Here is a 261,202-nt window from a genome sequence, read left to right as displayed (position 1 = left end):
TCGACACAGGACTACCGCCTGCACGGAGCTCCCAAGGGGCAGAGACTGCAGTCCAGCTGCCTCACTAGGCTGGCCCAGCTCGAGGATGCCTGGAGCGGGAAGAGCCTCCTATGGATCCCACACTGACCAGTGGCCAAACCATATGCCCGGGCACTGTGTCTCCCCAGAGGAGGCACCTTCCGCTATTTCTGTTGTGAAAGGAGAAGGAGGAACCAACAGTCCCTGGGCACCTGCTTTCCGTGTACCACTTCCGTAAAAACACAGTGGGATTAGTCTTGTCATCCTTATTTCACAGGATCGAAGCTGAGATTGAGAGGGATACCTTGTTCATCCTGAGTTAACACAGGGCAGCGATTCCACTGCCCCGTACCATCTCTGAAGAAGAAGCAAGAACTCACTTGGGAACTTCCATTTTTCTGTGTCTTAATTCTACTTAGCTTAGGATGCTCACGGAAGGTTAGGAAAAAGTCTATGAACGCTCAAGCTATAGTCATGAAAAATGAGTGACTATTGTTATATGGAGTTGCAAAACATACCTTACCTGTACACGCTCCCAGGTGATGAAGTAAGGTCAATGTGACATCTAGTAAAGTCTCATTTTTTCTTTTGAGTCTCCGCACTTTCGGACCTTCAGTCTTTGTCCCTGTACTGACTACTGAACATCCCAGCTTATGGTCCATTAGGGAAAGCCATCTGTGCAAACCCCCAAGATAGTGACTGCATGAACCTACTCGTTTGTACTTAGTAACATTTCCTGCTTGGGAATGCAAAATGCAGACTAAGGTGTAGAATTTATTTTTCTCTTCCTCGCTGGCTTGCTTTCTTACTTGTTTTTGGAAAAGGTACAGAAGTAGACTTCAGAAGGTTGGCAAGGATTGCAATTCTGTAAATTAAGTCAATTTCTTGGTAAATGATCTTGGAAAAACTGTTTTTTTAAGGTCCCACTCAAGCTATAAAGCAAGGCCTAGCCTTAGTCTGGGAAGCAGAAATCATAAGTACTTTTTCAGTTCCATGAAATAGTCTGAGGTGATTCCACTGTAATTGAGCTTCCCCTTCGAGAAACAGCGACAGATAACCCTCTTACCAGTACTTATGACATGCTAAGCCCAGTCCTAAGAGCTCTGCATATGGTAAGTCGTTTGATGCTACCAAGAACCCAACCTATGGGTATTATTTTTATCCCTATTTTACAGATGGAAAAGTTGAGGCACAGATAGCTAAGCTATAAGTTCTCGAGGTCAAAAACCAGTAAGGCTCAGAGCTGGAATTCAAACCCAGGCTTTGACCACCAGGGCAATACTGCCTTTCTGCCCGCAAATGAATGGAAGAGTGATGCTGACCACAGTTGTGACGGCGATTGTTAGAAATGCATGCACAGCACACCGAAACTGGAAACACTTGGGTAAAAGCCATCACTGCACCAAGAGAGCTAGTTGTTTTCAAGAGGGCGTCACTACTGCCTAACCAATGCCTGGTCCCAGAATGTGTCATGGTTCCAGAAACAACAGCATGTCCAGTGGTAGATAGGGTTTGTCTGAGCGAGGTAAACATGTTCTATGATATGAATTAAGCCACCAAACTAATACCATATGTCGATTTCCATAATTAGGATCCTGATACTAGTATTCCAATGACATGTGTCTGCTTACCCATCTAAACACTCTAAGTGCCATTTTTGGAAAATATACTTCACGAGCTTGAACACAGCACTTCGCCTCCCCGGGCCTTTGTTCTTGCCTGTAAATGAAACCATAAGATGATATGACCACTAAGGTCCTTTCCGTGTCTAACTTTGAAGGATTTTCTGTCCAGACCTGATAGCTTGAAAGCAGGAAGCCTGGACTTTTCTTGTTCATTTCTTACTGCTGCAGAATCCACTGAGTCGAGCAACTTTGCAGCTTCCTGAACCGGCGTGCTTTCAGATTACAGCTGTGTTAAGTTTGGCACTTGAAGTTCAAATAAAAAACTGCCTGGTCAGCAGCAGGGAGCCAGATGTTATGCAGAAGAAGTGATAACGGGGAATGCATTCTTTCCTCAGGTGAGACCTGGGCCGCCAGCCTGGGGCCCCTTGGCCAAGGGCAAGGTTGGTAGAATCTTGTGTCCAATCTGCCGGGGCTCGGGCAAGTTACTCAACTACTCTGTGCTTAAGTTTCTCACCTGAAAATGGAGGTAATAGAAGTCTCGTCATAAGTTGTGGCAGATAGTAAATGCCACCTGGCACATAGTAAACGCTTCATAATGGTGTTTATTACGGTTGTTGTTTCCTATATTAAGGGAAAAATGAGGAGCTGAAGAAGGAAACTGAGTTTGGAGGAGCACTGGGGAGGTGGCACAGACCACCCACACAATGCTTCTACCCTGTCAATTCATGCCAGGCCAAAGTGAGACTAATGTCCCCACCTTGTGAAAATGCCCCCATTTCAGTTCTTCCATTTAGACACTTTCAAACTCCAGGCTCCTGGGGCCATATAGGGCCTGCTTACTTTTCCTCCAACTGCAAAATAAAGCAGACCACCAACTGAGAAAGGAACATCTCTGGGGAGATCTGATCTCTTTCTCCTCCTGTCATCTCCCCACCATTTCTAGGAGGAGCCATAAAGGAGCAAACACTTTATAGATGGAGGTGAAGTAACTTTCCAAGGCCACAGAGCTCAGTGGTGGAGCCGGAATTCAGTCCCAGGCACTCTGGCCCCACAGGGTACGCTTGTGGGTGGGCGACCAGGATGTTTTGCTGCAACACAGACTGCAGTGTGTATGTGTGTGTGTGTGTGTATGTGTGTGTGTGTGTGTGTACAAACCATGACATCTGACTCCGTGTCACACTAAAAAACATCAGCCTGCTATACACCTCTCTCAGGAAGGAAGCTGCAGGCACGTGATCAAGGGGGGCCTGAACCAGCAGTTCATTAGTTACATGCAACTTACAAGAGTCCTGGTCCCTGGGCCACAGCAGCCACACAGGGCAGCTGGTCCTATTGCTCAGGAAGAGAAACCACGTGGGAGGCAAAGAGGAGGCATGGAACACAACCTGAGATGAGGCAGCAGCCAACAACAGCAGGGAGATAACAGCAGGAGCATCCCAAACTGGAACAGGGCTATGAGGCCCAAGGAGTCCGTGCTGTTGAGGGGCAGGGGAGGGGGTACAAAGGGGCAGTGACAGCGCGTGTGTGACCCTCTGCAGAGGGCGCTGCTACTGCAGCCAGGGAGCTGTAAGGAAAGCCTCCAACATCCAACAGAGCTCTTCTGAGACATCTGGATTCCCAGCAAGTAGTGAGAGGTGCAAGATGCAGGAGAAAGAGCACTGTGTGATACTCGGAGTCTGAGGTGCCTCCTAGCCGGCTATGTGGCCTCGGCGGCCTCTCTGGGCCCTGTTTCCTCTGTAAGCACATTAAACTGGAAGTTGTGGGTAGATGACTTGGAGAGTGGAAGTTTGGTAAATTGGGTAGAGACTCCAGTAACCACCTGTGCATGAGCAAAGAAGCAGCTAGACAGCAGTGGCAGCAACTTTGCTGGAGAGCAATGAAGACACACTCCCCCAACCACCACAGGCAGGCAAATTCTTCTGCATCAGCCCCATAGATTTGAAGAAACTACCCCTCCCATTCCCCTTGGAAGTCACTTTGGCTGTGTGTTAAAGAGTATCTCAGTCCTGAATTTCACGGTGGTAGATCAGTTCACTTGGAAGTGCAAATCAGGATAATCCAACAGCATCACTTTACAGTGATTAATGGCAACAACAAAATTATTATAAAACCCAGCACTGGGAAAGATTCAAGGAACCCACTTTCACAGTGCCAAGGTCACAGTGAGTCAGCACCTAAGAGCCATGAAAATGACCAGAACCTGTGACACATTAGTAGTCTTGGACATTTGTTTTCAGAAAATAATTTTAATTAAAAGATATATATAACAAAATGCATATGTATAGCAATGTCCTCCATTGTGGTTCAACTGGATATACCCCAAATAAATCCACTAACGTGGACATGGCAAAGATAATGATGATAGATTCAGTGAAGAGCTACTCAGTACAATGACAAGTATATATACAAAGGGTTTTAAAGTATTGCAAAGAGGAAAAAAGTGCATGCATGGGTTGGAACAGAAGGGATTGCTAGGCAATACAATTGGGAAAGGGTGGAGGACAGTGTCTCCCTTGGGAAGACCACAGACTTCATGAAAGATGGGGGTGTGAGCACCAGGATGAACATGGAACATGTGTGTTGAACCAAAACCCCAAAAACTTGGGAAGACAGTCATTAACAATTTTTCTATCAAGTAGAAAACTCTATAAAATAGTACTTCATGCATTTTTCTATCAAATAGAAAAAAATTTGACTTAAAATGTTCAATCGCAAGGGGAAAACTCGCACATGGTTTAACTTTAATAGGACACTCACTAGACAACGGCAGAGCAGGCCATCGGAGAGAAGGTGAGCAGGGCACGGAGTTGGCTGTCTAATGGGAAGAGGTATCAATGATTGGACTTCTCGCTGTGCTTTTCAAGTGAACAGATAACTAAAGACATCTCTGAAGCAGGAAGTGGTGCGCAGGCCAGGGGCTCCAACGAGCAGGGCTCCGGGCAGGAAATGGCTAAGACAGTCTTTCTTGTTGCCAGAGGAAGTTGAAATAAGACAAGACTTCGGGAAAATGTTGCTCAATTATTCAGACCAAAAGCTTCAGCTCACCTCTAAAGAGGCCCAGATGGTATCTTCAAACAAAAAGGTGAGAGGTCGAGAGGATTAAATAAAATGATGTGTGTAGAAGCACACTGCCAGTTGAGAAACCCTTTATAAATACTTGCCCTGGAGACTATAGCTTTGCTCTAAAAAGTGTGCTCTTTAACTATAACCCTAAATCAATGGCTTTGTAAGTTCTTATAGTTCTAATTCGGAACAAATGATGTTAAAATCATAATCTCTTTCCTACTTGAAGCTATGATTTTACCTTGACCACTTAACCATGTCAGTTTCTTTTTTCAGTAGACATTTGGTGATCTATAAGCCAGCCATGATTAAATGATCATGTTGTGAACTATTGAAACAATCCAAAAACACAAAACAACCACCACAAGTCAATTGGTTCAGTGATTTTGGTAGTCTGAATATTTAAAATCACGTGACCATTCATTCATTCATTCATTCACTCTATGTGCAAGCACTGTGTCTATCTAAGGATGAGAGGAGAAAGGTACAGAGAACCACAGACTTTAAGCAAGAGAAATAGAAATGAAAGGCTGCCTTATATAAATTGTTCTTTCTGCCAAGCTCAATGAGCAAATAATTTACATCTTTTCAAAGAGCAGCATTTGATCTTTCTTGCCTAAGCTTAGTATTTGGCTTCATGAAGCCTACAGAATGACGCTGGCTATACGCTTGCACTTACACGCACTTACATGTTTCCTCAATGCTCAGCTCACCAGGGCCAAGACTCCGCTTCTCCCTTGTGCCTCAGGGAGATCAGGTTTCAGCTCCCGTTGTGTGAGTCTTGTACACCCCACCTCGGGCCCTCTTAAAAGGATCACTTTCCATTTGATTTTCTTCTCCTAACCAAAGAGTCTAGCATCGTTTTCTTTCTCCACTACTGTTAAACATCACCTGTATTAGCAGTCCCAGATGACGATAGATAGCAGCACTTCTAGCTCAGAAAGGTCATCATCTTGACTAGATACCAGTTGATCTGTGTGATAAGAGTTCATTTTTGATGGCCTTCATGTACTTCATTTAGCATTTATCCCTGGGGCTGGGTTTTGGGTTGCCTTTATAAACACACACACACACACGCACAGTGCCTGGTTCTTTTTAGGCACTTCTCCAGCTGTGAGTTTAGCAAGGCTTCCTGCTAATGGGGAGACAGACAGAATTACGGCTCCAAACATTCCCCTGCCACAGATCCAGAACATGTGTTATCATATCACAGGCTGTAAATTGACTCCAGCTCCCTGCCAAGAGGGCACAGGCTGCATTCCAAATCTCCAAGGCCTGGGACCTTGGTTGTAAAAAAGAAATATGCCATGCTTCCCCCTTTAATTTGGTGTAAGCATGAATACATTTGCTAAATATTTTTGATTCTTAGAAAGTGTTTTGTTCTGAAAATGTAGAACTGTCTACAAAATCTCAATATCTTGGAGACAATAGACTTATCTTGAAGATCCACAGTCCCCTCTATTGTGAATGTCACTTCCAATCTCCTGTTGAAGGCTGGTTAACAGGAAATAGAGTAAGATGGAAGGGAACTCACTTTTAAGATAATAAAGTGTCTCTCATTCAACTGATGAGAGACACAAACAGTCTGACAATGATAGTCTCATGAGGGTAGAAGTCTAGGATTTCAAATGCTATCAAAACAGCTGCAAGGTCTCTGCAGTTACTCTACAAATGAACCCCTGGCATGGAAGGCAATAGAAGCAATAGACATGCATTTTCAGTCCTGTGCCATCTCGGGTTGAGGACCCAAGTCACTGTCGATTTATTCCTCATTTAAACAAGTGTGTGGAGTAGCAAACTGGTGTTTATTTTTGTGACTATTAAGGACTGGGAGTGAGAGTGGGAAGAAATGAGTGTCACTAGCAACTGGGCACTGGGGACACCGTGGAGAAAAGCAGGGAGGTTGGTTGAATCTCTTTGGAAGTCCCCAGCCCCAAAGTGTCTGAAGAGCCCCATCTTGGTTACCATGGTGATACCATTTCATTCCAATAATGACACCTGACAAGGTCTCTGTTGTCTCCTCACTCTTGAACATTAGCCCGCATTTCTTTGATCCAACATTTCCTCATTAGATCCTGAGAAACAGCCACATACACACACATAGCAGCAGGGAGTTACTGCTTTGTGACAAGTGGGTGAAGGCCAGAGGGTAAACTGCCAAGCAAGTACTCAAGTTTTATAGAAGAGGGTTCTGTATATTTTCTAATGAAATCTCATTATATGTGGAAGAGTGTTAGCAAAATGAAATGGTGGTGTGCCCTGGCTTTACCCAAATCTATTAGCCAGTGCTAACTAATAAATAAAATTGCATTATGACTCCAGTTACTTTCAAGTCCATCTGGGATAATGAAGGCCTTATTCCAGTAGCCTTCCAGAGGCCTGGCTTCCAGGACCAGCTTATGGTCCCGTGGGTCAGCTAAGCGACTAACACCCTGGGGGCTCTGGTCCTGTAACAGCAAAGGGAGGGGCCCTGAAGACCTCCCCTAGGTCTCCAGTCCTGTGACTCAGTTCCTTGTTGGTCCTTTCTCGTCTGCACTGGAAGATTTTACTATACATTTTTAAGTTGATTTACTTGATCTAGCTAATTTAAAACCTTTGAGGGAAAAAATGTTTGAAGGAGGAAAGCATGTTATCAAAATAAAGGAACTCTAACCTTTACATGATTTTTAAAAAGGTATAATTATGTCTATTTGGGGGAGGCGACATATAGGATTATAACAGGTAGGAAGACTTCAAGTTTAAGTATAATAGGTGTTTTCATTTCCTGAAAAGCTGAACTAGGAACAATGGCTTTAAAACTAGATTTAAATTTTATAACAATAATGGTGGATTCTTCTTAAATACCCAGACCTAAGTCGGTATTCAAAATTGCTCTTGAGTAATGCTCTCCTGCCTTTGTCTCTACTTGTTCCATTACTGAAGATATCAAGGTCAGCACTTGGCTGTAAAAGCCACTGACTCCAAGCACTTGGATTCATTGACCTGAGTCCCAGGCCAGAAATTGGAACTCTCTAGAAGGAAGCAGGTCTACTCTACTTCGTAGTGAGATGAGAATATTTAAGAACCACTGGCAGACAGCCTGGAGAAGTTTCCCTGCCTAACTTCTTCAAGGAGGGGATGGGCCATGCAAGTAGCGGATGGGAGTGGACGCAATTTTAAATAGCGAAGTGAAGGTAGGCCTCACTGGAGAGATGACAGGAGTCGCCTTGCAGCTCTCCGGGGGCAGAGTATTCCAGGCAGAGCACAGCCAAAGCCCCATGGCAAGAGTGTGCCCGCAGCAGGCCAGTGTGGCCGGAGCAGTGCCAGAGGGAGTGTGTGGCAGGCGAGGTCGGAGACAAAGAGCGAAGTGCGTATAAGGCAGATTGTACCACACCTCCTGGGCAGCAGCCCAGCTTTGAAAGGTCCTTGTACTTCGCAGAAAGTTGGGGAGTCACAAAAAGTTTTAAGCAGAGTACATTTTGGGGGAGACCTTTGGAGACCAAAGGTGTTGAGAGCAGACTGCACAAGGGCAAGGATGAACCAAGTGGGTTTGGAGGCTAATGTTGCAATCTAGCCTAGAATCACAGCAACTTAGGGCAGACGTTAGCAGTGGAGGGACTAAGATACATTCTCTTGACATAGATCAGATGTGGGACGTGAAACAAATTAGACAAAGGAGCCAAGAATGATTCCAAGGTTTTGGACTTGAGCCACCAGAAGCATGGAGTTGTCGTCAACTGAGATGATCATAAAATGAAATTGCCAACTCATGCACGAATCTGTTTTTCCTCGTTTTAAAAAAATGATGAACTTGCAAAAATAGCCACTGTGTCATTCCAGTTGTCATTCCGGTTTATACACAAGCTGGTTCTTATGTGCTCACATCATTCTCCCTGCTGGTAATAATCCACCTCTGTCCTTCCCTCTCCACCCAACACTAAAGGGCACGTTCACGCTTCATATCATCCAGAAAGTCTACCCCAGTCACATCCCAGCAACACACTGCTGCTCGTGTCCTCAGTGTGCTACCTGTCATGATTTATTTTAACCAAATGTTCTTATTCATGGGACCTTGTTGAGTACGTTCCCTGAAAAACTACTTTTCCTAAAACATCTTACATTGTTGAACTTCCTTCTCTAATTTTTTTGTGCATAAAATATTTTTTTATTTTTAATAATTATTTTATTGTTCAATCCTTCTCTGGTTTTATTGAGATGTCATTGATGTATGACATATGAACTTCAGATGTACACCATCATAATTCAGTATTCGTGTGTACTGTGAAATGATCACCATAGTAAGCCTAGTCAACATCTACCATCTGATGTACTTACAAATTCTTTTCTTAGGATGAGAACTTTTAAGAGTTACTCTCTTAAGCAACTTTCAAATGTGCCATACAGTGTCATTAACTATGGTCACCGTACCATGCGTTACAGCCCCAGGACACACTTATAACTGGAAGGTTGTAACCTTTGAACACCATCGCCCATGTCACCCACCACCCACCCACCCCTCCTCTGGCCAACTACCAATCTGTTCTCTATACATTCTTCCTCTTCTAATTCTTTTTACTTATCTCCTGCATCAAGAATTCACTAAAAAATGACACCACGACCTGAATGAGTGCTGTTGTATTCCAGGCCTCTCCTGGGCCTTTGGACCCTACCTCGTTCTCCCGGCCTGGGGTTCCCCTCCTTTGGTCACCCCTGGAAACTACTTAGGCTTCTTCTTATCACAAAGTCTTCAGACATTTCAAGACAGTTCACAGTGAAAGGATTCTGAAAGCTCCATTGTTTTCATGCTCTGACTCAAGCCGTTCGCTCTGCGCTGGGCCGGCTCCCGCACCTGGCTTTCATGTACAGGCACTTCAAGAGCTGCTGGCAAACCCCTGGGCGAGCTGACTCCGCGCAAAGCACTCGCATGACCTCAAAGGGGGTAGCAGTCAAGTCCCAGGGAAACGCTTCTGGATCTGGAAGGGCCAGCTCACCTCTTCCAGTGCTAGAAGTTCAAGAACTTTGGGGGGAAAAATGTTAGTGTCATTTACTTACTTAGGCCTGTTGTTGGTTTTTAGATGTTTTTATAACAGGGAGAAAGTCGTTATATTTTTTAAAGTGGGGAGGAAACCTTCATATTCCCTGGGTCTCATTGCTTCTCTTCTCTCTCTATGTGAACTGGGTTTCTCATCCAATTAAGTGACTCCAACTGCCACACCCCACACCACACCTCTGGCCCCAACTTCCCTTCCAGGCTCCATATTACTGACTGTGCAGACACGGTCTCACCCTGGAAATGTGCAGGCTCCTCGGACTCCAAATACTCAAAATAAAATCAGTCATCTCTCCTTCCCCATTTCTCTTCTGGGATTTCCTATCTTGGTTTCTTGTATAGTGCTCAAACCAAACAAGAACCTTGATGTCATCTTCAACTCTATTCTCTTAATAACAGTGACTCTGAATTTTCTCTTTGAGTGTCTGTCCCTCCATCCTCCACTCACAAAAGGACCGATAATTATCTCTGACCTCCCTTTACTGCAGCTGATCTCTATGCTGCTGCCAGTGAGCCCTCTAAATTTGACTTATTTCCCTCCTTTAAAACTTTGAATGCATTCCTAGTGCCTACAGAATTCAGTCCAAAATCTTTGCAGAGCATACAAGGCTCCCCACATTCTGGTCCTTGGCCTCACCTCCAGCATTCCTTTATTACCCAATATCCTTTATTACCATCCTTTGCCCCAAGTCACCCCAAACTCCGTGAATGGACTAACCACATTCCTGAAAATCCTACTCGCTTTCCCAATTCCATGATTTTGCCATGCTACTCTCTCTTCATGTGTAGTACCTCACCCATGTCTTTGCATTTCTACTCATCTTATTAGACAATAAAAAGTAAATTTATTCTCTCAGAAATAATTATAGCAATGGTCACTCTATGCCAAGTAGTATAGGAAGCTACCCTAAAATATGCAAAAGTTAACCCTGCCCTCAAGAGCACTAGAGTGGGAAAACCAGATTGATACACAGTAAATCTTCTAGTTGCACCAACCAGATGCCCCGTGCTTTGAGCTGCAGTCATTGTTAGTTAGCGAGGCCTTGCCCAGTGCTCTCAAGTAGTCGGTGATCTTCTTGTCTATATTCCCCCAGGGAGAGTTGGTCACCCCCTCACCTGCGTGACCCTCAAGTAGATGTCATCATCCCCTGTTCTATCTTACTGGTTTTTGTATCCCTAGCTCCTGGTACATCCTAAGTACTTGGCACCTGTCTCAGAATCAGGTGGCACTCCTCAGGAACCTGAGCTCAGAGCTGACCTGGGTGCCCCTGGTTTCACCCTAAATGGCAGTGAGCACCAGGAAGGGCAGCAGTAGCCTTCACTCCTCATACAACTCTACCATAAATATCACTTCTCTATGAAACTTTCTAGAACATTTCTATTGTGTCTTCTCCCCTTACAGAGTCTCCCATGGCCTCCTGTACATGGTATCAGGAATACAAGTGGGAAACCAAATTGCTGCTTTCTCTATTTCCAACCTGATGGTGGGGAATCCAGAAGAGTCCCAACTCTGTGCATCAGTCAGATCGCTCAATTTGATGAGACTCTGTCCTGAAACACAAGTGTTCCCGGGGAGAAAGATGCCTAGTGGTCACTCACACTTAGAACACAGTACTTTAACCAAGGAATTTGCAACCTGTATTGACTAGGAAGTACTCTGTGACTATGGCTTAAATATGCATGTAGCAAAGTAATCGGAGGGTTTTCCAGTTCTGAGGAATTGGAAACTTTACTTCAAGTGCCTTGCTAAAACTGGACACTTTTAGGAGTAATTGTACTTTGAAGGAAGACAGACTTGTTCGGGGTGCGGTTCATCAGAGCGCAGCCTGGCTGGGGGTGTCAGGAGAACACTGAACAACTAGGGTCAAGTCCATTGGGGTCATGAGCATGCAGAAATGCAGGCAGGTGCAGATCAAAGAAAGTTACTTTTCTTTTTTTCTTTCCTTTCACTTAATTTTTGTTTAGGATTCTGATGATATGCCCTCCTTACAAGCCATGTGCTAATCCTTTGAGGTTGTCACAGCCTGGATAATATGGTCACATTCAAAACCAAAAAGGCCTGCATCTTCCCCACTTGGTCCACACCCTCACCTTAGGTCAAAAGTTATTTGTGGTCTAACTTACCATACCTTCTTGCTTTTACTTTTGGATTATGAAGGGGAACCCCAGAACAAACCAGAATTTATTTATAAGACATTGTGTATTTATTCTTACATGTTTAAACTTCAGTCACCTTTAAAGTGCTCTCCATTTGATGCAATACACTTATAGAGATGCTTTTTCCACTGCTCAAACCAGTTTTTGAACTCTTCGATGCTGATGCCTTTTAGTGCTTCTGCCATTTTTTGTTTCATCTTTTTCCCTTTGAGGACTTTTTTCACCTGGGGAAACAAAAAAAGTTGCTCAGAGCAAGATTGGGTAAATATGACAATCACACTTTTTTTTTTGGTCAAAAACTACTTAACACTCTGGGCAGGTGCGCTCATAAATCACCCACCACGAAATGGGCAAACACATTGAAAGAGTCTTCAAAAAAAATTCCCTGAAGCCAAATACAGCCTCTCACAATAACGCCAGCTGGTCCACTGATACAGATGGGTTCCTGGAACACTCACCTGGTGGGGAAAGTCTATACACTACAAGGGGTCTGCCCTCCAGAAGATAATTTTGTTTTTTTGGGGGGTGCCCCCTTGTACTCTGCTCACTAGGAGCTAGAATGTCACCTCTCTAAAACCTACCCGCCCCTCACCCATTTATCCAGTCAACAATTACTCAGTAAAACCCCCATTTACAGGACCAGGCCGGGATGGAGCACAAGCCCCAGTGGGCACCAAAATGGTCTTGACACTGACTTGTTCGGGTGCCTCTTCCTCCATTAAGCCTTCATTAATAGTCTGACCAACTCTTGCTGAAAAAAAAGCAAACCCCACCTGACATGAGATATAACCATGTCTCAGGATATTGGAAATCTGTCTGCTCTGGAAAACACAGTCCAACACCCCCTCTCTCATGCCATACTGTCCTACTGTTTCAAGAGTAGGGACCTAAAGAGTGTTTTCCTTAGTCCGGGGGTGTTAAGACAAGACTGGGCCCGAGGTGGCAGAGAATCACAGGCAGAGAGTGAGAACGTTCCCAGGACAGAAAGAGTGGAGCTCAACAGCTCTACCAGAGCAGTAATTCCCTCTCGCCACACTAGGGGGTTCTAACCCAGAAGCAGGATCTGCGAACTCTTGGTGACTACTTTGAGTTGACAGATACTCTACTATAAGATTTCAAAACTAAAATGATATAAATAACTTTGGACAGGGTTCAGAAAAGAACCACTGTGAGAACAACTATGACTAAAGTGTGGACAAAGGCATCTATTAATAGACATAGAAACTGAAATCACTTAGCTTACGGGGGAGAAAGTGTTGAACCCAATAGCGATCTTTACTGCATACAAGGTCACGGAAGAGCAGTGGACCAGTAGAAAAAAAAGGACATAGTCTTTGAGCCACTCCATTTTAGAATCTCTATTTTTAAAAAGAGGTGATAGAATTAGTAATTTTAAAAAATTTAAAGTGAAGAGAAACAAAAGGTTTCTAAATACTATCCACAGTGGCTTATACAAAAAGCAGGAAGGAGACTCTGTATTGAGAATGGTAAGGACTTTAAAATTTACACATACAATGTACTTAACAGCACTATACACCTAAAAATGGTCAAAATGGTACATTTGTTGTAATTCATATTTTAAACACACATACACAAATCCATGAAATAATGCTCGAACTAACATGCTTTTAGTTGCTAAATAATGTCACTTTTAGGAAAATTCCTATCTCACAGCACCTCAAAGAACTCGCCTGTTTTTCTAACACTCCAGTAATACCCTTAAAGCAAAGGGCTCCTTTTAAAGGAGAAAGGGAAACTTAAAAGATTGACTTTGGACTTGAATCCAGATGCAGGGTGATAGGGTGCAGTGGCTGACCATTGTCATCTTGCCTCTACGTAGAATATCTAACAAGGCTGGGGAGCAGTATGCCAATGAAATCGATGGGAGGGACAACGTTTCTCACATTGGGCACACATGTCCCTAGGAATATGATTTCAAATTCTAAGTTTCCCCTTCCAGACCCTCTTTCCTATCTATACTCATAGACTTAGATCTCCTTCCGGCTTCACTCTTGAGACAATCAGTGGGCGACTCATTTGCAAACTGAAACTACAGGGTTGCCATACACTTTCCTTCCATAACCTTGAAGAGTGGAAGAAATACTTTTCTTGCCTTGCTTGAAAACAGAGATCTTTACTTGTTTCAATCATCTGAAAAATAATTTTCTATTAAAACAACTCATGATGACTTGTAAAAAACAGGAAAGGGTTCCCTCAAAAGAAAATACAGCAAAAAAAATTTTTTTTTAATTAAAAAAGGCTTAAAACCTTCAGAATCTCCCACTTCCTTTTTGGAGTTATTTCCATGGGAATCATCTGTGTATTGGCTAGAAGTAAATGCTTGTGTTTTCTTTGGCTTCTGCTCTGGGTGCGACTGGGTGGGCCAGAGGGTGATGGATGATAACTCCTGGTGCAGCCTAGGTACCGTGTTCAACTACAGAAAGCTCAGAGCCCAGTGAGTTTTTGAATATCTACTGAAGCTGGTTCCTTCAATATGTGAGGTGAAACCCATCTCGCCCTCCCGTCCGCCATTATAGCAGACACCCTGCGGTGGATTTTTTTTTAAAGGCCATTTTCCTTTTGGAGAAATAAGGTCAACCCACCTTTATGGCAATTTTAGATCTGATAAAGAGAATCTTATTTGGTGAGAGCTGAGAGGAGAAAAGTTGTTTTCTTCAAGTCACTTTATCTAAAGACCAGAACCCAGCTCCACCCTCAGATTTAAAGTATCTGAAATTTGGGTCCAGGAAAGGTATTCCTGAATAAGGAATTTGACTTGAAAGAGCAGAAGCTTGCCTCCTCCTAATTTTGCTCCCATGAATTCTGCCCAGAAAACCATTCCCCAGGGGGTGGGGCAGGGAGAAGGGGAGAGGAGGCAGGAATGAAAGGGACTAAGGAGGAGCTAAATGTCGGTCTCATCGCTCCCAGAGAGAAGGGTCTGGATTTGGTCTCTTGTCTAGGAGATTAAAGAGAACCCCTCCCAGAAACTACAAGGACCTTCAACAGTGCTACCTAGAAGTCCAGTTCCAGCCTCTTTTTGCAACTTAATAAATGCTAAAAAAACTTACTCACTTCTGTGGCAGTTTTTAAAAAGTGATACGAATGTACACACATTTTTGTTTTTAGAAAAAGATTCTTTGGGTCATGCCTCCCACTTAAAAAGCATAGAACCCACTCACCTTTAAAAAGGAAGGACATTCTCACACATGCTGCTAGATGAACATTATACTCAATTAAATAAGGCAGTCACAAAAGGACACTTACATGAGGTGCCCAGAACAGTCCCCTCAGACACAGAGAAGAGAATGGTGTGGCTGCCAGGGGCTCGGGGAGGGGAAGACGGGTGCTGGTGTTGGACAGACACAGGGTCTGTCTAAAGTCCTGGAAAAGGAAGGCAGTGATGGCCACACAACTGAATGCACTTAATGCTGTCTGTGTCACCTTACAGTGACAAATGGTCAAAGTGGTGAATTTGATGTTATGCATATTTCACCACAATTTAAACCATGTTTCTTTTAAAGTGTAGGCCCTCATCTGGCAGCAGTTGTCCATGTTGGCTCTTTTCTAGACGTTTTAATCTATGACTGGTTCCCAAAACATAGGGTGAGACATAAACTTGGCTTAGCTCGTGGTAAATATCTTTTGAATCTCAACTGGGAGCCTGACAGTGACTTTCTGGAGCACACCTGCAGTCTGCAAGCTGCCTGCTGCGGGCAGAAGTGCACAATGTCTTTTGACAATTAGCCCTGAGCAAGAAATGATTAAACGCTTGATAAAATAACAGCTTGGAAGATAGTACTTTCCCCTGCTTTCCCACCCTCTCTCCCTCCCCCATGAACACCACATAAAAAAAAATGACAGTTTGTAATTTCTTCTTTTTTAAGCATTAGCATCAGAGTTGGATGGGAGCTTCAGTCCTCTTCCAAATGCAAACAGGCCACATTCCACTCTGAGAACACTCTCCTCATCTCATTCCAACCCAGGCAGTAGCCTATAACCGAGCTGGCATCTTCTCCAGTCACAGAATTGGGGGCTACCGTGCAAAGGGACTTTTCCAGTATCTATTCCTCTAGTAAGGTTGCTTCTCTGGGGGAGAGGTGTGGGGGAGCACCTAGGAAATAAAGCTGGCCAGTCCCCAAGTTCCTCTTTCTATTTCTGTCATTTTCACTTCCTCTCCCATCAGAAATCCCCATGTGGCGGCAAAGCTTTCTCCTCTCCCTTCCATGTCATTTCCGTTTCGTTTCTCCCCCGACACTTCCTCTGGGCTTGTCCTCATCTTCCTGCTCCTGATACTTGCTCTGTCTTCACATCTTCAGTTCCATTTCCCCCAAGGTGTTGGCAGGCTGTTTCTATAACCAAACTCAACTCTCTCCTTTCAAGAGTTTCGAGAGTACCCTTCCTATTTGCAATCCCGGTCAGCTGTCCCCTGGCCCCCCTGCGGACATCGGGTAGGGGAGTCAGGTCTGCCTTCTGGCTGCTTTTCTTTGGTCGCTGCTACGGGACACCTGGGGGAAAGTACTCTCCTTGGTGCTCTGTGGCTAGTCAAAGAGGAATTGCATAGGAAAAGATTTTGGAAAAATAAAAATAAAATTGAGTTTTGCTGCATAAGCTGCCTCTGAAGCCTAAAATCTCATCAGGCCCTTTGTTACCTGTCAAAAATTCCAACCCTGTACAAGCTTTTAAACCTCATCTCAGCTGGCTGTGGAAGTGACTGAGACTTGGCATAGAGAAGCCTTTCTGTGCCTTCTCACTGCTTGGAGGGTGCTGGCCAGGCTAACCCTCCTTCATTCATATCCCACTGTTCCAGAATGTACACAATTACCTGGACATGCTGAACGGAAATACATTTCTGCACTTGACACACAAAAAAGAGTTTGCCCTTTGTAGTGGTTATAAATCTCAGCCCCCAAACTCATTTTTGCAAGAAACAGAATTTTATTTTCTACATCAATGTATTTTTCCAATTCGAGCCCCGAACCTGTAGGATGGAAGGTGTAACTACAGCCCTTGCTGAGGCTTTCCCCTCCCGGTGTCCTGAGACTGTACCAAAGCTCTGAGGTCTCACGTTGTTTCAAAGACGTGTGTGTCTGATCCTCTGTTCATGGAAATTACCTGCTGCAAAGGCTTCTACTCAGGTCTGGCACTTCTTGGCCACTTCAGGGCCACATTTGGGACAGGGGTCCCTTGCCCACCTGCACACTTCATAGCCATTTCTTTCTGGGGTCTTGCTTTTCTCTTAGCCCTACAGCTAAGAAGCAGTGGACAAGCCCCCTCAACTCTCAGGGCCCTTAACTTTCCCTCTATTTCCTCTTCCTCCCCGCAGGGAGGAATTTCTTTTCAATAGAAGGGAAATCTCCCATTCATGTTTGTGGCTGAGACATTTCAACTGTGCCCACTGACCCTCCCTGTACCTCTCTGCCTTTAAACCCAGTTTACCTGTAACCAGAATCGACTTCCCTTTCTAAGTCTCAGGCTGATGGGGGCGCGGGGAGGGAAAGCTGGTATTCCCACTTTCCGGACTGTGACTCCAACAGCGAGCACAGGGGCGCAGGTGGAAAGGAAGATGCAGAAGGACCCCAGCGGTAACGTCAGGCCGGTGTCTCACAAACAGTGAGCATGAGAGTCAGAAATGCTTTTTAGATATCTAACCAATTAAAGGCAACCCTTCTCTCTCCAAAGCAGTTGTCAAGTCTCTATAAAGTTTGAAATTAGTTCAAGAGTTATTCAAACTTTCTCCTCTGGAGAAAAGTAGCAAGGCCATTCTGAGTTTATACGTAATATCCCTTCCATACTTTAGGACCACTGACCAGGCTTGCTTACTAATTTTTACAACTAAGAATGTGAAGCAAAGTAATTACAAACATCTAAAAAATCCTATTTTTACAATTTTATTTTTAGATCGTTGTTTCTACTGGTGACCTAAACCAGCACTGTTTTTTGTTGGTTTCGATACACAGCACGGTGGCCAGTGAAGTTTTATGGTATTTGCCTTCTTCCGATTGACTTATTTCACTTAGCATAATACCCTCTAGGTCCATCCATGCTGTCACAAATGGTAAGGTTTCATTCTTTTTATGGGTAAGTGATATTCCATCATATATATGCCCCCCAACTTTTTATGTTTTTTTAAATTTAATTTCTTTTCATTTTTAATTACTGTTTATATTTAATATTATTTTATATTATTTTCAGGTGTACAGCATGATGATTAGACTATAATATACAAAGTATTCCCCCCGATATTTCCAGTACCCATATGCAATCATTACAATATTATTAACTATATTGCTTGCACTGTACTTTACATCCCCCTATTTTGTAACTGCCAATTTTATACAACATTTTTATCCAGTCATCTATTAATGGGCACATGGGTTCCCTCCATAGCTTGACTACTGTAAATAATGCTGCAGTGAAATAATGCTGCATTGTTTTGGGTTTCTCTAGATATATACCTAGAAGTTGTATCGCTGGGTCAGACGGCAGGCAGTTCCATTTTTAATGTTCTGAGGAACCTCCATACTGTAGAAAACCTGTTTTTACTCAGCGTGCCTCTAAGAGAATCATTGCGCTTCCACCCTGCATATCATTCCAAACGCAAAGCTTCGAGCAGACTTCTCACTCCGGCAGAGGGCCTGGCTGAGGCAGCTGCTCACAGTTCGTTTACTGACTTATTCCCTTTCTAAACAAGCTGCTACTTCAAAGGCACTTTATTTGGTGTTAAAGGTATTAATGAACATTCATAAACGAACTCACAGTTTACAGGATGATCTCTATCTGTTATCTTTTTGGATCCTATAATCACTATAAGCAGTTGTGGTTTCTACTAGTAGCTGCAGCTGACAATTGCCTGCAGGTAAGGGCTGAGCCAAGGGCTTCCTTCCCGAGGGGGTTTCCTGCCCGTTCTCCGGAGCAGTGCGAGAGCTGCCTGCCATCCACACGCGAGACTAACCACAATGCCTCCACTTTTTATTTAATCTTATTTTGAGAGTACCTTTATCAAAGCGGAGGTCAGTGAAACAAGGAAAAGTTAGGACAGAAGCAGCAACAGGAGGGAGCCTAAAGGGGCTGCTTCGGCTCACCACGAAGTCAGAGAAAAGGGGCCTTGGGGACAGGTGCAGGGGGTTAGCCTGGTGTGAGCTGCTGCTGCCCCCTGCTCCCCTGGTTGCAGGTCTCGTGGGGACCCTCTCCGTGGGGGGGGAAGAAACGACGTGCTCCCAGGAGGGAAGGCCTCCTTCATTCTGTAAACTGTTGTGGCCATCTGTGAATAGCATTATATTCAGTGTACTGTGTGCTGAGAAACAGACCCGAGTGTTTCTGACAATGTGCTGTCGTAAAATGGATCAGTGGGAAAAAGGAAGACTCGTAATTTATATACACAAAAACACGTATGCAAACAGGCATGCAGGCTCTTCTTTCTAGCCCCAGGACGGGGCTAATTTAAATTTAGCTCCAAAATTTAAATCACACACATTTTTCTCAACTGCATTTAAAGGGCAGGTTGACCCACCATTTGAGAAGTTACACTAGAATTGTCCTTCCTTCCTCAGCCTCTGCCCTACCTCCACCCCATCCAACCGACCATCAGGTCTTCTCTACTTAACCTGGAAAATGCTTAAAATCTGCATACCTCTCCCCTTCCTTGCCCTAATCCAAGCCTCCCACCATGTCTCACCTGTACTGTTACCATAAACAGAGCCGACTCCCCACCTGCCATCTTGCTGTCCCTCCACACCCCACACCAGCAGCCCCCCGAATGTGACTTGCACTCACAAGTGCCCAGGACAAGCTGATGGGTGTGGGGAAAAAATTTCAAGACTCCTATCTATCTCATCCTTCAAAATGATTACTTTTTTCCATATTTTGTATAATACACATAATATTATTGAATAGCAAACATTGGCATGCACGTTTGAAATGTTTTCTTGGGAGACGTACAGGATTTTTAGAGTTTTGTGGTCACTACCCTACCCAGTGGTCAGGCTTGTTTAAAACACAGATCTGATCATGTTATTTCTTTTGCTTACATCACCCAATGGCTTCTTGCTGTCCACAGTCCCAAATCTGTGAGTTCCTACAAACCCTGAAGGCTCTATCTACTCCTCTGGTCCCCCGACAACCCACCCCTTCTCCTGGGCGTGGGGCTCTGTCTCACTGACGCTCCCCTCATCCTTCAAAGCCAAGTGTTCTCCTGTGAGAAATCTTCACACATGGTTCCTTCTGCCTCCACAAAGCTTTAGGTCTTACTTAGTTTCTTACTTAGTTTTTTTCCCTCACCCAAGGACATTTTTTCCCCCATTGCCTTTAGAGAGAAAGAACGTCAATGAGAGCAGCCTCAATGGGTTGCCTCCCATATGGCCCAGACCAGGGACCATACATGTCCAGACCAGGCATTGCACATGCCCAGACCAGGAATTGAACCTGCAACCCAGGTGTGTGCCCTGGCTGGGAATTGAAAGGGCAACCTTTTGGTTACGGGGCGATGCTCCAACCAACTGAGCCACACCATCTAGGGTGAGGTCTTCTGAACCTTGTTTTCTCCCTCCGCCCCTCATCCCACTCGAACCACAAAGGTCCCCTGGTTGAACTCTTCCAGCACCCTGCCTTCCGTGTCATGGCACCCGGTACGATGGCCATTGCTTACATATAGTATTTGTTTCATCTCTTCCACACTAAGCCTTACTCTTCATAAGAACTTGATTACCGCTGTAACCCTTTGCGCCTAATAAGTACCCAATAAATATTTGTCTAATCCAAGCGTGAATTAAGGCACCAACATTCACCCTCTGAGTTGCTAGCTAAGAGCTTGGGAACCTGGGAAGGCCCTCAGATGATCACCTCACGGAAGCGCTGGCCTGTCTTGCACTTGGCGCCCTGCTCCGGAGCACCAAGCTCAGCCCCAATTAACCAGCTGTTGCTCTATGCGGTCTTCCGACCCACCCCTGGGCAGTTGCTCACTTGGATGCCCAGCCCCCTCTGAACAACTTGGTTACAGCACTTACTGATATGTAAGTATGTGTTTCCATTTCTGTTGTGCACAGAGATTATCTTCAGGATGTGGCCCTTGTTATTCATCTTTGTGAATGGTGTGAAGGAGCCACTTCATAAGGGACTGGAGATCTCTGGTGTCCCAAGACCTTTTTTTTTTGGTGGAAAAAAAAGTTTCTGCTTGCTTAACTTTCATTATTTTTAAAAAGTTACAACTCTCCCTTTGAACAAGGCAAACACTCTGGGTGATGTATCTTCATAAGCCTTATTGAGACTAAATGCTAATACTCTATTCTCCTTGAGAACTGGCTTTATCAAGGGGGTGAAAAGAGAATTAACAGTCTGCCTAGTCCTGCTTTGTTCTTCCCCATCTTAGAGAAACTACTTTAAAAGAGAGGGTGAGTAACTCAGGGACTGAGGGTAAACATGTAATAAATAGCAGAGAGTACAATGGAAATTGCTTTTGTCCACATACACACAAAGACATAAAAAAGAGGAGAGAAAGGAAGAAAGACAGATCTGATACTCTTTGTGGTAATTATATAAAATGCAAACATAAGAGAATAACGCTTTCTTGGGACTCCTATCAGGACGAATTTAAAACAGGGCAATTAACTGTTTTGTGAGGACACCAACCTCATATAGGTCATTTATATTCATCCCTCTTCCTCCCTGAATAACTGTCCCAAACCCAGTTCAGCTGATCCATACGTGGTAGCCACCAGATTCTACAAATAAGAGACTCTTCGGCCCCTGAGCTGTTGAACTTTCAAGCCTGGGTCCTAATAAGGGTCCGACTTGCTCACTGCAGCACCAAGAACTGCTGTGGAACAGTTACCATACATGGGCAGAGAAGCCTGCAAGAAGGGGAGGGGGGCAGCGCCTGCTCCAGCAGGGCAGTTCTATAACCACAGGGGGAGCGCTGCAAAAGGAAAGGCTTTCTGCCTGCCTTAGAAATACCAAGTTCTAAAAATGTCTACAAAACACCTAACAAGCACATCTAAGTTGCTGGAGTTACTAGCTCAAATATAATTAGACCCAGAATATCAGTTCAATCTGCTGGGTTTATGTGACTGCTATTTTCAATACCTTTAGAGAGCTGGCATCCTCCAGAACAGTTGCAGAAATGTACCGTAGGTTTCAGTCATAACAAAAAAGTGTCATTTCCTTTTTCAGTGACCATGAGTTATGAAAGCTGACCTCCAGGCAGCCCCCAAACAAGCTGCATTCCAGTAGTTCATGGCTAAGTCAGTTGTTAGGCACTCGGAACACAGTTTCCCAGAGAAACAATCTTAGAAGTAGTGGTTCAGATTTCCAGATATGGACAAAGAAGCCCATGTACACATAAACAGTTCTACTGAAGACCCTACCCACCTTATGTAACAATACTTTCCCAGAAGAAAATATGTCCCCACTTCTAAGCCAGGATTCCTGTAACCCACCTTCACTTGTCTTGGAAGGAGCAGACAAATTCCCAAGTCCCGAGCTGCTGTTGGGAGGCAGAGGGGTGAAGGGGGCAGATACGGGGGAAAAGCAGGCACCTCCAGCAGTAGCAGCAGCAAGGACCCCAAGGCGAGAGTGAGGGCGAGCTGAGTCCCAGCCCTGGGAGGCACAGCGCCCATGAAAGTGACCTCTGTCACTGCGTTTGCCCTGAAAAATCCTTCATTTTCTCCTGCAGGAACTTGCTACGTGTTCAGAATGATAGAACCACCTTCTACAGAGCACACACTCGGAGCTAGAGCACACCTTAATTGCTCTGTGTACACTATCTCACTGTGTTCTCCTGACAAACTCAATGCTCATGAGGCTGGTTGTTTCATCGGCATTTAAGAAAGAGGGCAGGAAGGTTTGGGGATATTAGCAGCCTGTCTAGCCTCACAGTTAGAGCCAGCACTTGAACTCAAGCTTCTTTGACTCCAAACCCACTGTTTCACCATTTTCCAGGGAGGCAGGGAAAACTTCCAGGGGCTTACTGTTTAGTCTTCCATTTAAGGGTTTCAATCAAGGCAATCATTCTTCGCCTTTGTGAATGGACTGGATTAACTGATTCGAAAACTACTATGTGCTTTCTATTAGAGGATGCAAGAAGGTCTGTGTTGGAAACCCAGTGGATACAACAAGACATCCAAACATGTACATTCAGGTAATTTGACAGAGCAGGAGGTGACCAGTGTCATGTGATCTAACATACCCTGTTGAGTGGCTCATCCACTCACAGCAGGTCACAGTAGGATGGCATTGTCACCGCAGGCCTCGTGTGGGAGGCTGGACTTGAGCTGGACCTGGAAGAAATGGTTTTAGCTGAAGAACATGTCTGATGAAAGACTCAGATGAGCAAAATTTGCGTGCTGGTGATTCTCTAACTGAGAGACAAGACTTGATTTGTTCCATGTTACAGAGAAATGGAAAATAAGATTGGAAAAGTTAGGGCCAGATGGTACAGAGGCCCCTATGATTTTGTTACAATTTAACTTTTTTAACATGTAATACATAGTTCAAAAATAAAAATTGTAAGAAGGAACAACGAAAAATTCTCTCCCTCTCACATTGGTAACTACATAAGTTTCCTATGCTTTTTTTGGTTTTTTTGTGTGTGCATATACAATTATAAATGTATATATTCTTATTTCCCCTTCATTAAAAGATAGCATATAACAACAGAAAATTTGAATAGTAAAAATTCATATATATGTGTGTGTGTGTATATATATATATATGAATTTTTTTACTATTTAAAATAATTGTTTACTTATAAAATATAATGGTATTTCCCAGCATGGATTTACTAAACAAATATCAAGAATTGGAATCCAAAGTAGAAACAGTAATTTCCAGAGGTGAATTCACCCAGCATTGCCTACGCGTTTAAGTGCTATGAAGCGTGAGCGCGGGTTGATGAGGTGCCGACTGGCCTTGGGTGTTACCGCACCATCACACTCCCCCCCTGGGCTCCCTTTGCAGCTTTGCCGTCACTGGTTTGCATGGCTGCCTCATCGACTTGATTGAAATTCTTTCAGGCAAGGACTATAGAACTCATTTGTCTTTCTAATATAATGCCTGGCAAATATGAGATTATGAAATGGAAGTTCAAATGATTTAATGAATGGAGGACAAAGTATGTTGCATGAATGTGACTAGCATGTTCTAAGGAATGACTTGAACAACTCAGCTGAACCCTAGGCCATCAGAATATTTTTTAAAAAGGAATGCTATTTTATCATCACTGGTAAATGTAGCTTGATGAAATGCTATAAGGATGTGTTAAGATCTGGGAATAAAGAGGAAGAGTGAAGATATTGGGGGAAGGGAAAGAGGAGAAAAATGGAGCAAAGGCCCTGGAGCAACCAGGAGGGAGAGGCTGACTCACCCGGAAGAGTGGGAATGGAAACCACTGTGGTAGGGGGTTAGGGAGTTACGGTTATGCTCGAAGATCTCAAATTTACACACAAAAGAATTGTTTAAAACAGAAAATTGAGAAAAGTGGAGTTGAGTACAGGGGCCTGGGTGGCAAATCTTTGAAATACTTGTAGAGACTGAGAGGAAAAACTGATTGAAAGTAAAGGCTGTCTTATAGACTTTCTGGAAAAAAGCCAATTATAACTTTTAAGTAAAAGCCTTGATAAGCAATGCCCAGAGTCTATTTGAGGCAAGAGATTACAAAGCTGTAATTCTTTTATGTCAAATACTGTGTGAGGTGCCCTGGGCCCACAGAGATGCAGCATCGACATGCCCTCACCAGGAGCTTTCGTCTGGTAGGGAGAAGTCATCCAACATCTCAAAATATATTGATATTAACCTCTTCAAATAACCTCAAAATATATTGATATTGACCATTCTTCAAATGGTCTCATGACACCACAGTTAACACTGCAATATAACGTGGCTGCCACCGATGCTAAATGTTCTGTTCATGTACAAGAAAAGTTAAGAGACTTCTCAGATACTTTCCGTTACAGTCACACAAAATAATTTTGATATCCAGGTCCTTTATTCCCTAAAGCTGCCCTACATCAAATGTTGACAACATACCAAAAAGGACATTTTCTTTCAGGATCCATTGAGGAAACTGTTGTTATTATTACAAGTATATTTTTACCCATTAAATAACCCACAAACAGGCCATTTCAATTCCTGTAGACATAAATTGATTTTTATTAGGGTACCTAAAGACAAAATATTTGTTTCAGTTCCCCTAAGAATCAAACCAAATCTGCTTGGATGGAAACTTGCTAAGCACGTTAAATTCAGTCAGGTATGGGCCCCCAGCTCATATCACACAGAAAACACATGTAAGCAAGAAGTACGTTTACTTAAGCATGGTAACAACTACACAAGACAGAAAACAAGTCACACATCAGTTCAACTGAAATGTGTAAAAAGTTCTGATAGTTACTTTTCAAATTGTTATGAGAAATGTTATACCTCCAAGCTCGGGCTTACAAGATACGTGTAACCCACCTTTTCTGCCACAGATCCAGTCTCCACACTGGTAAGGTACATTTCAGAGAAGTTTCTCAAAAGCATTTGGATTTTAACCTTTTAAAATAAGACAGTGTTCTTATTCTTTTTTAAAAAAAGATTTTATTTCCTTATTTATTTTTAGAGATAGGGGAAGGAAGGGAGAGAGGGAGAGAAACATCAATGTGTGGTTGCTTCTCACACATCCCCTACTGGGAACCTGGCCTGCAACCCAAACATGTACCCTGACTGGGAATCGAACTGGTGACCCTTTGGTTGGCAGACCAGCACCCAATCCACTGAGCCACACCAGTCAGGACTAGATTTTAACTTTGAAAAGCCAATCTTTAACCTAAAAACAACTGAACATTAATTATAAATTTTCTTTTTCACTTATAAGTTCCAGCTAAAAGGCAGTATTTTTTACAAATCTGTTTTTGATAAGAGGTTCCCGGCTCATTTTTTACAACTCTTTTTAATAAAAAATTACATAGAGTTCTTTCTAAAAACCCATAGAAAAAGCAAGTCAAAAAGTTCTCAAACCTATTACCCTTCATTCGCTTTTTTATAAAATTCGACTATTATACTTCTCTTGTTTTTTTAAAGGGTCAGTTCTTCATAAATAGGAACTCTTTTTGGGGGGTGGCATCAGGGACTCCATCCTCAGAACTCCCCCAAATGTGCAAACAAATATGTTTGGAAATGTTCTTTGAAAATATTGTCTGAAATAGCATGAAACTGAAAGCAAACCAAATGTCCACCATCTTTGTACATTTTTATGAAGAAATATGCCCCGGCTGGTGTGGCTAGTGGACTGAGTGCCAGCCTGTGAACCGAAAAACTGTTGGTTCGATTCCCAGTCAGGGCACATGCTTGGGTTGTGGGCCAGGTCCCCAGTTGCAGGTATATGAGAGGCAGCTGATCAGTGTGTCTCTTGCACTTTGAAGTTTCTCTCCCTCTCTTTCTCCCTTCCTTCCCTTCTCTCTAAAAACAAATAAACAAAATATTTTTTTAAATATGCTTATAAAAAAAAGAAATAGTACACAGCAAGTAAAACAATCCCTTGCAACAAAACAAACTTTTCAAACTGTTAAAAACAAAACAGTACTGATCCATACATACAAACTGATTTACTTTGTTGTTATTGTTTGAAATTTTATTTGAGTATATTTAGAGAGCAGATAGTTCCAACCTTAAATTGTTTCAAAGCAAAGAATAGAAAATTTTCATATCTTTTTAAAGAAGAAAGTATAATATTGATTGATACCCAAGCCGTAAAGATAGCACAAAAAGAAAAAACTGTAGGCCAGCAACACTTAGAATATTGATGGAAAAATTATAAATAAAATATCAGCAAATAAACTCTAACATCACATTAAGGAAATACTTCACCGTGACTAAGGAGGTTTTCTGCCAGAAATGCATGGATGGCTGACTGTGAGAAAATACAGGAATAACACTCACCTTATTGATAGATTTAAGGAGAAAGATCATATGCTTCTGTCCATAGATGGCTGAAAAAAGCCTTTGACAAGTTCAACCATTCCTCATACAAATGCTTGAGAAAATCAAACTAGATGAGTACTTCTTTAACATTACACATTACATAAGGGGCACAAATAACGCCCCTTTTATGAGCTGGTAATCTATACCAAATCTTTTATTACAAAATCATAAGCATGTCATTCTATAATATTACAATATCACACTCAAGCATATCATATGACACTTTAGGTGAATTGTTCACATTGTGGTCCATCCCGTGTGAGACGTTCACGTACCCTACCAACCACACTCAATGGCATTATTTCTGCTGAATCCTGTATTACAAAAAGCCACGATACTACTTACTGCAGTAATACCAAAGGAATTCCCACTAAGGTCAGAACAAGACAAAAATGTTCTCTATCTCCAATACAATTTTATGAGTGGTATTGTTAGGCAAAATGCAATTAGAGGAGAAACAATTATGAACATAGTAACTAGAAAAGAAGATTCATAGAAAACTATGTCTATTTGAAGATGATAGAATATCTGAAAATTCTCAGAGAATAAATTATAAAACTCTAAACAAAAATAAATTATTATAAAAGATAAGTTATAACCAATTAGAAAATAAAACAGAAGAGAAAAATCCATTTACAATGACAACAAAAAAGATAAAATGCTTAAAGAATGCAAAGTTTATGTGAAGAAAACTATAAAACTCCTGGAAAAACCAAAAGAACGCTTGAGCAAATGGAAAGACATTGCCTGTTCTTGGCTACGCTGTTTCATCATCAAGCCGTCAGTTCTCCCTATGTTAATTAAAATATGTAGTACAATCTCAATTAAATGAACAGCTCCAGGATGTTTCTTCTGGAAGATGAAAACTTGAACTTAAAGCTTGATCTCAGGTCAGTTTGTCAACTTGGAACAGAACTGGCACTGAAAGCCGGCCCTACTCACCTTGAGCTAATCTTCTGCATGTAGAGTGAGGACTTCGGCTCAGTAAATCATCCAGTTTCCACAAGAAGCTGGAAATATCAATTTGCATGTGACGTTTTACGTGTGGATATGTTGCAACTAAATAAAAATAAAATAGTTTAGGCAGAATAAAAATACACCTTGCAGGTCATATCTGGCCCACCAGCTGTCAGGCTTTGACACTTCAGGGTCTAACGAACTTTCTCTGTAAAGGGTCGGTAATGTTTTAGGCTTTGTGGGCCACATATAGCCTATGTTGCAATATTCCTGCCTATTTTTACATCATTAAAAAACATAAAAAGACATTCTTAGCTCAAGGACTGTAAAATCAGGCCTTGAATTTAGCTGTTAAGGTAGCAACTTGATGATCTTGGTAAATAGAAATTAGCTATGAAATTAAGATGTAAAATCATCACATCATAGCTTTTCTAATAAATGGAAAGGAAAAATGTTCAGAAAAAAAGAAATTAGCTTTGAGATTCAACACATGCTTCAAAAGACTGACCCCTATCTCTCACAAATAAATTTCTTTAAAAAATCAAGCAGGAGTATGTATAATACACATAAATTCACTAGCAACTGGCCATTTCATAAAGCTGTAAGTTTTCCTCCTGTTACATATTCGGAAGGATATCCTGAAAGGGAGTTGACGTATACTTTTAAAATGCCTCCCCACTATCTGCCACTGCTCTTACCAAATAATGCCATACTCACTGAAAACTGTTTTCTGGTTTTTTCTCCAATCATGTTTTCAAAAGACAGTATTATCAGCTTTCCAATTTAGACTTGTCTGCTCAAGATTGTGGTGTTTCTGGGTTCTTGGCTGCCAGATACACTCACTTCCTTGTCTAATCCCTAAAAGAGAATTGTGTTTGATAAAGTTGTGCATAATAGCATCTATTTCTGAGACAGGCCAAGAACCTTGTAATCCCATTAGATTAATGATGTGGCAAGCAGCAGAGGGAAAAGTCATTCCAATTCACCCTTGTGAACTGCTTTGGTCCCAGCCCAACCTCAGAAGGGACATTTCAGTGATTTGATCTGGGCTTGAACAATGGTAAAATTAACAACGAGACTGTGAAATCACTCCTAGAATCATTTTAAAATAGCACTGTGAGATTTTAAAAATAACTACATGTGAAGGTTAACAACATGGATCTCTGTTCTCAAATACCCTTTAAACTTCACAATTCATTGAACAAGGGGAGTCAGTCATAACATTATTTCCTGAATCAAATTTGATCCTGGATCATTAGTAATTTTTAAGATTTTTCTCTCTTTTTTAGGGGGGGGAGGGAGGGAGGCAGGCAGAGAAACCTCAACTGGTTGCTTCTTGCACACCCCCAACTGGAGGCCTGGCCTGCAACCCAGGCACGTACCCTGACCTGGACTCAGAGTCAGATGAGCGACCTTTCCGTTCACAGGCTGGTGCTCAACCCACTGAGACACAGCAGCCAGGGCTGGGTCACTAGTAATATGACTCTCAGTCTGCCCAAATTGCACTAAATATTCAGATCAATAACAAAACCAGCCCAACACTAAGGATTATCTAGTGCTTGGCTGGTCTAATGGCCCTGGACTTCTTGATCAGTATCTCTAATTTCGGGGAAGAGCAAACTCTAAAACGAGATTAAGACCAGTGATGTGCTCCAGTAGGCAAGACAACTAATGGTGAAGTAACAGAGTGAAGCCAGCTGTAAAACACAGCCATCAACACAGATTAAATTACGCAAACTAAGAGGAACTATATTATATTAAAAACAATGGTACTAAAGCTAAAAACTTACTGCTCTGTTTTACATCTTTCCTTTACCTTTGCTCCTGAGATGATTTACATGTAATGCATCTGTACGGTAGGAAAAATACATAATGGTGTGTTACCGATCATCTTTTACCCACTCCACATTATCATCACACTGATAACCTGAAGCCGGCCATGCTGGGAGTATTTACACCACAAAAATAGGCAGGTGCTACTCTAAATAAGGCCCTGTCTCCACTTTTTTTCAATTATTGATTTTAGAGAGAGAGAGGAAGAGGGAGGGAGGGAGTTGTAAAGAGATGGGGGCGTGCAGAGAGAACTGGTTCATTTATTTATGCTTTCATCAATTGATTCTTGTGTGTGCCTGACTGGGAATAGAGCCTGCAGCCTTGGTGTGTCAGGAGTATGGTTTAACCAACTCAGCTGCCCAACGTGCCTACTGTTTGAAGAGTCAGTTTAGTTAAATGTTTCCCAGAACACGACTGGCTTCGGAGGGACCACAACCTCTGGCGAGATCATCTGCAGGTCCCATCTCGACCAGTCTCAGGCTAGCTCTGTACAATAGACTCAATCTAAAAAATGCCTAAATATTTAGAAAATAGAATTGTTTAGGAGTCCTTAGGAATGGCTTGCTTTTTGAACATACATACCTTCTTTCTAAACAAGAAAGCATCTTCTGTAATAAATAGCAAACTGGCTCTGAAAAAATTTGGAATTCCCACAATTAATGTCTTATGGAAAGGCTTATGATGGGTTGTCTTTATTTCTTGTCCTTTGTCTATTACATCAAATACTGTCTCCTGTGAGCAGGGCTGTTGCCCTAGAGGCAACCTAAACTGGCCATGAGAACAAAGATGGACCAGCTGGCTCCTCACCTCCAGGAAGTGATTAAGCAGCCTCCGAGCTACTCCCAGCAATACAAAGGCCGGATTCACTAGCAAACACTTGGATGCCATTGGGTCATTTCAGACATATGGAGTATCTCACTCAAGTTACTGAAAAGAATATCAAAATTGGACAGTGTAGAAAAATTGAGGCATGTATGTAAACGGTATTACATGTGAGTTCTGATTTCTTTTTTGTCTTGGAGTGCCTGCAAATAGTCTAAATGCCTAAGATGAACTGGAAAAAGATACACAGGACATACGTTATTTTTAACCTGCCTTTTAGGTAGTTGAAAAACAAAATCCCCACACGCGAGCCAGTGATGTGTGGTGTCCTAACACCACTACAGCATTATATAAAAGGACATGTATTAGGGCAGAGGGCCGCGTGCTTGTCCTTTACAATAGAAAGGCATTGCAAGTTCAAAAGAAAGTCGTTCTCATGTCTCAGGAATTGCTACCTAACTCTAAATGTGAGGACCAGCAACTTTCTGTATTCTTTTTTCTCCGTGGGAAATTTGCAAATGTGATGCAGTATACTGGGCATTATCACACACATTTTCCACTAAATACCGAGAAATACTAAAGCAGCTACTAGAGTTCTATAGGTTATTTCCAAGTAGTTATATGTGAGCTCATGTGTATAATAGAGCCTCCAAAAGTACCCTTTGTTCTTAATATTTAACTTTGAATGAAACCAAAAAGTGTAATGAAGCCATGATGGTTTTGATCTGTAAAAAACTACTTATAACCCTGACTGAGGCAGATGGCTTCTGTTCTGCATATCGTAGTTCGACTGGCACTGTGGGAATATGGCTATCATCCTGCTTTCCATCAAATAAAAAGTACGAAAACCATCTATACCTTGTACTTTATTTACAACGAATAAAACGATAATCACAATCACAGGTAAATGACAATTCTGTACATCTGGTTGGATAATATAAAAAAATTACACATTCACAAGCACATAGATCTTTTACCAGCACCACACAGTTCAGTCTATGTAGTCAAAGTCTTCTGGAATTCCGAAATTTTTATCAATTTTATTTTCTTCAAACCCAAATTTTCTTTTGGCCCAAGATTTTATTGCAAATATGTTATCTATAAAGAAAATAAGAAATACTTTTGAGAATTCAAAACACCGTTATAAAACATTTCAAATGTAATTATATCCATTGTTTTTACTTTCAGAAGCATCAAAATAAAGAGGTTTCTGCGTTTTCAAGAGTAATGGCACAATGGCAATTAATTTCAAAATAAATTATTTCATGACTATTTTGAATAAACAGATATCGTATTTAAAACCCCAGTAAATCAGGTGCCACTGAAGAATAAATAATTCAGAGACAGGGAGAAGCTAACGAACGGTACCTCCCAGCTCCACAGCGAGGTCAGGACTCGTCACCTCAGGAAGCAGAGCTGCTCCTTGGCCCAGAGGGAGCAGCTCCTTCCAGACCCTCCTGCCTCCCCACAGAGAGGAGAGGCTTCCAGACAATGGGGCCAGTGTGAGGGCGAGGGGTGGGGAGAGAAGGCGCTGCCCTCTCTAAAGGCTGTAAGAGGGGAACAGATGTGTATCCTCAGCATCCTCTAGGGTGAATTTAAAATGCATTTTACCACTGAAAAGCTGTTCTATTCACTTAGAGGAATTTGTCCCAAGGAAATACAACAAACTGTGTACAAAGATGCATGGTCAAAACGTCACCGATGTGTAATAAAAGAAAAAAATAACACCAGTCTCACTGCCTCAGCACCAGGAAGGCGTCTTGCGCAGGCAATGCTGCACGTGGGGGGTGGGAATGGTGGCGAGTTTTCCTTCCTCCATTTTACATGTTTTCGTTAATGTACATACATCACCTGTACAATGAACAGGTATTACAAATATAAAAAATAATGGTATAAAATTTTCTGGTTCAGCGTATTCTATAAACATTGTAGTGACAATGAGGTCCAAGGGTTAAAATAGGTTCTCCTGGAGCAATATGGGCCAAAGTGTGTCGCCTCCCCTAAATTCACGTGGCAGTCCTAACCCTCAGCACCGCAGCGTGTGACCACGTTTGGAAACAGCCTTTACTTTAATTTTTATTTTTACTCATCTTACTTTGTAATCCTGGAGCAAAAGATATTTTGGTGAAGAGGATCCAATGATCTGTGAGCTGATCTTTAAAGAAGTGACTAAGTTGAAATGAGCGTGTTAGGGGAGACCCTCGCCCAGTCTGACTGGTGTCCTTATAAGACAAGGAGATGTGCATACACCGAGACACTAGGGCAGGGCTGTCAGACTCATTGTCACCAGGGGCCACATCAGCCGTGCGGTCGCCTTCGAAGGGCCCGACGCAGAAGAACGCAGTTACTTCCAAACCACTGTACAGCATGGAGACAGGAAGCTACTTCAGGATACAACCCACATAAATGAAGGAGTAAATCTAAGAAAGACCTACAACCTCGATCACTCTATCCAGCGAAGCTATCATTCAGAATGGAAGGGCAGGTAAAGTGCTTCCCAGACAAGGTAAAGCTAAAGGAGCTCATGATCACCAAGCCATTATTACATGAAATGTTAAAGGGACTTATTTAACAAAGAGATCAAAACTATGAATATTATAAAGACAACAAATTCACAACTATCAACAACTGAATCTAAAACAAAACAAACTAAGCAAGCAACCAGAAAAGGGACAGAATCATAGGTATGGGGATCACATGAGGGTTATCAGCTGGGAGGGGGAAGGGGCAGAATGAGGGAAATGGTGCAGGATTAAGAAGCATTACTGATAGGAACAAAATAGACTGGGGGATGTTAATAACAGTACAGGAAATGCAGAAGCCAAAGAACGTACATGCATGACCCATGGACATGAACTACAGGGGGATTGCTGGAGGGAAGGGGGTACCAGGCAGAGGGGGGCAAAGAGGGGAAACCCGGGACAAGTGTAATGGCATAATCGATACAATATACTTTTTAAAAAAGGACAGACATAAGATATAGGAAGTAGGAAATCGGGGAATCCAACACAGGGGAGAGGCAAGCAATCCCGGGACGACGGTGAAAGGGAATTCTAGGACGACAGCTGTGTGTGCACCGGCCAGGAGAGGCAAGAAGAGCAGACAGGACAAAACGGGAACAATTTCTTCAAGGAGGTGGAGGAAAATGACGAACAACTGGTACGTCTGAACATATGAAGAAGATATTCATACATCTAGTGGAGTTTTGGGTTGAATTAGCAATAAGTACATGGAAATGTATGCGGTATAGGGTAAGAATAGTACATTCAGCCATGCATAGCATTACATAATCTTAATAATGTAAACATTCCTAATCACAGTCAACAAGTAACAAGGAATTATAATAATGATGATGATGGAAAAAAGGAGCAATGAAGGGATTATGTAATGGCTGGGAAGCAGAATAGCAAAGCTTTATTTAAAAAAATAAAGAACTGCTTAAAATTTAAAAATCAAGCAAAAGCAATATATGAATGTTATTTGGAGACATGGTTAAAATAGCAAAAAAAAAAATCAACTAAAAGATTTTCTAGAAACACCCTACTTTCTACTCTCTAAAGGAGTAGAAAGAGCTTGCTCTTGAGACAGGAAATGGGAAGAGGTCAATGTCGGGTGTTTCTAGAAAAAAACTGTAGCTTTTTTGACTCTTTAAACTATGTGTGTGTAACTTTGACTAAGAAAGAACAGAAAACAAAGACACAAAATCTGGCACAATATCTGGCTCACGACAATTCAGTGTTAACCATTTCATTACTATGATGACAAGACAGAGGACAGTTTACGTATTCCCATGACATTCATATCAGGGACGACAATGCTTCCCCAACGGAAATGCTACGTGATCTGTTTCACACATGTTATTTACTATGCTCAGAATATCTGGGCACGTTTAGTAACATAAAAAATTATAAAACAAACAAAAAAGTTTAACTCCAGGCATCAAATAACAATGAAATGTTTGAAATGAAATTAATTTCTAAGGTAACTAACACATCAAATAGAACAATGTTTAAAAATATCCTCATTTCTTTCAGTTAAAGTGTTATAGAATATCAACAGATATTAAATCTTTACTTTTTAAAAATAACCTAAAACAAATTTTACTTTTTATGAGGACCTAAGAGGAAACCTCACTAAATATTAAGAGCATGAGTTCTCTAGAACGATATGTAGGTTCACCAGTGCCTGCATACCAAACACTTAGAGAGGGCTACATAAGACGGGCACTAAGTGTATCACGGGTATTCCAGAAGGTAAAGAACCTACCTTGTCAAGCTGACACAAGAATAGAGAGAGAAAAGTCAATGTACTACTAAACAACTTCAAAGTCTCTTAGAAAGAAAGATCGAGTGTTAAGTGGACAGCTTTCAAAACAAGTCTCCAAGCACAGAATGGTTTCCAGGGAATGAACGGACGCGTGTATGGAAGTAGAAAGTTTAGAGCACTGGACTTGGACCTGGTCAGGAGAGAAGAGGAGACTATGCAGTAAGGCTATAGCCTTGGCAGAAAGGAGTTCTGACCCACAGGAGGGCAAGACACCATTTTATCACACACCTTCTAAGATTAAAAAAGGAACGAAACAAACATGAAAGACTCTCCGCAGCAATGCTTCCCGGGCCAATCCCACAAGACTCCATTAAACAAGTCCTGGGGCCCCTGGGTGTCTGCCTTCAAGTCACGTGACCCACAATCTCGATAGCTCATTCCCTGTTAAGTAATTTCCATATTTGGTGGAAGTTTTTATAGGGGGATAAAAACCAGTATTTAAACAAATAAAGAAACAGTCATACGAAGACTGGTAGAACTCCTGTTCACATGGCAGAATGCCCGAGACAAAGGGACAGGGTGGCAACAGTGTACACGCCAGTCTCTCCTGGGACCTGGCCGCCTCTGTGCCCCCGCGCTCGCTAAGGTGCCTCTCATACAAAGTCATAACACTCCACTATCTTCGTTATTAACCAAGGTGTTCGATGATATAATTTGTTAAATCGCATTTAAAGTGTATTTGCTGTCCCAAAACATTTAAATGCAATATTTCCAGTTGTACCCTGAGGTAACCCCTCATTCTGTAAAACTGAAATATCTAATTACTGAACAGTAAGTAGTCTCAATTCTACATACACAGTGGGGCAAAAGTAGGTTTACAGCTGTTTATATGAAAAATAACACAGTAATTAATAAATAATGCAATAAACCCTACATTTCACGTACTCACAACTGTAAACCTACTTTTACCCCCTCCCCCATGTTTGGGAATTTTTTAAGTAAAAGAAACGAAACCTTAACTAATAACTACATAATAACCCTTAGTTGTGTTACTGGTGTTTCCTCTCGCTGTGCTGAAGACGGAGAGGTTCTCTGAGGGGTGATCTGTGCTGACTCCGCGATCTTTCCTGACACCCCTGCCGGGAGGAGCTGGTTTGAACCTCACGTGGAAATGCAGTTCTTCACAGCTGTTCCCCCTGTTCTAAAAATATCTCCCATCCTACATGATTTTAAAACTTCCAGGTTCTCTCTCAGCTAATAACATGGGTGAAGGAGTTGTTCAAAATTTCTTTAAATTATAAATTTGGAAGTTTATGAAAACTGGAAAAAAACAAGAGCATTGTTTTAAGAGGAGGAAGGGAAAAGGGGAGTGTTTATCTGTGGGGCGCCCCAACCGGCTCACTTAACCCTCCCCACGCGGGCGGGAGGCATCATCCACACCGGGCGGATAAGGAGGGCGGCTCCGAGAAGTTCCTAAGTCTCGGCGGAGCAGAGGAGGGACACAGGGACTCCTTCCGCAGCGAGGCCTCCTCACCGGCCACGGGCCGCCTGCCCCTGCTGCTGGCCCAGCTGCTTTGCTGAGAACTACCGGGGGAGAGCACTTTGTGACTGTCTTATTTTAGCCTGAAAATTCACGCGGTACTTTTTCAAACCCATGTGATAGAACGTATTTATTACTTAGACTTTATCAGACACATAATTCATTATTCTCTTGTTTTTTTTGCGTTAGTTTGCTGTTTTACCCTTCTCTGTTCTTACCACTAAAGCATTACATTATTTAGGAAGTAACTTTATAATAAATAAAATTACAATTTTGTAGCAACCAAAGGCCCATTACGTTGATTTTATCAGTCTACTTAATTCTAAAATAGACAAGGAAAAAGGGTTTTGAAGCTTTTTGAGGAACACAGAGGCCGGAGCATAGTCAGGGAAACCCAGCTCAAATCTGTGTTCCGGCGCCTGACCTGACCACCTTGACCGACAGCAGTCACTTCCAGCTCTCTGACCTCGGCATCAGCGCAGTCGTGCCCGTCCTCCCCCAGAGAAACAGAATGAGGGGGAGTGACACCTGTGAAGGCATTAGAAACTCTTCCTAGGGCGGAACAGTTCAATTACCACTATTTTGTAACTAAATACTGAAAAATCATCAGTGTAATTTTCAGACAGGGTTTAACAAAAATAATCATACTGGTATACAATTCACAGCAATTATTATTCATTACCTTTCTTCTAAATTTTAATGCACATAGATAATGCCTTATTAATTCCCATTTCTTAGAATATCTCTGGTGTAGCCAGATGTACAGTCATTGGCAAATGAATTAATGAGGCATCTCAGGAAGGCAGGGAGACAGAGAAGACGGTCACAGGCGGTGGGTGAGCGCCTGCTCCTGGAATCCAGGAAAGCTGGGTTCTGACTCCTGTTCCCCTGCCGAGCACCTGTGTGGCCGCGGGCTGCTGACGGTCTCTATTTCATCGCTAAATTTAGAGACCGTAATCCTACCTACCTCATAAAATTGTTGTGGAGACCAATGAGAATGCACCACAGATATCTTTATAATGCCCGGCTTATATATATAGTCAGCCCTCACCACACGTTAGCTGTTATCATTAGTGAGAAGGCAAATCTTAAGGATTCCACGAAACTCTTCGAGTCGTGTGACAGTTAAGTGGTTAGCCTAAGTGACTTCTGCAGGAAAAGTTACAAGAAGTTAAACTGGAAGTAATCATTGCTTTTTTAAAAAAAAACCCTTGAACTTTACAAAATGACTCATAAGATTTTAAAATGTCTTTCCTTGAACAAAACTAGGCACAATGGCTTCTGCATTTCACATCAGAGTAAGTGTGAAGTTTATATTTTAGCAGTGCCACTAAAATACATACCAGTCCATCTGTTAGCAGCCTCTTTGGCTACTTTATTTGCTTGACCTGAAAAAAAAAAAAGGAATACATACATATATATATATATATATACACACACGATCATCTGCATCTACCTAGAGATTGTTTTTCTTATATGAACAAGTTTATACAAATAAAATGGCTATGGAAAAAAGCTCAAAGTTTTGAAATATAACTTATTTTTAAATAACTTATTAAATATACGCTTAGCTCCCCCCCCAAATTTTAGCAGCTGTAGTTACATTAGTCATTAATAGAAAGTCCCAGTGAACAATAATACCCCTTTCCTGAATGTCCATTATTATTTAACTTGCTTCTTTAAAGACAACACAGAAGTCTGAGATGTAAATTGTTCACAATTTACAACACCAAAATAAGATAAAATAATTTAAGTTTAATGGTAAGAATTTTAGTGTACACACACACACATATCAGATTACAATAAACCTGACCTAAAAAAGTTTCAGTGGTCATCAGTAGCCCTATGGAAGGAAATATTTACTTACACTGAATTATACATCTTTCTATTAAATGTGGCTCCATCTATTATGTGTTTCAAGTTAGCCTACACAGCACAAAACAATGCCACGATCAACTGGGAATAAATATTATGTGACAGAATTTTATTTATTGGAAGGTAATTTATATACCACAGAATTTACTATGTGAAAGTGTATAATTCAGTGGTTTTTAGCATATTCACATGACTATACAACCAGAACTACCTAATCCTAGAACATTCTCATTGCCCGAAAGGAAATCCCATACACGTTAGGAGTCACCACACAGAGAGCACACATCTCCTCCCATCTTTACAGACCTGCCTGTCCCGGAGATTCCATACAAGTGAAATGCACACAGCGCGCATCAGGCTTCTTTGACCTGGCACAATGTTGTCATTTCATCCACACTGTAACATATGTCACTACTGCATTCCTTTTCATCGGCAAATAATGCTCCATTGGGCGGATAAAACACTTATTGTTTGCCCATTCATCAAGTGACAAATTTTGGGTTATCATTGCTAATATGAATAACTTGATCATTTTTGTGTGGACATATTTTCCATTTCAAGGTAGAGTATATACTCAGGAGTGGACCTGTTGGCTCAAATGGCAACTCTGTGCATAACATTTCTGGGACCGATAAACTGTTTTTAGAAGTGGCTGCTTCATCCAATCACCCCCACTTCCCAGCAATCTAATAGTTCCAATCTCTTCACATCCTCACCAACAATTATTTTCTGTTCTTTTTGTGACAGCCACTCTAATGGGTGGGAGATGGTACCTCAGTGTGGTTTTGATTTGCAGTTCCCTGTTGGCTAATGATGTCGAGCTTCTTTTCATGTGCTTATTGGATAACTGTGTGTTGTTCTTGGGAAAATGTCTATTCAAATCCTTTGCCCATGTTTAAACTGAGTTGTTTTTTCATTGTTTAATTGTAAGACTTTTATATAGATAATATATCTATGACATATATCATATAAATATATATGATGTTGTACACTTATCAGATACAAAATTTGCAAATATTTTCTCCCATTCTGTGGGTTTTCTTTTCACTTTCTTGATAATGTACTCTGACACACACACAAAAAGGTAAATTGTGATGAAGTCACATTTATCTACCTATTTTGATTGCTTGAGCTTTTGATGTCATACCCAAGAAACTGTTTCCTATTCTAAGGATAAGCCTAAGTTTTTTTCTAAGGGTTTTATAGTTTTAGCTCATAGATCTTTGATGTGGTTGAGCTAATTTTTAAATGTGATGTGAGGCGAGAGTCCTTGTGGATTCATTTGCACATGGATGACCAGTTGTGCCCAGCACCACTATACGAAAAAAAACACTGTTCACTCCTGATTCAGTGGTCTTGGCACGCTTATGGAAAATCAATTAAGTTTACTTCTGAATTCTCAATTCTATTTCATCAACCTCCATGTCTATTCTTAAGGCAGTAGCACACTCTCCTGATTATTGCAGCTTTGCAGTAAGTTTTAAAATTGTGAATTTGAGTCTTCCAACTTTTTTGTTTTAAGATTCTTTTGGCAACTCTGGGTCCCTCACATTTCATATAGATTTTAGGGTCAACTCATCATACTCTGAAAAAAACAACTGGATTTTTTATAGGTTTTACACTGAATCTGTAGATCATACTGGGGAGTATTTCCACCTTAACAACCTAAGTCTTCAATCCATGAAGATAGGATGTCTTTCTATTCATATCGGTCTTTCATTTCATTCAGTGTTTTGTAGTTTTCAGCATGTCATGTACTTCTTGATTAATTTTGTTCCTTGGAATTTTACTCATTTTGCTGCTATTGTAATGGGATTTTTTAAATTAATTTCATTTCAGAGTGTTTATTTTTAGTACATAAAATACAAGTGATTCTTGTATATTGATTTTGTGCTACAACTGGCTGACCTCACTTCTTAGCACCAATAGCTTTTTGTTTGTTGGTTGGTTTTGGTGGATTGTTTAGGGCTGTACTGCAAATAGTGACACTTCTATTTCTCCCTTTCTAGCATGGATACCAATTATTTCCTTCCTGCTTAAATGTCCCGGCCTGAACTTCCTTCCAGTATAAGGTTGAGTAGAAGCAGTGAGACGAGTCATTTTTGGGGAAAGCATACAGCCTTTACCATCCAATATGATATTAGCTATGGATTATTTTTGTAGATGTCCTTTTATTAGATTAAGAAAGTGACTTCTACTCCTAGTTTGTTGAGCATTTTTATTGTGAAAGGGTATTAGATTTTTTTGAATACTTTTTTTGTCTATTGAGACAATCATGTGGAGTTCCACCACCTTTATTCTACAAATATATTGCACATGATTAATTTTTGCATGTTGAACCAACCTTGCGTACCTGGGATAAATGTCAGTTAATCAGGGCACATAATCCTTTTTATATATCTGATTTGCTAGTATTTTGTTGAGAATTTTCACATTTATATTCATAAGTAATATTCATCTAATTTTCTTTTCTTACATTGTCTTTGTTTGGTTTCAGTATCAAGCTAATACTGACCTCAAAGAATGAGTTAGGAAATGTTTTCTTCTTTTCTAATTTTTGTTGAAAAGTTCATTCTTCTCTAAATTGGTAGAATTCTGAAGCATAGACTAGGCTTTTCATTGCACAAAGTTTTATTTTCATTTCTAACTCAGTCTCTTCACATGTTAAACATCTATTTAGATAGTTTATTTCTGCTTCAGACAGTTTTGGTAGTTTGTATCTTTTGAGAAATTTTCTAATTTCCCCTAGCTTATCAAGTTCATTGGCCTACAAGTGCTCATAGCATTCTCTTATACTTCTTTTTTATTTCTGTAAGGTCAACAATAATATTCCTTCTTTCATTCCTGATTTTAATAATTTGAATCTTCCTTTTTCCTTGGTCAGTGTAGCTAAAGGTTTATCAATTTTGTTGATCTGCTTAAAGTACCAACTTCTGGTTTTGTTGATTTTCTCATTTTTCAATTTGCTATTGCTCCTATTTCTGCTCTATTCATTATATTTCCTTTTAGTTCCACAACTGGAACTGAACCAGCAACCTTTTGCTTTGCGGGATGATGCGCAGCCAAATGAACCATATGGCCAGGGCTTTTTCCAGTTTCTTTTTCTGTTTTAAAAGATTTTTTTAAAGTGCGTGTTGGAGCATGTTTAAACACTCAGTTAGGCAATTTACAACTCTGCCTTAGCTTTCACTTCCTGCTTGCAGAATGTCAAGGAAGGTCAGCTAGAGGGGGGAAATTAGGAACTTCTCAGGTCTTTCCTGAGAATGTACACAGACGTAGGCAATGCATGTGGCCTTCTAGATTTCCAGGAATGTGTTGATTTTCAAGGTGTCAACAAACATGTCTTTTAGTTTCTCCTTTTTAAAAATAATTTGCTATTCATTGATTTTAGAGAGAGAGAAACACTGATTTGTTGTTCCACTTATTTATACATTCATTGGTTAGTTTCTTGTATGTGCCCTGACCAAAAATCGAACCTACAGCCTTCACATATTGAGACAATGCTCTGACTAACTGAGCTACCAGGCCAGGGCCTCAGCCTCTTCTCTGAAGCTTTTTGGTTAGTCTGTTTGCCATAATTGCTGTTCATCATCTAAGACAGACACAAACTTAAAATTCTTGCCCATAACTGTTTTAGACAAACACCCCCCAGGGAGAGGCTGTTAGCATTGAACATACTCGAATTCAGGTCAAATAAAGACAATCCTTTCTACTGGTGGCTTTCAGGGAACCAAAATTTCAGGGAACAAAATCCCGAATCCTATGAAAATCAATTTGTGGCCCTGGCTGGTGTAGCTCAGTGGATTGAGCGTGGGCCTGCGAACTAAGGGATTAAGGTTCGATTCCCAGTCAGGGCACATGCCTGGGTTGCAGGCCAGTTCCCAGCAGGGGTGAGTAGAGGTTAAAGTCTAAAAAAGTTCTTTAGATTTAGTGACAAGGAGATCATTGTCATTTATACATTATATATTTAAATTTCTTAAATCTGTGAGTTATAGTCTTGAATCTGTGAGACATCAAATCAAGACAATTCTTTGGGAATGAGGGTTGTAAAGAGATCCAGGTTCTTTCTGCTTCCTCTGATGCCAGGATTCAGGGCTGTTATTTTTTAAAGCTGGAGAGTAGGCGTTGAACACAAGGCAAGTTAAAACACCACAAAACACTTATTCTCACTGAGATCCAGCCATTTTTCTCGACTAGGCCAATCTTTGGTTTGTTTTCAGAGTTCTGACAAAGTTGTGACAATTTTTGCTACCTTTCACAGAAGGATAAACATTTTCTGAAGTCCTTACTCCACACTTTCTACTGTCATCCTGGTATTTATTTCTAAGAAAAGTTCTTAAATACTTCTAAGATTTACTTTCAAGTATTTTTGTGGGAATTCAATTCTTACAACTTATTTCATTTGTTCTTAAGCAATAGTCACAGCAGCTAAAATTAAATTTTATTTTTTATAAATTTTTCCTTTTACTTAATTCTTGAATATTTGCAACTAATGTTGCTAATACCTGCTTAATGATATCAGTAATTCTACTGGCATGATGAAACATAAATATATCCTGCAGGAATTATTGAGAAGTAAGTAAGAGATAATACATAGCCATGTCTACAAGAATGTAAGAGTTATAGCTATTATCAGCAGAAAAAATGTTTCAAAATAAATCATGACAGATTTAAAGATAAGCCTAATTGATGTAACATGGGTGCTATAGTCATGCCATTAAGAGCCAAATCCTTGCCCTGGGTGATGTGGCTCAGTGGATTGAGCATTGGCTTGCAAACCAAAGGGTCACCAGTTTGATTCCCAGGAGTGGCACATGTGTGTGTTATGGGCCAGGTCCCAGAGGGGGATGTGAGAAAGGCAACCACACATTGATGTTTCTCTTCCTCTCTCCCCTTCTCTAGAAATAAATAAATAAAATCTTAAAAAACAAAATCCCAAATCCTATCAAAATCAATTTGTGGCCCTGGCTGGTGTAGCTCAGTGGATTGAGCGTGGGCCTGCGAGCTAAGGGATTGAGGTTCGATTCCCAGTCAGGGTACATGCCTGGGTTGCAGGCCAGTTCCCAGCAGGGGACGCACAAGAGGCAACCACACATTGATATTTCTCTCCCTCTCTCCTTCCCTTCCCCTCTAAAATAAATGAATAAAATCTTTAAAAAAATCGATTTGTGAAACTCACAAATCTTTAATCCAGTATAACCTGTTCCACAATAACGTGACAGCCAAATACTATGTAATCCTTCATTATCACAAAGCACATTCGAAACCAATAGTCTCACTGGGGAAAGGGGGATGCGGGGCGAGTAGAGGTTAAAGTCTAAAACAGTTCTTCAGATTTAGTGACAAGGAGATCATTGCCATTTATTAATTATATATTTACATTTCTTGAATCTGCGGGTTATAGCCTTTATCAAAGTTGAAAACAATTTAGCCTTTGTTTCTGACATAAACTTCTTCAGGTATTTTCTGGCTGGGAGGCCCCTGCTGCCCAGCACACACCCCTCTGGTGCCCTGACTACAACAGACCAGGTCACAGGTGCTACTGTCATCAGAAAGTCTCGAGTTGCACGTTGGATCACTTCTGTTGCTGTGTCTTCAAATACTTTCTTTTCCTTTCAAATCCTTTCCTTTGCAAAGTTTAATCCGCCGTTATTCCAATTCAGAAGTATTCACCTCTACAAATTTGACTTGGATCTTTTTTATACCTTCCATGTTTCTACTTAACTTTTTGAACATACAGAATACATTTACAACTTTAAATGGCATATCTCCTAATTTAACTATCTGTGTCAGCTCTGGGTCACTTTTGATTGACGGTTTATTCTTCTTGTGAGGATCATGTTTGCCAACTTCCTTGACTGCCTGATCATTTTTCATTGTGAATTTTATTACATTATTATTATATTGTGAATTTTATTTTGTTGGGTGCTAGATAGTTTTGTACTCCTATAAATGTTCCTGAACTTGTTCTGGGATGCCAAAAGTTACTTTGAAACGCTGATGCTTTCAAGACTTGCTCTTACAGTTTGTTAGGTGGGTTGAGAGGGAGCAAGACCTTCTTGAGTGCTCTACCCAATGCCTGTGAATTACACATTTTTCCAAGCCAGCTGGTAAGAGTAAGCACCATTCCCAGCCCTGTATGAGTGCCTGGCACTGTCCCTTCTAATTCTTTGAGGCTGTTCTTCTCCCAGTGTTGGGCAGTCTCCTCATGTTCATGAACTGAACACCTGAGAGGAGCCCCTCGTAACACCCAGGGTTCTCGACTTTCTGTGTACTCCTCTCCTCTCCAATACGCTGCCCTGGATCAGCTCCAGCCACACTGGTCTCCCTGATTCGCCGTGCCTTCTCGTCAATTAAGGGAGTCCGCAGAACTCTGCGCGGGTTCTCCCTTCTTGTGCCCAAACCAGGAAGCTCAACAAAATACGGACGAATGATGATAAGGTTTTCCTTTGTCTGCTCTAACGATCGCTGTCCTTTGTTGTCTGATGTCAAGCATCTTGAAAACCATTATTTCACGTGTTTTTGTTTCAGTGGGAGGATAAATCTAGTGTGTTACTCTCTGTGCTGGAAGTGCCACGTCTGAATAAAGTTTCATTAGCTGAATTTTAAAAGCAGAGAAACTGTACATTTCTCTAGACAAGTACAAACTGAAATTAGACTAAAAATTCTGTGTACAGGTACATAGACTGTGACTGTCCACCCCGCCCCACCTTTGGATTGTAATTTGGTAGCTTTTCATAGAAAAAGATATCTCACCTTGATATCTAAAATATATTTATGAAACAGTGTAGTTATCCTGTATATTTACTCTCTATTATGTATGTTCTAATTTTCTATAATTAATGTATAATAAAAATAGCATTTTTTAATGGAGGAAACAAATAGCACAAAGTCAAGGAAGAAGAACTTATCCTCATTCCCCTATTATGACCGGAAATGTAAAATAGAAAATGTCAAAAATTACCACATCTGTGATAAATTCATCATCACAAATTCTATAGGATCAAAACTTAGATCCATCTCATGTGGCTGTACAAATAACTATTAAAAGATAAGCTCAGTTTGATGTTGAGGAAGACTGATAAAGTCTCTTAACTCATTCTAAACCAGAAGATTCCCTTGTCACTCAAACGGACACCATACCCATCATACTCACTGACACTGGTACGTTTGCCCTGGGTTGGGAAACAATTGACCAAGCTGTAACATTCAAGGGTTTTGATGAAGAGCAGAATTCTGGCGACCAGTATAAAATTAGTTACAACTTCCTCCTCAGCCACGCTTCCTCCTCTCCAGAAAATCCATCACCCTCTATATACCCTGAAACTTCTTCCAATTTTATTTTTCTTTTTTAGAGGCGATGAAAAAAGTTAAAAACTTTTTTCTTTTTTAACAGCTGCATGACCCAGAGGTACAGGGAATAGTAACATCTGAAATTACACGTCCGCAATAAAGGTTTTCCCACTTCCTGAATAAGTTGGGCAACATTCTCTATCCCTGCTGATTTTCTGCGCCCCATGGTGACCCGCTGCCTTAGGGGCACCATCAGTCTATGACAGAGTAGTATTGTAAGCCTAAGGAAGAGTTTTAGTCATTTCTGGGAGCATGGATGAAGTTAAAATTATGACAAGTCCTGTAAAAAGGGGAGGCCACAAGTCGAAGTGATACAGGCAGGGTCGTCTAACCAGCCAAGGCAACACGAGGGGGGGACCACGGAGTGGAAAGGCAGAAGCCTTGATGGGTTAGGGCTACGTGTTGTGGGTGCTGGACAGAAAGGAGAATGCAACAGGTAAGCAAGAGTGGGTACTTCGAGGAAAACGTCCAAGAATCCCACAAAACTGAAATCAGGAAGCAAGGCAGAAACAAGTAAGAGTAACAAATGAAGGATCAGATTTGGTAACTGTTTTACTGTGTGAAAGCAGAATTTTCATGATGAACTGCTAGAGGGCACAGCTATACTGATCCTGAAAACAAACCCGCTGAAGGTACTGAATCTGGGCGATAAAACTGTTCTTAGCCTGGGCCGGGTGGGTCAGTTGGTTGGAGTGTTGTCCTGAGTAGAGAAAGGTCGCACGCAGGTTTGATGCTCAGTAGGGGCATGTATGGAAGGCAATTAATCAAAGTTTCTCTCTCACATCAATTTCTCTCTCTTTCTCAAACCAATAAGCACATCCTTGGGTTAGGACTTAAAAAATGCTATAGATGAGACACAATATTTAATGTCCTCTTTACCAAGAGGTCTGGGTTTTCTTTTAAAGATGAAGCATGAGCAGGCGAAACTTCCAGGCAGTAACCTCCTACCTTTCTCCTGCCATTCTGATGTCCTCGTGTTCACTGAGTGTCTCATGTGATGTTAGTTAAAACTTTAAAACAGATTAAAGTGGCTAATTTTGTAGCAATAGATTTGGTTAGCACTCTCCTTCTGCAGGATGATGATACACAAAATGAACCTGTGGGTGGCGTGAAAGAGCTCACCTTCCTCCCCAGACACCTAATTCCAGAAAGGGACTAGGCTCAGCGAGTTCTTCTGCCTCCCTCTCTTCGAAAGTCACCCTGGACAATTGATGGAGCCACAGACACATGCCACCACCTAGGCCGTGTACCACACGTGTGGGGACATACCCCCTGCAGCTGCGCAGACCGGGACCTGTCTCTAACATTAAGCTTAACTTTAAGATTGCACAAGAATACCACCAAAGATAACTTAATTATAATCAAACTGATCTCCAGTTAATTTTCAAGTGACAAATAATTAAATGCAGCATGCTTATAATACACCCTTTCACTTCTTTAAATATTCAAATTTCTATCTTTATATAAACATACACGAATTATTCAAAATGAAGCTTTGGAGACTCTGGTTTAAAAGTAGGTCAAAACATCATTGTATGTTCAAAAGGCAAGTCAACGCACAGGCTGACTTTCTGCGACTTGCAAACACTTACATTTTGGTGTCATTTTCCCTAGAAGATGATGGTGGATTTCTTTCTAGAATCAAGGTACTTGGGGCCAACTTAGCTCCCTCTCTGACTCCTTAGTTTCCTAAACTTATATTTTATATCTTTGTCCTTCTACCCCACCAAACTTCTTACTCTTGCAATGCTTTTCATTTTAAAGCTACCACTGTTCAATGCTTTAACATTAAGTCTCCTCAAAGGAAATTTTCACGCAACATGAATACTATTAATAGCTCTACTCTCTCATACACTTGGAGAATGGTTATCAGGCAACCAGAAGTATAAAGTTGTCTTCATTAGCAAAGTTAAAGTCCTCAATATGTGACGCAAACTTACGTATTTCTTCCACAACTTGGGGGTCACATTCCTTGTATTTCTCTAGTTCTGCCTTGAGCTGGTCCCTTTGCTCTCGAAGTGAAGAAAGCTGTTTTGCTAGCCTGTTTCGCTCTTCCTGCATTTATAAAAACACAGTTTTATGTACAACTAAAGCAAATAAAATGCCATATATTATAAGGTTATACACTTTATAGATGTTTTCATTTTATTCCTCATAATTGATGTGCATTAGGCTTTGACAGTATTATAAATATAACAAACTCAATCACCATTTTTCTCTGACATCTCAAGCATCCTATATGTATGAACATATACGGACTAACTCAATGAGGAGAATAGGTAGAATGAAAGGCTCATAACAGACAAGAGATCACAAACCACATCTAGATTATATATGCTCCCCAATGAAGAAATGAGAGAAGAAAAAGCAAACTAATGAAGATGGGAGAAGCAGAATGACGCACGTCTGTGTGGATGCAATGACAGCTCCAGACATGGTGACCTGGAGCCACCTCAGACGGCCACGAGTGCAGAGATCTTGGCCGAGTAACTTGTGCTTCCACCAAAACAGAGACAGTAATTATGGCTGCCTCTTTGAACTGCTGGCAGAACTGAATAAATCTAAAAGATGCATTTGGAACAGTTCCTGCCTGGCTCATTTTAAGCAAAGTATTTATGTTAGCTATTTCTCCTTCATTACCATAAATAATACCTAGTAAACAGGAGCTACATATTTCTGAAAAATCCTGACTGGTGAGCACAGGATGGTCATAAGAATGCATCTTTCTCAGGAGCCTCTCTGAACTGGTGTACTCTTCTGATAGCTGCAGGCACCGATGAGGTGTACTGCTGGTTCTTCACCTGTTGCAGTGGTGCCAGGGGACTGGGTAACAGCTGACTGGCTGACAGCTTGTGGGCACGGGTAGGTCACCATCAGTTAAAGGTGCTTCTATAAGTTAGTGCCAATGTTAAAGAAAAAAAAAATCAAGTACAGAAGTGGTCACTGCTACTGTCAACTAAAGAAGAAATAACAGGTTCAGGTTATGCCCAGAACTTTCCTTCCCTTTAATATTCTTTAGAAATCACCATTCTGCAGGTCCCAGCTGTGATGATGCTGGCTATTCAAGTGAAAGGAGGTGTGTAAAATAATTTGGAAAGGCATGACGCCACTGCAAACCCAAGATGTATCCTTTTCTACCATCTGACAAGTTTTTGAGTCTCTTTTATAATCAAGTGGTACAAACATAAGCCTAGATAGAATGTGTAATGGCTCATGTTGATCTTCAATGTTTTCTCAAGTCATGAATCCATAGCTGAGATGATGATGAAATGAGAAAGTAATTTTTCAAAAACCCTAACACAATACTTTAAAGAACATTGCACTTTAAAAAATAAGTCAATATTCATCTAAATAATTGAGAAATATTAAAGGTCACAAAGATATTATATTGATATTTCTAATTTTTCTAGGCCAAGACTTAAGAAACAAGACTCTTAAAAACATATATAAACATTTATGTATGGCTTACCTTATGCCAGGTTCTCTTCTAAGTGCTTTGCCAATATTTAATCCACACAATTACCTAACGAGGTAGATTTTATTATTCCCCATTTTACAACTGAGAAAATCAAGGGCAGAGAGTTCAGGAGACTTTCAAACCCTGGCAGCCTGGCTCCAGAGTTTATGCATCTGTGCTACGCTGCCACATACAATACCATAAAGTAATAACGAATCTAGATTCCCAGGGAGTCCTCCCAGGGCACAGGCTCACGTCCTGCGCTACGACTCGCTTCTCTTCCGGCAGAAGCAGCACGCTCCTCACCGGACCCTGTGTGTCCTCACTTCCCTCCTGAGAACCGATGCGAGTCTGAGTCTACAGACACACACTCACCGTTTCATGGCGGCCAACTTTAGCTTTCTCGATGCTTTTCTGTAGGTTTGCATGCTTTTGGTTTCCCTCAGATAACTAGAGAAGTAAGACAAATAAAATGGTTTGTTAGGATAAACCTGCTAAACATGAAGTTTATGAGTCAAAAAGACAATATGAAATTTGTCTTCAACCCAAGACAATATAACAAAAAGGTCAAAGACTCCACTGAGAACTACTCTAATTCAAAGAGAACCAAGTACCACGAATCATCAGGACCAACTGAAAAATAAGTTTAAAAATATTTCTTCCTATCCTATGCAGAAAATGAATAACGTGCTTTAATCTTTCCTAGTTTTCACTCATCAGGTTCCTTGTGACCATTTCAAATAACTTGAGGCATATTATTTAAAGACTGAATTTGAGCCTGGCTGGTGTAGGTCAGTGGACTGAGCACGAGCTGTGAACCAAAGGGTCGCAGGTTGGATTCCCAGTCAGGACACATGACTGGGTTGCAGGCCAGTCCTCCAGTAGGGGGCACATGAGAGGCAACCACACATTGATATTTCTCTCTCTTTCTCCTTTCCTTCCCCTCTTTCTAAAAATAAATAAATAAAATCTTTAAAAAAATAAAATTGAATTTGAAAATTTAAAACCTGTTCTATATAAATTCTCTTCAAATTTCTTTTCACTGTCTTTTTTGTTGTTTTTGACATTATTAGAGATGGCTCCCATTTTCTTCCCTTTGCCTGCACCCAGCCCCACTTAAACGATTTCTTGTACTTGTATGTGACCCGTTTCACTAACAAAGATAAAAATTAATGCATCACTTATTATTCTTGAATAAGTTACCTTAGGAGGAATTGATACTTTATATTCTAAGTTCTCAGAGAATAAAAAAATCTATTAGCCTGTGGCCACTTTTATGTAATTTTATGTACTTAAAGGTGATTGGTTTAAGTATTGTACTAAGCTTAGAAAGAAGTAAATTACATACGAAAATGGGTTAAGTAGTGTACCAGCATAAAGGCCACAGATACAGGATATTCACTAGCTGTGGCTGGGCCCATGCACAAAAAGACTAATTAATTTCAGAACATTGCTTCCCCTTCTCAATTTTTTAAATCTCACTTGAGCCCATAAATAAATAATCACAGGAAATTCCAAATACTGAATTCTCCACCACATCTTTTGCTATAAACTAGTCAGAAATTACAGACTTATTTGATTGGGTAATGGTCTTCCTAAAATATGTTCCAATCCTCCCTCATTCTGGAGTCAAAGTCATTTAGAAAATAGGGATTGAATGAGTGATTTTGTTTGGCTGATTGTTTGGCTGATTATAACAAACTGACCTTTCACAATATGACCTAGTTATACAGAGAGAGTGGACAATACTTAGATACACTTTTTTCTTAAAAATCACACATAGCATCCTCAAAAAGCTGGTAGGTTTACCCTAGAAACTCTTCCGCTTTTCAATACGCACCAAGGGAACACTGTCACCTTTCTCTAATGGCCCCCTTGTCACTGATCCTAATCCACACCATGAACGAGACCCACCTGTGCAGCCAAGAAGACACTGCCCCAAACCAGTTACACCTCTTCTTGAGAGTATCTTCCTAAGTTAAAAAAATTAAAATCTGCTGTAGATTTAAGATCCAGAAAAGCCCTAAAGCCCTAACTTTAGTGAGAACTTCTAGTTCTTTAAAAAAAAAAAGGTGTTTCCATTTATAAAGTAACACTATGTTTAAAAAATCAATATTCTACCTTGAAGGATCCACTTGAAATAATTAATAAATGCATGTACTACTTAAGTTCAGGAAAAGAGAATTTTCCAATAAAAATGCACACACATATGCACATACATACTACCATAGCATTCTTCCATTAAAAAATTTTTTAAAGATTTTATTTATTTTTAGAGACAGGGTAAGGAAGAGAGGAAGAGAAATATTGATGTATGAGAGACACAAAGATCTGCTGTCTCTTGCAAGCTCCTAACTGGGGTTCTGGCCTGCAACCCAGGCATGTGCCCTGACTGGGAATCAAACTTGCGACCTTCCGTTCACAGGCCAACACTCAATCCACTGAGCCGCATCAGCCAGATCGAAAAATGTTTTAAAAATAACCAGATAGGTAGATGTTATAAACACTTAGAAATAAGTTAACACCTATATAAAAATGTTCATAATTAACAAATACTATATTATACTAATGAAGTGTCCTCCAGGTATTGTATGTCTGCTTGTAATTATCTACAACTTAAAAGCATTTGAGCAGAACTAATTAAAAAATTCCTTAACCCTGAAAATAACCTGATGTATTTGAAATACGTGTTCATGATTTGTCAGTTTTAGTGTCTGGGTAATGAAGGGAGACACAATCTGAAGGATGCAAACAAATGAGAAGCTTCTGCTAATTATCCCCAGTACAGAAACACTTCGGTTCAGCTCAGCAGTGAAGGGTTCTTGGCTCTGTTCAGTTTTGAAAAGCTCAGCCACTGCAAACAATGAGAGCAACTCCTGTGAGGCAGCTTCGCTATCAGCGTTGCATCCACACATCTCTCCGAAGCTGTACCGCCATAGCTCCTAATGCATATCTTGGAATTAAACCAAACCCTGGCCTCAGTGATAGGAGCTGTGCAGATACGATCTACACCAGGAGTTCTCAGACTTGAGCATGTCCCAGACTCACCGAAGGGGCTTGTTAAAACCCGGTTTCTGAACAGGAGGCCTGGGAGGGAGCCCAACAACCTGTGTTTCTAAAGGGCTCCCAGGTGGGGGTGACTCTGATGCTTCTGGGTGGGGGGCCACACTGGAGAACTGATCTGAACATCTATTCCTGCGGCAACAAACCCAACAAAAACACACAAGATACTAATATAGGGGGGAATATTATCTAGTTTATCAGCAAAAATTAATTAACTACTGCTAAATACTGTAGCCTGAACTTAGACAAAATATTATTCCTGACACAGAAATAGAAAAGTCCACATTTACATTCTCTATATTCATAGAAGGTATTCAGCATGGATTCCTTTAAAGAGCAAACTCTCCTGACATATTTCTACAACATGAAGCAAGAACCAACTTGGATTGTAATGAATCCATTTCCAACTTTCACTAAAGCAAGCCATAATTTTAAAAAATCCAGTAACTCAGAACAAAACAGCAGCAGCAGCAACAACCAAAACTACTTATAATTAGTAAGAACAGGATTTCATCTTCAGATTTGAGGATCTGAGACAGTGCGTCTCCTGAACGCCTTCCAGGTCACGGACGCCGACACTGGGGGTGGAGAAACGCAAGGCCAGTGGTTTCCAAAGGGCTAATTCACTGCCTGGAGGAACTGCCTACTCCTAAGAGGAACAGAAAGATTGATTCAAGCTGGCTGCTTTGGAATTTTTACTTACTCCTTTTTAGAAATTAAAAAAAAAATCCCAAAGCAAAGAAAAGGAAGATGGACATTTTCATAGGTGGGAGAGAATGTCAAGAAGCAGAAAATGGAGAAAAGAGGAAATAGCAAGAGAATCCAAGTCAGTCTCACCTTTGTCAAAATCCATGTACAATGTCGTGAAAAAAAGTGGTTCTATGTCTTTTATTTTTCCTTAAAAATGAAGTCAGTATCATTCGCTTTAAAATTTTATATACTTAAAATGTCATGTAAAGAGTATTTAAAACAGCCCTGGCCAGTGTGGCTCAGTTGGCTGAAGCATGGTCCCCATACACCAAAAGGTTGGGGGGTTCAATTCCTGGTCAGGGCACATACGTAGGTTTTGGGTTCAATCCCAGGCTGGGGTATACACGGGAGGCCACCAACCCATGTTCCCCTCTTACACCGATGTGTCTTTCTCTCCCCCCTTTCTCTCTCTAAAATTAGTAAACATTTTTTAAAAATTAAGAAAAGTATCTAAAGCATTAAAATTTACCTTTTAAGGTAATATTCAATTTAGGAATTTAAGAAAACAATAAACACGATAAAGATACATTTACATATAAAGATGGGAGCCATGTAACTGTCTTAACAACAGAGAAATGTTCAGTCAGTATTTCATGGTATGGAGTTGTCACAGTTACACAGCCAAAGAAAATGTTTCCAAAGGGTTTTTAAGAACACTGTAAAGAACTCAGAGAGTTTTTTTAAAGTTGCAACAAAACTGTTGGTACATTTGAGAGCCTATCTCTGATATAAAAAATGCAGTGACTCCTTGGATTACTCTTAATCAAGCTCTACAATTGTTTTAAGTTGTCAATCAGAGCCTTGATTCAGAAATTAGAATGTCTCACATAAAAGTTAACACTTAAATCTTGATTTAAAAGTAAGACTTCTCCCCTTTTCCGCAACAACTGGCTGCCAGGGCTCTTTTGCTGGAGAGAACACATCGTCCTTTTCTTTCTTGGTCTAGAGTTTCTGTTCTCCCTCCCGCCCCCTGACTGCTATTTCTCCTTCCTGGCCCCCACCCCGGCTTGGAGAAGGGGAGAACAAACAGGTCAAGGGGGTGGAACATATCATACTGCTGTTAAGATGCCTCAGTGCTTGCTCTCTGGGCCTGATGGACGTGGAAGCTGAATCCTTGCGTGGCCAAGCTCCTGGGTTCTGGGTAGGCTCTCCTGCTGGGTCCCCCTACCTGTGACCCCACGATTCAGAAGACGTGTTCCATTTCTCTGGGGGCTACACAGCACACCACCCCTCACCACCCCACTCCCTTCTAGCCTGGTTTTTTAGAGGTTCAGTCCACGCCCAACTCTCAGAGTTAGGTTTCAGTGTCCTCGGGGACAGAATTCAACGCAGCTGCAGGTGGGCTCTCATCCTCTCACTGTTGAGTGGGGCTCACGTGTGGTCCACGGGGACACCCACATACCCAGTGAACTCTGGGACTGCTGTCCAGCTCCGTACTTTCATAGATTATAATAATCGATGAGAATCTAACAGCAGATCTACAAAGATGTTAAAATTATCTTTACATAAGATATTGCTTATTTTCCTACTATCTTTCAAGAGCAATGGAAAATAATGTGCTTGTGTTTTACTCCTAAAATTTCCAAAAACTTCTTAGGAGAATTAAGACCCTCCACTATTGAAATTTCTAATGAAAAGGCTGCTAGAGTGAAATTTTAAATGTCTTGATCTAATAAGTTATTCAATTTCTTTAAGTAATTTAGTTTCATTAGAAGCCACCAATCTAAAACAAATTGCTATAAAAAGCATTAAAGCGCTTAGTCTCAAATTTAGTTTAAATAGGCCAGATTATAAGAAACTCTACATTAAATTTATAAAGCCAAAGAAAAAGTCACAAAGAGACAACAGTGCTGAGACACAGGGCATAGAGTACCTGCCCATGAAGGCCTTTTATTAAAACAATCTTTTTAAGAGAATGCACAGAGCAAGAGCAGAGCGGACTTTCTGGACACCTCTGACGATCCAATATGGAGTCACTGTCGGCCATGACAGACATGTCAAGTGGCAATACGCCCAAGCCTGAGGAAACGGGGTGTAAGAGGAACGCCCTTAAGTGGGCCCAAAGTGCCCAAACCACAGTCTGGACACTTGGAAAAGGACTCCGTGTGGACACTGATATGAGGGGCCTGCGGCCCCTCGTGGACTATAAGCACACAGAGCTTCGACCACCCAGTGCTCGAGGTTGGCTGTGCCACAGGTTGTGCTCCACTGGACTCCTGCTGCTGCGGCAGCCGCCTCTCCACCTGGGGACCTGCCGACGACCGACACTTCACGGCAGCTGCTCCCTCTGCTCGTTTCTGTCGCATAAGCTCCCCCGTCTGTGTAACCCACACGTGACTCCACTGGCTTGTGGGGGAGGTGGGCCCTGACAGACCTGCGGGAAGACACAGACGGGCAGGGGTGTCTCCTTGCTGATGACAGAGAATAATGCTCTTTCTTCTTTTTCCATTTCTGCCTCATAAAGCTGAAAGGTTCAAGAAAACTTGGATTTCAGAGGACTACAGTGGCAAACTAACACCTTCTCTTTCATAGCCTTAAATAAATAGTTTAGCAGAGTAAAGAGGACACCCTACCACGTTTGAATGTAAATTAACTCAAGAGTGGAAAGCAGCAGCTAAGATTTAAAGTACTTTCTTTAAACAAAAATTTATTTACTTACTTTTTAGAGAGAAGGGAAAGGAGGGAGAAAGGGAGAGAAACCTCAATGAGTGAGAGATGCATCGATTGATTGCCTTTCACATACCCCCTCTGGGGAGCTGGCCCACAACCCAGGCATGAGCCCTGACTGGGAATCAAACCTGTGACTTTTTGGTTCACAGGTCGGTGCTCAATCCACTGAGCCACACCAGCCAGGGCGATTTGAGGCACTTTTAACTATTAAAAATTATTGAAAAGGTGAAATGCACATAGATTTTAAAAAGAAAATAATTAACAAAATTTGAAATTGAGGTTGTTTTACATCTAATCGAAAGCTATTTTTCAAAAAGATTTACAGTATAGGAAACTTATGGTTATAAATAAATATAAATATTAGGGAACCTGAACAAAACCCTCTATTTGAATCTGATGAAATGCAGGCCTGGAAGTCTGAAGAATGACCTTTGGTCAAGTAAAAGGCATATTTAAACAAAAAAGCACCCAACTAACTGCTATTTCTGTAAAACTTCTCAATACGTAAGGCAGCCAGAGAGATTAGAAATATTGAAATATGAAACTGTATAAAATATTGATATGCTTTTTGAGGAAAACACAGGCCAGACGAACTGAAATGAGGCTACCCCTGAGACTAAGGATACAGAGGACTTGGAGATGAGACTGCCGCCACCTGGTGGCGTGACATCAAAATTGTAGGTCCAGTGGTTTGTGGAGCAAATCTTTTCTGGGATGGTTGACTTTGGGAGAAAAAAGTTGTGACTGAAGAATGGCTGTCATAAGCCTGTAACTCATATGAAAAAGCACGGAAGAGTGTTTTAGGTGTGGTAACAATTCTGTAGTCCTGGAGTCCATGTTTTAAACTCATCCAGCAAGGTGCTCCAAGAGCAAAGGCGAATAATTCCTAGGAGAAGGCTTAGAAGCTTGGCCCAAAGCTGCCTACTACAAAAGCACAACAAATAAATATCCAAAGTAAATCTCTTAAGTCCTATCATAAAAATTCATGTGTTTCACAGATGTAATATTATAATTTTGTATTACTTTTTATTGTTTACTAATAAAAATACTCAGTTTATACACTTCCTCTACTACCCGCCCCCAATTTTTGAGTCACTTGATCTCAACAAACATGTATTTGATTCTTGATTATCCAAGATGATGGAGAGAAGTCATAAACACATTCACTTTAAAAGACAGGACTTTCAAATTCATATCGATGAAATTTTGTGGACCCTGCTGGTTGCCTCTCTAAAGCCTTTACCCACAAAACTCCAACTCTGTTCAGACTGGAATGGCTTCACGCTCAGAGAGCACGGCCCGCCCTGGTCTCATGGGGAGGCTGGGACGGCTTAGCCTCCCACAGCGAGCATGCGCCTCAGACCTGGCCGGTGACACACAAAGGGCAGCCTGCTTGGGAGAGGGGCCTTCTGAGATTTTCCTCCTAGACCAGAAAGAGAGAGATGGACTTTCTTATCCATCTCTCTTCCTGCTTTAGACATTGTCAAGGGAAGATAGGGCAGGTGTCCTAGCTACCTGCACCCAAAACCAGAAAGCCAAAAATGTCAGAGGAGCCAGTCCAGACCTGACACCAATGTGTGGCAAGATTAACCAATCCTGAAAGAGCACGCTCCTCCAAATTTCTTATGTAAGGTAAAAAAAAAACAACCCTATTATTTAAGTCAATATGAACCTACTTTTGTTCTTTGCAACTGAAAATATCCTGATTCATGCATACAAAATGTAAGACTATATATCAAAATGCCAACAGTAATTAGTTTTAAGTGATAGGATTGCAAGGAATTTACCTTTTTTCCTTTATTCTTTTTCCACAGTGAATACATTTTACATTAGAGAAAAATGCCAATGTAAATATTTAAAAATAGTACAATACATAGTTTTCATGGCTTGAGAAGTTCTCACTTGCTAATGTCATGTTAGAGATACAAATCTAAAGCACGCTAAATGGATAGAGAACAGATGGAAAATCCCTAAAGTAGACACTACACATATACACCAATAGAAAGCTGACCACCACACTTCAGTGCCTTGGAATGAGGGAGTTGATAGGGGAAAAGGATTATGTGTGGGGCTCTTTGAGACTCCACACAGGAGTATTTAATCAATACAGCTTTGAACCTGTTGGGATGTGGTTTGCCAACTGGCAAGACCACTCACTGAAGGCAGCAACACAGATGGACATCAGCTCTAAGGCTGAAACAGGCTTATCTGCTGAAACACACCCGTAAAGTTGGGCAGCATTTCCCAAAGTGTGTTCCACGCAGCATTAGTCTCTCAGCTCATGAGTGGGTCAAGTAAGATTCACAATACATGGTCTACATGACACCAGTTAGGGCTTCTGAAAATTGATGTAAATAACTAGTGCTAACAGACTTAGTTCATATAAATCCAGGCAAGTAACACTCCAGTCTTCCTAATTGCAAAGAAGGGTTAGTGTATTCTGTGAGAATCTCACTTTTGAAGAACTACCATTTAGAAGAACGACCATTCGTGAGGTTTAACTAGCCTATGCAGCCCCATGTCAGGGTAATGTATGTTTTCTGTTAAGATGACTGAAATAGGGAAAAGTAACCCGGATCCAGGCAACCTCCCCTGTCAGACTACGGATCCCCAGGCCGGTCCCCAGTGCTCCGTGCTCAGTCCCTTTCCCTTCCTGCTCTGCACATCCTTCCTGGGAAGTCTCATCTACACCCACAGCTTCCACCGCCACTTCCATACCTTTGATTTCCCAGTTTTTATCTCCTGCCTTTCCCTGTGCACTGAGATCCACCTCCATTGATTCACCTCCCTAATGAACATCTCTACAAAAATTTAGAGAGACAGGCAACTCATATTCAGTATGTTCAAAACTCAGTTCATCACCCAAACCTGCTCCTTTGTGTCTTCCAGACTCTGAAACTACTCTGTACTTAGTCACCCAAACCACCTTGTAGTTATATATTTTTTCCTCTCCCTTTTCTCCACAGCCAGTTGGTTTTGAACCTCTGTTGATGCTATATACCGATACCTCTCAAGTCTCTCCCCTTCTTCCATTCCTGCTGCCACAATCTTGGCTTAGACATCTCTGGTCCAGAATTCGGGCATCTTCACTGATCAGCCCGTCCCCAGTCCTCACTTTCTCCCAGCTGCTACAGTAGTTATCTTCAATGTCCGCCCACTGGATGGTTTCCCAATCCCGAGTAATGAAGTCCAGATTCCTCGGCCTGGTTTTAAGGCTCTCTGTAATCCTGCTCCTGCCACTGGCCAGCCTAGTGACCTGCTGTTACCCTTCCTGTAACCCCACACACTAGTCACACCAAATTGTTCACAGCTTTCTGAATGTGATTCATTTTACATCTTTATGTTTTAACACACTGTCCTGGGTGGATCTTCTTGCTCCTCTAACAAACTCCAACCTGCCCACTAACCAGTGATATACATATCTATATATATCTCCACCTCTAAAACCTTTTCTTCTGGAGAACTTTTTATCACCTCCTCCTCAGCAGGGCTTAGTACTTCCTTGTGCTTCATTTCTTTCAGAGTGCCTTACTTCCACGGCAGACATCCTTTGAGGGCAGGCATGGCTTGATCATGTTCATCCCTAGCACAGAATGCAGTTACTGAGACATGTGGAGACCTAATAAATGCTGATGAATGAATGCATAAATCAGGTCAGCACTGTCCAGTTCCTGCCCTGACTACTGTGCACTTGGTCTAGGAGGAAATCTCCGGGCCAGCTTTTCTCTTCCTTCCAGTCCACAACATACAACAGTAAAGATGATTTTCATCGACCAGTAATGATTACAGTAATCTCGGTTTTTTAAAAATCCAGCCTTTCTATATATAGAAATAATTGAGCATGAATTTTAATTATTGTCATAATCTATGCTACCTAAACCCAACTTTCAGAGAATACAGACAGACAGCATGTGTTCCCCATCTGCACGCAAAGACAGGCAACAAAGGGGAAATCTGTGTTTAGATAAAAATTCGTCTGCTTATTTTAAAATCTGAACTTTATAGACCCAAAGTGTACACTACTAATGACTGCAGATTCTACCTCCTAAACTTCCCCCAGTCTGTCCATTATCCCCAACCTGAGGTCAAGTGTCTCAGTTTAAGACTTCATCATCTCTGAGCTGGACGATTTCACAGTGTGCACTCCTCCACACTATCTTTCTAAAAAAGGCTCTCATGCTCTCACTCCCCTACTCGAAAGTCTTCAGCTGAGATACACAGAGCCCTTCATTACCAGCATCTGCCCCAGCGGTCCAGTTACAGCTCCCTCGTCCCGCACACAAGGGAGGGGCACGAAAACCACTCGGGGCTCTCTCACATGCTGCTTAGTTCCACTCACACCACTCTGCAGATCTTTGCATATGATAACAAAAGCTAAAGCACTTACTACATATTAGTCATTGTTATAAGCAGTTGCATAAAACATTTAATTATTGTAATTGCCTTAGGAAGTAAAAAATTAGCAACATTTGCCAGGTGAGAAAACAGAAGTATAAGAGGCTTCTAGTAAATACAAGAAGTTGGATTTGAGTTTGGAGTCTGGTCTAGAGTCCACTCTTAAACCACTATACGATACTGCCTTACCATACTGGCCTCTGTACCCAGAATGCCCTGCACCCTAACTACCTTATCCTCTCCCATACGTGTTTCCAGAACCAACTTAAATGCCTCCGTCCTTAACTGCTAAGCCTTTCCTCAGCGGGACTTCCGCCTTGTACCACTCTCCTGTATCCCACCTACTGCAATGATTCGCAGACACGTGTGTCTCACAAGACTGTGAGGTCCTGGAACTACTAATTTACTTTTATGTCCCTCTCATTGGTCACAATGCCTACCAGGGTAGGCATTCACTAAACAATTACTGACCTCAAAGAATGTCCATAGAGGTAATGCCTATTTTTCTTCAAAAACATTTAAAGTTGTCCATCTACACAGTCCAACAGCAAACCTGTTCTTTATTCATTTAATTTTAGCAATAAAAAAATTCTGTATACTCATTCCTAAACATTGGTAAAAACATTTTTTTAATTGTCCTAAGACTCTGTTAGCATCTTCCAAAACCAATACACTATATCTGAAATCTAGCTTAGTGTCGATATCAAAATATAAAGCAACTCCTGGATCATGTGCTGTTTCACCACCTGCCACTGGTGATAAATGGGTCTGAAACCAGAACTTGGATGAAGAACTATGGATGATCTTAGCAGAGCAGGAAAACAAAAGAAGGAGTATGATTTCTAACACTTTGACCCTTAAAATGAAAAATCAGTTAAAAACTGCTACCCACTAGTTTGCAGCGTTAATGGAGTTCTCCGAATCAGTGGATGGTTATTAGTAGATGGTTATCATTGCCTTGTTTCCTGTCATTCTGATTCGCTTCTCATTCTGCTGCCATGTGCCAAGGGCTGCACTACTAGGAACTGAGGACACAAATGGACTAAGAGATGGGGCCGGGCAAACTACGAGTAGCAGGGTATGGCAGACCGGGGTTGGTCCAGGGTGGTGCTCCTACAGCAAAGAAAAGGAGTGTGCCAGTCAGAACGGAGCGTGGAAGAAAGGACAGGGACAAGAACACGAAAGCAAAGGCATACTGAAATGCTGTTGCTTTTGGGAACAGTCTACTCCGTTTGTGAAAGGCTGTGAAAAAGGCATTTCTAACTAGCAGTGGTCAGCTGTTTCCCATACTGCCCGTAACTCCAACAACACGTCAAACACAACAGCAGTGACACTGCTCTTAGTCATCCCCTTGAAGTTTAGACCATTCCTTCGTTGTCAGAAGCTATTTGAAAGGGATGGAGAAGAGGAGAAAATCAGGGATGATGGGAAGAATTATTTATCCTGACACAACCTGTCTTGTTTATCCACATGAAAAATGTTCACAAAAACCACACACACAGTAACTGAAAATCATGATCACACTGAAATAATCAGCAAGTTTCAGCCGAGATTCTTAAATAGTTATCAGGAAGAAAAAAATCATTTCTTGACCTTTAACAAGTTCCAAACATTCTTCAGGATAGCAAGCAATGCCATTTCACTTGGGTGTTTTACATTAGAATTAAAATTTAAGCCACACGAAAATTCACAACAAAGTCACAATGACGTGAGAAAAGGATCTGGTAATTTATACTTTCTGTTGAGCCAAACAGCTATCTCTATAATCATGCAACTACTGTAACATATTTACATACATGTCAGAAGAACTAACAGATTTAAACATACACTACCATTTTGCTCATCTCCATTTAAAGCTTTTCTTGCCCACTACAGTTACTAATTTATGTAAATGGGCTCCAGGAATGTATCTGTGTAACAGCTATTTAGAGAATCTAGCTTAACAATGTTTTTCTACCCCACCCAAATATTTATTTCAGCTTTGAAGAAATAAAATATGTCATACATTTTCAGCAATATTAGTAATACTATACTACGTACAGACAGGGAGAAATTTTTTGTGCTTAATATTATAATGTAATGGCACTATTTTCTGAGCTTATAATTAGATCAGGAAAACAAACATAAAAATAATCTGGCAAGGAAATTTTCAACTTTCCCTCCTTGATGTATATGATAAAAATCAAACCAACCATTAAAACATCCCAAAATATGCCCTCAATCTAATTTCCAATCTTATTTTCCCATTACTATATAACAAAAAAAATTGCACGTTCTTTGCACGCTGGTCACCAACAACTCACTGAATGCAATTTGCTCTACAGCTCTGTTTATGTGTCGTCTTGAGCAAGGACTGTGGAGCCTGGATTTGCACCCTGCTTCGCCATGTGCCGATGCTGTCACCTTGGGCAAGTTATCTAACCTCTGGGCGCCTCAGTCTCCTCACTCGTAAAGTGGAGTTAATACCTGCCTCATGCAGTTGTAAGAATCAAATGACATAAAACATGTAAAAGCTCTGCTATGATCTGAATGTTTGTGTCCTCCTCAAATTCATATATCGAAGTCCTAACCCCTAAAGGTAACGGCATTAGTAGGAGGGGCCTTTGGGAGGTGCTTAAGTCTGAGGGTGAAGTCCTTGTGAAAAGATTAGTGCCCTTATAAAAGAGTATCCAGAGAGATGCCTAGCCCCTTCCACCGCATGAGGTTTGTAAACTGAGAAGTCAGTGACCCGGAGAGGACTCCTACCTGACCAGCCTCCAAACCTGGGAGAAATAAGTTTCTGCTGTTTATAAGCTGCCCGGCCTGTGGTCCGAAATAGCCAAGACAAGCTGTTAGAACGGTACCCGGCTACATGCTCAATACATTCTGGCTGTCATTATAACATAAGCATCAGTGGCATCCTCGGCCCCCCTCACAATTTCCCCCACCCACCTAAATCTACTACAATTTCTGCTCAAAGCAATCGTTTCTCAGAAGTTTCCCTTAACTAGAGAGATGTAGAAAAATCTTACCATCCTCTAAACTGATGTAACAATCAGGACCTGTAGCAACGACAGTCTTTGGCATTGCTCTCATAGAATTAAATTTTACACAATTCATTAACTTTTCACAAAAAATTAACTATGTCTTTTCATAAAAAGTTAACTACATAAGCTATTTACCTTGCGTTACCAAGTAAAGTGTAAATCATCTCAGAGTGAAATACATATCCCGTTATGTTATATTGCCCCAAGAACCTGGCACAGTCCATGCAGAGAACGGCCGCGGGGTAAGTGTCTGTGGAAGTACTAACAGTTCACCCTCCCCACGCACGGCTGATGGCTCGTTTGCTGGCTTAGAAGACACTAAAGAGAAATCTAAATTACAATCATGAGGCTTTTTTAGACTGCCTTTAATAATGGTCAATACATACAACCTAAAGGGAAGAGAGGAAAAAAATGTGTTTCCTGATTTAATTTTCCGATCTGCTACAAAAATGTCTATTCTCAAGAGATGAATACATTCCTGCACATAATTGAAATCACTGACAGAACAAAAGAAGAGATTGATGGGGGAAAGAAATTAAGAGTTCTCTCTCTCTCTAATCTGGAAGTAATTAACAAGAAACTCAAAGGAAATTCACATTTTACTTTGGCAATGTGTTGAATAAACAGATCCTTCAGTGCAACCTTGATTGCAGTTTGGAATTGCAGATTCCAGTTAGGAATCCGGTTCAATTCCACATTAACTGAGTGCCTCCCATCTTTATATAAATCCCACCATCTCCTGTAGCATTTCTGCATCTTTACAACTCATTCCGGCAGTTGGCCACGTAACACTTTCACCTCTCGTGCATATGTGTATTAGCTTCAGCACGGGTTACAAGCTCTTTCTTACCAAGCATGGATTTTGAATTCTACTTTTTCTTGTATCTGGTAAAGTGTTTTGTACATAGCAGACCCTCAAATATCTGTTCTGACTGAACACATCAACTTACAGCACATACTCCTGGATGCGTACTAACGTGACTGAATCTGTGGCCGCCACACGCTAAGTGCCTACTTCCACCAGGCACTTACACATCCCACTTAAAGCTGCTCCACAGCCCTTTGAAATTAGCATAATCTCTCTTTTACAAATTTCGAGACTGAGACTTTAAAGAGCGTAAGAAATTTTTCCAAGATCCTACAACTAGTAAGTGAAACCTGACTTAAATCCATGCCTGATTTCTAACTACCTTTCCATTAAGCCATATCGCTTCTCTAAAATGATAAGCAATCTTCAGAGCCATGCATGAGGGGCAGAGTATGCCGTCGTCAAGACTTCTCAAAATTTGGAGAAAGAAGAGAGTAGGTTTAGATCAGTGAAAGGGCACTGAGTGTCCGTTTGTTTGTTTGATAATAAATGCCAACAGCTATCAGCCTTTTACAAATGACATATCAGAATCTCACTCATCCATTTCTGGAGTGCTTAAAACAGAAGATATTAAACATACTGCCTACGGGTTAGCCTCTGACTTGACCTCTGATTTCTGAACAGGTGTGTGAGGTTAAGCTTTGACCTTCAGTTTGCAAACAAGGGTGGGGAGAGAGGGATGTGTCACCAAACACATTGGATGCAGACTCTCAGACCAGTAGGGAGGAGTACATTGACAGTAACTAATTAGAACATCCTATTCCTCAATCATTTGCTATCAATAAACATGATATTGTGCTTACTTTTTAAAAATTCATTCACTATACTAGCATCCTAGCAAGAATTTCTTGCTTATTTCTATTAATGTTTGCCAAACTCCTCTGCTTACTTAGTACAGAGTGCTAAATTCAGAGGCGAGGAAATGAAAAATGTACATTTGGCCATTTTTCTCAAAGTCACAGTTTCTTGGTCTTGTGAAATCAACCAAGAAATGCTTAATGAGCACCTGTTACACCCAATTTCAGGCATGAAAAATTGCCTGGAAGAAAGTAAGTTATAACACCAGAAACACCAACCATAAAGAAACAAATTGAAAAAATAGACTTCATCAAAATAAGTACTTCTGCTCTTCAAAACAGTTAAGAGAATAAAAAGATGAACTACAGACTGGGAGAAAAACATTTGGGAAGCATTTATCTGTGATAGAATTTATATTCATTAAGTACAGAGAACTGCCTAAACTCAGTAATAAAAACAAACGACTCAATTTTTTAAAAGACAGAAAGATCTGCACAGACACTTCATCAGTGAAGATAAAAGGATGACAAATGAACACACGCAAGGATGCTCAACATTATTAGTCAATACGGAAATGGAAATTAAAACCAAGAGATATCACCATACGCTTTTTAGAATGGGTATCATACCAAGCATCAGTCAGGATGTGGAGGCACTGGAACTCTCACACATTGCTGGTGGCAACACAAAATGGCATAACACTAAGGAAAGCAGTTTGACGATCTCTGAAAGAGTTAAACATACGCCTACCATATGATCCAACTATTTCATTGCAAGGTTATTTTCCAACTATAAATGAAAACAAACATTCACACAAAGACTTGTATGTGAATATTCACAGCAGCTTTATTTCTAATAACCCAAAACTAAAACAAACAAAACATCTGAATGTCCATCAACAGGTAAACAAACTATTGTACATACGTACAACGGAGTGCCAGTTGGCAATAAAAATGAATGATTAATACATAAGCAACATAGATACATCTTTAAATAATTATGCTGAGTAAAAGAAGCCAGGAAAAAGACTGTATGGTTCCATTTAGAGAAAATTCTAGGAAGATAAACTAATACATAGTGACAGAGAGCAAATCAGTTGTTGCCTGGGGACAGGGGCAGGGGAACAGCAGGGAAGGGCAGGAGAGAAAAGCTGAAAAAGGGAATAAAAAAACTTTCCGGGGTGATGCGTAAGTCATTATCTTGACTGGGATGACAATTTCGTGAATATATACATGTGTCAAAACTTATTAGTTTATAAACTTTAAATATGAGATTTTGTTTGCCCATGATCCCTCAATAAAGTTACTTTAAAAACTAATCAAGAAGAGAAGAGGTATACATGTGAAAAGTTCAAAGAGAAAAGCTGTGGTATACATCCTTAAGCTATGGGAGTTCAAGGTTTCTGAGGAGAGATGTTTAGAAATGGCTAAGTAGAAATGAAGGACAAGGGAATTTACAAAGAGGAAAGAAGCCAGAACAAAAACTCATGAAGACAGGCAAACACAGTAAGGCCTAAAAGTAAATTGCCCTGCATGAAGTTTTTAATTGCATAACCACTTTAAAAATTGCTGAGTGATAAATACGCATGTCGTTTCCTCATAGGAAAATAATGCAGCATCATGTTTAAGAGATAAAACATGGCAAAAGATCTGAATAGATAGGTCTCTGAGAAAGATACACAAATGGTCAGTAAACACAGGAAAAGATGTTCGACATCCTTGGTCATCAGGGAAGCGGAAACCAAAACAATGAGATACCACTTCACACCCACCAATCAAAGAGGCAGGTCAGGACAAGCTTCCAAAGCGGTGAGGGGTCCTCGCACTGCTGATAGGAAGACAGGAGAGCGCGGCTGCTTCAGAAAACAGCCTGCAAGTCCTTCCAGCAAGGAAGCATACTGTCACGTGACTCGGCAATTCCCAAGATGAACGAGAGCATGTGTCTGCACAAAAACTAACACGAAACAGGCTAATGGGGGAAACTGTGCATTTGGTGGGAGGAGGGGGTGGGTTTCAGGGAACACTCTGTACCCTGCCACCAATTCTTCCATAAAGATTTTATTTATTTATTTTTAGAGTGAGGGGAAGAGAGGAAGGGAGGGAGAGAAACATTGTTCTGTGAGAGAAACATCGATCAGCTGCCTCTCGTATGTGACTCGACCAGGGACCGAACCTACAACCCAGGCATGTGCCCTGAACTGGAGTCGAACCAGCAACTTTTTCATTTGTCAAACAATGTCCAACAAACTGAGCCATGTGGGTCAGGGCCTAAGGTCCTTATACTGTTTGGGAGAAAGTGATGTTGTTATCTTCAGAAGTTGAGTCAAATAATATATGTGAACAATTTAACAGAAAGCATTAAATGAAAAGATTAAGTGGAATGGACTTCCTACGAAGCAAATCTATTATTTTTAACCATGGCAGCTTACCTGAGACTCCAGAACCTCCAACTTACGTTTCCTCGCGTGAAGAGCTTTGCTTGGAAAGGCCCAATAGTAGTTGGACGTTCCAATGCGCTCACAGTCAACCATACCGTCATCGACTAAGCTTTGAAGAACGTCCTTCACTGACATAGCAGCTGAAAGAGACAATTTTTAAACATTTATTATGAGTAAAATTAAAAGGCCAATAACTGGGGAAATACAACAAATATTATAGATCAAGAGTTAGTAAGTTAATCAAGTGCAACAGCATAAACAATATTTTTTCAAGAGTTAATAAATAAGGGGCTTTTAGAAATAGTAACAAAAAAGCAAACTGTCCAATAGAAGAACAAGAGTATATCAGTGGGCATCTGCAAACTGTGCATGGTCAGTAAACAGGAAAATGTCCAACCTCATTAATAATTAGAGAAATGTAAAATAGCACTGAGATAGGACACTTTGACTACCAAATTAAAAACACTGGGAGACACGATAAAGGACTCAGGGAAAGGGGTAGTCAACATGGGCGGAAAACCCTTAGCATCACAGAACTAAGGTTTAGGCTTACGCACGCCTTTTACATAGAAGTCCCACTCACATGCATTCGGCCACAGAACACAATGATGGGTGCGCGTAAGGGTTCTTGTCCAAGCACTGTTTTCAGTGGTGAAGAGTTGGAGACCAGTCCAATAACTACACTTTTAAAAATATTTGATCGTGATGGGATACTATGCAATTATTAAGTTTATGTTATAAAATGTTTAATGGCATGCTATACATACATTCAAAATGTACTATGTAGAATGTATTATATTAAAATACAAAGTTAAAAGACAGTATACACTAATGTGAAAGTGATTAGCTTGGAATGACAGATTAAGAAGCAATTTTTATTTCCTTCATTTTGCTTATTTTCTTATTTTTTCCAACAATAAACATGTATTGCCATTTTTTGCTAAGAAAACTAAAATAGCACTATTATAAAAAAATTAAACAATAAAGAAACAAACTGGATATTATGGTTAGGGGTAAGTTTATAAATCAAAAAAGTTTTTAAAAGTAGCATATTAAAATACAAAGTCGTGTTTCACAAATGTTTGAAATTCATGGATGATTCTTACTAATTTTTTTTACTTTCTATTAAATAAAACTGTACTAAGAAAGATCACTAGATATAATAAAATCTGTTAGAAAATTAAAGATTTAATAAATAAATAAAATTGACGCCAAATGTGTACAACGTTCAACCTCATTGTAAAGAAGTACAAACTAAAATAAAATGTGAAAGAATTCTAAAGTGAAAACACGGTTCCAGGAAATGAATGTGAGTTTGATTTTGTACAGCCTTTCCTTTGAGAATACATATAAAAAGCCTAAGGCTACACAAGTCTATTTTCTCTTCTATTTCCCTCTGAAGTAATGAGATGTGGAAAAAATTATGAGGGGGGGAGGAAGGGATGACTAGGCAGAGCACAGAGGATTTTCGGGCACTGAGAGCACTCCGTACAACACCATGTGAAGGACCTGTGTTGTTATGCATTTGTCCGAACCCATAGGACATACCCCTCCAAGAGGGAACTCTCCTGTAACCTACGGACTTCGGGTGATTACGATGTGTCACTGCAGGTTCATTCATTGTAACACATGTACCACTGGCGAGTGGTGTGGATAGTAGAAGCTATCACGTTGGGGGCAGGAGATAGGAATTATAAGAGAAATCTCTGTACGTTCCTCCCAAATTTTCCGTGAACCTGAAACTGCTCTAAAAAATAGTCTTTTAGAAAAAAATTTATGCATAGCATGTTAATTACCCATTCATTTTAGCAGCAAAAATTTGGGAACAAGCTAGATGTTCAACAACAGGAAATGGACTCAGCAAACTATGACACAGTCGGTAGTCACAGAACTAAACACGAGGAGATGAAGCTGTTGTACGTCATTTTTCAAGGCAAATGACATAGGTACATGCGGATGATAAAAAGCTATATGGAAAAATACACGAACATAAAACTGTTTATGTGCAGCAGTTCCTTCTCAGTGAAATGGACAAACACAGGCATACAAAGACAAACAGACCCTAAGAATAGGACAGCAAAATACACCTGAGTGTTAACAATCGTGGTCTCAGAATAGAATGATTATGAACAACTTTTATTTTCATTACATTCCTTATAATTTCCAAATCTGTTAAAATAAGTATGTAGTTTCTATACTCAGAGAAGTTTTTTTAAAAATGTATAATATGTAGTGGGTTCAACAGCGACCCCTCAAAGGACAGCCCTCAGAACCTATGAATGTGACCTTGTTTGTTAAAAGCATCTGTACAGGTATGATTAAGGATCTCAAGGTGAAATCATCCTGGATTTAGGATGGGCCCCAAGTCCAATGACACGTGTCCTCACTAGAGTCGGAAGGGGAGAAGACAGGGGAGGGCCCCGTGAAGACGGAGGGACTGGAACTGCAGACAGCCACGCGAGCAGGGAGAGAACCCTGATTCTGCCTCGGAGCCTCCCGAAGGAGCCCACCCTGTGGACACCTGGATTTTCAACTTCTGGCCTCCAGAACTATGAGAAAATGAATTTCTATTCTGTTAAGCTACCAAGTTTGTGATAATCTGCTGCTATCGAAAACTAGTATACTATGTTAAGACAAAAAGTCACATTTAACAAATATTAAAACACATGGGCACAGCTTTTACTTCTTTTGAAGTACATCGTACCCATAAATAGATAAATGTGGTATTTGTGCACACCACACGTGTGTCCCCAGGCATGCATGCATATTCCCTTTTATTTTTCTACAGTATACTCCAAACACAGGACTCGTGGCCGTGGCCCCAGGACATCATGTAAGGGCTTTTACAAACATTCATCTCTAGACTTTATGTCTCTGTAAAATGAAAGACCATAGCAGGAAAGATGACCAATATTTCCCTTAATGTCCCCAAATGTCTTTGATACTTACTAATGCCTTTTTCTTTGGGAGCAATCTTCTCCATGTCTTTTAATTGAAATACATCTTTCTGTTTAAAAAAAATTTTAGAGATGAACAACACGCTTTTATATTACATATTTATCATAACTATGTTCATAAAACACTGTATTAAAAAACTATGCCTGGAAATGAACAGTGCAGTAGAATCAAGCATTTTGGAGCTAGAAGCAACTGCACGTGTCTTCGGAAACTAAAATGGACAGGTTTTGCATGAACATACGATTCTTAAAGTCCCTGGAGAACACCTTCCTACTGAAGTATAACAACTAGTTAGGCTGAACCATTTGTTAACACGAGATAACTGGCTTCTCTGACACTGATTTTAAGCATCAGAATGGGAATGAGAGGACATACTCACCAATACACCTGATAAGGGGTTAATATCCAAAATTTGTTAAGAACTTATAAAACTCAACACCAAACAAAAAAAAAAAAAAGAGAAACCAAACAATTCAAATTAAAAAAAAAGGACAAAGGATCTGAACAGACATTTCTCCAAAGAGGACATACAGATGGCCATTAGACATAAGAAAAGATGTTGAATCTCACTAATCATCAGAGAAATGCAAATTAAAACCACAATGAGCTATCACCTCGCACCTGTCAGAATGGCTATTATCAATAAATCAACAAACAAGTGCTGGTGAGGACATGGAGAAAGGGGAACACTTTTGCACCATTGGTGGGAATGCAAACCGGTGCAAACACTGTGAAAAGCAGTATGGAGATACCTCAAAAATTAAAAATGGATCTGCCTTTCAACCCAGCGATCTCACTTTTGAAATATATCCAAAGAAACCCAAAATACTAATTTGAAAGAACATAAGCATCCCTGTGTTCATGACAGCGTTATTTACAATCACCAAGAAATGGAAGCAGCCCAAGTGTCCATCAGTAGATGAGTGGAAAAAACAACTATGGGACATTTACATGATGGAATACTACTGGGTGTAAGAAAAGGAAATTTTACCCTTTGTGACAGCATGGATGGACCTAATGAACATTATGCTAAGTGAAATAAGCCAGTCAGAGAAAGACAAATACCACCTAACTTCACTTATATGTGGAATCTAAAAACAAACTGAACTAACATGCAAAACAGAGACAGACTCATTCACAGAGAGCAAGATGACAGCTACAGGGTGGGGGATGGGGCTGGAGGGATCAAACAAAAAGGAATAAGGGCTCGTGGACAACAGTGTGGTGATTGCCGAGAGAGAACAGGGGTTTCAGGGCAATAAATGGTAATGGAAAAAATACAATAAAAATAAGGGGAGGGTGGATCACTGGGGGAAAATGGGGAAGGGTCATCAAGGAACATCTACAAAGGGCACATGGACAAAGCCAAAGGCGGGTAGGATAGAGAGTGGGAGGTGGGGTGGGTGGGGCGGGGGAGTGTGGTGGGGGGAAAATGGAGACAACTGTACTTGAACAACAATAAAAAAGAAAAAGGAAGAAAACAATAAAAATTAAATAAGCAAATAATTTAAAATAATCTTAAACCCATTTCTGGGCCATATCCTTGAAAATATGATCCTTTATTAGAGGATAACTAAAGCTGATATCTCTAATTTGAGATAAGACAAAAATGTCCCTAAGAGTTAGAGGTGTTTATGGAAAATAAGGAAGATAAAAATACTGTAATTTCGAAGCCATAAGGTTTTCTACTAATAATATATAAACCTATCATGTATATTTTTAAGTACATGATTTCTGTTCTAGCCCCACCAAAAATCTGAACACTGAGGATTGTAAACATGAAGTTGAACCACAACCCAAAGCAAGTAAGAGTTTTGCATAAACTAAAAAAACACTAACAGTACTTCGCTTACCATATATCATACGTTACATATTCAGCAGTTCTAACTGAAATCACAACAGGCAACTGTCAAGACTTGTTTACAGTGAGTTTCATGGAAGAGCTACGCTTAAACAACAGGAACATTAGATAACTCACGGCTGCCTATGAATCATTCATCTGCACATGCTGCATGTCCACCTAAGTGAAAACTATGGGAATCCATACATGTAGGGTATTAACCTTATAATTACGCCTTTCTTTTTGTAATAAGCTTTGGTTAAAGTGGTGAAAAAGATTTGGATAAACAAAGTGAAATATTTAAGAGAGAAATATTCAGTAATTAGGAGAGAATTATTGTGATAATTGTTATGAAAATCTGGGATCTATTTCTTCCAAAATAAACTTGAAAAGGCTACTTCAATAGGATGAAAATGAGACTGAATAAAAATTAAAACTTCTGCTCATCCGAGGTACTATTAGGAAACTGAAAAGAAAAACACTGATGAGAAGACAGTATTCACAAAAGACTGGTACCCGGGTATACATTCCACACACCTCCCAAAGACAAACAGATGGGTGGACAAAGGAGTGGGCAGGTGAATATATATGTGATGAAGCAAGTAGAGTACAACGTTAATGGTAGAATTTAGGTGTGGAACACATAGGTATCACTGTAAAATCCTTTCACCTTTCATAATAAAGTGGTAGAAAAAGTAACTTCATCTCACTAAACTTAAGATCTAGTAAATTAAGGAAAATACTAAGTCGCTGGTCTTAGGATGTGAAACCAGCTTTTACACATTGGAAATAAACTGTTTGAAAATAACACATTAGGGTCTCAGAGAACATGCAATGAATTACCGGATTTAGGCCTCCGATGCATTAAACAAATCAATTAATCAAACCTGTGTGCAAACGCTGTAGATTTCCTGGAAACAGGTCACGTCCTTATTGAGATCCCTGCCCCTGTGTGGTCGTCCAGGACAGACCCCAGACGTACCGGCCGCCCCAGTGTGGTTGCTGTGTTCATTAATGAGCTTGCAAAGAGCTAGCCGCAGAACTCAAACGCGGTCATTTAAGTGGACACAGAAAATGGACAAGTATATATTACTTCTCCCCAGCATTAAAGGAACATAATAAAGGAGAGAGGAACACAATGGTTCTAGCCCTTACAAAAAAAGAAAAAGAAAAACTATGTGTAAGATACCACTAGATAACTTCTAACTAAGTTCTTACGACCTAGTCATTGCAATGTTTTACACAGATTATCTCATCTAATTCTTATAACGACACTGTGAGCTGGATACCATTATTATCATCTTCCTTAATAGATTCATATATATATGACATATATATGTATATATATCATATGAATGAACATATTTAGGAATATATGAACTGAAACCAATCAGTCCACCGATTAATACGATTACAGTCATGTACTGCATAGCACTTAGGTCGATGTCCTGTAAGAATTCAATGGAGCTGAAAACTTCCTATCGCCCAGTGACGTTGCAGCTGCCGTGCCAGTAGTGCCAGCATTACTCACACGCTTGTGGAAAGGCTGGGGTAACACCTACTGCTCTGCCAGCTGTACGTAAGTAGAACACATACGATTCTCTCCAGTAGATAACACTTGATGCTGTTAGTAAGGACTGTTACTGGTGTTTGTGTTTACTATATTGAACACTCTAGCATTGTTTTAGAGTGTACTCTCTCTGTTCATAAAAAACAAAACTTGGCTGTGAAACAGTGTGCTACACTATGCTACGCTATGCGGGCAGCAGCCTCATACGTCTCGTGTTCGCCCGTCTGTTGCACAATTTTCTCCTGGGCCTGACTGCATCTCGTCGTTCTCTACAGTCACACCCGGCAACGGCAGGCTGCAGCACACGGCCTGGGTGTGCAGTGGGCTCTACTGTCTGGGTGCGCGTAACAACAAAATCACCCAGCAAAGCATTTCTGGGAATGTAGCCCACTGTTGAGTTGTGCATGACTGTAATTAAGAGTAGAATTGAAAAATTTTGCAATCAGAAATAGCCAATTTTGATATTTGAGAAAATTCTAACAGTAACAGGAAGGACAAAATAATTTCCTCACCATTCGCCCCAACTTGCCACGGCCTGGTAGGAATTAAATCTACTTTTCTTGCTCTGAGACCACAGGGAAAATATTTCAACTCAGCAGAACAAATAATCATAATCCTCCTGTATAAACTTCATCACTTTATCTCTCTAATCATATCCTCATTAATATGATAGTCTGTTCTGAACTGCCAAGGACTTTTAGTCAGTCATCGTATGTGAGACCAGTAAGATCACACTTACAGGGCAAATAGTTTAAAAAGAAAAGGGTGCCCTGGCTGGTGTGGCTCAGTAGATTGAGTGTGGGCCTGCATACCAAAAGGTCGCCAGCTCAGTTCCCAGTCAGGGCACATGCCTGGGTTGCAGACCAGGTTCCAGGTGGGAGTGTGCAAGAGGCAGCTGAGGGATACACCTCTCACACATTGCTGTTTCTCTCCCTCTCCTTTTCCCTCCCTTCTCTTCTCTCCAAAGGTAAATAAAATCTTTATTAAAAAAGAAAAGGTCCTCAGAATATTTCACTTGTTTTACTGAGAATCTGCATTATTAAAATGAAAATGTCAAGGATTAGCATTACTTATTAATTTCATATTCTATTTTGCCATTTTCCCCATCTTTCTCACATTGATATACAAGGAAAATAGCCAGCAGGTTGGGGCCACACTAGACTTTGAAGGTCCAGTCAGGTAGTGGGCTGAGATCCAAGTTAATGTTCTTCATAGGTCAAAGGCACGGACTTTACCCTGGAAGCTAAGAAAAGCCACTGTATTGCAGCCTAGTACAGAAAACAGACTTCAGAGCCAAGTGGCTGAATTTGAACCCTGGCTCTGCCACTTAGGAGAGGAGACTTCAAACACATTTCCTGTTTCTGGCAGGCACAGAGAGCAGAAGAATTAAGGAGGCCTATGTACCATCACATATGTGTTACACCATAGACTGAGTCACAAATGCAAAGAAGCAGTATTCAGCCCTGCCTTTCAAATCAGATGATGCTCCCTGGGTTTAAATCCTTGTACTATCATCCTTCTATTTTTTGAGATCCAGAGCTAGTATTTAAGCTGTATCTCAATGTCCGGATCTGTAGAATGAGAATAACAACAGTCTTATTCCCATAGAGTTAAAAAGGATGCAATCAGATAAACTACACCAAGTGACTGGCACTTAGGAGACACTCGGTGGATGTGCACTGTTCCCATCATCTGCAGGCAGAAAGCGGACACAGTCGAAGGTGCTTCAGAGCGTTCTGAGTGCGCGGTGCTGGGGCGTCGGGGTAGGAGACACCTTGTGAGCTCTGGGGTGAGGTCCTCTCGTGCCCCACAGCCCACAAGTGCCACGAATGTTTGCAGAATTTTATTCATTCTTCAGGAAACTGGTGAGTATTGATTTCTAATAAAAAAGGTATGGCTAACACTGGCTGACATATATGTAAGGAAAAATTATGCAAAATACTAAAAATATTAGGGAAAGCGACTTACCGTCTCAAAAAAAATCTCCATCATGCGGGTTCTCTTCTCCTCTGCGCTCAGTCCTTTCTTCTTTGACTAAAGCACAAAAACAAGAACCAAACTGGATTTTGTAAACACTGCAGTTTAAAAGAACATGGTCTGCATCATCACAAATTTTATGAATGACCTTGTCCAATACCAACAGGTTGGACGCCGCTCAGAGCCAGGCCCACAGACGGATTCTGACTATTTTACTGACCACACCAAGCCTTGTGGTAGGTGCAGCAGCACAACAAAAACTGGCTGAGACAGAGAGCCTGGCATTTTGTAGAAATTCGTTATTTATCAAATGATCCAGTGACAAATCACTGTGTTTACTTCAAAAGATTAACAATGTCTCAAAGAAAAACAGATGTAACTACGTACAACTGAACAAACGTGTAACATGCACAACTGTCTCACAGAACAGAATGAACTACTACTCGGGCCAGAATGACTTGATTCCACCTGAGGAGGAAGCAGAGTTCGCTAGGACAGCTGGGCACGAAAAGGACTCCGGTGAGCTGAGAAATCGTGAGAACGGTGTCCTGGGCAGACCACAGACAATGCACAGGCCACAACATTAAGGCACGGAATGCTCCAGAAAGACCGTGGATGGCGTTTGTCTGGCACAGGAAGAAGAGGGAGTGGCAGGTGAGGTGAGAAAGGTAGTCTGGGGTCAGATGCTGGAAGGCTGACTGTCCAGCCGAAGAAAGTGGATTCTACTCTAGGCAACGAACAGCTACCGCACACTTTCTAAAGCAGGGAGTAGCCGTATTAGAATTGCATTTTAGGAAGACAGTCATCTGGCATTGTACAGAGTGGGCCAGAGAAAGGAAAATCTGCCCAGGTAGGCGATGGAGCCTACTTCAGGTTCCTATTATTCTTCTAGCCAACTTGAAATAAGATACTATGTAACTAAAATGTAAGTTAATAAATTTTATTATATATTGCATATACAGTCCAAAATAAAAAGAGTAGAAGAGCCAGGTTTCCTCAATGCAGAGACTCACAGAAGATGGCAGGAGAGAATGAGAACAATCACCTCTAGCATTCTAACAGAGGACTCTGCGCTAACGTTTCTTAAGAGCTGTATTTTTCTCAGAAATCGCAAATAAAAAAATTTGAAAATACTTTACACCACTTAAAAAGCAGACATAAATAAAACAACAATTAAAGACTGACCCTCTTCCACCAAAACCTCCACCAGAAAATGAGAGCGTATGACACAGGGGCAGAGTGGTTTGGGATTGCCGTTCTGAATCCATACCAGAGTATGAGTCTCTCTTCTACTTGCAGAGCCTAGAAACCCACCCGCTCACCTTCACAGCGATAAAATTATCCCGTGCTCCTTGATGAGTCGTGCAGATAAAAGAAGTAGCCTTCAAGTGTACATTTCCCCCTTTTTCTCCGTCTCCTCTCAACACTGCAGCTTCCCAGGGCTCTTCAGGGATGCCCTCTCCCGCTCACACCTTCCCTGTGATGTCATCGACATCTATGGTTTTTACTAACACACAGACTCCCGAAATCTTTCCAGATGAGTCCCTGAGTGCGCTCCAGAGCTTTGCTCTCCTGTACCTACCTGCCTGCTGGCCACACTTCAAACTCTGCAGGCCTAAACTGAACTCCCCCTCTCCCACACCTACGCCCCAGACCTGCTGTCCTAGATCCCGGGTTCGGTTAGATGCCACCGCGTCACCCAAGCCGGAGCAGACATCCGGCAGTCATCCCGGTTCCCTCACCACACTGCCTGCTCCGTTCCCACCGCCTCTACCTCAACTCAGGCCTTCAGTATCTGCCTCCTGCAACATACCCACAGGGCCCCAGCACACTTCGGCTCAATCTCCAAGTCCAGGTTCCACTCTGTCAAAAGCCTTCGATGGCTCCCCACCATCCAGAAGCACCCAGCACCCCAGGAGTGACTTGTAAAGGCCCCGTACTGCCTGACCCCGATCCACCCTCACAGGTGCCACTCCCCACCTCAAATTTTACCATGCAAACATGGAGAGCTAAGCAATCTGAGCTGTAATACAAAAACTCCTTGCAATTCTCCACTCGTAGAATGTTCTTTCCCCATTTCTGTGCCTTTAAAAATGCTCTTGTACCGAAACACCTTCTCCTCTTACCTATTCAAAACTCTGAAAAGTCTCCCAAGGCTTCCTTCAGACATCCTCTAAGAGAACTTCCCTGAGCTCACCGGCTGGGCCGAGTGCCATTCTGTGTTCCTAGGAGACACTTTCATCAAGTCACTTACTCCAGTTAAAAAGATGTGCTTGCCGGTCTCGCTCGGCAGAATGAAAATCTTCAGCACATGAACTGCCTCTGCCTGCTCAGTTTAGTGCCAGGTTAGACAGAGCCGACATAAAGGCCAAGACTTAGTATCAGGACCACGTATCTAAAACCCTAACCCTAAAAGTTGAGGCTGTTAGTCCCCAAACCCCACAACACCCACTGAACTCCCATAAATATGATACAGGGTGAAATAATAAGAAGAGATTCTGTGATAACCATTTATTGCCTGGCTTAGAGAGGTAAAGCAGAAAAATCTTAGGTAGACCTGTTCACTAAACCCAGGATAGAGAGCTGGAGTTCAATACAGCTTTATTGGCTGTATCAGAGGCCTTCCACAGTGGCCCCTGCAGTACCCGAATAAACCAAGTGCAACATGCACACTCGGTCTGAAAGCTCCCTCAGATCATTCCGCTAGTCCACAGGGTCTCAAGCTGCCATTAGAATCATGTCAGGGGCTTTTAAAAAACACTGATGCCCAGGTACATCCCAAAAGAACGGAATCGGAATCTCTGTGAAGGGGCCTCAGCCTGGGCATGCTAATTTAAAAAATCTTTTCCAGGTGCTTTAATTGTGTCCTAGGATTGAGAACACTGCTTTTCTCACCCCAGAATCTAGAGGCCACGTCGGGTGCACTGAGGAACCGTGAGAATCCCTTTAGGTCTTTACTCTGTGGCTGTATCAGTGAAAAACAGATTCAAAGCTTTAGGAAAGCCTCCTAATCCTGATATCTTAGCATTATAAACAGTTCCTCAGAGAGACCTATTGACTCCACAAGAATCTGCCACCCAAGGGCAGACAGTGAGAGAAATCTAGTGTGCTGGGCACAGTTCTAGGAATGCTCTCAACACTCAGCTCACAGCCATGAACGTTACTCAAGAACTGCGATGAGCTGTATCACCCAAGTGCCTTGCTTTCAGGCTCATTTATTCATCAATCTCTTTTAGGACAACAAACAGTTCTTACTGTTAACCACAGTAGCAATGTATCGTGGCTGGAATTAAAATAACTGATGCAAAAGGATGCCATATTAATCCATATTTAGAAATTTGTCTTTAAAAAGAAGAGCTCAGTTAATACTTAAGATTAAAGAAAATCTCCCGATGGTGTAAGTTAGAGATTCAAATTAGTAAGTAAGGGGACTCAAAACCTGAGGACAACTAAGGAACTTTCTCCAATTAGGAGTTACAGAATTCCTAAAGTCAGCCCTGTTGATCAATTACAATAACATTTTGCAAAATTAAAAGTAGATGATACCAGCAGCCCTCAGAAGTGGCCCACTACATCCAATTTCTCCACTTCCCAAAATATGCCTGAACTTATAATTTACTCTGCAAGCCCAACTAAATCAAAACAGCTATTAATTCACAACCAGGAAAGAGAAAAAGTTATCTTTGATCAACAAAACACTGAACTTGTTTCTTAATCATTAATAAAAACAGGAAGTATGTAGCTTACAGAAAGTTTTCTTATTTGTTTCATATTTCTCCATTATCGGAGGTAAGAATCTGAATAGTTAACAGCACGTGAAACCATTACCATTAGAAGGTGGTCTATGAGTAGAGAGAGATTAGGTAAAAGGACAAAGTTAATGCATTTCGCTGCATAGTTATCAGTAGTCAGTTCCATTAGGCCAGGAACTCTCTAAGAGAAATAAGGTATCACAGAGCACTGGTAACAGATTTAAGGGTGGTCCTGTTTGGCTTCTTACATAATTTCACGCGCAGGTGGCTGGGATGGTAGTTTAACCACAAAGAAGCCGTTATCAGTTCTAATTACATCTGGACAAGTATCTTCAAATAAACACTGTACAACCTACATCCACGTCTACCATTAGCTCCGCAAAACAACGGCTACTGAACTAAATTAAGATATTAAAGTCTTGATCCATTTAATTAGATGTTGATTCTCTGCCAACAGAAGCAGAAAGAACAGCATGAAACTCTGAAGGTTATGAAAATGATTCCCTGACCACAAAGACATTAACTTCAGAGACCATTTGGAACTTGACCAGCACTTAACCCATCACGACTCACAAGCACAAACTAACTGCGGCGCTGCCCTAATCAAACGACCAACTTCCTATAGACCTACAGCCCCGGGCAGGATTTCACAGAAATCATCTAACTGGCACAAAATGAAGATTCACTGGGGTACTTTTGGAACCGAGCCATTCAGAAACGTGTTCTACACGCTGCGATGCACACCGCCACTCGATTGTCAAAAACCAAGAGAGCCATTTGGGACCCAGGACGTCCCGCCCCGTCTCGCTGACACTTTTCTTTCCCAGTTCTTCACAAGGGGCTGCACTTTCTTGGTGGCCGAAACCGGGGAGCAGGGGCCCAGGTTCGGAAGTGACTTGTTGTCTTCCGAACAGATTGCAGAGTTTCGGAGACACTCGGGCCACGCCCGCGAACGCTACTCGTGTTTAAGCTAAGCCGCCGGGGGCGGAAGGGCGGACGTCCCCGCGGCCCCCAGTCCGACCCGGGGGCGCTCAGGGGGCGCGCGCGTCTCAGCGCGGACTTTGGGCCTCCGCGTCGCTCGGCCGAGACTGGTGGGCGGGCGCGCGCTCCAGCCGCCCCGTCGCGCCCGGAAGGTGCGGGGTGGCCAGGGCGTGGTCTTAGTGGCTCTTCCAGGTGAGGCCCAGGGACCGAGCACCAGCCCCCGAAACCCGGCAGGACCCGGATCCCTGCAGCCCGGATACTGGGCAGGAGGGGGACCCGGGAGCGTGGCCTCGGCCCTTACCATGGCGTAGGCGGCGCGTTTCTCCGTGGAGCGGACGAGGGGCGGGGCTCGCCCTGTGTTCAATTTTGGCGCCAACACCGACCCGGGGGCGGGGCAACGGAAGAAAGTGGGTGGGAGAAAGACGAAGTCTCGCCCCGAAGGCGCGCAGCGACCCCTGGTGGCCCCACGAAGAGGCCGGCAGGGGTGTGGCAGGACCTCAGTATAGTTTCGTTGAGGTATTGCTAGCTTCCAGACATTCTAGAACATTCTTTCATTTCTCTCCACCAGGAAACAGTATATTAAATAAACATTCACCCAGGACACGGAGAAAACAAGCTTTATTATAATGATTTGAGATTTTTTTGTGCATGGTAAAGATAATACACATGAATCTTGTTTCTCCTATGTTTTGAGACAGAATTAAAGTTTTATTGTAGACTAAAGCATCCAAAATACTGTGGTACGTATGTAGCTACGAACATACAAACACTTCGATGCACAGCGTTTATTCTTTTCTTTAAGTAGGCAGTCAGCATTTTGATTCATAAAAGAACAAATGAGAATGTATCAATCAGTATCAATGAGCGCAAGGCATAGTGTTCTATACACAAAACGTATGAAACAGACCTATAAAGATGGAATGTACAAAATTTAAAAAAATATGAAGCAAAAAACCTTTGTACTCATACACAGGATTGAAAGGCTGTAGAACTGAGAATAATATAAGGAATCCTACTACAAGCACACACTCTGGTTGATGACAGAACATTCCATGTCATAAAGCAAAAGCGAGTTTAAGGCTGTGCTGCTTTCAAAGGTCCGTGAAAGTGCTGTACATTCATTGGAACAACATAGCCAATTAATTCATCGGCTTTGGAATAATTAATAGCTTTCATACGTTCTCCACAAACAAACCTCACAATCACTGCCACACGATTCATCTTCAGAAAGTTTATTAACACCATGATTTGTAGCTTCCTGTCATTTAAAACAAACCAAAAAAATTATTTATTTATACCAAACAAATCCTTAATGGGCACTTAGTTCCTTTATGGCAATACTAGATTCCTAGTTATCAAAAATATTAAAATAATTGTAAAATTTTAAACCCCTGCAGTGTTTACAGAATGGAACAGTATCACAACTTTCGGGTCTAAGCAAAATTAGATAGCATTTGCAGCAAATAACTCGAATTTTCTCCTGCCTGGAAATATCTTTTTAAAAATTATTAAATTAAAAATACTCCTCCCTTTCCAGAAGCTGGTGAATAAAGAGGATAATATAGAGTCCAAATGTACAAAGATTTTTCCCATTTGAAGCAATCTGCAGAAGACCTGATGTTTATTTGGCATTCCTTCCAACGAACGCAGTAGGCATTACCAAAGCATTTAAGTGACCCCTGAAATGTGAAGAGTCCATCGTCACTTGCTAGCATACCACTGTTCCAGTTCACTCCATGTTAGGACATACCCTGTATATTTAGTAGTAGGAGCAAGTGTGTTCTAGTTTCATGGACCTGTAGTATTTATTTGCCTCAAATCTAGTCAAAGAATAAATCAAAATAAGGAACTTGGGGACTTATTTAGTTATTGGAGACAAAAGTTTGATCAAGATACGAACTAAGTACCATTAAAAAATGGCAAACAGTCATAAAGGCTTTGTATTTGTGTGTTTCTGAATGGTCAAGTGACTCTACCACCCCGTGTCCAGCAGGGGAGGTCTGTATCAGGAGAGAATGCAACGCCATTGACCTTTACATTCTAACTGGCAATCTTTTACCCTAGTGCCCAGGGGAAATTTGAATGGGTACCTTTTCAGTGCTACTTATCATGAGTGTATGACAGGTTCTGTACACTTGACAAAGAGAAATCAAGCAATAATGGGAGCCCAGAAAAAAAGTCACTTACTTTAATATCCTTCTCAGTTTACCAGAAACCATTTTCCATAGAATGTGACGAAATTTCACTTAAATCTTGCCTATTTGTACCTTAGCAGCACTTTCCCCCTAAAATAAGCTTACCAGGAGATACAGTAAGTGCACATATGTATCCAAATATGAACTGTTATGCATATTTTCACATATATGATTATATATCTGGGGGGAAAATATAGTGTTTCCTGGAGTGCCCTTAGCATGTGTTTTAGGAAGAGATAAACAGGTCAAACAGGTCTGAATCAAAGTATCTATTCTTTCATTCCAGTTTGCGCCAATATTGACATGTAAAAAAATTAGCTCTGTCTTCTATCTACTAGTTGAGATACTCAGCATGATATGGTATGATGGATGGTTAATTTCTAAATTCACACATATAATTTAAATATGCAAAAAAACCCTTTAAATAAACTAGTCTTAAGATCAATAGCTTGTGACAAATCTAAATAGGAAGTCATTTTTACTTGTGAAAATAAGCTAAAATTAATTTAACCAATTTTAAAAGTTTTCTTTTAAATAGTCTAGGAGCTATCAAAAGCCAAGTTTATCGGAATATGCAGAATATAATAAAGGGCAAGATGCAGGATATTAATAAAGGGCAGAATATTAATAAAGGGCAAGATGACATTCCCTCCCTAGAGGGTCAGCCCCAAGAGGGCGGGAGTGTGCTTCCTCCGTCACTATGTCCCCAGTGCCTGGAAAAGCTCCGGGCGCCTGGCAGGCACTTGTTACACATGAGCATCTATATTCAAAGACTTATCTCACTAAAGCTAGGAAACGGTATCTTAATGCTCTAAGAATGTTATTGAATTTTATAACTTTATCACAATCGGAAATCTTTTGAAGACTCTACCTAACTAAAAAAGTACTAAATCTAAATGTAAATCTTTCTGAAAATTTTTTTCAGAGGTTGATTTGGGCATACATTTGATAGACAATGGGAAGTAACTAGATTTCCTTTTTAAATTTAAAAATTCCTATAGAAGAGAATGACTGAATCATAAATTAATAAGCAATAAACATCACATTCATATAATTATACATATGGGCAATGTTTTCTTACAGTACAGCTCTAAGGTGCTTTCAGTGAAAAAGATCCCAAAGTCATTACTGAAAATGCCAAACGTGACATCCTATTTGGTAGAACTGAGTAGAAAATTAAACAGTGAAAATAAACCACATCTTATTTTACAGTATCAATGGCAGATTAATGATTGACTAAATTATTCCGAACACTTCTCAAAATGCATTTGTATTTCATTTAAAAGTAACTCAAGTTCAACTGTTCTTTTTTTGACCTGTTTTTGATTTTCGTGTTTATTTTTGAAAGACCAGAAGGCCATTTTCTGATGCCAAGTCAGCTGATACCACCATGCCTAGAAAATGGCAAAAATTAAATCTGCTTTAGGGCTTGTTCTACTACGACGGCCAGAAGCTGCTCCGGAAAGGAATGTGCTGAAGAAAGGCTGCGTGATGCCCCTGCCTTTCCAAGTGCTGCCTATTTCAATACACCAAAGATTCAGCTATATATATAGATATATATATGATACATTCTACCTTACCCTAATCATGTATACATAGTCCTTTAATGCCTCTACTATTCATTAGACGACGATAAATAACCATAGCATGCCCTTACCTGTAATGCTTTCACAACTTTGGTAACACTTGCTTTCTAAGGGGAAACCATTACTCAACCACATGCCTTTGGTTGACACCATCCGTCCTCCAAAGGGCTACTTATGGCTCTCTGTCCTAGGATACTGGTGTCCTATTACATGTGCTGACATTTTGCAGGAGGTAAACCTTTCGCTTTCATGAAGTGGAAGAGGAGAGACACATGTGAGAACATGGCACATAAAACATGACTGACTTTCTTGATTACATTCCAGTGCATTGACCTGGAGTTGGGCTGTTTGTTTACCAACAGGTACCATTACTATTGTAATATGCTGTTCAAAGCATTAGGAATTTCAGGTTTCCCTGAAAATATACCTTGTTTTTGATACAAGGTGAGCAGAAGAAAGAAGGTGAAAAGAACACACACACAAAAAAAGGATCTTTGATCTAACCCGGGAAGGATGGAAAATTTCCATTTATTATTAAGTGCTAAACTCAGAGACCTGCTAGTCACAGGTGAGAGGATTCTGTAAGACAGTCTTATTTGTTTTCCTAAAGTAATTCATATGTAGGTGTTGATAACCCAAAAAATGTCACAAGAGTCATACCTAGTGTAAAAGTGAGGTTAGAAGATCCCCCAGGTCTTGTGACTGAGGTTAAAGTATATAACTACAACAGGTTTTGTTTTTATTTTGTTTTTGGAAGCTCTGCACAAAGGCTACCATTCACCAGATTAACAAATACCTTTAAATCTTCTAGGTTTTCTTTTAATGCTTGTTTGATTTGCAAAATTAGTATAACTACATAAATCCCTGTCCTATAAGCCATAGATCACAGGTGTAAAACTTTGCAGTGTTTATAGATTCAGTAGAAGAGATCTCTCTCTCTTTTTTAACCCTAAAGGTCAATTACAGAAATCAGATATGCAGTTTCTAAGGAAATTATTACATTCAGAAATAACCTTGGAAAGTTCACCAATGATTCCTTCTAGCATGAAAAGTCTAGTGTAATCTGGTCCCGCGCCGAGAAGTCCATTCCAGTTTATAGTGCAAGACCTTCGGAAGGGGCGGTCCGGCTGCCCACCGTCACTGTAAGTACCGATAGACCTTGAAGCAGTGGTTCCCAGAGTCTGCAACCACAACGTGGCCGTCGGAAGTCAGGGCCAGGCCTTGGGGGCCGTAGAGGGGGTCAGCAGATGTGTTAATGTAGGACAAGAATGATCCACTTCCATCAAAAACCTGTCAAAAATATAGAGTCAGAGTGTTATAGGAGAAGTTGAAGGAATATTAGGACATAGGAGTTAGAAGCTCTTGATGCTGATGTTGTTGAAATAGAAGCATGTGTGCAATCCCCTAGGTTTAACTAGGGCAAGACTATACTAAATTTTGAGTAGAGTAGTATGTATGCTTTTGGAACCAACACATTAAACAATAAGAAATAGTGATGCGTCTAACAAGAACGTTTTGTTCTGAAGTAGCAATGAGCATAAATGATAATTTGAGATTTGCAACTATATGATTTCTGGATGACAAAGTTATAAATATTACAAAAACCACTGTGATTATTGCCTATATTCATAATTAAAGTAAGTGATCATTTTAAATCAGAAGTTAATAAAAATAACATAATATTTCTGTTCAATGGACCTCATGAATTGTATCCCCAAACCCCTTTGGGGGTCTGTGTGACCCATGTTGAAAATGCCTGGTTTAGAGGGTTTCACTCTGGTGATATATCGCCTTTTTTTTTTAATTATTAAATTTATTGGGGTGACACTGGTTCATAGGATCATATAGGTTTCAAGTGTATGTTTCTATAATACATGATATGTGGATTACATGTGTGCCTGCCACCCACAGTCAAATCGTCTCCTGTCCTATATGGCAGGCCCCGCTCTGCCCCCCACCTCCCCAACCCCGACATTCTTCCTATTCCACCTCCCTTAGTTTGGCATTTCTTGTGAGATTATCTATGGTCTTATGACCTAACCAAATGTAGAACACAAAACATTTAAGATTTGGGGACTGTTAATTCTCTGCCTTCAATAAGCACCAATCCCCCCACACACACACACAAACACATACATTAGCACTTGAACCTGCCTGGATCCTGCTGTTTCCCCAGTCAGCCACGATGATGTTTCCGGTGGAGTCCACCGCCACGCCCGTTGGAGCGTTGAACTGCCCGTTCCCTTCTCCGTTCGAGCCGAACTTCAACATGAATTCTCCTTCCTGATTGAACACCTGTACAAAATGTTTTTAAATTGCTTTAATTTAAATAAAAATAGTTGAGGCAACGTTATGGATTTAAAAACACCGATCGAAGCAGGTTATTTATAACAAGACCTATGATGTAAGACATTCTTTTAAAAGATCTACAAACTAGACCCCGTCTCACTTGTGGTTTCCCAACTTACCGTATAATCTGATTTATTATTTAACTCAATTTTTTCTAGCTTAGATCTGGTTAGTGAATACTTATATGACCAATACTTCCATTATAAATTATAAATATATACAACAAATGTAACATAGTATGAGAAAGTAGAGCTATAATGTTCAACATATTATTCTTTCTGCCTTTAAATAAATACCTAAATTTCAAAAAGCATTGTATTTTTAACAGGATGGATAATGATTCAGAGTTGGGTTAGAAAGTAGGAGGTTTTTGTTAGGCCAAATCCTCAGAATTTATTACCATTTTACTAAGTCAACACAACAAGAAAGAGTAGGCAGGACCTAACAAATCATAACAGGGGAAATGGACTGTGTGAGAGAGACACACACACACACACACACACACACACAGAGGTGGCAGTGGGTGAGGAATAAAAAAGGGCTTATATGTGTCTTTTCAGAATATATTTTAGTTGAAATGGAGTTTCTATGTCCCTAAGGCTGCTGAGAGAAGGGAGGTGGACAGAACAGGGAGGTGGACAGACTCTTACACAGGCTCTCTAATCTGATACGGGCAAGCAGTGGGGTGTTGCAGTTAATTAAATGTTCTTATTACTATTATTACTGATTTTGAGAGAATGTGTTTGATAAGAGTATGGTAAGCATAATTTTATCTTGATGAGTCAGATTATACTCAATGATTCTGAAATGTCTCCAGGATATTATTTTAAGCTCTCATCATTATGCAGCCTCCACGTATGGAAATACTCATTAGCAATCTGCGAGTATGACAGGCAAAGCACCAGGAGAGGAAGGGTTCCTCAAAGGTGGGACGGAGGGAGGGCGCTACATCGGAGCGCAGATCGAGTGTGAAGATGGATGCTCTCGGGACCTTTCAGCGATTCTCCTATGGCCATCTCTGTGGTCAGCAAGGACTAAAGTGAGTCTCTTTCAGTCACCTATATTGGGAAAAGCGAGACACTTCAATCCCCAGGTGGCTAAACTTACTTTCAGATAAAGAAGAAGAGTCATGACCACTTTCTGATTTGACCCCCTCCTGAACTAATAACTTGGCCAAGTAAGCAAGTTACCTCTGTGGTTCTTTGCAAAGGACCAAGACAAGAGCCAGCTTTTATGAGTTGGCCAAAAAGTCTGTTACATTCTTTCTGTAAAATAAAAGACACATTTTTCATTTTAACCAATAACTTTATCGATTGGGGTATTTTGAGTATGTCGTCTGTCTCCTGCTATTGGCTTCTAGTGGGTAGAGGCCAGGGGTGCTGCTACGCATCTTCCAATGCATAAGACAGCCCCACAGCAATGAAGTATTTGGCCAAAAAGTCCGCAGTACCAAGAAACTTTGCAAACCATTTTGACACATTCTATCAGTCACAGCACCTTCTCCATATAGTGTGTAAATAAATCCTTTTCTGGTGTTTCGGTTGTGTTTTTACTTTTCTTTAAATAATAAAGTATAATACACCAAAAATGTTCTGTGTTTTCTCCCATCTTTAGTATTAAAATGGCTGTAAAAATTCACCAACTTTGATAACTTTTTGATAATTAATTAATTAATTTTAATTGATAATCAATTTTGATAAATTTTTAATAATTTATTTAAATGCATGCTGATATGACAGCTGTCACAATACAACCTAACAAAATTGTCGAAATAAAGTTAAAAACAACGAGGTACTGCCAGAGCCATTGCATGGAGAAAACAGACTTTTTGGCCAACTCAATACTAAGATATCAAGTTTCAATAATCTCTCCTGACTATGTTTATCTCCTTTCACATAAAACACTCTAATTTTAAAGAGCAATAGGAGTGTCTGCATGCAGGTGAGGATCCAATTTATCATTCTCTGATCCTTCCCTTAAGTCCCACAAATAATCTTTTTGTTGGCTTGTTTGTATTTCTCTCTCTGAGTCAGTGGGTTTCCCTTGGCATAATCCCAATGCTTGGGCACTTCTGCGTCATTTTGCAGTGATGGATGATGCCAATGTAGTCTTACTTGTTTTGCCATGAAAAGACACTACATAATGAAAGTAGCTAAAGAATTAACCAGACCACTTGGTAGCCCTAACCTAAAGGTATAGTGTTTACATTTATCAAGAGAAGTGACTTGAATCCAGAACTATTGCTAACTGTTCTGTGTAGTATGGAAAAAAAAACAGACAAAAAACTCCACCTAGCCATAAAAGTTATATGGCAATGGTTATCAAAGAGAAGACAAACAACAAAACAAAAAAGGAGACTGATCTTAAGTAAGAGGAAAATTGAGTTTAACTAAAATAATCTATCTCTACTGAAACCATGAAGAATTTTCAGAATCAATAATTATAAATTTCTCACATTTCCTATATCCTCCAACTAAAATGTCATTAACTGTTTATAAATTATTCAGGTGTAAACATATTAAGTGGCAGAAGTAAGACCTGAAGTCATGTTTTATAGCTTTGCTTTTTGGAGTAAGTGTTTATGGTATGTTTTCATAACATTGATGATAATCCTTTTCCAATTTCCAAATTCTGCTCACCTCAAATGCCAGTCCCCTGGGACGTCTTCCCTGATAGTCTCAGACATCTTCTCTTTTCTTCTGTCTACTTACAGAACTTTATATGTACCTATTTGTGAGAAATTATTTACTGCTATCTGCCTTGCATTTTGGTTACCTACATGTCTTCTTTCCTTCTACAGTGTCAGCAGGGCTGATAAATAGGGGGCGTCCCAAATGTCAATGCTGGGGATTCAGAGGCTGCCTGGAAGGAACCCTGGGGACAGGAAAGGCTCTAGGGACACAGGTGCACTTAGTAGAAAAGAGCAACTTGACTAATATCACTGCCTTCCAGCAGGGGGCAGGGAAGAGCATCTGTGGCAACGGTCTGCTGGCCTTTGCACTGTTAGGATGTACATGGGTTTTCTTCTGGCGAAGGGCCCTCATAAAGTTCAATGAACAATGCCTCTATAAGCTGAGGGAAGGGCAGCATGCGGTAATAGCCTGTGCCATCCTCTGACAGTTATGCTCATTGCACAGGACCATGAGAGCCCCCCAGGAGGAGGGACACAAGCCCAGTCTGTGCGGCCTCTTGGCTGTCAGTTTCCTTCCTCCCCTGCCACTGATTTTTCCCACTGCTGTCTTCCATTCTTCAAGACATGTCCCAAGCAGGTGAGAATATGCGGCTCACTGGCACTGAGGGAGATGGGAGTAGTGCGGGAGGGGGGGAGTTCTACTACTCTGGTAGCAACTCAGGAGAAAAGGCGCAGCAGAAGGTAACCTTGGAAGTCAGCCGAGATGCCGCCTTGTCCGGCCCCATCTCCAAAGCTCACTGTGCTCTGTCTGCTCTTTGCACACAAACGTGGCATAACCATCAGGAAAGCTTAACGCTTGTCCATTTACTCAGGTTAAAGAAATCTTCTGGGATGAGCTGGGCAAATGAAGCCATTAAGGACCCAGAAGAGGAAGTACCTTGGGTGTTATAGTCCTTTCCATCTATTCAGTTACCAACACTGACAAATCATTTTACTGTTGCTTGCTTCATGGTTGTCTCCAGCTGCAAACCTTAGTCCCTGGCATAGCACCTATGCTGTTTCTTTATTATCCTTCCTGTAAAGTCCAAACTTTAAAAAATTTAAATACACTTACAAGGAAAATTTTATAACACTTTGATAAGTGCAAACCAGTATCAGCTGATATAATGGAAGGTAACCCTTAAGGTAGATATATGACTCTTAAAAACATTTGCCAGTAACTGCCCATGACCACCTGGCAAACCTTCAGAAGAACATGCACCCCACTGAGAAGCCCGGTCTTGAGTGTTACTGAACATTTTCTCATTTCCATAAGTGAGAAATATATTTTGAACCACTTTTTTATTTCCTGATTTGTTCAAACAAAGATCAAATCTTTCTTCCCCCCATACCTAGTAAGAACCGTGTACTATACTATTTGGGGAAAGGGGGTGGGCATTGTTCTCTTAGGAACACTGATTGTGTGAAAGCATTCTACAAAGTATGAGATGTGCTATATGAACATATGCGATGGCTATTTTCCTCCCCAAATGTTCTGTTGTGGCAGAGTTAAATATCTTTGTTTGAACTTTGTTCAAACTTTGTTTAAATATCTTTGTTAAACTTTGTTTGAAAGGCCTTATAATGCAGAAAATTGGAAAAATGATCTCATTTTTATTATTGAATAGCCACAGAATATTAAGTTTCGGAAAATTCTGCCTCTCCAAGTTCAAGCAATTGCTTTTTCAAATTTAATTTTCAAGTCATCTCCATTTACACAGTCTCAAATTAAGAAACTCATGGCCACCATATTTTGTCCAATTCCCGACTCTCTGAAGCGCGTCTATCCAAACGAAAACCTCCCCTTTAAGGAGAAACAAAATCTGCTCTTTTACTTTAACTCCTTAAGGTCCTCTGTGTAGATGGGACCGTTCCACTCTTTTCTCCCAGACCAGTTTCTCAATGAAAGCAGTTACACTTTAACAACAATTGATATATTTTCAGTACCTTGACAGAATGATTATGGAAATCTGTAACAATAATTTCATTATTGCTATTTACAGCTGCAAAATGGGGACCTGCAATAAAGATGGAAAAAAAATGTGAGATGGCCGTCACAACAAAAATTATCACAACATAGCAGTTATAAAACTTAATATAGTACTAAGTTATTTAAGAAAAAAACAAATGAAGTGGGCCTCAGAACTTGAGAGACCATTGAGCCAGACCTCTAGGTCCAGGTAACAAGGAATGTCTATCCCTCTACCCTTGGAACTGTCTACTCTGACTTCCCCCAGATCAAGCTAACAGTTCAGCAGCCCTAATGAAGAGGGATGAGCAGTTAGCCTCAGAACTCATTCTCCAAACCACCATCTGAATGTCATGTCTGCCAGCTTGCCTGACTGCATGTTAGTTATTTTAGGGTCCTCAGGGCCCACTGAGAAAAGACATGGTAATGCTCAGCATGGAGGAAAAAAGGCCCCAATGGATAAGATTTTTTAAAACGTAGGACAACCCCTGGCTAGTGTAGCTCAGTGGATTGAGCTCGGGCCTGTGAACCAGAATATCTCGGTTCGATTCCCAGTCAGGGTACATGCCTGGGTTGCAGGCCAGTTCCCAGCAGGGGACCCACAAGAGGCAACCATACATTGATATTTCTCTCCCTCTCTCCTTCCCTTCCCCTCTAAAGATAAATAAATAAAATCTTTAAAAAAAACGTAGGGCAGAAAACCTACGCTTTTCAATTTTTGGTGACATTCAGAATGTAGTAGAACTGGAGACAAAGCACAAAGAAAGATTATGCAAATGAAGGTTAAATGGAAAAAACACCCTTTTAAGAAGGAAATTTAATAAACTGTTTCCAGCTTCTTGCAGATGTGAAAAATTAAGTAAGCTTGTGACTGCAAAGTGGTACAGCAAAAAGAGAAATGAAAGACCTGCCCTTCCCATAACCAGCACACACTCTGAACTCCTGCTCTGCTACGATCACCTAGAAAAGGTGAAAAATTTCTCATTCAGAGGCTCTTTAAATAAAGTGCCAGCTGGGTGGAAATAGGAGTTACTCCACTGTTTCTCAAACATTCTTCTTTTAAAATATTCGATCTTAAAATGTATGTGTTATTTACTATTACTATTTGAAGATTAGACTTCTGAGTTGTGAAGTGCCACCAATAAAGGCCACACATGGATGGCAGTTTAACTTACTGCTGGGGGGTCAGGGGGTGTCATGGAGACGCCTCACCTAAAAGCACCTAACCATGCTTTTCGCTTAGAGTTCATCCCCAGTATCTTCCCCAAAGCCAGCAAACATAGTGGGGGCGAGGCGTCTCCAACATGCTCCAACATCATGCAAATGTGAGCAGAAGGGGCATAAGAAGGGGGTTTACATATTACCATCAAGTGTACCTGCAAACTGCCTGTCCCCATTTCCTCGGCTACCAAACCTGGTGACGATTTTCCCGTTTGGCTGGAAGATGAACACGCAGCAGGCCTTGTTATCCACCACAATGATGTGCCCGTTGCGGTCCACAGACACTCCCTTGGGCCCCATCAGCTTTCCTGACCCGATTTTTGTCTGTTGGAGGCAAATACAGCAGTGAGGTTGGAAACGCAACACAGAACACGAAGACAGACATGTGTCTTAGCCACCACTTACTTACATGTGCAAACAGGGGTACAGTGACTGGTGCCACAAGTGGTCTCTGCCCTGGAAAACTGTCTCTGTCTCATCTATTATCTGCCATTGACATTTATATGAAATTCTTATTTTTTACAAGAATCGCCACCAGGAGTGTTTTTGAATCCCCTCCGCTGGGGTCAGTCTGGTATATAGCGCAAATGCACGCAATTCCTTTAGGCTTTGATTCCTCATATATTTAAAGGTGCCAAAAAATGACCTCGGTAACTTCCAATGGCATTTTTAGAATATATATTAAAGTTAAACAATGTAGGTAAAGAGTTCTATAGAGCATAGCCTATATTAAGCCATCATAAAAGAGAAACTATCATTGTCATTATTTTATATCATAATTCACATCAAAACTGCCAGGCATCTGCCATTGAACTTTACTAGAATCAAGTTCCACACAGGCAGGAGTCATGCCTGCTTTATCCAGAGCCAGGTACTTATTCAGAGCCTAGCGTACTTCTTGGTGTCCAACAGGTACTCAACAATTATCTCCTTGATGTATTAATTTTAAAACTCCAGCAGTGTTCTAGGGTAAAATGATGACTAAATGATTCCAGTTTTCACAATATTTTTAAATGGGAGGAAAGCACTCGGTTTCTGTCAAACACCCCACACGCATTTTAAACGGTATTCCTTTTGCTGAGTGGGCTGCAGTGTGCATGGGGCGCCTGTTTGCCACGGGACCCACACACCTTTACTTTCACAGTTCCATTTTCCAGGGTGCTTACAAAGTATTGACTCCTTTCCCCATTTATTTACTAATTCTACAAACAGTGATTGGGAACCCAGCGTGTGGCACTCGAAGATGTCTCAGTGGCGTTGCACAGACAGACAGACAGACGTGTCTCCTGTGCCCGTTTTAAAGTGCCTGGTCGTGAGTGTTCCACATGGTAGATTTGGGAGCATTCTCATGAGCCATCTCAGAAGGTATGTGGAACAACTCAATGGCACAGGTCACTGTAGACAGGGAAGGAGAAAGAGCACCCAAGATGGCAGAGCGGCTGGAAGGCACGCCTGGTACACAAGGGGACAGCAAGAAGCACAGTGGTCCTGGCACCGAGGCTTAAAGTGTCAGCACAAAATAGATCTCTATGTGATTTTACAAAAAATCTCTCAGATATATTATAAAGCAACACACAGAACAGTGGTATAATCTGAGCCCACTTGTGTTAACGGTGTTTATATGTGGAAACATGCTCCTGGAGGAGAAAGTAAAAAACAAATAGAATTTGTATCTTGGAGTGAGATACTAGTGGCAGGAGAAACTCTAACCTTTCATTTTGTACTCTTCTAAGGGCTTATTTGAAAAATCTATTTACAAACATTACTTTATAAATTAAAAAGGTTAACTCCAGAAAAGCTGCATTCTCAACGTTTCCATTTAGTCCTCCTAGGTTTTCTCTCCATATTAGTGCTGTCTGATGGAAATATAACATGTGCTACAATGTAACTTAAAGTCTTCTGGTAGCCAAATCAAAAAAATAAAAAGAAAAAGGGAAAATTTATTTGAATTCTATATTTCATTGAACCCAATATATCTAAAAGTGATCACTTCAACATGTAATCAATATAAAAATTATTAATGAGATATTTTACATTCTTCTGGGGGGCCTAGGTCCTCAAAATTCAGAATGTATTTTGCGCTCACAGCACATCTCAGTTCAGACCAGCCCCATTTCAAGAACTCGGTCCCACATGTGGCTAGTGGTCACCATACTGGACAATGCAACTTAACTCTACACTCTTCTAACATCTCATTTATGCTAAAGCATCAACTTTCACCTCTATGTGTAAGATTTCAAATCTGTATCTTTAGTCATGGCCTACTTCACAAGTTTCACCTTAAACTCAACAAATGTCAAACCAAATTTATCTTCTTTGTTTTCACCATTAAAAAAAAAAACAAAACAAAAGGAATTCCTGGGCTGGTGTGGCTCAGTAAATTGAGTGGGAACCAAAAGGTTGCTGGTTCAACTCCCAGTCAGGGCACATGCCTGGGTTGTGGGCCAGATCCCCAGTTGGGGACATGAGAGAAGCAACCAATCGATATTTCTCTCCCTCTGTGTCTCCCTTTCTTCCCCTCTCTCTAAAAATAAATAAATAAAGTCTTTTTTAAAAGTGAAAGAAAAGCCAAACTAGCATTTTCTGATTCACTAGTTCCTTTTATGATACCACAGTTCACCCAGTGAACCAGGATCAAAATTTCAGAGCAAAATTCATTCACTCTTTCATCAGTTTGAACCTCAGTTTTCTCATCTGTAAAATGGCAACTATGCTATTTACCTCCTGGGTCTTGCAGGTTCTGAAGGATAAAGGAAAATGTCAACCACAGCATATGACACAGATAATCTCCTCTTTTCGCCCTACTCAGCTGCCATCATACCTGACCCACTGGATTATCCTCTTTCTCAACAGAGACATGAAGAGATTTGCAACAAACAAAGAGCATGCAGAGAAGGGTGGGGGCTTTCCTATGCAGAAGCCGCAGACCTTGTATAATCTTTTATTCTTGGATGTTTATAAATGACTGAGATTCAGATTCAACCTCTTTAGAACAAAGACACACATTTACTTAGGAAGAAAACAATGGCGTCCTGGCAAAGAAATGGGTTGTATAAATCTGATTCTGATTCTGCAATCTAGCCCCAAGATCAAAGACACTATAACATAATAACTTACAAAGAAATTGTGTACTCTCTTTCATGTCTGAATAGAAGATATGTCAGTAGGGATCAAAAGAGAGAAGACTCTGGTTATTAAAACAAGAATATTATTAGTACCTAACATTATGAACACTAGTTGTTACTTAAAATGACTCAGTCATATAATAATGCCAAGTGGATGATAATTATGTAGCTTAAAAACAGAAAATAAAGGATTACTGCCATTCTATCATGTAGTTAAGAGCTAGTTAGGACGGGTCTAAAAGAAAAAACTTAAGTATTGAACCAAAACTTCTTTTCTCTTCCCTTCAGTCCTAGTTCAGCTGCATTAGATTCTATCAAGTAAAATGAGAATCAATAACATTTGGCTCGGCAATATGTCTCCCACCTTAAATAGAATAGTAAGCAAAGCTATTCTAGATCCTGGCTCTGGAACTGTTAAATGCAAGTATTTAGGTCAACAAACAGGTCCTTAAGTGGAAGAGGAAAAAGATGAGATATTTTATTTTAGAATATGGTGGCAAAGGTCTTTATTTCTACCATTAAAAAAAAGAAAACCCAAACTGGCACATCCTGGTTTCCTGCTTCTTTATGACAGCTACTTCTGCATCTGTTCTGTAGTCACGGAAGGTTCCTTAGATGGGCCAGAACATGTAAGTCAGGAGGGAAGATGGAAAGAAAAAAAGTGAGAGGTAGATAGAAATGAGTATTAGGGCTAAGAAGTGAGTGAGTAAAAGAAAGAAAAGGAGATAAGATGGTGTATCTCTAGAACTATTAGGGATAAATACGGAGAATCCACATTTGTGGTAAAGGTTTGTCCCTGGGAGCCCCTGCTTTACTTTACTGAATCCCATCAGAGAAAATGAGCATCTCTCAGTACGTGGTCGTGGACATCACAGTTGGGCGAATCCCTTTATAGTACTAGAGTGTTTTCACTTGCTGTCTTCCAACTCGTAGGGTTTTGATGAAAAAGGCTTAATTCAGTATTCACCTTCTCTTCTGTTTCAATGTTTCAATATATTGGATATACAATATTTCAATATAATATATAGATATAAAACTCCTGTTTCAATACCTGTCTTAACATTGTTTCTGAATTTTAAAAAAACAGGTCATGATTATGCTAGAGTCTATGGGTTGTCCCCTAACTAGATAGATATTTTCAAGGGGTCCCTGTATAATTTTTATTCTATTGATGGTAAAGTTGTCATATTTGGGTATGGCATATCACACATATGATTATGAAAACATAAAAGAAGGGAAGGAAATTAGAGAAAGGCAAGAGATCTTCCCATGTGCATGGCCTTCGAACAAAGGCATTATATAACTAGTGGGGTGAAAAAAATCAAAGGCAATTGAAGAACTGTGTGCACTCTGGTAGAATTAGAAAGGGTAGCTTTTCATTTCCCTAGTTTGAAAAGATGCTGCCTCACACAAAACAGGGGCTCCAATCTGAAGATGAGTAATTGTGTGAATAACATTTTTAATAATAAAAATGCTATGACTGTAGCGATCTCACAACCTGAAAAAGGAAAATATGAGTGCCTCCAATAAAGACTAATAGGTGAACTTCATGCATGGACTTCAGAATGGATTATCAAGAGCACCGTCCATCCTCAGACAAGGAACGATGACCACTGGCAGCTGGCATATGAGGTTACAAAGCCCAAATCAACAGGAACTAGCATAAAGGACACATGGACAACAACTAAGGGGGGTGGAAAGAAAAAGGGAGGTGGGGGGCATGGGGGGTGGGCTGGGAAGGGAGTAAAAGAAAGAATACTGTAGTTGAAAAATAATTTTAAAAGTAAAAATAAAAAAAAGTCCAAATCATAGCTAACTGAACAGACTTCATTTTTTGAACAGACTCACTACAAGCATTGGAAAAGAACATTTTTGATGCCTATTTCATATCAGACACATACAATATCCACAAATAAACCTCATTTAATCTTTACCCAAGTCCCATATTGAAATATGAGGCTATCAAAGCTTGAGAGAGTTATATAATTTACCAAACAAATTCTAATGGGTTGGTCTGAGTTGAAGTTCATGTTGTCAACTGAAAAGAAGCTTCTAGAAGGTTGGACAGGGGCATATAGAAGGCATAGTGCATGAGGCTTTCAAAAGCACCTTTGACACGGGCTCTCATAATCTTCCTGTAACAGTGTAGAAAATGGGCTGGATGATAATATTCTTTGATGACACCTTAGGAGGGACATTTGTAATCACCAGAGAGTTCTCTACTCGTGGGTGACTTGCTGAAGACACAGAAGATGACACCAGGAGTGACAGCCAGGATATCAAATGACGGGACCCCTCGAAGTATAGCTCAACTTGCATTTTCTCTGTGGAGCCAGCCCCCATTTTCTTTCCAATTCTTACACTATATTCTTTAACGCTCTGCTTTGAGATCACACCAAACAATGGATGATGGAATAAAGGCTGACATGCATCGTTTTCTGTGTGTTTATCTCTTTTTCTCAAGGGGCTTGTATATTTGTAAAAGGAGGGGACCATGTTTTACAATTTTGTTTCTCCCCATGTACCTGTCATGGGTCTGAAAAAGTAGAAGCCACTTCATAAATGACAACCTGTAGGTTAATTTGGGAAATATAAATTGCCTCTTAATAACCCTGACATATGATGGCATAAAAAATTTGACTGGGGCCCTGGCTGGTGTGGCTCAGTGGATTGAGTGCCAGCCTGCGGACCCAGAGGTTGTCAGTTTGATTCCCAGTCAGGGCACATGCCTGGGTTGCACACCAGGTCAGGTCCCCAGGTGGGGGTGCATGAGAGGCAACCACACATTGATGTTTCTCTCCCTCTCTTTCTCCCTCCCTTCTGCTCTCTCAAAATAAATCAATAAAATCTTTTAAATAATTGACTGGGTAACATAACTGCTTTATAAAATGAAGCCATATTTTGGATATACAGGAGTAGACTGATGCCAATATTATTGCTATGCTCACTTCATAAAAGTTAGATGTGACACAGTCTAGGTGTCTTTGTATATGAAGAACTGCTGAATACTTTATTGGATCTCAAAAAGGAAAATTTCATTTTGTATTTCTCATTCCTTCTCTCTACTGTTTAGTGGTTACTCAGTAGTTAATCTTACCTTAAACTTCCCATCTGAAGAGAATATGCTAACCCATTTGTTATCGTAATCTGCAATAATTATATCCCCACTGGGATGCACAGCGACCCCTGTGGGCCGCTGCAGCTGCCCGGGAGAGCGTCCTCGTATGCCAAAACGACTTTTGAACTGGCCATCATTGGAAAATATCTGTAAAACAAATGACATTCATTCACATGAGAACCCGCATGGAAGAAACAGACCAGAAACTTGTCACCTGCACTACAGGGCAGAGCTTGCCAGTCCTGTTTGCACAGGAGTCCATGCACACGTTCTAGGCTTTCCTTGCACTACGCACCTCAAGTCTTAAGTAGGAAAACAGGCAACGGTACCTATGCCATCCCCACCGGTTGTTGGAGGTATACAGTTAGAGGCCATACCTGCACGCACTGGTTGTTACTGTCTGCAATTAATATCTTCCCACTTGTGGATGCAGCTACCCCTTGAAGATTTGTAAATTCTCCTTTATTTCTTCCTTTGGTACCTAAAAATAAATGATAAAATCACAAAAATTAAGCAATAGAGAATCACATGTCTCAGTTTCAGCAAGAGAATTACTCAGGCTTCCAGTGGTAACCTGAGAATGCATTGTTTTAAAATTATACTGCAAAAAAGAGGAAAAAACCAACAAGAGAACCCCCCTCCCCATGACCCATCTGCTACTAAACTCTCTTTCAGAACAATCAAGTCTTCAGTAAATCACTCCTTCAGGCAAATGCCAATCTCCTCTGGCTAAGTTGTAGCTGCATATTAATATGATTTAAATAGATTTAGATTCCACAAAGACACCAAAACAAAAACTAACTTTATAATTGAGAATTTGCAATAGGAGGGCGCCTTAGAGTTTTGCCAAAACCCTACCCTCTCACCCGGCAGCTCTTACAAGAAACCTGGACGTTTGACTTTCAGTGCATTTAACAAACCGCAAGGCCCAGCTGTTATAAACTGGCTGCTTTTCATGCACTGGACTTACTTCTGCATTATTTTCACAGATTCAGCATCTCATAGACTGTGGGTTCACAGGCTGTACTAAAATGTAAAAAATACCTTGACAGAGCACTTTCTGGATTAAATAAAGAGGAAAAGCAACAGAAAGTGAATTTAGCCAAGTAATATATTCATTTTCACTGACTTTTTCTTCAATGAGAGAGATAAGGCAGGAGAAAAAAATAGCCAAAAAATCTATGGGTTAACAGATGCCTGTTTTTGTTTCAAAAGAAGTGTTTACAACTTATTTCAATAGGACCATGTAAATAATAATGGCTGGGAACAGAATAAATTTTGCTCAGAAATAGCCGGGGAGATTAAAATTTTCATAGAGAGAGAAGGCTGTGCCTCTGCTTTATAATTTCATTTATATTCAAATGAGCAATTTGATATTTTGTTTTTAGACATCAGTTCAGGGGCTTAGGAAAGAGTAGGCAAAGATGCTCGGTTGGACCGCACAGCAGTATTATTCAGAACAAGGGAAAGAAAGACGCTGCCCGAACGTGTGCTGCTCAGTACCTGCCAATACTGGGGCAGAAGAGCAATGGGGCTCTGCTGCAAAAGGCCACACCGCCAGGAGGGGGTCCTCCAGCCTCTACCGAGCTCCCGGTGATGTGCTGGCCCAGCTCTTATTCTCTGTCCCCAGTTCACTAGAGCTGGAGTCTGTTGCCCCACATGTAAATGAAATCACAGAGCTGGAGGCACATCTGTTAGTCCACAATTGCTTATATGTTTTAAAAAGAGCTAAATGGAACAGGCATTGCCATTTTAATTTTATAATATGTATTTTTTAATCTGCTTCCTTAAGCCACATGGCTCAGTTTACAAATAGCTGGTGTAAGGTCCGATTCTAAGGAACATTAGAGCATCGTTTGTTAGAGTTGTTGATTGTCATTTTTAAAACTCTATTTGTACTTTTTAAGCACAGCAGGATCTCAGCGATTCCACTGAGGATGGAAGGAAACTGCCAGCACACTCTAACTAGAGGGACAACGAATACTCATTTTCACCAGCAGTTAAACTGGGAAAACCTCAATGTTGGGCAGAAATGCAGAACTACAGCACATCATCGTTACACTGAAATGCCCACGGTCCGAATGTTGACAGAAGGTCTTGAGACCCAAATAAAATCAACAGAAATTCCAGAAGTTAGAAATAATTTGGGATCATGCTTCACTCTTTAAGATCGTTAGTAGACTTTATTGAGTCTATAGAAAAGTGCCTCCAAAGTAGTCTAAATATATAATGAAAATTAGTTCTTACATAACAAACATAAATGTAACACAAAACACAGAGAGGACTTACAAAATCTTTTCCTGCCACTTTGATGGAAAAGATTTCACTCGATGGTAACGTTTGGCTAGTAAAGCAAGTAACTCGGGTTTTAAAAGTAATTATGAAAAACTGGGCAACAATTCCATAAGGTAATTAAACTTGTTTTCCCCAGATGTTTAACGAGCTGATGAGGCACAAAACGAATTTTTAAGTCAACAGTTCCTCTCATCTGTGTCCCTCCTGGTCACTCCCACCCACACCTCCAGGAAAATTACAGACTACAGGGAGAGGTAACAGGGCCCTGGGCTGAAATAGGGGATTAAAAACTGTAAATCCCGCCACGCTCAATTTAATGAGAAAAATGAATGTTAAGGAAACCTAGATACTTAGAATGGGATGATGCAAGTGAGCCAAACAGGAGGTCTCTCACAGGATCATCAAGCAGGTGCTTAATACACGTTTGCTGAGTGAGTACATGCCTGAATGAATCATTAATATCTGAGTAAATTACAACCCTCATTACGTCATGGGAAAATGAAAGGCTTCTTAGTATTCACAGCACTTTCATATACTTTCTCTCATGCACGCCTTACAACATCCCCCTGAGCAAATGTAAATATTACCTGCCGGTCCATTTTATGGAGGCAAAATCAAAGCTAGACATGGCAAGGGCAGTAGACACAGACGGAAGACTAAAACCCAGGTTCTCCTGACCAGGAGACTAGGAGGTTTACATTACCCTTTTCTTCCCGATACACACCGTGCTTCTTTCTAACTGGACTTGAGAACACCAGTTTTCTGAGATGAGGATAATTACCCTTTGGGATCACACAGATCGTGCTTTCTCCATTAAGTCCTTTAGAAAATTCCATCCCTTATTTCAGCTGTGGAACAGTCCCGTCTCCCTCACTGGCCTGTGAGCTCCCCTTGGGCGGGGGCCCCCTCCGCCCCCTCTCACACGGCACAGTGCCCACCTAGCGCTCAGTAAGCATCCGTGGCATTTTTCCCACTTGACATGCACAAACAGGCCCCAAGGGTGAATGCTCAAGGTGGGTGAGGGCAGGGTGCCTGTAATGACCTCAGACGTCAAACTAGTATGTCTCCTTCCTCTGAGATTCTAGGGAGAGAAGGTGGTGGTTTGCAGAGGTGAGGCAGGGGAGATGGGCATAAAAGATCCTATCTGCCTGTAAAGCCTCTGAACTCATGCCAAGTGACTTTACACACACCCATTTTATATTAAAAGAATACACACTGCTCTACAGTACAAACGAGTGGTTCTTTCCACACTTCTGATGGCCTCGCTAAGGTGTGGTGTATTAATTACATATTTTGAAACAATTCAACCATAATTCTTTCACTCCCTCCCACGTCTTCTGGCTTCCCTTTGTTCAGTGACTTTCTTTAGCAGCTGACAAGACCAGCTCGCTGGGGAAAACTAATCCCTGGGTTTCAAGGAATCACTGTCAACAGATGCTCTAAGCTGCTTCCCTCCACTCATTCAGGACTGTTTTGCAATACAATATCAGAGAAACACGATGACTCATTCACTGTGGGCACATCATTAAGTTTTCAGAGGTGGGAGGTATCAAGTAGCTCAACTTTGGAAAACCACAGTGGTTAAAGGACATTTTAGGTGAAGAGGAATCACAGTGCAATTAAAAAGGCACAGGCATGAAAATCACAGGCAGCTTGGGATCTAACAGCGTCCCAGGCAGCTCGGGCTCCTGCCCCAGCTCTCTGAGCCTCTGTTCCTTCCACAGTAAGAATAAATTAGACATTGTCCTGGAAATTCGACTGCTGAGGGCCAGGGGCTGGGAGAGGAGCTCTGATCGGCAACATTGGCCGGTTTGTAGATGTAAATGCTCCCCTCTTGGCTGATTTCAGGCTTCCAACATGAAGTCACAAAAAAGAGTTGGGAGGTGGTTTGAGAGCCACCATAGGCTGACTCCAGCCCACCACCAACTATGCTATAGTGGCTCTGTGACACCGGAGGGACATCAGGAACTGAAAGCAGAGTGTACTTGCTAAAGATTTTAAGTAAGAGGACATGTGGAAGTGGACTGCACAATGCCTGGCCCGGAGAAGGTCTGGTCCTGCCTCCTGCCTCCAGCCCCTGGCCGTTCCTCCCAGAACCGCAAGGCCTATCTCTGACATCTCACTGAAACTCATGCTTTAATGTAACTTCAGTACGTTTCAATTCCAAATTCATGTCTAGCCCCGACTTCTTTGCTGAGCTCCAAACCCACACCCAAACTGCCTACAGGACACTTCGACCTGGACGATTAAACTGAAACACACCTTTCTTCCTCTTACTTTCCTTATCTTGGTTGATAATGGCCTTATTACTTGCCTGCACAGTTCTAAGGCTCGACATGTATTATTTTCATTCTCACCAAGTGACATGTGCATTAAGATCACCCCCACCTTACAAATGAACACAGAGAGGCTGATTTTCTCTAAATCATACGGCTAATGAATAGCAGGCTGGGATTCAAAGCAGGCAATCAGGCTTTTGTGCTCTTTTCTTAGCGTGTTCTTAACTACTTAGGTTAACTGTTACTTCTATACCACCACTATGAATATGTAACTAGTATTACCTATGCTGCTTCTCTAGAATGTATGGGATACTATTCAAATTAGAGTTTACTACTCTAATTAGCTCTTTCCTGTGTTAATTCATACAATCCTCAAACCCCTAGTAGGTAGGGTTTTTTTTAAATCCCCTTTTTAGGGAGGAAACTGAGGCACTGAGAGGTTAAGCGACTTAACCAAGATCGCGCAGGTAAGAAAGTGGCAGCGTTGGGGCTGGGACTCAGGGACCAGCTCAGCATCCGCAGCCCCAGCCATCATTCACTCTGCTGCCTCACACCCTACGGCACTCAAGTCAAACAGCTAGAAGTTGGATTTGGTCACCAAGTCTTGCTCCTAAGCATCTTACAAATCTGCTCCTTCCTCTCCACGCCATAGCATCACCCTCAGTTCTGGCTCGTGTGACTCCTGCAATAGAAAGCAGTTCCTACGTCCTGGAGACCTTTCCAACACATCCTCTATGGTGCCCCCAGGCTCTCTGTAGATAAATACTAGCTCAGTGAGTCACTACATTACACCTGTTCAATGCTTCCCAATCACCCACCTATGGATGGTTCCCGAACCTCAGTGTGTACAAGCTTCACTGGAGCTTATAGAAGGCAGATTCCCCGCCCTTCCCCCAGGGGTCTTGATTCTGTAAACACATAATTTTCACCAAGCAGCCCAAGGAATTCAAGCGAACACAGTTCCAGCTCCCAATCAAGGAAACGCAGCCTCCTCTCTGCGTCTTGCTTCGCCAGATGCCCGAGGATGATGGAATTGTTTACAGTTCCTTGAACAGCTCCATCTCCCACCTTCGTACCTGCTCATCTTTGTACCTGCTTACCTTTCATCTCACACCACCCTTTTCTTCCTTCCATCAGACAGACTCTCTTTCAAAGCCACTGGTTTAGATGCTGCTCAACTCCAGGAATGTTCCTTGACTCCCCACTGCCCGTCTGGCTCCTCCTCCACCTCCCCCAGCTCCTTGCCTTGATTCATACTGAAGGGACATTTTTCCCATGTCTGTCTCCTCCTAGACTATGGTCTCCTCTAGATCAAATTTAGGTCTCTTCTAGATCAAATTTCCTTCCTCTCTTTATACCCTAACCCAGCCAAGGGTCTGGCATAGAGCTGGTGTTCAAATGGCAAAGTCACATCTAACCTGGGGCAGGATAATTGGTGAGGAAGGTGAAAATTTGAGTCAAATTTACCCCTGAAAATCTTTCATATCACTCAAAAAGTGACAGTTGGCTTTCATGAATACACAACATTAACACATGTTATTTAGGGTTGTTGAATGAACTCCTAACCCATGTATAATGAAACTATGCATCTTTAAACATGAAGTCAGTGCCACAACAGCAGAATCACGGTTGCCACATCAGACAGGTAGCTGAGTTTCCATGAATTGTGGATTACATGTGACAGGCTTTAACTCATGCACAGAAGGACTGTTCCAATCACAAATGTTCGATTATCATATACCTGATAGCCTGACTCTACAAAGAAACAAAGTTCTAAACCAAAATAACTGACAAAGGAAGTGGAACTCTTCTAATTACCGATATAAGCTCCACCCACTTGTAGCCAATGGCATACATGTGGAGAAGACAAATTCTTCAAAGGCCAGCACTGCCTGACAGTGCCTAGCAGAGCCACAGGCTTGTGAACGGCTGCCCGTTGCCTGGTCTGGGTGCCCCTGGGCCTCGAAACTGGGTGAGCGTGCAGAGCACGGTGAGCGAGAAGTGAAATCATGCAGTAGGTCATTACTTGACCCTGTTTCAAATGGGCCATGGACTTATGCAAAATAGTCTTCTGGGTATTGTTGAAGATTATAAATGATTAAAGACATCATCCCTGCCCTGAAGCAATTTATTATCTTTTTGGGAAATAAGCCCCGGGCATAAATAACAGTAATTACAGTGTCTCATACAAGAGGAAGTGGTACTGAGGGAAGAATACAACTGGGAAAGGGCTTTGTGGATGAAGGCGCCCCTTGTGAACACCCACTGGAGCTCCAGGAGCAGGGGTTCCAGCAACGCCTTGTCTGCTCCTCTGCCCTCTGGCCCACCCACATCTTCTCACAGATATGTTCCCCTAAAACATCAACCGTGTTCATGCCTCTTTCCCTTGCCTTTGCCCTTCACACTGGTCCCTCTACCTGGGATGCCATTTCCACCTGGCAACTTGGAGAAGTTGTATCCATCATTCATGTCCCATTTAAGTTCCTCCTCATTTCTGTAGCTCTCCATCACCTACTCCACCATCTGAGAGTTAGTTGGCCATAAATATGTCACTCCAAATTCCTTGAGGAGGAGACCTCATTTCTTTCATCTCTACATTCCTATCCCCTATCATAGTACCCAGCAGGCACTAAGGGCTCTAGCAATGTTTTCGAGTTATATTATTGCATAGTAACAGGCCTCTTTCAGCTAGACTCTGGGTTAGAACATAAAGTTAGAGAGGAACAGGCCAGTAGGACCTGCTTTCCTTTCTGCCCCTACATACTGGGGTGCTTAGCACCTGCTGTGGGCTGAACTATTTCCTTTGCAAAATTCATATGTGGAAGTTCCAGTTGTAGCACATAAAATAACTGTATTTGGAGATAAGATCTTTAAAGAGTGGATTGACTTAAAATGAGGCCACAAGGGTGAGGCCCTAATCCAATGTGATTGGTGTCCTTATTGTAAGAAGAGCAGGAAGCACCAGGGGTGCCCATGCACAGGAGGACAGCCATGGGAGCGCAAGGCAGCAAGAAGGCTGCCACCCGCAAGCCAGGCAGAGAGGCCTCAGAGGAAACCAACCCTGCCGCCACTTTGACCTTGGACTTTCATCCTCCAGAAATTCGAGAAAATGCATTTTGTTGTTTCAGCTACCTGGTCTGTGGCAGCCTGAACAAACTGAGATGGAATCTTTACTTCCTTAATAAATGTAGACATAGAGCTGCTTGCCAGGCCCTGCTGTAAGCACTTTACAGATGTTTGAACATTTAAACACCTGCCTGCCAGGGTCAACGAATCACTAATGCTGCATTTCTCAATGGGTAGGTGGGGACAGTGCAGATGCCCTGCTCCCTAGGGTGGGAGCTGGGAATGCAAAGTCAATGTAGTTGGAGAGGAAATACCCCCAAGAGAAATGTGTCTTTACTCAGGTGAGAGTCACAGGAGGCGATAATGGTGATTGATAGTAACAACAGTAAAATAACAGCTACCAGGAACTGAGCACTTGCTTTACACAGGTAAGTGCCGGCCACATTACGAGAGCTCTCTTTCAACCGCACAACCACCTTGGGGGTTGGTAATACTTCATTCCTTTGTTTTACAGAGGAAGAAACCATGTTAAGAAAGGGTAAGTCAGTTGCCCAGTGGGCAAAGAGAATCAGGGCCACAATCAGACTCAGGTCTGAGCCTTTCTCTACTGTGCACACCGCCCGGGCAAGGAGACCGGAGTCCTTGGCTTGGGGTGGGGGTTTCTGAATTAGAGACTGAGTTTGTTCCTAATGCAGGAGATCGGTGGACAGCAGTGAGTTAAACTGTTTGAGAAGGTAGTAGGAAAAATCTAACAACCTGAATTGCATGTGCAAAAACAATACTTTTCACTTATTTAGCTCCTCCTATATGCTGGCCACCACTCTTGAAACTGAGAACAGTTCTCAGAAGCAGACAAGTTGCCTTTTCATTTGATGGACATGGAAACTGAAGTCTAGGGAAGCTGAGAGACCTGCCCAAGTGTCACGTAAGTGGCAGAACCGGTGTGGCAGGCCTGGGAGGCTCCCAGTCCTTCGCCCACCCCAGCTCGCCCTCTCTGCTTTGGTGGGCAGTCAACAATTTCTGCACCCACACTGCACAAATGGCCAGTGGCCGTACGAGGTTTCCACGCTCTGAGCAGACAACAGACATGTCACATCACATGTGGCTTGGTCTTTACCAAGACTCAGGCTCACGTGTTGGCATGAAGCAGCTTTGCCCAGGAATGTGCCAAGGAGTTATCCACCCAAGATGTTCCCTGGGGAAAGTTCTATGGTCAGAAAAGTTTGGAAGTGCTCCCTTGCCTTGTAAACTTGTGCACCTCAGCAAATTCTACAGGCTCTGCAGTTTAAAAAAATCTGTTTCCTTCACTTAAGCCAAGCTTTCCCCCAATATACTTGAACCATAGAATTGTTTTTCTACGCATGTCAGTTAATACTCGGGGCAGCGGCCTTTTAGAGGTTCTGTGATAAGGGACTGAAGGGCGGGAAGAGAAGCAGGCTGCGTTTGATTTGGAAGCAGTAACTAAAGAGTCTTTTTATCTTAAGAATTATCACATTGTTTGTTTACATCTAGCTTGCTTTTTACCGAGAAAATAAACACCTAAAAATAACATTTAACTCAATAAATTTTTGTTTTGTATTAAAAGAAACATCAGTCTCAATAAGTATTTGTTTTACTATCAAAAAAAAAAACCTACAGACTTCCAGCCAAGATGGAGGTGTAGGTAGAAACACTGTGCCTCTTCACACAACCAAAATTAAGAACAACAAAGATTTAGAAACAAAAACACAACCAGATCAGACAGAAAACTGAACTGCATGGAAGTCAGACAACCATTCAACCAGACCGGTAAGAGGGGCAGAGAGAGGTCAAGGCAGGAAAATGCGGTGGCTGCCAGACCAAGGAGCTCAGGAGGTGTAGGGATGACCACGAACACCCATTCACAGGCAGATAAACCAGGCAAAAACAGGCAGCAAGATAGACTGTGCAACCCAGGGCCACAGCAACGGGAAATAAAGCCTAAAAGCACTGACTGAAAACATTCCTGGGGATTGAGGTGCCAGGAGAGGCTCCCAGCCTCACAGAAGAATTTGTTGGAGAGACCCACAGAGTCCTAGAATGTACACAAGCCCACCCACCGGGGAACCAGCATCAAGAAGGGCCCAATTTGCTTGTGGGAAGCGGCAAAGGGGACTGAAATCTGAGAGAGAGTGGAGCAAGTGCCATTGTTCCCTCTCTGACCCCGCCCCCATATACAGTGTCACAGCCCAGTGACTGGGTTGCCCCGCCCTGGTGAACACCTAAGGCTCTGCCCCTCATACATAACAGGCACGACCTGACCAAAAAAATATGGCTCAAACAGAAGAACAAATCAAAGCCCCAGAGCCAATACTTTTAAGTGACCAAGAGACAGACAACCTACCAGATGCACAGTTCAAAACACTGGTCAACAGGATGCTCACAGAACTGGTTGCTTTTGGTCACAAATTAGATGAAAAAATGAAGGCTACACTAAGTGAAATAAAGGAAAATGCACAGGGAACCAATAGTGATGGAAAGGAAACTGGGACTCAACTCAATGGAGAGGACCAGAAGGAAGAAAGAAACAACCAAACAGAAAAGAATGAAGAAACAAGAATTTACAAACATGAGGAGAGGCTTAGGGACCTCCAGGACATCTTTAAACGTTCCAACATCCGAATTATAGGGGTACCAGAAGGGGAAGAGGAAGAACAACCAGTGGAAAACTTATATGAACAAATAATAAAGGAGAACTTCCCCAATCTGGCAAAGGAAATAGACTTCCAGGAAATCCAGCAAGCTCAGAGAGCTCCAAAGAACTTGAACCCAAGGAGGAACACACTAAGGCACATCATCATTATATTAGCCAAGATTCAAATGAAGGAGAGAATTCTAGAAGCAACAAGAGATAAGGGGACAGTCATCTACAAAGGAGTTCCCATCAGACTGTTAGCTGATTTCTCAAAAGAGACCTTACAGGCAAGAAGGGGCTGGAAAGAGGTATTCCAAGTCATAAAAGGCAAGGACCTACACCCAAGATTGCTCTATCCAGCAAAGCTTTCATTTGGAATGGAAGGGCAGATAAAGTGCTTCTCAGATAAGGTCAAGTTTAAGGAGTTCATCATCACCAAGCCCTTATTATATGAAATGTTAAAGGGATTTATCTAAGAAAAAGAAGATTAAAAAAAAAGATGAACAGTGAAAGGACAGCACACTCACAGTTATTAACAACCACACCTAGAACAAAAGCAAACTAAGCAGACAGCTAGATCAGGAGCGGAACCATAGAAATGGAGATCACATGGAGGGTTAGCAACAGGAGAGTGGGAGGAGGAGAAGGGGGGAGAAGGTACAGAGAATAAGTAGCATAGACAGAGGGGAGGAAATAGACAGGGGGAGGGCAAGAATAGTAGGGGAAATGTAGAAGCTAAAGAACTTATGACACATGGACATGAACTAAAGGGGAGGAATGTGGGTAGGAGGGGTGTGCAGGGTGGAGGGGAATGAAGAGGGGGAATGGAACAACTGTAATAGCATAATCAGTAAAATATATTATAAAAAAGAAAGAAAACAAACAAACAAAACAAAACAAACAAAAACCACAGGCACTACATCAGAAAAGGGATGGGCTGTCTGCATACCCCAACCTCCTGGCTCACTGGGAGCCTTCTTCCTCCACCCCAACCCCATTCCATCTGCAGGGTTCCACCCTCCCTCCCACTGGGGGGCTGCTCTGCGGCCAACACGCTGGAAGTGACCCCAACTTGCAACCCACCCCTGCCCCGCCCCCAGCCCTTACAGTAGTGCAGAAGCAGTGACAAGGAGGCATCGGACCCTCTGCCCACACCACAGGGGTAGCCGGCAGATTTCAGAGAAACTGAAGGTTATCTGATAGAACAATCTCCCCGCCCTTGGGCTCGTCTGCATTACTCCAAAGGCATTCATTACCACAGGGAGGTAAAAGACTGCCAACATTCCTCTAAAATTTCCGGATTATGAGTGCTGGGACAGTTCTAATTCTCCTCCTGCTTATTTTTGGTTTCTAACTTTCTACACTGAACATGCAGCCTTGTGTTATAAAGGAGAAAGAGGAAGGGAGGGAAAAGGGGGGAACTGGGAGGAAGAAGGAGGGGGGTGGAATAAATCATAGTATCTCCAGAGAATAAGACCGCATAAGCTCACCTAATAAAATACACTGGTATGTCCCAACACCTTCAGGTAGAAGTTCTGACCTGCAATGTTCCCATTGGCAATGGTTCCCCAGGTTAGCCCCCAACCCCTCAGCCTGGTACAGCGCCGCCTCCTTACCCACTCGAAAGATCAGATCATCCTCGATGGGATTCTCTTTTCTTTTTCCAGTGCTGTACATGCTTGCGGGTCTTTTCACAGCTTTTTGCTTAACGTGCCCACTTCCCGGGGATTTCACACGCCTCTTCACGCCCTCAGTAGTGGGAGACACGTCAGCCGACCTGATCACCTTCAGCTTAAACGGGCTGCCTCGGATGTGCTGGTCGTACAGTCTCAGAGAGAGGGTGAAGTCCCCTTCCTTCTGCACCGTGTACAAAAACTCGTACGTGCCGTTTTTGTTGTCCAGGATTTCTCCGTCTGCCACGCTGCCGTCGGGCGTGCTCAGCTCCGCCGTGATGTAGGCATTGCCAGTTTTGCAGAGCTCCCCGTCTTTGTCCTTGGTTGTTATGGTAACGGACATGGGCTGCCCAATTATGGTCTGCCGCAACCCCTCGCCCGTGGCCACTGTCTCGGAGGCCACGGCGTTGGTGGTTAAGATGGTCCCGAGGTTGTGGATGGACTTCTTGAGCCCCTCAGTCTCTACGATGAAATCCAGCTGGTCGTTCTCCCGCGGGTGCAGAGGGAAGTCCTGGTCCGCCAGTTCGTTCAGCTTCTCGCTCATCTGCTTCTTCACCAGCAGCACCTCCGTTTCCGTGCCATGGTTAAGGGCTTGCGCGGTGAAGTTGCTGCAGCTCTTAATATTCTCCTGCCCCTCGAGCAGAGTATCCAGCTGCGACTGGAGGACCTGCAGAGAAAATGCACCCGGGTGAGTGCCTCCAGCAGCACCGGACTGGGGCGCGCACAGGGGCAGTGCCTTCCGTGGGTGGGCCGGAACCGGTTCTGGACCTGCCCACGCCAGTGGCTCTGGGCAAGGGATGTTTAATTTCACTGGTGAACCCAGCCCTGATGCATCGTCCCACACTGCATTCCCATTACCTCCTTTCCCTTCCGCCTCGCCCTTTCTCCCCCACACATACTTCTCGGGTCATGTGTTTTTGATAGAGTGGAGCAGAAACGTCGCCACCGAGAGCCTGGAAAACAGTCTGCGTGCTTGACATCTGAAATATTCATTATTCAGTATGTTTCCTTAATGTCCAAAGCTCCCCTGTCACCTCTTAAAGGAACAGAAACCAGAGGAATGAAAACTCTTCCACACTTGAATCTCAGAAGCTTTTCGTGCCTGCTTTTGAGATCAGACAGGCAAAGCCAAACAAAGGCTGCAGTCATGCTCACTTAGAAGCTGACTAACAGGTTGGTGCAGGTGAGAGAGCAATTAACAAACTATTAGACATTATGATTAAGGAAGGAAAACAATCCAGTTTAACCCCAAATCCTGAAAGCATTCCTTTCTATTCAACCTTGCCTTGTGTCGAAGTGTAAATGGGGACTTAAGGTCACAGAATGAGAGTTTGGCTGAGAATGGGAAGGAAGAAAATAGCTGGATATGCCGTTTAGTGAAAACTCCTGCTTACTGTGCAGCAGTGACACTTGAGGACCCCTCTGAGGCCCCTTTGCTGCTGTTGGGACACAGTAAGCAAGGACCATGCCGCGCCCCAGACATCGGGTCTCTCCCGGGATACCTGTGAGAACCGCTGGAGCCTTACTTTGTGTTTGAGGCCGTAGTTGACCTCCAGTTCCATAAGCAACACGCTCTTGCGCACGTTTAAAGTCTTCTGGAGCTCATCGAAGGTAGAGTGGATGTCGTCCACAATGCTGGCCTTCTGGTTGGTTAACTGATGAATGATTTCTGAGATGAACTGAAGAGCAGAATCTATTTCTGGGAGCCTGAGGAGAGTTGTTAGAGATCATTATTATTTAACATCAACCTAGAAGTAGTAAAAAAAACATCTATCTAAACACTATTCTCTGAAGAAAAAAAAAACACATTGTATGTGCCTGTCATCATCTTTTAAGAAGTAACAACTGAAGAACAAAAGGCATAAGATGTAACTTCAGCCTTTGAGAGAAGAGGCTTTGAGGATCTGTGCCTCTTTCAGCCGACCTCAGTCATCTGCTTCGAATAACGGGACAAAGCTTTGAAGCTCTCTGGACGCCTGTCTTTCCCTCATCCTCTAAAACTGGGCTTGCTTTCTCAATCCTGATACTACTGATATTTGGGAGGGAGAATCCTGTGTTGCAAGGGACCATGCTGTGCCTTACAGATGTTTAACAGCATCCTGTCCTTTACCAGATGCCATTAGCGCCACACACACACACACACACACACACACACACACACACACAGAGTTGTGACACTAAATTGTCCCCAGGGAATTGGGGGTGGGGAGGATGGGTGTATAACTACCCGTGGCCGTGAACCACTATTCTAAACACACAGCTGCAACTTTTTTCCCAATCACATGAAAAACTTATCCAAACTCAGAGTTCCCTGGGACGTCCTTGCAAGTTTCCACATTCTCTTCATGCATATAGAATAGCCACACTTTCTCATTACAGCTGTTAAGAGACTGATTTTCAACTGGCTACTTATTTCCTCTCTTTGGTCTTTCTCATACAGTCACGCAGCTACTCTGTTCCTTCAATGCCATGGCAGAAAAAGAGCCCAGAGGTAGCGAGACATAAGGAAAATGGAGCAATCACTGCCCGGTATCATTTTGCTGCCCGGAAGCAGAGAGGAGCCAGGCACAGGCGGCCCAACGGGCCTCTAAGGATGTCAAGAGCGGGTAAGAGAGGCTCCTCGGAAAGCCTGGATTCATGCACTCATTTCAGAGGCCGTCTGAGAGCATTTTTCTCAAGGATGCTTTATTCATAGTCATCCTAAGGCAGTAAAACAAAAATGCCACCACTCCTAACATAAGGGAGAATTTTACTAAGGGGCAGGGGACGACCATCCACTCACTGGTTTGTGATTACAGACCACGATCAAAGAATTGATTTAGGTGACATGAACCTACCATCTCGCTGAGACAAGAGACCCTGAGGCCACGCCTGACGCACAGGCGACCGGTTGGGAGCCAGGGGCAGATGTGCGCACCTTTTGTTGACAGCGTCCAGCTGGACCTGGAGTGAGGCTTTGTGCTGCTCCACCACGTCCTTGAGGGGCACCGTGGGGTGTTCCGCGTGCTCCCCCTCGGTGCACTCCCGACACATGGCGGTCTCACAAGACTGGCAGTAAAAGTCCATCACCTGTGGGTCACACGAGAACAATGCCAGGACTGGTGCCACTGAGTGAGGGCTAAGCGCATTCTGCCATCTAACTCTCCCGGCCTCCCCAGGATGTTGGCCATCGTGTGTCCAGTTTCACAGGAGAAAAGGCAGGATAAACGTTTCTGTGCCAGGTGTCAATCAGACTCCAACGCTGCTGCTCAGGTCACAAAACCAGCTTTCCTGTGACCAGTGCACTAAGGCAAAACAGGGCAGGGCTGTGGCGCTCAAACTTTTTGGTCTCAGGACCCCTTTATATTCTTCATAAGTGATCGAGGACTGCAAAGCACTTTAGTTTATGTGTTACATCTATAGATAATTATCACTTAAAAACTGAAACAGGAAAAGTTTAAATATTAATTTATTACAAGCAAGGATAAGCCCATTAAATAGTAACATGAATAATATAGTTTATAAAAATAATTATTTTGCGAAAAAAGTTATGAGAAGAATGGCATTCACCTGAAACCTATATAAGTTCATTAGCCAATGTCACCCCAATAAGTTTAATAAAAAATAATTAAATAAGTATATATAAAGCTTGTCCCTATATATAAAGGGGAAAAATAAAATAAAGAAACTGGCTCTAGTGCCTGTGCTACTCCATCCAAATTCATTAGAACTGAATCACTGGCTAGTAAAAGGCAAATCCATGGGACAATAGGTCATTCACCAGAAAAGAGATCGGCAATTCATCAAGTCTTGCCATGCTAAGGATGGTGGAGTCATATGATGCTCACACTGTCTCTTCCAGGGCATGTGAGCAGGGCAGATGTTGAAGCCCAAATAGTACAGAACCGTATAAATAATTCCCATCAGGGATGCAGACTTGTAGAAAGAATACACAGCAAAGCAGGTATGATACCCTGAGTAATGGCGCCCCAAAGATGTCCACATCCTAATTCCGGAAACCGGTTAATGTTTACCTTATATGCCAAAATGGACTTGCGAATGTGAGTAAGTTAAGGCTCTTGAGATGGACAGTTATGCTGGGTTAGCCAGCTGGGCCCCATGTAATCGCACGAGTTCTTGTAGGAGGCAGGCGGGGTGGGTCAAAGACAGTGTAGGAGGTGAGACAACAGAAACGAGAGACTAGGGTGGTCCGAGGGACAGGTCACAAGCTGAGGGGATGCAGGCAACCTCTGGAAGCTAAACCACGCAGAGAAATGGGTTCTCTATGAAGCCTCCAGAAGGACACAGCCCCTCCTGCATTTTGCTTTTAGACTTCTGAACTCCCGAACTGTAAGAGAATGCATTTGTGTTGTGTTAAGCTCCCTGGCACAGACAAATAATGAATCAAAGAAGATATCACAAGGGAACTATAAAAACACTATGAGATGAATAAAAATGAAAACACAACACACCAAAGCTTATGAGAGATGGCGCTCAGAGCAACATTTAGAACTGTAAATGCCTACATTAAAAAGAAGAAAGATCTCAAATCAATAACCTAAGCTTCTACCTTAGGGAACTAGAAAAAAGAACAAACTAAATTTAAAGAAACCAGAAGAAAGGAAATAAAGATTAGAGTGGAGATTAGGAGTAGGAAAACAATAGAATGAACAATGAAGCCAAAAGTTGGTTCTGTGTAAATAACAACAAAACTGAGAACAGAGTGATATGGACAGTTGTTACCAAGGAACTGACCTAGATACAGTGGACAAATTGTTAGAAACACAAAAACTATCAAAAGTGCCTAAAGAAGGATAAAAAATTCACATTTTTTTATCTCTTTACTTATGATAGGATAAAAAATTCACATTTTTTATCCTATCATAAGTAAAGAGAGGAATCAGTCTTCAAAAAAACTTTCAACAAAGAAAAATCCAGGACCAGATGGCTTCACTGGTGATTTCTACCAAACAAAGAATACCAATTCTTCCAAATTCTTCATAAAAGTGTGATGAGGATGTAACAATTCCTGACTCATTCTATTAGGCCAGTAATACCCTGACACCAAAGCCAAATACATCAAAAGAAAAGAAAATTATAGCCTAGTATCCCTCATGTATATATAGATGCAAAAATTCCTAGTACTAGTAAACTGAATCCAGCAGTATATTAAAAAAATTATACCATGACCAAATGAGATTTATCCCAGGAATGCAAGGGTGGTTCACATATAAAAATCAAAATATGTAATATATCACAGTAATATAATGAAGGAAAAAAATCCACAGGATCCTCTCAATTGATGCAGAAGAAGCATCTGACAATATCCAACACCATTTCATGATGAAAAAAATCAAACTAGAAATAGAAGGAAACTGCCTCAGTTGAATAAAGAGCATCTACAATATCCACAGTTCATGCCATACATACTTAAGATCAGGAACAAGACAAGAGTGTCTCTTGCCACTTCCATTCAACAATGTAATGGAAGTGCTAGCCAAAGCATTTAAGCAAGAAAAATAAATAAAATGCATGCAAATTGGAAAGGAAGGAAAGGGGTAAATAAGTGGCTGCTTCATGGGTATAGAGATTCTTTTGGGGATAATGAAAAAGTTCTAGAATTAGATAGTGGTGATGTTTGCACAGCCTTTTGAATATACTAAAAGCCACTGAATTGTACACTTCAAAATGGTTAAAATGTGAAGTCTGTGTTATGTGAATTTTACCTCCATTTAAAAAAATTTTTATTGCTTTAAAGAGACACCAGCAGACCCAAGTTATTGTCCCTGATTCAGGATGCTAAGTGTTCCTGAAATCATTTTGAAGTATCAACAGCTAGTCAGTTCTCAAATACCTGTGCTTAGGTTCTGACAGCTTTGAGCCAAGCTGAGAGTTAATCGTGTAAGGTGCGAGACTGAGCTGAGCTCATCCATCTTGAGTGAGATGATGCTGGTACTTGAGGGGGAGGGGGAGGCCAGAGGCCTGGAGGAGCTTATTGTTGGTGACAGGTCATTGCCATTTGTGTTCAGTAGGAGAGAAGATGATCCAGGACCATGTGCATTACTAACTGCTGAAATGTATAGTCAGGGCCTTGCAACCAACCCTGACGCTTCTGGAAGTGGGGACTCATTTCTGGCAGGGCATTCTGGCTGAGGATCTCTCCTTTGCATCTCTTAACATTCCTGTTAGCAAGGCCTAAGCAAGCAAAAGTAGGGTTTAATGATCATTCGCGTTCTGGGACTACAAGGCATGAGCTCAAGTGTCTGCTTTAGGTGCAAAGAACCTCTTCAATTACTGACCGCTATTCCCATTTTCTTTGTATTTGGACAATGCAGCCATGGCAGTTTAATTAGAGGACAGATTGTGTCACAGCACTTAGAGCAAATGACAGGCTTTCATCCACATGTGCTAATCAGCACCAGGCAGTTTATGGCAGCAACATCCTGCTTTATTGTTAATTACAGGGTTTTATTAACCTTCAGACGCTTGAAATGTTTTTAAAGATTTACCCACGACAATTAACTGCAGCAATTTATTTGTAATATCGTATGCATTTGGCTTGAATGTGCAATGAGGACCCTTGTTTCAAAGCAGCAGCCGTGAACTCCTACAGTCTACGATGAAACAATAGAATGATTTGAGACATGCTGCTAATTTTCCAAGGCCTCTTGCTGGCTTATAAATTTTACAATTCCAAAGAGTCACAATGACCCAGCATTGAGAAAATGCTCAAAACACACTTTCAATAGCTTCATTCTCCTTAGGGAGGATCGAACTCTTAGGTTTCATTTTTAGTGTGATCTGATCTGATGCATTTGGTAGAAAGTAAAGCTCTGACCTAAAGGATGCTTTACTTTTGCTGAAATTAGCATCTCTGGGAGAGTTTCTGCCTAGCAACCTATGGCAACCAGGAAATACATCTTTAGTAATCCTTTTCCATGTGTCTTTCAGGCACTAATGACATACTTCTCTTTCCAGAGTTTCTCTAGGATCCACAGTGCCATTTGATTTAAAAAAAAATCATAGTAATTTTAAAGAGTCAACCTCTGTTTCAGTTGGCTGCACCACTGATTACATAGGCACCCGAGCTAGACACCTGGGAGGCGTCTGACCCCACCAGTCCTCCCAGCCTATCACCTCTCACAGGGCCCACTTCTCCCATCTCCCTCTGGCCACTCTGGGCCAGGCCCCCTGGGGGATTATCCCAGTAGGCTTGCAAGTGCTTCCCCGCCCCCCCAACCCCTGGCTCATCCCCTTTCCCCTCTACTCTCCCCTCTCCCATCACATCTCTAGCAACTTTCAAATGAGCTGAATGCAAACCTTACCTGGGCGTTTCAATGCCTAACATCATTTAATAGCTCCCTATGACTTCGGACACACCCAAGTTCCCTAAAGGGGCATCCAGGGCCCTCCAAGTCACCCAGCACTTCCTAGTTCCTGGAGCTCTGAGATCGTGTAGAGAGCTCAAAAATTTGATGGGGTATTTTAATTAAGAATTTTACAGCTACTTTGATAAACTGAATGATTAATATTTTTTTCTTGTTTTGCCTGACTAGATTTTGGTGTCAGGGTTGTGAGTATATCTTAAGTGAACTGGCCATTTTTCCATCTTATGACCCAGAAGTATACACACTATGAATCATATCTGTTCTATACGGGTTTGAAGGATTTTAAATTAACTTTTGCCACTTTCTTTCAAGATTATCAGTATTACTCACTTTCTCCTGATCATCCACTTCATTCAAGACTTTCAACCTATAAGCCTTTAGCACATAGAATGGATTTATTCCTTTAAAAATCTTTTTATCTGTACTGATATCTCTTTATTAGTCCTGATTTGATTTATTTATATTTTTCTTTTACTGCTTTATCAGATGTCAAATTATTTAATTAATTTGTTTAAAACATTCAGCTTTTAGATTTATTTCACTCAATTACCTCATTATTTTTAAATTGTGTAAGTTTAATATTTTTTCTTTTGTCCCAGATATTCACTTTGTTCTCCCTAACTTTCTGAATTGAACTCTTTTTCAATAAAGAAAAATACCTAAACCTATAAAATTTCCTGAGTATAGATTTGATTTTACCTTATACATTTAATAGACGAGGCTTCCATTTTCAATATTTTGTTGTCTAATTTTCCCATTTTTTTCTTTGATTAAATAGTTGTAAGCTTTTTAAAAAGGATTTGGATTTCTTCTATTCCATGTTACTAATGTCACGTGAGTGCATGGTGGTACAGGGTCTTGGCTTACATGATCAGAAAATATAGTGATGTTTTTAATATATGACCAATTTTAACTGCTTAAATTCTCACAATCTTAATAGCTTAGTTACAGATTTTAGCATATGCCTTTTTATTTTGGGAAGTCAGATTCTCAGTTGAAAGAGTATTCTTTTCTCTGAAAGTCATCTTTTCTTTTTCATGCCCATTGATGCTATTCTTGTTCCACTCCTTTGGACAACTCAGTAAATTCAGAGCTGGTTTCGCAGCCTCTGGTCTCTGCTACTCCATCCCTCCACGATGCCCCTAAAATACTCATGTCCTGTTTAAAGGCTTTAATGCTTCCCCATTGCTAATGAAATTCAGGTCAAACATTTTCTCAATGACATTCACAGCTCTATCACCGTTTCTCCCCATCTTTCTTCCCAGGCTCATCCAGGGTTCTCCAGCTGCCTGTGGCCCCGCCCCACTACCCCACCGCCCCACCTCCATTCTCTAGCTGCACTGAGCTACAAGCTCTTCCCTGAATTCCGCAACACTCTTGCCTTTACTTACTGATGCAATCTTTTTGCTTGTCATTATTTCTCATTCTAAATGATGGCCCTTTCACCCCAAATGTAGACTAGGGTCTATAGTAGGTCTCCTACTGTACTCTAAAACTTTACTCCCCTACCAAGTCTGCTCTCCAGAGAGCTATGTGCCTGATGACACATTAAGGGGACTCGTACTTGAGAGAAATGCCGTCCCAGACCAGCGTTTAGAATGTGAGCTCCAGAGGAGACAGCCTCAGCTTTCACTAAGCGCCAGCATGAGAAATGGTCATAAGGAGAATGCTCACACTGCTTTTGAAGGCACTATTTAAAGTTCCTTTCACAAAACTTACACGGTAACTCTCCCTTGGAGTACAATGTGCAGAAGACCTAGTTACTGATAGCCTGATGTGCTCTCATATAAATGAAGATAGGTAATCCATGATGTCTCCCTTATTTTAGTTCCCAAAAAGCTCAGGGCACTCTTTCCTCTGAGTCTAGTGTTATGATGTGACACTTACATTTATGACTTAAACTGTTCTGGTCTATGCCTTCATCTAGAAAACAAAGGTGACTAACACCTCCTTTGCAAAGTGGAATGTAAGAAACCAAGCACAGTGTCCAGCACATTCAATCAGCACAAATAGGTACTGACTGACTTCTGAGAGACTAACTCTACAAATGGACAACGGCCAGACCATATACAAAAATAGAACTCTGACCAACAACCTGCTTAGGAAACTGACTCCATGTCTATAATACACAGTCCAGGAAGTCAGCCTGCTGTAAGTTGGATTTGTAGGAAGTCAGATTGGTTACTATCTCTAGTAACAGTCCAAAAAGCTAAACAATAACTTTGGTAGCAACTGGTCTGAAATGGCTAGCACTGGATTACTGACAGCTTCCCTAATTTTTGTCTCTGCTCCCAATTCAGGACCAATCAGAGGAAGGCAAATATGTACCTCTAACCAATCATACAGCTATTCCCTTCTACTCATCCCACCTCCAGCTTCCTTGTGTCAGTAGCCTCACATCAGGGTACCCCTGAAGCCTTCTCTTTTTTCCACTGTTGAGCATACTTACTCCTTGCCTACCTTCAAGTCTCTGCCAAAACGCAAGCGATGGTGGCTGATTCCTTGTTATTACAAGTTCAGAATACATAGCATTTGCTTGTTTTCATCTGGTTGGTCTCCAGTGCTTTCCATTTGTCTATGTATATGAGACACTGTCCTTAGAGCTAAAGGTATAATGAGAACATGGTCCCTGCCCTCCTGAAGCTCCCTTTCCAAAAGGAAAAGCTAGAAGATCAATAAATCAGCAACTATACAGATGAAGGATGCAGGGTGTGGTGAGTACTGTGAAAGAAACCAGGACGTGATGTGATGTGCATTCCTAGGTGATGGAAGTGGCATCTCAGAGCAGTTCGAAAAGACTGCTCTGTGGAGGAGAAACCTGAGCTGATACTTGAAGGATAGGAATGAGCTATAGCCACATTGAGAGAAACCAAAGAGCATTCCAGGAATAAGGACCAGAGACCAGCCAGGCCAGAGGTGGGAAACCATGTGGCAAGTTCTAGGCAAGTGAGGCTGTAGCACAGTAAGCAGAGAGAGTGGCCTGTGATAAGACATATAAACACCAATTATGCCTAATAATATTGTAACTGCTTTGCGCAAACAATCTCATGTTGCTTCAGTGGTTTTCTTATACTTGAGTCTTAATTATAAGCAGTTTCAAACACTTCTGAAGTGGTCGTTGTGTTAAAAAAGGGGACCAAAGTTATTCGTTAGAAGTAATTTTAATGGCTAACATTTGTCAGGAGCTTACTACACACTTTATAGGACTTAACCATTTAATTCTCCCAAATTTTTCCTACATGGTAAATGCTGTTACTTCCTTTTTATAAACGAGGAATTGAGGCACAGAGAGCCACTAGCCAAAGCTGACAGAGTACACACTGAAGGGCAGGGTCTGAATCAGGCAGTCTGGATGCAAAGCCTGTGCTCTTAGCATCCACGCAGTGCTGCCCCTTCGAGTTACGTAGCTATCGTGAGTCAATTATTTGGCGATGCATGCCAGTTCCCTTGAGTTTGCAGCAGTATTGTGCTTTCCAGTAGCACAAAATATGTTTGAAATTCAAAATCTACTATCAGGGACTTATGTATCTTCAAATGCTATTTACTGCTAAAAAAAAAAAAAAAGATAGGGTCCAAAGGAGCATGAGAAAAATTTTCCTCACAAGAAAAATAAAGAACTATAATTCACATTTTCATAAACAGCCTCAATTTGCAAAACTCATCTATTATTAAATCTTTATCCATAATTTATTACACAGATATTTATGCAGGTCAATGCATGCTTAGCGTGCAAAGAGTGACAGGCTTGCTCTCCTGGGGAAACCAACAATCTGTGCCTAATAGACACAGCAAAGATGGATTTTATTACTTAAATAAATGGGTCAGAGAAAGTAAGCAGGCAGAATAGTCTGAGGGCTGGGAAAATCTTTTCTAATTCCTCCTGTTCCAGGTGGAGTTCTGTCTGCATGTAGAGCCTGAGAGTGCCCGAAGCCGACCCGTCAAGCAGTCTCGCTGCCGGGCAGTGACTTACGTTCCCATCGTGGTTTGGGCAAGAGAGGGGCTTTCCCGCAGCCACCGCAGTGACTGTCTCCAGGATGGAAGACTCCTCAACGTTGCTGCCTGGCGTTCGCTGCAGCACGTCCATCAGGTTCGTGATGAAGAAGTTGTTCTGGAGCGCGGCCACCCCCTTCTCGGGCAGGATGGAGGTCTGGCGGCACACCGGGCAGGACAGGGTTAAGCTGTGGGCGGGAATATAGTTCTGCAGGCACCTGTGGCAGAGGCAGAAGCAGAAGCCAGAGCGCTGTCAGCACAGGGGGCTCCGGGAACAGAAACTGCCACTTCTCCCAGGTGCCCCACATGTTCCCAGCAACTAGCCAGGTCGCTCTGCAGAAACTGCCTTTGTAACCTTCCTTTACTAGGAAAAGAATATTTCAGAAGCCAGGAGGTAACACTGGCCCTGTTGAAGGAAAGAGTGATGCCACTGACTTTGGCAGTGTTTTCTAGAGCCTTGTCTGTCTGTCTCTCTCTGTCTCTCTCTCTCTGTCTCTCTCTCTCTCTCTCTCACACACACACACACACACACACACACACAGGTGTGGTCTGTGCACAGGCAGCCTTGGCCTTGCCAGGGAGCTTGGCAGAAATGCAAACTCTAAGGTCCCTGTCCAGGCCTAGTGCATCAGATCTCAGGCAATTTGTAATCACATTAAGGTTGAGAAGCATTGCTCTAGAATATCTAGTCTGGTGTTCATGAACTTGTAGCCTTTCACAGAGAGAAGAAACACGTCACACTTTTGGGGGAAACATTTTTACATACAAAGTCATAAGCAAATCTCTGCTGTTAAAAACACACCAAAGTGAAAGTGTTTTGTTTGAGGCAGGAAGGGGACCCCGAGTCACACTAATATGATCTCTTCTTGCCTCTCCTCAACAAGCATCACTTAGTTCATTTAATTGATGGAATGTATTGCAAATAATGACCAACATATTGTATATACTGACCACTAAATTCAAAGTACTTCCAACAGCCCAGTGAAGTAGGTACTACTGTGATCACCTTGACATGTCTCACAAAATGCAGGCAGAGAGCAGCTAAGTTACTTGCCGACAGGATGCAGGTGGTCAGGGGGAGAGTCGGAATTCCAACCGAGGCAATTTGGTGCCAGAATCTAAACTCTGCAATAACTACACTACGCAATGCTTTCTAGTTTCTCGGCAAAACAGGATTCAAATACCAAGGATTTCACCCATATCCCTTATTTTGCAGATGAGGAAACCGGCAACAAAAAGTTAACTGATCTTCCTTATGTCACAGAAGTAGCTAATGACATCTAAATCCAATAAACACTGTTTAATCCTATCTCATTAGACTTCTCAGCAGCATTCATCGAACTTGACCACTACGCTTCACCCCCTCCCTTTCTCTGAAACTTCATCTTCCCCTGGCTTATGACACCACACTCAGCTGGTTCTCCTGCCCGCTCTATTTTTTCTACGGAGTCAGTACAGTTTGGAGTTAATCCAGGCTCCACTGTAAATGCTCTTCTCTCCCTGGGATATTATATCCGCCTGCCCGCCTAAACTACAACACTGATGCACTTACATTTTTTCCCTCAGATATCTCCTCTGAGCCCCAAGTCTGTACACCGACTGCCTTTTTAGCACTTCCTCTTAGATGTCACACAGGTTCAAAAACTCAGCATGTCCCCACCCCAACCAATGACTGTCCCCCAAGCTGTGTCTTCTTCCTATCTCCATGAAAAGCACCTCTATCGCACATAGATGGACTGGGCTAAACCAAAGTGAGTGGGCGGGAGGCAGACTCGGGGCAGGAGGCAGACTCGGGGCAGGCCAGAACGTGGCCTCTCACCTGTCAGCACAAGGAAATGGGACCCGGACAGCAGACCAACTGAGCACTGAATACAGGGAATGGGGCAGCTCTGCTGACCTAGACTGAGTGGCTCTCAGCTCTGTACATAAAGAGCCCCAGACAATGGCGACTGTTGCCAATCAAATGATGCTCTCAGCGCAGGAGCCCAGGGATATGCGAACAATTAGCTGGTGTTCATGTTTCAGCCACACCTTTTTACTGTGTTGGGGGGGGGGGGGCGGACATCACTCTCCATTTAGCCCTTCTGGAATGTGAATTACAAAGTACATAGGTCCAAGTTTAAAATGACTAAAGTAAAAAGTATTGGTGCTCTACACACCACCACTAAAACAAACAAAAACCCTATATCCACACATACACACAAAACCACAAAACAACTCGCAGCAAAGAAAGCAAAGCAAACAAAACCCATAACTACCAATAATAAACCTCTCCCTCCGTCCATCACCATCAAGGACGTGATTATTCTGTTGCAATTGAGATCTTTCAAAGTAAATCAACTCAAAGCCTGCTCGATCAGTTGACAAATCTATGTTAAATTGGAGGGCAGATGTAATTAGCATTGATTTCAAGCCTTTGGAAATACCAATTTCCTGTTCTATAAGAGAAAGCAAAGTGTTCTAATTATGTATATTAAATAATAATAGCAAATGTATTTAACAAAATGCTATAAAACATAATTACCATATTCATTTTTAAGAAAAATATGTAACCTTACTAGGGAAATACTTAAATTAGGTCACAGATAAACTAATTACTAACAATATCTTTATGCTTAACTGCTTATGTGGGAAACTGAACAAGGCGATAAATGTGTATTCTGATAAATGAGTGACTCAGCAGAAAAAAAACATTTAGGACAAATAAATAAGGAAGTATACCTTTTATATATAGCAAATTGCTATATACGTAATTTATAATTATTACATATATAGTTTTTCTTCATCAGAAATATCATACTATTCCAATGTGTTATTAGTGTCTTCCGAAGTATCTATGGAAGGGAAGCTCTCACCTTTTAATGCCTCACATATGCAGGTGTTTTCACCTGACTGTTAAATGGGAAGAAATGATAGATTCTTAATCGTCCCTTAGCAAAGATCCTTTGGGAGGGAACTATGGTTGGCAAAAATTGTTCCACAAAGAGCAAGGGGAAATTTTTTTTTTACATTTTAAATCTTCAAATGTTTAGTGCTCCCCCTCCTGTGGAAATGAATAAACAGCTGCTAGATTTTTTTTGCTCCATTTGTAATTACTTAAAAGAAATTAAATTATTGGCAATTCACAATTGTGTTTCTCACTGTCTATCAGAAGCACAGAAGCTGGAGCTCCCAGCGGTAACTGGAGCTATAGTAAGAACCCTTGGTAGCAGGTCAGTCTGTGCAACTCCCTTCTCCGCGCACAAAGGAGGCTTACCTCTCGCAGAAAGTGTGCAGACAGGGGAGAACCTTGGGGTTTTTGTACCGCTCCAGGCATATACTGCAAATCAGAAACTGCTTGTCAATCTGGCGCACCACAGGACTTGGGATGTTGGTGGCTTCACTGGCCATCCTAGACCACTGACATGGGGGGCCGGCTGTCTTTGACCCTGCACACTGCTGCTGTCAGACAGAAAAACCAAAATGGAAACATATTTAATAAGCTATAAGTGCAAATCAATCATTGCCTTATTCACTATGGGCATTGTGTTCCATGTTAGTGAGCTCAGAATGACCATAGCCAACCCTCCTGCTGTGGAGGAAGTACGATGAGCTGCCTATTTTGCAAACCAACAAAATGATCACAGGTTCACCATGCAAACAAAGCAAATTAGAAGAAGATGCGTTGTACAAAGAGGTGTGCTTGCTGACTTCCAACACAGCAGCAACTCAGGGGTTACATACTTATATAGCTGTACCTGTTCATGCCTTTGGCCATGACTATATTTGAATATATCTCTACTGTCTTATTAAAGTAGTCTTATAGCCTACATTAAATAGTCTCATAACGATAGAATATGTTTTTCCAACTATCACACAGTACTTGAAAGGGACCAAAATATGCCACTTTGACATAAGAATAAATATTTTGACCTGAAGGCAATTGAGAAGCAGCAGACGTGGGGGACTTTGTGCACTCTCCCACCTGCCTAGTATTTCCCATCTGTAAAGGCGCCCCACTCTCCGAGACCAGGAGAACGGGAAGACTCAGAGATGCACAGAGAGGGGTCTGCATAGCAAACCTCACTCAACACTCTCCCCTACCACACGTTTCCTGATCACTTTCCCACAACTCACTGCCTTTAAGAGTATAAACGGCCTTTTTCCCTGTCTAGTCACTTCACAGTTTCTTGCCCTTTGTTAGAATAGCATATAAGCTCCCAGGTATAACCACCTCTTGGGATTTTCACTTCTTTTCTGTGAAGCCCCCATGCATGTAGAATTAAAAGTACTAAGTCAATAAAATGTCACACATTTTGTTGGGGGAAAATAAAATAGCCATAAATTTGTACATCTTTTTCTCCTGATAATCTGTCTTTTCTCGGGCTCATTCACAGGCCCCAGACACAGAACATAAGAGTGTAGAGAAAAAGTTTCCCCCCACCATGTACTGTTACTATGTAGGATAGGAATAACTAGAACTTTTAATTTAAAACTTTGTACGTGGTTCAGTGTTTTCTTTCAAACTAAAGGTCTGTAGATTTCATGCTAAAATGTATTTGTCATGGATCGGGGACAAAGGCTAGAGATAGTCCTTATTATTTTAAGCAATGTCTGTTGGTGTTTGTGTGTAGGCGTTTGAAGGCCACAGAGAAACAGGCAGAGGGTCTGTGAGAACAAGGGAAGAAGAAGTTACCACATAAAACAAAGCTCCATTTACCACCTCAAAGAACTGCTGGCTTCTATCCCAAACCAAGGCTGAGCTAAAATTCACTTCCTAACTTTCTGAATATTTGGTTAAGGTATCTACAGCCTTCAATTCCCAATAGAATGCTTTTTGACAAAAAAAAAAAGTAATTAATCTTCAGGACCCTGGGCAGGCGGAGTATTCTTCTCACTCTGTAAGATTTTTCAAAGTGAGGCTCAGTTCAGAAATGTGGCAGAAGCAAACTGGGGTGTGCAGGCCTCTAAAACTCACGGTCTCTTCACTGCTTAACCCACCACGCCTCCCTGGACTTGTGCTTTAAGAAGGCTGTACGAGGGAAGGTTGGTTCATGTCTGACATGCTAACGTGGCCTGCGACTTGCGTTTGAAGCTGGAAAATAAACTATACTTACAGAATCAACAATTCTATACTTTCTAAAGGAATCACTCTTTTCCAAATATAAATGATAGTTCTTGTTCCCTGCCCAATCCTCAGGGTTTTAAAAAGGTGTCATCTTGTATTAAGAAAATTCTATTTACACAGATCTGAGTGGAGTTACAAACAGGACACACCCATTTTGCAATGCCGTACCTTCTAGATAAGTTCACTGAAGAGCCTGATTAATAAACAGATAGAGCCTTGTGAAAGCACTTGCTACACAGGAGTGTCTGTCACACTCAAAGGACTCACTGCGTTAGTTAAACAGTGTAGGTGTGGCATACCCAATTAGCCAACATTATCTGCTAGACTTTCATTGAATGTCTCCCTGAAGAATGAGTGGAGAATGAAATTATTTGAATTAAATGGAGCTCATCTCTCAGGAGCTCAAAGTGCTGGCACATCATCTCCTTCCTTCAGTCATATCCCTATGATATCGGACTAGGGAACGAATGCATTTGCCTGTCTGTAAAACCAGGAAACCAGAGCTCAAGAGTAAAATGACTTGGCCAAGGTCATCCAGCAAAATCAGTGAATCAGAAAGCTCAGATTTCAAGTTGTCCGCCTTATCTGGTAAGTCATGATACTTAAACATATGCAACACTTGACTCTGTGTATGTGTGTGTGTGTGTGTGTGTGTATGTATGTGAGAGAGAGAGAGAGATAAAAATTACAGAGTGCTCACTTCAGCAACACTAAAATTGAAATGATGCAGAAGATTAGCATGGCTCTGGAGCAAGGGTGTGCTCCATATTTTAAATATATATATATATATATATGTAAATTTTCAGTTAAAAATCACATGTCCCCCACTTTATTTTGAATACCTTTTAAAAATTTTCATATTGCCATTTGAAATAATCAGTCATGCTGAGTATTAATGAAAGCAGAGAGAAAATATATTGGATTTTACCTGTTTTTTTCTTAACCTTAGAACTTTGGATTTTGGGCAAAGCAGAAAAACATTTGTTTTAATAATATATGCTGACTAAATGAAATTTTCTGAGCCAACGTTTTTATTCTCTAAAGCCAAAATAGAAACATTTTATTCTAATTTCATGATCATTATTGTAGGGGTGAGAATCTTTGGTAGAGTTCACACTAATTTAAAATCACAGCAATGCTACGGATCTGTCACAAGTGACCTGTTGAAGGCATCCGGGTCTTTAGGGCTCCCAGGATCAACACAAAAGGTTTCCGAACCCCCAACACAGAGGCTCTGCCAGGAACTATCACTGCCTGAATATGACTGGATCCGCACAAGAGGAAGGCAATTTGACTGCTCCTAAAGGGATGATGTGCTCAGAACATTGGAAGCCAGAATGTACCAACAAGCACCGTGGGAAGCCTTTCATCGGTCTGAATATGCCTTGAGGAAAATGCACAAAATATATGACAGCCTTTAATCAAAGTGTTTGGGCATGACCACAGTTTCTGATCTCCTTGATTAGAAAAGCAGTACATCCTTATCTAGATTCTCAGCTGACATTCTTGCCCCATCTCGGTTTCTGAAGTGCCAAAGATCCTTCTTTACTCACATCAGCCCCAGAAACGAGAGAATGATCAGGGAGGAGATGAGGACACAGAACAGCTCTGCGGGACACCAGCAAAACCAATTTCTGAAGAGAAAACATGAAAACACGCCTGGGGTGGGCTTTGTCTTTGAAGGACCCCAGATGCTTTGGATACAGAAACAAGCATCAGACATACTGACGAAAGGAAATGGTAGAGAAGTGAAGGCAGGAAGAGCCATTTTAAAAGTGCAGAGGTAGCCAGCACAGGTATGATACTGACTTTAACAGGCTGTGAGAGATGTCATGTGGGGAGACTACCCGAGGCTCCTTGTCAGTGGCAAACCAAGAGCAACATCGCTTACAGAGGGGCTCACTCCCCCTCTCCAGCTCTGCTCAGTATCTTTCTCCAACAAGCTATTATTTAACATTGAAACTTGCCCCCAACCCCTAGGACTTGCTGGAGTACATCCTTGGATGGGGTACATCCAAGGATGGGGTACATCCTTGCTGTTTTCCTCCATACTTCACTTTCTAATACAACTCTGTAATGTATTTATTTTACATATTACCTCCTCCCACATCCCACTAGGATGCAGAATTCTCGAGGGATTCTTGTCTGATTACTCACTGCAGTAGTCCCAGCTCCTAGAACTGTGCCTGGTACATCGTAGTCACATATTATTCTGAATGAACCAAACAAATAACGTCTAACATGAGAATGAATTCAGTCCCTGCAGCAGAAAAAAGGGGCACTTGCTGAATGACATGATAAGGAGCAAGGTCATTACCAGTCATGGGAAAGTTTTTACTTGACATCAGACAGTACCTGTCTTCCCGTGTGATGCTTAGCAACACAAGCTATCATCCAGAAGGTAAAGAGTTAGGAACAGATGTTAACATACTCACAAATACAGGAAAAGAAATTGAGAACTGTAGAAGACAAATACACATGGCAAGTAAAAGTCTAAGAAGGTTGCCACATAAATTCCTTATAACAGGGGGCTTGCCACCTAAATGCAGCTCGTTGCAGGTAAAAACAATGCAACAATCACATCACCGAGTCCTTGGGCAGAGAAAAATCCTGTCCCAAAACTTCTTTCCTCTTGTCATCTCTGGTATTTTTCCTAGCTCACTTTCTCAGACCTACAGCTTGGTGAGAATTACAACCAAATGAAACAGTAGAATTTGATAGGAGGAGATGGAATGAAAGAAAAATGCCTGCATCCACAATTCTGTGGTTGAGACCATATCTCCCACCTCAAATTATACCATTTAGATGAGAAAACCATCCGAACCCCTATTGCTGACACCACGGTGGGGAAGAACAGGCAGGGAGGAAGGAAGAGAACAGCCACACTGAAAAGGCCTCTTCCTGAGAAGGGGAGAGAGTTGGTGAAAACTCGTCTGGCTGGTCTGCGAAACATGGTTGGGAAACAGGTCAGGATTCCTTTGGAGAATAAACCTTTAGCACGTGATTGCGGGTAGGAGGCAGCAAGCATGTTTGATTATACATCACCCTCCAGGCACTAGATTCCATGCCTGTTGCTTAATTTTATGGCATTCCTGGGTTGCTCCTCCTCTTTGCTGCCACTTAGCTGAATTTATTAATACGGCTACATTTTGTACTGCTCTCAGGCCAATGATGGTGGTGTGGATATGCTAAAATCAGCTTCTCAAGGAGTTTAAAATCTTCTGATGCAGTTCTAGAAAGGAACTCTTGAACCATTAGGATTATCTATAGCTCACAATATGCCACCTTGTACCCGCTGGGACAGGTGGTACCTCGAGCTCAAGCCACAGGTTGAAACATGACTAAAGAAACAAAGTACTTCTAATTTCTAAAATGTGTGAGTGTCCCCCGCAGTGGACTTGGCATTGGAGCTGAGAACCCAGCTAGAATAAAGGAGGACAATCTTCAGTGGAATTAAAACAGGGTGACCTATTTCCAGTTAAATCAAGCTGCTATCCCAAATGGGCCGTTTTGTAAATTAGAAGGCCAGATGCAGTATCCTTCCTGACAGTATGTATGTGTGAGTATGTGTGTTGGTGGGGGGACATTCGAGGGGGAGGGTATCTATTGGACTCTAACTTCTGTCTCCGGGCAAGGACATGCTCAAGCTTTCCAAAGGTTCTTACTTGCAGGGTCAGATGCATGACAGCTTCCCTAGACTGCTGGGGTTTGCTTATATGGAAGTGATTTATTTTTTATTTTTTATTTTTTTAAAGATTTTTTTTAAAATTTCTTTTTAGAGAGAGGAAGGGAGGGAGAAAGAGAGGGAGAGAATCAGCAATGCGTAGTTGACTCTCGTGCACCCCCTACTGGGGACCTGGTCGGCAACACAGGCATGTGTCCTGACTGGGAGTCGATCTGATGACCCTTTGGTTCACAGGCTGGCACTCAGTCCACTGAGCCACACCAGCCAGGGCAAAAGTTGATTTAAAAGCCAAGTCCCCAACTTGTTCTTATGCCTATTTTCTCTACCTCTTTCCTTAGTATGGATAACTGTTTGCCATGGCTTTCTTCATAAAAGCCCTCACCCTTTGCAGTCAGTTCTTAAGATTTGCTCTGGGGATTCTAATTTCCAGAAGGAGTCTGCACAATGGAGTGTTAAGTGGTCAGGCTAATCGATGTTCATCTTGCAGTACCCTGGGACCACCAAGATGAATGGGGTCTCCTCTCCCCACATCCGTCACCTTTCTTTCCATGTCTCCTCCCTTGCTTTCCTCGGGAACTCCACAAAGAGGCCGAATATTCTGGAAGCACAAAAATGGCAGAGCACAGCCAGGCCCCTAAACTCTGGGGGTTGGGCGCAGTTCGCAAGTAGGGGGAGGAGAAATTTATTCTACATCGAAACTTCAAAAGACAGGCCTACTCAGAGGAAACCTCTTTTGCCCCTGGTTAATAGGAAGCATATTATTTAATGCTGATGTTGATTAGACTATTAAATTAAATAAATATCTTTTCAAGAAGAAGAATAAACAGCACTTAGGGAGGCTGTGGAGACTAGAAAGGCAGAGAAGGTAAAGCAGAAGTGGGCAGAAAGGCCCACATGCAGAAAACGATCATGAATACCTCCTGCAATGGGGCCATCTGCATGAATTATCCTGGGCTCCTCTGCTCCTCAGTATCTGGTCTAATCTAAATCCCCCAAATGTAGGAGGGCAACCCACCTCATAACACTCAGAGAACCCTGCCGGCCAATCCCATTATAGAACAAATACTACTCTGGTATTAAAACCCTTATATAAGTAATGGAGGGGCACAGATAGCATTTTTAAGCCATTACAGTTGTGTGCAAACTACAATTGTGCCACAATTGGAAGTAATTTGGTCACATTTTTTAAAGAAAAAACCATAATGGTAAGTCATTTGGCAGCAAATTTTTTAAAGTTTGAAAGGACCTTTCTTCTATACATTTCAATAATATACACCAATGTTTGGTTAAAGTCTTAGTCGTATGAAAGAGATCATGAAAAAAAGCACAAAAGAGACTTAAAAATTGAAATTAGTTAAATTTTTGAAAATTGCTACTTATTTAGGTTTCTTCCCTACTTAATAGAGAAGAGAGTTGTAAGTTTGAAGAAATTAATGTTTAAAGATATCCAAATGAAGGACATTTTCATTTCTTTTTAACACAAAGAATAAATATTTTCACTCTATTTCACATGCAAGAAAACCCACTTAAGCTTTTGTTATATTCGAAAGGTCATCCCAGGATTATAATAATAACTGCAGTGAAAATGTATATGGGTTTTATTCTGTTTTAAAAATGTGGGCACCGTCCATGCTGCATTCAGATTTCTGGAGGCAGCACATTCTATCAAAGAACCTTTTTACATTAGGCCATGTTTCAACGTTTCCAAAGACACAAGTGAGAAAACCCCTTGCGTCTTTCCAGGAGAATATTGAAAAGGAATATTCAGAGGTTTAGGAAAGGCCACGGCTGACATGTCGGCAGCAGAGCTGCTTTCTCACACCACAGCACACAGGAAACTTGGCTTTGTGTGCCTGTTCGGAGGGCGTGCACGATTTAACATCACAGTGGGTTAGGACTGGTGCTGCGGAGGCATCTGCTGAAAAAGAAAGGCACCGGGCGGAATGGAATCCTGATACATAGGAAATCAGTTCGAGAATCTGGGCAAACAAATGGTTCTCCTTACATACTCTGATTTCTTTTAAATAAAAAAGAAAGCTCTCCTAACAATTGATAAGCCAGAGGAATAAAACTATCACAATAGGATCTAAGCCAAAGAAGAACCGATGATTTTTTAAATGCCTCATTGTAAAGCTAGACCTGTTCCTTAAAACCCATCTCTTTCTAAGACAGAAATATCATCTTATCTTTTGATTCAGAAATTCACCTCATTTGTAGTTGAACATGAGTAGCTTTCTTACTTGCTCTCCTACCCACCCCCCTCCCCTGAAACCAGGAATAATGACAGGGTGGGGCACACTGTAGAAACATTTCTAGGATACAAAGATAATGCCTACTGTTTCAGGAAGCAAACCTAAGGTCCAACCCAAAGATTTTTTTTTTCCCCCTGTAATGCTACCATTGAACTCCGCCCAGATTTGAGTCTCCTGCAAAGGCAGGGGAAAAAATGTTGGGAAAAAAACTCAAATCATCTCCCACATCTTTCCTGGCCATCAATGGGATTCGGAATTCAGAAGGTCGAGTCATGCATTATGAATGAATGGGTTTCCAATGGTAACTGGGAACCGTGGCACTCAACCCCAGGGTTCTCTAATAGAGAGCTGGGTGGGGGAAGGGTCAGTCGCACGTTCTCCTCCACCCTGGGGTATCCGGGAAGGAATCCTGCAAATGAAATATTGCATCCCCATCTTTGTACCCAACATATGCAGGAGGAAAAAAAATCTTTTTTTTAAAATAAGCCAAGATACACTTTAAAATAAAGACTAGTAAAACCCCCCCAAAAAGCTAGTCAGATCACATTAAGAACTTGATAAGAAAATCTTGCAGGACTTTCTCCCTATTTTTGTGAATTCAGTGCCTTTGTTTAAGCAAAGAGCAAGCCTCCCTCTATCTTATAGTTATAGACCGTGCAGTATTACCAAGAGAGGAAAGGTGGGGTGGGGAGCAGAACAGAGAGCAGGAGAAATCAGTTATCCACCTGGCATAATACTAAGCAATCGGAATGTTTAGGACCTACTCATTTCTGCAGACAAACTAATCAACAAAGCAAAGCATTAAACCCTCCCCAGCTGCAACCCTGCGGGAATCAAAAGAACAATGCACATTTCTGCTAACATCTCAAGTTTGGAAGCACCATGCAAAGAGACTGGTTAAAATCCCCTACCATGCGGTGCAGCCATCATCAGAAGCCCAGCATATCTTCTGCTCTGTGGAGGGATGTGCCAGATCATGAACAGAACAGAGGAAGAGAAAAATGGAGGAAATGAGAGGAGAGGAAGCTCAGCAAGTCCGCAGGAACGTTTCTGTGTCCTTAACAAGTGGGAGACCCCTCTCGGCATTCAGACCAATCAATCCTTATCTTACAGGACATCTTTTTCTCACTCAGGGTCTGTTGAAAAGACTGCAGCAAACCAAGCAAGGGATTATGGGATAGGGATGCAGCAGCGAGCTGCAATGAGATTCGTGGGTGGCTTGCTCGCCCCCTCTGAGTCAGCAGTCAGCTGTTTCCAGGCTCTCCGCTGGGCCGCTGAGGTCCGTCACCACAATGTGACTGTAGGACCCACCCAGGGAGAGGCGACCAGTGCACAGGTCTCCCCGCGCGGCACAGCCTGGACCACACTGTGAGCGCTACAAATCGGAAAGAGGGCGTGCTGATGAGCAAAAGGGAGATGCGGGGAGGATGGTTCTTCAAAGAAAACTAGACCTACAGCAACTCAATATGAAAAGTTCAAATTTAAAGGGTGTGAGAGCACACACTTTCTTTAGGGAAAAAACAAAGAGGAACTCTTTTCTTAAACTTTTCAAGTAGTTTGAAACACAAATGCAAATTTAAAACATGCAAAACAGCTCAGTTCAACAAACCTCTACTATCTTTTCCCCTCTTGGTATTTGCCCAGCAAATAAAACACAATTCCTCAAAGCCAAATAGTGGAAATGACATTTCTCTGCTCTTAGTGGTTCTGATCATTCAGAGAAAAAAAAAATCATACAGTATTTATTTGTTTCAGGGGATGAACAGACCTCTGCTTTTTCTGATGATGCAAAAGTTTTTAGTTAAAGGTTCAGAAACTTGACCAACTTTACATATGCACATAACCTGACTTCCTACCAAGTCACTAAACTTACTTTTAAAGGGTCTGCTAACTTAAAAATGATCAGCACGTGGCCATAAAAACTAGTGGGTGCGCACATTACAAATAATACTTTCGAGTTAAAAAAATCATACATTTCAGGATGGAATTCACAATCATTCCATTTTCTACAGCAATGAAGGCAGTTCCAGAATCATACTGCATTCTCTTCCTTGATTAATTAGTAGTTGAAGAGAGGGCACTAAACACTTTTAATTAAATAAAACTGTGAATCTGCATACTTGATCACATCAATATTCAGCACATTCTTTTCTTGCAGGCAGGCTTTGTGCTGGCTGAGCCCTGCCAGGCAGTGGAGCAGTGGTTTCCTTTGTTAGTGGGAGGGGAAAGGGGTCATAGGGAATCCAGTGACATGGACAGGCCCAGGAAGATGCACAGACATGCCAGTTTCAGCATGCTGTTCCAGGTGGTACACAGTTCTCAAAAGCCGAGGTTGCCCTGGACAGGTAGCTCATTTAGTTAGAGCATCATCCCAATACACCAAGGTTATGGGTTCGATCTACGGTCAGGGCACATATAAAAATCAACCAATGAATACACAGATAAGTGGAACAACACACTGATGTTTCTTTCTCTCTCTCTCCCCACCCCCAACCCCACATTCAAACCAATAAATAAATAAACAAAAAATTTGCCCTGGCTTGTGTGGCTCAGTGGATTGAATGCTGAACTGCAAACCTAAGGGTCACCAGTTCAACTCCCAGTCAGGGCACATGCCTGGGTCGCGGGCCAGGTCCCCAGTATGGGGAGTATGAGAGGCAACCACACATTGACATTTCTCTCCCTCTCTTTCTCCCTTCCTTCCCCTCTCTCTAAAAATAAATAAATCATTGAAAAAAGATGTAAGCCCAGGTTAACACTCTGTTTTAGAAGTTTTGTTTTTTTCAACAGCTTTATTGTGACATAATTCATATATTACACATTCCCCCCATTTCAAGTGTACAATTGAATGGCTTTTAGTATATTCACAGATGTAGGCGACCATCACCATAATCAGTTTTAAAGTATTTTCATCACCTCAGAAAGCAATCCTGTACCCAATAACTATCACTCCCTACTGAGTCACCCCACACAGTCCTAAGCAACCACTAACCTGCTTTCTGTCTCTGTTCTGGCTGGTCACACGCATGGAGCCATAGAACATGGAGTCTCAGGTGTCTGGCTCTTTTTCACTTAGCACAACGTTTTCAAGGTTCATCCATGTTGTAACATGTATCCGTATTTCATTCCTTTCTACAGTTGAAAAAACTACCCCATTGTATGGAATAGCACATCCCATACAGGCGTTTTGTTTATCCGCCTGTCAGGGGATGGACATTTGAGTTGTTCCCGTCCTTTTGACTGTGGAGAGTAACACCGCTGTGAACATTCCCATGCAGGCGTTTGTGTGCACGCCTGCTCTGTTTTAGTTTACCATCTAATGAGAACAACACCTGAAGCTATGGGCTGGCTGCCCCCACTTGGTTCCACAACATCTCCTTCCCAAGACAGACCATGACAAAGGTGCCTGACTTGCTACGAAGGGAGTCTCCTCTTCTTCTCATTTGCGCTACTGAGCCCATCCAGCAGGCAAATTCATCAAATACCAACCCCCCCCAGCACATCTTCTTTCCTTCCTCTGTCTTTCTCTTCCCCACTCTTCCCAACCTCTGGGCCACACAACTGGAGTGAGTCTCTGCGGTCATAAGATGGTGGAGAAGCGGGAGAGATCCTTGGTCTTGTTGCTGGGTTTGTGGTCAGAGAAGGCTCACCTACTGATTCAATCATTCCGTCCAGTGAATACCTGTAAAATGTCTAGTGTGTGCCAGGCACTAAGTAGGCATGGAGGACACAGAGAAAAACATCATTTCTTAGCCCTCAGGAAGGTCACAGTCTAGTATGGGAAATGGATGAGAAAGCAGGCAATCGCAACGCAGTGTGGTAAATGCTTTGCTTACAAGAGGAAGTGGAGACTCGGGAGCCCACCAGAGGGACATGCCGGCGTGAGGAGGAGTTGGGTGAGGAGGAGAGGGGTGCATTTCGGGCACGGAGCACAGAACAGGCACAGGCGTGGAGACAAGAGCTGGCTCCCAGGAACTGAGAGTGGTAACTTCGGTGTGCTGCAGCCTGGGGTGCGGCGGAGCAAGTGGGGATCGTATGTGCTTCTGATCTTGCCCTGGAACTGGACTAGCTCTTCCTGGGAAACAGCACTACACAGGACACTTGGTGGGGGGGGCGTCCCAAATGCCCTCATCATGATGGCTTGCTTACTTACTACCTGAGTAAGTGGGTTCGGAGGGCTCAGCCAGGAACCCAACGCACTTAACATTGTTTATTACAGGCAAGTGCAACCTTATTTTTAGCACGTTGGGCAAACGAACCAACTGTTTATAATTCGGGTCTGAGTTACCACTGGATGTATTATAGGCCTCAGCATCTTCCCCTGGACACTCCCTGGCAACAGGTAGTGGTAGTAGTGGTGGTGGCTGTTGCTATGTAAGAGTGGTTTCTTTCTGAGTTGGAGTTTGCTTGTTTTGAGACCTCAAGCAGCCAGACAGTGGTGCCACAAGAGCAGAGAAGAGCCCAAGATCCTTAAGATTGAGCCTGCTACACACCTTACTGACATCTTGGGGCTGTCTTGTGGATCCACCCTTTCCCCATAGTTGAACAGACATTAAAGAGTTAACTGTCACTGCCAAGTTTGGCTGTGATGCACACAGGCATCGGGAGGTATATGGACAGTGCACATACCCGAGAACAGGACATGTGCTAACTAAACTGGGGTTGGCAGCATCCTGGGAAACAGAGATCTTAAATTCATGGGCCATCTGTTAGGGGCCAAAGCCCTTCACAGGCAGCCTGTCTCTCCCCAACCAAAGAAGGGGCTCCTAGAGAGGAAACTCCGGAAGACGGCACTCCGGACCACTTAGCCCCCTACTTGGCCTCCCCCGTCCTTTTTACACTTTGTTTTGTCCTCCCTAGTCACACTCTAGTTCCTAAACATGCCACCATATACCTATATCTGTATCATCTACATGTACATCTACATCAGTATCCATATCTATATTTATATATTTTGTAGGGGTTCTCACCCACGAAATGGCACCAAAGCCCCTGATGGAGTGGTGGGGCATGCATTTGGAAATGAGAAGGGGCACTGTGGGGTGTCATGTTGATTGTGTATTTGGGGCGGGGAAGTACCGCCTAGGGACAGGGACGCCAAACACCCCCCAGTGCAAGGAAAAGTCACATACACGTACGTTTGTCCTCTCAAACTGCCACTAGCATCTCCTTTGAGAAACACCAATCTCTAGGCTCACATGCCACGTGTTCTGCCTGGAATGCTCTCATTCTTGACTGATTCCTTCCCCTGGTTAAGTCCTTCCCATCTTTCTGAATGTAGCAAATACATCGCCCACCTTAGGGAGGATCCTCTGACAATTCCTCCAGTTCCAGACCCTCCCAGCCCAGTCTGGATTGGATGCCACTCTCATGTACCCCATAGCATTCTTTGCTGGAAATTATTGACAGCTCTGTCTTTTACCTCTGAGTCCCCAGGCCCTAGTGCAGTAGCTGACACACAGATGCAGAATGGCAAACATCCTTCTGCAAATGAATGAGTGACATAACATGATGTAAACGTTCATGTCAGAATTGGAAAATAGATCAGAGATGACTAGGGAGATGCGATTCTTCATATCAGATTGGTGGTTTATAATTTAGAAAGCAATTTCATAATCCAAAGCAAAGCAAACCCAGGAACAGATAGAGCAGACATAATTATTATTTTTGTGGAAACTGGGGCTCAGAAAGGTTTCAGGACCAGCCCACTGTGGAGCAGCCATTATGCGGCCGAGGTGAATCAGAGTTCAGGTCTTCAGCTGGCACGAATCCTCATTCGGGGCCCCAATCCCCTGCGAGGATGGGCGAAAGCTGCACAGTTATCAGGCAATTCTGCAGTGGAACAAAGCCAGCTGATTAGAGAGGTGGTTTGTTCCAGCGACAGACGAACACAATCCACTAGAAGGAGGCAACCTGGAATCAGGAGCCTGGAAACTCTGCCTAATGCGATCATTATTGAGTTTTTCTTATCTTTGCTCTCAGAAACCCTTATGAAAATTATTGCCAGATGGTCCTCTGAAAGAAGATAGTACAGAACAATTATTCTAGCCTTTGTTCAGGGCCTGAGCAACTGGAGAAGAGAGATTATGATGGATGCCATAGCTCTCCAGGTGTGGCCCCTCAAAATCAGGCTCCTTCCAGCCACTCCAGACTTTCATAGGCAATTGGGAGGCATGGTTTGGCTTGGGCGCCAAGAGGCTCCTTCCTTGCTATTGTCAGGAAGATCCTTGGAGGTCCCCCACACTAGGGGGTTAGGGGCCATCCTTTGGTGGCTATGAGGATGTCCTACACCAAAAAGGACTATTTGAAAATAATGGTGATGAAGCAGAAAGAATCTTCCCTGTCATGTTTCCTCAGAAAAAGAGAAGGTCCAAGCTAGCCTTAACCTAGTGGGGTGATGTGGACAGAAATGGATTAACCAGGAAACCAGCTGATCTAGTTGCAACCCAAGAACTCACACGAGAGCTGGCCTGCACCTAGGATTACCATTTAATATTCTACATTTCACAAATGACCACATGCCAGATGATGTACTAGGCACTGATGATACAAAAAGAAGGAACAAACAGAACCTCTCGGAATCACTCGTGGGGACACAGTTCCCTGCCTACCAGTCATGGCCATGCTGATTGGGTCTCAGGTGTCGGGATAGCCCTTCCCAGACAGCCACTGTGTTGGCAGTAGAAGTGACTCAGTGACCCTACACTTTCACTAATGACTTCTGAGTTCACTCCACCTTTCTTGGCACTTTTGTCACGCTGAGTATACTGACAGGTAACTAACACTCATGTCTAATAACTCTACCAAAAAGGGAATTCACAGTAGGCCTAGTATAACTTATGCCCATGAAACCCAGAACGCTCTCTTTGCTGGGTGCTTGTGAGCCATCCCATTCATATTCCTCTACAAAATTATGCTTGATAGTGTTCCTTAGCTTACAATCTGAGCTTTGGAAGTAAAAAGTGTGTTTCCCTGCCACCAGTCTTTAAGAAACTTCACCTTTTCCCTGAGATCCCCTGAAAACCGGGGTCTGTGATTTGGCAATCATGCTCTATAAGAAATCTAGAATGTCACTTGTTGAAGCCAGGAGGTGTAACATTTTTTCAGAGCAAATGGCTTTTCTATTTTTACCACCTGTATTTGTTTCCTAGAACTACTATAACAAAGTACCGTAGAGCGGGATGGCTTATAATTGCAGCAATTTATTCTCTTACACTTCTGGCCTCCAACACAAAACCAAGGTGGCGAGCTCCCTCTGAAGACTCCAGGGCAGACCCTTCCTTGCCTCTTCTGGACAGGCCTGACTCCACTTGGCGGTGCATCTCCCTCCACAGCACATGGCTCTCTTCTCTCCGTGTGTCTCTAGCTGTCACTCCTCTCCCTGTGTCTCTGTTTTTTCTTCTTGTAAGGACACCTGTCATGTTGGATTAGGGCCCACCCTCATAGAGTATGACCTCACCTGAACTTGACTACATCTACAAAGATCCTATCTCCAAATAAGGTCACATTCACACGTGCTGGGATCTGGGACTTCGACATCATTTTCAGAAACACAATTCAACCCACAACACCTACTGTGGGAGAAAGGTCAACATGAGGCCAGGGCTGATGTAGGCTCACATGAGAATGACCCGGTTTTCCCAGAGCACTGTGCCCTTGAAAACAGGAGTTAAGATAACCGGGGAGTGTTATGTCTGCTTCACTTACAGTGTGCATTAGTGGAGCCGTGAGGTGACTGCCTATGTGTTCTGTGTGTCAAGGTGACCTCCACACTCCTTGGCTCTCATCTCTGGTACCTACCCCAAGCAGGGGAGGGGCAAAGGAAGCTTCTGGGCCTCCTGATGAGATGAAGGTACAGTATCTCCTGCTTTGTCTCCTTCACCAACACTTACTAACCATATTATTAGATTGAAGCCTGACTGAGTCTGATTGGCAGCTCAAACCCCATGCTGCTGGCCAACCCTGGTGTGTCTTCCTTTTCATTAGCCTTCAGAAGCCCTTTCTCCATCGGAAGATTTCCTTTGCAGAAAAGACTGAAGCAAAAATACAAGGCTGTGCCATCTGCTGATACAGCATGCTACCCCCTTTTTATTCTTTGTCTGGCTCTGATGAAAAATAAAAAGCAAAAGCAAGTAATAAAATGCTCGTTTGTTCTGCCAAGGTTTGGTCTGACTAATTCAGAGCTGACTATTTGTCCTGAGTATGCTTGGAAGATAGCCTCCCAGTCCTAACTTTGGACTCCCCAGTACACTGGTGTCCACACTGAGAAATACACCGGTACCGAGGTTTCTCTCTGCAGCTTCATGATCACACTTCTCATTTTGGCAATTACATGCAAGGCAGTGGTGGCAGGTGACTGCTTGCCTCAGCGGTTCACCTTGTTTAATTCAACAGTGCAGTGGTTCTGACTACCAGGTTGGGAGTTGGTTAGGGATTCTATTATGCAAATTCCCTGTGGTGTCTGACATGGAGCACATGGAAACCAGACCCCCTGACTGACCGTCACTAGGAGCCAGGGGCTGGCTGATACAGGCGCATCGCTGACAATGCCCTGCTAGTCAATGCACTGACCTCCTCTCCCCTACATTCCTTCTCTGTCCCTGTGAACTGGATTATTTTTAAACCAACACGCAGTTCAGGGAGAACCTAATAAACCTTTGTAACTGTTGACCAAGTAATCCCACTTCCCTCAAACATCACAGATACGGGCCAATCTCAGACAGCCCTGCTTTCCGGGCTGGCAGGAGTCGGAGAGCATTCCCCAGCTTGGCACGCTAGGCGGTGGTTTCTATGACAACAGGCTCCTCCCCTAGGGAGCCGAGGTTTCCTCTGGCTACAGAAAAGCTGGCTCCCCCTGGACAAGAGATGTCAGAGACTCGGCTTATACAGTATTATGAAATCCTTTCCCCCTGCCCCACACTCCCCACCCCATGTTTCCATTCCTAACCTGATTTCCAACCACGAAACGCGACCACTCGGTAAAATATCTGATTCAGATGGTGGTGGAGTGCCGAGGGAGGGAGGGGGGGTCCTCGCCTGGCCGTCTGCCAGGGCGGGTGCTCTCACACCGTGGCCCGTTCCCTTCTGGCACCGGGGCTCCCCCGCCCCGCCTCTGAGCTTACCTGGCCTCAGTGCTCCGGGGCCAAGGTGGGACTTTCTCTCGCTGCCGTGCCTGAGTCTAGGAGAACCTGAGCTCAGGGCTTTAACCCGCACGGTGGTACTGATGAAGGAGTCTGGACACCTTGGTGGAGAGCTGGGGAGGGGAAGCACAGTTTGCTGCCCCCAATATGCCTCATTGGGATATTGATTATTTTAAGTTGGTTATTTTTAAGAAACAAGAGACTGAGGAAAAGCCTTTGAACTTTCCCCTAACTGCCAAAAAGAATTTAGATAGAAGACTGGCTCCAGGGAAGGAGCTAACATCCTAGAAAACTAGAGTTTAATCTTTAGTGTGTGTTAAACAGGGAGGAACCTAGCAAGGCCCTTTGGTTCAAAGTCCTCTCTGTGTCCTATTGTTAAAGATGACCGAGAAAACATTTAAGCACCAAACCTTTGCTTTCCATTTCCAGGTGAACTGACTTCCTCCCCTTGGAGGTCCCAAACCAAAACGACCCCCGCCCCCTTCTCCTTAGCTCACTGGGCATATATAGGCTTTAAGTGCCTGGCTGTGCTTGTCCCGTAATCTTACGGAACACTCATAAATACATATACATCATAAATTTGGTTATTTTCTCCAATTAATCTGTCTCCTGTCAATTTGATTATGACACCATCTAGAAGGACTAACTTAGAAGGGTAGAAAAGAAGATTTTTTTTCTTCCCCCACAATACCCTAGGTATCTGAGGACAGTGAACTTAACCTCACGTGCAGGAGGCTGCCCCCCCCACCCCACATGACCAGGAGGGAGTGCTTTCCTGAGCAGCACACATGGTGCCACACTGGGCACTCACACCCAGTAACACCACCCTGCTGGGAATGGCAGCGTGGAGCTGTGACCGAGGCACCGGCCCTGGAGACATATCCGTGTAAGTGTGTTGGTAAAATGTCACCCCAGAAGGCTGCGCCGAAGACTAAACAGTGTGGTGTGTCAGGGCCTCAGCACCAGGATGAATGCACAGCAACTGCAATCATCAGAAGCTGTGCGAGCCATGGTGGAGCGTGCGCACAGATTCGAATCCTGACTCAGCCGCTGAGGCGAGTAAGTAGTGTAACCTCTCTGTGCCTCAATTTCCTCTTTTGTAAAAAGGGGATAATAACCTACTTCACAGATAATTGTGAGCATTAAATGACTTGGTCTGTGACGGGAGCCTGCCTCAGTGACTGACAGAGCACGCCATCACTAATGTATTGCGCAGTAGCATTCTGGTAGTGCTGCCAACCCAAGATTTATGAGTTCCTTCAGGAACACCTAATGATTCACTTTTGTATTCCTAGAGCCCGGCTCACGCAGGGGTTCAATAAACATTTTTTTTGGATGAATGGACTAATAAAACACTTCTCCCCATTAATTCTTTTCTTATGCCAAATAAAATCAATAAAAGAGAGTGGGCAGAATAACAAGAAATCAGGAGAGATACATCTATATGCTTTTTATCATACTTGCCTGGACCCAGCCTTGCTTCACCTTGTGGCCCACTTAGCGCTGGCGTCTCCAGCTGATTTTGACACAGCAGAGTAAGAGGCTGGAGCGTTACTTTGTTGCTCTTGGTGTTTCGTCAACCCAGTCCCAGTCCCAGGCCACCACCAGGAAGGGAGAGGGTCTCTGTTCAAGCCCATCTGCCCCTTGCTCTTAGGAGTATGGACAACGGAAAGTAACCTCCCAGAATGATCTGATCCTAAGTCCCTAACTGGGAAGGTAAGGGTGGGTAGTCACTCCCCAAGCCTGTAACTTCTTTAGTGAAAAGTCTTAAGCCAGCCCTGTCCATTGTTCGTGGGCATCTCAGTTAACACAACTTTGAAATGCCAGAGAAATGTCCCTCGAAGGGGATATTAACCCTCAAGAGAGCACATGATGTTGTGAACTATCCTGTAATCCCTTCCAAGCTTGCTCTCTCCAGTCTTTCTCATGGCCCTCTTTAACTCTACATGCATAAAAGGAGCTGGAAAACTTATTCTCGGGTGCATTTGAGACCTTGCTCCCTGGCATATGTTGTCAGTTTGGCTCAAATGAACTCTTGTAAAAATTCTGTACACGTTTGGACATTTCTTACATTGACATAATGGCCTGTACTTCAGGATGGTCAACAACCAGTGGAAATGAGTCTCATTAGCCAGCATCTCGCCTTCAGAATCAGCAGGCTTCTTGGAAAGGTAGGAAGAGAAACAGTTCCTTCTGGCGCCTTTCCAGAGTCACAGATTTCCCTGTGATGGAACTCGTTATCTCTGGATGCAAGAATAGGAGGCCTCGCTTTCACGTCCTCCCCGAAATGGACATGCTCCAAAGTACGTACCGACTTGCCTAGCTCTCCCCTCCAGGGTTGGCAATGTGTCCAGGCTGGGAGCCAGGGAAGCCACGGTGCCACCAGAGGTTAGGGGAACAGGGGCAGGTGAATAGGAGCAGCCAGGCCGCAGCAGAGGGGACGTGTACACCGGTCAGGTCAGGCCTGCCAGGCCCAGGGTGCCCTGCCCACACCAGCATGTCCTGGTGGTACAGGGTAAGCCACCTCGGTGCCAAGTGGAGCCACCCATGGCCTGGGGACCGTGCTGAGGGTACCCAGCTCTTCCTCGATAATATATCTCTTGGCCACGTCTTCTTCCCCTCTTCTCCTGCCTATCCCCACTCCCCGTCTCTTTCCTTACATCAGCAAGCTCCTCCTGTGTGTGGGGCCCTGCCCTGGGGCCCCCCTTTGGCCGCTGTCCCTAAGGAACTGGTGCATTCTCATGAGAGAGACAAACATGAAACCTCAAACAACGAATTTAATGAACAAAAATGAAAGAAAAATACTATCTCAAACAAACAATTCCCATCTGTGGCCTCTACCTCAGCCCCCCCAGGGTGCTCATGGGTATTCTCCCACCAACTGGGACAGCGTTCAGAGGCTGACGAGGATCCAGACCCCGGAATCAGAGAGCATGCGGGAAATTCCAGCTTTGACGCTGACCAGGGGTGTGATTTGGGTGTAAAACAGCAACAAAAGAGTGCACTTCCTAGGACTGCTGTGAAGAGCGAATAAGATAATGCCTTGAAGGTGCTTAGCCCTGTGCCCGGCACAGACTGAAACTCAAACCATGCCACCTGTCGCTGTCGACTGGGGCCCAGCAGCTTCCTCTGTAAAGCGCCCATGAGTGAATACTTTCGGCTTTTGGCCTCACCCGTGTCTGTCTGAACTACTCCCCCTCCCAGTGTCACGGGAAGGGCCCTGGTAACATGAGTGAAGGAGTTTAGCTGTGCTCCAAAAAACTGCACTTTTAAACATTAAAATGCGAAATTTTGTGGGAATTTCACGTGTCACAGAATATTATAATTTTTCCCAAGCACTACAAAATGTAAAACTGCCCTGGCCGGTGTGGCTCGGTTGGTCGGAGCACCATCCTGTCAACTGAAAGGTCACCTGTTCGATTCCTGGTCAGGGCTCGTACTGGAGGTGACTGATCGGTGTATCTTTCTCACATCAGTGTTTCCTTCTCCCTGTCTCTCTTTCTCCCTCAAAGCAATGAAAACTTGTCCTCAGGTGAGGCTAAAAATAAAAGTTATAAAACCATTCTTAGTTCACAGGCTGTACAAAACAGTCAGTGGGCCGGATTTGGCCTGCAGGCCATAGAACGCCCACCCCTGACCAGGCCTAATGACATGGCTGGCATTTCCTTTCATAAATTTTGCTTCAAAGAAAAACCTACTTGGTGGGTTCGTCATACCCTGATACATTGTCTGAATATTAAGCCACAAGCCCCACTAACTTTAACGAGGCTATAAACCAATAATCCAAGGACAATAAAAGTCTCCTACAAGAAAAACAATGCCTGTGATGTATTTGTGCTGAAGCAAGAGGAAGTCAGCAATGCCTACAATTCACTTGTGTACAAGTTAAGAAATGGAAAAGACAACCAGCTCCTTAGATGCATCGCCTGTGTTTTGTCGACAAAAGCACGCTGTCTGTCCCCACCGGCACACGGATGAGCTGCCTGTGCACAGAGAAGCCCAGCTGTGGGCCACGCCGTGGAGGGCCACCGCGCCCCTGGATTACACACAGACGCTGTGGGAAGACAGAATGTGTGGTGGGTGAAGGCGAGAGAAAATGAGAGCGGGCAGGAGAAATCTGCCAGAAAACAGGCCGAGTCTCACCGCAGTAGAAACCAGGCTGCAGGTGATTCCGTCCTCGAACAGGCAGATGCCCCAGGAAATGCCGTGTAATCCCTAACTCCCTTCCTTCCTTGCCTTCCCCCACCGTCTCAAGCCTCTGTGAATGGAGCGCGGGCATTGTACCCGCCTCTCCCCTGCCACCTACGAAGAGTTTTACGGTCTGGTTCATATCAAATTCCTCACAGGCCAGAAATTCCTCCTCTAATGCTATTTAAAAGGCCGTATCCCAGACATGTAACAATTAATAATTAAACTTGTGTCCCTAGACTCAAAGGAAATGCCAAGGCTTTCTTATAAAGCCATTCCATGAATCAGACCTGCTCTCCTATGTCTTTAAAAAAATGTGTTTGTTACCCACCCACGTCCTGCTGTCATGACTAGATGAGGAATGTGCTCGATGGGAGGGTCACGCAGTCAGTCCTCAAGGCTGGACGTCACAGTAATGTCGTCTGACTGGGGGGGTGGGGGACTCCGCTCCGAGAAGCACATGGTCGGGACACAGATGTGTGGACGTAGTTTGCGCCATAGACAACCTGCCGGCTCCTGTCAGAATCGCCTTTCTCTTAACTGCTATCTGCTGAAGAAAGCAAGCGAGACCTCTTTAGAAAAGAAAAAGTGAGGAACTGGGGATCTGGTAAGGAACCCTGGCCAGGATGTCCCCAACCGTACCCAATGCTCCTACCCTGCCCATCAAGAAGCACAAGCCCAAGGTCAAAGAACTGGGCATTTTCTTTCATCTTCACCCCACCACATGCTGTGGCATTGAACCTCTACAGGGATAAGAGCCGCCCTCCCCATCAAATGGATCTCCAGTCTCAGACCACACGACCTCGGTCCAGGGCATGAACTCCATCACTTCCCAATCCCACGGTGGGCTCAGTTCTCTCTCCCAGCCCCAGGTCGGGCTCCTACCCGACCCTGCTCTCTGCCCTGGCAGGGCCTCCCCACCTGTCACAGGAAGCAGGGAGGCACAAGACGCTCTCATTCATTTTCACAGAATGAGAGACATTTACAGCTGGAAAGGGCTGTAGAGATAATACTTTCTCTAAAGAACCAGTCCTGGTCCTGGGGGCCCTGTCAACACGGCCACCTCCCACTTTTGCAGGGTCCCAGACGCATGTCTCCATAATACCTGGAACTCCGTGGCCATGTCCAGTGTGATCCTCATCATACAGACAAAGAGACAGGTCTGGGGAGGTGGTGTGATTCCCCCCTCCCCGCACTGCCACGCCACACAACTAGCAAGTGGCAAAGGCCGAGGCAGAATCAGGCCCGAGTGCATGCCTCGCGGCCCCACTGCCCGCACCTTACACACAGCCCCTGGGAGCCGCAGGTCTGGGCAGGCCACCTGTGACATGATGAGGACGGAAGTCCCGTGGAGACCATCCCCCCACAAAAACGACTGGAGATACAATGGGCACAGGTCTTTCCAAGTGAGAATAAAAATACTATGTTGAGGAATAACAAACGGCTCCCAGGGCACAGCTGGTCTGTTCAAGGAGTTAATGGTTCAGAGTTTATAAACATGCAAAGCCACAGTCAGACAGCAGGAGTTCCCAGGACAGCCGAGGAACCGGAACCCATCCCAAAGGAAGAGGATAGTAAAAGGTTAAAACTCGGCCCATCGTCATGGCCAAGGGCAGGGGAAAAATAAACCACCACATCCTGTTAGAGGGGGATTCACAGAGAAGGCGGACTCCTGGGACTAGAAAGAAAAACAAGACACGAGACAGAATAGACGGAGGCTAAGGACTGCACCAACTTCGCACGGTGAAGCAGTTGCGTATCTTCAGGACGACCTTGACAATAAACATCTGACACCGAAACACACACAGAAGAGTGGATGTTAAATCACTCGCAGTTGTCCACACTGCGTGTGAAGCCTTTCGATCTCGTCAAATTTAACAGCAGACCTTACTCAGGACCTGCACCGTTGGCATGGATGGCGGCCATGCAGGGGCACATTCTTTTTCATGCTCACTCAGGGGCCCTAGAGGAACTGCCGTTCCATTTCTCCAGAGCTATTAACACAGGTCAGTTTGCCCCCAGAAGGGGAGGAACTCCGTCTTGATTTAGACTTGCCCATAAAGCATATGCATCATGAGAACAGATTTATTTCTGCTTTCCCGTTTATGCAACCAGCCGGGGCTCTCCTAGCAGCATTCCGGGACCCTCGCCCAGCCTTCCTGCGGCCTCTGGCTTCTGTTCCTACCACCATCATTCATTCTGTCTCTGCCAGTTCTGGATTTTTCAAGAATCAGTCACTACATTACTGCATTCTGAGATCTGAAGCCCAGAGGAAGAGGTGGCCTTTCCCTAGGAAATGGCAAAATCACGGGGTCTCCGTGAGGGAGGGTGAGCTCCTCATGGGGCTCTTTGTTCAGCATCTTGTAACGACCTATCTATTTGCTTGCTTGGTTAGAGCTGCCCCGCCCCCGCCGCCCTGTCCAGGCTGTGGTTTTAGCCAATACAAAGACAGTGGGAAAAGAAAGTGTCAGGGCAAGAGGCAGAAAGGGAAGAGGATGATGACCACAGGGCGGTAGGAGTACGCAAACGGTGAGGGTCCTGTATGTTAAAGTCATGTTTTTAAAAAAATGTATAGTTTACATATAGCAAAATTTGCTCTTCTTAGTGTTCAGTTCTATGAGTTTTTTGACAAGCACACCGTCTCATAACCTCCACCGCTTACCAAGACAGAGAACGGACACCTCGCCCGCAACAATCCTTTTACTGCAGGACTGTGGGGAGGAAACCGAGGTGTGTTGGAAGTCGGAAGGAAGAAAGCCCTGAAAAAGGAGAAAATGATGGCACCAAAGAGGAAAGGAAGGGTTAGCTGAGGGAGTGAGACCTTGGAGGTGGTAAGGAGGCAGACAGCTGCTCGGAAGGGGTTAGTTCAAGTGAAAAGGAACATTCCCGCTTCCTGTGAGCAGAGGGAAGGATGAAAGCCCTCAGGGTCTAGGATGCATGCTGGGGTGGATTCCTAGTTGTCTTACCAGCAAAACCCAGTCCTACTCCGCAAGATGTGCAACGCCCTATCCCGCGTCTCCGGTGTTGGAGGAATTATTTCCCGTTGCCATTACCACCTGCAGGAATCACATCACAGTGGAGTGCAGGCACCGGGCTGGATTTCTTCGGGCTGCGTACCCAGATTCTGCTGCCATGCATCCCACAGCTATTTCAGAACTAACAAACTTCAGAACTCTCCAAAGTTAAGTGCACCTGCATCGTTTCCTGTACCATCCAGTGGAAAAACTTGGCAACGGAAATGGCTTCAATCCTCCTAAATTCCTGTGACAGTCGTAGATGACTCACTGACAAAGAGCTAGATGGTTTCCACAGACAAGTCCTCGGGGCATGATTTGGTCAAGTCTCTTCCTAATGCCTGTGACGTCACTTAGGTTTCTCCTCATCTGCGGGAGGCAGAAGGGTGTTAAACCCTAATTCTAAAACCGTGGGTGTCAAAAGTGGGTATCAAGTTCTGGGTCGCAACCAGCCTGTTTAACAATGAAATAGAATGGAAAACAGAAGGGGGTAAAGTGTGATCTCATGAAACTTTTGTTTCCTTGAAACATATGTCTACAGTGGACTGAAATGTGAATATGTTTCTGCTGTGGATCACAGTCGTGGTCACGTGGCCTCCCTGTGATCAAAGAGGAAATTTGAGTGTAGAAGTGTGTGGATTCTCTACTAACAGTGGGAGCCTGAGCAGGTTACTACTGAATGTCCTTGTGGCTTAGTTAGATCCATACTCTGCAAAATGGGGAAAATAATGGTATCTATTATATATGGTTGTTGAAAGGATTAGAGAGAAGATTCATGGAAAGCATTATGGACTGTGCCTGATTAATAGTCAATGCTTATTATTATAACTCCTTTTCCTCCCTAGGTCTATAGCCTAAATCTTTGTTTCCTACCAGACCTTTCTTCTGAGCCCAGAACTGTGTGGACTCAACAGCCTGCTTGACATCCACAGAGTTGCTCCACAGAGTCTTCAGCTCAACCTACCCCAACTTAGATTCAACGCATCACCACCTTCCCTCTCCGGTCCTCAGCCCTCCTACCACCACTTCCTGCCCCCAGGTGCACAGACCCTTCTGCTGCTCCTCCTGAATTCACTCTTCTATGAGAGGTGCCAGGACTTCACACTACGATCTGATTTGGAAATCCGCCTTCACAGAGGTCATGGAGTGAAAATGAGGTCACTAGGGTGGGCCTTAACGCAATATGACTGGCATCCTTAAACAGGGGAAATTTGGACACGGAGACATGCCCAGAAGGAAGTCACAGGAGAACCCCATAGAGAAGCCGGGGAATGCCTGCAGCAAGGAGAGAGGCACAGAACAGATTCTCCCTCACAGTCCTCAGAAGGAACGAGCCCCGCCCACACACCTTACAGCTCCTCAATGTCGGTTCTTGTCTCTCTGCTTGCCACTAAAGGTCCTCTCCAGTCTGGCCCCATCCTCCCTACCAAACTTTTAATTCCCACAACTTCCCTACCTAGACCTCCTCCGGATAGGTCTCCCTGCTAATCCGCATCTGGAAGACGGCTCTCCAGCTTTTCTTAGGATGTTCCGGCAGCCTGTTATGTCCAATCCACTTCTCTCTTCCACCTACACTTGCACGTTCTCTAAGCGCTAACTGTAGTCCCTCTTCCTCGATTATACCGCCCCTGGCTTTCTGGCCCGTGGTCACCTCCCTCTCCTCTGAACCGTCTTTGTGCTTATCATTCATATCATGTAAGATGACACTTCATTATGTCTGATTCACATAGTTTCCTCATGGGTTAAATTTTCTTCTAATTTGTTTTCTAGATGTTTCCTGCATGGTTTGTCTCCTCAGTCACTGACTATAGGACTCTTGAGAAGCTGCAGGAATATGCAGGTGCAGATTCAAGACCTGGCTTTCTCTCCAACGTTGTGGAAAGGGACTGTGCCTCACAGGGCAGAGCCCTGTGCTCCCCTATGCCACCTGGACAGAGCCCGGGGACAGTGACATCCTGGGGCATCCACGCTGGCTAGAGTTAAATTTTAATAATTAATCTCGATTGCAAAGCACTTTCCCAGACACCTTCCTAGATTTATTTTCTCAATAAAACATGAAGCTCTAAATGAAACCTAGAGCTTCCCACAATCCTTACATGACTTTATCACTTGTCATACAATGGAGTATTATGGAGCACTTTGGTTTAGAGAGAAGGGCGTCCCGGTATGAGTCCTAACTCTGGGGTTATGGGAAAAATCACTGGTCTTCTCTAAACCTCACTTTCCTTGCCTCTAATGTGTCACCTCTCAGAGCCCTTGTAAAGATACGATGGTATAATTTATGCAAGTGATTTCTTAAAGGTTAAGATTTGCTCAAATGTGAGATTAAATCATTACTGTCATCTCAGTGCCACGTTAGCTCAGCTCAAAGTTACCTGCTATGCTGATGAAATGATGGGCTTGAACCAGTGAGCTGGTTCATCTGGATTCATGCCACAGGGGCCAATTAACTTCATGGCCGATAAAGGGTGAGAGGAGCAATGGGGAAAACAGCACAGCACATCCGGAGGGGTAAGCAGGTCATCTCATAAACGGAAGATGGACGACAGCATACCGTCACCTCAATCCACCTTAACGCATGCAGCACCCCAGGTTCTCGGGAGAAACGACTGACAGTCCCTGACATACCCAACTCCGGTGCAAAAACTCCACAAGGTTTTACCTAAGTCACGAGTTTAATGTTTTATTTTGGGTTTTCTTTTGTAATTGAATTCTACTGGTTTTAAGACTAAAAGCTAACCAAGAATTGATAAACTATGCCTGCAATACAAAAGGCAAGTCAACCTCTGACATTTAGAATCTCGATATGGTTCATCCCTTGAGCATATTGAATTAAGAAAGAGCCAAACCCTCACTCCCATTTCCAATGAGGATGAGCTTTAGTAGTACAGAGTCAATAATCACATCCCCAGACCACCAAATTTTCCTTGACAAACCAGCCATATGAATTCAGACTTTAAAATAAAAATTTAAATGTTTGTACTTTAAAGGGGTTCAATTAGCCCTGGCTGGTGTGGCTCAGTGGATTGAGCACTGGCCTGTGAACCACAAGGTTGCTGGTTCAATTCTGGGTTTGGGCACATGTCTGGGTTGTGGGCCAGGGTCCGACTTGGGGGCTTGTGAAAGGTAACCAGTCCATACATCTCACTCTTCAACATTTCTCTCCCTCTCTCCCCATCTCTCTAAAAATAAATAAATAAAATCTTTTTTTTAATGAAGGAGTTAAATTCACTTTTTTTTTTTACTTCATCTTCAGTATTTGTTTCACAAATTTTATACCCTGGCCAAGGATTTCGAGTGAGTCAAGTGACTGTTTTTTAAGCTGCAAATGCCAAATAAGCATGCATATCGAGTGTAATTATTGTAGCAGTCAGTATGCATAAAATTTAGAAAGCTAGGCCCTGACCTTCTAGGAACAGAAAAACAGATCTCAGACACAAGCAGGAGTACTGGGCTTCTCCACCTGGAATGACCTGGTCCCTCCGGTCTGCAGGTGAACTCCAGTTTCCCTTAACCACCATCAGCTAAGGAAAGGGCTGAATAATGAAGACAGAAGACCAAACTACTCGTAGAGAGACACCCGGCAGCACTTCGGCAACTGCATTTACCCAAAGGACTGGATGAGGAGGCAATGGTTTAGGGGAAAAATCTAGGAAGAGAAATCTATTTAGTTCTATTAGATTCAGTTTTAGCATGGAGCATCCTGTGTGCAATAAGCCCAACATGCCAAGAATATTTTGTACCACATTATAAATAAAAACCAGCTCCCGTGCAGATGGAATTCAGAATTTCATCACCCAACAAATCTGTCTTCCTCTCATTACAGAAACTGCTTTAACTATTCAAAGCAGATTCTTAATTATTTTCCATTCTTGACATTGTAAAGACTTTTTAGAAAGTAGTATGAATTTGATCTGTAAGAGATGCTTATTAAAGACTCAGGAACGAAACAAACAAAAAAGATTCAGTAAATTTGCCTAACAATGTATGTGGGCAAGTAGAATCCTTGTAGAGGAAATCTCTGAGAAATCCAACGTGCTTTCTTTTCATGAAATTGTGTTAACAATGAATAAAACACACCTTCTTCTGTGGGATCTGTAGCTGAAGTGGAGCTATTAGAACAAATCTCATGAGAAAAAGGAGCACTTTGCACAGGCCCCCCCAAACCCTTCTCACCCACACCTTCCCCTTTCAAGTTCCTAGATCTTTTCATGTTGTCTTGGTGGATGTTTTGGCAGCTTGAGTGCGGTTTAGCCTTCAGGTATTAATTTCTCTGTACTTCAAGTTTCTCAACTGAGACATTTGCGGGGGGGATGGGATAAAGGACCCTCAAACGGTAATTACTACTTAATGGCCGAAAATAGGGGAAAAGGGCAAAAAGACTGCAGTCAGCTTCCGCTCATCCTTCCTCTAAGCAATGGCATCCTGTCCCATCACCTCTTTGTGCAAAATGACCATGTGGCTTCCACGTGACGGGGACAAAGGGCAGCGGCTACCACGTAAGGGTCCTGTCATAGACTGGGTGGCACCACACAGGGATGAGGCCCTGCTTCCCTAAAATGCAAATGGCTTTGTAAAAGAGAGTTCTTCTTACTAGCAGTTCTTCCTACTGCTAGTAGGAAACAGAGACCACGTTCTCTAACTAGTTTTTACATTTTAGTTTGATCAGTGGCTTCATTCATATTGGCTCAGATTTAGAAGAGAAAGACATCAAGTCTTGGCCATTTGTTTTCTGCAGCAATTGAGAAGCAAACATTCAGCCCATGTGAGTAACTTTTTATCCACTTTGCTTGGGTGACTTCTGATTGGCCGTGCTAAATAAGGGGGTATCCACAATATGTGCTTGCATTTCATGAGAGGTTCACTTTTATAACCTCCTCCTCTCACTAATATGGCAATTATTTTGCCTTTTAAATAAGCAGAATCCAATGCATGGGGTTAGTAGAAGCAGCCCTGGACATGCTGAACAATAAACAGGAGCCAGCTGTCCCAAATCTGCAAGGAGACGATTCTCTCACCAATACCAGGGAGATGACTACCCACTGAGATGGACTGTGTGCTGCTAAGGCAAACTGTGCAGTTAATCTTGAATTACAAAAAAAAGTGTGGGTGTCAGAACTGACCCCAAGCTTCCCTTCTTTTGAGTATCCTGTAAGTTCCTGCCCTTTCCCTTCCCCCTCCTTTGCTTTTAGTTCACTATTTTAATTCCCAGCAGAATCATAACTAAGGCAGGTTTCCCAGCAAATAAGATAGACGGGCCCACTCCCATTGTATCCAGTTGAAGAGATACAGGCAAGCTAAGAAGATGCAAATCCCATTCAATGTGGCTAATGCCTTTTTTATCCCTAAGCAAAAGACAAGAAAACTCTCCCTCTTTGGAGATTTTATACTACAGCATTGATACCATTGTTGAATGTGCAACACTAATTTAAATAAATTGCATGTACTCAGCAAAAGAGTCAGTCCTTTGTTTAGTCTAAGAGGCTATTTTCACGATTAAGGAGACCTGATCTCATCCTCTTAATTAAGGCAAAGCTCAAGGATATCTATCATTTACCCTCCAGCCAGTTTGATACTGGCCCACTTAAGTGTTGAGCGGCATTATAGGAATCAAGCCAATTACCAAATAGGAGTCTTGGGTTTAAGTAGAAGTGTAACTTTGCCCAGGTCATGTTGAAAGAGCCAAGAACACACCTTCTGATACCAAAAGAGCAAAGCTCAGGTCAAGGGACCATCTTGATCTCTTTGGGAAGTGGGTGTAGCTGGACTAGGGAAGCGGGTCCTACCATAGCCCTTGACAGTGAACAGGTGGAAGAAGGATGCTCACTAATGTCTGAAGGTACCACCCAGGCTTGAAAATCCCTTCAAGGCTTTTGCTCTTCCTTTTATACTGTTGTACTTTTCAGTCATAAAGCAGGGGACATCCTGTTGGCTGGCAGACTCAGTTTGATGTACATCTTTCCTTTCTTCTACCTGATTGGACAGTGTTAAACACAACTGTGTCTACCTGATCTTTCACATTTTGGGTCTTAGGCCAAATCTCTCTTTTCAGGAGTCTTAAACTGAGAGACTTCATTTTGTTTGGGGCTGGGTCCTCAAAACCATCATCTCTGAAGATCAGCAATGGAAGCCCCGGAATTCTGGTCCTGATCCTCATGGCAAATAAGCAGGTCAGCAAGACTCGACACCTCTCTGGTATTTTGGTTGAAAGCAATGGCTATGTTGAAACTAAAAAAGACATCCTTCATTCACCAGCAGGAATTCTGAAACCTGGAACACACTTACAATAAGGAGATAGTGATTTAAAAGGCTAATCACCTCCCAGAACTGCAGTTGCCTCCAGCGTACTTCTACAAATTGCTCTGGTTCCAAAAGCCTGTACTCTTAGCTTGATTCGTTTCAAGCAGTTAAGGCAGAAGTGAATCTGTAGCCACAGCTTCTATTTGAGCACATTTAAACGGTCATAAATTAATAAAGATGCTGACAGGCACTGGTTTTCTTGGACTCAAGAACACATCCTCATCTCCCTGGCCAGCCCTTCTGCCTAAATAGTTTCATCTAGATAATACAGCATATCACAAAAAAGAAGAATGTACTGAAAATCCAGGCTGAAGATATATTTGTTCAAGGATTACGATGAGAGTCAAAGGCAGGATATGCAAAAATACTAGAAAGGAACCAGCATTAGTAAACAAAACATTTGCCAACAGAAGCTCAGTTTCTGAGATTGAATTTCTATGAAACTCTAAAAATATAAGTATAAAAGCTGAGTGGCCAAGAAACAGTGGCTCAGTGCCCTTAGATTCACTCCCTCCTTTCACCTACCCTTTACCTATTTATCTCAAAGGTTCTATGTGACAAGTCTTCTGATTCTGACCACATATTATCCCTATCAAAGACCGTTCTCTTCCAGAGAAAATAATAAACTAAACTCACAGATGACGTGCAGGGAACTCTTTCAGACCTGCCAACTAGTAAGTCAGACTTAAGATCTAACACAAAAGAGCCTGTGAAATGATGGTGATGATACAGTGTGAGAGTAATTCGGCCTTGACTCAAGACTTTTAAGATAATCTCTGAAAGGCTTCTCAAACAGACACCCTGGAATATATTTTCACATGAAACCCAAAGGGAAAACCATCATTGTTCAGATCTGCTTCATTAGAAGCAGCATTGAAATCATCTTCCCAACATGTGCCAGCAACAACCTTTAGAGCCTGTACAAATCAAGCTAAAACTGCCTTTTGGGAATCTGTAGTCCAAGGTGGAATCGGTGCAAACCAGGCAGTAGTGAGAGAGGAGGAAACTTCTGAAAAATGTTTACTCCCCAGATTTCAGGATTTCCAGGTGGCATTTTCTTTCTTTTTTATTTTAAATTTTTATTTATTTATTTTAGAGAGAGGAGGAGGGAGGGAGAAAGAAAGGGGGAAAAACATCAATGTGTGGTTGCCTCTCACACACCCCCCACAGGGAACCTGGCCCACAACCCAAGGCATGTGCCCCAACAGGGAATCGAACCTGCGACCCTGATAGGCCTGTGCTCACCCCACTGAGCCACACCAGCCAGGGCTCCAGGTGTCATTTTCAAAGGTTCCTAGCACACTGCTACATTACCCTACTGGGTTATCTCCAGTAAACAGGCACATTTGAATCAGGCAGCATTTGAAGTGGTGGTAAGTTACTGCTGGTCAGAAAAGGCCAAATAAACAGATCACTCAGGAGCCCCAAGGTAAATATCCAGTTTCTTTCAAAGTTAGTTAGTAGACAAAAATTCAAAGTACAAAATTCAATCCAAGGGCAGACCAAAGAAAAGGTCAGAGCGTGTGCTATTAATTTTCAAGGAGATTCCCTAACCCATTTACACTCACATCTTACGAAAAGATCCTTCCACTTGTGTTTCAATATGAAGCAGAAATAACAAGCTGACTGATCAGGAAACCATGCCAGTCAACATTCAAACGATGATGCAAGAAAAAGAATTCAGGATGTAGGTGCCACGTTTAATTTTGAAAGATACAATGGACTTTCCAATGGAGGACTTAATAAACAAAGGTTTTTCCAGGAAAACAAAGGCAGGGCTTGGAAAAAAGTGTGAGACGATATAAGGGAGACACTGCCACCTAAACAAACCTTGACACGGACAGGTAACGTCCTGGATCCCGGATAAAGTCATGGTTATGTACCTACGTGGGATGGTACAGAAAAAAGTAGAAAGAACAGGGAGGCTACAGGGGGGAAATGTGCAAATAGGAAGGTGAGTGAAGAGATCAGCTGTTAACTCTTATGCACCCAGTCCAGAGTTATCTCACCACGAAGATATTTCATTAGAGTAGGTGGCCTAGCCTGACTCCACCAAATGTGTATTTACCCCAAGGGAGGAGGGAAGTAGAAATTTTTGCTTTCATGTTTTTTTATTGATCCTTAATTGCTAGGTGCACCTAAATTTGAAGAGGAAGGAAACATAACGTAATGTGTACCGTAAAGAAGTCGATGAAATGCTTGGCGTCTTTGGTTGAGGTTGTGGGAGTCAAAGTGTTCTGAATCCTTCCCGCTCTTTTGTTTCCTACAGCTGAAGGGCAGGTACTAGGTCTGCCAAGGATGAAGTCAAGTGGAAATCTGAGACTAGAGGTCAAGTGCAACTGAGAAGCCAAACCTGACACAATAACTCCTCCTACGCCCTGGAAAAAAATCCCAAAAGGCAACTTGTCACGCAACAAAACCTATAACTATATTCCTAAAACACTGATGTAAAAGTTAATCTCCATTTGTAGAAGCAAATAGGCTACAAAACATTTTCTTAAAAAAAAAAAAAAGGCATTGGTGTGAATACTGACATAGAACAACTGCCCAACCTAACCCACTCTAAGGGATAACCTAATCTTTGGATGGCTGGAATTCTAAGTGCTTTAAAATTAACCATCTAAAAACCAGTTGAATCCAAAGCTGTCTCTGTTTCACAAATGAAGGCTGATGACTTCTTCGGGGAGGGAAGGGGTAAAGAAGGAACCAGTCGCTCTCTGGGGTCGGACTACGGAGGGGAACAAAGTGGGCATTCACAAAACGCTTGGAATTGGTCAGGCTTGTCAGCCTACAAACCTTCCTCCCCACCCCCAGCCTTGCACCTGATGTGTTAGCAGCATGAAGTTTTCAACATGGGACACGTATTTTTCAGAACATATCAATCCAAAAGCGCCCTGAAAGGCCTCAAAAAATCGATACCCTCCCCCCACCCCCGCCTCACATAAGCCAGAACTGTTATATGAACTCGGGCAGAAGGTTAAGAGTCGAGGCTAATAGGACGGAAATCAACTTGAGTAGTTTTAGGGAAACGGCCAAAATTTAAGAGAAGGGGTTTGGGGGGTGGAGTAGAAAAAGAAACCTAGTTTTCAAAAATTACTAAAGCTACCACTTTAAGATTGCCGAATAGCTTTTTTTTTGTTCCCCGGTGCAAAATGACGTTAAAAGCTTTACTTCCGAAGCTTCGCGCGTACACTATTTAAGGAGTGGCAACCGGTCCCAAAGCCCCGGGAGACCTCCGCTGGCCCAGCCTGGGAGCGAGGCAACGTAGAGGTTGAGCAGAGCCGCAGCACCACCACCCCCACCTCACCCCACCCCACTTCACCCCACCCCACCCCTGCACCCCACGGACAGCGCCTGCAGCCGCAGCCACCGCAACGGGGCTCCGGACCGGCTTCCACTCGAGTTGGGAGCAGGAAATGAGTGGCTTGCAGGCTTCCCGTGCACCTCGTCCCCTCCCCAGACCTTGCCCCAGGGGAGGTCCCAGGTGGGCAGGACCGGTGGCAGCCGCCAGCTCGGCCGGCACCTCCGCAGAATCCCTGACTTACTGTGAGACCCGCGCGGGGGCGATCGGGGACCCTGCCTCCGGCCCCGCTGTGCCCCCTGCCAGGGCTGGGTGTGCTAGCTCACAGCCCGGGCAGACGACCGAGGCGCTGGCGCCGCTCCTGCCTGCCGCCGTGATCCTGCCGTCCGGCCGTATCTGAAGGTGACACTGCTTTATCCCCAGCCGTTCCTGAGCACTAAACCGGAGTAGAGACACCAGACCAGCGGAGGAAAAGCTGCCTCCTGGCTGGACTTCGCAGGGCCTTATCTCCGAGTCCGCGGTTCCAAAAGGCCCTCTGGCTCCTCATTCCCATTCTGTGCTCAGGCCGGAGCAGAGACATCTGTTTTCCATATGCCGAGCGGCAGAGGCAAATCCTGGATTACGTGCTGCCCGGCTCTGCCTCGCAGCATTCCCAGCCCGGCAGGCAGCTAATCCCCCACAAAGCAGGAAAACAACACGCAAACCGCTGCCCAGTCTCCAAAGGATTTCCCAGCGCGATGACTAAAGGCTCCTGGGGCCAGCTCCGGGAAGGGCCAATCGCAGCCCTAGGGAGCAGGAAAAAAGGGGCTTGGCTCACCGTGCAGGTCTGCTCCTCACGTGTCCTGCTGGCCCGGCCTGTAAACACACCGAAAACTCTGTCCCTTCAGGGGAAGTGACTGGAGTTTGAAGGAGCTGAGAGAGCTGAAATGAGCCAGGCTTCGTTACAGCTCGGTGCATTATTAAAAGCAATCACAACTCCTGGATGTGAGAGAACAAAATCTCTGCTTTACCTTCTTTCTCACAAATAAATCAACTACAACACAATCATCACTGAAAATGATGAGATATTACTACCTCTCAGGGTCTTAATTTTTACCCTAAAATAGATTGGGGAGGGAGCCTGCCTGCCTTCCTCCCTCCCTCCCTCCCTTCCTTCCTTCCACATTTATGAGTGTCTCCTACGTGCCAGGCACTAGACTGAGCCTGAAGTCTTTACTCTCAAGTGCCTTACTTTTGGGGGAGGGTGGTAAGAAGGGGGACCAACAATTGTAGTGCATTGTGAAATTGCTGTGATAGAGTCTATGCCCAGAGGGTTGTAAGAACACAGAAGCAGATTTTAAATCATGCTGGAAATCAAGAAAGGCTTCCCAGGAGAGACTGCATTTGTTTTGCAGCCTGAGCAGGCATCAGGTAGGATGAGGAGAGAGAAGGGGGGGGGGGGATCTGAACCTCTGAATGGCTGCAGAAAGCAGGTGCTAGGAGCAAAGGTGAAAGGTGAGCTTATGGAGGGCAGCGAGGAGTCAGACCGCAAAGGTCTTATCTGCTAAACTCCGTGATTTGACCTTCGTTTGGAAGCTGTGGGGACCCTCTGAAGGATTTTAGCTAAGTGACTTCATTAGATTGTGTTGTGAAAAGATTACTGTGGAAGGCAAATGGAAAGAAGACAGCCTGGCCTGGGATGGACAGGAAAGGCTCCAGAGATGTGGGAAAGGTAGAACCTTTAGTAACAAGCCACAGAGTAGAGTTGTAGCTAACACCCAGTTGCGACGTGGGGCAACACCGTGGATGGAGGGTACTACTCACCAAGAGAGAAAAAAGGAGGAGGAAGAGCAGGTAGGACCAGAGATATGAAGACCTGAGTGTAGAGCCTGTGGTTTTTGTGGGTTATCCAAATGCAAACGTGCCAGCAGGCCAGACAGCCACTTGGATCTGTTAGGTGGTCTGGACACTACGGGCCAGCTGTATAATTAGGTGGTTGTCCACTTATATGTAGAAAGCAAATACAGGAGTAGAGAAAAATTCACTTAGTTTGCTAGAGCTGTCCGAAAAAGTGCCACAAGTGAAGAAGCTTAAACAACAGGAATTTATTTGCTCACAGTTCTGGAGGCTAGAAATCCAAGTTCAGTGTGTCAACAATTCTCCCTCTGACCACTGCTGGGAAGAGCTCTGGTCCAGAACACTCTCCTAGCTTCTGGCACCTCCTTGGCATGTGGCAACATAATCCCAATGTTCACATGGCCTTCTCCCTGTGCATCTGTGTTCAAATGTCCCCTTTCTATAAGGACACCAGTCATATTGGGTTAGGGGCCCACCCTACTGTAGTATGCTCTCATTTGAACTAATCACTTCTGCCTTATTTCCATCTTCTCTTTGGAAATTACCCTATTTCTGTGGAAGGTAGTGGGACTTCGAACTTCAACGTATGCTTTTGAAGGGGGAGGGGCACAATTCAACCCACAACATTCACACCACGTGCACTCAGTTACTTAGAGCAGGATTAAATATGGAGATGAGGAGAAATACCAGCTTTCAGTGGGCAGGGAGAACAGCTCTGAATGGGAACAAAGAGAAAACTGGTTAGAAAGGAACACAAAAGGTGACGAGAAATGTTTAAGAAAGGAGTGGTTAACTTTGCCATTGGTTCAAAAAGTCAGGCGAGATAAAGCTAGGAATCGCCCATTGCCTTTGGCAATCAATGTAACTGTCATGGGACCATGTGGTCAGACTGGTAGATGAATTTCAAAGGGCTTGCTTACCTTGAACATTTCATTTACACCACTCTCCAGGCAAACCCATCAAGAGAGATGTGGTATAGTGGATATTTGTTTGGGTCTTGCCTCCCAGGTCACCATCTGCCTTCTCAGCCTGCCCTGCAGTTTGAAACTCTGACCTAGGCCTCTGGCAGTGGGTGGAGAGACACTAGACTTCAGTTTGCATAAAACATGATGAGAAAGCAGACCTCAGAGTTGCTTCCTGTGAGGAAGTAGAACCTGGTGGAGTGACGTAACCCTCAGGGCTAGCAGGGGCAAAGGTCCTAGCTGTCCAAAGGCGTGTTCGTGGTGCCTGTGTCTACAGCGGCAGGACTAGGGCTCCACCTGGACCCATCTGGTGGTATAATGCAGGCATTGTTCTCAGCCAAGTGGCCTCCAAGCCTGATTCTCTGGATTTCTTAGAGAGTCTCTGAGCCACTTACTACTCTTTTTATTAAAAAAAAAAAAAAGTAACAACTTTATTGAGATAGAATTCACATACTACCAAATCTGTTCATTGAAAGCATACCATTCAGCAAGCAAAACAGAACCAGAGACATGGAAATAAGAACAAACTGACAGTGACCAGACGGGAAGGGGGAGGGGGATGAAGGGGGAAAGAAGAGAAAGGGTGAAGGAACATGTATAAAGGACCCATGGGCAAGGGTAATGGGGGGGCAGGATTGAGTGTGGGGGAGGGGAGGGCCGGGGAGAGTAATGGGGGGAAATGGGGACAACTGTAATTGAACAACAATAAAAAAAATTAAAAAGACCTCCAGGTGAGAAAAGTTTTAAAATGTGTACAATTCAGTGGGTTTTAGGATATTCACAATGTTGTACAACTATTAACACTATCCAATTCTAGGACCTTTTTTATTTTTTCAGTTTCTAGGGGGCAGAGAGAGGAGGGAGAAAGAGAGAGAAGGAAACACTGATTGCCTGCCCCCTGTGCACCCCAAACAGGGACCTGGCCCACAACCCAGACATGTGTCCTGACTGGGAATTAAACTGGTGATCCTTCAGTGTGCAGTACAACACCCAACCCACTGAGCCACACCAGCCAGGGCTCCAGAACATTTTCAGCATCCCCCAAAAGAAACCTCACTCACACTAGCAGTTGCTCCCCACCCCCCACTGCCCTCAGCCTGCGGCAACCACTAACCCACTTTCTCTCTCCATGGATTTGCTTATTCTGGACAGTTCATATAAATAAGATCACACAAGATGGGCTTTGTGTCTGGTTTCTTTTGCTTAGCAATTTTATTAAGGCTTAGCCATGCTGTAGCACGCATAGTACTTCATTTGTTTTCATCGCAGACTAATATTCCATTGTATGGGCAGACCGCATTTTGTTGGCTCATTCATCAGCTGGTGAGCATGTGGATTGTCTCCATTTTTGGTTAGTATGAATAATGCTTTGATTGTACTTGTGTACAATTTTTTGTGTGGACATAGATTTTCATTTCTCTTTGTTACATGTTTAGGAGAGTAGAATTGCTGGTTCATAAGGCAATTCTGTATTTGACACTTGGAGGAACTGCCAGACAGTTTTCCACAGTGGTTACATCTCATACTACCACTAGCAAGGCCTGACGGTTCTAACTTCCCGTGAGTGTGAAGTGGTATTTCATTGTGGTTTTGATTTGCGTTTCCCTAATGACTAATAATGCTGAACATATTTCATATGCTCATTGGCCATTTGTGTATCATCTCTGAAGAACTCTCTCTTGAAATCCTTCACTTGTTTTTTTTAAAATATTTTAAAGTTTTGGTTAAATATTCATAACATAAAGTTTACCATTTTCACCATTTTACGTGAATAATTCAGTATATAAGTACATTCACATTATTGTGCAACTGTCATGCTTTGCCCATTTTTCATTGATTTTTCTTAAGATTCTATTTATTTACTTTCAGATAGAAGGAAGGGAGGGTGGAAAAGAGGAGGAGAAACATCGACTGGCTGCCTTTTGCACGCCCCCTGGTGGGGACCTGGCCCACAGCTCAGGCCTGTGCCCAGACTGGAAGTGGAACCCTTGACGTTTTGGTTTGCAGGCCACGGTGCTTAGTCCACATCATCCAGGGCTAATTGTCTTTTAAAATTAATGTTTTATTGTTGAACTTTTTACATTTTAGATACGAGTCCCTTATCAGATGTGATTTGAAAATATTTTCTCACATGTGTAGTCTGTTCTACCACTCTCTTGATGGTGTCATGGCCATCTTTAATGAGTTCCTACTATGAGCAAACTAGCCAGAGCAGTTTCTCTTGTCAGTAGCTAAGAACACTCAGAGATACACTGGACCCTGTTAAATACTACCCTTTTCCATTTTGTTTTCCTATAGCAAGGTGTCTCACAACACATCTTCAATATTGCCTTCGGTTTTTTTTTCATGAAGTGTTTCCTATTCTATTGGAATTCCACCCACAGCTTACATTTCCTGGGTGCAGACCCAAAGCATCAATGGCCACCACTAACGCAATTGTGACACAGCCACTAGCAGCCCCCCACCTACTTCCCACCTCGGTCCAGCCCTGACCCAGCACCTAGACCCGCCAGTGCAGTGCCCTCCTTCTCTCCAGGCTCCTCCCACTCCACTCCTCCCTTTCCTGTTTTATTGCCAGGAAATCTTCGGGAGGAGATCAACGTCCTATTTAATCTTTGGATCATCCTCAATGCCTAGGACAAAGCTTTGTAAAAAAACCTGGAGCACAATAAGTACATGTTAAATTGAATGGGATCTTGTGCCCTATTTCTTTTCGTTTTTATTCTAAAATAACATTTATGCAGCCCTTGATTTTAAACTTTTCCTTTAAAGGCCATGTGTTGGAGGATTAGGACCTGATAGCCGGTTGCAGGGCAAATCTATGGTGTTCGATTTGTGACTGGAAGAATGGAATTCTTTGGGGAATTAATCTCTAGGAGTCTGTGCAATGGTAAAAGAGGTAAAGCTTCATGGAGAAAGCTCTCAAGATGCAGAGAGGAGCTAAAGAGTATTATTGGGGCATCATGGGTCCACGGCGCAGGCACTTCCTGGCAGAGTTTTCTGGAGAGTTAGGCTTCTGGGCTGCACTGCTCAGTGCTTTGGGTCTGCTTGGTTTTGCACATTTTCGTACCCCACCTCTTTGCTCCTGTACCTGTGAAGCTTAAGCTCTTCAGATAAGTAACTAACTAAAAGGCACCCATTGGAAAAAGCTGAAGAGGGCCTGTGTTCATTGGGTCACGAGTGCTCCCTGTGTTTACTGAGCACACACTTGATGAAAGGCACCACTCCAGATGCAAACAGGAACAAGATTTCTTTCCTGTCTTAAGGGGCTGGATGATGAATGTGGCAAACACAATGAACGATAATCCGAAGTAGAATGGACTTCCAATAAAAGGAGCATTAAAAAACTGTTTTGAAGATCAAGGGAAGAAGAAATTGCCAACTTTTTCAAGTAGTAGGAAAGACTTTATGGAAAAGGTAGAGAAGGCAAGCTAGGCTTTTTGCTTAGAAACTGAGGGCCTAACTAAGCCATCTTCACTGGTCTCTAGTAGCCTGAACTAGCTGGGAAGAAAGTCACACATACAAGTGGCTGTAGGTCAAGGCCATATATGATAAGACAGGTACAAAAGAGTCACAGAAAAGTGAGTGATCACTTCCAATTAGAGTAGCTAGGAAGAACTTTATGATAGGGTGGACGTGAGCCCTAAAAGATAGAAAGAATTTATTAAAACTTACATTTTAGATAAAAAGCAAGTAAATGCTCTAGAAAATCTGGAAAATCCAGTAAAGCATAAAGGATAAAACAGAAATTATCTATAGACTCACTGTAGATAAGTGCATTGCCAGACATGTACATTTAATAAACATTTGCGATGTGACTAAATGAATAAATGACATTACCATTTATTATTTCTATCTTTTCCTGAGGCATGTTTTTACTATACACATAATTTTGAAAACTGCTTTTAAAAATATCATATAATATGCATTTTAAACCTGTAAAATATTTTAAAGATTTTATTTACTTATTTTTAGAGCAGGGAGCAGGGAGGGAGAAAGAGAGGGAGAGAAACATGGATCTGTTGCCTCTCACACACGCCCAACCAGGGACCTGGCCTGCCACCCAGGCATGTGCCCCTATCTGAAAAATATTTGAAAATACATATTAAGCAGCTAAAGAACATTCCACTAATTGATATATCATTTGCACAACCAATTTCCATAGTGCTTACATTCATATTTTTTAATTGCCAATTATTTTAAATCAAACTTAAAATAAATTGCTAAACACAAAGTTCTGTCCACACCTCTAGAGTCTCAGCATAGATTCCTGTAAATAAAATGACCAAGTCAAGGTGTGTTAACGTTTCTAAGACTATCAAGAGAGTAAAACATTGCACAATTGCTTTCAAGAAAGGTTGTATCAATTTACATTCCCATTAACAACGTATGAGATTGAAATACGCACTCTCACCAAGTGTTATTTTAAAATATTTGCTAATCTGATAAGGAGAAAATAGTAAATCACTGGTCTTCACCTTTGGATTTATGCGATCACTACTCATATGGACCATTTCAGATATGATCATTTCCACTAATATTTCCCTTAGGTTGATAGTTCACGTTCTCTGTCCATTATCTCTGGGGAATGTGGAGAGAACCTGCAGCTCCTCCCGCCAATCTTAGCTCACCATGGCTGTCACCACGTGGTCAGCTCCCTGCCACGGTGAGTGTGATCTCATTTCTTAAAGTTACCTTATCATGCCTTTTCCTCTCTCTCCCTCCCTTCCACACCCAACACACCTTCTCTCCTTCTCTCTCTCTTTCTGTTTGCCACAAAATGGTCCCTGAACACAGCCACCTACTTCATCTGGTGCTCAAAGAAACTGGTCTGTGCAACACCGGAGAGAGAATGGGTGGAACTGGAGTCATGGAAGGACAGTATTTCCTGACTGCCAAGGGGCATTTAGTCACTGCGACTCTCTCCGTAAGTGCTGATTTTTGAACCTAACCTTCTGCTATGCTGCAACATTAAATGCCACAGTGTTCTTCAATGGACTCCCCAAATCTCAATGAAACTGCACCTTCCTGCTTTCATGGTGTCTGTTCCCGCCAAGCCTGGTGTGGCCTTTCTACATCTTTCTCAGTCCAAATCCTGCCTGTCTCTCATTAGAAAGCTCAGGTGGCAGCCTTTAGGTGAGAATAGCGCCCCTCCTCTGAAAGCCACAGCACACTGCCCACCACTTACAGCACTTCCCCTCTCCCAGCATCCGGGCCCTTTGTGTGCGCGACTCATCTCCATCCCTCTGTCAGCTCTTTAAGGTGTCTGTATGCTCATTTGTGTCTGCATTCCCATAATACATTAGCAGAAATCCAAAAGTATTCTATGAATTAAGAAAATAAAATGTCATTTAACAGAAACACTAGGAGGGAAAGCTACTTTGAAAGGGGAAACATGTTTCGTTTTGATTGTACAGTAGCCCCCCTCATCCAGCTTTGGTTACCTGCAGTCAGCCACACTCTGAAAACATAAAATGGAAAATGTCACCTGACTTCATCTCACCACACAGGCACGGCATCATCTCACATCACCACGAGCAGGAGAGGAGTGGGCACATACGATCTTTTGAGGGACAGAGTGCATTTACATATATTTTATTATAGAGTATTATTGTAATTATTCTATTTTCTTATTTATTGTAGTTGATCTCTGACTGTGCCTAATTTATAAATTAAACTGTATCATAGGCCTGTATGCATATATTAGAAAAAACACTGTATACACAGGGTTCAATACCATGCAGTTTCAGGCATCCACTGGGGACCCTGGAACATACTTCCCTATAGATAAGGGGGGAACCACTGCATTGAATGTGGTAATGTCATGCGATGAACTGCATCTTCCTGTCAATTTCACATGTTGACACCCTGACTCCCATGTTAGGGGTACTTGGAGATAAGGCCTTCAGAAAAGTAATAAAGGTTAAAAGAGGTTGTAAGGATGGGGGCCGAATCCAACAGGATTAGTATCCTCATAGGAAGAGAAAGGGACTGGAGAGTGTTCTCTTCGTTTGCACGCCCAGCGAAAAGGCCGCATGAAGACGCAGGGAGAAGGTACTGTCTGCAACCCAGAAAGAGAGCACTTATCGGAACCCAGCCATCAGGGACCTTGATCTTGGGCTTCCAGCCATCAAAACCATGAGAAAATACATTTCAGGTGTTTAGGCCACCAAGTCCACGGTATTGTTACGGCACCACGTGCTGACTAATACACTGGTAATGGTAAGACATTAGCTAAAAACAGAAGAAAGTCAGAATAAACATGTGAACATTAATAACTCAACCAAAGAACTCACAGGATCTCATGTCAAGACCTTTAGAGGGTGCAAACTAAAAGGAGAATTAGGAAATATGCCTCCTTTGGTCTCACTGTAAAAGGCACAAGATGCCCCCTTATTCTGCAGCCATTCAAGACCCCTGTGTCAGAGGAATAAAAACTGATGAAAATTACAACTGGAATCCAGGGACTAAGAAACTGGATGAGGCTAAACAATGAATTGTAGATCAAATATAGAGGCAAATAAGCACCAAAATAATATTTCAAAACAATTGGAAGGTGGACAAGGAAATTGCTACTGGCTTCCATTAGACTAAGAGCGGAGTTTCTCATTTTTTTTGAAATGATGATCTGTCATCATCTTAGGCTGACCCATTAGCTATGGAAACATGTTCCTGAGTCTCTAGGGATGTCGCTCAGTGGAAGCAGCAGGCCGTATCACAGAGCCTTCACGACTTCAAGACCAAATGTTACGGAAGAACACATCAAAAAGCTGAGAGAGAAAGAGAACGACTCCCTTGTTCTCAAGTCCCTGCCAAACCTCAGTCATCATAACTGCATATTTTAAATATGTGTCATGCTTTGGCCCAAGTAAGGTTTTTTTTGTTTGTTTCTTTGAAACTTTAAAAAAAAGCGTCCAATAAAAACAGAAAAAGGACATTCTTTTCAGAGCTGTGTTTCTTAGGAGTCTTACAACTTAATGTCTTTTCAGTTCCTGAATTAGAGATGGAAAAAAAAGGAACCATGAAAATGTTTCTTTCGTATCTCCTTCCATCCAACATGTGCAGAAAATATGGTAGCAAGTGAGTCATTTTTCTTATTCTATACCATACATTTCCATGTATCCGGTGCTTAACTTCCAAAGCATATATACAGGTGATGTGGAGTTTTAAAGTAACATTTAATAAGTATAAATTACAAGAAGTGCACAAGTCCAAGGCAACAGTTCAATGAATTATCATAAAGAAACCACAACAGATCACTATCTAGATTAAAAGAAGATGATACTCCCAGTGTCCCGGAAGCCCCCCTTCCAAATGTGGTTTTGAAGTCCATGTGTTTTTTCATAAAAGGAATATTATAAGCCCTGGCTGGTGTAGCTCAGTGGGTTGAGCGTGGGCCTGCGAACCAGGCAATCACGGTTTGATTCCCAGTCAGGGCACGTGCCTGGGTTGCAGGCCGGTTCCCTGCAGGCCAGTTCCCAGCAGGGGATGCACAAAAGGCAACCATACACTGATGTTTCTCTCCCTCTCTCCTTCCCTTCCCATCTAAAGATAAATAAATAAAATCTTTAAAAAAAAGATTATTATTAAGGGTAGTAAGTGCCAGATCAGCCCACAGAAGCTAAAAGGCTCGTGGACGCGGTGCCCAGGGGCCACAGGGGTGCCCAGGGGCCACAGGGCATTGCCACCTCCCAGGGCTTCCCCAGCGTCTGGAGTCCTTCGTCAACTGCACAGTGATCGTGGGGACACAAATCAGCATAACCATCCAGGGTCACTGGCAAGTCATTTTGTCATATGTTTCCAGGTCCTTAAAAAATCTATATCGTATGCCTTGGTCATTCCAGTTTAAACATCTTTCCCAAAGCAATTCGGAGGCACGGTCACGGATGTACCTGTAGACAACATCAGAGAGCAGCGGCCCTCGGGGGGGCTCTGACACTACTGACTTGCGCGGTCTGGGACACACGTTTAACCACCTGTGCCGTGCCTCGGTTTCCTTGTCTGTCAAATGGTTGTACAAAGGCTACACTGGTTACAACACGTAAAGAACCTGAAACAGTGCCTGTTACACAGTTAGCAATTCGATAACATTAATTATTATCTACTTTTACAAAAAAAAACATCACCCACTATTATAATAGGAAAGATGTAAAAGTTAAATGAGCAGAAATAGGGTAATAAACACATCCATACAGAGGAACCTGATGAATCCCTGGGGGTATCATGTAGTGGTCGGAAATGTGGGCTCTGGAGCTTCCACACCAGCCAGACCTGACCAGCTGTGCCGCCTTGGGCAATTAATTTTGCTCTCTGAGCAGCAGTTTCCTTATCTGAAAACAGAGACTAACAATAGCCATCTGAAAGAGTCAGCCGGCTCATATACAGGAAGCGCTTAGAACAGTTCCTGGCATCCAGCAGGTATTTAATCAGGGTTAGTCTCTCTCCGAAGTCTCTCTGAAGTGTCGGTGCTGCAGCCTGATGACGTGTCATCACCCGAAGCTTCCCAGTCAATGGCTGAGAACACGCTTCAAGCCCTGGGAGGAGGTGCCTGAACAAAACCGAAATTTCCCTCGGAGTCAACAGAAGGAATTATAGACTCGAGCCTAGGCCTGGATGCTCCGCGCACGATCGCCAGGTGAAGGACCTGGAAAGAGTTGTGCCACGGGCAGAACGGATTGCTTGGATCTAAAGGGGTCGGCAAAAGGCCCCTGAACACGAGTTCCCACCGCAGCAACAAGCACGTCTTCGGGAGGGAAGGGAGCTAGAATGGTCTTCCTGATCTCCAGTCGCCATCCATTTCCCTGCCTGTGGCCTCCCTACACCCTGACCTTGGGCTTTTCAGAGGCTAAAGGACAGGAAATAGAGAAGATGGATGGATGTCCATTTGGGGAAGGAGATGTACAATCTCCACAGAGATTCCACAGAGATCTGACTGAACCCCACCCACTTTTAAATCTCTGGGTAGGGTTTCAGACGTAGGCTAGACATGTTTCCCTTCTCAAGGAGCAGGTTTACAACCAGCCTCGGAAACCCAGCTGGTATTGAATGTTTCTCTGACCCAGTAACCCCAATTCCTGGAAAGGACGAGGATCGGCTCTCACCAAGCCTTTCATCCACCCAGCCCTATTCCACCCAGACTTCAGCTACTTCATTGTCAGCAGATGCCTCTCCTAGGACTCTGCTCCTCAAAAGCCACACCCAGAAAAGCTTTAGCCACCACCAGGTCTGTGTGCTGGTGGCAGCTGTAGGGCCTTGGTCGGCGTGGCCTGTGAGGAAAAGGCAGCCTTACTCTGGAGGCCAGCATTTCCTGAGACCCCTGAACCGCCATGGGGAAGGCGGGGCTGCTGCCCTGCCCCAACCCAGCCCAGCTCAGACAATGGTGCCCTCGGTTCACTGTGTGTGTGTGCAGTGTGGGAAGGGAGCTTCTGTTTTTCAGGCCTTGTCACCATCCTTCCTTGTCACAGCTCCAACAAGGCCCCCAAGGCTTGGAGGGTCACTGCTACCTTATAGGAGTCCCTCTATTGTCTTTTTGTAATGAGCTGGCATTAATTAGTATTTATGCTGTGCCCACAGTGCGCCCAGAACACAGAGAGGATCCAGAAGGCACAATACCTACCCTCGCTGAGGGTTGATTTAAAGGGGCCACACTTTTAAGAAATCACTGATGGTTGCTGTTTTCTTGCTAAAAAGCGCTCTTAATAGAATCATCCAGTGAGGGGCACAAGTCAAGGTTCCTACATCCTGAGAGCCTCAGCTGCAGATGCTTGGTCCCCAGTGATCTGTCCATGAAAGGGACCTGGTTCTGGCCATTCCTGGAAATGCGGTTATTGATTGTCTGGGAAGCACTTGGCCATGGAAGGAGCCAGCCGCACAGATTTCCCCAGACTCCTGCTGTGGTCCGAGGCTGCTCAGCAGCGTTTTGCTGAAAGCTGCCTCACTGAAAGCTAAATCACCCAAAGTTGCACAAGAATGTCTTGGAAAACTCTGTGAATTTGAAACTACCTTGGAAAGCACGCCGGCGCTCTTTGTGGTACATAGCCCTGAGGTCAGATTCCAGCCCCAGAATTCAGTTTAAATGCTGTTGTGCCCCTCTGGGAAGGGCAGAGATGTCTGAGGGAGGACATGCACCCAGGAAGAACTCTGCCCTTGGGGTCCCTGGCGAGCTCTCAGTTAGGATATAGTTAGCTCCTTAACACCTCAAAGAACACACAGTGGGAGCTGCCTGCCTTGAGTTCATACCAGGTTTTGGGGTGCTAAGGTTCAAATACCTTCCTCCTACACACCCCTGTAAGGATAGATATCATTTCCCAAGTTAGTTCCTTGAAGCATCTCTGATATTCGTAAAGTCAGAGGTTGGCCCTTTCGGTCTACGTGGTTTCTAGAGTCAAGGGGTTGAAGAATTTCACTGAAGTTCTATTTGCACAACAGCTTCAAAACGTGCCTTGTGCCATTCCCTCAGCGCCAGCTTGTCAGGTGTGGTCCAGGAGGGAGGAAGGTGTGGGCTGAGAGTGTGCAAATACACCTGGTGTTAAAGACCTGCATACCTGGAAAAGCTCTCCTTGAAAAGCTGGGCAGGACTGCAGGTGTGATAAGGGACAGTGTCCCCAGCAGCTGTGGCTTTCTGGGCAGGTACAGCTTGAGATGAGTTGATGCTTATCTAAACAGCTCCCAGGGGCTCCCCAGTTAATGCAGTCCCAGTCTATGTTTCTGATTCACCTTCTGTCTTTTTTGAAGGGTCGCCATATAGCACAGGCCCACCAGTGTGGCAGGACCAGGCCCCAAACACCTCCCCTCAGCCCTTCCTGGCATTATGTGCCCTGGGGCAAGGCTGCTACCCTTTGGCACTCTGAGCTACGTAAAGGCAGCGGTTCTTCGCTTTCCTTCTGAGCTGCCAATTGGCTTTCCGCAGGAGGCCACGTTTGGGTGGCAGTGTCTAGACGGATTCTCGAAAATCTATCAGTATGAATGCTAATTATAATCTACTGGAAATCCTCATTTCATAACACAGGGTTAGTACTGTGTCCCTTCCTAATGATTCACATTTCAGGTCACTGACTAGCTGTGTGATTTCGTGCAAGTTCCCTAACCTCTCTGTGCCCCAGTTCCCTCCTCTGTACAATGGGGACAATACTTGTACTAATTTCAACGGGGTTAGTGAGGACTGAGTGGTTAACACAGGTAAAGACCTGGCCCACGATAGGTACTCAAAAAATGACAGCTATTATAACCATTAGTACTTGTCACTGTAGTAGCATTTCGTCCATACATGCTTGTTTCTTTGGTTTCAAGAGCCCATGAGAACAGTTCTCAGGATTTAAAAGCTCTAGGGCCCTGGCTGGTGTGGCTTGGTGGACTGAGTGCTGGCCTGCAAACCAAAGAGTAGCCAGTTCGATACCTAGTCAGGGCACATGCCTGGGTTGTGGGCCAGATCCCCAGTTGGGGGCATTCGAGAGGCAACCACACATTGACGTTTCTCTCTCTCTCTTTCTCCCTCTCTCTAAAAAGAAATAATAAAATCTTTTTAAAAATTAAAAATTAAAAAAAGCTCTAGGAGAATATTACCCTTGATTGTACATCTTTCTGGAAGTATGCTGTGTCTGGAATTGAAGAAGTCTGGCATGTGCACTGTTCTCAAAAGCAGGTAAGAGCTGTCTTTGTGCCTTGTGGGGTCTCCTAGAATTCACCCCACCTTCTCTCTCACCAGGCTTCCTCCTCCTCCTTCTTCATCTTTTCATCTTGCCATCATGACTGGGGGGGGGGGGGGGTTGAGGGGGGGGGGGGGGGGGGCAGGGCCCTCCGTGGGAATGTGAGAAAGGCCAGGATCTGGGAGATCTGAGGAAAGTGGAGGTGGTGCAGGTCTCTACTCCCCTTTATGAGCACTGCTGCCCCTTGCCCAGGCTCTCAGGCTGCGGAAGGAGACCTTGGGCTCCCAGAAGGAACCACCTAGTATTTTCACGCATCGTGCTGAAACATCCATGTCGCTTGGGGTCAAATTCACTTAAAAAATAACCTTTGCATCTGACTTAATTCCTCCAGGAGTCCCCAGAATGTATTGGCTTTAAACATGCTATCTCTAGATAATACAGACAAAATCTGGGAATTGGCGGAGGTGGGGAAATTTGTAAGGTACTAGGAGCATTAACGTCCCAGGATTCACTTCTAGCTTTATCTCAAAATTAAACCACACTCCTTTCATTTTCGGGCTCCATCCTTATCAAACACGGACTTCATACCACGAGGCCCATCAGAAAGGAAAGGACAAAATTATCTGATCAAAGCTGCCCCAGGTGATCTTCTGTTCAGCAGGAGGCTAAATTCCCAAAGCAACTCCCAGGGCTTTAGCTGCCCCATCCCCTCACTGCCCCTCACTTACAGTCCGAGGACAGCACACCCACCCTCCCTTGCTTTGTGTGTCCCTGGCACCACCAAACAAGGCATCGAGCTGGTGGAATTGGGCCCCAAAGACCTGTGTCTGAACAGTCTTCAGCCCTCACTCATCTACACACACAGACCAGAAAGAACTCACAGGTGGGCTGGCTTAGGGCATTTCGGGTCCCCCCCAACTCACAGGGTGTCCTTTGGCTCACCCTGTGCCCCTGTCACCTGGGACTCTTCCTTCCTTCCTGGGCTCCACTGCCATTCTGCCCTTGGAGCACTTTTATGGGGCAGTAAACTTTAGAGCGTGCCCACTCTAAAGGGTTCCCACATTTCTGAATAGAACGATTTACGGCATACAAGACTAGTTGGGTTTGCCTTTTGAAAATGTCAGTGGATATCAGGCGCTTTCAAAAGCAGTTGACTGGGTTACATGGGCTAGCAGTTGGCTCAGAGAACAGCTCAGAGGCAGAGCTCAGCTCCTGACTGTGCAGTCAAGTTAGAAAATAAAACAGCCTTTGATTCTCACTGCAGCCCCGAACCAGCTGTAAGCTCTGCCTCTTCCATGTCAGGTTGCTTTGGCCTCAAAGGTGCCACCAACTTGCACCTGTCTCCTAAATTTTTGCCTCCCCGCTCCTTTCTTGCCTGGGCGGACGGGGATCACTCCCAGCTTTGTCCGTAAATTCCATAAACTGATCTGCTCCTTCTGTCTTCAGCAGGAAAAAATAAATAAAACCAGGAAAAAGCCGTCAACTCAATCACAACTCCCAACCAGGGCTGAGGAGTTCAGCAGCGCACAGAAGCATCATCCTGCCTCACTCCAGAGCGTCCTTACCCGTGTTCCATAACGACCTCTCCTGCGCCCGCTCCGGACCCCTCGGGTGTGCGGCCCCAGCTCCCTGCAGCCTGTAGACAACCGGGCCCATTATAGTCCGTAGGCTGCCTAGTTAAAGAGTAGCCCTTACAAAAATATAAACAGCCTGTCAGCGCAAGCCAACAGGGCGTGGCTATGGCCTCAGGGGACAAAGAGAACCAATGATCAGCCTCTTTAGGCTCTATTCGCTTGAGATATTGTATTTCATCCTGAAGTAGGGGAGACAGAGCTCCGGGGACACTGAAAAGGAAGGGCCAGATCCTCACCTGGACGGCGCAGCAGCATGAAAGGGACTCAAGAGGAAGACATCCATCACCGCTTACAGAACACCAGTGTCAAGGAGTCTGTGTGCCTCACACCTAACACTATGCATTTTAAAAGCCACAGACGTTTGTCTTGTATTAGCTATCTTTGGTCCTCGAGGGTTAATAAATGAAGTATTCACTGAGGTACAAAGGAGTTTTTCAATCAAAGAACAAAATCCAAGGAAGCTGCCTCGGTGACACAATTCTTTTGCTGATGGTAATATCTGAGGAGAGGCACTCAGCACATCTGCAGCATACCTGACCCGACTAGCATACCTTCAGAACCTGGGCAAAGGGGCTTATTTCATTCCCCAAATATAAACGGCCCACATTCGTGTTTTCAATGCTCACTTAACCTGACCATGCACACGCAAACAAAGCAGAATTTAGCTCAGGTATATTTGGAAAAAGCAGGCCGATAGCCGTGGCTTTTTTCCCCCCTCTCCTGAATTTAAGGAAGTTCTGCTTTTAAAGCTGCTATGCCAGCTTAACCTTGCAATGCCCCATGATAACAACCAGGGACCAGAAAATAAACTGTGGCTTTTTTTCTTTATATGACTCCCAAATAATCTACTGAAGTAAAAATAAAAGTTAAGAGCTATTTGGTTGACTTGTGGCATGGCATAAATGACGGGTGTAGAGACTTGGAGAAAAGCACGGTCATTACGGCGTGGAATGATCTCATTATTTATAAAGGGAGGCACAGAAGCCATTGAAATTAACTAGCAGAAAAAAAGTATTAAGTATATTTATCTTCCACAAACTCCATCAAGCTTTTCTGACTTTGAATATAAAAATAATAACCCAAAGACACTGTCCTTTCTAATATACGTTAGTAAAATGTTCATGAGTTTGACACTGATGCTTCATTTGTATTAAAGTAAGAATCTCTGGTAGCTGTTCGGAATGAGGCTGCTTCTGGCCCATCTCCTCTGATGGCTGCAGAGGACCTGTTACATCGGCGCTTGCCTGGCTCTTGATTTTAAAGCACAGGTTACCTTCTGGAAAAGGTTTTGTCTTCCTCTAAAGCATTAAGATACTGCCATTTTTAAAAAAAAAAACCATCAGGATACAAAATGCATAAACAGCCAAATAAAGTAGGTAAATCGGATTCATCAAAATTTAAAAATTTTGTACACCCAAAGACATTGTCGAGAAAGCAAAAAAAGATAACCTACAAGTTGGGAGAAAATATTCACAAGTCATATATCTGATAAGGCTCCAGTATCCAGAATACATAAAGAACTCTTCCAACTCAACAACAAAAAGACAAGCAGCCCTGTTCTGAAATGGTCAAAAGTCTTGAATAGACATTTCTTCAAAAATGATACATGGATGGTAACAAAGACATGAAAAGGTGTTCAATATTATTAGTCATTTGGGGAGATGCAAACCAAAACACAGTGGGGGACCACTTCACAACCACTAGGATGGCTATATAAAAATTTAAATTAAAATTTAAAAAACAGAAGTAAAATGTGTTGAGATTGACGAGAAGCAACAGGAACCCTCATACATTGCTACCAGGAAGGTAAAATGGGGCAGCTGCTGTGGAAAACCATTCTAAGTTCTTCACAAAAGTCAAACATAGACTCAGCATGTAACCCAGTAATCCCTCTCCTGGAGATAAACCCAAAAGAAGTGAAAATGGGCACTCAAACAAATATGTGTATATCTATGATTATAGCAGCCTCATTCACTAAAGCCAACAAATTACTGGATTAATAACAAATTAATTGACAAACAGGTTACTAGATAAAGAAATTGTGGCATACACCTACAATGGAATAGTGTTCAATCATAACATGGTTGGACCTCAAAAACATTATGCTAAGTGAAAGAAACCAGGCACTAAATGTCACATATTATATTATCCCACTTATATAAAACATCCAGGATAGATAAATCCATAGAGACAGAAGACAGAGTGGTGGTTGCCATGACTGGACGGAAGGGGAAGGTCGGGAGAAACTGCCTAAGGAATGCAGGGCTTTATTTTTAAACTAGGTAGAGGTGGTGATTGCATAACACTGAGAATGTGCTATATGCTACTGAATTGTTCATTTTAAAGTAGTTAGTTCTGGTTTTTTTTTAAGCTGCAATACCTTTTAGGTTAAACAGAAGCCTTCTTACGAGATTACCCCATGAGTTTACTGAAGATATTTTAAAAGATTTATTCAATCCATCCATGCACAAGGGTATTTATTCATTGTTCAACATCTGTGAAGTGCCAGATACTGTGAGGCAGCTGGGTGCCAGGAGACCCCCTTGTACCGGATCCAAGTGGGAAAGGACAGGACCATCTCATGGGGGAAGGCAGCGGCAAGCGGGGCCAGAGAACTAACGCTTGGTACCTGGCTGCTACACGCTAGCTCGCCTCACGCTTGATCACACTTATGTTCAAAACCACTTGGAGTGGTGATGGTAGGAATTATTATTCCCACTTTATGGACACAGACACTGAGGATCAGAGAGTTTCACTTCCCCACGTCACCCAGCCTGAGGCAGTGAGGCCTGGGTCTTCCTGCCCCACCACGCTGCTCCTTGAGCAGAGGTGTGTGAAGAGCCAAGCCTACTGGGGAAAAGATGTTTCCCAATGCAAAAGAAAAAACAAATAAATTTATTAAGAAGCACCTTTGATATCAAAAACAGCAGTGTGATTCTCTCTCTCTAGTGGGATAGGCAACAAGCCAGGAAAAGACCATAACGAACTGTCAAACTTTTACTCAGTTTCATTCTCAGAAAACAACCATAGAATTTTAGAAAATGAGTGGTTTTCTAAGTAATCCGACCATATCCCCTCATTTTTCAGATGGGAAATCTGAAGCTCTGCAAAATTACATGATGTGCCCAGAGTTATATAGTAAGATAGAAGCAGAACAAGGGGTGGGGCTCACGTCTGGTAACCTCTAGTCCAGTTCTTTCTGTGATTCCACACACAACAAATTAAGACACCGATTCTACATTAACCTCTCAGCGAGTAGATCTCAAGTTCTCTCCCTCTCCATAGTGTTAGTAGGTGCAATTTTTGCCTCTATAAACTCGGAGTGTAATGACCTATGCAATGTTGGACATTTTCAGTGACTTTACTATTTCTTTCATCATGTATTTTGTTAAAAAGTAATAAAGAAGAGAGTCGACATTATAATCTGGGAAGGATTATATTTGAATTCAGTTCATTTCAACACAGGTAAACCTCTTGGAAAGCTGGAATAGGAAATAAACTGAGAACAAAGAGGAGGCTTTGAAAACATACAAAGACTTGCCAGGAATTTTATCAAGAAAGCCCAATGATGTCAGACCGACTCTCCGACAAAGCCGTTGCACACATCCCGGAGGCCACTTTCTTTCCTGACCCTCCTATTCATTGGCATTGACATGTTGCTGTTATTTAAAATAATGCATAAAATAATTACAGAGGGAGATATATGTTCTTGTAAAAGATGGGGAGATGACATCACTACTTTCTAAATTTCAAGCCATTAGATTACACAATTCGGAAAATTGCTATATGCCCGTTGAGAATGCTTATCATCCAATTAAAATTTTACCCTTGATCCAAAATGGCCACCTTTTAATCATCCACCTTGGCAACCTGAGGCTTCAATTAGCCATCAGCAGAGCTTCCTGCAACCCTTCTAAGGGGTGGAAACAGCACTTAACTGACTTAGCTCAAGATCCCAGAGTGCACGCAACTATCAAACCCCTGATTTGCCAACATACAAAACACAGTACTGAAGGAAAATACTAAGTTGTCCACTCACATTTTTTAAAGTGATATACACAGTGCATTAGGTTCTCACATTTAGAGACCATGGAATAATACGGTTAGTTGAATTGGCTGAAGTCACAAGAGTCCCTTTGAATAGCATATGGATAAATGGTCAGGCCCCTTAACTCTTCTCGGATGAGTTCAGAAATTATAAAGTTTTAACTCTAAAGCATCTATTTTTAAAATTCTTTCTTTTTTTAAGGAAGTAAAAGGGATGCATTGGCAACATGGCTTAATAAAAAGAAGCCGAAGATTTAACCCTCGGTGTTAACCCTCAGTGGCACTGAAGAACTTTGCAGGCAGATGGAATGAAAGCTATGATCCTTCCTAACTTCAACAAGGCTTTTGGTTTTGTTCTGCTTGGCTGTTCCTCAATGCATTGTAAATTATGGATAAAAATCATTCACTCTTAGGTCAGCCCATTACTTGTTAAAGATATTGAAAGTTCTAAATACATTCCACTAAACTTTCTTCATCCTCGCCTTTATCCTCTGTAGATAAATCAAGTTACGACTGATTGTGTCCATGTCCTATATTTATCATCCTATGTGATTTCTTTTTCATTCTCGAAAAAGACAGTGATGGTAAGGCTTTCAGTCAGGTTTCAGATGAAGCTGAGCTACAAGGAAACTCTGCTAAGCACACACCAACAGGAAAGTGCTTTTATTTCCCCAACCATGCTGGTGGATCTTTACAAGACTCCTATACTGTGTTTTAGTCTGTCCCTATATGTCCAGTGGCCCACGTTTATAAAATCATGTCTGAAGTTAGGCTGTAGCTGTGGAAAAGAGCAGCAAATTGACCCACATGGTGGGCCAAGCGATGGCTTGGGCCCAAGTGCCCATCACCCAGCCCATTGAGCTGAACCATGACAATCTTCAGCACCACAAAGGTTTTCAAGTAGCTGGTGAAGAGTAAATTGGCCTCAAACCTAACTCAGAAGTAATTCCAGGACCCATAATAGAGGGTCATTCTAGATCCGAGAGTAATGCGATGTTCTCACCAATAACCCAAATGATGGAAGAGAAAGCACCATCAATTTTGAGGAAGCCACAGGCTTAGCCACCCCTTCAGAAGTGGGCGCAGAACTGAATAATAATGGTAATAATAGGCATTCGGCCTCTGTTCTATGCCAGGCACTGCTCTAAGAGAGCTTATCTGATGAACTCATTTCACCCTCCCAACCAGCCCTAGGAGGTAGGTGCTGTCACTCTGACAATCTCTCTAAAGAGCCACTGGAAGGAAGCCTCAAGGTGCATGACGGGATTAGTGTCACCAGTCACTGATCCCCCTTCTAGAAAATGTTTCACAGTGGACTTGCTTATGATCTAGAGATTGTAAGTATAGACTATCTACTAATTTTTTTCTTGACCTTGTGTTCTCTGTTTACTATGCTACAGAAAGCATTCTGTTTTAGTATTTTAATTCCATATGCTTGTATATAATTTGTGACTATAAATACCGATAAATAAATTCTAATACTCCCATGAAAATATTGTTCCAATATTCCAAAATTAAAGTGTATCATATTTTGACATGGCAATAGACCCATAATTAGAGTTATCTTCATATAGAATATTCTCTTTAAAACAGCATGTTTTACAAGAAATGTTTTGAATTTTTAATGTTAGATTTTTTTACAGTACAAAAAAAACAGTCTTTAACTCACTTGTGGGAAGGAGATTTTGTTAGAATCCATCGCTTTTTCTGGAACATACCAATAAATGTAGTACCATGAATCTATTCAGACAACTCTGACAATCTGGGTTCTCCTTCCGCCAGCTTCCCCAAGTAGGCAAAGTTTGTTTTGTTTTCTCGCGCTTTCCCTTCTGGTCATTTCTTAAGGGTAGAAGAGTAGACTCTTTGTGGCACGAAGAGAGACAGGTAGCAGACAGGGTGTGGCTCTGGTTCAGTCCGGGGTGTGGAAGAATGGCCCAGGCTAGGGAGAGCAGGGCGACTCCTTTCAGGGACTGGGCAGCAGGGACAATACTTGAAAAGCAGCCCTCGGCCGCAGCCGGCTGGCATCTTCGGTTTTGTGTAACAGTAGACGATTCTGCTCAGGGCTGTCCCTCGAGCCCCAGCAAGAATTCCTTCCTTGGTGACAAAGCACGAGAATGAGGCCCTCCCAGCATGTTTGACAGGTTTTATGAAGATGAAATTGTTCGAGTTTTTAAAAGTTCACCGGAGGTGTAAGCGCTATCTCCTAAAAAGCCTCTTCTAAGCCTTCCATGTCTCTTCCACTTTTCTGAAGACATTCACGTCCCATCTTTAATCTCCAGTTTAGTTACCTTCCCTGAATCACAGACTGTGAGAGCCAGTGTAACCGAAGAGGTCATTGCACCACAGGGAAGTAAACCGTGTCCCAAGGAGCTGAAGTGACCCATTTCTTACCACTCAGACCAGACTCTCCCTTAGGCCTCATGGGGTTTCTCAGCCTCAGCAGTGCTCAGGCCTGGATAATTCTCGGCTGGACAATTCTCTGTCCGGCGGGCTATGATCATAGGACATTTGTCCGTGTCCCAGGCCTCTTCCTACTAGAATCACCAGAATCACCTCTTCTCCCTTCTCCATTGTGAAAGCCAAAAAGGTCTCCAGACCATGCCAAATGTCCCCTCACTTTTCCCCTGGTAGCAAAACCAGCTCTGGCTGAGAACCACTGATCCAGCAAATCCCTCCACCCCGCCCACAGGGGGCAAAGGAACAATTTCAACAGCAGCAGTCGACTGTACAAGTGCACCTTCCCCAGTCCGCCTCTACAGTCGGCTGCTGATTGAACCCAATCTTTCTCATCACACTCCTCTTTAGTGAGCCCCCTCCTCTGGTCACGATTGGCAGGAATCATGAAATCTTCCTCCGGCTCCGCAATTCCCCTGTGTGACTTCCTGCGCCTGTGTCCGGTCTCCTCACCTCCTTTCTGGGCTGGGACGGCTGGGCGTGTGGGGGGCGGGGGTTGGGGGTGGGTATTCTCCCCAGTGGGCAAGATTCATCCAGGAGTCGTCCCTAGTGCATCCAGTGCTGGGAACACAATAGAAAAAGCAATAAATGCTATTGGCTAAACAACTCCTCAGCGAGGCCGGCTTTGTCCAAACGTGAGGGCACAGCTGCTTGGGTCACACAGGTAAACACCCGAGCGTGCGTGGGAGGAGCACGGCCTGGAAGAGGGCTGCCTGGCGGTTCCGCCGAGGCTCGAGATGCACGCAGAGGCGCTGGGAATGCAGTAGGCTGTCCGGGGTGCCATGGAGCCAGGGAGCCAAGCCTCCATGACCGACGCTCCTCTTCTTTCTTTCTAAAGATCTTATTTATTTACGTTCAGAGAGGGGAAAGGAGGGAGAGAAGGAGAGAAAAATTTGTGGTTGCCTCTTGTATGCCCCCAACTGGGGACCTGGCCCACAACCCAGGCCCTGACTGGGAATCCACCCAGCAACCTTTTGGTTTGCAGGCTGGTGCTCAATCCACTGGGCCACACCAGCCAGGGCCTGGTGTTCTTTTTCCCTTTACATGGTAAGGTTGAAACTGAGTCACCCTGGAGTAAAAAGGCCCATGAGGTGAAAACTAAAATATTCCCGATATTTCCTAGGCAAGTCACTAAACCGCTATGGGCCCCAATTTCCTCATCTGTGTGATGGATTTAATATTGGTATCCACCTCATACTGTTGCTATGGGGATGCGGGAGCGAGTACTTAGAACAGTGCAAGGCTCGTCGTGTGAGAGTTAGCTCTTGTGATGATGGTTACCATTATAAACGCCCATTCTCCTGAGGTCCTCTTCTAAGCCCTTATCACCCCCAGAGGGTGCTAGGTGACACTGGAGACAAGGGCACAGGCACATCTCTCTGAGAGCAGGAGTTTACTCTCAGAGACACCCCCAGTACTCAGGACAATGTCTGCCACAAGTGGGCACTTGATGTATATTGAATGAATGAATGAATGAATCTGTGGGGTACCTATAGGAACTATCAGGAGTAGTTAGTATTTTTTCCAAGGGACAATTTTTTTGCATTTCTATGTAAGACTGCAACACTGAAAACCTGCCTTTCAAAGGCCGTGTGCTCCAACACACAGCGGGGACTTGGGGCCCAGAGCCCCTGCCCCTGCTTCTGCCCACATCCCAATTAGCTGCAGGACCTGAGGCTGTCAGGCACCTTCATTTTCCTGATAAGAATAACAATACCCACATCCTAGGGGTATAGCAAAAATTAATGAGTTGGCATGTGAATTGTGCCATGAGCTTCACAAAAGAAAACCTTACATTACTATCAAGCAAAATTATTTTAAATATGCCAAGAAAGCATGGAGTTAATGGGGCTGTTAATTTTCTGAAGACAAAGTATTTTTCATGCTTAGTTCATTTCACAGAGGCCAGGTTACAGTGTTATCAGTTGGCTGTCTGAAGAGAAAGCAAATCTATTTTATTCACTGCTGGTTTCAAATGAAAAGTGAAAATACCTGTCCTCATCTCCTTACCAGCTTAATAAAGCTCAGTTTAGCATCCTGAGAATTTGGCGTGGGTGGAAGAGCACTCCAGGGCTTCGATCCTTGTCCTGTTAACCACGATAGATCTGGCAATAAAAGTCTCACAATGAAAGGTCGCTGTGCCCCTAGACAGGCACCTGAAGCACAGAGCAGCTGGCCGTCTGCCTTCAGGTCCCTGGTGGGAGCGCTGCTGGCTACAGAGGTCCTGGGGCTTCCTCCCACAGGCCCTGGGGCCCAGCCAGATCCTGTGATCCCGCCACAAATCAGGTATTGATTTTCTAAACATCCCTTAAAAAAAAACTCTCAGGTGTCATGTCTCAGATAACCATTTTAAAGGGAGTATTTCTTTTTTTAAAAAGTCCAAATTAAAAAGAAGAAATATTGTTTGCATATCTAGCTTTTTGCCACACCTACATTTTACCCTGTAAGAGTCACAAACTCTCCTTCCATGGAGCTCAGTTCAGGGCCCCTGAATGCAGCAGCTTCCCAGACACTTGCCTGCCACCCAGCCCAACCCCCTCTCCAGTCATTCCCAGTCCTCCCCTGGAATTCCTCCCAGTCGGGTCTGACCAGTCGCAGGGAGGCCATCGTTCTTGTTAGAAATTCTCCCCTACGCAGCACTCGAGAGTGGAGAGCTCTCTGCTGTGCCCGTATGTAATTTCCCACAGTCGCCTGAAGGAATCAATACACTGGGGGAAAATTGCACGGGCACTTGACAAAGAGCTGAGAACGAGGATCACTTAAGCCTTCTGAATGTAACCAGTCATGATAGGGTTCTGAAGTTTTGTTCAGATACGGTCAACCAATATCTTGCGTGCACTTTATAAAGGTGACTTAGGAGATACCATTTACTCACCCTAGAGAGTTTACTTTCATCTTATCTCTTTTTACAGCAAGGCCCAAGCTGCTTATCTCCTGCACTGGACCCAGAGTGGGCACGAGGCACCCATTCAGTACACATGAATCACTGAAGGAACGAGTATGATGAGACCCAGAAGCCCACCAGCACAGACACCATTCTAGAGGATGTCAGAGGTGAAGGTCTTCTGGAAATTGGGCATCATCAACTCCCTCCAGAAAGCACTTCCAGAGTCAGTTAAAAAGCACTACGATGGACAAATGCCCCAGTGTTTAAAGCAAAGGAGTTCAAAGTCATTTAAAAGGGGGGTGGAGAGTAAGACTGTAAAGGAAAAGACACGAAAGACATACACTAAATGCAATGTGCACATAATCTCTATTCTGATTCCACAAACTATGAGAGACCCTTTTGAGACGATCAATTTGAATATGGACTAGGTATTGCATGATATTAAAAAATCATTGTTGTTCATAGCAGCACAATTTACAATAGCCAAGAGTTGGAAGCAACCTAGGTGCCCGTCAGTAAATGAATGGATCAAAAAATTGTGGTACATATACACAATGGAATTCTATGCAGCAGAGAGAAATAAGGAGCTACTACCCTTTGCAACAACATGGATGGAACTGGAAAGCATTATGCTGAGTGAAATAGGCCAGGTGTTGAAAGACAAATACCATATGACCTCACCTTTAGCAGGAAGCTAAACAACAAAACAGGCAAGCAAGCAGAATAAAAACAAAGACACTGAAATAGAGAACAGGGGGACAGTGACCAGAGGGGAGAGGGAAGGGAATTTAAGGGGAAAAACGAGGAGGGATTTTGAACAAGTATGAAAGACACAGGGATGAGGTCTGTGGGGAGGGGGGGGATGGGAGGGAGGTGGGGAGACGGGGCGGAGGGGGGTTGGGATGGGAGAAATTGACAAAAGAAAACTGTACTTGAAAAATAACTCAATAAATTAAAAAAAAAAGAAAATTAAAAAAAATCATTGTTAATGTCATTAGGTATGATACTTGCATTATGGTTATATGTGTGTGTGTATATATATATACATATATATGTGTGTGTTAGTTATCCATAATAAAGTATTTAGAGGGAAATGACACAGCTGGAACTTGCTTTCAAAAATAACAGGAGAAAAGCAAAACAGTTGGGGAATGAGGGGCGAGGTTGGCAAAAATGTTGATAATTGATGATAGTGGATGGGTTCGTGAAGTTCGGGATGCTATTTTTTCCACATTTTTGTAACCTGGAAATTTTCCAAAAGAAAAATATTTTAAAAGTGACTAAAACCACAATCTCCAACCCTTGAACTAGAATGTACCATCTTTTTTTTCAGTAGTTAATTCCTCAGATAGTTCTTGAAACTCCACTACGCAGAAAGCATTGTGGTAGAAACTGCGAGGGGTCCAGAGCTACATAAGACGGGATCGAATATCAAATATGTCTGGGATAAATATCTAAGTGGTTTATATTTGACCACTTGGGCATAGAAAGCCCTGAACCTTCCGAGACACTGGATATGCTGATCTGCAGCCTGATAGCCTCAGAGCTCGAGCTACACCCTTTACTAACCAGGCGATCTGGGGGAGCCACTTACCTTTTCTAAGCCTTCAGTCTCTCATTTATTTAAACAAACACAGCTAACGGCAGTACTCTCTTTGTGGGCTCGTCGTGAGTATTAAGTAGGATAATAACAGACCCAACCTAGAACCATCCCAGGCTTTTGATAACAAGTCAATAACGTTGGCCAACATTATTTTCTGGCTAGGAGCAGCCCAGCAGTAGCCCTTTGTGCAGCTAGAAAGAGACAGTCCTTTCTCGGGGCTGCAGTGAGTGAAAGGGCTCAGTGAGTGGAGGGATGGCTGGTGGCACCTGGGGCTGGCTCCTGGTATAGGGCCCCATCTGAGCACCATACACCAGGTCTCCCAATAGGCTTTCCAGGCCCACCCTAATCCCCATCAAGTTTCCCAAGAGAAATCAAAGCTCCAGAGCTTGCCTCCGATCTCATGTGTGAGCAGATGTGCTCAACGCTCAGAAAGTGGATGAGCAGTGCGAGCTAAGCCAGGTCTGGTCTTTGCTGCAGCTGGATGGCGGGATGAGCGAAAGGCATCCACGCAGTAAATGCTTGCGACGACTCCCCCTCAACCTCCCCCCTCTCACCCACTCTGCTCCTCCGCCAGGCCCAGACTGAGCTAAACATGTCATTCCTGGCACTTGTGGAACCCTACTAATCAATTTTAAAATTGTTCAGGTGCTCCTTGACATACTTATGTCCTGGTAAACCCATCACAGTTTGAAACTATCTAAAGTCAAAATTGAACGTACTGCCCCTAACCTACCAAACATTATAGCTTAGCCAAGCCTACCTTAAATGTGCTCAGAACACAGTATCCAAAAAACGCTGGCAACGATTGAGTATTGATCAGGTGCTGACCCTGGTGATCACGTGGCTGACTGGGAGCCACGGCTCCCTGCTGCTGCCCGGCATCATGAGAGAGTACCATACCACTTACCGTCGGCTGGGAAAAGGTCAAAGTTCAAAATTCAAAGTGTGGTTTCCACTGAATGCATATTGCTTCTGGGCCACCAGAAAGTACAAAAATTGTTAAGTTGAACCATTGTAAATCCAGGACTGTCTGTATTCTCCTTTCTCCCAAATGGTGGTAATAGGGATGGTAACTAGTGTATTAACATAGATTAATTTGAATGTTGCACTTAAAATAAGTTACTTTAGGCAGCTTCAACCTGAGTCTCTGCTTCTCACCTTCCTCCCTGAACAACATGAGCTTCAGCGCACGCTCCAGCTTCTGCACAAGCTATCAGACCCTGGGCTCCATGTGGTCACCTAGCTACGGGGTCTGGCCAGCCAGCAGCTCAGCCAGAGTCCATGCAGGCGCCAGTAGCTCAGGCTCCTGGATCTCGGTGTCCTGTTCCACCACTGTGTGGGACAGCTGGGGCCCTGGGGGTCCTGGCTGCAGGGATAGCAGGGGATCTCATGTGCAAAGGGGACATACAGAGTGATAAGGAGACTATGCAATGCCTGAATGACCGCCTGGCCTCCTACCTAGAGACGGTGAGGACTCTGGAGGCTGATAATCGGAGACTGGAGATCAAAATCCGAGAACACTTATAGAAGAAGGGACCCCAGGTCAGAGACTGGGGACATTATTTCAAGACCATCAAGGACCTGAGGGCTCAGATCTTTGTAAATTCTGTGAACAATGCCCACATCATTCTGCAGACTGACAATGCCCGTCTTGCTGCTGATGACTTCAGAGTCACGAATGAGATGGAGCTGGCCACTCGCCAGTCTGTGGAGAATGACATCAATGGGCTCCGAAAGGTCAGTGATGACACCAATGTCACTTGACTGTAGCTGGAGACAGAGATTGAGGCTCTCAAGGAGGAGCCGCTCTTCATGAAGAAGAACCACGAGGAGGCAGTCAATGGTCTATAAAACCAGACTGGCCACTCTGGGGTGACTGTGGAGTCAGATGCCCCCCAGATCTCAGGACCTCAGCAAGATCATGGCAGACATCCAGGCCCAGATGACCAGCTGGCTCAGAAGAACCGAGAGGAGCTGGACAAGTACTGGTCCCAGCAGGTGGAGGAGAGCACCACAGTGTCACCTCACAGTCCGCTGCAGTGGGCACTGCTGGGACGACACTCACAGAGCTGAGACATGTGGTCTAGTCTCTGGGGAGCGACCTGGACTCAATGAACAATCTGAAGGCCAGGTTGGGGAGCAGCCTGAGGGAGGTGGAGAGGCGCTATGCCGTGCAGATGGAACAGTTCGATGGGATCCCGCTGCGCCTGGAGTCAGTGCTGGCCCAGACCTGGGCAGAGGGGCAGTGCCAGGCCCAGGAGTATGATGAGGCCCTGCTGCACATCAAGGTCAAGCTGGAAGCTGAGTTCGCCACCTACTGCAGCCACTGGAAGAAGGGGAGGGTTTCAATCTTGTTGCCACCCTGGACAAAAGCCTCTCCCTACAAATCATCCAAAAAGACCACGACCCTCAGGACTGTGGACGGCAAAGTGGTGTCTGAGGTCAGCGACACTGGTTTTGAGGTGTTAAACACAGTACAGGTGGTGCATCCCTGGCTGGGAAGCAGGCCAATAAAAAGTTCAGAGTTCACTGAACATTAAAAAGAAGAAAAAAATTACTTTACCACCAGACTTGATTACACCTTGTCTTGTTTTGTCTTCGCCTCTTCCTCCCCTCCCCCCTTCCCCTCCTTCTGTCATTAAAAGGCGAACACTGTTAGCCCCAACAATGGGGCCATTCACTCCTGCATGTGTTTTGCTGTGCAGTGGGCTGAAATGTACCATCCTCATCCCAGCGGCAGGCCCCACTGGTGCTTCCGTGGACGGGGAGTCACACAAACGCACATCTGTTCGGTGGAGGCGGGTGGAGCCAGGGCGCGCCTGACGATTGTGTGAAGGCCATTGTGGAGAGACACACCGAGCACCGTGCTGAGGGGACACATGTGTGCGGCCCACACGGGCCCCGTATTTAGGCATGAGTAGGTGCCACGCACACACAGGCAGAAATCAAAAGTCCACACCCACCCCAAAGACAGACTCTCCGGGAGGCTGGAGAACTGCTTCACGAAGTTCATGCCTCTGGTCGGAGCCAGGGCAGAGATCACAGGAGCCCTTGCCAACTACGGGTGCTGTGGTTTAGGGCTGTCTTTTTGAGGAAAATGTCCTCTCACTACTCATCCACTCACATGTACCCTACACACACACGTAAATCTGTGCACACTTATAAAACTGGAATCATACCAGAAAAATGGCAGGGGGGAAAATGCTACCTCCAATAGGCAAGTAAAATCAACCCAAAATCCATATACCAAAGCAGAACACAATGAACAGGGTGTAGTACAGTTTTTCTTTGAATAACCTGATAACTGAGACCCTCGTCTCCTGGACGGCAGGCGTCAGGGTGATTAAATTAAGTGAACGAGACGTGTTCCATCTGTAAAGCATAGTGTGTGGACCCATGCTGTCCGAGGCATTCCGATCACATGATACATTTCTCTCAGAATCTACTTCATGCATCGGCCCAGCTCTGCCATAAATACCGACCTCTCTGTCCCTGGGTGTAGATTGACTTCATAAGGAGAGCAAGTCCCTCCACTGCTACAGAATTCATAACAAATGAAAATCTTTTAAAGAATTTTAAATAGGTGCTAGATTAGAGCTGAAAAAAATCAACCTGAGAAAGTATTTCAAAGACTTTGAAACAATGCAGTTAAATCAACCACTATTTATTACTTCCACTTTCTAATTTGAGACACATTTGATATGTTTAAGGCTATTCAACTGGTTTCATTTGAGAAAATGGGACATTAACATTTTAGGTTACTCCAGAGAAAGTCTCTACAGTTTTAATCTCAATCAATCAAGATCACCCAATATGTGTATTATTAAGGTCATTTCCTCCTAACTCCATGCTTTCTACTGCATGCCTTCAGTCACTTTGTGGCCATATACATTTTCTTCCTGGTTTCAAAAGCAATAAACGCTCTTTGCAGAAATCCAATGATCATCTATTACCTACCATGCAGAAATGATTACTTAACAATTTAGCATTATGCCAGCTTGTTTCATAAACAAACATATTATTCACAGTTTTTATTGAAACAAAATAATGCATGGTAATGTGTAATTTATTTTACCTTTCTACCAATGACATATCATGGATAACTTTCCATATGGGAATATTTAGTCCTACAGTATAAGCCCATTTGGAGTGTGTGAGTGCAGAGTATGCTGTTTGAAGCACGTAGCTTTACTTTATTTAACCGATACCCTAATGGAGGTAAATTAATGTTACAAACAAATGCAAAAAGAAAAAAAACATTCTTGTACATATGCCTTTGAAAATTTTCCTATTTAAAATGTTTTCTTTACATATATGTAGCTGGTTATATTTTCCCTGATTTTCTTTTCTTTTTTAGAGATTTTATTTTATTTTTAGACAGAGGGGAAGGGAGGAAGATAGAGGGAAACATCAGTGTGTGGTTGCCTGTCATGCGCCCCCTTCTGGGGACCTGGCTCCCAACCCAGGCATGTGCCCTGACTGGGAATCAAAATTGTGATCCTTTGGCTTGGCTCAATCCACTGATTCACACAGCTAGGGTTTTTGAAATCATAATAGATAAATTAAGAATTTAACTAAATGAGAAGGAAATTGGCAAATGAGCCTGGGAAAGTACACTTAACATTCTGTATTATTCAAACACTTGGGTATTTTGTCATTTTCTAGGCTTCTGATCTAGAAAATCTGCAGAAAAGAAATTCCAAGTACAGGGATTTAGGGCCATTTTCAACAATCCCTGCAAACCGAGGCCCACTGGGGGACAGAACTTCAGGCCTGTCTCCTGAAACTGTGTTGTTTGTGAAGGTGTGACCATAGCGTGTCTGCACCTCTCCTCTCCTGCACTTTTCTCCCAGGGGTTGCTCCTCCCCTTCCTTTCTTACCGTGGCAGATGTGGGGTTCTCTGTCCCCCACACTCTTTTACTTACCCCGGAGGCAAAGGGGATTCAAGAGCTGAGAAATACCCATGCCAATTCTAAGTATGGCAGAGAACTGAAAATAAATAACTCGTTAGAAACTCCCAGGGTAGAGTCAAACATGAAAACTGAATAAGACTTCAAAATAAACATTGTTTCTTTGTCATTTCATTGCATAGCTTTTGATCCTTTCATAACAAAATTGTCATTCAGGACTTCTTTCCAAATTGCAATTTGCCATTGCATCATCCTTAGGTCATAGTGTACATTTTCAATGGCCTATTTGTTTGGAGGCTTCCCCCCCCTTTTCACATTGCTAAATTCTGGGAACAATGAATTACTTCAGCGGGAAATGCCATACTATCTTTGCAGAAAGATCATGTGTGCGATTGTATTCCTCTCTGCTTTCATTGGTTTGGTGGTGTGTTATAGAAGAAAGCATGTTTAAAATACAAACTATTTAGCTCAGGTTAAAGGAAAATAAAATCCAAATGTGCTCTTTTCCTCATAGGGCATTTACTGTTGACATTTAGCACCTAACTGCACTAAATCATCTAAACAAAGTCGTCTAAAATATGGCTGCATGCATTGGGGCAGCATAGAGATAGTTTTCTCCATAAGTTCTTGGAAAAACTAGGTTCTTGCATGTTTTAAGATTTTACCTCCAAATAACACTACCCCTAAGAAAGGCAGCTTTTTATCCCTCCACCTCTGGGGAGCCCGGTGCATGTCTCAACTCCTTTCCTCAGTTCCCTTGGTCCACTGGTAAACGATCACTCGGGTACAAGTGGCCAAAGGAAGACTCACCTAGAGTAGCATCCTGGTTTTAAACTGTGGCCTGTTGGAGCTGCCTCACTGGGAAGACAAGTACTTCTAGTCAACAGGTGTCATTCTGGCGGAAGCCTATAATAATAGAGACCGACACCTGCCTTCCCACGCTCTCTGCCTCAGTTCCAAAACTGCCATTTCGAACCTGCTCATTCTGTCACTGTGACAGTTAACTTGATGTGTCCACTTGACTGGACCCCAGGGTGCCCAGACATTTTAATCAAACACTATTCTCTAGAGTGGGAATCAGGGAGGCTAGGGACCAGGCTACTTTCATGTTTCCGCAATAATGTTTTTGGATGGCAGTAACATTTTCATTGCTGGAATAAAGCAGATCACCCTCCGTAAATTTGGGTGAGCCTCATCCGGTTGGCTGAAGGACTATGTAAAACAAAAAGATGCACCTTCTCCCGGGTAAGAGAAAGCTCACCAGCAGACTGCCTTTGCACTTCATCTGCAACATTGGCTCTTCCTGCCTGAGACCTTTTGAACTAGAACACGGGCTCTCCCTGGGCCTCCAGCCTGCTGCCCCATCCTGCAGATCGAACTCACCAACCTGCATAATCGTGCGAACCAGTTCTTTACAATCAACCAATGAGCCAATACCTCATTGGTCCTGTTTCTCTGGAGAAAAATGACTAATACGCTCATTCGAACAAATATTTCTTTAATGTGAACTATATGACAAGGACTAAACTAAGTGCCAGGACAGAGAGTTAAAATTACACTCCATGCCCTTGAAGATTTAGGAATTTGGCAATTATATGGACAACAAATAGTTACTCCTGAGAGGGGGCTGGCCCCGTACAGAGAGAACGAGCACATGCGTTTCACTGAGCAGTCTGAGGCTTCCCTGGGCTTAGTCGTGATTAAAGCCTGACCAAGTTTGCTTAAGCACTTGGTTTTTCCAGTCTCGCTTTGTCTGTTTTTTCCAGTGGATGGAGGATTCCAGTGAAATACATATTTCCACTCCCTGATCATGGCATCTGCAGAGAACACAGCCCCTTTACTGGCTTGTGGTCCGTGGAGCAACCCTGCTCACCCTTTTGTGTGGGTCTTAGACATGATTTACCGCCATGGAGTGCTGCCCGCTGTTCAGTCATCGAGGAAATTTCTGGGTCTGCCCTGCCGTGGGCAGCTTGTGAGAACTAGATGACACGCAGAAAGCATCCCCGCGTACTGGCCTTGTCCGGGAGCCTGCTTTGAGCGCCAGCTGTTCACTCACTAGGGAACTCTGGTGGAACTTCCACGGGGCACAGACTATTCCAAGGGAGTCTGCTGTGCCTCACGTTGTAGGCAAAATACATGGGGAACGGCCAGGGCTTTCAAGTCGGGCAGGTCTGTCAGCCTCCTGCTCCTGCTTCTTAGCAGCTGGTGAGCTGGGAGAATTGATTCAACCTCTCTGAGCTTTGGTTTTCTCAGCTCTAAAAATGAGGACAACCAGGTCTTGCCCTGGGGGTCCTGTTAGGACTGAGTGGGCCCCTGTGGTAAGGTAACAAGGCCAGGCCCGCTGCCTACCACCCGTGAGCCATCACCAAAGGTTGCTTTTGAACGTGGAGAGTTGGTGTATCTTTGATCCATCTCGGTGCTTGTGAAAACATAGGGGTTGGCCGTAAACATTTGCTTGCAAAGTGTTTCTGTTCGTTTCAAAATTATGTATTGAGCTTTTAGAACAAAGGACCTAGTTTAGTTCAAAGTACAACAAAATCTTTGTTTCTTAGAATACTAGAGAATGGGCCATAAATGGCCAGAGAATCTGGCCAGTAAAGAGTTAACTCACGTTGGCAAGAGGTTGTGCCTGGTCCTCACTCTCCCTCCTTTGGAAACATAAATGTGAATGAAAGAACAGAAAAGGGAAGGCCTTCTGTCTGTAAGGCAGAAAGCTAACCCTCAACCACTCCTCACATCCACTCTTAAAAAAAAAAAGCCTGGAAAACAGTTATCTTCTACAAATCCTAATACAAGACTGATGTGTTTTTCTTTGGGGACACTAATGAGCTCAGTGATTTTTACTGGATTATTTAAGATGCTTATTCCTGGAACCTTGGCAAGGGAGTGTCAGATGACACAGATTACTCAGCTCGGTGATTATGTTTAACAAAGAAAGTGAGACAAGGAGGCAAGAGGAGAGTGGGGAGAAAATTTTCACTCAGAAGGGTCATAAAAAAGATGTTTCAGAGTCACAGCGTGAACACTGCAACTGACTCATATTCTAAAAATTGCACTAAACTGTTCTGGAAAGTTGTAACATGGAGATACAACAATGGAAACATATTATTCATTGCCAGACCAAAAGCATAATAAAGTTGTAACTTTCACTTAAAATAGCAAAAAATAATGGGTGGTTGGGATATGTCCAGGAAGAATAATATGCTAGTGGAAATTAGGTGATCCCATACTACATTTAATAACAGGTTTTGAGTCTTGAATTCTCACCAAGTTCATTTGTCACTGAAGTAACTGGAAGTCACAGCTTATTACGTCATTAAACTTGGAGCCACTATTAGCTGTCCAGAGAGGCTGGAACCCAGTGTGATTCTGACCATAGACCACACAGCTTATTGACAAAGTACATTTAGATTCTCATTAACTTGTTCAAGTATTAAAGTTTGAATTACAGACCCTTCCCCCTACCAAAAGGAAGAGAGAGACATCCAAGCAGAGACTGTAAAAATTCAGTGAGCTTTTTATATAAGCGGTACAAGTAGCTTTCATTTCCTAACGATCCCACAGTGACTCCATGTTGTCTGGGGAGCAAGTTCTGCGCCATCCCGATATTGAAGTTGGGTGGAGCCTCATCTCAGTCTTTGTCTTGCTAACAACATTCATCACAGGTTAACCATCTGAGCAGCGTGAACCTCGCCAGACCCTCTGCGTCAATTCTCTATACTCCTTAAAACAGTGCAATGGCTGGCCCCAGGTACAGATGAGAAAACAGACTCTGCGTGTTAAGCAAATGCTCACACACCTTCGGGATACAAATTTCAATCATCTAACTCCGGAAAGGAGGCCCTTCCACCATCAAAGCGGAGTTGCCAGATCCACTTTGTGGTCCATGGATCCCCAGATCCATGCTTCAGAGCCACTGCTTAAGCTGTTTGCCTTTAGTTCAAAAACACCTCCACCTTCTCCGCTTACCCTTCCAGTCCTAGACTGTTCCTCAAAGCCCTGGAGCCACCATGGAGGACCCTGTTTCTACCACAAACACCAGCGTCCCCCTTCCAGCCTGGACACAGGACAGACCATGTGTCACTCATTCCAGCATTTGATTAGTCAGACTGGCACTCCACCTACCCCTTCCTTTGTTATAATCATATAACCCTTCCTTTGCTGGGGGAGTGGGGGTTTGTGTATAAATCTTTCTTCTGCTATATAAAAGACAGCAAAAGCTGGTCTTTTAAATTGTCATATACTTCCTTCTTTACTCTTCATGGGAGAAACAGTAACTATTTAGTAGATTTAATTGAAAATGTGCTATGGTTTTGCTACCCACTGTATATAACAACACATTAAAAGGATAACTTCTGGACTTCCACCAAGACGGAGGCGTAGGTGGAAACACTTTGCTTCCTCGCACAACCAAATCTAAAAATAATAGAGTTTTAACAACAATAAACGCAACCAAACCACAGAAAATCGAACAATACGGAGTCCAAAAATAACGAACCGCTCAGCTAAACTGGTGAGAGGGGCGAAGCCAGCAGCGGAGCCGGGTCAGGCAAAAAAGATCCCCGATCCCAGAGGCACTCAGGCAGCCCAGGGTGCGGATCCCAGGTTCAGGGTAGCTAAGGGCGGACCCAGGGAAGAGGCGCAGCGCAGCTGGCTGTCTGTGGTCGCACATTTGCACGCAGATAAACCAGTGAAGGGACAGTATTGAGACAGACCACAGGCCCCGGCGCAGGGCGGCGGGCTCGCACATTTGCACTCAGATAAATAGGTGGGGCCAGCGGTGAAGTGGACTGAGCCAGCGGAGAGGACCCCACACCCACATACAGTGTCACAAACCAGTGACATGGGTTCACCCTGGTGAACACCTAAGGCGCCTCTCCTCATACGTAACAGGCACAAACAGATCAAAACATGGCTCAAGAAGATCTCAGAGCCCCAAAGCCAATAAATCTAAGTGACGAAGAAATAGCAAAACTTTCAGATGCACAGTTCAAAACACTGGTGATCAGGATGCTCACAGAACTGGTTGATATTAGTCATAAATTAGAGGAACATATGAAGGCTAAACTAATTGAAATGAATGGTAATGCACAGGAAACCAATTGTAATGGAACGGAAACTGGGACTCAAATCAAGGGAGCAGACCAGAAGGAAGGAAAAAATGACCAAACAGAAAAATATGAAGAAACAAGAATTCAAAAAAATCAGGAGAGGCTTAGGAACCTCCAGGACATCTTTAAATGATACAACATCCGAATCATAGGAGTACCAGAAGGGGAAGAGGAACAGTCATGAGTGGAAACTTTATTTGAACAAATAATAAAAGAGAACTTCCCCATTCTGGCAAAGGAAATAGACTTCCAGGAAATCCAGGAAGCTCAGAGAGTCTCAAAGAAGTTGAACCCAAGAAGGAACACACTAAGGCACATCATCATTATATTAGCCAAGATTAAAATGAAGGAGAGAATCCTAGAAGCAGCAAGAGTTAAGGGGACAGTCACCTACAAAGGAGTTCCCATCAGACTGTCAGCTGATTTCTCAAAAGAGACCTTACAGGCAAGCAGGGGCTGGAAAGAAGTATTCCAAGTCATGAAAACCAAAGACCTACAACCAAGATTGCTCTATCCAGCAAAGCTTTCACTTAGAATGGAAGGACAGATAAAGTGCTTCTCAGATAAGATCAAGTTCAAACAGTTCATCATCATCAAGTCCTTATTATATGAAATGTTAAAGGTACTTACCTAAGAAAAAGAAGATAAAAAAAAAGATGAACAGTGAAAGGACAGCAAACTCACAGTTATCAACAACCACACCTAAAACAAAAGCAAACTAAGAGGATAGCTAGATCAGGAGTGGAACCATAGAAATGAAGATCTCATGGAGGGTTAGCAACAGGGAAGTGGGAGAAAGAGAAGGGGGGAGAAGTTACAGAAAATAAGTAGCATAGACCATAGATAGAAAATAGATAGGGAGAGGGCAAGAATAGTAGGGGAAATATAGAATCTAAAGAACCTGAGACATGTGTTCATGAACTGAAGGGGAGGGGTATGCAGGGTGGAGGGAAAAGAAGGGGGGAATAGAACAAATGTAATGGCATAATCAATAAAATAAAATATATATATGAAAAAAAGGATAACTTCCTTTTTGGTTCGTTAATGAGAACAATCTACTTTAAAATTAAATAAAATTTCCAATAGAATTGCTGGGTTTTAAAAAATTATGCTTCATAGTACTGGATAATTGTGCTTTCCTAAGTTATTTTTTTAAAGATTTTATTTATTTTTAAAGAGGAGAAAGGAGGGAGAGAAGGAGAAAAACATCAGTGTGTGGTTGCCTCTCGTGTGTCCTCTACTGGAGACCTGTCCTGCAACTCAGGCATGTGCCCTGACTGGGAATTGAACCAGTGACTGGGAATTGAACCATTGAGGACACGCCACCTTGCTCAACAAGCTGCATTGAACCAGCCTGGCTTCTGCTCACTGCTCTGAGGCAAGCGCTCGCCTCCTCTGTGTGTGTCCCTGCCACCTCACACGCACGGGTCTCCGTGTCCCTGTGGTGCCTGGGAAGAGGAAGCCACCACCCTGGTCTTAGCTCCGCAGTGGGGGGAGCAGCCAGAGAGAGGTGGGTGCTTTGCCTTCCTGTGACTTGTGCCCAGCATCCAAACAGAACAGCAGCAGCCCAAACCCAGAGGGGCGAAGCAGGGAAAACCCAGCCATCACATTTTTAGGTCTCTTGAATTTTTTCTGCCTCTGGCAAAGAAGCTCTTAACTGTGGAAAGTGGTGGTGAATGCCTCCCCTTTGCTCATGGAGACTTACTATCTTCCATTGCTCCTGTAGCTTAGGGAAGACTAGAGGGAGATTTAAGAGATGTGGGAACTTTTGAAATCACACTTCAACTCCAGTGCTTTCATGCAGGTACGATCCAGGGTCCCCCTCTTCCCTGATCCAAGAGACACCAGAAAGCAGTTTTGGGACAGATCTGAGGAGTCCCAGAGAAGGGACTGAGCCTCCCGATCCCCATCCACCCAATCTTCACCACACTAGCAGAGAGAGCTCTAAATGGTCCACATAGGGAGAGGGCCTTCAGAAAGAATGAGGCAAATAAGTATTTCTTTAAGTTAAAAACAAAGCGAAACAAAGCACAAAACTCAAGCAAGAAGAGGCACGGGAGTGGGGAGAACAGTTAGCCCAGGCCTGCACCTCCCCCATAGAGAGGGGGCAGTTCTGTGGGTGCCGAGGGGCCTGGGGGCCGCTCTGCAGGTGTGTTTTGTTTGGCAAACACAAGATATTTTTTAATGTTTTACTCCTAATTAGTTGCCAAACTTAAAAGATCTGGAGATTTCATATTAAGAAATTTTTAAAAAACTAGATTTCCAGGATCCTTTGACAAAGCAGAAAACCAAGCAAAGCAGGCTGACATCCAGGTGTGAGTCACAGCTGCCCTCCTGGGGCTCGCGTGCACCCTGCTGGCTTCTGCAGCCATGGACTTGGCCTCTCGGGCATGACCAGTGTTTCTCTATGAAATGCTTCACTGGGAGCTGCAACAAAATATCCTTACCTGTGCTCGGACACATTAGGTTTAAGAATGGCTAAGGCTAGACCTTGAAGGGTGGATGATAAATTATTCTCTTCCTAAAGCTCCTCGTGGTTCATGTCACTCCTTAACCATTTTTGGAGTTTTTTGTTACTTCCTGTCAGAACCTGGTTTTCTCCTATTCCTTCTCCTCAGCACCTCACACAGACAGCCTCAGGAGTTTTCTTTTCTTTTCTTTTCTTTCTTTCTTTCTTTCTTTCTTTCTTTCTTTCTTTCTTTCTTTCTCTCTCTCTCTCTCTCTCTCTCTCTCTCTCTCTCTTTCTCTTTCTCTTTCTCTTTTTTCTCTTTCTTTTTCTTTCTCTTTCTCTTTTTCTTTCTCTTTCTTTATCTCTCTCTCTCTTTCTTTCTTAATGAAACAGAAACATTCTTTCTGTTTCATTAAGTTATTTTGGTCCCTCCATTCTGAACCCCGCCCCCAGTTTCTCCACATTCTTTTAAAAGTACCATGGACAAAATTAGAAACGATACTCTAACACTAGTTTACTAGAGTAGAATTCAGTAGAGATACTTATTTCTTGTTCTTTAATGTTATACTTAATATCTCAGAATCACATTAATTTCTTTTCACAATGCCTTTTTCCCTTTTTTTAAACCTAATCATCACCTTGTTTTAATTAATGAGGAACTTGTTTGTAAAAACCTGGGAAGTCACATTCCAGGATGGAAAACTCAGATTTGGGGCAAAATTAAGGCACCAAATATGAGGTCTCACTTTCCAGTTAGATGGTTTGTAAAGTGAATGGGGTTATATGCACATCATCATAACTTTAGTTCTTTACCTTATAAGTTAACTCAAGACCAATAGGTTAGCCTGTTTGGGGGCGATTGCTAAGTTAATTTAGTAAAGGTTTTTGTTTTTTTTTTGAGGGTTGTTATTTAAAATTTTCACATTTTTGCAGGTTTTTTCATTTCTTTCCTACTTGCACTCATTAGGCCAATCCTCACCTGTCAGGCTACAAGAGAAATGGTGCTTGGTGAAAGGTGGCATTAGAAAACCAGCACAAATCTTAGCCTCTCTCTATAAGATAGCATCACTTCATTATACCCATTTCACAGATCACAAAACGGAGTCCCGGAAAGCTTAAACAGCTGGCCCACAGTTGACTGGCAACACACCCAGCATCGCCTGCGTCAGGGTTCTGGCCCGCCCCTTGGGGAAGGTGAAGCCTCTGTGGCCATCAGCCCGTGACGCTGGGCGCTACTCAATCAAGAAACTGAGCCCCAGAATCAGCGGGAGCCGTGCTGTAGATCTGGCAAAAGCAGAGACCGCGCCTCGGTGTCATACACTGAGACCTGAACCTGGAGATGGAAATGCATGCGAAACACTGAACATGACTGACGCTGCTAAACCCTCTTTGGAAGCCCTAGGGAAAAGCCAAGGTGTGCTGACAAACTGACAAACACATCAACCGCGGAGAGACCCTTGCATGGTGCGAGCTCGGTAAAGCTGAAAAAATTTTCACAAATACAATGCGCGTATGAAAACAAAACTGAACTTCAAGATCTCTAGCAATGGGTAGAAAAGAACCACACCCCTTCGCACTCATGCTTTGGGGAGAACTTGAGGTCTTTTCACTGTGTGCCGGGTTTCCATAAAAATGTCTGCCCTGCGAGGGCAGTTGGGTGCGGAGGGAAAGAAGGAGCGAGCTCCAGGCTCTGAAATCCCGAAGGAACTCGGACGGCTTGTGGCCCTCGCGCAGCCACGCCCCGGTCCCTGCAGGACCGGCCTCAGCACACAAAGGTCTCCCCGGGGCGGGGCAACGCGGACCTAATCTCAAGGTTTCGACTCAACCATAAAAATGCAGCTTCTCCCCTTTCTCAAAAACGGACCCGGGGGTTGGGGTGGGGCAGGGCTACCCCTGCTGCCTAGGCCCGAGGTTCTTTGTGCATCTGTCCCCGAAGCACAGGCCCATATCTGAGCGGTGCGCCAGAGACCGGCGCTCACACCCGCTCCTGCAGCAGCCCGGGTTGTCGCCTCCTTTGCGTCCCGGCCACCGGGCTGCCGGCAGCGCCGAGCCAGATACTCACGTTTCCGATTGTTTCCTGGAGGTGCGCGCACTCCCCGCGCCGCCACTGCTAATGAACCAGAAGGAAAAGCGCTCTAGAGCCGCCTTTCAGGCGGCTGGAATGACCAGCTGGCGGTCAGCTGAAAGCCCCTCATTTTCTGCAAGCTCACTCAGAATGCTGCCCGGGGCCGCCAACGCAGCTGCCAGGTCTAATAACTGTGCCAGACAGCCCCTCCTCCCCGCAAAGAGACACAAAGATGACAGGGCCCGGGACGAAGGTCCCCACGTCCCGGCGCAATCCCCCGACCTCAGCCCCGGGGATGCCGCAGCTGCAGTGACTTTGAAGGGACCGAGCAGGCAGGGTTTAAATGCCAGCATTGACCTAGGAATTTTCCAGAAACCTTGGTTGTTTCCTATTCGCTCAGAGCATACATCTGATACTCTTCCCAACGGTATTTATGAAACAAAACAAGAGGCGGGTGTGTTTCCAGTTAACCTGACCCACCTGCGTCTCAGATGGAAAGGGGGTCGATTTAAAGGAACGCCGCTGGCCTCGGTGCTATTTCTGCTCCACTGCTGGGCAGTGGTGGGATATCCTGGCAGCGTGCAAAGCGCAGGAGCCCTCGGCACTGTGCTTCCCTCACGTTTGAGTGGCGCCCACCGAGGCTCCGGCCTCTCCAGGGAGCTCTGGCCAACAGAACCCTGGTGTCTGGCAGCGGGTGGGGGGCGGGGGGCGCCGCGGGGGGCGCCTCGCGGCGGGGGTGCTCCTTGGCAGATCCGCCTGGACCTTCTCCAAAGTCAGGACAGCGACTGGATTTTATCAGGCCGGAAGGAATGAGTGGCTCTAGTTTGCAAGTGAAAGTGCTTTATAAAAAAAATACTGTACTTGCAACCCAGGCCGGGCCCACGGCAGCCTGGCGGCCACGCCCCACGGCCTCCCCGGGGCCCCTCCCCACCCCAGGGGCCACGGCACCTGCCTCTGCAGGGAGTGGTTTCCGTGGAAACTCCGGTGAGTAGCGCTCGCTTCCCAAACGTTGTTACCCTGACGACTGCGACCTAGCCTTAGGCGGTCCAGCAAAGGATGTCAAGTGGATTCTTGTTGAAAATCACAGATTCAAAGAGATTCATTCATGCGTGTGGTAAGAGAGGAAGAGCAGGGCAGTGATATTTGGGAACGGAGGCGGAGCCACGCAAGGCGGTCAGTGGGTGAGGCTAAGTGGACCCACTGGACCGCGTCGCTCCCACCTCCCTCCACCCAAGAGAATCTCCATACGGTTTTAGAGTGAACTCCATCGTTGCCTTCAGCATATGCGCTTTCTCCCGCTCTGTTTAGGTTACTATCTAAACGTCACTTCGCACAGACTGGGGACTTGCTAGCTCCTGGTAGAAGTGAGGATAGGCCCGTGAAGACGTGGGAAGCGAAGGGGAGGCCTGGGGAACGGTGTTTGCGGATGATCTCGTGCATGTTACTGTCCTGAACGCAGCCTTGGCCGTTGGGCTATGATGCCGACGTGGCTGCCACATTTAACCCATCATTTCAGGGGAAGATGTGGGTGGGGAACAAGGAAGAGTGGGTGAGACTGTCCACATACGTTAAAAATTTAAATGTTCGTATGTTATCTTCTTACTTTGGGTGTGGACATCTTAAATTCATCAAACCACAAGTAGGTACTAAAACGTAAAATGAAACAAGTTAACGAGCTTCGTGCAAGGCACGCAGGACCACATGCACACACGCACACATTGGTTTCCATATTGGTTTCTCTTACTATGAATTGTATATTTCATACTTGACTTGTTGAAAGTTAAAAATCAGCAGCCTTTTTGAATTAAGAGTTTACTGTATACATGATAATATGATGATAGTTAATCTCTGGGTGGAGGCCTTCCTTGCTGGTTATTAGCAGGGGGCACCTCTCAGCTCCTAAAGGCCGGCCACATTCCTCCTGAGGGCCCGCCCCCCCTTCTTCAAGAGGTAAAGACACACTGAGTCCTCCAATGCTTCACATCTCCTTGAATTTCTTTTTCTCCTACTGCCTTGTAAGGGTTCACATGGTTTGCTTAGGCCCACGCAGATCACTTCCCTTTGCCACTATGGTAACAAGCAGGGGGTGCCCTGGCTTCACGCACTCCCAGGGAAGGGAGTGCACCAGGGTGAGAATCACTGGGGGTCATTCTTAGAACTCTGCTTACCACACCGTACGGCTCGGCCCATCCACCCCTTGTCCCAGAGAAATGAAAATACATGTCTGTGCAGACTGACAGGTGACTAGTTTATACTTCATCTGTAATAGCTAGACAGCAGAAAGAACTCCAGTGCTCATAGACCAGTGAATTAGTAAAATAGCGAGGGTGCTTGAGTTTGGGGGAGTAGTTCTGGTCAACACAAAGGAACGGATGCCTGACATGCTCACAAACACGCAGAAATCTTAAAAGCATGGTGCTGAGTGAAAGAATTCAAACACTTTGGTTTGAAACCCCCAGAGAACTCCAGGCGAAATCTGAAACTGGAGCCCAGACACGGAGGGCAAGGAGAGGTGGCGGGCTTCACGTGCAAGAGAACTTATTTAGGAGGCTTGTCTTGGGACAGCCACAAGATAAAATCTCTGCACCTGTCCACCAGAATCTTCAATGTTTATATACAGGCCTTAACAGGCTTCAGTCACGTGTACCACCCAGATGGCCTCAACAACACACGACTGTCTCCAGGCTGCGTCCTTGCCTCAGCTTCCAGCTGGGGAGGGAAACAGGGGTGCATTCCAAGGACAGGGTCGGGGTGAGGAGCCTCCTACAGCCTGGGTCCAGCTCCTGGGTCACCTAGTGGTCACTTCCTCTCGATGACCTTCTCCATCAAACACGAAGGACTGCATGCTGTAGGATTGAACCTACATGAAATTCTAGAATATGCAAAACTATCTTAACAGGAAGTGGATTGGTGGTTGCCAGGGATGGTAATGAGCGAAGGGCAGGGATGGCCTGTAAAAAGGCACCAGGTGGCCTGGTGGGACGACGGAAATGGGCTGCATCATGGCTGTGGTCGTGGTCACGTGACTTCTAGGCGTTTGTCAACATTCACTGACTGGCACAATTAAAATCAATGGATTTCACCACACATAAATTGTACCTTCACAGAACTGACAAAAAAGATTATGATCTTTATAATTCACCCAGAATTTTAAGGTGTTCTATATTGCAAGCTTCTCTACATAGTTAATTTACAAAATCTAGATTATCTAAGACTTTCTGAACAGGGTCTACAAGTGTTTTTAATTTGTAGCCCTGACCTGAGCAGAATTGCATAGTCACCTGGTTATTGTCTGTCTTCTCTGTGCTCGACCATAAGCTCCATGTGGATGGGGTGGGGCGGTGTCTGTGCCCACCACAGTACCCAATGCCTGTCCCATGTGGGCCTCGGGTAAGTATCTGCTGAAGAAATGGACCAGGCCCTCCCGCAGAGCAACTGGAACACTGAAAAATCTAAGGGCACGTCTTCGCTCCAGCTGATCTCTGGTCGCCTTCAATTCCATCACTAAATCCTCTCCTAGACTGCAGTTGAAAGTTGGAGTGAGGAACCTTTCATTTAGCCCCATTGCATCAGAGCGACCACTTATCCGGACTGCCCTTGCCTGGGCTGGAAGCCCAGGGCCCACTGCAAGTGTCCCCATGGGACTAACAGGGGAGGGGTGCGGCAGCCGAAGGCAGAGTCCTCGGGCTGCTCTGGCTGGCCCCGCCGGTTTCCCTCATTTCTAGTGTCCTTTTGTCCCTGCAGATGAGGCACCTTATCTCACTTCAAGGCTTGAGTTCAAGGTTTTCCTCGTAAGGCACACATGAAATATATACTTGTATTTGTATTAGTCGGAGGACACTGTCATTTGGGATCAGGTGAGACATTAACAGAAGCCAAAGAATGCAGAGCCCTTTGGGCTGGAGTGACAGCACCTTCTTCAGAAGACACGAGGGCCAGGAAGGCACCAGACCTTTCTCTGTTTAAGGAACTAATTAAGCCCTCTGTTCTTTCGACCTTGGCCTTCAGTTGCTAACCTACCTGTCAATGTCACACCGACCTCGACACACCCCTTCCAGGTCAGAACTAAGGTGCAAAAGTACCCAGTGCTAAAACCTTTCTGATCGTTGTGACTTTTCAACAGGAAAAATCATGTGGCAGATATGCATTTCTCTTGCCTTCATTCCCAGTATCCAAATCTGTAATCACAAATTATGTGAATTTAGTGCTCCCTCTTAAAAATGTGATGCAGTACACGTTGGTTATTTGCTGCCCAGCATCTGTCTACTCCCCCCCCCCAGCAACAGGACCTCAAATTTCCAGGAGAAATTTGTCTTGGATGGGATGAAACCTGCCCCCAATTCCAAGAGTGGGCTTTGGTGGGCTTAAACCAGCCGGCACGGCCACATGTGTCTCCGTCACCCTGATTGGCTTGCAGATTGGCTCTAACCCAATCAGAGCCTACGAGCCAAGAGAAGATATTTGCTGGGGCTTGGGGAAAATGAGCCTTCTTTCTCTTGTAGCAGTTCTGGGAGAAGAGACCATTCCTTTCACCCTGGAAGGTGTGAGATGAGAATGTCAATTTCAGAGCTCCTGCAACCATTTTTCCATTAGTGGGGATCTCAGACCTGCCTTTGGGGCCACCTTTGGGAGGCTGAGGGTAAAGTCATTGCCATGCAAGGCACTATGGAGAGGAGGGAAGACTGGCCCTAGTCAGCATCTTTTGAGCTGCTAGATCAAACCTCACCTGAAATCAGTGCCTCAAGATTTTTAGTTACCATTGAATCAATAAACTCCCTTGATCTTATAAGAAATCTTGGTTTCAGCTCTCTGTTATTTGCAGAAAAAAAGTGGCATTTATTTGAAAAGATCATCAGATTAAAACTAGAGTGTCATTTAGACATCTTCTTTAAGTTCTATTTTACCTGCTTTTTCATAGAACTTTTAGAAAATTTTCACAACCGGTTTTTTTCTAACATCCGGACACCGAGTTGACTGCCGCTCAACGTCCTGACACTTGGTAGTTCCCACCAACCTGCTCTTCACCAGGTTTTTCTCCTGCTATTCAACGTAGGATTTGTGGGCAAATCCTTAAAGCAAAAGACCCAGAAGGCCCAGGAGAAAAACGGGCAGAGCTGGGACCCAAATCTCCACCTACAGCCGAAGTCCTAGTTCTTAAGCTGTTTTCCACATTTTTCTCAGATTGAGCCTGCCCACCACAGCTGACGTCACTCCAAGCGCTTCCTCTAAGTAACAGCCATGCATTATCACTGCCTTTCCTGGACGCAGCTGAGATCACGGAGCTCTTTCTTGGCTGTGAGGGAACTATCCTGTTCACTGGAAGATCCCCTTTCTGTGGCCTCTATTTGCATTAGCTGGTTTGAAAATTCAGCAACTGTCTCAACACAGGCAGACTGCTGTAGATGTTATTCTGTGTGATAGATAATATCCCCAAAGAGTGAGGAGAGAACCAGTTGTTGAATATGCTAATAACAGCTAACATTTCCCGAGTGCTTTCCTATACCAAGCCCTGGGCTAATTCTTTTTCCACACTTTATCTCGAGCAACCATCTCAGCAGTTCAAAGCAGCGGGCTCGGGGCACCAATGAGGATGTTGGGCGCAAAGCAATTAGCTCACCCAGATCCCAGATCCCATTGGATGTAAACGGCAAAGCCAGGCCGGAGCTCGGGGGGCTGGGTACCCTGGCCCTTGCAAGCTCTTTCTTATTGGAAATGCACAAGGGGACCTGCTGGAAAACGTTTGTGGCGAATCCTTTCAGGGAGAAGAGAAAGATTCAGTTCTGGAGATATATTGCTCCATAATTCTTTCCATTCTGTATGTTCAGATTTTGATTTATCAGGTTTCCGGTATAACACACTTTCTTATCGTTCACCCAAGACAGTTTGTGGTACATTTAACATTTCATTGGCAAAGCAACCACCGCAGTACAGTGATTTTTAGGACTTGGAAGGGGTGCGGTGTGTATCGATCATGCTCTGCAGAAATAAGGAAGGAGTATTTCTGCTACCAAGGCTTTTGTTTAAAAAAAAAAAAGAGGCATTTAGCTCTCTGAGTTATGAAAGCGCCTGTCATTTTAGATAAGGCCCAGCCACCAACCAGAACCTGCAGGCCAGGGCAGGAGAACGTCCTTACCCAGATAAGGGCTGCACAGGACAATAGCAGGAAATGAAATTAAACCCAGGAGGCGGTTTGCAGGGAGATGATAAAGATGCTGATGCTAATGAGATTGTTCCAGCCTTATCCCTTTCAACCAACAGCAGCCCCCTTGCCTCCCAAGAACACTTGCTCCCATGATGTTCGTGGTTGGTGCTTCTTGGCCAGAACTGGACTGTGGGTCATCCCCGAGCCGGAGCCGGTGGGCTGGGGAGCAGCTCCCTCCCTCATGGGGGCAGTCAGCTCGGGGCCGGCCTCCTCAGCCTCCCACATGGCATCCTTCCATCCTCACTCCCGAAATGTGCATCCCCAATGACTCCGACTTAAACACCTGCCATGCACCTGTCTATGCTCTGCCATTGAATCGATGAAATAAAACCAAAAACCCCAAAACTATAAAGCTCAATGCAGCAATGGGAGGCAACCTCCCCCTCGAAACCTTCCCTTGCTTATTTCTTCTGTTGAAACAGATTTTAAAATAATATAGAACTCCCCCAAGACTTATCAAACAGAACTTGATTTAGAGAAACATCAGTTTTCAAACACACAGGAATTCGTCATCCGTAACCTGGCAAGCCTGATGTTAAGTTGATGCCATGCTCTGTGTAGCAGTCGCCTGAAAATCCTGAGTTGTCTGCAATTCCAGGACCTGGCATTGGGCTGGGGGCCGGAAGACAGGGGACTGGGGACATTCGCCAGGAGGAGCAGAGTTTGCAGGGTCAGACTCGGGTGTCCAGACTTTCGTGTGTGGTTGTGAGATACAGTGCAACTTGCAGGGAGTGGGGTTGCCCACTTCGTTATCCTGCAGCTCCCGACGCAGTGCAGATGTCAGATCACAGGCCCCCAGACAGCTGGGAGGAGACCAGGTGCTGGGAGGTAGGAGCCGGGCCCTAGGGAACTTCCGGGGCTGCTACGAGGACCAGAAGCACACATGTCATCTGGTGCCCTGGCCAAAATCTTCCAATATTAAAGCTGAGATTAACTGACTGTCTTTTTCTTTCCTATATATCTTAAACTCTTCTTCTGTGTGCCTGGGGAGTGCCAGAGGGTCATTTTCTCTAAATCACAACTTAACTGGTGCTTAGTTCCCCACACTACCTCCAGCCCGGCACGACCGAGGGGCCCCGGCGGACTCCTGGGGCAGTTACCTCCACCCGCCTCCCTACTAGGAAGGGCCTGTGGGTCCCCAGGGCCACTGCTCTGCACCTGGACCACGTCTCGCCTCCCAGTCAGCGATGGTGCCACCTGCCATGCTTGCTGAAAGTCCCACTGTGATTATGGAGGTACCTGCTTGTCACTTCCCTTCTTTAGCATCTGCTTCAAAACCATGCTGTCTAGGGTTTATGCCAGTCATTTTCTTACCTCCTTTCTCTTTTGAAAATCATACTGATGGAGACATATTGGAAATCCCAAGTGTTGTCCAACTAGTGCAGGTGAGAAGGGAGAGAGGATGCAACCACTCATAGTGTCTGTCATTGGGGCCTAGAGCTTCACTTATCAAGTCTTGTGAAAGAAGATGGCTGAGGTCACACATGTGCCCGTGTATGGATGTGTATATATGTGTACGTGTGTGTGTGTACCTTTATAAAACAGCATCACTGTTGAAAAGTAACACAAATAAAATAAATTTTGGCAGGAGTAAAACCACTCATTTTTATTAATTCCAAACTATGTTTGTAACTGTGTATTCCATTCCCACTTTGTATGTTTAATTATAAAACACATGGGATTTTATTTTCCGACATAGAAATTGCTACTGACAGTTAGCTGCTTCTTTCTCTGCATCTCCCCCCTATCATGCCTGTAACCTGTATTTCTATTCTAGCAATTCTTTCCTGTACCACAATGAATACGTGTGTATCACTCTCCCCTGTCCCTGGACGGGGAGATCAGATCATACCTGTCTTTACATTCTTAATATCCAGCACTGCAGGTCTGGTGATGCAGCGGGCACTTGGGAAGGGCCTGCTAAGCGAGTGATTGCAAGTCCCAGGCAATCAGAGCAAGTTAGCCCAGACTGAGGTTATACCTAGAGTTTATACAGAGTCCGGAGTCCATGGGATTCTAGACATTGAGCACTTGGATTGGAGTGGAGGTCCTGAAATTTTCAAAAAGCATGCTGCTACTAAGTTCTCAGTAAGATGGAACCTATTAGCAGGATGCAGAGTAGACGTGCAATGGGACTGGCAAAGATGAACTGCACTTGATCTGGTGTGGCTCAGCTCTCCAACAGCAGCCTAGATGCACTTGCTGAATCACTGGCCTTGGGATTTGAGAGAACCCAGAGTGCCCAGAGCCCTCAGCTCTAATTTGCCAGAGTGAAGGGGAACATGCTCGATTTGAAGTAACTAATAAGCCCGATGTGATTATCAACCTCAACCCGAATCTGCACTATACGAACGAACCAAGTTCAAAGCAAACTGCGAAGTGAAAGGCAAATTAAGTTTCATTGTCAGTGAAATGGTCTGAGAGGGACTCTGGAAAGTTGGAAGTGGTGACCCCATAGTTTTTTGATCACACCAAATTCCCTGGTGAAAACAGAAAGAGCAACTAAGTAGCACAACTAAACACTGTGGATAACCTTTTAACACAACGGCAGGTTAAGCCATCCCCACAAGGCCCAGACAGCGGGGGAGTGAGAGCAAATCGCCAACGGCAGCAGGCCTGCACAGCGGGCGGTGTCTGTGCGGAGGCGGCACAGGCATTTGACAGACAGACAGACAAACAGCAGAATCCCAGGTCGCTGCGAGGCGCTCTCTGGAAAGAACGCGGAACAGTGTGAAAAGAGCTGCCCAAACTGAGAGGGGTCTGTCCAGTCCAAGAGTGGGCAGATATGCAAGGGGTCCAGGGGAGCTCAGCTTCACTCCCTTGAACCCCCAAAACGGTCCAGCCAGGGCTTCCTTCCCGCACACAGCTCCACACCGAGGGGAAACCCTCTGTGGGAATGGAGCAGGGCGCGTACAGCGAAGACCGGGAAGGAGGAGGTCCGGATGGGAATGGCGGAGGGAGGAGGGCCGGAGATCTCCGAAAGCAAGTCGCACACACGCGCATACACACACTCGCACAACCAGAAAACAACAGGGAAGATAGAAGAACTACCCTGTCACCTTCTAAAAGTTAAGGAACGCCAACTTTCTTTAAAATGAGCAAGAGAAAAAGAAAGTTAAATTCTATATAAAGTTCTTAAGAAGGAAAAGGAGGGAAAATTTCAGAATAACATTACTACAGACATCATAAGCACACTAGGGAAAAAAGCTCCACAGAAAAAATTACAACTATCACTTTTCTTTTTCAAAATGAGCTTAAAGTTCCAGCTGTCTGAAAACAAATATCCTAGATGCCCTTGCTATTCATTCTGTTTCCACTCTGTAAAAAAAAGTTTTAAATAGTATATTTTGAAATAATTTGAAGAGAAAGAAAATAAATCATTAGATTAAAAAAATTGGGGCTATAAAGTAAGACCATATTTCTTTAAGAAACAATATGAAAATAATAGATTGCCCTCATCTCTCCAAATCACTCTGAAAATTCCAAAGCAAGCTGTTTTATCTTCAAAGATAAAAGTAGGCCTTTCATGCATGGAACATAGTATAATTTATTTTGTGTTCTCTACCAAGAAAATTCAACGGCAGGGCCTGTTTGGTAACCAGACCAAGGGTTCCTGAATTTGCAATTAGTGCACTGTCCAGAAGAGGGCACTAGTTCTCCAGACTACTCAAGGGAGCTGCCTGACAACGTGGAAGGTTAGCAAAGAGGCACATTCCGCCCAGAGAACTGAGAACAAAAAGGTAAAAATTTTAAAAGCAAGAGAAACTCTACAATCAGTGCTGCCTCCTATTATCTTCACAAACAGCTTCTAACTCAGCCACAACTTGTCACAGACAGGTTGAATATTGCATTATATATGTAAAAAAAATACTGGAAAGCACCGTTGTTTTTAAAGCATATTGTTTGCTTAATGTAGTACTTCCATCTTAGTGATACCTATTTATTCAACAGCCAATTCTGCCCGACTTACGTTTGCCCAGGATGAGATGCTCGCAGGCATTGCTGACCCCAAACCAACACATTTTAACACGAATCCTCAATTGGTGGGACAAAGGGTAAGATAGGTCCCCAAATCGCACCCTAGGTCCTTATCCCTCACTGTTTATTCTAGCTTACTACTGAAAACATATCTTCCCCACAGGAATGGCTTTCCTCAAATAATTACGCTTTTAAAAACTTAGAGCCACGTTCATGGTCTGTTTTGCAGAAAACAGCAAATATTCCTCAGCAAACACCAAGACAGGAATAGCCACAGAGCAAGCAGCTCAGAGCAAACACACCCGTGGAACCCAGGCCCCTTGCGTACTCACAGGTCCTTAAGCTCCTAATATTGACATTCGTTTCTTAGCTCTCCTGGGCATTTTCTTCTCTATAGCAAACAACAGTAACTTAATCTATAAAGAGGCAGGTTTGGCCGCCCCAGAAAGATGGGTTCATGTCCTTCCCAGGAGAGCACGGTGCCGAAGAGCCGGTGGGCTTTGTGTGGGGGAGCAACTGGCAAGAAATCTTGGTTGACAAAATAACCTCCTTTGCCTAAGTTATGGCGATGCATTGCAGAATCCAGGAGAAAGGACTGGAACCAGAGACAATTGAAACATTACAGTTCTCGAGAAGGACTCAGCTACAGCTTGAAAGAATGACACTGACCTTCAGCATGCCTTTCTGAAAAGTATTTTTAGAAGCAATTATGTTAAAAGCTTGAGCTTCTTGGAGTTTTATCTATATGGGTATCTCTTGGCCTCAAAGGCCTTAAGGTATTGAGTTAAGTGAGTCTCCTCTTAAAAAGCAATAGCTTCCTCGTGTAAAGAAAGTGGCCACATTTGCAGTGCACAGCGGGGGCGCATTTGGAAAAGGCCAGGTGTGTCAGGTGAGAGGGAGGCTAAGCAGGTGAGTTGCTGCTCTCAGCAATTTCCCTGTTGGGCTAGGCTGGCCAGGAAGGGGGCCCAGGACGCCTTGAAAAAGGGCACTGCTCCCAGAAGGGTCCCCAGGAGAAGGATTGGGTGGCAGATGCCCAGGAGATGCCCTGCCGCACTCCCCCCTCCAGCCCCGCTGGATTTCCTGTCTGGGGGCACTAGGAAACTAGGGTGAAGCCCCTGCTACCTGCGCCCTGCAGACCAACCTCACCCTTCCCTCTGATCACATCCTTGATCACAGCCATTTTCAGCTTCAGTCATGTCCTGCTCATTGTCTGGATAGTGCAGGTGATTTTATGCTGGGACCTTAGGGGTGGGCAGCTTTAGAGTCTGGAACTCCTGAAGTCATGTGCCAGCTGTGTGCTTATACAAATCTCCCTCCACCCGCGCCCCCCCCCAAGTGGATTAGCCTTAGCTTTCATTGGATTCCCAGAGGGATTTCCAGCTCCCGGAGGGCATGTAAACCACCCCAGAGGGACAGTGAATGAACTGAAGCCAGCAAAGCACCTCCCAGTGGTAGGCCACAGCCCTCGGGACTTGGCTCTCAGAAGAGCCAGAAAGCGCTGATGGAGCCTCACGCAGCATGTAGACCACATGGGGACCTTGGAGGTCATCTGGTCCAATGCCTTTGTTCTGCAAAATAAGGAAACTGAGTCTCCGGCCCGCACGCCCCAGGTCAGGCTAGCACCTAGGTCTCCTAACTCTCAGCCCAGAGCTCTTTCCATAGTACCGGCCGGGATGGTCAAGTTCTTCCAGTTCTGACCCCAGAAATTGTGTGCAGCTGTGGCTGTAGAGAGACGACCTCTGACGTCATCCCAGTCCTTCTCGGCTTTCTAGGGCTTATGTAAGCAGCCTACTGGCAGAGGGTGGCCTCTGCAACACGAGTTTGGACCTCGATTCAGCCTTTTCTACTGCATTTAAGAAAATTACCTCACTTTATACGCCTCAGTTCTCCTATCTGGAAAGTGGGGATAACAGCAATATGCATGCCATTTAGGATTTTGCTGCGTGAATTCCATAGACAGATGTGTTTATACGCATATTAGAGACAAGGCTTAGATTTCGGGCTGACACATATTGAGTGCTTATCCTCATCCATTGTTGATATTTTAACAAGCACTTGTTAAGCACCTATTATATTCAAAGCTTTGTACCAAACACCAAAGATACGAAGACAAGAGACCCGACCTACTCCCTTCAGTCAGCAGTGGCGTATGGAGGAACCACAGCTAATCAAAATAGATTTCAACGAGAGCTCGGTAGTGGTTGGCTCAATGCCCTTGGTAACCGGGAGGGGCGCTAACACACACCTAGTGTCTTGCATTTTCCCTGAGACTCAAAATGCAAACCTGCGCAGGTAAAGCCATGGCATGCCCTCCGATCTACCTGCCAAGGGTCCCTGGAAGGGCTGAGGGTCAGCAATGTGCCAATGCAAAATCGTTGGCTGCTCTGGCTGCCCTGGGGGCGGGCTGATGGCAGCTGCCAAGTGCAGATGGGGATTGAAGTTGGGATGAGGGCGGTGGGCGGGGAAAGGGAGGATATGCTCGGATCTGCTTATGCCGCAGAGTTAACGGGCCAACGAGAGCCAAGACACAGAGCAGCAGTGCTGGGAGCAAGACAGACAGAGTCCGGGTGTATTTCCCCACGGGGGCTGTGTGTTCCGTGCTGTCTGTTTGAGGGCAAACAGCCAGGGCCCAAGCCTACCAATGCTGTGGGTTGAATACAAAGCCCTCTGTTTTAGGGTTATACAGGATATATTAGACAGGGTATACGTATATAAAGAGAGAGTTATTAAGGAAATCAGCTCATGCTACTGTGGGAACTGGCTGGAGTTTGCAAGGCAGTCTGGCAGGCCAGAAGCTCAGATGGAAGTTGACATTGCAGTTTGGAGTCAGGGCTGGAGACACAGGCAGATTTTTCTCTGCTGCCCTCTGGAGGCAGAACTTCGTCCTCGTCAGAGGACTCTCCCCAGGCCTTCAACTGCTCAGACGAGGCCCATCCACACTGTGGAAGAGAAGCTGCTTTCCTCACAGTCTCCCGATTTAAATGTTAATCCCATCTTTAAAAAAAGTACTGTCCCAGCAACACCTGGACTAGAGTTTGACCAAACGGCTTGGCAGGGTCGGTGCCGTGGCCCGGCCAAGTTAACCATCACACGCTGGCTCAAGCACTCACGGAAAACTGTAAGACCATGTGAAGTCGGGAGGAAGCGGCAGACTTTTAAGTTTGAAACCCTAGCAAATCTGAGCCTTTTCTTGCGACTCTCAGTTCACATGCCACCTTTTCTGGAAAGGTGCTCACCAACCCCATGCCATGAGTTTCCTGCCCTCCTCAGGGGAACCAGAGCCCACCACCTGTCCTGTGACCCAGTCTGCTTTGTGCTGTGACCCCGAGTTTATTCTTCCCACAGTCTCTGTCATCCCTGTACCCCTGGGGCCTAGCTCTCATTGTACCTCCTGTGTAGGCACTCGGTAATGTTTGTTTGGGGACGAAGCTTCTGCTTTTGGAACTCCATGGGAGCCCCCACCCCAGTGAAGAGAGGCACTCAAGTTCCCCGACAAGGCTGGACACCAAGCAAGCCCAGCACCTGCCTGGACCGACGGCTGTGTGTTTGTGCTGAACGTTGTGCTTATCAAAACACACGCCGTGCCCCAGCGATGAACAGCTCTTCTCCGTGTCGTGTGCTAATGGCCATGCACGTTTTTCTCGTTCACCCTCAGATAGCAGCTGGGAGTCAGGTCCTCGGGAGTTAGGGTTCAAACTGAGGATCTGGATGGGGAAGATTCCAGACTTGGCCCTCTGGGCTTGTCTGTTGCTCCTTTCTTCCCCCGAGAGCATTTTTAAAAGTGCTGACAGTGTGCTGGGAGCCTGGTCCCAGCCCTCAAAAAAAAAAAAAAAAAAATTCATGGCCTAAGGCTCAAGACTGCACTTACATCTTCATGAAGAAATGCCGCATTGACTTGACAATTTGCTATAAGGAAATACAGTACCTTTCAGGTCAAAGTGGCGTGCTTCTTCATGACCTCGTCTGTAAACCTGACACAGTCAAAGCTCCGGGCATTGCGAGGCACTGGGCTGCTTCGGACGGAGGCCTCGTCCCCTCCAGCAGAGTGGGCTATGGGGATGTGCCCCAGCTGGGCTGCAAGTTCTGACCCTTATAGCACTGCCAACTTAGAAAATCCAAAGGTGATGAAGAACTCCTTTTCCCCCGTCCTCTGGCCAACACTTCAAAATTGAACTTGAAAAGCCAGAGAGAAATAGAGAAAGATTTTCTTTCTAATTATCATAGAATTAGCACACTGTGGAATTTTAGATTACAAAATAGGAAAGAAGTTTGGTGGAATTGTAAATGGCGCCACGACATGGTGGGGGAGGGGGTGGCAACTTGTTGTCACCTGAATAGCAGGAATGGCAGTGGAAAGTGTCAACCCATAAAGGCCCCGGGCCAAAGCAGCTGTTGGGACACTCCTCCATTGGGACACCACGCACCAGACAAAATGACCAGTGCGCCTGTGTTAATAGAGATGCACTTGGTGAGACAAAGAACATGCCACAGGTGTTTTGTCCCCACAAAGGAACAGACACGCCCTGCAGTGTGGCACATAAATATAGACACTAAACAACAGCATTTTTTCTAAATTACAAAACCCGTGGTGAAGGACACATCCCAGCCCCACCAGGGTCACTCCGGGGAGGAAGGAAGGGGAGGAGGTAGTGGGATGGTGGTGGGGACTCCAGCGCTGTTTATAAAGATTCCTTGTTTTAAAAAAGATGCTCAGAGGAACTACTGCAACATGTGGAAGTGTGTTTGTTCAATACTGGTGTTTGCGCATGGTTATCTGTTACATTATCTTTGTGCCTTTGTGTGTGTGTTTGAACGTTTTTCCTTTCATTTTACAGAAAGGAAGCAGTGGGAAGCCTGGGAAGCAGTCATGGCTAAACCCGCCCACTGAACAAATTACAGGAACCGGAACTAGAAGACCTCCCGACTTCATTCATTTGGCCCCCTTATTTTAGATGACAGAAAAAAGAACCAGTAGGCCTACTGCAATTTTTATTTATTTTTTTCCACTGTGTAATTTGCTTCGGTGCCTGTGGCCTACGGATGGAGGCCAGATGAGAGTTCAAGGCCAGAGTCTGCCTGGCGTGGGCCCTATGAAACACCCAGGGGGACAGGCCTGCCATAAATCCAAACCCGTGTGTCCTGACACAACTTTTAGATTGAGGAGGTTCTGAACACTTTCTGGCACGGTTTCGCATGTAACAGATGATCACCAAATGCTTGTGGGGTGAAGGGGAGAGGCTGTTAGACGGTGCTCGCTGGCTGCCCTTTGCCCGCATTTACCCTCACCGACCGGGAGGCGCAGAGGACTGAGGACCGAGACTTCCCACCCCGTCACTGTCCTGACTCCTTCAGCCCATCTGGGCCAGTGGTTTTCAAATTACAGAGCACACCTGTCACCTGGGAATGTAAAAAAAATGCGGTGTCCTTGGCTTTGCTGCCAAAGACACTGATGAGGGTAGGGCTGGTGGGGAGTTCTTGACTTTTATGTCTAACATGCCCTTCAAGAGGCTGCTGATGCGGGCGACTGTCAGGCACACTCTGAGGACAACGGCTTTGGCATTTGGGGCACCTTTGCTAGATACCTGCCTTTGTTTGCTCTTCTTTGAAGAAAAAAACCACAGGGGTAAAAAGGAGGCCTGGCTTACCGTGGTGAACATGAGACCTCAGAAACCAGGGCAGAGCACGGCACCCAACCTCGTGGAGGAGAAAAATACTGCGCTGGTCGCCAGAATGCAAGTAGATTCTATATCGAGCTAGAAGTGGAAGCGACAAGTTTCCACTGTAAGTGCCAGGGGAAGCGGCAGGATGGTAAGGTGACGCTTGAAAGAAAGGGGAGTCCAGTTCCTTCCCCCGATTCTTGGTAGGCAGAGGGAGAAAAAAAGGAAGCATCCAGCTGAGAAACTTGCTGCTGCTTCATCACAACCGTGTCCTAGCTTCTTACCCGGTATTCATGCTGGCGAAGTGTCCTCGCCCCTCTGATTTAAAAGGGGACAAAACACGGGCAGCATGTTTATTATAAGACATGAAAGCGGAGGCAGCACGGATGTGAAGAGCACCACTGACATGCCACCTGCAGAACACGCCAGCAGGTGGGACAGACTGGCGGCCAGAACTTCAGACTGGTGTAAACTGAACCTTACAGTTGACATTGCACCCCCCTGCCAAGCCACATTTCCTCTCCAAAGTCCCAGTCAGCTTCTGTGACACAGCTGCCATGAACATGTCATCTCTTCTCAAAGGTGACGAGACCTGGGAAAGCCTTCAGGACCAAGGCCTTGGGTGCTGGTCACCTGGGAGGCTGCCCGGAGATGACATTGGAGGAGTCTTGGGTGGGGGGGCTGCTGAAATGGCCCACATGTCCTTTCCCCACTCCTGGGAAACTCAGGCTCAGCCAGGAAGATCCATCTGCGCCCGGCTTTGAGCTTTGACTTAGTGAAGCAAAGAGGCAGGGATGAGGACCTCATCTTTCAGACAGTGACAGCGATGGCCCCAGAGCAGTACCAGGGCGTGATTTGGGCTGAGTTCTTGTCTGAGGGCTTCTTCCCTCATACCTAGTTTTCCTTCTTCCCGGTGGCTCTCCGTGAACTCTCCAGTAACCTTTCAGTACATTTTTCCACTTGAATCAACCACAGTTTGTGTCTACTGTTTGTACCTAAAAGCCCTCAATGAATCAACCAACACCTCCAGGAGGAGAAGAGTCCCAAGCAAAGGAAACTACCTGGTTAAAAAAAAGTCCCCAGAACTCATTCCAGAGCTGATAAAGTCAGGAGCTTCAAAGCCTCGTTTGTTATTCGTGAAGAAAACACATCAAAGATCTCTGAACCTTTAACAAGCGACACAAACAATTTACTCAGAGTTTCCTATGCTAGGACTTTATCTCCAAGGACTTTTCCACAAGGCTTGAGTTACAAGCAAGATGGGCGTGCCGTTTTTGAGGACCTGGTGGAGAAAACAGACTGGGTAGAAGCGGGTGGGAATCAAGGGTAATATTTAAGAAGTGTTTGGTTCGCGATGCCTCTGAAATACCTGAAGCAGGTACTGAGCTGGCACTTGGATAGGTGCAACAGTCTGGAGGTCAAGGATATCTGAACAAAGGAATAAATTGGACAGACATCGGCAAATGGATGGCATTTAAAGCCACATATGAAAACATCTAGGAAAAAGAAACTAAAAGAGGAGAATGGCCCTGGCCAGCATGGCTCGGTTGGTTAGGTGTCACTCAGCAAAGCCGAAGGTCCTCAGTTGATTTCTGGACACGCAGAGGCTGTGGATTCTTTCTCTGGTTAGGGCGTGCACGAGAGGCAACTAATCCTGTTTCTCTCTCACATCGATATTTCTCTCCCTCTCACTCTCCATAACCTTCTCTCTTTAAAAAAAAAAAAAAAAAACAGAGAGAAGAATGCAACGGCATATCATAGTGGTCAGGGAGAGGGTGGGCCAGTGCAGGGAACTGGTTAGAAGAGTGTGGTGGGATTGGAGGGAAGTTTAGAGAGGACGGAATCAGGGCAAACAAGAGAGGAGAGTGATTGAAGAAAACTTACAGGACGGTCCTATGATACAAACTTGAATTTGACGACAGGGAGTCGCAGATGGCCTTGATGAGAGGAGTTCATGGGGAGCCACGGAGCCCAAAGCTAGACTGGAGGGGGCTGGAGAGTTCAGGGTAGGGGGCCAGGCAGAGACCATAATGTGTGTGGACGACTTGGAGAAGCTTTGCTCTGAAGCTAAGCAGAGGGAAAAGGGAGAAAAACTGAGGCCCACCGAGTCAAGGAAAGACCTTGACTCTAACGACGGGTGGTTATTAGAGTCAAGCAAAACAGGTTTAGATGTGGGTGCATTGGTAGGTTTGGGGGTGCGAAGAGAACTGACTTCTCCTTTGGTGGCATCTGTTTTCGCAGCACAGGGTGAGGCAGGTCATCAGCTAACATTAATGGAGTTGGGGGAGGGGAGGTCATATGGGAGATGTGAGGAGGGAGAAGTGTATCACCGTGTGGGGAAAGGAAGTTCCCCGTGGGAATGGATGGGGCAGCTAACGGGAGCCTGTGGGAGGTTCACGGTCCCGAATTTACAGGGAAACCAGCCAGCCTACTCCTGCGATTACGTTTGCTGTCAGCGTCCGCTACTCAAGGACGGGCAGGTAGCAGGCCGATGTTAGAGTCTGTCAAGGTTGGGGTTTTTTGCCAGGAGGGCATGACTTCGAGAAGAGAGGAGCATGGCAGTGAGGTCTGCCAGGAAGAGGTGAGAGTTGCGGGCCTTGTACTCTAAGTGGGTAAGGAGGGCAGTGCTGAGAAAAGGGGGGATGGGCAGGGTCAAGGCAGGGCAGGGGGTCCATCTGCACCCTTGGGATGGAACCGCGGGAGTTCAGGAGAGAGCAGGGGAGGAGGAGGTTCGAGAGCACCGACACCGAGGAGGCAGAGATGCGTCCATGACAAGGAGGCGCACGGTGTGACCACGATGCCAGTGCGGTTGAGTGGGAAGCAAGAGGAGGGTGGAGGGCGGCCCCCCAAAAGGTGTGCTCATGCCCTGGAACCTGCGAACGTGACCTATGTGGAAAAGAGTCTTTGCAGGTGTAATTAAATTACAGCTCCTGCATTATCCGAGCGCGTGCCCTAAATCCAGCAAGTATCCTCATCTCAGAAAGGAGCAGGCAGACGCACCCAGGGGATGTGGGACTTCTGGCCTCTAGAACTGAAGATAATTTTGTTATCCTAACGCCCCATTTGGAAACTAATACAGGACCTTAGCAGCTGTGGCGTTGGAGGGTCCTCCACGGGGGTCTCAGAGTCGCTGTAAACGGTGACAGAAGTGCAGGCTGAGGGGAAATTCGTGAACCAGAGCAAGTTATTGATGAACACAGGGGATGGATGAGCAGAGGCTGGTACAGACAGCAGTGGGGAAAGACGGATGGGGTTAGCTGGCCGGCACAAGCTTCAGATAAGCCGTGGTTTTTCCAGACAAGAGAAGTGGCCAGGGGGTGGGGGCTCCCAGGGGAGCAGTGTCCTGTGGTGGGGGGGCAGTCTGGTTTCAGGCGACACAGAGAGAGAGGGAAGGCTCAGAGATGGAGCTGGACGTATAGAGTATAAAGACCACAGCTGAGTGGTGGGTGTGGCCAGAGGGGCTGTGGGCACCTGTAGGGACCGTGGAAAGGGAACAGGGACGAGAGTTGGGGCACAATGCCGGGCGTTGGCTTCTCATGGGACCGAGCTGGATAGGCTTGTGAGTCCTGGGGCCCCAAGTCCCTCAGCACTGAGAGGCCCGAGGGCTGTGGGTCTGGGCGATGCTTCAGAAAAGCCAGTGCAATCATTTGGGAGCCTCGGGGGACAGCCGCCCTGACAGTGTGAGGACAGCGCTGGGGCACTGGCACGGGGACACCTGCGTGTGGCTGCCTGTCGGGACCGCTCCGGCATGCACAGGGCTTCATTAACTCCTCACGGTCGTCTCCAAAGGGCAGAGCTGAAGCGCTAGAGCTTGTTTGTCTAGATTAGTGTCCCGATTGCATCTCGGGATTTACATTTGTGCCTGTCTAGCACTAAGGGGTCTGTTGAATAAATTACGAGACGTTCGTACAAAGGAATGTTAGGTGGCCATTACAAATTGTGTGGTTGGAGAATATGGGAAAATGCTCTCAATAAATCATTAAGTGCAAAAGCAGGTTACCGAACATACAATTATGATTCCAATTTGGCAAAACAAACAAACACAAGTTTACCCACAGGCGTATATGGGCCTGGAAATAATCGTACAGCAGAACTACAACAGTGGAGAGCAGCGTGGGAAATTTTATTTTCTTAGTACTTTGCTGTATTTTCCAAAAACGACAATGAATGTTTACCACTTGGGGGTTCTGAGGAAAAAAGAAAGAAAATTAGTCTTGACTAACATATTCTCAAATGTTTTCTCTCTCTCTCTTTCTCTCTGGGAGGAATATTGAAAGAAACTTCTGAACATTTCAGGGACAGATTGTTGTAAGTAAGAAAAAAATGTACAAATAAAATAAAGTAAAATAAAAACCAGAAACTTTCATGGTTTCCTTTGGCTCACAATCGAGGGGCTACTTCCCGTCATAGGGCCGCCCTTCCCGCCCCTGCACTCGACCCCCTGCCCATATCAGGTGCTCCTTGGTCAGGTGAACTTGGTCCCTACCTGGCCCTCCAGCACTGAGACCTGAGATCTGGAGCTGGACTGCCCGGAGTGCTCTGGACCTGTGGGTCTTTTCTGCAGTGTCCCTCCTGGACAGGGCCTGTTCCTGCTGGGACGTGACACCTGGCACGTGCACCGTTGTGTGTGGGTGTATTTTTTTATTCTTCTAACCCTGCTTGTCCTTAACGGGTACCTACAAAGGAGCTCGGGGCCCTCAGACTTCCTGCCTCTGACAATAGCCCTGTTGCTTCGGGGTCGGGTAGCAGTCCTCCCAGGTCCTTCCCCCAAACCCCCAGCTCAGCCCCCACTCCTCTCCAGCTCCCCCAGCCCCCTCTGGGTCCTCGACCTCAGATGCCCTTTCTCACACTGCTCCTGCCCTTGGGACTCAGTGTTAAATTAGATCTTGACTTAGCCTCTGGCGCCTCTGCTCCACCCACCCCCGTAGGACAACTGGCCTCTCTTAGACTCCCCCCACCCCCGGCTGCCCCTCTTGCCTCCTCCTTGTTCGGGTCTTTGAAATCAGGGAGCAGGGAGCAGGGAAGATGTGGACAGAGCTCTTTCTGTGTGTCTCCAGCATTTGCATTTGGCTCGAATTGGCTTACGTGTTAATAATTTTTTAACCTAATTTTGTTTCAAGCCATTTACAAATATGATTTGCTGGTCATCTCTGCCCTTTTAAGAGGCATTGATGAGCTTGTTGAATGGTCTCAGGACAGTGCCCCCTGCAGGTCTCCAGAAAATTCCCACAGGACCGACTCCTGAAGCACAACTAACATAGATGATTCAGCCCACATTTCTCCACATGTGGACAAGGCCAAGGTCAAAGGCCTTGCTGACATCCCAGCACAAAAACCTCAGCACATCCCCTGGTCTGCCAGGCCAGGTTCTTCCTCAATCTCCACCCCACTGAGCCGTACAAGGCCTCTGCCTTCCGGTCCATACAGCGAGGACAGTGGCAATACTGGTCCCAGGCTCTTGTGAGATGATGTAGGTGAAAGCGCTCAGTGGTGCATCATTTACATGTGTTACCCCCTTGTCCGTGGAATCCCTACCAAGACAAGGCTGAGAGTCCAGTGTGACTCATTTTTGGTGATCTGTGTCCCCCCCGCCCAATGATCACGACTTCTCGTGATCACTAAATATTCACAAACCTGAGTAATCTGTTCTAGAATGTTGCTAGAAATTTATATCAAACCATGGTCCTTAGCTCATGAAAGGAATCCTTTTCCTTCGTTGGGAAGTTGAAGGGAACCACCATACCCTAACGGGTCACCAACATGGGAGTGGTAACCAGACTATGCACAGAACTTTGATAAACCAACAAGAAAGAGGAACAACATAGTAGAAAAACTGGCGAAGGACACGAAGGAGCAACTCACAGATGAGGAAACCCGAACAGCCCATACAAATAACACCAAAAGATGCACCACCTTGTTCAGAAATAGGGAAACACAAATTAAAATCATGAAGAAAAGGCATTTTGCAGCCTTTAGCTCAGGAAATACAGAAGTCCAGCAGTTCCCAGAGCTGGGAGGTCACAGAGGGAGCGAGGTGGGGAGGTCACACACTGCAATGGGGTGCAGGGGGCTGGGCAGCTCTGGGGAGTCGGTGGTAACGTCTGTTTCAGATGGAGACGTGCAGACTGCACACTCAGCAAGATAGAGCTCCAGACTGATTCTCGCACATGTGCCCCCAGAGACATGGACCCCAATGTTCACAGCAGCGCTGTTCATTGGGAAAAGGTGCAAGCAGCTTAAATGTTCTTACATGTTAACCCACCGGGGCTGTGCTGGGGCACAGGTGGACTCAGTGGAATCGAGGACCTCACCCTGCACCCTCTAGGGCCCTGCGCCCAAACCGGATGCAGACCTGTGGGAGCCCCTTCCCCAAGCCCTGGGTGCTCAGGTAAGCGTTGCTTTAACTGGGCCTTTGTAAATTGGAGGGAAAGGAGAATATTGGGACCTGATCTCTGTGTAAGCAGCTTGAGGTGGCAGATGCACTTAAGTCTCTTTTACTTCCCAGACTCAGGGTTAGTATTTTTGTTTTTGTAACTTTTTTTCAAATAAGAACTGCAAACCCAGTCATCAGATTTCTTCCCAGGACTAAATACACACTCAGGGGCTGCAAGGGGGTGGAGGGTAGGGGGTGAGAACCAGCAGGCTGAGGTAGGCAGTGAATAAGCATTGACTATTCCCCACCCCCACCCCTCACTCCTTCTCAGAGGGGGGCAAAAAGGAGACACTGTTTAACTGTCACATGGTGTTTGTCCTGGGTCATGGGATGCAAGTAGAAATGTTGTGTGAGACTTTTAAGATGCAGCCTGAAAGGCTAGGGTGTGCCCTTCTTCTCTCCCTTCTCTTAATGGCTGGCTAAAATCCAGACATAATGGCTGGAGCCCCTGCAGCCACCGTGAGGCAATGAGGCAGAGGCCCCATGTTGAGGGTGGTTGGGGAGAAAGAGAGAAGCAGCCTGGGTCCCTGCAGCATCCTCCCAGGCATAGACTGCCTACCTTTGGTCATCTTTTATATGAGACCACTTCCACTTGAGGTTTTAGCCTAAACTGATAGATTCCTCTTTCCAAGATAGTAATTGCTCTTTATTCGTATCTGAGTCATCACAGTGACCTTACCTGACAAGAGATTCTTTGCCTCTGAAGCCACGTAAGTCAGCCAGTTTTCTTATTTCCACTTAGCATTAGAGAAAGAAAAGAGAGGCTAGATGAAGGGGGAACTGTTTTTAAACAAAACTAAAGCTGAAATACAAAAACTGTTTTTAAATAACTCTGAAGCCTTGTCAGTTACGGTTCTGTCGCCCCTTTGTTGAGCCGCCTGAACTGCCTCATTGTGCAGTTTCAGTTCCGAAAGTGGAAAAGGGTGCGTTCAGATCAGACTCAATGGCTGCTCTGTGGTGCTAATTATACGTCTGCACTTGCACGTATGCTTGTCTTGTGCTGAAACGTCTTACATTCCCAACCACAGGGCAGGGGCATGGGGACCACATCTAAGGCCTGTTGTGTCTCCTGGCAGGTGGATGGCCTCTCACCCATGTGCTTCCTGGGACGAAGCAGGTAAGGCTTTGTCAGAACTGCTTTCAATATGTCAACCGTCTGCACATTCGCAGAGGTCCCACTTTGTTCCCTTTTACTTTATTCAAAGAACTTTCTACTCATCTGTAAAATGCCTCCTTTAAGTAATCTTTCAAGGCTTTCTTCTTTGTTCTGAGAACTGCATGCAAACACCTTTGTCTTGCACGATTCTAACCCAGCAGCTGAATGCTTCAACAGGCTCCATGTTCCTTTGCTCTTCCCTATCTTGGCTCCTTCAGGGGAATAACTTCACTCTTAAAAAAATGCAAAAATTGCTATTTGAGAAGCCCCAGTGTCACACTTGCCTTGTATTGTGATTATCTTACACGATTCCAGTTGGAACTGCAGTAAAGCAACGGGAGTCGTTAAACACCCTTCGGTTTATGTACCGTCTTACAGTTTCCCTTCAATGACTTTACCCTTTTTGTACTTCCTCTAAAGAAATGTACTATTGTGTTCAGCTAGTTCATTGTCACATGGTTTTTAAAAAACATGTCCTGTCAGAATCCTCAGCTATACTCTTTCATCTTACTATTTGTAACCGGAACAGGAATGAATACAGTGCTTCCAAAACCAACATTTCAGCTTCCAAGGCCAGCTAGTCTCACCGCAGTCCCCCAAGTACAGTTGTGGGGCGCCCTCCCGGATGTGGGCTGTGGATAGTCCCCCGTCTACCCGAGATTCCTCATGATATTCAGGAACAAATTCCCAAAGGGAACGGCCAGCAGCCGAAGCCCTCAGTCCAAAATAGTGCTTTTCCGGAAACGGGGGCCACCTGCAACCTCCGGGCACAGGTATAAGCTTAGAGGTTTGACTCGAAGCCAGTCAATGATAAACCTGGGCAGCTTGATGAGGCGGTTTGTGGGGCATGCTTTCATTTTACCTGTTCCACACCAACTCACGGGAAGAATTTTAAAAGAAAGCCATCTAATTAAATACGTGAGGTGGTAAAAAGAAAAACAAAGCCGAGGTGCTCTTCACGCCTCACCCAAGGCTGTGCTCTGCTTTGGTGCCCACGCTTGGGAGTGTCTGGGCGGAGACACACACACACCCTGGACCTGGGAGCTCGGTCTATTTTTGTTTTCTTTGGGAGTACCAGTCCCGTAAGATGAGGTTATAAAGAACCTCTTCAAGCTGAGGGAGGTGCAGGTAAATATATAAATAATACTTTAAAAATGTAATGGCCTGTGCATGCATACACCCATTTTTTGGCCTACCCCTTGCCCCGGGGGGCCGACAGCTCTGGGCTGCATCACCCAGGAACCCCTGACCCTGGCTTTGACCTGGGTCAGGCCCCGGGAGGCACTGTTAGTAGATTAGGGAGAGGAGGAGAAAGAGGTTGACATATTCATTTCCTTTCTCCCTTTCTATCTCCCAGGCTCCTGGCAAGGTTCACTTGTCTTATTTTCAGCAGAATTGCCAGACCAGTCACAGGTAAGATGGAGGTGTCCACACTTGTTTAAAGAACATGGCATCACGGCATTAGGTAATTGGGTCTTGTAATGTCACTGCTGTGAACAGAGGGAGCCAGAGGAACTGTGGCCACAGGGGTTCCCAGCTGACCTTCTGGGCTACAAGCAGGCCGTGCCCGGTGAGACCTTCCCTGGCTTCCCTTTCCTGCTGTTCTCTTCACAGACAGAGCCACCCCGCCCACAAGCCCTGGGCTCAGGCCCCTTCCCCTGCACATACCACAAACACTGAAGTAGCACCTAAGGCCTTTCATCTGTGGTAATCAATTCAAGCCATGATGGCCCCCCAAAGTCACTTCTATTCTGCCTTTACTCAATGACCAAAGACAAACACCCCTTGCTGCTTTCTTCCGTGGTCTTTGAGATTCTCCATTCTTCTACTTTCAGGTCAGAATGAAAAATTCAGTGTTACCCAATGTAGGAGAAATTATAAATACAGGTAAATAGCGATAAGAGATAGTGTTCTAGAGAAGTATCTCTTACTGAGGTCAGGCACTGTGCTAAGTACCACCCATTGCCCAACTTAATCTTAAAAACCTTTGAGGTAGTGAGCATTACTTCCCTCACTTCACAGATAAGAAAACTGGGTACTGAGAACTTACAAAAGCTGCCCAAGTTTATACTGGCTCCTGACTGCCAAGGCTGGATTCAGACAGACAGACGCCAGAATGCTTGTTCTTAACTGCCACACGCTGCCTCTGTGAGAACTCAGACAAGCCAGTCGTCCTCTTTAGGCCTGAATGTCCTCCACTGAAAATAAGGAGGTGAGATTAAATCATTTTTAAAAGTTCCTCTTGCTCCAAAACAGTGCAGTTTCGGGAGCCTGTTTTATCTCTACCAACCACCAGGTGGCGCGCGGCCAAACGTGTAATCCGTTTGCCAGGGCTTGAGGGCAAGGCCTGTGTATGCCCCCTTAACTCCCTCTGTTGTGGCGTGGGAATGGAGTAGAAACTTGTTCCCAGTCGTAATAGGTGCAAAGCAAACTGCTTCCACACGGCAGAGCAAAAGTTTAACCAACTGGCCTGACTCCTTTGGGCCCAGTGTCTCCATCAGCTGCACGGCGGTTCCTCCTAGTCGACTTGGTACGACGGAGGACCTGGGCTCTCCAGCCACCACTTCCTCTTAGCTCATTTGATGCACCTTTATGTTTCCTGCAAACGGTGTGTTAGAATCAACCTTAAAAATAAATAAAGGTAAAGAACTACACGCGTGCCATACCAAGGTGGATGTTTTTAAACAATGAGAGATTTGCTCTCCACAGCCCACCCAAACCCACTCTCCGAAATCCCTGCGAGGCCTCTGACCAGGAGCCCCCATTTGAATGCGTGAAAAATACACAAACTGAACTTGGCGTGTGAAGATGGAGACATGGGTTTGAGATGGATCCAGGTACACAAATGCCAACTTCAGAGAGAGCAAGTCCCAGAAACACGGACGGTGTGACCCGGGGCTGCTCTGACAAACTCAGGCACTGAGAAGTGACAAGAATTCTTCTTGGTTTTGTCGGCTCTTTCTTGCTGGTGGAGCGAGTGAGATCCTGGCTGGCCCCGCTGTGCCTGCCTTGTCTGCGCGCTCGGATACAAGCCCTGGAGGATGGAACCGGCACTGGTGCCTGGGCCCTCGGGAAGAGAGAGGGACCCAATGGAGACGAGGATTCTTCCTTCCTGATGCTCCGCCTAAGGTCCATGCGTGTGCTCGTGTGCTAATGAGTAAAACTGGCAGTGACGCTGGACAGCGACCATCTCCCAGGAGAGGAGACACAGTCCAGGGAGGTGATGGGGCTATTTCATACAGGTATGAGGACCCCGAGTCCCCACTGTTGGTACCCCCACCCTTCCTGCACTAGCCGCTCACAGCTAGTCTCCAGATGCTGGGAGCGTCTGCAGGGAGATCTGGTAACTCAGAGGAGTCAGACAAGTTCCCCGGGCTAACTGTGACATCTTTGGGAAAAGTGTTCCGAATGCCTACTGAAGAGAAGATGATGCCGGTCACGCTGCTCATTTACAACTGAGTTTTCCAATTTAGATTCCTGTTTTCTCAGGGGAAAATTAAAAAAAAAAATTTAACCTCTAAAAGATGGTTTTTAAAAAGCAGCCTGATATATGTAGAAAGTGTGATTTGTAAAGATGGTTCCCCAAGAACAAAGTTACCTCCCTACAGCCAGGTCACCCAAACAACCTAAGAGTTAGAAATTAGCTCTGAATCCAGCATCAACATGCTTGTTGGGAGCAATTAACACTGAGTCAGGTCCAAGTACATGTTGGGAGCTGATATGACTTTAATCATCTCATCCCACTGTGTGAAGAAATACGCACTTATATTAGCTCTAGGTCAATGACGGTGGCTCCCACATTTACGGGCTTGGAGTCTTGTCAGGCCGAACAAATAAGATCACACTTAGGGCGCCTTTGGTCCCACCATCTTCCCTGGCCTTGACTCTTCTTCCCATGAAATGTCAGCTCTCATCAGCAAACAGAACAAAGCGAGGCAGAAGATTAACTTGAGAACTAAGACACCATCTGGTGGCCATTCACTATAAATCTTTGCCTCAGATGCAAATTCCTTGCACAAAGGAGCAGGGTTTGATTTGTAGGCTGCTGGGAAGCTGCCCTTGTTACCTGAGAAAGCCTGGGAATCTGCAAATGGCAGGCCTCTTTTTAATTTTTCCCTCCAATTTAAAGCACTTGACTCGGAGTTTTATAGCAACACCCTAACCGCACAGGGCAGGGAAGAAGCTCTTTGAGGTCTCCCACCGCATGGGAAAAAGAAAGAGCCCTTTGAGTTGAGATGTTTACCCCTTGGTTGGGAGGGTCCTTGAAAATAATAAAAAAAAATGCCTGGGAATCCTGACTTTTTTTTCACGAGTGTTCTGCAGTAAAATAGAAGTAAATAACTAAACAGCCTGTCCATCTGGCCCTCTCACTGAACACTTTCTTCACTAAGGACCATTTTCACAAGACTAATAATGCATTTCAAACTCAGCCTCCCCCAAACACAACCTCTTGTCTTGGGCTCCTTGACCACAAAGTGGCCTTGGTCCTCTTTTGTAGATAGCAGTGACTTAGAGTGACTCTAACTTGACAGTTATTGATGGGCAACCACAAGAGCAAGGCATTCCCTGAGCAAAATGCCCAAGCAAGTGACCTTCCCCTCCAGGGCCCCTCACCCCCACCTAGCGGCTGGCCACCCTTTGTCCTCTGACCACTTCTCTCTCCAACACCGTGGCAGCCCACACGCATCAAGGTGGGACGTTTGTATCCCCATTTCAGAGAATCTCGCTTGCTGAAGTAAAATACCCTCCAATATTTTTATTTTAAAAGGGGGCTCTACAAAACCTGCGCTAGCCAAAGGACAGAATTTCTAATAGTGAAATTTGGGGGTAGGGGTAGTTAAAGTGGGAGAGGTAACTATAGGTAGTAACCCTGCTTGAAGCCCCTCCATTTTCAGTGAGCCCCTGCTTTACATACTGGTGTGGCTGCCCCCCCCCCAGAGAGTCTCTAAACCCTTGAACTTCACGTCCTGAGGCACAGGCGCCCGCCCTTCACTCTAATGCTGGAACCCCTCTGCCATGGCTCTCATCTGGATGAGCCAAGTGCCTTTACCGCTTCTCTCTCCTGCTGTGGTTGGCAGAGCTCTGTTCAGACTTGCTCGTTCTGAAATAAACAGTTGGGCACTTTCTCAGACACGGGTGCTTCATGTTAATTAACAGGAAGAAGATGAAACAGGAGCCCGGCTCAGAAGGGGCCGTTCACCTCGGGATCAGGAGTAACAGGTTAGGGGAGGGGGCAGAAGGCCAGGGTGTGGAGGAAGGAACGGGATGCAGTCCAACTGGTAGACGTTTTCCCCGGGCACGAATCGGTTGTTTTTTTTTTTTTTTTTTGTCTGAGATTAGAAAAGGCAGCAATGAGGGCAGCTCTCTTTTACCACTCGGAAGCCTGGACCTGGCACCCCATTTGCAAAGGCAGAAGGCCAGGACAGCCTTCTGGGGCTGATGGCTCTAAGATCCTGGGTGGGGGGAAGCCCACGCTTCTGATCTCAAGAGACTCAGGTTTTAAGACCTCCCTATCAGCCATGGACATAAGGGTTTGTCCAAAGCACTCAGCCACGGAAAAGGTTTGTCAGAAAAATTAGGAGGGTTAGTGCCAAGGCACTGATGAGAGGCCAAGAAAAGAGGTTACAGGCTGTGATGGGTTGACCTGTGTCCTCAAACTCATACATGCTGGTTTCCTAGTCCCCTGCACAGCCTGGCCCGGGACCTCGGGACGCGGCCTCCTTGGGAGGGAGGGTCTTTACAGGGGGGACCGAGTTAAGATGAGGGCGATGGGGTGGGGCCTGACCCAGGATGGCTGACGTCCTTGCACAAGAGGGAGGCTTAGAACACAGGCACCCACAGGGCGAACACTGCAGGAACATGACAGTGACCACCCGCAACCCCAGGGGAAGGGCCTGCAACAAAGTCTCCCTCACAGCCCTCAGAAGGAGCCAACTCTGCTGGCAGCTTGTTTTTTAAGATGCATACATTTATTAATGCAGCAGCACTTGAAATTGTGGATAGAAGAGAGGCTCATGTTCACATTCATCTAAATGTAGCAAATAGCACCAGGTTCCCCATTTCGTGAAATGCCATTTCTTTTACACTTTTTGGGGAGCAACAAGCCTTTTGATCCCCATTTCTCCCAGTCAGAGAAGAGCCTTGTTAACACCTTTGGGGATCTGTCAGGAATTAAAACTGGCTGAATGGACAGAACTCCTCAGAGGAAAGCCGGTAAAAATGTGTCAGGAGGTGCTCAACTCCGTTCTCTTTCACGTCTCAAATTCACTTGGCTGGTCACAGTTACACTGTTGGAAATGGGTTAGAAATTTTGGAACTCACGATATTTCTGACCACAGGTAGGTCAAGATTGTTGCTATAAAGGACATGGAAGCCCCTGGACCAGTGGTCTGCTCCAGGATGTCTGTGTGGGTATGAAGAAGTGACAAAAGCAAACCTCGCCACCTCGCGCCTCCAGCCAGGCGGGGCTGCCCCGCGGGCCAATCAAACAGCGAGGCCACCAGCCTCTGGCAGTCCAGGTCAACGCAGGCCTCCCATTCTGTTAGTCCCCGCAAAGGTCATGAGCGCCATCTCGAGGCCCCAGCTGGGGACTCCACGGTCTTGGACTATCATCTGCACCATTTGAGCCACGCGCTCCATGTGGTTTCAGTGACCTACGCAGTACGGGGACCAGAGGAGCTGGTAACACTGTTGAACCTGGGCAGCCACGCAAGGAGCGCCACCACGTGGCCACCACGTGGCAGTGCAGGGCCCCCAGATAGTGGGGTCAGTAGCCTCATGGAACACAACATCAACGCCTCCACCTTGGCCCCGCCTCTGCCCAGGGCTCCCCGGCCTAGGCCAGCTTTCTCTGCCAGGTTGCACCTCCACCCCGGGAGGGGCGACCCCTGACATCCTAATTTTGACTTCTATCCTGCAGACTAGGAGATCGCAAATTTCTATTGTGTAAGCCACCCAGGCTGCGGTACATCGTTCCCAGAGCCCTGAGGAACTAATTTGCAGCCTGCAGCCCCGGGCATTCTCTAGACGGCTGTCCAGGTGGGTTCCTCCATTGCTCTGGGTAATTAGGAGTGTGGCCCACCGTGTCCCAGAACCCTTCCCAGCCCCACACCCTGGTCTCTGGCCTCCGGGCCTGTAAGCACAAACAGAATGTCTGTCCCTCTCAGAACCTGAACACATCAACAGCAGAAGCCCCTGCTTTCTTGTGCCATGTTCCAGAGACATCAGTGTCTAGAAACTGCTCCCAGAGGTGGGGGAACAGGGCAGAGAAGTGTCGCCTGATTCTAAAGCATTGTTTAAAATTCTATATATATGTTAGGCATTTGAAATACATTAAAAAATAAATCCACAAAGAAGCTACAGGGTATTTCTGCCTCCCCCTAAGCCTTGATCTTGCCTTGATGTTCAGGGCTCATGGTTCTCATGTGTTATTATCGGATGGTGGTAATGAAGAGCCCGCGCCTTTGAACCCACCTTGTTAACCGCCTTCTCCATTCCTGCCTGTTTCCCACAGCTTCCACCCTCGGTTTGGTTGGGTTTTGCATGGGCACTCATGTGTGCTGCGTGAGCTCGGCGAGTGTTTGGACTGCAGGTGCAGGCTTGTTGGATGAGGAGGTGCAGGAGGGGCGGGTGTGGCGGAGGTGGAGGCCAAGGTCGGCACATGCCAGGAACCCCAGGATCATTTCGGTGGGTCTACAGGTTCCTGAAGCTGCCTCCTCCTCCGAACATTTGTGTCTCTTCCTTTACAAGGCGCGAGTTAAGTGGGCAGTCATGTGGGAACCAGATCTGACATTTAACAGCTCAGTTAAATCGCTTGTTTTGAAATTCGATGCCCAAGTCAGTGGTGGGCTCCTTGCAGGAATGGGCTCAATGGGGACGAGTCCCAGCCCCTGCTCCAGAGGCCTGCTGGCGTGTGACTCTGCTCACAGCCCAAGCAGTGACCTCAGAGAAGGGGTCCTGGGCAGCGGAAAGACCATGCCCACGGCTGGCCTGCTGTAACTTCTCACTTCAGAAGCAGGCAGAGGAAGGGGGAAACCTCTGCGGTGTCAGGGAAAGTGGGGGTGGGAGGAAGGGGGAAGGGGTGAGGGCAGGTTCCTGGGAGGGTCGGTGTGTGCTGAGTGACTAAAACAAGGGTGATGTAATGAATAATCTGCAGACTTCCAACTGCTATAATTTTGTGTGAATAATTCTGATAATGACCCTTTACTCAGCAAGGGTGGCATCCAGATAAGCAGATTGCTGGAGCTTTCCTGTCAGCGTATGCTCACAGCGCATTCAGCTGCCACCTGACGTGAGGTAACACACCGCTGTGACTGACACTTCCCTGTGGGGCCTGCCGGGCCGTGGGGGAGATGATGAAACAGCCCGGGCCAGGCGGAGAGGGCCACCCCCACCCCCGAAGTGCATGGGGCCAGTTTATCCCTGTGCTCCTGGGGTGGTTTCCTCCTCTCCTCTCTGTTGGGGGGCACCAGGCACCCACAGTACTTCCCAGGCCAGAAGCAAGGTCACAGGGACAGAGGCCTCCCCTTGAGGGGGACAAAGGTTTTCTGTCCTGTAAGGTGCTTTGTGTGAAGGTGAGAGAAGTTGTCCCAACAGTGAGGCAGTGCTGGGGGTCATTTGTGCATCTTGAAGTCAAAATTCTCATACCAAGTGCCCTGCCGTCCCACACTGCGAAGCTTTGTGCCAGCTAGCAGTCCCTCCTTTGCCAGGCCGCACCCCCGCCCCGGGAGGGGCAACCCTGGCATCCTAATTTTGACTTCTATCCTGCCTTTGCTAGCGGTGCCTCCAAGGTCTCCTTGGGGAACCTTCCTTCCCTCCACTCTCAATCCATGCGGTCGGGGACACTTCACCACGACTTCTGGCCTGGAGGGGAGCCGCTGGCCCCAGACTGGCCGGCGAGAACAGTGCCCCTCCCAGGCGGTGACTGGTTCACTTGTCAGCCAGTGAGGGACACTCCTGGGATTTTTTGTCGCAATCACTGGGAAATAGGTGTCTCTATTTCTGCTGGAGTTGATAAACCTGTTGGATTAATCTAGCATGGCCAGAAGCTACCTTTGCCAATTTGGGAGAAAAGGCTGACCAAGAATAAAGCTAATACAGAATAAAGCCAAGGAGAATGGGATGGGGGAGCAAGAGAGAGAGAATGGGAATGAAAATGAGCACAAATAATAAAATAGGCAGAAAAGGTAAACCTGATTAAAGTCTGTATGGGGTGTACTATGTCCTATTCCTATTCCTATAACTTCTCTGTAGATTTGACATTATTTCCGAATTGGTGGTGTTGGCTTTAAGATGCCGGCACCTTGCTCAGGGACAGCGACTCCTACCCCGGGTGGCACTTTGCTGGATGGCCCTTCCCGCCCTGCCGGGCCCTGCCGTACCCACAGGAGCAGCTCATGGGGCAGCTTTCCACATGGATTGGTAGCTCTGTCAAGTGGAATTTAATCCTTCCAAATCAAGAGGATTATTTGGGATAAATCATTAAAATTATTAATTAAAACGTTAGCCTCTGATTGCTTTTATTCTTGTTTACGAGAATTCCTTCAGATCCCAGGAACGCTGCGCCGCCCTGTCCCAGCTGCCCTGTTCAGTCCCGGTTACATCCAGGGCCTGGACGCCCCTCTTCCTTTCGGCCTGTGCCCGAGGCACCCTCGGAAGGCAGGCGCCAGGTTAAGGAGCAGAGACCCGTGAAGACAGGCTGCGCAGTAAGAGGAGGCCGGACACCTTGCATATTTCTGGAGCCTCCAGTACATGCAAGGAAACTTTGGTAAAATACAGGCATTATCTTCCATCAGCTTACAATCTAAATGAGAGAGTAAGAAAACACACAAAAGCTACATCACCCTAGAAGGTGATGTAGGTCCCCACATGAGAAATATCATCAGGCAATGAAAATTCATGGGCTCATTAGTGCAAATCTATAAAGACTCCAAACATTCAGAAAAGAAAGGGACCCGGTAGGTGAAGACGCTGGAGGAATCTTTGTGGAATGAAGAGGCCGGATGGAGAGGGGGGATGGACAGGACCTGTGCACAGAAGTGGGGTTTCCAGAAGGGGGGGATGCCATGAACTAGACCGTGCAGATAGGAACGCTCAAGCCTGTCTAAAGTACAGCGAATGGACCAGTCTGTCAGCAGCTGAGGGTTTGGGAAGGAGGATTAGACATAAGTTCCTCTGAGTAAAGTGGTCATGAAGATCCAAAGCTTCGATTATTGAAGCTCAGGCTTTTGTGGATGGCAGAGAATCAAACAAAAAGTCTTTGGAGCGGGGGCTGGGGGCAGGAAGAACCCTTCAGAAGCTCCTGACTACTAGAGCCCACTTATCTGTGCCCACCGTGATTCAGGCTCTCCATATACTTATCTGTGATCTGCAGAGAAACACTGCAATGCAGATAAGCTCACCTCCACATAGTCACAGAGAACTACAGCTCCTGGGAAGGGCCAGTGCTGTGCCTGGGAGCAGGCCGGCAGGGGCGGGGCCGTGGCTGGATGGAGGCCTGGCCGGCCTTCAGGGTGGGGCAGCTGCAGGGCCTGAGCCAGGGCCGTGGAAGAACAAACATGGAAGGAAAAACAAAGATGTGGGCTGAACGAGAAGGAAAACCTGACCGGATTGGGTGAACAATGACAGCCAGGTGGTGACCGAAAAGGAAGTTAAATGAAGCTCATTTTGGTCTTCAGGCAAGAACTTACTGCTTGCTACTACTGTGCTAGTCACTTGAAGAAAGGAAAAAATAAAAGAATTACAAATATGGTCCCTGCACTCAAAAACTTTATAGTCTAGTCCTGCCTATGATGTTATAAATATACATGCACATGTATAATATTGGAAACAATTAGTATAAGGGTGAAACAGACCAAGTGCTGTAGACAGAAGTGGGGAAAATCTAAGTGATAAAACTAAGCATTTGAGGAAGAGAAAATACTTGACCTGGACTTCAAGTAATGGAGACAGGTTTGCATGGCACAGGGAGGAAGTGAGGGGAGGATAACACAGACCAGTGATTCCAGCCTTTCTCATCCCATGGCACACACATCCACTAATTACTAACATTCTGTGGCACACCGATACGTGTATTTTTTGCCGATCTGACAAAAAATAGGTATTGTTTTGATTCATTCACACCAGACTGCTATTGTGGTGTTGGCTGTTGTCTTTTTTTTCACTTGGTAATCTAAAGGGGAAGAAGTCAGTGCCCCTGACCAAATGGTCAGGCATGTTTTAAAAATTCTTGCTGCTCATCATTTGAAAATCACTGATGTAGATCAAGGTTTCTCAACCTTGGCAATATTGACCTTCTAAGCCGGGGATAATTCTTTGTGGTGGGGGCCTGCTGTGTATTGCAGGACACTCAGCAGCTTCTCTGGCTTCTGCTCACTAGATCCCTCTTCCAGTTTTACAGCCAAAATCTCTCTAGTCATTGCTAAACTTCCCCTGGAGGGCAAAATCGACCTTTGGAAGAACACCGTTCTAATTTAAGAGAATGAGGTTAGAAAGGGAGTATGTTTGGGGAATAGCAAAGCATCTGTCTTAGCCTCTTTCAGAATGTCTCCCTGGGAACATGCACATCTAGTGAGATAAGTGATCATCCCCTAAATATGATTCATGCTTACACAGCATTGGCAAGCACCACATACTTTCTCCCTCAATTGAAAACTCACAGTGAACAATAGTAAAGGCTTTGAAAGATTATGGAGAAAATTTAGTTGGCATTGGTTAAATTTAATGATCAAAAACCCTTCTAAGAAAAAAATCGAGGAACAAGTATCAACCTTCTGAAGGGCAGGATTGTATTGCAATGCACAACTCGAAAATGATGGTGTGTTTGACTGAAACACAGACAGTACGGAAGAATCAAAGCTGAGAAAATACAGATAAATACTAGAACTAGGTCCAGAGGGCTGAGCTTTACTTAGTGTAAATTTCACTTAGAAATCTGAATTTCATTTAGTCAACAGTAGGGAGGTCGCCAGCAGGCAACATAACAAAACTGTGTTTTGGTTATTCATTCAACACGTGTTAAGCAATATCCATCTAGTAGCAGCAAGCCAGAGAGATCAGAAGATAGAGGAACAGGAATGGAAGTACATTGCAAAAGTAATGAGTAGTCGTGAGGAAAGAAAGAGGCACATGCAAAACTACTTTAGAGGCTGTAGAAGAAGAGGGTCCTCGTACTCCACCTGAGCAGCTCAGCGGAGCCCGGCGTGGCAGGCAGCCTTGCCAACTCAGGGGCCTAAAGGAACCGCGCAGGATGGTCTGCAATGAAAACTTATTCACCAAGAGCTGTTCATGGCAGGTAGTCATGTCCTGGGCCAGTATCTCTCCCTAACAAAGGTCAGCCTTTCCCTGAACAGCGCCTGTCTGTTGTCTTTTGGCATCTAAAAAAACATACCTTTGGAATGTCAAGGTAATTTCTGTTTTCCGGACCCCTCAGGGCATCATCTCAAAGGAGCCCCTCATTGTGACCTTGCTCCCCCTGCACACCATATCTGTGCTGCAAATGCCCATTGTCAACTACGTGCACCCACCAATGTGAACGGGGTATACGTCTCTCCACTTTACTTTTAGTCCAATCCCGGAGACTCCCCTGCTTTGCTTTCTCCTGCCTCCCTGATGTACCAGCAATGGATTTCATGTAACACCCTCACGTCCCCTCCTTTCACTGTGTTGTGTGAAATCAGGGATTGAGCTACCATTCTCCGGAGTATTATCTCAACTCGTTGAGGTTTTACTTCCTAGCAATTATTGTCAGTTTGGCTCAAAGAAACTCACACAAATTCTCTACAGATTTAAATGTTTCTTCTGTTGACAAGATTAACAGAACATTGTGTCTGATTTGTTGGAGGGTAGAACAAGAAAATAAAGGAGTCAGTGAGGACTGCAGATTTTTTAGGCTTGAGTTATTGAGAGCTTCTTGGTACCTTGAACAGAGAGAGGATGGTCAGGAAAATAAGCCAATATGGGGAGAAACTGTCTTATTTCAGACGTGTGGAATTTGGGGGGTTAGCAGGACACCCAGAAACAGATGTCCAGTCGGTAGCTGGAATGAAGACTTGAGAGTGAACATGGAACTGAAAACAAGTTTTTGGAAGTCCGGTAATAAAAGAGGTTGTGAACGTGAATGTGGCAGTTAATGGGGGAAAGAGCGGGAGGAGGAGGAAGGGGGAGATGGCTCAGAGCAGGGATTTGGAAAATACCGGCTGTGAGACCGTGGAAGGAGGCGTGTGATGTCGTGAGGGGCACTGCAATTGCCTGTTAGGAAAGTAGAAGGTCTGAGAAAAATGTTGAGGAAGCCAAAGGGGAAGGAAGTGTCAAGAATCAATTGACCGTGTTACAAAGAGGTCAGAGAAGAGGCCGCAGGGTTTCGGACTGAGGTCAAAGGCACCTATTGAACAGACTCTCTGTAACATTGTGGGGCTAGAAACCAAATGTCAAGGAATGAGCGGCTGGCAAGAAAGTTAAGAAAGGGAATACGAATTGCTCCTTTGAAAAAAAGTTTGCTGTCATGACCGCTTAGAAGTAGGAGTCATCGAAGGCATCGAACCAAGGTTTGTTTGTTTATTTGTTTATGTGGGGACGAGGAGACTTGATCGTGTTTACTGACAAACACTAAGGAACGAGAGGAGAGGAATGAGAACTCACAGGGCAAGGCTCAGGAGGAGTCAACTCAGATGAGATCCAGGTCAGAGATTCTTGGACGAAAGAGGAGCGACGTGTCTTCTGAGTCTCCCTCCGCATCAAGAGTAAAGGAAGAGAAGAAAGATAAGAAAACAGAGGACTCTTGAGGTGGAGGCCTCAATAAATTCAAACCCTAATAAGTTCAGAGATCTAGGCCATCGGCCACAACCAGGAAGGCAGGAATGGGGTCAAACATCTGCGAGTGTAGGAAATAGCAGTTACGAAGACTTAAAAAAAAAAAAAAGATGGCTAAAAGGTCGTTCAAGCTAGAATGAGACCTTGAGTTTGCTTCATGGACTTAAAGCAGACCCAACTAGTAAAATTTGGTGACTTTGGGGTTTTTTTGGTATTCTCAGAAACAAAGAAAGTGAAAAGTGGGCACCCCCCACCCTGAGATCTACAGGTGATCCAAACGCTGGTGTTATCAGCAGGGACTTTCAGATAACTCGTCGGCCCTGGCTGGTGTGGCTCAGTGGGCTGAGTGCCAGACTGTGAACCACAAAGTCTCTGGTTCGATCGGTCCAGGTTCCCAGTTTGGGGCATGTAAGAAGCAACCAGCTGATGTGTCTTTTGCACATTGATGTTTCTCTCCCTCTCTTCCTCCCTCCCTCCCTCCTTCCAAAAATATAAAATCTCAAAAAAAAAAAAACTGGATCGAAAAAATAGATGACAACATGGAAAATTTTACCAAAGAATTGGAATCTAGAAAAGTAACCCTATTAACTAAATTTATTGTGGTTATCATCTTGCAGTATATACATATATTGAGTCATTATGCTGTATTCCTGAAACAGACACAATGTTATATGTGAATTACACCTCAATTTTTTAAAAGTAACCAAATGAAAATGACTGAACTAAAATACAATTAAAATTAAGAACTAAATTAATGGGTTTAAAACCAAATTAGACATAGCTGAAGAGAGGATCCATGAACTTAAAGAGAGTTCAGAAGAAAAGATTAAAACTAAGAAAAGAGATCAATAAGATCAAAAATATAGGAAAGAATGTAAGAGACAGATGGGACACAATGTAAAAAATTCTCGCCCTGGCTGGTTTAGCTCAGTGGATTGATTGCAGGCCTGTGAACCAGACGATCTCGGTTCAATTCCCAGTCAGGGCACATGCCTGGGTTGGAGGCCAGTTCCCAGCAGGGGACGCACAAGAGGCAACCATACATTGATGTTTCTCTCCCTCTCTCCTTCCCTTCCCCTCTAAAGATAAATAAATAAAATCTTTAAAAAAAATTCTCGTGCGTGAGTCATGGGCATCCCCGAGGGGAGAAAAGAACCTGGACCAGAAGATAACAGCTGAGAACTTTCTGAAATTGTCAAATGCCAGCAAGCTAGAGATCCAGGCTTTGCAAACACCGAGCAGAACACATTCAAAGAAGACCACTCCTAGGTATGACGTACTAAAACTGCTGAAAATGAAATGCAAATATTAAAAACTACATATTATTCCCAAAGGAGCTATAAAAAGAGGGACAGTTAACACTTCATCAGACACCACTGAAGTCAGGAGGCCATTTGATGATCTCTTTAATGTACCGGGAAAGTAAACAAATGTCACTCTAGAATGCCACGTCCTGCAAAAGTATTCTTCAAAATCCAAAAATTGGTATATCCAAAAGAAAGAGTAGATAAACCCACAGTCAGGGAGAGAGATTTTAACACACCTTTCTCAGAAACTGACAGAACTAATAAACTAAAGCAGCCCTGGCTGGCGTGGCCCAGTGGATTGAGTGCCATTCTGTGAACCGAAGTGTCACCGGTTTGATTCCCAGGCACACCACGTGCCTGGGGTGCAAGCCAGGTCCCCAGTTGGGGATGTGTGAGAGACAACCACACATTTGTGTTTCTCTCCCTCTCTTTCTCCCTCCCTCCCCTCTATCTAAAAATAAATAAATAAAATCTTTAAAAACAAACAAACAAGTAATCTAAAGCAAACAACAAACCAGTGAAGACACAGAAGAGTTGATAAACATAATTCACAAGTTTGACCTGACTGAAATGTTCTAAATACTATACCCAATAATTGCAGAATACATATTTTTCATGTTCACATAGATCTTTCACCAAATTGAACAAATGCTGGGCCACCCAACAAATTCAACAACTTCAAAGGGTTGAAGTCATAGATAATGTCTATGACTGAAGTAGAATTAAGAAATCAATAACAAAAAATAAGTTGATAATAGGTAGCGCACTACTAAATAAATCATGGGTCAAAGAGACAATCTCAGTGGAATTAGAAAAAATCTTACCTTACTGATAATAAAAATATCGTACAACAAAACATGTGAGATGCAGCTAAGGTCACTAGGAAAATGTACAGTTTTAAAATGAATTGTTTGGGAGAAAATACTTGAATAGTAAAGAAGACTGAAAATGATCCATTCAGCTTAATCTATGTATAAATTTAAAATTAATAAGTCAATTAAGGAAATCTGCTGGAAACAAGGTCAATACACACGAAATAAATAGAAAATTAAATTCCAAACTTGAAACTATATACAACAGCATTAAAAATCAAATACTTAGGAGTAGCTCTAACAAAAGAAGTACAAGGTCTCTGTGTAAAACTATAAGGAAATCTGAATGAGTGGAGGGAGATGCCGTGTTTGTGGGCTAGAGCACATAATATTTTAGAGATACTGATTTCTCCCAAATCAATCCAGAGACTCCATGCAAACCTCAAAAATATCCTGGCGGGTTTGTTTGTAGGTTTTTAATGTGGAAAATCATTTTAATTTTATATGGAAATATGGAGAGCCAAGGGCCGAGAATGGCCAGGGTGAGCACGAAGAATGGTGAGCAGAAAGACCGCACAAGAGAGTGTGATGCCAGGTGGTTAAGAGAGGCTGGTATTGGCGTGAGAGGAAACCAGATCGATGGAACAGCCTAGAGAAAGCAGAAACCCACTGACACGAACTATAACAAAGGTGATACTGTAGCACAGTCGGGGTAAGGACAGTCTTCTTATTAAGTGATTCTGGGTCAGTCGATACCAATACAGAGAAAACCCCATCTTAATCTCTAACTCACATGATTCAAAGGAAAATCTAGCTGAATTTTGTGAAAAGTAAAACAAAGACACTTTGAGAGGATAACACAGGAGAATATTTTTGTGCTATCAAGATATGCACAGATTTCTTAAACAGGACATGAAAGTCACTGATCATAAGGGAAAACATTGATAAATTAGACTGCATGAAAAGAAAGAACTTCTGTTCATCAAAGGATACCATTTTAAGAGAATGAAAAGGCAAACCACAGACTGAAAAAAAAGATATGCAATGTATATTTCTAACAAAGGACTCATTCAGAGCGAATAAAGAAGTTCTTTACATTACTTAAAAAAAAAGAAAAATACCCCAAAAATGGGCAAGGACATTAGCAGGCAGATCACTAGAGAATATCCAAGTGGCCGATACACATCTGAAAAGGTGGTCAGCCTCATTTCTCACCAGGGAAATGCAAATTTAAACCACAATTAGATACCACTCATTACCCACCAGAAAGGCTAATAGAAAAACAACTAAATGTTGGTGAGGATGTGGAACAATGAGAAATCTCATACGCTATTGATACGTGTGCAAATTGGTACAAAAATCTGGAAAACTGTTTGATAGTATCTACTAAAGCTAAATATATGCACACATTATGACCCAGCAATTCTATTCTTAGGTACATATTCAACAGAAGTGCATTCATGTGATTACAAAAAGGCATTTAAAATGTTCATTACAGTAGTAGCTATAATAATCAAAAAACTAGAAACAACCCCAAAGTCCCTCAACATTAGAGTAGATAAATAGTTGAAACAAATTTACACAATAAATGTTATAAAGCATTGAAAATTAATTAAATATTGTTCTATGTAATAACGCAAATGATTCTCATAAAAATAATATTAAACAAAAAAAGGCCAGACACAGAATAATACATATTGAATGGTTCAAGTTTTATAAGGTTCAAAAACACTGGCACCTACCTCACACCCATTAGGATGGCAACTATTTAAAAAAAACATAAAGTAACAAGTATTGGCAAGAACGTGGGGAACTTTGAACACTTTTGCATAGTTGGTGAGAATGAACAAGGATGCAACTGCTGAGGAAAATTATATACTGCTTCCTCAGAAATGTAAGAGTAGAATTACTACAGACGTGGCAATTCTACTTCTGGGTATGTGCCCCGAAGAATAGAAAGCAAGATGTTGAAGAGAGATGTGCACACCCATGTTCACAGAAGCATTATTTACAATAGCCAACCAGTGGAGACGACCAACCATCCACAGGCAGAGGGAGAAACAAAGTGGAGCATTTAGACAATGGAATACTATTCAACCGTGTGAATGAGGGAAATTCGCTCAGCCGCTACAAAGTGGGTGAACCTTGAGGACATTACTCTAAGTAAAATAAGTCAGTCACAAAAATACACAAACTGTGAAATTTCACTTACGTGAGATGCCCAGATCAGTCGAATCCATTCATAGAGGCAGGAAGCAAACTGGTGGTCGCAGGGGCTGGGAGGAGGGGACGTGGAGTGTTTATTGTTTAGTGGGCACAGAGATTTAATTTTGAAGATGGTAAGAGTTCTGGAGACTGGTTGCAAAATAAATGAATGTATTTAACATTACTGAACTGTGCACTTAAAATGACTACCATAATCAATTATTATGTGTATTTTATCACAATTTAAAATTTTTTTAATGAACAAAGGCAAAACGAATGTGGTGCTTGACATCAATGAGTCCAGTGGTTATCTCAAGTAATCAAAGAAACGCAAATTAAAACTATTACATATGCGCCCTGGCTGGTGTAGCTCAGTGGATTGAGGACGGGCCTGCAAACCAAACAACTGTGGTTCGATTCCCAGTCAGGGCACATGCCTGGGTCGCAGGCCAGTTCCCAGCAGGGACACATGAGAGGCAACTATACATTGATATTTCTCTCCTCTCTCCTTCCCTTCCCCTCTAAACATAAATAAATAAATTCTTTAAAAAAAAAACACCAAAACTATTACATATGGGTTCTCCGGATCGGCAAAAGAAAGCATCTCAGAGCCTGGGGTTGCAGGCGCCTGAGCAAACAGCCGTCCTCGTGCTCTGATATTGAGACTATTATAAACTAATAATCTGTATCAAAATTTAAAACAAACTTTCCTTTTTAGGCTGCCATTTAATTTCTAGAATTTCATTTTTAAGTAAGTCATCAGCCCCAAACCCAAAAATACCCACTGCATTATAGTTTATCATAGTAAAATATTAGAAAACAATTAAATGCCTACCAAATCGGACACACGCACACACAACGAAACATACTCGTGCACACACCCCCTTCTGGGACAACACCTACCAGGTCTTAACAGTTGTTACCCAAGGGTGGTAGGGGTCCAGCTTTCTTTTTAATACTTTGCTTAATATTTAAATTTTTGAATGAGTAATATGATAAGAAAAATCAATGTTATTCTTTTTTGGAAAATAGGCCATGGGACAATAATCTGAATAATCTGGTCTGTTTTAGTCACAGGCAACACTTTCACATTCCTATGCTGCTTGTCATGTTTTCCATTCATCTCACTAACCTCTCATTAAAGCTGCAGATCAGATTGAGAAGCAAGGGGGAGGCGGGGCTCTCTGGGGCTTAAATTCTCACCCAGAGGCACCCCCCACAGTGCCTGAAAGGCCTTCTCTCTCTCTGCACCAGGCGCATTGCAAAAGATGGCCTTGCTTTCCTTGTACTGAGTGTTTGCCTTCCCCCAGGACCTGAGGCCAGGCACCCCTCAGTGACCCCCTCAGGAGCAGGAAGTCAAGGCCTTGTTTTTCCTGTTAGGAGGGTTCAGCAAGGCTCCGTGCTTTGCATTTCTATAGGCCCTTCACTAGGAATCTAAGAGTTTAGAGCCATTGAACAGCATTGCAAATGCTGGGGTGGGGGTGGGGGTGGGGGCAGGGCAGGAGGGGACTGGTTGGTTTGTGTTTTAGGGGAGTTACAGTATTCTGCAATGACAGAGAGAGTGTTCTACTAAAAGAAGTTTGAAATGTTCAGTCCTGCCCATAATGTCTTTTCCAGCACATGTGCAAATCTTACAGAAATCACCATAATTTGCATTTTCATCAGCAGCTAAGCGACTGGTCATTCGGCAGGAGGAGGCGGGCGAGGGAGGAGAGGAGACTCTCAGAGTGTGGGCTCCACAAGGCACTGCTTCCAGGAATCACACTGAGCACACCACTGAAGTGAGAACTTGACAAACTGGAAATTTTGACTTTCTCTGCAGTAGCTTCTGCCAGGAGAGGCATTTTGAGGCGCTCGACTTTCTTTGCAAGGGGTCACCTGTGAGAATTCCTCCCTTTCATGGTCACTGGAGATGCTCTGAGTATTGGCCCCAAAGCCTCCAACATGGGCACCAGGATCTAACTTCAAGCAACTCTTCCCCGACCTTTGCAAGCAAAGCTTTTCCTTAGAGAACACAGACCAGGAAGCCCAGAGTCACGTGGGGTCCCCTTGCCAGCTCCCCACTCCTGCAGGGCACTTCCTACTAATCTGGGAGGCTGGTTGTAAGCCAACGGGAACTGTTATATAACGCTGAAAATTTAAACTTGGGAAAACACACACGTATATCTAAACAAGGGCCTGGTGAGAAGGAGCAAACCACAGCACTAGGTCCTCCTTCCTATCTCATTGCCCCAAAAGGCAACTTAACCATATTACTTGTTACATCTCCCCATCTTCGTGGCTGCCCAAATGGCCGTGTAGTCCAACTAATCAAAAAGTCCTTGTTGCCTGTTAGGGCCCTTCAAATGGCATCCCCTCTGTGTGGATCGGAGTGAAAATTCTTATAAATGCCTGTCGTACTCATCTTTGCCTTTCTTCCTCTTGACCCAGACGGAGGGCCACATCCCCCAAGCCCCAGGAGTGAAGATGGTTTTTCCTGAGCCCGTGTGTCTGTGAGGCAAGGCCAAAGCACCCTTTCCCTTCACTCCACAAGAGTTTGAAAGCAGAGGCTGTGCCAGAAGGTCCCCTGGGAATGGCCTGATGTGAGGGGCAAACCGAGAGGGAAGGGCCAAGGGCCCAGCGACAGGCCCCGGCTCTGGGTTCTGGGCTTCTGCCTGCCATCACCCATCATTGCAGGGCCGGGTGGGGGGCAGGGCTGTTGGGCAGGAGGCAGTCAGGCGGCGGCAAGGCCACAGCTTTTCCAGGTGGGTGCAGAGAGAAGGGAAGAAATGCACCCCTGTCTCTGAGAGGAGGGCAGACGGGCCTCAGGCTAATCCCTGTGGGAACGGTTCGCTTGGGGAGAGCTGGGCAGCAGTCCAGGCGTCAGGACCCTGGGTGCCGTCCATCCCGTGAGAGAGAGAACTCCACCAGCCCACGCTGCCCTGCTCAGTGGGAGTCAACTAGGAACCAGAAGGGACACTGGCCCTGGGAGCACTGGCCCCTCCAAAAACAGGCAGCGAGCGACGCTCTCCAGAGGCATTGGCGTGGCTCTGCAGCCGGGCCCTGAGGCTGGGCTCCGTCCAGGAGACTTCTGGGGAGGAAGGCAGGTGGTTTGGCCCAGTGCCAGTTGGTGCATTTTGCTTTGACCAAATAAGAAACATGAGGACAGTGCAGTGAGATTTTCAAAAAGCTAAACGTAGGTAATGTAAAGATTGTTCTTATTCTAGTTCTGTGTCCAGCCTAACGTTCTGATTCGCTGTGCTGGTGGAGCTGCTGCGTGACCACCGTGGTTGTTTTTAAAGCCCTGAGTGGACCACCTCATCCACTTTTTTCTTTAGATTTTATTGCTCTATGAAAACCCAGACTTCAGAGGGGAAAAGCAGCCCAGGGCATGCTTTTTGGCCCTTTTCTTCTGTGATTATTCTACCTGTGTCTCCTTTCATAGTATAAACACCTAATATTCATTTCATTTAGTCAATCAACAAACATTAAGTGTTTACTATGTGCTGAATAAAGACCTTTTCAAGATGTGGCATTTACTTCAGGGGATAAACAATTTTGACTATGTCAGAAATAAACAACATAAAACACAAATATTAAATGGGTATCCTATGATTCCCTCACACATTTAATCCATGAGAGACTTTACCCTGGGTTGGATGCTAACATTTTACCAGTCAGCTACCATCAAGAAACTTTCTCTTTGATCATGAAGCCTAGTTTTTAGCAACATTATCATTTTATAAATCATGAACCTAAATCCTCCTTAAACTGAAGGGACCATTGCTACACTCATTGTCCTTTCTTTTAGTTTCTGTCTAGATTTGCCACTCTGTGAATTCTACCCAGTACATGAATGTGGTAGAGACTTCCAGGGACTGGGTCTCAGGCTGCTTTGTTACTACAGCATAACCTAGCCTGTCCTGACTCACCCAACCTGCCTACTTTAAACTTCTTTCCCTTTGGGTGCTGAGTAGGGCTCACCTAACACCAGGATGAACTAAGCTATGCTTCTAACATGTGATTTGAAGGTTTCTCAGCCCAAAGCACTTCTCTCTTTGTTGTCTAAGTTTCTACCTAAAAGGACTTGACCTCAGGCCTCTTTACGCTTCCCTCTCCTCAATTAGGATATGTCATAATAATAGTTCCTTGCTCACAGGGCTGTGCTGAACAATATGTGATATAATTTGAACACGTCACTTAACATGGTGCCTGCCACATAGTGATAATTCAGTGGTGGTGATGATGAAGATGAGGAGGAGGAAGAGGATGATGATTGTGTATATTAGTTTCCTAGGGCTGCGGTAAACAAGAGCTACAAATGGGGTGACTTAAAACAACAGAAATGTTCTGTCTCACAGTTCTGGGGGCCAGAAGTATGGAATGAAGGTCTCGGCAGGGTTGGCTCCTTCCAAGGGCCGTGAGCAAGAATCTGGTCCGGGCCCATCTCCTGGCTTTGGCGGTTTGCTGACAAACTCCAGTGCTGCCCGGCAGCTGCTATGTCGGCCTCTGCCTTCACCATCACATGGTCCTCTCCCTGTGTGACTCTGCGGTCACACGTCCATCTTCTTAGGACGCTGGTCATTAGATTAGCGGCCCGCCCTCCTCCAGGGCACCTTCATCTTAACTTAGTTACACGCACAAGGGCCCTATTTCCAAAGAAAACCACATTCTGTGGTATTGGGGCTTAGGACTTCAGCACATCTATTTTGGGGGGAACCCAAATCAACCCATGGCACAAAGGATAGGATTTTGGTTATTCCTGTTACTTTTCAAATTTAAAACAATTTGTACTATTGTTATAATAGGGATAGTTACTATCATCGTTTTTATCTACTGCCAAGTTCTCATAGTTTGGCACTCTGCTGAGGGCAGTTACCACATGCTGGCCTCCAGGCAGATTCTTCAAGCAGTCCAACACATTCTCTGTCCATGGCTCCCTCGTCCCTCCCACGCCAACCCCCGCCCCCACAAGAGCAGGGCACCCCTCTTCTCTCTACCGCTGCTTTGGCTGCAGTGAGTTCTCCCACTGCCCTCTCTGCCGTGTCCTCATCATCTCTCCACCTTCTGCCCACCCACGGTCAAGGTGAGGAGGGACCTCACCAATGGAAGCCAGCAGCAGCCTGACCCCACACCCATGCACCGTGCCTGCCTCTGTGAACCTCCCGGGCAGGAGTCTCGCTGTTGTGCAGCCACTCTTCACCCACCACTAAACCTGCCTGATGCACACAGTTGTCCTGGACACCTGGAGATGTCTGCCAGGGACCGTCCCTCTACAGGAATAACTTGCTTTTGCAATCCCTGGGCTTCATCAGGGTGGTGTGCCAACCTTCCTCCCTTTTGCTCTTTTCCAAATAGTATCCCATTTTAAATGCATGAGGGGAGTTTTACTAACTAAAGAAAATCTGTGGTCAATCCCACTACTGTATTTCAGGCAAATACAGATTTTTAGATGTGGTATTGGGTCTGTTTAAATGAGAGGGCACGCAGGCATGGCTTTGCAGTTCATAGACTTGGGTGTGACTGTCAGTGCAAGATGCAGCAACAGCAGCACAGCTGGGCCATTGATTTCTGACGTCTGCCAGGCCTGTTCTGCAGGATCTGTAGGTCCCTGGACTCGGTCTCTTCCTCCCTGTAGCCTGGCCACAGTGGGCCTATGACGACACCCTGGATTCAGTTTGGTATGGCCGCCCGCCCCCCTCCCCCAGAGCATGCAGATTCCCAGGAAGGAGTGCGGGTTTGATTTGGAACCCCACCCTCCATCTCAGAGGGTCTGTGCCTGTCCCTTCTTCAGGGGCAGCCCACCTCGGGAGCTGAATCTCCAAGCCTGAAAGAATTTTTATGACCGCATTTTCTACCCTGCCTTAGAGCAAAGGGGGAAAGGGGGAGGGATGTTCTTTGACTCTGTTACAGAATTGCCAGATATAGCAAATATAAAATATAAGATACCCAGTTAAATTAGACTCTCAACAAATAATTTTTAGAATCACCCTCTTTTTAATGCAGCATAACTATAGTTCAGTAACATAAAGTATATTCACATAACAAGTAATTTTTTAAATATAACTATGTCCCGAGCAGTATTTGGGACATACTTACAGTAAAAAAAATAATTCATTGTTTATCGAAATTCAAACTTAACTGGGCATTGTATATTTTATCTAGCAACTCTACTAGCCTTTCTCCTGGCTTAGTTCATTTGTTTACTTGTTTGTTTCTGGTACTGGCTCCCACTGGCTCCTACTGGCTCCGGTCTCTGCACAGACAAAGGGCCCTCAGGGAATCAAAGCCGTCCTGCTTTGACCTCCTAGGTGACAGGCTGCCAGCCTGGGACACGCGCTAAATGCTAAAAAGGTCATTTTGAGAAGTCAGGTCCCTGAACAAAATCACAATCAGGAACAGTGTGTCTTTGGCGCTTCCCCTCTCTCTTTATTGTCCCCTTGTCCCTGGGCAGTCCCCTTCCAGGTCATTAACTTATGCTGGTCAAGCACTAACTGATCAACATTAGGTGTCAACACGTTTAAAACATGCCCTTCTTTCCGCCATACTAATTTTCTTTCCCCAGTGGCCTCAAACGATTTTTTTTAAAAAAAGGTGTTGGCCCTGGAGCCCACGCCTGCTCGCCTGTGCTAAGACACCTTGCCTTGCAGCTCTTCAGAGAGGAAGGAGTTTTCTCTAAGAAACTCTCCAAGGACTCCGTGTTGAACAGCAAGTCCACATTCCCCTTGGTGCTCCCCCAGAGCACGAAAGCCAAAGAAAACCCCGGAGGAGAGTCCTTAGAGGATGGGTAGCTCCAGCCCAGTGGGGTGTAAACCACCAATGCCCACGGACAAGGGGACAGAGATGAGAAGAGCTTCACTGCGGCCCCAGGAGTCCAGGTTAGCTTCAGAAATACCTGCCCCATGTGAGCGGTTCCAGGTACTCAGATGCACCTCAGGTTGGTTACACACAGCATGTCAGGCAACATTAAAATACACACAGCATTACACACAACATAACATACATACAACATACAAAAATACATGCGACATTAAAAGGAACTTTTTAACTATGTTATTATGTACCGGGCCTACAAAATGCCATATTTTTATTTCACAGTCATGTGGATTTTAAATTTTAATTAGCAAAAAGTAATTGAATGAGGATGCATGTTTTTTTAAGTTGGAAAAAGTGCACAAAGTAATCCACATATTCAATCACTTTATACCTTTAGAGACTTTTCTTGCAACTGATCATAGTTGTACCAAAATAAACCGTGAAAACATCTCAATAGGTTTCTAATGACAATTCTGTCTTAAACACACCAGGCACGGCCACAGGCTGGGCTGCGTGATAGAAGCTGGGGTACGAGGACAACGAAAGCAGGCCTCCTCAGGCAGAGGCTTATGGTCACGTGGCGAAGATCGATGACAGGACCACCAATCCCAGCACAGAGTGGAATGACAGAGTGGACACGGGATGGGGAAAGAACACAGAGGAGGCTACCACCCAGCTCAGGCATGGCGGGGTTTGGGAGAGGTAAGCAAAGAGGGCTGCCTGAAGGAGGAGGTCCCTGGCAAGGTCTGAAAAAGCAAGTGGCGAGTTCAACAACGGTATTGCTGCTTTGGCAGAGGGAGCTCTACAACAGAAGCCAGCCCAACTGAGGACAACCGTCTCTGGCTCAGCTCTACCGACCCCACTGCTCCGGTCCCATCTGTTGAGTCTCTCTTGAGTGGACCCTACCAGCCACCGTAGACAGAGAAGTGAAATCCCCTTTTGTAAGCTTTCTATTTATTCATTGCAGCCAAGCAGTTAATTAATTTTGGGAGATTCCCAGAGTGATTCTAGCACTTCCATCTGAACTTCAATTAATGAAAAGCTTTACTGAGGCTGTTCTCCAGAGCATTCAGATTGATTCTTTCTTGTCTTGACCCTGAATAGGCTGCCTTTGAGCTCCGTGGCAGAGGGGGCTGCCCAGTTGTTTACCGGTTTCCATTTTCGGCAGCTCAGCTGTAACCAGGGATTTTGACCACCAGCTGGGCTTTCGGCACCACTTCTGCTCAGGGGCTTGGCCGTGAAAGCTGTTCTTGGCTCAGAGAGGCCTTGTCCCACTCTGCCTTTATAGCCATTTCCTCCGACAGCCATCTCAACAGTCACGCTGTTCGCCCCCTCAATTCACACGTGGAGGACACCACGGCCCAGCTGAAATGCCTGCAGTGACGTCAGTGATAGGATTCTTGGGCGAGGTCTGCCTAATAAAACCTCATGAGGGAACCTGCCACAGATCGATGTCGAGGAGGACATGGAACCCAGGGCGTCGCAGTTAAGGGAAGAGCAAGGAGGGGGCCCTGAGGCTCCCTTTTATTTTTATTTTATTTTTTAAGATTTTTAAAAAATTCTTTTTTTTAAACAGAAGGTAAGGGAGGAAAAAAGAGGGAGAGAAACATCGGTCAGTTACCTCTCCCACGCCCCCAACTGGGGAGCAAACCTGCAACCCAGGCCTGTGCCCTGAACCAAACGGGCAACCTTTCAGTTCAGGGACCAGCGCTCAACCCGCTGAGACACTCCAGCCACATCCCTGAGGAGCCCTTTTCGATGAGGGGACTCTCCAAGCACCACACTTCCCCAAACCACCCAGATATGTTTTGTTTGAGAAGACTTGCCTGAGGGGTACAACAGCTAGACACATCCAGACTTAAGGAGAATGACTAACAAATGCTGGGAATGGGCAGAAGGTCCCTTTAGACTGAGTGCATCTGCTGAGGCATGTGGCATTACAGTGTCTGCAGGCTCTCAGAAACTGAAGTTTAAGCCCCTGAGAGCCTCTTTGATAGAGGATCTTTCTACTGGAGCCAGCTTGCAAACAAACCCTCAGTCTGAAACTACACTGTAGGTGAGTAGCAAGAAGAAATCCGTGCTGAGGGATGAGAACGTGGCAGCGGAGAAGAGCAGGAGGGAAGAGAATGGGGGGCACTGAAGGAGTCTGGGGGCACTTGGGGCAGGACAGGCACTGAGGAGGCACCCAGCTGGACAAAAGCCACAGTGGGCCCTCCGGCCTGCTTCGTGAAGGTTATTATCAATAGCCTGGACATAGTGTTTGATTTTCAATAGTTTTTACATTGCTAGTCCTTTCCCCCAATGAAAGAGGAAAGAATTATGCCATGTGAAAAAGATTAGTTAATTTCTTCTACATTAAAAATGACAAAATATTGGTGAGAGAAACTAAAGCCCTAAACAGTGGAGGCATATATCGAGTCTCAATATTGTAATATGTCAGTTCTGTTCCCAAATGATCTACAGATTTAAGGGAATCCCAACTGCATGCCAGTGTGTGAATGTGTATGAGAGAAAGAGAGAACTGGCAACCTGATTCTAAAATTTACATGGCGATGGAAGAAATCACGAATAGTCAGGATAATATTAGAAGATTTATACTAGCAGATATCAAGATTTATTATAAAGCTACAAGTAGTCAAGACAGTGTGATATCAGCACAAAGATATTCAAATAGATCCACAGAACAGAGTTGAGAGCCCCAAACAGTCCTGCCCATACAATTTCTTTATGACAAAGGTGCTCCTGCAATTCAGGGATGGACAGAATGGTCCTTTCAGTAATTAGTCCCGGACCAATTGTATATCTATATGGGGAAAGCGAACTTTGGCCCCTACCTAACATTACACACAAGAATTCATTCCGCATAGGCTATAGGTCAGTGTGAGAGGTGAGACATGAAGCTCCTGGAAGAAATCAGAAGAGAACACTTTCACGATTTTAGGGTAACAAAGATTTCTTGAGTAGGGCATAAAAGGCACTCCGCATTAAAAATCGGTTTATTCCATTGGACTACATTAAAATGCAGAACCTTTTCTGTGCCAAAAGATACAGTTAGGAGAGCGAAGAGGCAAACCACAGAGTAATAGGTGTTCACAATACCTAAACCTGACATGGCATTAGTGTCCAGAATACGTGGACAGCTCCTACGAATAGAAAGGACGATCCAATTGTTTAAGTGAGCAAAAGCCTTAAATAGGCACTGCCAAAGAGAATGTTCGGCGAGCCTCTGAACGTCACTTACCATCAGTACTGCATCAGGGGATGCCAATGAAAATCGTAAGAAAATGTTATTATACACCCACCGCAATGACTAAAATTAAAAGGCCGGCATGACAAAGTGTTGACAAGGATATTGAGCAACGTGTACGCTCATACTTTACTGGTGGGAAGCTATTTGGCAATCTCTGTTACCGCTAATCTGTGCTTTTTTTAAACCCCACCAATCCTGCTGCTGGTATATAGTCAAAAGAAACCCATGGCTGAGTACACATCAGTTCAATAGTGAAAGTTAACTTTGTTTCAAAGGAACATGAACCTCTGCAGGGAGAAATTTGTAGGGAAATAAAGGGAATGGCCAGAGTCCCACAGTTTTTGCACTGGGGGTGGGACTATGTGGTTGGGGAGAAGGATGTCTTTCAGGCATCTTCCATTCTTTCTAGAATCTGAGCTCCTCTGCGAGAGCCAAGGTTGTGGCTGGTGGCATGTTGGGGGTCGGGGGAGACAGGCAATTCCTAGGGAGTCGGTGGCAGGGGCTGTGGGGGGGTCCTTTAGCTTGGAGTAACACAAGCATTGAGCTACAAGCACAAGGAAACAAATGGCAGGAAAAGAGAAGTCAAGGTCAACATGAATGAACATAGAAGGTATTATCTTATGTGAAATAAGACAATGATGAATGCCATATAATTTTACTCATATGTGGAATCAAATAAATAAATACATAAATAAACCAAACAGAAGCAAACTCAGTTACAGAGAACAAGCTGATGGTTGGCAGAGGGGAGGGGGATCGGGAGGGTGGGTAAAAAAAAGGGGAAGGGATTAAGAAGTACAAATTGGCAGTTAAAAATAGTCATGGGGATGTAAAGTACAGCACAGGGAATATAGTCAATAATATTGTAACAACTATGTATGGTACCAGGTGGGCACTAGATTTCTCATGGTGACCCCCTAGTAAGTTATATGAGTGTCTAATCACTCTGTTGTACACTGGAAACCAGTATAATATCGTATATCAGCTGTAATTGAACATTTTTTAAAGAAAGAAAGAGGAAGGAAGGAAGGAAGGAAGGAAGGAAGGAAGGAAGGAAGGAAGGAAGGAAGGAAGGAAGGAAGGAAGGTCAAATCATTGAATTCTGTGAGTCCAGGGGAGAAAAGGTTTATTGCCCTTTGCAAACAAGCACACCTCCCACGATGCCCAGATCTAATCACGGCGCATGTGACAGCACAGATAAAGTTCCTGAGAGAGGAAGGAGGAAGGGGACCCAGTCCAGAGTCAAGACAGGGTCTCCCCTGGTAACCCTTGGTGGAAGTGCTCAAAACACCCTGAGGGGTGGGTGGAATTAGAAGTCATCATTACTGTCACCACCATCATCATCACCAATAGCTAATTGTGCTAAGTGTTTCACACACACTTCTCATTTAATCTGCAATAGTCCTACACAAATGAAGTAGGGCTATTATTATCCTTATTTTACATACAAGGAAACTGAAGCTTAGAGGAATGATATAACTTGCTCAAGGTCAGCACAGCTAGCTAAAACCAGAACCACCCCCTGGTTATACCTGTCTGATCTCTCACCACACCCCACTTGTGGGAGCTGGTCCAGCCCAGCGGAGGTGTGGATATTGGGTCTGTTGCTAGGCCAGGATCCTGGGACTGGATCCTAGGCAGGAAGGTGTGAATGAAAAATGGGCTGCATACTAACCTGGACAAGCTCAGAGGTGCCACATGATAGGCCTTGCAAACTCGGTGATGGAAAATAACCACACAGGATGTTCTGAACAGAAAAATTCCTAACCGAGTAGATCATCGTGGATAGTCACGTCCCGGCCTGTAGTTGCCTTGATAAAAGGTCAGTCTCTATCTTCAGCGATTCCTGTGCATTATCTTTGTGCATCTTGAATAACATACCTTTGAAATGTCAGAGTAATTTTCTTTTCCAGACTCCTTGAAGACACGACCAGAGCACAGCACCACAGAAGTCCACATCGTTGCCTTGTTTCCCAAATGCCATCTCTCTGTGCTGTAAAGGTTGGCTCACACCTGTCCTGTAGCCGCCGGTGTAGAAGACGTATGTGTTTCTCCATTCTGCTTTTTACCCAGTCCCAGAGATTTTCATCTTTGCTTCCTCCCGCCTCCTTAATCTGTGATCAATGGATTCCTTGTAACCTTCCTTACGTTTTCTCCTTTGATTCTTAGTGCATGGAAAGAGCTGCCATTCTCTGGAGCATTTTCTCAATCTGTTGAGATCTTGCTTCCAGGCATATCTTCAAAATGTGGGCTCCGATGACCTCTTAGAAAACTTCTCTGTAGGTTTGGACATTCTATCGTCAACAACAGCAGCGGGGTCTGAGGGCGAGGGCAAGCTCACGCCTGGTACCGTATGTGCCTACAGCCAGGCCTGGCAAGGTCGCCCGACTAGTTAGGGGCAGAGCGGCACTGGAACGTTCCTAAATGTATATTTTCAGACTTCTAGCAGGACCAAAATTTGGATCACTTTTAATATCCCACTGGCATTAGGGATTTTACACCAAAACTCATTGGTGTCTAAGATCCCATTAGGTTTACCCAGACAGCATGGCTGCTGGCCCAGGAGCTGCGCAGTGGCAGGTCTCTGACCACCTTGGTATCCCCCCTTCCTCTGAGCCTCTCGGCAGGGTCAGGGACTTCCTATGGTGACATCCCCGTCACACAGGCACTGTCCTTATGCCTGTCTACGATTTCCACAGCACTCAGACTGGAACGAGAACTCCCATCTAATTCCACACAATGAAGTAAGACAAGCCCAATTCACATCGTTCTATGGGCCTGAGTAGACCTAAGTTTGTCTTAGGAGTCTTACTGGTGGTAATGAAAGCAATTTCATCTCCTCCAAGGTACTGCATTTCCCAATTTCATACCTCTCTAGGAAAAGCCAACCGTAAGAAAAGGCACTTCTTCCTTTGCTCATGTGGGTTTCTGTGCTCAGGGTTAGCATACTTAGCTCCTAGCTTTCACCACCCTCCCAGCAGAAGGGTTATGGAACCAGAGGCTTGGGTAGAGATGAGAGAGAACCAGCCCTTCACCCCATGTGGTGTGAGCGCTTCCCAGAATTTGTCATCCTGCCAGTCTGTACGGTCCATTGTTAAAAAGGGAAGAAAAGCACTGTCTTGAGAAACCCAATGGTGACTCCATAAAAGCCTTGGCCAGACCCTGTAACCATGGCTGCCTATTCCATTAGTGTCAATACAACCATCTTCACACTTCTGTGCAACTGTGTGCCAGCGTGCATATGTGTGCACGTGCACACTTAGGTGGAGACTTTCTGAGTCAGACTTCATAAGATGAGGTCTTTTCAAGATCTTTCCAAGATCTTTTTTCAATGGCCTAGCTAATTGAGGTACTTAGAAGAATTGTTACAATGATCTAAGTAGTGCTTTGGGTGCTATTAACTTGGACCATCTCTGACGTAGTCAGAAAGACTTTAGTAGGCTTTCCATGTGAGGCTCTGGGCTCTCAATATATTTCATGAGAAATAGCAAGTCAGCTCCTTGGGACATCCTGGTTCTCCAAAACGAACTTACAAATGCACCACAAGGACAAGTGTGACAAGTTGTGTCTGCCCCTGGTGCTTGGGTAATAGCCTCAGAGCCAGGGAGGTGACAGCATGACAAGAAAGCCAGTTCATGGGCAGGAAGGGAAAGGTTCCATGCCGGTGTCTTCATGTAATGCTCCGGACTCCGGGAAAGAGAGACCAGGTGCGTGCATTTCTGCCTCGCAAAATTGGGAAGTGGGACTCTCCAGCTTAATCCGAAAAGGTGGCAGGACAGACGCTACCCTGGAAGGAAATGGTTGTGTAGGAAAACAATGTGGCCACTTTGCAACCACTGCAGGGAACGCCTGTTGAGCATCATGTTTCCCTCAGTATTTTAAATTCTGGTGATGGGAAGTAGAGAAAAATGTCGCAATTTGGGGAGTAGGTATGGGAGTGGAGACTCTGAGCTCAAAAAGAAGAAAATCCATATTCTTACTGCGTTTTCAACCAAATTAAGTGACCGAATAGTCTGCATGCTAAAAAGTAGCCTGTGCTATAGTTTCAATTTTTAAAATAGATTCTCAGTCTATAGCAAGTGCCTTTGGAGAGGTTGTAAATTCAAGAACAGCTGACTGTGGAATAAATACTCACGCAATAGTCAATATTTTCCTTTTTTTTGTCATCATAAAACTAAAACACAAGAAAATGGATAACGAGAAAAATTAAAATCCTATCGCCAGCTCCTTAGCTTTCTCATCTCCACTTCCTGGTCAGGGGATAGCTTGGGGGTCTCCAGCCACTGGTAGGTACACTGGATGGGCCCCAGGGGCCCCAAACCAAGGCGTCTGGTGGACATCGTGGGCACGAGAGCACCTCCGTGTCTGCCGTCAGAGCTGAGTCAGAGCCCTGCCCGGGCCTGCCTCCCCCCACGCCGTGCTGGGCCCCAGACGGCAGCAGAAGGCTGCAGTCCTGCTGAACCGCTTGAAGAAAGGCTTCATTGTAGAATGAATTTTGATCCCAAAATCAAATTGAGCAACTCCCTCCTCTTTCCTCACTCCCTCGCATTCTTCTGTCTCTGCCTCATTCATGTTTTAAATCATACTCAGTTGCTCCACTGAATGAAAGGGCTCTCTCATTCTCCAAGCCCTCCTGGACAGTCTTCCAAAAGAGGGGCAGTGTGCTGAAGTGGTTACAGCACAGACGGTGAAGTCAGGAGTCAGAATTGAAATCGGAGTTTTGCTGAGCAAACTCAGCCTAATCTCCTAAACTCTTTAAGCCTTTGCTTCCTTATCAGCAACCCAGGCCTAACCATTGTGAGCTACTGTGAACAGAGCTTAGTTCCTTTGGCACATAATGGGTTTCCACGAACAGTAGTTATTAAAGCAAACACCAAGAAAAACAACAGGAAGGATCCCTTGATATCCCCAAACAGCTCAGCTTTGAGCTTAGGCAGTATTTTTCTGCACAGGAGAATCATCTGGGGAACTTCCAGAGACCCTGCTGGCCAGGCCTCACTCCGGCCTCCTGACATCAGCATCTGGGAGGACGGGACCCAGGTAACAGCCACATGCAAAGGTGCTCAGGTGGTCCACTATGTGGACATGCAGCTGAGTGACGAACCTGCCCGGGGCAGGTTTGCTGCAGTACAAACAGAGAGAAGCCCTCTTACCTCCAGGAATGTCCCACAGCATAACTGCATCAGACAGTCCCCAGACGAAATGCCCAAAGCCAGGTGGCTGGGAGCCAACGAAAGCCTTTCCAGCCACAAAGGGGACTCAGCCCTTTGGGGAGGCCTGCGGTTCTGCATCCCTCCCTGACCATCTGCAGACAAGAGGAAGTGGCTGAACTTCCTTGTGCCCTAGAAAGAACCGGCTCTGTTCGCTCTTTCTATGCAGCCATCGCTGTCTGCTTCTAGCAAAGAGCTGGCAGGCCCTGCCTCCCTCACCTCGGGACGGCTCCCTGCACCAGTATTCTATTTTCAGACCATCAGCCTGCTTTCATAACTAACCTCTGGGGCAGACTGACCAGGTCCCAGTGATGTTTACTTTTCCACTCAGGAAACAGACAGGGAGGTCGACAGGCCCAATATCCGCTCGTTTCCAAGGGCCAAGCGTACTGATGACACACGTTGAAAAGAAAAAACAAAGCCCGCTGCACTCGGGGCACCCCAGGGTGGGGTTTTCCAAAGGCTATCAGCACTGTGCGCCCCCCCCCGCCCCCCGCTGCTGCTTTTCTGACAGTAGGAATTTTGCTCCTGCCCGTGAATCCATGGGGAATTTTGGACTGTGGGATGTGGTTGGGTCTCCCTCAAGGCCCTGTGGCAGAGAAGAGGGTGGGGAAAATGAGGAGAAGAGTAGGAAAAGAGAACAGGAGCTAAACAGTGTAAAGTAGGGCCCTTTGGCCTCTAGAATGAATCTGTGAAAGGAAAAATGGAGAATGAATGATTTAAAAGAAGGAAATAAGCTGGAATGGAAACACAAGTGAGGAAAAATGATGAAAAACTTTGTAGAAGGTCATGGAGTATGAGAATAATGGTAATTTTTTTAATTTAAAAATTAATAAATATAGGGTGTTTTTTTTTACAACAAAATAATATTTTTAATTTAAAAAAGGATAATGACTCGGGGCTTCTGTATATCTTTCTTAAGTAACTTTCTTAAAGCTTCTTAACTAGACTCCCAGCCTTCAGGTTGGTGCCCTCCCCTTCTCCCGCCACTTGCCACCACAGTGACCTGCTGGCCCAGAAATCTGACCATTGGACTCACATGCTTAAACCCTGCATGTCTGCTTACCACCTATAAGGTCAAGTTCAAGCTCCTTAACATCACATGCAAAAGCTGCCAAAATCTAGTCTGTTTTGACCTCTCCAGCCTCATCTCTACTCCTCCTCATTCGAGTTTTATACACATGGGTCATGGAACCACTTGTGGTTCACCTTGCACACACAAATCCTCTTTTCTCCTGCCACTCACTGTCCCCAGTGCCACCTGCCCCGAAACCCCAGCTACTCAGCTTTTTAAAACCAGCTCATCACCTCCTGAGGAGACAGCTGCTTCTCAGGGCTGGAGGATTGTTGCCCAAGCCAAAATATTGGCCCTGTTACCGAGCCATTTTGTTTTTTCCAAAGGGAAATGAAAAAAATCTCAGTTTTAATGAGACATCCACCAACTTTTACATGTCATTTCCTAGTGTTTTCATGTTACCTCCATGTTGTGCCAACATTGAATGGAGTCAAACAGAGCACAGCTGGGTTCTGAACTCAGACTGCGAGGCCGCAGTTTGCAGATTTGATCAAGGCGCTTCACACTAAGTTACCCAGGGTTGCTTTTTAATAGTTCACCTAATCATCACGAGTTCTTACTTTTCAAGGAGTAAAGCTTGTGACTCTTCATAAAAACGAAAACAACAGATAGCTTGAAACAGCAGAAGCTAGATTTAGTTCACGTTTTCAGAATAGATATATCTTGAAGCCTAATACTTTGATATTTAGAAATATACTGAACACAGTACTATGTCAGATTGTTATAAATATTAAAAGATGTTTCCAAGTCATGTGAGTTTGAGTGTGTATGAAAGAAGGTATAATGTCTTAGTTCAATGTTCCTTACCTTCCCCTCAACCTGGTGTTGGGGGAAATCGAGTCACCTGTCTCTCTCTTGGTCCCCATAATTTCCTTGGGGTACCTCTGCCACTATACCACCACACTCCTCTATATTTATCTGTCTAAGTGTTTGTCTCCCTCAAAAGACTGTAAACTCTTGGCAGGGACAAATAAAATGCCTCCAGTATGAGGCTGTTAGGAGATTTACAGATGTACTCTAGTAAAGTATCTGGCATATAGTAAGACAGGTACAAATGCTTATTTAAAAATTGTTTTCAGTAGCCTACAACAGGGTCTATTTTATAGTAGCCGTGAACTCCTGAAGGAATGAAAAAACAAAACGAGTGAGGCACGCTGGAGCTAAAATTTCGAGTGACACGTGTGCCTCCTGGCAACAGCCGCAAACCACTCTGAAGTCCTCCGTTTGTACATTGTGCAGGGACCCCAAACAGGAATCAGACCTCACGGTAGCAAACCCGGTGACCCTGCCATTGCTGCGGTAAGTAGGCCACCAGCTGGAGCTTGGAGATGGTTTATTATGCAGAGTTTGTATTGTCGTTATTATACTTACAGGTATTGTAATTGAATGTAACTAAGAGCTCTTCTGAAGCATGCGTATACTCACAAAACCCGTGAGAATTTAAAGAAACTGCGTGGGAAAATAACCCTGTGTTCGTATTTTTCTGTCAAAAGAACTACAGTGCATGCAGCCATTTCCAAGATGCCCCAAGGGAATGGCACCTCTGGCTTCTGACCCGGCGTGACACCGTGACACCGAGAAGAAAGACAGTTTCTGGTTTTGCACACTGTCCTTCCAAGTGCTTTCTGGTTCTTTGTCAGACTCACCTACTCCTTGTGCCTGAAGTCAGCTACTGAGGGAAGAGAGAGGATGCATTTTAAAGTATGACTTTTGACCCCAGAAGTCCTATGGCTTGGCAAATTAAGTTAAACTAACTGAAAATAATTTAGGAAATTTAGAAAAAGCAACATCACACACAATTACGTTCCCCGCTGAATGGAATTCCAGGATGCTTTCCACAGACTTGAAAACAGCCTGGCAGTACAGGCTTCTGTCCAACTGCTCAGCAGTGACTCAACACCTAGCCGGCTGAGTGGGATTCGTGAGTTCCACAAACGAGCCATTCTGCGTGACTCGCTGTGTTTGCCGACGGGGTGGCACAGGGACTGAGGCACGCCCCCCAACCCCAGGGACGTCTGGGAGGGAAGCAGACCATCACAGCGGCCTGCAGCGGGCTCCCTCAGGGACACACCGGAGAGTACAAAGGGGCCCCTGTCATCTGTAGTTACAAGTGAAAACCCATCGGGTCCTTCGTGAGAGTTGTGCAGCTAATCCCTCCTTAGGTTTGCCCAGACCGTTTCAGAATAACACGCAAAACCTTTCCCTGAAAAAACAGAACAAAACCCAAAGCCGCACTTCATCATCTCTCACTGAGATGTCTTCCCAGATTTGAGTTAGTGGCCATTGGCTGCTTCAAAGCAAAAGGACTTAAAAGCGGGCCTTGGTGTTTTCCTATTCACACAAGTGTCTGATCTTGTTCTGTCCTCGCTTAGTTATTGGCTGTGATGATAACTTGTGGCAGCGAGCTCTCCTGGGTTACTATTCACTGTGAAGTGGAAAGGGCTCTTTGTTTCATCGGTTTAGATGCATGTGGGAAGCATTAGGCCCCTGTTAAGAGAAAGCTAAGTTATAAGCTGGTTAATAGCAGCTAAAAGGGGCCATTCATTGCTCTGCTGGGGATATGGATGGGAAGGAGGGTCACAAGTCCTGGATCCTGCTCCCCAGTTTGCCCCCCCATACCGGCCATCTCCATCATGCCACATCTCCATCTATGAGAAGAGAATGAAGTGTCTTTAAAAAGCATTTGAAATGTCACCTGTTAGGCTGGGGTGCTGCAGAGGAGCCCCTCCCTCCCTGAGGATACAGCCTGGTACCCCAGCAGTCAGACCGGCATGGACCACCCCAGGGGGGAGACACCAAAGAACAGAAGCCCTGTGCTCTGTCAAATGCTCGCTGCCTTACTCCTCCCAGGGAATCCATGCTCTACCCCCAGTCGCATTGTTTGCAGGGTCTCTGCACTGTCTTTTGAACTAAGGGTTTCCATATCCATCAGGAAATCAACGCATTTATTGGGCACTAAGGACGTTAGGGCAATGATTCTCCAAGTGCGGCCCAGGAACCCCTGGGAGTACCGGACTCCTGCAGGGGCTCCACGAGGCCAACATCCAAGCACGGGAGTGAGAGCGGCAAATGGATCTTAATGCCGCAGAGGATGGAAGTTCACCAGTACAGTTCCAGATTCGACACTGCAACTA

The 261,202-nt window shown here is 44.2% G+C and overlaps 2 protein-coding genes and 2 non-coding genes across 11 annotated transcripts; all 4 read right to left on the bottom strand.

Annotated features, from left to right (window-relative positions):
• Positions 1–31,356: 31,356 nt before the first annotated feature.
• MND1 (meiotic nuclear divisions 1) lies at positions 31,357–80,391 on the bottom strand. Of its 3 annotated transcripts, none has more exons than XM_037168116.2 (8): positions 80,334–80,391; positions 75,291–75,356; positions 69,904–69,961; positions 66,946–67,094; positions 49,323–49,397; positions 47,431–47,545; positions 37,606–37,650; positions 31,357–31,554 (listed from the first exon to the last, which is right to left on the bottom strand). In XM_037168116.2, the coding sequence occupies exons 1-8, from the start codon at positions 80,334–80,336 to the stop codon at positions 31,448–31,450; spliced, it is 618 nt and encodes a 205-aa protein (XP_037024011.2). In that variant the 5' UTR covers positions 80,337–80,391; the 3' UTR covers positions 31,357–31,447. The 3 variants fall into 3 exon arrangements, with proteins under 3 accessions (XP_037024011.2, XP_053514556.1, XP_053514557.1); XM_053658581.1 differs by lacking the exon at positions 80,334–80,391 and adding an exon at positions 79,796–79,876; XM_053658582.1 differs by lacking the exons at positions 37,606–37,650; positions 80,334–80,391 and adding an exon at positions 79,796–79,876.
• Positions 80,392–80,633: 242 nt separating this feature from the next.
• On the bottom strand, positions 80,634–257,161 carry TRIM2 (tripartite motif containing 2). 6 transcript variants are annotated; one of them, XM_053658485.1, is made up of 13 exons: positions 158,821–159,458; positions 146,293–146,511; positions 124,846–125,027; positions 121,570–121,807; positions 113,150–113,301; positions 111,759–111,939; positions 110,176–110,899; positions 98,644–98,747; positions 98,246–98,413; positions 92,167–92,347; positions 90,781–90,851; positions 85,950–86,108; positions 80,634–85,103 (listed from the first exon to the last, which is right to left on the bottom strand). In XM_053658485.1, the coding sequence occupies exons 3-13, from the start codon at positions 124,977–124,979 to the stop codon at positions 84,951–84,953; spliced, it is 2,265 nt and encodes a 754-aa protein (XP_053514460.1). In that variant the 5' UTR covers positions 124,980–125,027; positions 146,293–146,511; positions 158,821–159,458; the 3' UTR covers positions 80,634–84,950. The 6 variants fall into 6 exon arrangements, with proteins under 6 accessions (XP_053514460.1, XP_053514455.1, XP_053514456.1 ...); XM_053658480.1 differs by lacking the exons at positions 146,293–146,511; positions 158,821–159,458 and adding an exon at positions 256,937–257,161 and having other exon boundaries at positions 85,968–86,108; positions 124,846–125,030; XM_053658481.1 differs by lacking the exons at positions 146,293–146,511; positions 158,821–159,458 and adding an exon at positions 256,937–257,160 and having other exon boundaries at positions 85,968–86,108; positions 92,179–92,347; positions 124,846–125,030.
• LOC119065928 (small nucleolar RNA SNORA73 family) lies at positions 150,744–150,948 on the bottom strand. The gene has a single exon (XR_005085671.2). It is a non-coding gene; the product is annotated as a small nucleolar RNA SNORA73 family (small nucleolar RNA).
• On the bottom strand, positions 215,364–215,495 carry LOC119065929 (small nucleolar RNA SNORA42/SNORA80 family). The gene has a single exon (XR_005085672.2). It is a non-coding gene; the product is annotated as a small nucleolar RNA SNORA42/SNORA80 family (small nucleolar RNA).
• Positions 257,162–261,202: the final 4,041 nt, after the last annotated feature.

This window comes from Artibeus jamaicensis, unplaced genomic scaffold, assembly GCF_021234435.1.
Source record: "Artibeus jamaicensis isolate MK-2021 breed Jamaican fruit bat unplaced genomic scaffold, CSHL_Jam_final scaffold_537, whole genome shotgun sequence".
In the NCBI taxonomy this organism is placed as follows: domain Eukaryota; kingdom Metazoa; phylum Chordata; class Mammalia; order Chiroptera; family Phyllostomidae; genus Artibeus; species Artibeus jamaicensis.
Note: the sequence above shows the minus strand (reverse complement) of the source record. Positions and strands in the feature narration are given on the sequence as shown.

Coding starts and splice junctions, on each gene's coding strand:
- MND1 (XM_053658581.1), bottom strand. CDS start 79,828: ATGGCTCTCTTGGTTTTTGACAATCGAGTGGCG. Junction 75,357..79,795: donor TTTTTGACAATCGAGTGGCG/GTGTGCATCGCA, acceptor TTTGTGCTTTAG/TCAAAGAAGAAAGGACTGAG. Junction 47,546..49,322: donor AAGTTGGCCGCCATGAAACG/GTGAGTGTGTGT, acceptor TTATAAATGCAG/GAAGAGCGAAACAGGCTAGC.
- TRIM2 (XM_053658480.1), bottom strand. CDS start 257,074: ATGCAGAACCGCAGGCCTCCCCAAAGGGCTGAGTCCCCTTTGTGGCTG. Junction 121,808..124,845: donor CTGCACACTTTCTGCGAGAG/GTAAGCCTCCTT, acceptor CCTCTGCCACAG/GTGCCTGCAGAACTATATTC. Junction 85,104..85,967: donor GGGGAAACAGCAGGATCCAG/GCAGGTTCAAGT, acceptor TATTTTTGACAG/GTTTTTGATGGAAGTGGATC.